This window comes from Chlamydotis macqueenii, chromosome 11 (assembly GCF_036417535.1).
Source record: "Chlamydotis macqueenii isolate bChlMac1 chromosome 11, bChlMac1.mat, whole genome shotgun sequence".
In the NCBI taxonomy this organism is placed as follows: Eukaryota; Metazoa; Chordata; class Aves; order Otidiformes; family Otididae; genus Chlamydotis; species Chlamydotis macqueenii.
This window is the reverse complement of record NC_141566.1, coordinates 2,526,994-2,775,768: the sequence shown is the minus strand read 5'-3', so window position 1 is coordinate 2,775,768 and position 248,775 is coordinate 2,526,994. Positions and strand designations below refer to the sequence as shown.

General features: G+C 48.4%; 3 protein-coding genes across 6 annotated transcripts; 2 read left to right on the top strand and 1 right to left on the bottom strand.

Moving 5' to 3' along the window:
- Nucleotides 1-12,772: 12,772 nt before the first annotated feature.
- Nucleotides 12,773-164,212, top strand: NEXMIF (neurite extension and migration factor). Its single transcript, XM_086756562.1, has 4 exons — nucleotides 12,773-12,858; nucleotides 119,629-119,763; nucleotides 155,808-155,932; nucleotides 159,016-164,212. The coding sequence occupies exons 3-4, from the start codon at nucleotides 155,857-155,859 to the stop codon at nucleotides 163,332-163,334; spliced, it is 4,395 nt and encodes a 1,464-aa protein (XP_086612688.1). The 5' UTR covers nucleotides 12,773-12,858; nucleotides 119,629-119,763; nucleotides 155,808-155,856; the 3' UTR covers nucleotides 163,335-164,212.
- Nucleotides 164,213-191,205: 26,993 nt separating this feature from the next.
- On the top strand, nucleotides 191,206-203,120 carry RLIM (ring finger protein, LIM domain interacting). 4 transcript variants are annotated; one of them, XM_086756356.1, is made up of 4 exons: nucleotides 191,206-191,216; nucleotides 198,642-198,830; nucleotides 199,668-199,751; nucleotides 200,593-203,120. In XM_086756356.1, exons 2-4 carry the CDS (start codon nucleotides 198,662-198,664, stop codon nucleotides 202,125-202,127), a joined length of 1,788 nt encoding a protein of 595 aa, XP_086612482.1. In that variant the 5' UTR covers nucleotides 191,206-191,216; nucleotides 198,642-198,661; the 3' UTR covers nucleotides 202,128-203,120. The 4 variants fall into 4 exon arrangements, with proteins under 4 accessions (XP_086612482.1, XP_086612481.1, XP_010120603.1 ...); XM_086756355.1 differs by lacking the exon at nucleotides 191,206-191,216 and adding an exon at nucleotides 196,285-196,366; XM_010122301.2 differs by lacking the exon at nucleotides 191,206-191,216 and adding an exon at nucleotides 196,342-196,359.
- Nucleotides 203,121-217,589: 14,469 nt separating this feature from the next.
- Nucleotides 217,590-248,332, bottom strand: SLC16A2 (solute carrier family 16 member 2). Its single transcript, XM_086756572.1, has 6 exons — nucleotides 247,927-248,332; nucleotides 224,813-224,957; nucleotides 220,544-221,006; nucleotides 219,934-220,077; nucleotides 219,173-219,401; nucleotides 217,590-218,176 (listed from the first exon to the last, which is right to left on the bottom strand). The coding sequence occupies exons 1-6, from the start codon at nucleotides 248,330-248,332 to the stop codon at nucleotides 217,956-217,958; spliced, it is 1,608 nt and encodes a 535-aa protein (XP_086612698.1). The 3' UTR covers nucleotides 217,590-217,955.
- Nucleotides 248,333-248,775: the final 443 nt, after the last annotated feature.

Here is a 248,775-nt window from a genome sequence, read left to right as displayed (position 1 = left end):
AAAATGGAAATACACGTTCATGCGTTTTCACACAGGGGTGTACAAATCTTTATTTCTTCAGGGATTTGGAAAACTTCCCAGCTTTCGGAGAACACAGCTCAAAGATTGAGTTTGTTTACAATTAAAACCAGGGACTGCTTTCTGGGAAAAATAGCGTTTGCAGAATTTGTAAAAGGTCATGAGTGACATGGCTTGTTGGTACTGTCACTTGTTAGTGTGATTCAAGTAATTTGGGATATTTGGCCGGATACAAGGGAGGGGGAAGAACACAAGGCAGCAGGATTTTAGGCTGGAGTTGTTCCTCCTGCCCCGTGCAAACTTCACACTGGTTTTTCGCAGCCTGTGTAAGGATTGTGCTGGTGATGGGGCTTGCGTGTTTGGACCTGAGATTGCACGACCTCGCCAAAAAAATACGCATCAGGTCAAGTCTTACGAGAGTCCTGTAGCCTCTGCTGGAAGGAAGCTCGAAGGAACAGCTTACTACATGTTAGCAAGGTACGGAAAACTACTAAAATGCCAAGTAGTAATACACTACCACTCACCTGGGGAAGCTGGGGGATGAAGCAGGTGAACGCCTGGGGTCTTTGGCCAGCTCCCCCCAGGCTGCACAGCAGGAATCACAAATCCCTGCAGCATTAGCAAGAGAGAGAATTCTGTTAGACTTCCAACTCTTGAACGGTTGAATCCAGCCTTTTTTGCATGTATAAAGTGCATTGATGTGTCTGAGAGCTGTTTAAAGTGGAGACGGGGAGGAATTTGAACAGACTGGTAACCTGAAAAAACGGTATCACGGAACACCTGAGGTTTGTCTCTGAGGGCGTGGCAGGAATCGAGTGACGGTGGCGTGGGATGGGCGCGCACCGTACAGTGGATATCACTGCAAATGTCGTTTGCCTGAGCAAACGACGTCTCCTACGTTTCTAGGGTAAAAATAAATTAATGACCTTAAGTTGTACAACGCAGTGACTTTTTTAAAAATGGTATTTTACAGTATTTAAATACAAATATCAGGGAGAGAGGTTCAGAGAGGTGAGCTTGGGTTAGTGGGGAAGGAAGATTTTCTAAATTCAATCCCTGCACTGCACGCTGAATGCTAATCTCGGCCTCGCATAACAGCGGCTGCTTGCAGGAGTTTTCCTTGCAGCTTTGCACACAAGCTGATGGCCGCTCCTTAAACTTCTCCTTAAACACTACCTTACTTTGCTGTGTTGCCTCATCTTCCTCCCCTCTCCCCGTACCTGGGCTGTAATTCTCCCTAAAATATTTCCTGTCTATAAACTCGAGGACACGTGGGCAGCTCCTGTCTTTGGGCTGGGCCGCTCCCCTCGCGCGCTGTGGAGGAGGCTGCTTTCAGAGGAGCTCGTCTGGTGGCCTCAGTGGGATGGGACGCTGCACAGTGAAGGCCCTCGTGCCACCTCTGGAGCTCTCGTGTAGCAGCTGTCTTGGGGAGAGGTTTGCTTTATGAAAGGCTGCTTGGAGAGCTCTGCCACAGCTTCTGCTTTCCCCAGTTTGGGCAGGCAAGCGGCCTGAAATACGAGGAAGCTGAGAAGAGCAGCTTGCTCGCTGCTGCCTTTTGTCCACCAAGGCTTATGTATTACTCGGGTTGTACAGGCATCTGAATTTTCAGTAGCGTCTCTTTGTGTGATCATGTTACGTAGCAGCGCTTCCAAAATGGCCAGAGAGCTTTGCAGGGAGCGGCACGGTCACACAGTTCTCGCGGTGCGGAAAGAATGATTTTGAATGTCACGGCCACTGGAAATTACTGTTTACCAGAAGCCTGTGTTTCTGCTTAGCGCTGCTGCAGAGAGCGCGCCTGTCTGAAATGTGTGTTTGGGGGCTGCATCCCTGTCATACGTGGAGGAGATTGAATTCAATCGCCGTTAGCCTTATGCTTTCTTACCAGTGTCCTGGAATTTTTGATATTAGAAATCTCCAGCTGCCCACGGAAACTTCCCTTCGCCGGCTGTAGAACTCTCCTGCACCAACCGTGGAACTCCACAGCTGAAATTTTACCTCCTGAATCTCAGCGTCAGCAAGATTTAGCTGTCACTGAACAAGAGGTTTCCAGTACACGCTAGCAGCGTGCAGAACATGAGGATGGGTTCTTCTAAAAGCAGTTGGTGTTGCCTGAGCCATGCTCCCAGCACATTTGATGGCTGGAATTTCCAGCAGGCATTAGATTCTCAAGTCACTAAATGTTTCGTACCAGATAGTGGCTGTAAGTTGCTTAAAGATTACTAAGACTTCCTTTGCGCATTTCGTGTCAGTTTGTACCCCAGTTACAGTAATTCTGTTAGGCTTAGCTGGATGCTTCCAGGCTGCTGCGGCTCCCAGCCGCAGTTGGGAAAGTATTTATTCGCACAGCAGCCTGTCACGCATGCCTGGAGTCCAGCATCCACCAGAGCGGTGTGCTTAAAACCCTTCAGATCTTCTCGTAGGACACGTGTATGCAATTCACAAGCGAGTAACACTCTCCGCTCCTAATTCATGTATGATAAAGCCATCACGCCGCGCCATCAGGCCCCAGGTGTTTATATATGTGCTAAATATAAACAGAGATCACAGTGAATAGAAGGAGGAAAATCATCTGAAGGTGGGCTGCAATACTCGAAAGACTACCTAATGTCAATAGCAGAGGGGTAACTGACAGCAGCTCAAATGCAAATAACGCTTCTGAAACAAAAAGGAAACACAGAAAACTACTTCTCAATGTATGACCAGCTCCAGAAGCTTGGAAATGGTGTTTTCTGTTGGTTATTTTCTGGGTTTTATTTCATTTAAGGCCTAAAACTTTCTAGGTGTTTAGTCTACTCAAAAGTTGTCAAGTTCTAGCAAATAAATGTCCAAGTGATTCTAATAGGTGTCTAGGAAGGCAAATCCTACAAATGGCTGGTTTTAGACTCGGATATTAAAGTCTCTGTGGAAATCCATTCAGTGGGAATATAAGCTCATGTCTAATGGCAGCCTCTGACCTAGACCAAAGCTGCTTTACTGACATTTGAGCTGTCCTACGGAGATCCTGTCCTAACAGAAAACTGTGCAGACTTTCACAGGCCTTAAATTCCACTGAGTACATCCCTTAAGGGCTTTGCTCAAAGGAATGTTAAGCTCTTTTACTAAATCTGCAAATTATAGCTATTTGACAACTTTGAGTTTACAGTCTGACAGCTCACGTCATCAGTCGGAGCACGATGAGCAGAGTAAGAGGCTGCGTTGCTTGATGGTGACTTACTGGAATCCGGTAATAACCATCAACTAGAAAATGCTGGAACGCTGTGACAATCTGGAAGCTGTTTGTGACGTCTGTTAAACACACTGGGTTTTAGTCCTGTTGACTGGAGTGAAGCGTGAGTGGTATTTCACGGAGATGGAGTGGTTGTGTTCCAAAGCGGGAGCCAAAAGTCTTTCTCAAGGACCCATGTTGTCATTCAGGGGAACTTCTCTATAAACGACTGCGACACATTCTTAACACTTGAGACAGATTAAAAAGAAGTTACTCAACAGATTATTTCTCTCTGGCTGCGGAGGATAATGAAGTGAAAATAGTTAGCCTATGAACTTTGCAGGGAATGGAAGAGGAGACCAGAGGAACCGCATGAAGTCCTTGCTGTTGAGTGCTTTGACGTGACCAGTGCTGTCTACAAGGGAAGTAAACACGCAATGGATTTATGGTTCAGAGCAACTCAGCGACAATTCAAAATGAAATGGGCAGTGTTAGAAGAGATGGAAACTCATAGATGCACCTATGTCATCTCAGCGTAGAAGGCCTTGAATGTGCAGGATGCCTAAGTGTGACGAATCAAGTAGAAGAGCTGTGTCTGTCTAGGAGACAAGACTCCTCGCTACATTAGTTTGTTATGCCCTGTGACTGAAGTGTATGGTTCCTCTCAGGGGAACAAAGTTTGCTCTGTGATATGTTTTGTAGGCAACACCTACTTGTTTTAGTACACCCTTGTCCTAAAGTCTTAATCGCTGAACCTGCTCTAAGAGCTGTTCGAATGGCTGCGTGGAAAACGAAGACAGCATTGGCTTACCGGGTAGCGGCAACGTAGCCAACTAAATTCAGCCAGTGCTGCTCTTTAGAATTGGTGCAAAAAAGAACATGGTCAGAGAAAAAAAATGCATTATATTGAACAATATAATCTACAAACTAGCTAGGACTAGTTAGGGAGAAGTTTGATGTGAGCAGGCTGTGGTTACTAAACCCTGGTGTTCTCACCAGGCGAAAACTGCGTGTTACGTGACCGGGAAGTGCGTGCGTGACTCTGTTCAGTGTGACTGAACCTTTCAGCGAGAATTGCCTCAGGTGCAAAGTCAACATCTGCAGTCAGGCTCTCTGGTCATGCGCGTCTCGACACCATCCTTTCCAGGAACAAAGTAAGAAAATGATCACACAATGGAAAATATATCTTTGTCCTATAAGGAAGATTTCTAAAACTTTCCAAATGTCTGGGCTCCAGTCTAGATTAATGTCTGTGGATCTCAAAACCTTGGGACTGTCATCACAAAGGATGCTATAAAAAGGTTGGAAATTGAGACCTTGCTGTAAGTCCTGTAGATAATTGCCTAGCTCCCTGCTCCTGCGTGAGGTAAGGTTAGTTCACACAGGCAGTGCAATTACCTACTATCCAAATGGAAAATGAAATTGCAACTTCCTGCGCGATTGTCAGGAAGACACCCAAACTACAGGCTATCTAGCAGAACTGCTGCCCTCTTCTTTGGAAGAAAAGCTTGAGTTATTCTCTCTGGAAACAACAGATTTGAACATGTTAATCTTTTTAAACGCGGCCTTTCAAGGTGTCCTGTGAAAGATGAGGATTTACCGAGTGTTTACGCTGGTTTCTGCAGCTTTCAGTCTAACAGACAGAGAAATCTCCAAATTCAGACTGAGTTTAAACCAGTCTGAGACCAAGCTGACGGCAGATACGGGCTTAAATCCAGGTTATGTGACGCACTGGAGAATGAAATGAATGGCCCTATGCTGTTAGGATGGACTACTAACTGAATAAGTGGGTTTTTTTCCCCTTTTTGATTATTCTTATTCAAATTAGGGGCAAGAAGGAAAAAAAAGTCGGCATACCAGCGCTGTATTCCACAGAGGGGGATGCTCAGGTTAGAGTGGAGACAGAGGAGGAGGTCCCTTCCTGGGGGAGTCTGAGGCAGATTAACAGATATCTGTCAATATGTCTTCTGGGAGATAAAAAAAAATAAAATTGACTGAGAGATGATGAATTACAAGTTTTTAAAAAATAAGCCTTAGTTGTAATCACTCACCATTAAAAAAAAAAAGTCCTTTAATTTTAACTTTAGTCTTAATTTTGGGGAAGATGATGAGGGATACAGGAAGTACATTTAATTTGTACTTACTCTTGTGTTTCTTGGTGGATTTGAAAGTAAACATTTTGCCTTAAGAAAGATGCTAAATTGGTTTGCACAGGTGTAAAGCTTTCCTTTTATTAATATTTAAATAAATGGGGGACTGTCGCTGAACTGCAAATTAGTATGTTTTTAATCAGTCTTTGTTGGATGGGAAAGCATTTATTCTGTTACGAGGCTATATATATATAAAAAAAGATTTGTCCTTAAAATAAATTAATAAAAATCTCTTGTGAAAATGCTGAAACGAAGTGGAAGGTTTCCAGAAAAATCAAGCGTTATTATGATTTTTTTTTAAAAGTGTGTGTAAAATAATCCTATCTTCCAAAAAGATGCTTGAAGTTGTTTGGATAGAGTTGGCATCTGCCAGAGTAGAGTCACACATAAGATAACATGATTGACCATTTTTGGCATAGGATGGTCTAAATTGGCTCATCTGTTGGCTGTCAGTCTCTTCTGAATGAGATCCAACTCTTTGTAGGCACGTTTCCATCTGGTTAAGTTTAGGACTCAAGCTGTTTATATATTTAAAAAAAAAAAAAAAGTATTTTGTACCAATAACAGTTTCTGGGAAAAGGTTTTTGCTTATGTCCCTAATGCATTTTGAAACTATTTGGTTTTCTTTACCGGTCAAAGTAACCTTCTAAGGAGCGAAAGATGATGTGCCCATGTGTTATGTTAAGACCCTTGAAACATGCAAGTAAAATGGAAAGAATTTTAAATTTTGATGCATACATATTGAGATACATGGATATATGCATGCCTAGAGTTCTATGATACGCTATTCTTTTAAATTGGAAAGCCAGATTTTCAGTCTGCTAGTATTTTAGCTGTGTGCATTAGGAAAGTAGGATGAATCCATGCTGTTACACCGCATTCAATCTTTCTAAGATTGGCCTTGCATTATTTTTATTCTGAATATTAGCCATCTGGCACTGTGTGCTGCAGTACTTAGTGCCACAAATAATAATGAAAAATATGGTAATATCGCGTGATACTTTAACGTAAAAATATAAGGCAGAGGGTATAAAGCTTTGGGTGGATAATCTTAAAGCTGCCAAAGTGTGTTGTTCCCTCTGCCCTTGTTTTGCATAAATGATTCTTTGATTGGAGACAGCACTGCTAATAGGAAAGTCATTGGTTAATGCACATTAATGAAACTGCGTTTCTTGTAGTTAATGAACCACAGTCCTGAAAAAAAAAAAAAGAGTAGGAAAAACTCCAAGACTTATACCTTTCTGTTCAGGGAGATGTGGGCACATCCAAGACACACGAGAAGTTATTTGACTTCAGATATACTAGAGAGGACTCTGTCTTTTCCGCATCAGTCAAGCCCCGCAGAAATGCTTGGACTTTAAACAAAATAGTCTTTTCCTTCTGTTTCCCCAGATCCAAATATGATGATGAGACTGCTGTGTATTCAGCAAAACTGTTGTTCTCGCTGTAGTTAAATTGTATCGTTAGATGGGGCTTAAACGAGGCGAGAGCTAAACGTAGTGATTCTGCAGGCTGATGCCGAGGTGAACTGCAAGCTAACTCCTAGAACTTCCCAAGCTTGCGGTGCTTCAGGAAAAGAGATTAGGGATGTTTAAGTTCAAAGGCAGTGAGCATTTTCAAGAAAATTCATTTTGGAGGACGCTTTTGCTGGGAAGACGCTTTATGCTTTTACCTTTACGTATTTCTCTAAGGTTGGATTTATTTTGGAAGATCGGCCAAGCAGCAATCGGGATGGCAAGGCCAATGTGGCCACGTTAGATTGCTGCCCCGTCCGCAGTAAAACCAACCATTTCCATCAGCTCTGCCCTCTGGAACCTCTGTTCACTGCTGGAGCATCCTCTATGCTTGAAGCAAAATTGTAAAGCATCAGGTACCTCCAAGCACAAGGAACTTAATGTTTCCTAAAGAAATGAAATAATTTCTTAGAACACTACAGGTAACAATTCCATCCAATAAACAGGACTTATCTTTCTTCTGGTTTTGTGCAGCCTGCTCCAAACGGCGGCAACAGCACAACACGAAAGATGGCAATGCTAAACACAACTTGAGTTTCCACCTGTTAACAAAGACTCCTCGCCAGCTCTTCTGACTCTGCCGTCTTCATCCAGGAACTGTAGATGCCAGCCAGCTTGGCCGAGCAGCAGCTAGGTTTGGACCATGGGATATCCAGAAACGTCTGCACCTCTGCAGTTCATTAGTCCAGCGCACGTAGCAGAGGCGCCCAGCCTCAATCTGGGTCACTAGATGTACTGCAGAGATGATCCAATCGAGTAGATCAAATCGATAATGAATCCACAGCAGGTCTGATTTTTGTCCAGGCACGTGCGGGACCAAGGATTGGTGCCTGAGCCTGCGAGGGGCTCACTGCACGCACGCCGGAATTCTGTGCAGAAATGCAGGAGGCTTCAACCAAGGGAGCTGGCACCATCGACCCGCTCTGTTTCACTTCACCCATCTGACTGCGTCCCCTCTGTGGGCTGAAGTGGGGAGGAGCACAGGGGGGGCTCTGGGACCCCAGTGGGTCCATCCCCGTGGCATGGGGAGTTTCAGCTTGGGGGCTATCAAGAGCCGAACGGCTCAACAGCTCTGCTGCTGCAGTTGGTGGTGCTGTCTCAGAAGCTGTCATCCAGCATGTCGGTCTCTTTCCTTCGTCTCAGCTTTCTACTTTAACATATCCTGATCCTTTTGCTTCCTCCAGGTTCTGTTCTAACCCGTGCTCTGGCTCACTGCAAATACACCAGACCATTCTTGAGCCGTTTTTTGTTGTTGCTTGTTGGTTTTCTTTTTTTTTCCCCTTTCCCCCCTGCTAATACAGTAGCCTCCCCTAAAGTGGCCAAGGTTGTTAGTCCTGCCAAGGAAATGAGAGAACACTGAGCCTTCTGTCCGCAGAGCATTCGTCTTGGCCACGGCACAAATGTAAGCTTTTATTTCCTCCTGTTCAGAAGCCACCAGTAATGAGGAGTTTGGCCGTGGAAACATGGTAAGACAAATGCACAATTTCAATGAAGATTTACAATTTGAAGTTGAAATTTTGGGACGAAGGTGGGGGGGACAGGGAGAAATGGACAGGGACTAATTTAGGGGATCAGAGTCTATTAACAGCACAGTTTTAACGTTGTATTGGGCCATGAGAGCCTCAGAGGCTGTTAACCTGCTGGAACCTTCTGACTAGAAAAAGGAGTTGCAAGGGAGGGTTGGGGTTTTTTGGGTGGAGGGGGTTGACCAGTGGAGCAAGGAGCGTAACAAGGAATGGAGAAGCCTGGGAAAGTAATCTGGAACCCTCCTCACCTTCCTTAGAAGGTATGGACTAAACAGCAGCACTGTTTCTGCAGCTCCTCTTGGACAGCACACTGGAAGGGGAATGCAAAGAGAGAGGAGTGTTGAGGGAGTCTTTCTGCAGCCAGTGTGGTTCATAATGAACAACTGTTTCAGGGTGGGTTTCGGTATTTTTTTGGCAAAGCTCTGAGGCTTGCCAGGTATGGTAGACAGGAAAGGAGAAATTCTGTATGTGGCAGTTCGTGATTTTCCTTGTTCCTTCTTCAGGAATTGCTTCAGCCAGGGAGAATGAATCACTGCAGGCTCAGCACTATTTCGCACAGCATACAGTCGGTTTGAATCACCCATCAGGACCAAGGAAGGAAGGAAGGAGGAGGCAGGGCAAGTCCCTCACCCACCTGGATCAAAACCCCCTCCTCACATGGAGTGCCTCCCGTTCTGCCTGCGGTCTACGTGACACCGCTCTTGTCCAGAAGCTGGTGCTGAAAGTCTGACACAGTGGGGGAAGAAATCCTCTCCAGCTCTTCGTGGTAGGGTAGGATGGGAGGGTGATGTCTCCTGTTGTCCTGCTGCCTTTTGCTTTGGGTTTTTAAGGTTTGTAACATCTGGGCAGCTTTCTGCTTGAACCATAGTTTTCCAGGCTTGCTCAAAAGCGTAGGATCTGAGATCTTTGAAGACCACATTTGTGTTGTGCCACAGGCAAAGCAGAATGTTTCTGTGAACCTCTGCCTTTCTCTCCGGTACCGTTTAGCAGAGGGGCTGCGTATGGCAGAAATGAAGGATTTAACCCTTACTGGGTATGCCTCAGCGAGGATCCCATGTGTCAGGAAAAGAAGAAATAATCAGGAAATAGGTGCTTGGAGAACTGGAAAACACCACGGCGTTGGCCTGTTGCTGTAATCCAGGTTCTGCTATTTTAGACTCTGACTCCTGCTGCCTAGACAGACAAGCAAGCGTAGGCTCACAGCATGGAGATGTGTCTGGGCACACGGATTTTGTGTGAAGACAGCTGGGGGGATGGGACAGATGTAAACGTCTGATCTGCTGCGTCTTACAGGTTGTAGCGAATGATTACGATGCACGTTGCAGCTGCACTGTACTGGGGAGGTCAGGAGAGCAGCGAGGGCGTGCGGCAGGGCAGAGCGAGGCGCTGGCTGGCATTGCGATCGCTCCTCGCTCAGGGGTTCGTTGATCTCTCCCTGTCAAAAGGAGTTTTCTTAGCACCTTGTTCTCGTACCTGTGAGTCTCTTTATTTGACAGTCTGGAAAATTAACACCCAGCCAAGGCGGGTAGTGCGCCTCTATCACGTCAGTGCACTTTTTACATCTGTTTGTGGCAGCACATAAAAAGATCACAGTGCACAGACTGTTAATTTTTAAGATTGCCCGAGATGCTGTGCAGAATTTTATGCTGCTGATCGATTAGTATTGTGGTAGTTCTGTAACTGAAGTATCTTAAATGTGGCTAAGTGAAAGTAAAGGCATTACGTTGTATCACAGCTACAGGGATAATCTTTGAGCCTTATGTTTGTGTTCTCTCTAAAAGACGGCATTTAAATAAATACCTGGGTTGTTGTCTTCTAAACTGGATCCAGGTGCAATGCTTATTTAATTGAATGTATCTTTTCATCTCCACGACGGCTCTCCCCGCGCTTACATCTCATCTGATCTACGCGATTATATTCTGCTGATTGCTGTAGTTGCCGGCCCCCCTGCACACAGCACCGCTGCGATCTCCTTTCCAAAGACACCAGGAGCTGGGTAGCTCTGACAAACTCTGCGCTGGTACCCCGCTGGCTGTGGGGGTGCAGCGAGGTGCCGTAGCAGAGGAGCTGCTAGATTTGCTTCGGTGACTTTGGCAGCACTTTTGAGGGGGATAGCCTGTACGTGAGCATGCTGGGGGCAAAACCTCCCCAGAGTTCATGAAGTTTTTTTGAACGCGGTTAATGAACACCATCCAAATGTATGTTGATTTTACTGAGTGCTGCCAGGTGCACTGTTGCTGTCTCACCTGACCCTGATTAATTACTCATTTATATTACTTGAATCTGTCAAGAAAATAATGTGTGGGTGTGAAAGAAAATGCAGTGTTGTGGTAGAGATGATAAATATACAAAGCTATAGGAACGGAACCGTGAGATTTCCACAGCGATACGGTGATGCTGGAGAGGAAAACTGTACCTGATGATGGGACTGGGAGGTGCTACCGCTACGCCAATAACTCATCCCGTGGCTGTAGTCAAATCGCTTACTGCTCGCCTCCATTTCTACGTGAGGGTGTAACACTTCAACTACGTGCCCTGCTGCAGTGGGAATGAACCGTTCATTTCCGTGTGATGTCTAGCATATCCTGGGTACCGCTGTTAACGGAGAACAAACGAGATTAGTTGCTTATTTTGCAGTACTGGAAGTTGATGTGTAAAGTGTTCCGAATTCAGAGAGCACGGCATAGGTTGCTATACGCCATTCCCGTTTTATTACTGTGCATACACATGGGGCTCTCTGATGCCAGGAGAACGAGGACTAAAGTGCTCAATAGTTTAAAATTTTAGTCACAGTGTTACCTAATCAACTTTTTAGATTGTATGCGTTATATTGTTGAAAAGGTAGCAGAATGTCATGTAAGCTCAAGTGGTAACTTAAGACTAGGAACCTCTGTTAAATATCACAGTGAATTTAATTAAACCCAAACGATAATACTCATCTTGCTTCTCTTCAGTTGCAGTTAAAATACTGGTGTCTGCTTTGTTTTCTGTTTGCTAAACATTTCTGTTGATTCAGAAGTTATAATAAGAAAACTCCCCCCCAGTCCCCAGTGCAGTGACTCTGGACACGAGGTTAGCAGCGCTGCAGATGTCACGAAGAAACAGGGCTGCAATACTAAAAGCCGTTGTGGGGTCCTGTGAGAACGGGTGTACTCTGTAAGCTCGCAGGCTCTACAGACGTAAACTCCTGCCTTGCCTCTTTTTCTTGCCCTCCTGTTTCGCAAAAGGCAGCGTCAGGCGAGTCCCTGCCTTCCTCTCCAGGTGCCTGGCATCTCAGCAAGTCCTAAGCAGTCTTGAGATGAGCCAGCCTCTTCGTCTTAACGAACAGCTGGAGCTAAAGCACAGTTTTAGAAGCTGTAACGTGATAATGAAAATAAACCAGCAGCGCCCTTGCAACCCCTGACCCGGTTTCCCATCCCTTTCCCCTCTTCGCTTCTGGCACCTATTGCTCTTTAGGGATTTAAACTGCGCCCGGGAGCTGGTTTCACTGCCGGACTCCGGAGGAGCCGTAGCCGGGGGCGCGGGCAGGCGGGGAGGGAGCGTCGGCATCCGCAGGGCCCGGCCCCGGCCCGCCGCCTCCATTGCGAACCACCTGCCGCCACGGCCCGGCCTTCCCCTCCCTTCCTCCCGGCAGCCGGAGCACCGACCGCCCGCCTCGCCTTCCTCCCGGCCCTCATCTTCTCCTCCTCCTCTACCGATCGCGGCGGCACCTGCCCGGGGCCCGGGCGGCAGGTGAGGTGAGGTGAGGTGAGGCCAGGCCGCCCCGCCCCGCTCCGCCCCGCCGGGGCCCGGGCCCGTGGGTGAGGGCCCGCGGTGACGCGCCCTTTATGCCCGGTGGCGGCGCGGCGCGCGTTCCCGCCGAGCGGCGGGAGGGGGGACAGGGAGGAGGTGGCGGGAGGGGGAGGAAAGCGAACGGGCGCCGGTCCCGCGGCTGAGGGAACAATGGCGGCGGCGCTCCCCGGCACCTCCTGAATGGGCACGGGGTGGGGGCGGCGAGGAGGCAGCGGCGGCAGCGGAGGGGCGAGGCGGCGGCCACCCCCCCCCCCCCCCGCCCTCCCCGCTCCGTCCCTCCCTCAGCGGGGAGCGCGGGGCCGGCTGCGCGCCGGGGTTGGGGGGGGGGGGCAACCCGACCGTGAAGCGGCGGCGGGGGCGCTGAGGGCCGGGAGCGCCGGCTCCGCCGAGGGCCCTGAGGCGGCGGCAGCGGCGGGGGCGGGGCGGGGGCCGGCGCGCACGGAGAGGGGGGGGGGCTGGGGGGTGGGGGGAGGGGGGGAGGGGCGGGGGCCGGCGCGCGCGGGGCGGGCGCGTCCACCTGCGCGCGCCGGGGCCCCGGGCGCATGGAGCAGCGCTGAGCGCCGCCGCCGCCGTTACCGGTACCGACACCGCCTGGCGGGCGGGGGGACCCGCCGGCCCCGCGCGGCCGCCTCCCTCGCGGGCCCGGTGCTGAGGTGAGTCCCGCGGCGGCGGCGGCGGCGGCGGCGCCCCCCCCCCCCCCCCACCGCACCCCCGCCCCTGCGTGAGGCGAGCGGCGAGGAGGAGGCCGGTGGTGGAGACTGGGGCGGGGGGGGGGGCAGGGGGGGGATGCTGATGGCTACGCCGGCCTGCGCGGCGCGGAGGCCTGCGGGGAAGTTGCGCGGTGGCGGCGGAAGGAGCGGAGCGGGCCGTGTGTGCGGAGTGAGGGCGGGGGGGGGGGGGGGCGGCCTGGGCCGGGGCGAGTTGGTGCCTTCGCCGCCCCCTCGCCCCCAACCCAACGCCTCAGGGCGCCGCGGCTCCCCCCCCCCCCCCCCCCCCAACCCCGGGCAGGTGCCGCGCTGGGCGGGGGCGCCGCCCCGCAGGGCCCGGGGGGGAGCGGGGAGCGGGGAACGGGGAACGGGTCCCCCCCGGGCCCGCAGCGCTGCCTCCCCCGCCTCCCCTCCCGCCCCGGCGGGGTTTATTTACAGCGTGGGGGGGGGCTGCACTTACTTCAGCCTCGGCCAGAACAAAAAAAAAATAATAAAGGAGGGAGGGGGATGGGATATTTTTTTATTAAAAAAAATTAAAAAGCCCCGACCCTGGAAGTGGCTGTCATTCCGCGTATTAAACTAGAAAACTGGCTAATCAAATAAAACTGGCTCATTGTCTGAAACTCTATCCCAGCGAAAAATGCGGCTGTGAATATAATTAACCATCTGTCTAGCGAGCGGTGGAGGATTGGGTGCGTGCGGTTTTCATCCCGGTCTCTGCGATTTCTGAGCCGCTCGCGCGGCCGCGCAGCGGTAATGTGTGTTTTGCTTACTAAGTGTAAGATGTGACCTGTGTGTGCGGGGATGATGCTGAAACACGGGGAAGGGGGTGTGGGTGAGGGGGGAAATAATGCAATCCTCCTCTCCGGAATGAGCCGCGCCGCTGGCGAGCGGTGCGGTTTGTGAGATATTAACCCAAACAAGCTGGAAGGGGACCGGCGATGAAAGCCAAGGTTGCGCCTTTTCTCTCAGCGACGCTATCCGGCGTTTCGCCTCCCGCTCGGATCGAGCGCAGGATGGGTGCGTATTTGGGGAATCGGTGGTTGGGCGTCGTGGGTGGATGCGTGCGGCCAGAGAGGAGCGATGCGCCTGTGCGAGCCAGGGCCTGAATGAGCCTCTTGCCTGAAAACAAAACAGCTCTGTGGTTCTCAAATCTTCCCCGAGGTTTTCCCCTCGCTTCCCTTCGGCGGTTTGCTCGTCCCTTCTGCCCCGCGCCAGCCCCTCCGGCCGGCTTCGCCCCGAAACCTCTGTGCCACCACCGTCAACAACATCCTGGTACTCGGCCGTGGCGTTCGCGGTGTCGGAGGTACCTGCTGTTCGCGCTGGAGCGGCGTGGTAATGCGGTAACCGCTGTGCCCACGGCGAAGGGTCTGCCGGAAAGTGGATCGCGTGTGTGTGCCTGTACGCACGCTCGTGCTTGTTTTTTTTTTTAGTTTAGGTAAGGGAAGAATAGAGAAACTGGGAAAAAAAAAAAATAACGGCAGCGGTCAAGCAGGTAGGAGGCGATTTAAAGTCACTTCAGCTAATACCCCGTGCAAGACTGCGTTTGTTAAGGTATGTGAACTGTGCGTGAGGCAGCAGTCGTCAGTGAATCACTTCTTAAAAACAAACACTTGACAAAAGAACCAGACCTGCTAAATGGATAACAATTATGTAAGCCCGTAGTAGGTTTGATGCACGTCAAGTCTGTTAAATAAATCAACCCGTTCAGTGAATAAATCTGCTATGCACCAATGCTTTATCATCATTATTATTATTTTTTTTTTTTTTTTTTTGAGGGAATAAACCTGGCTGTGTATTTAAGATGTTTCTACTGAGCATGTGAATCTTGCGGCCAAGCCCCGTAGCTGCCAGTGGCACAAGACGAATCCGCGGGGAGGGTGGGGTGCGGGAGCGCGGGGAGGGAGGGGGACGCGCCGAGTAATAAGGTGGGTATTAAAAATACACAGAGATGTGCATAAGGATTCCTGGCGATAAAATTCTCACTGATCCTTGTCTTGATGGAGTATTTGCTTTGCAGTGGCAATGGCCCATACAAAGCTACATTGATTTAGCTCTCTCTGTTCGCCGTGGCAGTTCTGGTGAATAATTATTTTCCCAAAAGCCCTAACTAAGGGAAGAAAGAGAGTCCCTGCTTGGCCTACACAGTAGTACAGTATCTTTGAAAGCGCGTATCCGGCTGCAAATAAAGAGAGCCAGTTCGAGTGTTACTACACTCAGCAGAAATAAAAAGGAGGGCAGAAAAGGGGAGCAACCGGCCGGCTTCCCCGTGCACCTCGTCCCCCTTTCCCTCTCTACCCCTCACCCGGCGCTGTGCTTCGGGGGGTGAGGAGGGGGAATTTTTGTGGTTTTGTTTTTTTCCTTTTCTGTGTTTGCTGTTGGCTTTTGGAGGTGAGGCTCCGGCAACCCGTTTAAACCTTGAGTTCTGCATCACAAGGGGTCTCTTTTGGATTTAAAAAAAAAAAAAAAAAAAAGGAAAAGGTTGTGGCCAGTGGGTTTTAACTTCCGTAGCTGGTGCAGGGACAGGGAGTACGGCTGCGTGGGGGGCAGTGCTTTGAGGCTGTCCTCCTCTTTTGAGGTGGCGATGCCTCATGGATGGTTTTGTGATGGCTCGTGTGCATATCTTTTTTTTCCCTGTGTTTGGAAAGAAACATGTGAAAGGACTTAAATGCATTTGCAGAACTGAGAAGGACACAGGTGAGGCCTGGGGAGAAAGCCTTCCCAAACAAAGGGCTCCGACTCGGGTTGGCATCCCGGGAGCAGGACGCAGCCGTCGATACAACGTGCAGCAGCACTTCTCAGATTGTAAGGCTTTTCCATCTTAGAGTAACAACAAACCAACCGTGCTGATTTCCCCAAGCACAACAGCGAACCCCTTCCCTTAAAGTTTATCCCCTGTCGCAAACAGAAGGAAAGAATCTTTTCCTTGGGCGGAATGCAGGGAGGAGAGCGGTGGCTACTCCAGACCTTGCCCGAGTCCTCGCGTGGGGGCTGCGCAGGCGCCGCAGTTGGGTTTGCGTTTGGCCCTGGGAGAGGTGGGCAGTCTGAATCTTAAACGCAGTGAAATTGCTGTTGCTTCGCAGTGATGACAATTTTTGGTCTGCGAGGGACTTAAATACCTTGAGGATTGGGAGCAAAATAATTTTTATATAATCCACCTGTTACGTTCAAAGTCCTGTATTTTCACCTGGGAGAGGGTTGCACCTTTTTATTTTCACGCTAGATCTTTGTGTACTTTTAGCCCCGCTTGAGCTGGCTTTGTAATCATTACCCACGTATACCGTCAGGTGCTTGACGAGCCCGATTTTGTGGAAGCTGCCAGCAGTGAGTAAATGAGCCGTGTGGCATAAAACCCACAAACCCTGCTTCGTTGGTACCTCGCTCTTCCCTCCTTCCTTCAAGAGGGTCCTACACACCCGTGGTGTCACCTGTGCGGGGGTCCGGGCTGTTCTAGCGTAGGGACCTGCCTGATTTGTTGCCCGGATGTGGTGGGAGATGCTTGGTGGGACCTCGGCCTTTTGATTTTTAGGGCTCCTGGGTGCCGTTACAATGAAACGTTAAATAATCGCCGTGTGTTACGTTGTTGTGTGGAAAGGCCTGAAGTTACAGATGCTGAAGGCGATTAACTGGTTTGAGCATCCAGGTGTTGGGTGTGGGTTTTGCCTGAAGGACGCAGGAGGGGAGGATAAGCCGTCCCGCCGTCAGCGCCGAAGTGTTGGCACCATCGGTTCCCTGGACGTGAGATAAAAACGGGGAGTATTTGGTAAAGCTGAGCTGAAGTGAAGTTTGCGGGAGGAGCTGTCAGTCCTGCAAATCAGCGTTGAACCCAGCTGCGTGCCTTATCCTTAGCAAAGTCGTCTTAGGAACAGCAAGAGGAGGTGGCTTTAGTTCAGCAGGGCTTTGGACGGCGAGGTGGTAGCGCTGGGTAGATTTTGTTTGCAGTTCAGGGGAGTAGCATGTAATCTGTGTAATACCGCTTTTGTGCGCCTCTACTGCAAATTGATGTCTGGGGAATGACATGTAGCAAAGGCTCTAGACCAGCAGGTCTCTGATATTTTTGTAGCAATGTCTTTTTATTCAAAGCAGGTGTCATGGAGATCTTTCATCCCAGGATTTCTTTCATCCCTGGCGTTTGTTAGCTTGTGTTAAAACTTTAAATCTTGAGAATTTCTTGTGTACAGAAGGTGTTCTCATACTGCTTTCGCACGGGCTGAGCTGGATGATTATGCAGTCTCCAAACAGCGATACGTGTGAGCTGGATCTGTGTCTGCATTGCTACGTCAGCTCTGCGAATAACCAGTAACCCAGTGCCCCCCGGTCGCAGGAGCGGTCCGGGCCGGCTGCCTCGCGGGACGCCACACGGAGATCGGGGAGCGGGCAACAATGGGGGGTCTTGTCCCTGAGCGAAGTTTTCTTCTGACCCTTTAGTATTCACAGGATGGTTTACGCCCAGCGATGTGAGCTCATGTTTGCAGTCTTGTTTGGTTTTTACAAAGCTCTGGAAATGCTTTTTACTGTAAGATGCCTGATTTCCTTGATTTGTCCAAGCTCTTGGCTCAATAGTCTCCCATGACAGAAAATTCAGCTGACCAATTTTTTTTTTTTTCACTGATCCTATATATTTTTGTTTTGTTGTTGTTTTGTTTATGCTGTTTCTGATCCGATCTTCTTGTCTAGATTTACTGCCGTTGCCCTTTGGGAGGGTAGGACCATAGTGTGCTGGACCAAAAGGGCTGGCATTGCTTTGGCTCGGACCCCAGTTGATTCATTTGCTGAATCAGTTTTAACACCTTCCTGAATTGTCGTTACCGTTACCGTGATCGTTGTCTCTGCAAATAGCTCTTGTTATCCCTCGGCGTGAGACCAAGAGCATCTCGGTCCTAAGAGTCTGGGAGAGCTTGAGGTTGGACTTCTGGATGTTGCCTTGCACGGCGTTGCAACGCCAGTCTTCAGAGTGTCGTAGAACTGCTGTTCCTGCCAGTTTCTACACCAGGCTATGCCTGGCCTAATCCCTGCTTAGGTTTTTTGCCAATTTATCAGCTTTCTCACCTTGCTTAACTAGAGCTCTGTTATGCAGAATGGCTCCTCCTAATGGGTTGCTGGTTCGTGTTGTGAAGGTCATCCTTACGGCTTTGTGGTGTTCACTGCTGTTGTCTGAAGCCGTTACACGCTTCTCCACTGGGTCAGCTTGAGGGGGGAATGTCAGGATTTCTAAAATAAAATAATTGAGGCAATTTCTACCTCCCCTGTCCCCTGGGGTAAGGAGCTTTTCGTGTACTAAAACCCAAGCATTGTCACTCTACGTTTCCTGGCGTGCCCAAACTGATGAGAAGGTGGCTTCTTGCATTTCTGAGGGCTTTCAGACCTCCAGATGGAGGTTGTCAGAAAAATCAGCTCCTATGCATCTTGCAGGATGTGGCTAGACTTTCAGGACTGCTGGGACGTGGGACGGTGAACTGTAGGGTACCGCTTGGCGCGGAACACTCCTGAGAAACTGCCTGGTCATTTCATTGTCTACGTGAGACCCCAGCTCTTTGGAGGGCTAACGCACAAACTCCCAGCTCTTCCTCAGTCCCGTTCTAGGTAAGGTCCCTGCCATGCTCAGGAGTTGCCTTTGGAGCTGCGTACTTAGAAAAAAAAAAATCAAATTCCTTTCCTCACGCTTGGAAGGTTTTCCATTGTGGGTTATAGCATAGAAGAACCAAATGTAGAACCAGGCTCTGTGGATGGATTTTGTTTCCTGCAGAATGTCCCAATGAATGACTTGAGTCTTTGATGGAGAAGAGAAGCTGAAGCCTTATGAAGGGCCTGTTTATTGGCATTAATTATTTTTTATTAGTTACAGCATCCGTAGTCCGTTGGCAGTAGAAGAGCCCAAAGTAAGAATATTAAATCTTCAGAAGTTTTTCAAAGCTTGCATTTTTCATAAGAAGCTTGTGAAGCTTCAAATCTAAAGCTTCCAAAGCCTTTTTTTTTATTCTTCAGAAGTGCCACTGAAGCTCTTTTTTTTTTTTTTTTTTTTTTTAATTTCTAGTATTTTAGCTGAAACTATACGTTTTATACATCAAAAAAAAAAAATAGTTCTTTCCCATCCATTGCGTTGGCCCCAGTTTTCAGGTCTCTCGCTGGCTCAGCTAGATCCTCTGCAGGCACCGACTGCTCTACAGACCAGGTGTGTACCCTTCGCTACCAATTTGCTGTCGTTTTTCTCCTCTGATTAGGGTTTTACTCCCTGGCTGGTAGCAGGCTGAAGGACGTGCGGACATGAAAGGTGGGTTTGTTTGCAACTGGCCAGTTAGGACAATACTTGACCTTCACAGTTGTTGGATAACTTCAGAGAAACACTTGAACTCCTTCACGGAAACAAGGGGCGTGGGTAGGAGTTTAACGAATACAAAGTGGATCTGGTGCATGCGTCTGGCCAGCTAGCAGCACTTCTGCCCTCTAGCCTGCAAGGTCATGTTTTAATACTCCAAATATGAATTTAAGGTCCGTGTCAGTATTTTGGTGGCAATACAGATGGGTGCTTGCTCTTATTTCATATTGCTTCAGGGAACAGAGCGATGAGTACTCCTTGCCCTCTCCGAACCTCGAGAGTAAAAATGAAAATGGGCTTTTTTCAGGGTAGACGCTGTTATCATTTGTGTGAAGAAAGCTGCTGGGGAGTGGGATTATTTTAGCTACAAAAAGTTGTGATGTGGTGGTTTGTTTGTTTGGTATTTTTTTTTGTTTTTAAAATGTTTTGCTTACATTACATGAGCAGGTTTACTTGATTGATAGCTGTGCCTTTAACGTAGAAGGATGGGTAGAATTTTCGGGAAGATCAGAAGGGAAAGCCTGCTGCTGACCACAATTTTTCAGCTCATATTAAAGCAAACAAGCAAACCCCTACCTTCTTGACACCGCCGGCTCTGTAGGGAGCAACAGGCAATAATTTCCCATGGTTTGTTTATGTCTGTATCTAAGGAAATCCACTCTATCAAAATCACCTGTCCATGTAGTGGCTTGTCTTAGATTCTTTGTGTGTGTGATATATTAATTTTGAAGTACCTTGAGCAGACGCTGCCAGCGTGTGCAGAAGTGCAGCAGGTTACGATACAAGCGTACGAGGCCGTTTAAGATCTGGTGCTCAGTGATCAGCAGGGTACAGTGCTGATTTTACCCTTCGGGAGTGTTTCTGGGTTTGGAGGGGACATGGGTGTTGGTTGTGATGCAGAGCTGAACGTAGAGTTAGTTATACGGTGTATGGAATTCCTGATTCTGATTCACGTGTTAAACAAACCCTGCTTTCCCAATCCCCCTCTCTTTTTTTTTTTTCCTGTTACCTACATCCTCCTTTCCTCCGTTTATGACGTTTACCTCTATAAGCCCAATCTGCCAGCACGTGTGCTAGATTCCCTCACTGCAAATACTAGGACGAGCTTAAGTCTTCCCAAAGGATGGATTCAGAAGCGTCTCAGATTCACTTTTCAACTCCTCAGTTGGTGGTCCGGAGGGGAAGTCCCACAACACGAGCGATGTGAGACCGTGAGGAAAAACCCAAGCGCAGGCTTCACCTTGGGGTGTTCAACCCCAGCCCTCTCAACGCCAAGAGTGGGAGTGGAGGAGGATGGCCCCTAGGAAGGAATAGGTGGTGATGCCGGAGCGACACAGTGAGTGTGACGTTTCTGTGACGATGATGGGGAGAAGAAGAAAATGCTGCTTAAGTTGTGCTTTGAAGCTGCTTGCCTAGCGTGGTATGGAAAAGCCTTCATCTGAGTTGCGATTGTTTGTGCACGGTGGAGTCCAAACACCGTATCAGAAATGCTTCATGATTGTGCGGTGCCCTAAGCTTCAGGTGAAAGCGTGGCGGTTATTTTCCCCATTACAACCTGTAGTAAGCATAAAATATATAAAATCTGGAGCTGACAATATCGTTCTACACGTTCTTGCCCTGCATTCTGTGGGCTGACGTTGAAACAAAAGGAGGTTTAAGGATACTCGGTATTCTGATATTCGGCTAGACGTGGGCGTTTGCTGAAGGGGCCGTGTTAAATCACACCTACATTTGCAGGTGTCAGTAAATGAAGGGTCAGGGTGAAAACTTGGTGCGTAGCTCACAATTTAGTCAGTAGTTAATACCCACCCCAGTGATGGAGTAAAGCAACACCCTGTGGCAGTAGCTCCTAGACTTGATCTCGGTGGCTGTTTGAACCTTTCGTGGCGTTAGAGGCTGCTTAAATAACAAACGGGCAGCGGAGGGGTTGGAGTGAGCCTTTCCAGGTCCGATGGTGGTTACGCAGGGCGCTCCTCTTAGTCCTCTGCTATCAAATGCTTTCACACAGCGCTCTGCCTCTCCTCGAACAACTTCTGTGCGTCGCATGGTAATGGAAGTCAGAAGGATTTGTTTGATGTTATTTATTCAAATCTGGAAAGGATGGCTGTGCAAAGACCAGAGAAAAATGGTTTTAGTCTGACAAATGCCAAGGGTTTTTGTTTTGTTTTTAAAGCCCAAACAAACCCTTTGGGATCCTTGGCTGAGTGTATAATAGCATGAAATACACCATTTCTTTCATTCTGCGCCCTAAAAATCTAATTCTTTATGCATTTAAAGTGGGAGTTGAGGCAAAAACAGAGTTTAGCTCTGTTGACCTATATGTATGAGAAGAGAAGGCTTGCTAACTGTTGCAAGAAAATACATAGTGCTGTTTGTATACCCTGATGAAATGTATGTATATACTAAAACCACTTTTGGATTCTTCATCTTGTTACGGAACGTTTAAGCCCTTTCCAGCCAGATTCAATCCGTTTCTGCTGTTCATAGTACGTGTGTTCAGACTTCCCGTTAATAGCCATGGAACGTCAATGGAGAGGGGCAGCAGAACAGGGCGTTTAGAATAAGCAAGGAAGAGAGGTGGTACTGAAAACCTCCCTGATCTCAAGGTTTAAAGGTGAACGTTGAACATTTTTCCCCTACTTTTTTTTTCTTTTTTTTTTTTTTTTAAATTCAGCTCGCTTTTTGTAAAGCGCAGTTTAATGGTTATCACGCTGCTATTGCGTAACTGTGGCACAGATGTTATTTTTTGTAATGTTGCCTGGCATATTTAAAAGGGAAAGGGAGGAGGGGAATTGATACTCTTTGGAGATGAAAATGTGGAGCCCATTAGTCTTAAAAAAGTGTGAAGAGCTTCCAGCACATCGCTGGAAGGCTGATCCGTGGAGTGGAGCCCTTCAGATGAAGGATGAGCGTTGTATCTCCTGGAGGTTGGTGGATGTGTTACCAGATAGCCTAAAATCAGAACTCGGTGGAGTGCTCACACGCTTAATGTTTAGGCACATGCTTCAGTGTTTCGTGGAACTGAGACCAAACCTGAATGTATATTTAATAAAGTAAGATGTTGTCCAAATTTAAGTTTTGCAGGGTAATCGGCAATGGCGATTAGCGTTAAGGGACATGAAGATGAAATACGTCATTCAGTGGGTATTAGTCCTGCATGTTGAAGTGTTTATATTACTACAGCTGAGAAAAAAATCCTTTAAAGTTATGGAGGTTTGACTGAGGAAATACAGTTAGAAATACACTGGGTTTCAGTGGAAGGAAAAGAATTACATGCAGGCCTACCATTTCCTGGTGGAATCGGCGTGAGAACGTAAAGTCATCTCCTTTTGGCGTTTCTACCGACAGTGGAACTTTTAAAATGGTAGAAATGCAAATAAGTAGAGATGAAAATGGTACGTGCTATATTTATAGACTAGACTAGACTATTCTGTAATATAATATAAAATGCTATATTTGTATTTGTTTATGTATAACAACAAAGTGCTCGGTGTTTCAGATCAGCACAGGGTGCCCTGGTTCACAAAGTTTTATGAACGCTGCATAGAGCTGCACCACCCACCTCTCCCTGCTGTGCAGAGGAGAAAACCAGCTCACGGGGAAATTAATGACCTGCTGGAAATGAACCCAAGAACCTTGACTTCCCAGTCCTCGTCTGCGCGGGGTGATAGGATAAGTGTTTGTGATAAATCGGGAAGGGGGAAGGAGGAGGGAAAAGGGGGAAACGACACCCACTGTCGTTGAGCGTCATTTTGAACTCTTGGATTAAAGATAATTCAAATGATTCATTTGAAAGAACTTGCAAAAAGGACAGGTGAACAGTTATAAAAACAAACAGAAGGAAACCTGAGAGCGTTTTTTACTTGTTTCTGCCTCGGGCAAAATGTTTCGGTTTGATTTTTTATTTTGCTTTTGTTCTCCCCTTTGCCCTTCCCCCCCGTGCTGGATTACCTACCACAGGAAATAATGAATGAGGCAAAATAAACCCGAAATTACAGTTGTAGAAGCAGGAGCTGCCGTGTGAGCGCAGGATTACGCACAGGCTCAGGTGTAAATTTTATGGCAGTCCTTGTGCCTGGCCTTTTCTTCAGCAAGAAGCAGGGGGCTGTGACTTCGCCTCGGTTCCCACAGCCGGGCTTTGGAGGCCTTTTGTCCTTACAGCCGCGCTGGCGCTGGGGTCGATGTTACCGTCCTGGGTGGGAGAAGAGGACATTTTGCCTGCCTGCCGCGCTCCATCCTCGGCTGGTGGGTGGACAAAGCTCTTCCAGGGTCTGGAAATATTCTCCCTTTCCAGCGTCCAGTGACACCCGTGCAATGTTTAGTGTGTGACGCTCTGAAAACTTCCACTTCTGCCTAAAAAAAAATAAAGGATGAAAAATACTAGTCTAAAATAGAAGGTTCGTGCTGATGCAAGCTGTGTTTACTTTTGAAAATTCAGTTTATTAAACTCAAGGCAGCAGAACTCCAGGGATCAGTGATGCTGTCTGAACATCACCTTATGCACCGCACAAGCAATTTTTCAAAATTACTTTTTTAATTAAAAGTTGTATCGGTTTAATGCAAGTTAAAGGAAAGTTCACAGGCTTAGTGTTGTCTGAAACATGCTGCAGATTTGGGAAAAACCTGTTTCTGCCTTTTTAAGTTTATCCAAAACAGTGGATATGCATGCTAAGAGAGGGGAATCTCCTTCTGGGCTTACGTCTGAGGGATTGCAGGTATTTATTGATTATCAGTCGAGCTCCGCTTCCGTTACCCTGGGAAGGAGCTGCGCAGAAGCTGAATCGGAATATGAACATAAGGAAAACAAGGAGGACTTGAGGTACAGCAGAGGAAAGTCAATACAGAGCTTATTTAAATGTCAGCTGCCTGGAAGAGCTCTGCTCAAAAGCTGTAAGGAGAGATTAGGTCGAAGACATAACGCATGAGTGTGTAAGGAAGGGAGGAAAGATTGCTGAGCAAGTCAGGTGCTGCGGGGAATGCATGCGAAAGGAATATATTAAGGAGGAGGAAGGAAGAAGAAACTGCTGACTGAAAATTATATCTGACAATTAGTTTTGAGCAGCTAATTGGAGAAGCACGTGGCTTTTGGACATGGGAAGGCTGTGATTGTAGTCGGTGGGCGATGTGATCTGTTTTAACAGCGTTATTCATCAGCACGGTTGACAGGGACAAGCGACGCTCATTACAAATCTGTTTACTACATCTATATATTGTATTTATCTCCTGAATGTATGTGCAGAGTAGAGCGTCTCTGGAGGCATAGGACTTCTGGAATTTGAATCATGTTGGCTAAATACAGCCAATAGGCCAGAGTTGAAATTGTGTGGCATTTGTCAACGTAAGTGGATTGAGCCAAAAAAATCACTGTTTGGTAGATGAACAGCCTTATTCTGAATTTCACTGCCATTTTTATTGTGGAAAGTTAGCCACCAATTATGTCTTGTAATAAGAAGTAGCTGTATTACAGTTGTGCCTGAAATAAAATGAGGTTGAGCATTCTTGTGCAAGAAACGTTATTAGAGTCGGCCTCCAAAATTTAAACCCAACCCAAACTAAACATAGGCTTTGTTGCTGGGGTGAGGTGAAAGCGTTTCAGTGGTGGTGAAGTCTCTGGGGGAAGGCCAGTACTCTTCTGGTCCATTTGGTCCATCGCTGAGGAGTGCTCCTGGTTCAGGTGGTGGTGCTGAGCTCTGGCGTAGCGGTACATTTGAGTGATGCTTTCTGCTCTCGCTGAGGAGTTAGGAGTCAAGGCCAGGCTGGACGGGGCTCTGAGCAACCTGATCTGGTTGGAGATGTCCCTGCTCCTTGCAGGGGGGTTGGACTGGATGGCCTTCAAAGGTCCTTTCCAACTGAAACTATTTTATGATTCTATGAAGGCGAACAATGACCTCATCTGAGTTTTTCTGTTCCCCTTGGCCACATAACGGTCATGAAGTCTTCAGCGTTTAGGCAGGACTGGGACGAGAAAGATGGGGTGCACCCCACTGCGCGGTAGCTCAGCGCGAGGCGACCAAATTTTTCCTTTTTTTTTTTTGGTGTGTGTCAGCTTCTTGCCTAATTTTGAATGGAGCTCAAAGCCTTTATCTTCGCAAGTGAGTGCCTTGTGCGTATGATAGCTAAAAGACCTAACAAGCCTTCAAGATCAAGACTGCAGCTGGCAACATTGCTTCCTTGGCACAGCGAAACTTCCCGGTCCTAATCCACTCCGTTGGAAAAACAAACGTGTCTTGGATCAAGCGCTTGCTCAGGACAGTAGGACCACGAACACCGGAACAAGGGACAGCTACAAAACAAAGGCTGATTTGGGTGTAAGGGGTGTTTCTTTGCCTTTGCCATCCAGCGTAAACGTGTAGCGACATGTCTGCTCGTATTTGTATTCTTAGCGGTCGTATGTTATGGGCTTGTTGTGCCACGCTGACTGCAAACATGTATTTATTAAAAAACATCGCAACCGTTGCACGTGCTCCTCTCCTGCGGAGAGGATGAGAGAACAAACAACATATGACGAGCGTTATTTCCATTGTTTAATGCTCTTCTGAGCGGAAGAACTCGTTTACGCTAGACGATACTTTATTGTCTGGAAGGGAAGGTGACCAAGCAGGCTGAGCTGGGGTCTGAAGCGGTGGGCTTACGTCACTGTCTCCCTCTCTGGCATTAGATTTTCTTTTCCAAAACGCGTTGTGACAGTAGAACAGTTGACAAGGGAAGTGGGTTTACATTTAAAATGCAAAGGAGGTATCACTCGGTGATCTGAGCACATGAGCCAACAACCTGGCTTCCAGAGCCCTCGCACCAACCTTGACTTCTCTCTTGGCCCCGTGACAGTGCCGTCATTTTTCTGTCTTCCTCGCCCCACTTGTTTAAAGGGATTATTAATATGGATGTGTTTGCTTCCCGGGAGCGTTGGAAAAATTAGTTAAAGTTTGAAAAGTGTGTTGAAGAAGACTCTCCGTGCTGATCATTATTACAACTACTGCTTTGAAAACACTTTTCTGTTTCTTTTAGCAAAAATATTTCCTCTTCTGCTGGAGTTTACTCCTCACATTTTCTTGTGTGTCGCTTGTTCGCGGTATCCCTAGGCACTGTCAGTATACATACCCTTTTGTAAAACATTATATTTTGTGCTATTTGAGATTCAGATTTCCAGTATGTATGCGAATAGGAGGCAAAAAGCCGAATGCTAATGAAACTTCATGGTTGCTGCTTTCCCGGCTGCGCGGCGTCTGTGGGTCATGTATGCGTTGACACGTATTTGCAATGATACTCCATCACGTCTATTTAAAGAGGGTGTTTAGACCGAGAGGGATCCTTACGGCTCTGAGAACTGTTTGCTGCGTCTTCAGAGAAAGCTGAGAAGCAGACAGGCTAGCGGGAGTATGGAGGGATGGACCTGGAGATGTCAGGTGGGATCTTGAGGGAGAAATACTGCCCTTACGTCCAGTATTGAGACACAGTGGTGACCGCAGGCCTGTTCTTTAAGGACGAATGGCCCAAACGCAACTGCAGCCGAAGCCTTTTGGACTAGCCAACTGTTGGACTCTCTTGAGCGAAACAGACCCTGCCTGTTTCAAATTGCGTACTCCAAAGCGCTGAAAAAGGAAGGCAACCTTTCAAAGTTTGGCCTGTGAAACTTTCTTCCCTTTTATATGACATAGAGGAGCTATCATGCTTAATTAAAAGGTTCATGATAGTCTTTTGAAGATTTCTATTCCAGTAAAAGGTGGAGAGATCTTTCTGCAGATTACTGTTGGCCAGGACTGATTTCCTGTCAAAAAATGACCTCTTTTAGCAGTTTCTTCAAAAAGCATCTGGGGAGCCAGTTGAACCTAAACCAGGAGGAGGTAGAGTTAAGAAGAACACTTTCTGTAGGGTTTAAATGTTTAAACTAGACATATCTTGGAGAGGATTCTTCTGAGTGTTGATCTAGGTTGACTGTAGGTGGTATTGAAATCCTCAGATGTGACTGGAAGTTGGATTGAAGATGAAGGGAGAGAACAAGGAGAATTAGATTAGATATTAGGAAAAAAATTTTTATGCTGAGGGTGGTGGAACACTGGCCCAGGTTGCCCAGAGAGGCGGTGGATGCCCCATCCCTGGAAACGTTCCAGGCCAGGTTGGATGGGGCTCTGAGCAACCTGGTCTGGTTGGAGATGTCTCTGCTCCTGGCAGGGGGGTCCGTCTGGGTGGCCTCTAAAGGTCCCTTCCGACCCAAAGCATTCTGTGATTCTATGAAATATCAGGAGGAGTGAAGAATTCAGTCTTGCAGGGCGAGAAAACACCGTCCCTTCTCCCTCCCAACGCTCGCCTGAAATGCCCGTGTTACTTTCCCCTCGTGGACTTCTTCCATTCTCCTTTCCTTGTCTTTCTCTTCGGTATCAAAAGCTGCATCCCCTGAAGGTTCTCTTGCTTCTGGTACCTGACTTCACACAGAGAAAGAGATGAAACAAGGCAAACTTGGTTCTAATAGCTCTCTTCTAATTCTGCTGCATAATGGAGATGAGCAGTACTTACATAACAATATCCTGGGATGTTAATAGATTTAATAACCCAGAAAGGTGGGAAGAGGTGCTGAATTACCTACAAAATGGCATCTAACTAATGAAGTTTACGAGAAGCTCATCTCTTTGAAGAACAGTCAGATGGTAGGCGCAAGGCTTCTGCATACGCTCGGAAGAGAAAGCAAAATGAAGCTGCCTGTCCTAATCGGAATAAATCTCCCATTAGAAATAAATTCTAAGGTGCTGTTGGATTTTGATAGTTTTATGTGGGCTTCCGGTTAAATTCTTGTAAAAATGTAAACAACACAGACCTCTTCAGATGTAATTTTTTTTTTTTTTTTTTTCCAAATGTGGATGTGTACCAGTCTGGGGGATTAGAACTCCGTATGTGCCCAATGAAAACAATCAGTTCATTAATGCTGTTTTGTTAGACCTTGCCCCCCTCTTGCCGTGGTGATAAGGGACCTTAATTAGATCCCAGAACAAATGCTGGAGAGCTTGACAAAAAGGAGAAACACGGGGAGGGGGTGGAGAAATACTGAGATGTTGTTAGCAGATACGTGCAGAGCGCTGTATCCTGCAGAGGAGAGGCTGTGCTTTATGGAAAACATTGGTTTTCTTTCCCGAGAACAGAGCCTGTGCTGGTAGGCTCTCAGCATCTGCGGATGGTATGTCGGATCGGTATCGGCAGCTTTATCCGTGTCAGATCCTGCTCCGAGGTGTGGGCACCTGTCCGTCTGCCGAGGAGACCCAACGGGGAGAGCGCTGCCGACGGAGCGGTAGTCACAAATTGAAAAATGTATTCTTAAACCTGTTCTGGGTGCCGCTGGTGTTCCCTGATGGGAAGTGGCCAGATCACTGGGTTGATGCTCGTATGTTAGAGAAAAAATGTCTTTGTGGAAAGGGAGGAGAAGGGTAAGGATTCAGAGGGCTTTCATGAACACCGTTGGCAGAGAGCGTTTAAATGAAAGGGGGGAGGATTATGATGCTAAACAATGCAGAGGAAGGTTGGCAAATAATGCTTGCTTAAAAAAAGGAAGAGAGAGTTCTGTAAGGAGCAGATCTCCCTGTGAATTCAAAAAGCAAGCATGCACAAACACAGGCGTTGAAAACGATGTTGCATTTTTTCAGTGAGAAATGTTAGGTTTCTTCTGTTTGTTTTCTGACTATCCGGTGCTCAGGTTTCACCTTCAGAACTTCCTGTGCCGTGGTCAGAGGTAGAATATTAACTTCGGGTTAGAATCTCAGCTTTTTATTAACTGCTTTTCCAGTTTGGAGTTGGAGGACTGTGGCTATCAGCTCGCACACCTTTGTCTCTGGTCTCAGTCGATGTGCTGCGTGTATAGCTGTACCTCATAATTATTCCTCACTAAAATTACCTTTCAATAAACTAAACGAAGATTGTCTCCTCGAGTGTCTCATAGGAGGTGAGTTTTCCAGGTCATGAGACAGTTGTTCTCTGACTTAATTTATTAAATGTACTGTTTTTAAAAATTAATTTTTATAATTTTCATGTTGGATTTTCTTCATCGCAACGTACACATCTTGGTGCAGAGGTGAAGATATTTAAAGTGAAATTTCTTGTCTTACAAGATGACGCGCAGAAGGAAACTCTGTTGTCAAGGGCTATCGGGCAGTTTAACAGGCGGTCTTGAATTTACACCTATTGGGGAAAAAAGAAAATATTTCCTATATTGATTTTTTTTTGGTATAAATTTTTATTTGCTGAGCCTGGCATAAGGTGGGTGGAACAAAAAGGTTTCGGTTTTGGTAGTTTGTGCAGATTCCTCAGCGCTGGTTGTCTTTGGGCAGGGCTTTGACTATGAGGAGTGCCAAAGCTCCGGGTGTCCCGGTGTGTGTGCGCTCTGCTAGGGCCGAGCGGAGCAATCGGTTCGTTTTAACAGAGGGAACTTTGTTTTTCCTGAAAATGTGCAGGAAAGTGTGTGAAGTTTGCAAGACGCATGATTTCTTATAATTTCTTAGTCTTTCACTGTTTCTGTGTGTTTCCAATACCTCTATTCAGGATTTTCATTCAAGGTGAATAAAATCTCCTGTACGGTTCTTGCTGTCCTTTCAAAACCCTGGATTTCATTATTTTTAAATTTACCTGGAGAACATGATGACCTTGGGTATCCAGGACTATCCAAAATTAGTTTCTGTTTTGCAGGAACAGAAAACAGGCTTCTTTCTGGAATGGAACAGAAACTGAGTTTCAGTTTAAGTTTTCCAGTTTTCCTTCACAGCCTGAGACTAACTGGTATAAGCTTAAACAGCTCATAATTAAGACAACAGTAGGGTTACAGACACAATTTCACGGGTGCTCGATGGCAAGGGATTTCAGATAAATACATACAAGATGACTGTAGTTTCAGTAACATTAATAAAATATGATAGAAAGGGAAATGAGAGGGAGGAGACTTGAATTTCCATGAGGATAGGCTGAAGGAGTGAGGATGGGTGAGCAGCGGTACCACCGCCTGCCGCTTCGTGGGAGTTCGGTGTAAACTGGTGAGCAGCTCTCCCTGCTCCGTAAACCCGCCGTCCACAAAATTATTGTCAGATAAACATTATTGCGGAAAAGAGGCCCATAAACTCCTGCTTTAAGGGATTATAGCACTGTTATTAGTAAATAATACCGTGAAAATCAGCACTTTCAGGAACAGTCTATGTGAGCGTCTGCCCATCTTCAGGAGTCTGGTTCCCACAGAATTTAACGGAAGGGCTCCCTGGGTCTGGAGCTGTTGTCCAAGTGAAGCACCAGCGCGATGAAACCAGAACGGCATGTTTGGAAGTGGTCTTTATGGATTGCTTCCTTGTAGTATGTGGTTGAAGATCTTGTAGTTCTGGGGAAAAAAGGCAGGCGGAGGACAAGCCAATTACATCATTTAATGTTAGGTTGAACTCACTTATGCTCTCTAATTTCAAAGGAATAAAAGCAATGTTTCCATCTTCATTGTTAGTCCACTGTAAATTCGTAAAGTCAATGCTTTACAATGTAATAGTTTTGTTTTCTTTCCATTTCAAACCTGCTTTATAAATACAAGAGAAATTTACAGAGTCAGAAGAAATGTAGAAATCGAGAGCACCTTGGAAATTATTTGTGTGATTTGTCTATGGTGTACGTTTACAGGAATGACTTGAACAGTTGACAGGGAAAGCTTTGCTGCACACTAAAACCTTTCTTTGAAAAGATCTCTTCTATCATGAGTTTTATTATTTTTTTTTTCCTAGTAGTTGTGCGTATTTCTTACCTAAGAAGTTTTATGTTTGCCTTCTACTAAGTCAAAATGTTGCCGGAGAGTATTTGAAATGACTTTTTAAAGCTCAGATTTGAGTTACAATTCAAACTTTGGCTGATGCCCACAAGTGGATGCTTTGTCCATGGGCAGACAGAGAACAAACTGGAAGTGCCAAGATGCAAAGCATTCTCTCTTCCCCGGGGCAGCTGCTTTGCAGAAGCACGTGGAAGGTGTAATGGCTTGCTGAAGATGCCTTTGAGCAAGTTAAGCTGATGAAACCTCTCTCTAATTCTTGCTCTGGTTTCCACCTACCTCAATTAATAACCAGAGATGAGCTCTTACTGGTGAGTTTTCTGACACTGTCTGTGTAAACAGTATGTATTTATGAAAACTATAAAGGCCTCATTTGTAGGTCTGACTGCAAACTAAGGAGACGCCAGCAGAGACGCGTATGGACAAAGGCCTTGGTAGCCTGGCATCTGCATCTACAATTTCTCCTGAGCTGATTGTTGAGGCCCTACATTAAAAAATGAAACCCTAATTAAGGATTAAGTGGGTTGAACAGTGTGTTTACAGTGAGTCTGTTCAAGGTCTTGATTCAGCAACTCGGGTGTGTTCTCTTGAGTCTCAAAACGTATCTGAAGAATGGCCAGGAACATGACAGTAAGAGTAGGAATCAAGGGCATATGGAAATGATACACAGCTCATTTGATATCGGATCAGCAATTCTAATCAAGAGTTAGAAGTCGCTTGCCAGATGTACGCATTTGACCCAGACGGTCGGAGTCTGGGAGCGCGTGCTGGGTTTCTGGGTGAGAGCGCAGCCCTCGAACTCGACGACCTGCTGTGGGGTTGCAGCCAACGTTTGTGTCAGGGCGGGAGGAATGACCGCTCATCTTCTGCAGCTCTGCAGAAAGGTAGTTCCGCAAAAAATTTTGGATGATGCGCTATAGGAAAAGCTGGAGATGCAGGGGATGCGACGCTACCGTCTCCAGGAAACGCAGCTCTAGGCTGGGATGCTCTTTGGTAATGACGGCTCTTGGGTGTCACAGCATAGGTTTAGGCACCTGGCACATCAAGTGTTGGACGGGCAGCAGTGCTACTGTGAAGGAGAAGCAAAGCTAGTGGTCATGATTATCAAAAGCTCGTTGCACAGCTTGGTAAACACACAGGTCTGGCTCAGATGTTTGTCCCGTTACCGGAAGAGGGTGGGTATCTGTTTGGGGTTGGACCATCCTGCTGGCCGGTAATGGTCCTGGCAGGGAAGCCTGGGCACTGCCTGCCTGTTGGATTTGTCTCCCCGGGTTCCCCTGCCTCGTATCCTTTGCGTTCCTGGCACGGAGGCTATGTCTTGAGCTGCAGATGGTAATGGGGAGCAGGGACGTGCGAGCTGGTGAGGTGCTGGAAGTGACCAGGCGCTGGCTGAGGAGCAGAGCGACGCCGTCCACGCGCAGCTCGTGCAGGTCTGTTTTACTGCCTGCAGTTTCCTCTCACAGAATGCAGCAGCCTCTGATGCTGGCACACCATAAAATTCATTACGGACTGGCTCTGCCGTTACACAACTACCCGGAGTGTGTCGTTCCTTACAGCAAATAATGTAGTAAACCAGTAAGTGCGCACAAATGTTCAAGAAATCAAATTAGCAAGCCAAAAGTGATGGCTTGGAGGGGAGGAGGAGGGAATAGAAAGATAAGGCTTTGTGAAAAGCTTGATTGTAAGCAATTTGTAAGCAGATGTTTGGAGCGTAAGTTTTTCTTTGTGTTCTCTGCAAAGTTTCTAGTTTACTCTAACTTTCCACTTAATGACAAAATAACAACGCAACTTCCAGGCCTGTTCTGAACAATATCTGTGCACCTTGCTTCACAGGAAGACCTTTCGCAATATGGAGAAATTTAACGCAGAAACATCAGATGTCTGTGTAATTGTGTACAAGCGCTAAGTGCTCTTGGTATCCATCGATTTTACCAGTTTCTCTGCAAAAGCCAAGGCTGTGGCCCTGTTACGTACCGGTGATGTTCTTTGACAAGTCTTTTAATCCTTTTTTCTCAGAAGGTAAAGCTGAGAGAAGGAAGTTAATGGCCCAGTTGTGTAAAAGTGCTGTAGGCGCTCAGCTCCCGAGGATGGCGGTGAGGGTGATGGGAATCGGGCTGCAGAGGTTAATTAATCTCGCAAAAAAAGCTGGAGTGCTTGTATCAGAGCATGCAATTCAGCCGGGTTCCCTATACAGCTGCTCAGAAATTAACCTGTTCCTTGGAACAGGACCTGGTGGATGTTCATCCATGAATTGCCATCTCAGTGATTTTGTTTATTGTGCTTTCCGTGATCTGGGAAAACCTGAAGCGGTGGCGGCTACAAGAAGCCACTGCAACCTGGTTTAAAATTGCATGTGCACTTGCGACCTCCTTAACGTTTTCTGCAGCGGCATGCCAACATTTGAGCTCCCCTGATCTGGGCAACCAATGTTCACCGAGGGCTCCCGGCAGCTTTGTAGCTCTCCCATCTGCGGTTGCGCTCAACGGGAGCAGGTGACACGGCCGACCTGCTGTACCCCGGAGCATCCACGGACAGCGCCGGGGAAACGCAGCTGGCGCTTGAGCCGAGGATCGCAGGAGCGTCTCGGGGTAAATGAGGCGGTCGTTAATCAAGGCTGGGATTTTCTCTTCTTGGTGAAAGCTAATTAGGACTTGCAAAAAAATATGCACTTTGAATGGTCCGGTTAAAGTGTTTAACAGTTTAATTTAGGTGTAACTAAGGCCTACAGTTTAGGTTATTTGTGTCAAAGCGGGAGAAGATGTTTCTGGTATGTAGTGGTCAGTGGTATTTTTGGGAAATGCGTCGTTACATTGAAGCTCGCCCCGTGAGCCGGTGGAACGAAAAAGAATGAGAAAGAATCCCACCTTTGCCAGCTTGGACGCGACAGAGATTGACCTGATCCCCAAATTTACTGGCTAAACTTGACTCAGGCCTTTCCATTCTTCCTAAACTCCCCGTTATGGTTTTAAATAAGTGTAGTGTTCTTGATGTCTGTCCTAAAGCTGCATAGCATTTCTGTGAAATATGAAATACCTTGTGACACTTGCCATTTCTTTCTACATGTACGACCTCTGGAATAACTCCAGAGCTCTGGAAAAGAATGAGATTTTCAGTAATGGCTACAGGCATTAAGGGCACAAATACCATTGAGTTATCCGTGAGATTTATGCTCCTGAGTTGCTGTAAGTGCTTTTGAAAGTCACGTCCAAAATGTATCATTAAGAACAAGATAGGCTGCTAATGTTTTTTAAAGCAGATGTGTGGTATAAATGAACAATGAAATGTAAGGTGCTTTAAAATGTTATTCTTGTGGAAGAATTGTTAAATACGTAATTATTGCAAACAGCGGCGTTTTGGAGAGCTTTCTTGTCAGGATTGCGGGTGGGTATGTTGATGTTCATCCAGCTCGAGAGAAAAACCAAGGGACTGGGATTTCAGGGCAGAACTCCTTCACTCTGTTGTTAATCAAGAAGAAATTTTCTATATATTCCTCCCAAGACAGGAAAACATCCCCAGTTTCCAAGAAATGTTCTAGTACACTGATTGTTAAATGTAAATGAGACCCTGTCATTAAAATCCATAGATTCACAGCGCTAAATGACAAACTGCATTTACCACATTGCTTAATACACCATTCTTTTATTTTAATATCTTGAGGGTTTTTACTGCTCAGCAGCGTCTGTGAAGTTTTCTGGTGGTTTCGGTTGGCGGCTTTCCCGTGTCTCCAGTGGAAGTTCATTTTCTGCTGACCCCTGAATCTCCCGAAGTCAGGAGATGGGCTGTTTCTCTGTGAACAGATTCTTCCTGCTTTTCTTTTCACAGTACCCAAACTATTTTTTTTTTTATTTTGGTGTGCCACATGTTCTAAAAATGCACCATTTTGCCCTCCTTCTGTATCGGTGCCCGATTGCATTTCAGCCTTGTGTACCTATTAATTAGATCTTAATTTCTGGATTCTCTTTCTGAAGAGGTGGTTATTCCTTTGGGAATCGTCTCTGGTGTTTTGCCTATGCCCGAGCTGCTATAGCCCATTGATTCGCTGCGTATTTATGGGGCTGCCTTATAAATAAGGATATTTATGCTCCTATTAGCAATTGTAGTTACATATTTAAACATACTTCACATAAGTAATTATGTTTTATGGCCTGTAGCCAAATTGACTAATTCTGCTGCCTCGAAGCTCCAGGAAAATATCCATATTTAGAACTTGGCTAAAACTTCCCTTTAGCTATTCAGTGATGTTTCCCTGAGGTCAGGCTGTTCTAAGTGGGCAAATAAAGGTGTTTCAACATAAGAAAATTTTGAACCAAGTTTTCCCATCTGTCTCTCTCCTCCTTTTTTTGAGCCTGTCTTTGGTGGCAGCCAAACCCTGTTCCAGGTGAAGGGACTTTTTTTGGGTGGACATGCTGGTTGGTTTCCTTCGTATCCCCAAATGCAAGAGACCTGTCATAAATAAACTGCTTTTTAAAAAAAAATAATCAGACAGAGCAAAATAATGGGCTGGCTGGTCACAGCATGACTGCGGAGAGGAAATACAGACCAGCTCTGGGCCTGGTCGCTGTGCTGGAATGGGTGAATCAAAATGAAGTGCCTGGATTTACAAAGAGTTCAGTTATGGTTGCTGGTTGTTATTTGCAGTAGAGCTGGTTACAGGCAGGCACTTGTCAAAAATAAGGAAACCCAGGAAGAATTTTTTCCTCGTGTTGAGCTTTGTGTGGCGTTGTTGTTGCATTTTGCCAGTTCTCTGTCGTATCCTAAGCATTTGTTATTGACCGCTGTGGGGTGGGGAAGGCAAAAAGCCCTTGCCTGGCTCACCAGCGTGGTTCGGCAGGGTGGGCTACGGCCCGGCGTGTCTGCCCAGCGCGCGTAATTCCATTTTTGAGCCCCAGCATCCCACCCGACAGCTCGCGCGTCCTCCTGCCGTCGTGCTAATTGCTCGGCGTTCCCCGGGTTTCGGTGCGTGGTGTTGGCGTGCAGAGATCGCCCCTTTCACACGTGCACCAGGTTGGAGGGGGAATTTTTTATTTATTTGGTTTTGCCTAGCCTAAGTTAGGTTTAAAATGTGAAGCCATTAAACGATAAAAGCAACACACATGCCTGTAGAGGTCAATTTAACTGGTACAGCAGCACAAAAATACACAAAGGAGCTGTGTAACAAAACCTAATCGGCTTTAGCTTGAGGGTTACCGGAACCCACATCCTTCAGATTGCTGCGATCCGTTACGTTTCTGCAGTTCAGCGCTGTTTGTTTATTGCGGTTGAAGCACAGCATTTGTACCTATTAGCCTTGGAGTTTCTTTTTTAACTCCCTCCCTATAAAGCAAGATGCAGCATTACTATTAAGCTGTTCTTGGGGCTAAGTGTTATGAATATTATTCATGTCCGTGTTTGTTAATAAAGAAGGAAGAAGGAGAAGGTTTTGCTCGTCTGGTTTGCTCGACTTGCATCAAGGATAACTTTGTAAGGGAGAGAGCTTTCAGTACGTATTTGAAATTGCATAATGAAAAGGTTCTGGAAATAATTACAAAAATCAGACTGAAATCACTCTGAGAATTGTTGAGGGTTTTATTTTTTTTGCATTTAAATTGGCAATGGAGTGTAATGAAGACAGTCAGAAATAACCCCTGACGCCCACGCAGGGTATATATAGAGATTGTATTTACTCTGCTGTGCAAGCATCTCCTGCAAGATGGCACATTAAAATGTGAACAAAACAGCACATCCACGCTCCTGGATGCCGCAGTGCTGTTACAATCTGATAAACAGTTCGAGTGGGGAGCGCATGCTGTGTGCATGCATTATCTCGCTGTTACGTTCTGGCGTTTCGCGGCCACTATCTTTGTCTCCCGGAAAGGCTGTGGCCGCCCGGGACCGCGGTTCGGCGTGGGGGGGATGTTCTCGGGCTGCTCTCCTTCCTCTCCGAGGGTGGTTTTCCAAACCTTAGCCAAAACCAGCTGGTTTGCTCGGGAACGCTCTCACTTCCGAACTTGCCGTGTTTGGCGCTTCGTGTTGAGGGCATCTCGCAGAGCGTGGTCTCTAAAATTACCGTAGCTCTTGTAGGCCACTGGTTCACTCTTCAGCAGCAAGATTCCAGTGGCACGTTTTATTTTCTTTTAGGTTTAAGCTTTTTTCTTCCCCACTATAAAATTGTTTCCAGTCCTTGTAGATATTGATACGACCTTCAACGTGTTATCTCTTCTTTCGCTTGGTACTGAACATGCAGCACATCGAGACGTTAGCTGTAGAGACTCGTCTCGGAGGGTATGTTAACTCTAAAAATCAGATGCATCAAATTGGAGAAGAAAAGCCAAATTGTAAGTAACCAACTTCTTCCAACCCCCTCAGCTCTTTTTGCCTCAGAAAATGACATATTGCCTATATTTGTATGTGATAATTGAGCATGAAAAGCACTTTGAGCACCCTGGAATGAACGTTTTGATATTCAAGTGTATGTTTGCTTTTGAATTTTCCCTATTTCTGTGTACCTCTGTGAGAAATACGTTACAGAATTTTTGTATCTGAAGTTATAAAAAAAAATGTTTTAAATGCTGGCAATTAATGCTCAGCTAATGATTTCAGCATGGCTTACTCTGGCCGAGAAGTACAGGTAAAGGTTGAATTTGGAGCTGGAGTTGATTTTGTTGTTGTCCTCATTCCCCCTCCCCCTCCCTGCTGAATGTTGGGGGAGAACTGGTAGGAGGATTTGGGGTTTGGTTTGCTTGGTTTTGATTTCATTCTGGGTACTATCATGGGGTTGGATTTTGGGTGGGGCTGGGTTTTTTTTGGCAGTGAAATCAGCTTTCTAATCAGCCAGAACGCACCATTTGCCTACTGTGCACGAGGTTTTCCGGATGCGGTCCTGTGGCCTCCCGTTCCCTGTGTTCTCACTCCAATTAAAAGAAGCGTTCCTTAAAAATGTAGGTATGGGAAAGAGGAAGAAAAAAAATGTGTGGCTAGTTGTTGGCAGCAGCTACTGTTTGCAAAGGGGTGTCATCACCTTCACAATTTGTTGTTTGTAAGAACGCTTTTTTACCTCCCGGTGTTGCGAGTAGCATTTAAAATAAGCAATACTGAGAAAAGATCATCAGAATTTTTGTGTTTTTCCAGGCTGGTTTTGTGAAGATATTGGTACAAGTATGTTCAAAGAGTTTTCCTGTTTTGTATGGATTTTTCGTACAGCTGCAGTGGAGAACAAAGGTTTCATGTTGGAAAAAAGTATTATTTGTGTATTCTTGGGGTGGAACTGGCAGACCGGGTACGTAAATTAACTTCTACGTCCCGTAAATTGTAACAGATGTAAAAAGGTGATTTGCCTCTTATTTTATAATCTTGTCCACATACTGTCATGCAATATAAACAATACAATAACATTTTTATATTCTCTATGTGTTTTTAATCGATAATGAATTCTTGACGCGGAAACTCTTGAAGAGCTAGGTTCCCAGTAGCTTCAATAACACATGATGGCATTGCAGTGTACATTTCCTAATTCTGGTTTGTGCTTTTGTTCTCTTTTTTTTTTTTTTTTTTTTCTCCAGGATATTTTTGTCTGCATTTATTAGTGCAATAGTGAAATTAGTGCATTAGTGAGTTTTCCCTGGCAGAGGAATATGGTGGACGAGAAGTACCGTGAAGCTGGCCGCATCCCTAGAGACTTACTTTGTAGCTGTGAACTAGGTAACTTCACGGTGACAGTCGTGTTCCGCAGAACAGCGTGGGGACTCTGTCACGTCACCATGCTGTAGAGTGACGTGCTCGCCAGGGTGTTGGCTAAGGGAAGGAAATCCAAGGGACGGCCAGATGTTGGATGTCTAGCAAGTGGAGGTTTGCAACAAGAGAGGTTTCTAGATGTCCCTTGACATCTCGATGTCATGATGTACCTGACATGAATGTAAGAAAAGTGCCCCTACCTTGCCGTCATTGGCATCTCATCTGGGGTTGGTTACAGCATACTGGATACCGCTTGGGGAGGGGGGAAGAAACCAGAACAAAACATCTCCAGTGGAATCTTTAGGTCCAGTCTTGCATCCTCTGAGAGCAATGCCGTCTTTCACATGGACTAAAGTGTTGGAACTGCTTGTTTCCAGTCGTTCCTCAAAGCTTTTACCGCTCTATCGCCCTGCCCCACAGTGAGATGGAGAAATTGGGACCAGGGCAGGCAGTGCCGAGGACGACGCGGCTCCGGGGTGGGTGGGAAAGCCTGGGGAAGAGCCCTCTGTCCCCCCACCCGGCCCAGCTCTCCTCCCCACCTCCGCCTTCGCGGATGCCCTGGGGCAGGTGCGATGGGGTGAGGTTTGCTGGATTTACACCAGCTTTGTCCGGTGGACCCCATCGCTTTAGAGGAAGCGGGGAAATTCGGCAGCCAAGGTGGATTTCCATCCCCGGCTCCCCTCTGTGTTGTCGCAAGCGTTTGCAGAACATATGGTCTGTAAGAATCACCCGTTTCTCCGTGAGATCCCCGCAAATTCTCAGCATATCAGGGTGAGATACTTTTAGAGCATCTCTTAACTCTTTAATCGCCGAATTTCTATCCTGGAGCATTGCATGAAAACATATGGCTCACCCCCCACCCGGCGTTGTGGTTGGTTTTTTATGTTGGAGGCCTTTTTCTGGTTTGTTTTGTGTGCCTGGTTGGGGGGTTTTGTTTGGATTTTTTGGGTTTGTTTGTGGTGTGGGGTTTTTTTTTGTTGTTGGTTTGTGTGGGTTTTATTTTTCTTTTTCCAGAGCAAGACAGAGGGAAAATACTTGATGCCACCTCTAATTATTGGTTGCGTGGCCTTTTGGGAATGGCGTCGTCGTTTTATCTTTGCTGAGCTTTTGCCCACGTTTTGAGCGACAAACCTCTCAAATGATGAATGAAGTGCAGGCCAAACTCTGCCCTTTCTGCCTGCATTGGAGGATATTTTTCACCCTGTCACTAGTGCTACCTCTTTGATTTTGAGCAATATATTTATTAATTAAATAAATAAATAATAAAGAAAAATTCAGAAAATAGTTGCTACGGTTGCTTGCTACACAGCACTCGAATTTCAATGACTAAAGTAATTACAGGACTTTTTAAGATTAAATCTGTTTAAAAAAATCACCAGGACAGTGTTGAGTACATGAAAATGGTGAAATTAAAACCTGTTCTTAAGGTCATAAAATGGCATATAATCTGCACAATACACAGGTTTTTTTAAATGTTCCTGTGCATTAAAAATAGCCAATAGATGTGTTTATGAACGTTTTTTTTTTTGTTGTTGTTAAAGTCACTTCTCCACCTGCAAACGCACGTGGGATCAGTGATCCACAACTGCAAGGTACAATCTCATTCTGCTTTTCCGTGGCCATTAAAAGCTGGGTATTATTAACGCTTTAAGTTGTTTTGGAAAGCAGTGTAAAGTAGATCCAGGGCTTTGGCTTTTCGGTGCTGTAGAAGGACAAGCAAGTCTGGAATCCTGTGGAAATACAGCAGCGGGTGTCGTCGAGTGTCTTGGTGGTGGTACGTCTCTCGCAGCAATTAAATGCTGTGGTTTAATTTTATTTTGCGAATTTCCTGCCTGGTCTCATTTTCAAATAGTCAATAACTTCTAGTCATCATCTCTCCATTTTGTTTATTTCGGAAAATGTGTTTTACTGTTTGTTATTCCAAGATAATATTTTTATATTCCAGAACTGTTGGAACCTGTGGGATTTTTCACATCTAAACCCATGGCCGGGGGTCAAGCTAAACATACCGGTACGCATGGGTCGAGGGTGGTGTTGGCCTTTGCAGCGGTGATTTTTGCCCCTTTCTGGTGCCTACAGAACAGAGAGCAGTGCGGCGGGGCGCTCAGGAGCTCTTCTTTTGCAGATTGCTGGTTTGACAGGGCTTTCGGAGTAAGGCTATGTTGAGTTAACATAAACACCGTATGTAAAAATAGCTCTCCTTGCATCTCGTTAGTGGTGGTGGTGGTGGTTTGGTGGTTGGTTTTTTTGAAGCACTGAAGAAAAAGACAATGCTTCCAACTGTCGTGGAGACGAGCTAGGTAGATAGTATATTCGTAATGTTCTTTTCCCTCCCCCGACCTCCCTTTCAAAGGAGCTTTAGCATCACCGGAGTCTGCAGCTCATTCTTAAGGATAAATTTACCCGAGACTGAAGCGCGGTTCCCTCGGAGGTGAACCGACGCGGTTCTTACAGCTCGGTTCAGCGCTGAGGCTGAGGAACGTAACCTCCGGTCAAAATTACGGGAAGCGCTGTGGACGCAGATGGGATGATCACAGAATCATAGGATGGTTTGGGTGGGAAGGGACCTTCAAAGCCCACCCAGTCCAACCCCCCTGCAAGGAGCAGGGACATCTCCAGCCAGATCAGGTTGCTCAGAGCCCTGTCCAACCTGGCCTAGAATGATGCGCGTGCACTTGGCCAGGTTGCTAATATGTCTGAGGCTCATGAGGTAGAACTTCTTAAAGTTGGTTGGTTTTTTTTGTTCTTGGGGTTTTTTTTTTTTTTTTAAACTTTTTAAAGGTCTGTGCCTGGAGGACCAGAGGTTTGGGTGGGTCAAATGCCAATGGTGCCGGAGCGTTGCCCACCCTTCCTCCCTTACGCGGCTCCCAATGTCAGCCTCGGCATTCAAGTGATAATCTTCCCTCATTTCCAGTGACTAATAATGGCGATTAACCTTTTCAATTTTGACATTATAGATAATAAATCAAATGTGTTGGTATCACATCTGCAATGGTAAAAATTTTTAAAAGATAAGAAAAGAGGGGCTAAAAATACAGCTTGGGCAATGTCCGCTGCCCATCAGCTTGTAAATCAGCGCTAATTACTGTGCAGTTGGGAAAATTTTAAAACGTGCTTCCTTGCTCTGCATGCAAGCCTGGAGCCCGTATGGAGAAAGAAGAAGGGATTTTGGGAATCTGTTTATAGCGTTAGATCTCTCGCTATTTACAGATCTCTTCCCCCTCCTGCTTTCAGTTTGTGGAAGGAACAAATCCTCCGAGGATGAGAGCTCCTACGGGGTAAGGCAGCGAGGGTGGCGGTGGCGATGAAGAGAAGAGAAATCCAGTCCTGTCTCCTCTCCTCCATTGCTGTGCCAGATGGGACTTCCAGACCGGTACATGGTGGCTTTCTATTCCTGGCGCTGTTCGGGGATGACGGTGCAGTGGCTCTCCTGCGGGACACGCCACTCTCCGTTTACGCGGTCGTCCCTCTGTAGCCGAGAGCAAAGGGCTAATGCGCGGGGTTTCCGCCATTCCCGAAATGTAGTTTTGTGAAGATCATCAGCTGGAATTGTGGTTTGTTAAGCGTTTTGCTTTCTGGCATCGCTGCCGGATCACGGATAGAAATATGTAGCCGTCAAAAGTGGCAGCTAGGAAAACAAGTTGTCACTGCCAGGCTGGATACAGGTGTCTTGCAGTCCCTTTGTGCGCTCTCCTGCTTCCCATCGCATCCCTGCTCCTCCCCGAGAATCTGCCCAGACGCTAACGTGCCGGCTGCTCGACGCGCGACAGGTATCGTTTGCTTAGGTTTAATTTGCCGTGGTGCATCGGAGTGCTGGTAGTCACATGATAGCTGGAGACCTGACTGCGGGTTCGTTCTTGGAGATATTGTTAATTAAATTTTTTATGAAGGAGCTGAGGCACACCAGCAGTGATCTCCTTTCAAGCAGAAATGTAGCAGGCAGTTCCCAAAGAGACCTCATCTGCTCTCTTCTCTATGAAAATCAATTAGTGTTATGAATGTGTGATAGCTTCTTAAAAAAATCTGTCATGATGGAGAAGTCTTTACACCTCAGAACAGTGAGGGGAAGGATGTCTCTCTTGCTCCTCCTTCCTTCCCTTCTCCCTCCCCTGCTCGGGCTGCTGAGTGTGGCTGTGGGCGTCCACTTCAACTTTCTTTTGTTTCAGATTCTTCAAGTTTTTATTAAAATTATTTTTTTTTTAAAGAAAAACAAGCAGAGTTGTTCCGCTTGGTAAGGACAATTTGCAAATTAAGAAATCCGTGCTTTGATGCCTGTTACTCCATCAGCATCCCTAGGTATGGCATTGCTGGGGCAAATTCTCGTGTTTATAACGCTTTTTATTTTGCGAGTGACCCAAGGTACACGCCGTGGATGTGGTGTTATCATCGGTTTTGTAACGGGGCAGCCATTTGTGCTTCTACTTAAATGCTTTTTTAATTCTCTCTGTCTGCAGTGAAAACAGCGTCTCATTGTTGATGGCATGTTTGTTTTCTGAACTTTCTACCCAAGCTTAAATGCTGATTTTACTCCCCCCCCCACACCTTATTTCTGCTTAAGCACAGCTACACACTACAGAAGAAAAATATCATACTTCTATGCTAAAATGCTTAATAGCTATGTAGCGTTTTTAGACAAAAGATCGTTTTCTCAGCGTGACAGTGTTACTAGAGTGAATGACTTCAGCCCATCGAGAAAGGTGATGTTTTCTGTATATATTTTTGCCTAAGCCTTTATTTTCCGTTGTTTCTGATACAGTATTTGACATCTAGAATGTGCTTTCGGGAGATTTCTCTAAACAAAGTGTATTAAAAAAGAGAATTAGGTATTAATCTGTGAAAATGTAAAAGTTGCTTTTGAAACCACCTTCCCAAAAACATGCAAATGGGAGAGTAGCAATTTTCCCTTTTACCTGGGATACTGAAATTTTACCACCGCTGTTCTACCTTCTTGTCACTCTTTTGTTCACCCTGTCACAGAATTGACTTTCACCCATGCAAAATGTATGATTGCAGAGGCTTTGACCTTTAAAAAAATGCACTCTTGTTTCCTTCCCGCCAGTCCTTACGAAATCAGCAGAGATATTGGCTGCCTTGGCTCTCCTGGTTCAGATCTTGAAAACAAGGCTCCAGAAAGGTAAACCCACCTTCTCCTCCACCTCCAAAAAGAATTAGGGACATCCCAAATAAAATCCAGATATTCTTAGGCCTGCGGTTACCTTGCTGAGACCTCTTGTAGAAAGAGAAGAAAAAGGAGATGAGTTTTGAATTCGTCGTGTACACAGTTAATCCATCACAGGCATCCAGCCCACGGATCTGTGGAAGACTGTTGCTCCGGGGGCGGACAGCTTCCCAAATGGGAGACCGCGAGCCACGGACGTGCGGGCTCCGACAGCGTCCTCGTCTCAACCGTTAGGGAGCTACCCAGGGCACTCTGAGTGCTCTGGGAATTCGTGGTCCACATGGGTTTAGAAGGGAAAAAAGGGATTTTCTGGGATGCAGGCAAAATGTGGATGTTGCTTTGTTCTGAGGCAGCCAGGAGTGGTGATGGGAAGGAGGAAGCTGGGATCACCCTCTTGCTTTTCTCCTCATCTTCACTCCATTCTTTTCTTCTTTTCTTCTGCCTTGTACCTTATTTTCTTCATTTTTCTGTCCTAATCCTTTGCTTTCCCAGCTATGCCCATCAAGAGAACCATATGAACAGACAGTCATTTCGTTTGCTAACACCTTTTCTCTCCTGCTGTCTGTTTAGACTCCAAGCTATTTGGATGGCTGCAAACTACTTTGCGCATGTAACTTTGCACTGTGAGCTCTTGTGACTGTTTGGTCTTTAGGCACTCCCACAGATATGTGTAATGGGAACTCCTGAAATTGAATTCAGTTCAGATTCTTCTTTTTTCTTCTTCTTTTTTCCTTCCCCCTCGCCCGAGTTTTGGAGATGCTTGAAGAGTCTGAACACCTTGCTGCAGGTGACTGGGTTCCTAGAAAAATATTCCTAAGCCTTTCCGTATAGCTTCTCATCTGCAAAAAAAGAGGTAAATAATTCAGGCATAGGTCAAAGGAATAGCAGGAGGATAAATTGTTACTTGAAAAATGTTTTTGGAAGTGCTTTAGCTGCATGGGATATTCCTGCTCCCAAAACTTCAGAGTCAGGAAGATAATTCTGGATGCCTGTGTTTTGTGATTTATTTCCAAGCACTTCAGGCATGTGCGTACATGCTGCAGGGAGGCAGAGTGGAAGGAGGCAGGCTCAGGGTGACTTGTGTTTTATCTCCAGGTGATGGACAAGATCTCTGCTTCCTTTGTGTTTCCTCCGGTTGAGAACGTGTCAGCTCTTCGCATGAGAGGTGCCGTCAGCGTTGCGCCAGGCAGAAAAAAGCAAGTATAAGCAGCTGAATTTAAAAAGTAGAAGCTAGTTTCCAGGGGAAGCTTTTGTGGGAAGAAATAATTTTCCGTTCTTACAGAAATCCTGCCCCTCGGAATTCCCTTCTGGAGCCCGCCCTGGGCCTGGCAGTCCTCTGGGTTCAGCACAGGCTTTCTGCTGTTCCATTGCTGGTCCATCGGCCTCCCTGATGGTGTTGGCGAGGTGGCACTGCGCCGTGACGTGTGTAGGTGCCGGTGGCAGTTTGAAGCATTTAAGATGGAACTTTGTACAATGTAGAAACCAAACTGGCAGAGGTGGATCTAATTGTCAAGTCTTGCATACTTTTTAAACATTTCCATTGAAGTAGAGTATTAATGATCCAGTGGCCGTTCCACAGCAGGTGATAATGCATTTCAAAGTCCTGTAGGCTACTGAATTTTGTATGTAGGCAGGTTGAACAGCTCTTTAATTGAGCTCACAGGAAAAAAAGGGAGAGAGCGTGGTTTGGCTTTCAGAGGGTAACTTCACTCTGAGCTTTGTGTCTGTGGAAAACAGAAACACAGTTAGCATCCTCATCTTTCTGGTGTTGTAGTAACTACAGGATGCAACTTATGCCAAGCAGTAGACAAAGAAAGGTGTTTGCAAAGCCAGGTGTGATATTTAGTTTTACATCTTCTTGAGGTTTGTCTTTGACTGTATTTATTTTTGTGCGGAGGAGACAGTCAAGTCAAAATATGCAAGAAGCGTTTGTGCTCTGCAGGCTCCTCTGCAGTAGGAGTGCGTACATGGATCTGTTACTGAGTTCCTGCGGTTGCCTGCTTGGATGATGATAAAATACATCCTTTCCCTCATGCACAGTTGCATCATCTGAGATTGCTGGAGTTACTCTTTGCCTGCAGGCTTTGAAATCATCTTGGGGAGCAGAAGGCAAGGGGAGTCTTGGTGTGCTGTCAACAGCCCTTGCCCTGGAATTCGGAATTCGTTTATCGCTGGCTCGGACCTGTTACATTTACGTTGTTCAGGAGATGTTGATGTGGAACCTCTGTTCAGTCTGTTACGCATCTTACTGGTGCCAGTAATTTAGTAATATAACGCTATCAGGACTTCTTTATCCTAAAAGACAAACAAAAGCATTCGCACCCAAAAAGCCCTTCAACCCCTACATTAAAATAGTATGTTTTGCAAGGAGAATCTCTCAGAAATCCTTCAGCTGTACAGTTTATATTGTAATGGCTTAAACAACCCAGTCTTTTGTGGATTATGTGCGTCCCTTCTGTTTGGGTAACATTCAGTAATTGCTTAGGCGCTTATACCTAGTCACTGCGCTCATCATCAATAATCCAGCCCGTCCTCTGAACCGTCCCCCTCCTCCTCGTATTTCTGTCTACTCACCGCGTGCCAGCCATCTTGTTTACCAAACTCAGGTATTTCCATACGTGAGTGTAAATCCAAATCTGTCCTGCCGACACTGCTGGCAGAACTTGGTACCAAACCCGGCAGAGATTGACAGGACTTTTCCTGTTTGTTTTGCTTCGCTCGCTGCTTCCCATCAAACCAGCGAGCAGGAGGAGGCAGAGGTCCTGCAGGAAAAGAAGTGTGTGATCTCTTAAAGAGTGAATAGCAGCGCATGTACACAGGGGACAGCACCACATCGCACAAGTGGTCTCTGCTCGGATGCCGTCAGATGCGGAGTCTTTAAACTTGGACTTTTTTTCATTCAATTCTTCAGGGTTTTAGAAAAAGGGGAAAAAAAAAACCGCTATCTTGTGGAGCTCTGTGCCAGACAGCAAAAAAGATGCTGTGTTTTAATAAGAAGCTGCTCCCTTTCTTCTCTGCCTCGTGGAGTACGCTCATCTCATGTTGATTGAGCCGTAACTCTCTTGGGCACCTTGGCAAATACAGTCTTGTTTCACGGGAGTTACTCTCTGCTTTCCCTCGTCCCCATCCGCTCACCTTCTCCTGTGTGATGTAGGCACAAGAAATGGTGCCTGCCCCAGGGGCTGACCCGCTTGGGCCACAAACTGCCCTGCGAGTACAAAGCACGATGTGTCTTCAGAGATGCAATCCACATCGCGAGCGCGGTATTCACGTTCTGTTATTTTGCAAAATCGCGAAGGTAGGACGTGCCGTTTTGTGGTTTGGAAAACTCGAGCTTCCCAGCATAGAGGTGTTTACCATGATTTCTGAGATTTAAATCTTCATGAGATAATTCATTCAATTCAAAATGAGCCTGCATCAGCATTTCAGGCTAATGACACCTTTCCATCCCTCTCCCTACCCCAGGGACCGGGCTCCTTCCAGCCTCCGGAGGTGCTTGGCTGCTCTGGCCGTCGTGCATTCAGGGCGCCTTAGACGAGGAGGGAGCGATTTGGTGAATACTGCGCTTCTAAATCCCATCGCTCGTCCCTTGCCGAGGTTTGTGGACGTGCGGGAGAACGTATTAGGAAATAAAAGAGCACCGGTGAAAAGACCTGCGGCGTGATGGAAGCCGCTCATTTTGCTGACATGCAGGATGCTTAAAAACAAAGGGCAGTCCCCCCAAGTTCCAGGCATCACCATGTAATCTTTTCACCGTCAAATTTAATTGCTCCCGTGGTCTCTAATGGGAGTTGTGTGGCTAACTCCCCTGCACCGGGCTTTAAGGAACAAGCAGGGGTTAATATGAAAGCAGAGCACGCTGCTTTAGAAATGGGGAAAAGTAGATGCAAATTACTGTGAATGCTAATTGTTTCTATTTGAAAATTCCTGTAGTGTTTTTCTGAAAACACTTCCATTAAGTAAGCATTAGGTGGATAGCTGAACTGTGTGCGGAAAATCCCCTCAGTCGTGTGCGGAGGGGCACGGGTGCGTAAGAAGATGAAAAATGCATATGGAGCCTTTTGGTCTGTTATATACTCGTCTGTTGTATACACAAGGAGAGGTTAGAGCGGCACAGGCGTTTGTGTCAAAAGAGGAGAGGGAACAGTTTCCTAAAAACACGACGGGGATCCAAAATCCTGGCACAGGGAGGTAGCGTTGGGGTGCCCTGTTACTCTGGGGCAGGGCAGGGTAGGGAAATCAGTCTCCTGTTTCTACGAGATGTGGGCAGGTATCCCTGTCGGAGACAGCCTTCCAGTGGCTGCGCTGCCGGTTTTGTGGGATTCACTCTTCAGCTTTTTGTGCAATGAGGGCCTGGTCCCATCCTATTAAGTAAATGAGGGTCTCTTCATTGATGGCAGCGTACAAGGGCATGGCGCTGCGGGCTCTCCGAATCCATCATCCTGGCAGGTAAAGTCAGCAGCCGTGAAAATAGCTCTGCCGGTCCCCAGATGCTGGGTTTTAGGTGGATCAGAAGTTGGGTCCCATCAAATGACCTGGGAGCTGCCACAGCCTCTTCCCGCTCCCGCATCCCCTCTCTTCCCTCCCGCGTGCGCTCAGGTGAATCCGGAGATGAGATGGAAAGGGAAGCGGGGTGGCTGCTTCTGTGTCGTGCTGCAGACCTTTCATCTGGGTTGAGCCTTGGCAGCTGTGCTGAACGTATGAAAGGTGAGAGGGCAGCTGGCGAGGTTTGCTGTGGCAGAGTGGGAGGAATAAAAAAAAACATGCCTGCCTTTCCTCCCCGTGCTCTGCTGCGGCCTGCGAGGGCGGTGCCTGTACATGCGTGTGCATGCGTGTGCACCTGTCTCTGCTCACGTGCAAACATCCAGGGGTGCTTTTTCTACCAAACACCACGTCCAGTGGTTACCGTGTTGAAGAGGCGAAGGCGAGCGATGCCGTGGTTTAAAATGCAGGCCTTGGGAGAGCGCTAGGCAGTGGGGACAGTTCAAGGATCGGTGCTCTCCGCCTTCGCGCTCCTCTAATGCAGCGCGGGCTGCTGCGGATCGCGGTTCCAGGGCCGTGCTGGCTTCCCAGTCCTCAGGCTCTGAAGGAGAGCGTTTCAGCTCTGGCCTTGTTCACACAAGGAAAGCTGGCAAAATGAAAGCGGGGTTTGAATGCAACTGTGTGCTTGGCTTCAGCTGCATCGTGATTTAGTGGTTTGGGGTTTTTTCTCCTGCTGCTTGAATGTGGTGAAGGGAGAGAAGTTTTCCCTCTGGAAGAGGGTGAGGGCGAACGGGAGCTTCGGCACCGGACTCGTACCCCTGCGGTGGGCTGCTCACTGGGGATGGTGCAGTTTCTTCGGCGTCTGTGGTTCAATCAGCCGCTGCCGTACGCTCCGTGCGCTGGTTAACTTAAACAAAGACTTTGTTTAAAGCAAGAATTTTACAATCAATAACTTTTTATTTGATCCTCAGGTTCTTTAATCTCCCTGCCATAGTCGCAGATTAAATATACAAGAATTAGGTTTCAGGGACTGATGGTTTTGCTTGTGTTTATCCTTTTGTTTGTGTTGACAGATAATCCCATTACTGCTCTCCTGAGCAGTTTGTTGACTGTGGTGGCTTTTATTACAGATGTCTCGCTTTAGAACTCCTAAGCCCATCTGAGCGCTTGATTATACCTTTGGTGCTAAACACCTACCCACCCTCCCAAGGAGTGGACAAAGTGATGATGAATATTCTTGAATTTAATGCTTCTAAAAAAGGAAAAAAAAAAAAAGGGGGGAAAAGCATGCAGTTATGTGGTTTCAGGGAAATAATTGCTTTGACTTCAGAAGGTTTTAAATCTGTTACAAATTGGCTGTGAAACGGTCTGAGCTCCTGGCAGTGTGTCCGTTGGTGAACTGTGCCTGGTTCTGGGCATCGAAGTGGTGAAAAGGAGCTCTGGCCTGGTGGGTTGTCTCTCCTTGCCTCTACAAGGATGAATTATGGACCAGTCACATTAGCTCGCTGTCTCAGCTTTGCGGTTTGTAAAAGGGAACTAATGATGCCATCCTCCCAGGTCCCGCCGTGTGTCCAGACCGCAGATGAAAAGTGTCGGCTGAGGAGCCAGGCATTATTTTTGTCAATGAGCTGTGCGTGTGAATATGGCTCATGCCGAGTTCAGTAGATGCTGAGATCTCTCGATCTCTGGCAGCAGACCCTTTCACTGAGCAACCTTCACGCGTTTTTGGGATTGGACATCGTATTAGCCTGGGAAAACAGTAGACTGTGTCACCTGGAGAGGGGTGTATCTCCCGGGTAACTGAGCCGCTCCAGCTTTCCATCTCTGGTCCTTTCTCACCTTGCTCCTTCCTGCCCTGTTTTGCTCTCCTTGGCGTGAACTGTGTGTCCCAATGAGGTTTTGTTTTGGCCATTGTGGTTTTCATTCTGTACGTCGGAAAAATGCAAATCACGTATGATCAGCTAGTGCTTTGAATTATTCCTGCAAAGGGACCATTCGTGAAGAAAACCAGTTACTGCATCTGAACTGAACCCCGGCAGCCGCAGCCCTGGGAATTACCCCGGGGATGCCTTCGCCACTCGGAGCTGCCACCCATCCTCCAGAGCAAGGAGCCGGCTGTCCATCCACCCGTCTCTCCGGCTTTGGGTCCTTCAGCAGGACGTGAGGCCTCACCGATTTTTTTGCTCCGCCGCAGAGGCTGGGGCGAGATGACAGCTCGCCCTGCGCGGTTGGCGAGCCGGGTTTGGCTCGTGCAGCAGCGATGGTAGGGAACCTCTGTAACGTCAGCGTGAGTTTATAAATGTGCCCGGCGGGATGGCAGCAGGCACCTGCTTCCCAATTAAATTAAATTAAAATGAGGGAAAAAATGTTTTCAGTGCCGGTTTGCAAATACAGGTCAGTGAAATGCGAGTTACCGGCTCTGTGGCTAAACCCTCACGTGGCTGGATGTTGGTGACTGCTGAAATGTGTTTCTGAAGAGCCTCCCCTCTCCCCCCAGCACAAAGCAACCTGGATGGTGTTTGTTTTGTGTGGATGGGCAGGTGATGAAGCGATGTGCCTATTCTTACAAGCCTTTCAGATGCGTGGTGTGACAGCTTTTGAGCTATGATACTGTCATAAAAAAAAAAAAAAATCCAAGATGTTGCCTTTCAATGAGTTGTAAAGCTTCCTAAGGTGGAAAAGCCAAAAAGGTGGTTTGTCTGCAGATGGGTCCATCGAGCGCGTGTTGTCCCAGCCTAAACGCATCTCCTGTGGGAGGGGAATGGGTCCTGGACAAGCTTTCATGGAACACATCCCGGCTGAGGATCTGCTCCGAGGCCACGTGGCCACCATGCGCCCATCCCACACATATTTGTGTGGATCTTTGTGCTTCCCCGGTGTTCTTCCACTGTTTGTAACTGTAGAGGTGCTTGAAAGGGTGCGATAACTTTTGCGTGACGTGTTCAGATGCTGAAAATCTTAATTTGGCTGGTGCCGTGGCTGGGAGAGCCACGCGGAAGGGTAGGCTGTGTTTCAGGTATCTTCTGCCCTCCTGGGATCTTTTGGAAACACAAACAAGAGAAACCTGAACTTTATGTTGGTAAAACACAATTCAAAGGAGGGAAATGCTGTGCCGGATTTTCACTCCACGTTAACTGCAGTGAAGTTTCTTCCCTCTGGCCGGCGTTGGTTTCGTTCTGTCAATCCAAGCTGGAACCAAGCAGCAGCTTAAGTGCATCTTCTGGGAGCTTTTTGCTGAGGATTAAACTTTTTCATTAAGCATTTGGATGTGACATTACACACAAAATGGTGCAAAATTATCTGACAGGTTGGAAGCAAATGGGTCAGAAGCAAACATCTTGCTTTGGTTTGACCCACGATGCAAACAAGTTGTCGTACGCTTGTCCTCCGTCAGCCCTTTTTTCTTCAAATTCCACCTTTAAATATTGTTTTTGTATTAATGCATAGCCATTCAGAAATGCACTCCATCAGTTTAAACCAGTGAATTTTCTTTCTTTTTTTTTTTGTCTCCTTTATCTGACTGCTTTAAAGACATCAAGAGAACTACATTTTTGCATTGAAGTTATGTACTTGCTGTGATTTCACCCCAAATTTAAGCTTACTGTGATTTAAAGAAATTAGCAAGTTTTTTTAACTAGTCAATGCTTTTGACAGCTCTTTTTTGTACAAAATTTTTATTTTTCTGGATAGTCAGTAGGTTTTTTTTTTTTCCTTCTGAAGGGCTCTTACAAAATTCAAAAGAGTAATAAAAACCCATCTACATTTTTTTTATGGATTCAGGAAATGTTAAGTCAGGATTTTTAGTTAAAAGGTAATCTTAGGAAGTAGTTTTGTTTTTTTCTTTTTATAGGAGTGTTCTTAAAGAAGCCAGCTTGAGACACCCGAGTCTTACTGAGATGCTTGCTCTGTTCTGCCGATCCTACCTGAGTTTGTCACATCAGCGTGGCCTGCACCCTCAAAATACAGAAATGCATCACAGTCTGTGGTGGTGTGAGCTGTGACGGTGCCCAGAAGCCCTTCAGGACCGAGTTCCTCCTCCAGCGGGCTCTGGGCTTGGGATCTGAGACGCGGGATAAGGAAAGGGAGGGAAGAAGGGAAGAGGCAGTGGAGTTATTTGAATGGCTCTTGGATGACTTGGCTTTCAGATAGGTGTGGTATTTGGTTTATTGGTTTTTTTTTTTAAACATCATAATTTGATGTTCCTTTACTTCATCCCTTTGAATAATTGAATGTAAAGTTTCAGAGACTGGATTTTTTCAGAAGGGTCTATAAGGAAGAGAAAGCGATGGCCACAGAGATCATCAGAAGGAGATGTCACCTACGGAAATACAGCTGTCACTTCATAACAGACAGTAAGCCGCGTTTGGTATTGCGTCTCGCACCAGAACGTTTTTTGTTCTGTCATTGACACTACTCCTGAGTTTTTCACAGAAATATTTTCCATGAGTTTTTCTATACCGCTTTTATTAAGCCTGGAGGAGATGGGATTTTTGTGGAAAGCCTGTGAGTGGATGGATGACGATGGCGTTTTTGGGGAATGGCGTGGGTTGGGATAGACGGGGTGTGACAGGAGGTCATCTTTCTTCTTCCTGAAGAATAACGTGTGCACGTTACGGGATTGGGTTGTTTGTCACACAGAGGAACTTGTATAAATGGATTATCAATCTTCTCGAAAGGTGGCTTGTTAACCGTTACCAGTGTATGCATTTATCTGGAGCTTACCTAAAAAAATTACCAAATTTCATAAACAATCAGCAGTGATTGAGCAAGAAAAAAATCACGTTCCTATGTTGCATCTTAGCAAGTTTGCAAGCCAGCTCTAGCACGACGTTCTGTGTTAAAGTAGAAAAAGCATTAGTTTTAGGATGTGCGGTAAGCTCTGCTTATCATACACACAATTATAAGAAACCAGCAGAAATTTCTATCCTTGGGCAGATCTCTCTGTAATCAGGGATCCCAGACTGGTGCCGCAGGACCGGCGGGTGCTGGCCACGGGGGTGTCAGCTCATGCTGGGGGTCCTGCCCACGAGAGCCCACACCCTGCTCTGCTTCTGTTTGCGCCGCTACAACCAAGTCAGGAAGTCCTTCTGCACAGGAAGAAACATTTTGCTCTTGTGTTTTGTTTTGGTTTGTTGTTTTCCTGATCTGGTGTTGAAAAGCCGGTCAAAATTGTGCAGTGTAGAGCTTGCTCCTTCAGGTGAAGAAGCCGGATAACACATGGAGATAATGTCACCAACTTGTTGAGTGGCGAAGTCTTTGGCAGTCGGCATTTATCATGCTCCCTCACGCCTGTGTGCTGCAAGGAAAACATGGATTTTGTGATGCTTAAAGGCCACCTTACTTTCAACCATGTGTTTAAGGGCCTGCTAGCAACAGCCAAGCTTGCGGGTGCCACCCGGGCCATGGTGGGATCTGCTGGCCCGGAGCTTTGTTTGCAGCTCATACCCCTTTCCCTGGTCCTGGGGCTGCAGACATGAGGGGACATAATAGCCGATCTGCTGGTCTTTACTGCTAGCCGGTGTTTAAATAACCAAAACTACTTAAATTGAGCCCCCAGCCGTAAGGGGGCTGGGGTACCAGTTCTGCTCAGGTCTTTGTGAACACATGTGATATCAAAGAAACTATGTTTATTATGTCTATGCTCCATGTAGCCCAGGATGGAGATAGCCAAGTTGGGTTGGCTATCCAACCATCTTCGTATGGCCTTGAACCCAAGGCAGGTATCTTTCCATGACCTTGCTTTTGTACGGGACAAGCATAACCTTTGCTAGCAGGCTTGGCCTGTCTGCTCAGGTCTCTGTTGACCAAGAAAGACTTCAAGTCTGCTAAGCAGAGCCTCCAAAATGGACACTTGATCAGGACTTTGCACTTGGGAAGAGGTAGACTGCTCTCCACCGACCAGTGGAGAAGCTGGGGAGGTTGGCTCTGGGAGTCAAATCTCACATTGCTTTGCCGTTGCATGGAGTGGCTGAAGAGATGCCTTGGAGGAAGTCTCTGCTTTGGCAAATTTGGCCAAGTAGGAGTACCTGAAGTCTGGTGGTTTGATGTTGGAATTGTTTGTGTTAAAAAAAAAAACAGAAAAGGCCAATCTTTGGCCTGTCTGAGTGGGAGGGCACACATCTCAGTCTGTGTCTTGCAGCTCAGGAACTGCAGCTGAAAAAGAAAAAAAGCGTTTGTGTGAATGGGAGGTGAGGAGAGGGGAAGAAAGCTGTGTTATCCTTTAGGCTCGGCTTGTCGAAACAAGCGTAAACCCACTCAGGCATCAAAACCTCTTTTAACTCCTAAGATTATCATCAGAAGTTGGGGCCTTACGTGTAGACAGTGACTCATTTCAATTAAAAAAACCGCCACCAATTAAAATATAGTTCTGATTTTTGTTTTTAACCGCTGTAACCATTAACTGCTATGGTCTCTTAAGGAGGTGAATGTCCCCACTCTGCCCAATTCCCAGTGCCCTGCCCGGGTAACTGCGTTTTTCCTTCTGTTCCTGGAGGACATTCGCATGCGACCATGAGGAGGGAGGGGGGAAAAAAAAAAAACCAAAACAAAAAAACCCAAACCAAAAAGTGATTGTGACAGCACAAAAACTTGGCAGGGAGATTTGGGTCAAATGTAGCATCTGAAAAATTATTTTAAAAAGTTTCTGGTAGGACTGCGGTTGAGGATGTCCCTTTTCCTCACGCTTGTGTGCGCGGTGCGGGGTGGGGCCCTGCGCGGTGCTTTGGCTGCGTCGGGCGGGCGGCAGCGCTCCGCCGCGAGAGTCGCTGTCTGGGTGCAGCGGCCAGGAGTCCTCGCGATGCTGGGCAGCACCCCTGCAAGGTAGGCTCCCCCCAAATCCCCGCAGCCAGCCTGTGCCGTGCTCCCCCTCCCCAAGCACCGTGTTTTGGCACAGATGGAGTTCTCCGGTCCTGCGTTGTGCCTTGGCCCGTTTTCCGCTTGACCCACGTCACATCTTGCTGTGATGATGCTGCAGGTGCTGTAGAAACCATGTCTGCTTGTTAGAACTGGTTTTTGAATTTTGTTTCTTTTTTTACTTAATGGATTAATGCAGAAATAACATTTCTATATTTTTAGTTAATCATATTGCATGTTGCTTCTTTTGAACTCGGCACACTGAACTTACCCCTCCTTTAAAACAGGGAGCAGCAGTCAGTTTTGCATAATTTCTAAATCCTCTTGGACACAAGTTGCTTCAAAAAAAATAAAAAAAAAATCCCCACAACAAAACCACCAAAACCCCTGCTATAAAAGCAAAATGGCAAATTGAGATAGTAGACTACGAAAGTATTCTGAATAATTGGGGATTATCCTTTAATTTCTTGAATTTAGGAAGAACTAAATCTTTTTCTTTTTGTGCAAACTCTGTATTTCACCCATGATGATAATTGCTGGGACTGGGGATTAAACGCCGAGAATTTATTTTAAAAACTTGACTGCGGTACCTGTGGCACCAGCGTACGTGGCGCGGTGTGGAATCACAGAAATCCAGGTGGGACCTGCTCTTGCTGCTGGTCGAGAAGTGGCGAGGAGGGTCTGGACTTCTTTGGTTGGGAGTCACCATAAACTGGGAGATGCTGTGGAGGTTCCTAGAAATTAATTTACACTTTTTTTTTGGTTTTGTTTTGTTTTTCTTTTTCCTGATGAAATCTTGTGTAGCCCAGATGTATTGTGCAAGCGCGAGAAGGTTTTGAGAAGCAGAGGGACCTATTTGGTGAACGGCCATTGATGAAAAGTGAGGTTACTTCTAATTTCTTGTGCCATAGGTATTTCAAGTATTTTTCATCCTTAATGGCATTCTGGCTCGTTATAGGAATTAAGCGCTGTGAGTTAAAATAACAAATCTGCACTATGCTTTGCTGGGTTTTAAATCAAAATGGCATTCTTTTTTTTTTTTTTTGTGAGCCCATAATCCTTTCTTTTATACAGTTTGATTCTAGCCAGCTCTTGCTTCCTGAGGCAGAACCATTAGATATCAAAAATATAATTGCTCTCTATATGAGTGCTCCTTTGTAGCCCATCCCTTTCATGTGTTGAGGCTGCAGCACTTTTATTTCTTTAAAAATATTCTATTAGCTTCTTTGAATGGTGTATCCCGGCCTCCGCAGGTAAGAGGTCAGCGCCTTGTTGGGATACAGCGGAGAAGTGGAGGTTCCTGGTTGGGATTTGTTTTCTGGGGTGGCAGTTCAGCTGGAAATAGTGAAATCCAGAGACTGGTGAGTATAATTATCCCGTCAATGCCAGTTGGGAGTTAATTAATCTATAGTTCCCCACCTGGCATCCAAAGTGGAAACTGTTTGGGGTGAGGGAGAGAATGGTAATGGCTTATCTGGAGCGCGAGAGGTTTGGGATACACAGATGTTGAAATACATACGTCACGTTCGTTAATGGATTACAGGAGCGTTGCTTCGCCTCGTTCCGCGCCTAAATACGTGGAGGTGTCTTAATTGTATGGACAGGTGTTTTAAAACCCCAGGGTGTCTCTTCTTTTTATTTTTTTTCCTTGCTTCTTTCCATTCTGTATCTGTAATTAAAAGCACTGCAGAGACCTGCAAAGCACAGCCCCCCGCCCATCCTGCTGTCCCCCGGGAATCGCGGCGTCGCTGGGCGAGAAGAGGCAGGAGAGGGAAGGATGTCGGGAGTTCAGCTGCCCTGTTCTGGGGACCGGCAATTGCCGCTCTCTCTCTGAAGGTTAGAATTCTAGAAGCCCGAATACACAGACATTTCCTTTAATAATACAAACCCGGTTTCTCTAGTCTGCCAGAATTCAGAGCGTCTGGTGGTTTCCATGGAGAAGTATATTTCTTACAAGGCCCAGCTATTTTTGCAGACTATTTTGTAATGCATTTGAACTTGCAGTCTTGTGCCGTTTCTCTTCTCCTGCTCCCCGAGCAGCGCGGGGGAAATGCTGCCAAATTTGCGCTGAGCTCCGGGGAAGGAGCAGGCCAAGAGCCTGCACCCCCCAGGGTTTTGAGGGTCAAGATGCCGTCTCTGCGCTGTCCCCTGGTATTTTGAAGGAGAGTCCCTGCAAGGGTGGGAGAGGTGAGGCTTCTCCTGCTTTGCACCCCCAAAAGGATGCTGTGAAGACCCCGTCGGGCGTTGCTTTGGAAAAGGTAATTCCGCTGCTGCTGTCAAGTTGAATGGTTTTTCTGAATTTGATGTGGACTGAGTGTAAGCTGCTTTTTAACTGACAGCTAGGCTTTTTCCAATTTTGTAATAATGTATAAAGTTTTATCTAACAAACACCATTTCTTCTTCCTTAATTGTCTAATTAGAACGTAAACTGCACTGCTGGTGCACGGCTCCTTCACCGCTTTCTTTGCGTGGCTGCAAGAGAAACCTCAGAAAGACGTGACTAGACAACGTACGCTTTTTGGAGCTCCTCTCCTATTGCTTCAGTGTTGACCACTACAAGTTTAATTACTGTGTGAGAAATACTTTTTTCAAGTGCAGCCAAAATCTAGGATTTAAGCCAAAGTAAATTAACAGTTCTCAGAAAACCTGGAGTCCCAAAGCCAAGAATTTCAAGGCTTTTAGGCATCTCTGTGTTATTGGCAGGCATCTCGTGATGTCATGTGGTAGAACAAATGGACACCAAAAAGCTGAAGTCAACGTTGTGCCAGTTTAGCAGGGAAGATTAAAACCGATTTAATTTAGGGAGGCCAAACTGGAAATAATGATTATACACAGAAACGGTGGGGTTATTTCATAAGCCGTATCCGTTCTTTTCCATTCGTGGCAGATTTCCAGGCTTCGTTCTTGGTTTCCTAAATTTGCACTCTGGTTTTTCTTTTTTTATTTTGGGGGCAGAGGGACTGCTTATTTGTGAAGATGTATTTGACTAATTGTATTTCCAAATGTGTTAAGTGTAGTCTTCTCTCTCTTTATTTTATTTTTTTTTCTCATAAATTGCCATACTACTTAGTCCAAACACTGAATTTTGTGTAAAATAACCAGCATTCAGGGACTGCATAGGACGGTCCTACTTGTTGTTGGAGTAAGGTTGACACGCACGTTTTCTTTTGAAGGCAATTGATGATGCTTAATTTTACCTTGTGTGTGCAATCAGGAGGACTATGTGTGTCTAATTTGGTGCAGAGCAGGTAATGAGGGTTCCTCTTTGTGTCTAATTCCTGCAGTACGCTAAGCCCTCGGAAAGGGAGTCGGGGTGCGGCTCGGGCTGCGGCGGTTCCTCGCTCGGAGGTGGCAGGATCAGATCCCTGCGCTGGGGAAGCAGGAGGTCTGGTTTCTACGCGTTTGGGTGCCTGTGAGGGCTGTTGGGAGCTGCACGCGTCTTTTTTTGCTGGCCCCACGCTGGGTGGACGTGGCCGCAATCTCTCCTCCGGTGTGGCCCCACGGGGAGAGGGGTGCGTGGGGCTTGTCTGGCGCCACTGCGCGTCCTTTCCTCCTCCCCAGCATCTCCCGGGTCTGATTGGCTGTCACCTGCCACGGCTTTGCTGCTTAATACGTGCATTGTGTTGTTCTGTGCTAAAGATAATGCTGTGACTAAAAATGCTTCGGAGGTTGTACGCGTCGTGGGGGGCGCTGGGCCTGGTTGCCGTCAGACGGTAGCAGAGGTGCCGAGGCCGGTTGGCGTGCTCCCCTGAACGGCCTGCGCACGGAGCAGACACACCTGGGTACACGGCATTCGTGTTTCCGCGCAAGGCGCGCAGCCGCCGTGCGTGTCTGGCTGTGCCTCTCGCTCTGCGCTCAGTCGACGCGGTGATGTGTTCCTGGTGCGCGTACGTGCGCGCGGTCTTATAATAATTTAAAAAAAGAGGAATCCTATCTAAATTTCTTTGTTAAAGTCTCTATCCAGTTCAAGGGCTCAAGGAAGGAAATGCTGAAAGCAAAGCGAGTCCTGCTGGATCAGCTTTGCCCTTTGGCAGATGCGTGGGGCGGACGCGTCCTGCCCCGGCCCTGCCTGGGCTGGCGGGTGCTCCCGGCCTCGCCGCGTGGGAGAGGCTGCGGTGCCGTTTGACTCCTCGTTTGCCCGTTTGGGCGAGTGGTGTGGTGTGAGAGCGGGGCGAGGTGGCACCGGGCGGTACTGGAACAAAGGAAGCAGGTAGCTTTGTGTTTGGTCAAGACTAAGAAAGAAAATTTGCCCTTTTTTAATATTTATTTTATTTTTGTACAAAGGAATTATTCAGTACGTGTATGTGTGGTGTCACAAAATGCCTTTCCTCGTGCAGGAAAGCAAGGTGGACCCAGAAGAGTTCCTGTGTGTATGTATACCTAATAACATAAACGATGCTGCTGAAGGAGTTCGCTGGGTGTAGCTGTGACAGAATCCACAGAGAAAAGAGAAATTATGTATTACAACCCAAGTGACTGACTGAATTCCGTGTTTTGATGTTTACTGTGGGTGTCAAGGATGTATAAATGCAAACAGCACATTCATGAATTATTTTGGGCTGCTAGTAGGTTTCTGAAGAAAATCATTTGTAATGAGCTTTATTTATGCACTAGAAATAAAGATGGGATTAGGAGAATATTGAACTGTAAATGCACTGGTGATTTTTGGCTTTTGTGCAGAGCACAGAGAATCTCATCATTTATCTCCGCTCTGATCTGGAATATGCAGAGCTGGCTGTGCCTTTTATGCAGCAGCTATTTTAGTTTGCAGCAGTCTGGCCTTGAGTCTGTAAGGCGTGCTCGTTGCAGAGGAGGCAACGTACCTCTGCGGGCCTTTCCCTGTGGTCCTGCCGCCGGCTCTGAAGCTTTGCCGTGCTTTGTTAGCGTACCGTGACCCAGATAGTTCCTCCTCTGCCTTTTGTCGGTGCTCTGCTCTCTAATGTTCTGGTGGCACAGCCCAATTTACCTACTTCTGGGCTGTGGATGTGGTCGTGCTCGTGGTTTTGCTCTCCAGCTTCCTCAAGGCTGGAAGAGATCTCGCAGGTGAGGAGGACAACTGGCGCGTGCGAAGGCTGGGCTGAGGAGGGGATCGAGCCTGAAGCTGCTGAGGCATCTCCAACGCGAGGAGTCTGTTTTGGCAGGAGGAGGAGGTACCATACCCGGAGATTTTGCTTTCCAGATCTCCTGCTGGCATTAGAGTGCCGTGAAAATCCAGCAGTGAGTGCCAAGGCTACCTTGAGTCTGTCACTTACCACGTCATTTTAAGGATGTAGTTTTTGGACAAAGTGAAGGGCTCCTGCACGGTGAGCTACAGTGTCAAGGAAATTCTTGATGTATGTGAAGAACACCTCTTTCTGAGGTGATTTACCGTATGAAAAACCTGAAAATATGCTTTAGCACCTATAGAATAGTGTGCATCTGCGCATTACATGTGGTCAGGGTTCACATGGGGCATGGGCTCATTTACTGAAATCTTAGCGTAGGGTGCACCTAGATCCCCGTATTGATGAGTCTTTGCCGTTGCATTTTAACGGGACTGTTGAACATCCTTCAGTGGTTGGTGTAGTGGTGCCATCGCATGCGCAGCGTTGAGAGCACTTCCAGCCGCGATCTCAATTTCACACAGGTGCAGGCAGCAAATATTTTTTCTTAGCAATTTCAGGCTCGTACACTTAAAATGAATGTAGAGATGTTTTTCATTTGCCTGTTTACATGCGCTGTGCATTCCGGTTTTGGAGGTGCTGGGGTCAGTGCGTTTTGGGCTGACCCCTTGTATTGCTTGACATGGTCTGAACCAGTTGTGTTCATACAAATCAGGTTCACCGAGGTGCTTTCCTCACAGTCCCTGAGCCGGGGAGGCAGCTTCTTAAACTCTACCCATACCCATGACCATTAAATGATGATTCAGAAGATTTGGTGTTGCTTTCTTCTGGCTGGTGTAATCTTTCCAGTTCTGATATTACCAGGGACATTCTTGGAGCAGCATGGACGTTGGTGGTGATGAGGTGTTTTTTGTTTTTTTTTTTTTTGTTGTTTTTTTGTCTTTTGTAATGAGCTAATTCTCGATCCTGAAGGTCTACTTCATCCTATTTAGCCTTTTAGATTTTGCAAAACAGCCTTGCCCCCTTGTCGGGTTGCCTGGAACTGTACTTCCACTTTAATTTAGTCACCTTGAAAGGGGACTGCCAAAAACAAAGGCAGGATCCAGCGATACGGATCAGCTTACACCAAATCAGCATTGTTGCCTGAGAATATCTCTTGCAGTGAGAGAAGCTTGAAACCTGCAGGGTGTCTTTTTATGAAAAAAGCAAAATATATACTTATTTGTATGCATAGACCACCTAGGGGAGTTTCTTTTGAATTTTGCACCGTTTTAAACACTCATTGATGTGAGTGCTTATTGCAGAAGCAAGGACAAATAAGATGTGTGGTAGCTGAAGGGCCATTTTTGTCTGGAGCTGCACAGGACCGGAGTAAACAAGATTCATTAGAATCAGAGGAAGGAGGAATAACCACGGGGACATGTCGCCTGCCAGAGCGGTGGTCCCGGACCTCAGAAGTCAGAGCAGCGTTGTCTCACACCTTTAACAAGTCTGCCTCTGTAAGGTGCTTCCCAAGCTACGTAAAATAGAGATTGCATGTGGGGGGTAAGTATGAGTTTATAAATATTTGTGTATTTCTGTAGCAGAAGATGGATATCTGATGGTTTCTCTTTGTCCTCCTTCCCCTCGTTGATGTCCAGCTCTAGGATGTCGCTCACTGGTCCTTGCACAGACAGCTAATGACGATTCTGTCTAGGCTTGGTCAACCTTGATGTTGGACAGGCTGCCACAGCCACAGGGTCTTGTTGGGTTGACTTTTGGGGTGGGGCAATTGCTGTTTCTTTGTGATGTTTGCAAGAACCCCTGAAACGTGATCGAAACAGAGGAAAATATTTAAATCTGGACTCTGATGCATTTTATTGCAAAGCAAGTACGTACTTTATAGCTTTTGTGCAAAGTTTTGTGTCTCAAATGTAAGAGTATAATTGTTTTACTGAGGTGTCATAGAGATGAAATAGAACTACGAGAATTTCTGAAGAAGAGGTGTTCAGTGTAACTTCCAGAAAAGAGATGGGACATACCTGTGGTCCTTTTAGGACTTACTAGGACCTTGGACCGCTTAATTTTATTTTCCCGGTGCTAGTGCAGTAAAATGTAAAACTTAGGCAGAACTTTTTATCTGGAAGGCTCACAGGGCGTTGAAGGATTTCTGTGCCCGGCACACTGAATTAAAGCCGACTGTAGGGTGGATTGTAACAAGCTTTTAAGACTTGAGCGCTAGCTCAAAAGTCATTTGATATATTCAAAAGCAGCAGGAGGAAATGTTAGTTCAGCAAATTACGGCCGCTAATGTGATGTGAAAAGGTCACTCTGTAACCCACCCAAATCTAACGGCGCTGCTTAACAGCTTGGCAGGGGTACTGCCAAGGTAACCTGAAAGTTTTGGTAGAATTTGTGAACAGCCTTTAAAAAAAAATTGTAAGAGCTAAGAGGCTGCTGTGTGCCTAGACGCCCTCCCTAACCACGCGTTTGAATTTTGAGTTGTATTATCTTTCTGTGCAGGTTTCTGCTAATGAGTTTAAGAGCAGCTGTAAGCTCTACCCGCAGGTGGAAGCTTTCCTTCCCCACGCCCTCCCCTCCTCTCTTAGTCATTCAGGCTCAGATCTGAAATACTTGGATTCTTCTTAAAGCTGGTTGAGAGCAATGCTGCCATGGTGTGGGATGGTTTTGCTGTTACACTGAGGAGGAGGCTTGTAGGCAGGATGTATCTTTATATCAGCTACCAACCAGTGTTGGCATAACTTACTTCCAGGCGTGATTTCAGCCTTGTTTTCCTCCCCCTCCCTGCCCTTTCCCAAGACCCCTGTAGGGATGATGGCCCTGCACCATTAAGTCGGGCCAGAGCGGGTCCTGGGTCTGCGTTCCTTGCCCTGAAGTTGTCTAGAGAAAGATGGGCTTCCAAGAGTCACCGAGTGAAACCTTGGAGGCAGGAGCTGTTGATTCAGAGGATCTGGGGCGTGCGGGGGTGGGAGATGTGGGGATGGGAGATGCGGCAGTGGGGTCCCAGCTGTGCTGCAGCGAGGATGCTCTGCTGTTGTGGCTACCGGATGCTTTAGACTAGGGTTCTTTGAGTTGTTGTGAAAGGTTTGATTGTTTTTGTTGTTTTTTAAATGGCCTCAATCACCGCGGTTTGTAAAATTGATTCCTTGCTGCCTTTTCCCCAGAAGGTACCATTACACGTGAATAGACCTTTCAAATTCAGCTCCATTGAAAATAATGGAATTAGGCTGTGCTGTTGTTCCCATTAAGGAAATCAATCTTGTTTTGAAAACCCCTGCGCTTTTGAGAAGAGCGGAACTTGACAGAAGGATCTACCTCTCTGTGAGGAAGGATTCCCCTGGAGACATCTGCTCTTGGTGGGCATCCCTTGATATTCCCGTTCCTGTTTGGGGGAGATTTGCTGCGGGTTTGGAACTGGCATTTCCCTCAGTCGTTTTATGCTCTTGCTTTTGTCAGTTTTTAATGTTGATCTCTTTCCACTCTTCCTTTATCTTTTATGACATTTATGTCAGGTCATGGACAAATAGTTATGTACTCCATGGTTTTATTTTTGGCAGCGCTAGCCTCGCTGAGCGTAACTAGCAGACTGTATTTCAAAATTGTCTCCTACTTTTCCTCTGCCAGAACTGTTAACTCCTCCTCTCTGGAGCTTATTACTGCTGCTGGGCCTTTGATGGCCTCTTTCCAGAGCTTCTTAGCCCTTTTAGAGCCAATTTTTTGCTTTCCTGTGTTGGACACCGAGTTGTTGGGATGTCCTCGATGATTTGTTGACTAGAGGCTATGGATCTAGGGAAGTCATGGGTTTCTTCTTGACAGTCCTGAGTAATGCAATCCTGTGTTGGCTGCTTTGCTTTTCTTATTTTGCTATCTCTTCTGCCATATTTTTATGTATTAAAAATATACATATATGAAATAAACAAGGAAGTTTCTCTAGAAAATAAATCATTGTTGAGAGGGCAAAATGACACTCAATTGGCAGCTTTACAGAAGGTACGATGCCTTTGATTGATTACTTGTCAAAGAAATGGAATGTACTAAACATGATGAAGATTAAGGATGTGAAGATGGTTAAAATTCAAGTTGTGTAAGTGTTTGGTGTTAGGTTTAGAGCCTCTTCCAGAATTTTAATTTTGAAAATGCAAAGCGTTTGTTTTATGCTGTTCTTTAGAAGCCCTCTAGATGTTTTGGAAAACTTGAGTTCTTAAAAAAAACAACCAACAAACAAAACCCAGTCTGAAAGTATTTAGTATTCACGGTTTATGAATTGGGTAGGGAGACATTATTTTTTTCTGTGATTAATAGTGAGCTTCTGAGAGGCATTAGACACTATTTACAGCAACTGAGCACCACAAATAATAGCAGCGTTATCCTGAACCTCGTAATTACTCTCCGGGTCCAATTTTACATTGTATCTAATGTTCAAGGAATAATAGCGGCGTGTTTTTCAGCAAATGATTATTTAGGTATTTAGATAGATAGATGTACAGAAGGACAAAATATTAAATAAACTAAACAATGCCTTTTGAGGGGACTAGGAATTCTCTTTTTTTTTTTTTTTTTTTTACTCTTTCTTTTGTAACCACACCCTCCTCTCCCACTGTCTCATTCTTCCTTTTCTTCTGGGAGGCAGGAGTTCACAGAAACAAATACATGGGCTTTGTACGGAGACCCTGTTGGAGTCCTCCTCAGTGCTCTGCATAAGTAACCTTTCAGAGCCTTTTATTGCTCTTATCTCCCTGTCACGGGATGCCTGGCTTGGCCTCCATCCGCTCCACTTCCCCTCTTTCCAACTGCTAATAAATCCTAGTTTACTTAACAAAGCGGAGCAGAAAGGAGCCTGCAGACAACCCCGGAGGTTGCTGGGTGCCCTCTGAGATCCTGCCCTTTTCCTTGCTGCACGGAGCCATCGGGTGCACTTCTCCAGGAGAACACCAGCTCCTTGCTTGGCCTGGTTGATGTGCAGCACGTGAACACGCAGCACCAAGCATCTCAGCCCCTTACGTGAGGCAGACTCGCGCACCTCCACTTTTGCGGCCAATTCTCCTCTTGCCGGTCATCTTTCTAAGGAGAGCCCTCCTTGAGCTTGCGCTGTCAACTTCCATTGCTCCTTTGCTCAATACTCAAATAAACATCTTGCTTTCTCTCCTGGAGAGACTTCTCTCCGTATCTTTCTTAATCATCTCCTTCGCTGTGATGCTGGAGAGGCAAAAAAAAAAAAAAAGAAATGCCCCAAACCTGACAACAGTTAAGCTGGTGAGAAGTGACTGTCATATTGACCGGTGTAGGCTCCTTGTTTCTGTTCTCCTCTCTCCTCAGCAGCAATATAATGTTGAACTGTGAGCTGTTTGAAATTATCTGCCTGTTCTGCACCAGGACTCGCGGTCATCGCTGCCATGAGCTGTGCTTCTAGGGAAGACCAAGAAACGTGTTTTCAGATGTGCTGGCAGATGAGGGGGATCCTCAGGCTTGTCTGGCCGTGGTAATTTGTCAAAAACTGCGACCTTTGTTGGGATTTTGCTTTTGAAAGCTGCCCCATGTTAGCGAAGGTGAGGTGATGAGAGCCCTTGTTTCCCTTGTAAAGACAAACTGAGAAGTTTTAGGCAAGAATTTTGTTGTTCGGCCCTGCCAATGCAACAGGTTTTTGCGTTGTCCACAGACACGTCTTGCTGTGAAAACATGCAAGGTGAACTTTACATTGCCATTCACTGTAGCTGTATTTTGCTGTTCTCTTCTGCACGTGGAAAGGAATGAGGCTTTATCTGCAAAACACCCAGCAGCCCCATCTCAGGTACTTCACCTGACGCGTAGGGACCGCATGGAGAGGACAGCCCTGAAGCAGAGGGTTGGCGGTGGGTGGAGGAGCCTTTCACCGTCGTGTTGGGGTGGAATGAGCCAGCTTGTGCCTCTGCTGCCGCTCCAGCCTGCAATTCGTCGGCAGTCCCTACCGCTGCGTTGGTGGGAATGGCATCAGGACAATGAAAAGCTTGTTGCTGTCTGGGCTGAGTTTGTCAAGTCCTCGTGAAGAGGAAGGGGCTTCATGACTCGCAAGCAGAGCAGACTTGAGATGAAAGTCACTAAACGACAATAAACGGGGAGCTCCAAGGTATCATTTTTAGAACTGTATTTCAGAGTATAGCAGCTCTTTAAACTGATTTCAGTAATGAATAATTAAAATGTAAAATACAGGAACAGTAAATATTTCATTAAAATACTAAACAGAAACTGCAAAATCTGTTGAAGACAAAAGAATCTTTATTTTTTTTTTCTTCTCCTTTCCCCCCACTCTTATGCTCCTACATGGAGATCCCTGGTCTGGGCAGAAGGAAGCAGGGGGATGCGCAGCTGTCAAACCGCTGCCAAAGATTAGAAATTCCTCCTTACTTATTAACCACTCTCTTCTGAATCGTCCTTCATAGGTCAACTTGTGAGCGTGGTGATTCAGATAATATTGCCCGTACTCCTTTCCTGGAAATGTTTGTGGCCTTGTAAACACAAGAGGCTGGGAAGCTTCATAATTGTTCTGTTGGGGAAAAAATGTGTTCAGGCTCCAGTCAGAAGTTATGTGTTCAATAGTAGTTAATTAGTGGCTGAAACACATGAATTCATAGAGTTGCATTGAGTATTTGCTATTAAAATTAATAAAACCTTCACAGAAAATGTCTGATTAAGAAATTGAATGATACTAGATAGTAAATAAAAAAAAATAAAGCGAGCCTTAGAGTAATTTTTCCAGATTCTCCCCCTCCCCGTGCTCTGGGCTTTTACAAAATGTAAGATTATTTAGAGTCTGTATAGTTAGAAGTCAAATTAGATATTGGTTGAGGCGATGTTTATTAATCGAGACTAGGAATTACAAAGCGCAGTTCATTTTCAAGGGGTATTCAAGCAGTCCCCGCTAAAGCCCAGCAAGAACGAGTGGGTAATACGTATAACTGGCTGACGTGAGAGAACGAGCATTCAAGGTTGCCGAAGATGTAATTTCCATTTAAAAATGAAACCGAATCTTGTCTGAGGCAGAAGCCATAAGAATGATGCGTTAACGGGTATTTATAGGCACCGGTGATCTTGCTTCTGCATTGAAGTCTGCCAGGCCTGCAGGTCAGGAGGACCTGCCTCGTACCTCCTCAGATGACGGCAGAAGCAGATCCGTGTGTTGCTGCTGACGCGGACACCCTCTCCGTGACAACCTTACCTTTGAGGTAGTCTTCTCCACCCACTGGTTGTCCTACGTTCCAACAAAAGGCACTAAGTGATTACGTGGCCATCACTCTGCCATCCCTCCCAAGGATCAGCGTGGGTAACGCGCACTGGGCCAAGTTTCCACAAAGCCACAATCCTGAGGTTGTTTCTGATATTTTTTCCTGTGATCGTACTGAGTGTTGCCCAAAGGTTTTCACTGGTAGTTGCTGGATTAGTCACTGTGGCTCTGGTGTGAGAGGTCGCTTGGGATTAAGTTTAATAAAAGACTTGGCTGCTGCACATCATATTTCTAAGTGGTTGGATCCCTGAATGGAGCCCCAAAATCTGAGTTAAATACAGAGTCCATAGAAGAGTTTAAACCAGGACAAGGTGATTATTTTTCCTAATAATAATAGAAACCAACAGAGCTGAATGTGAATATGAAATCCTGTTGATCTCTGACTACTTGGGACTGTGAGCCTGACCCTGGACCACCTTCCAGAGTTGCAGAACAGGCCCAGGCAGGAGGGGACCAAGGGGACAATTTAATTTAATTTTATTTTTTTTTAATCCAGAGGGGTGAGCAACAGAGAGTTGGAGAGCTCAGAGGGAAGCTTAGGGCTCAGCGGTACAGGGAAGGTGGCCATGAGCATAGGTACCTGCAGATTTAGGGGGCTACCGCACGTGGGCTTCTTAAATCAGGTTTCTTGACTCGTGTTCCTGAGGGCTGCCCAAGCCCCGTTCGAGGCACTGAGTCCCGTGCTGCAAATTCCCTCAACCTGAGTGCTTAAGTTGCTCCTTCAGAGAAGTCACAAGGGACTTCTCAATATTGGCTGATGCTTGTCAAGCATTTGAAGATTAAATATGCTGCGTGTGAACAAGGTTTTGCTTTTCTTGTATTGAACTTGGATACCAAGGTGATGAGCATGGTATAAGTATCTTCAGAGAGAAATGCTGAGCATAATAATTTTTATTGATCTCAAAAGCTAAAAGACCTCTCTACAACTTTCTGCTTTTTTGGTGTCTGATTACTCATTTACGTCCATATAACAGTGCAATTATCTTTTCAGCAGAACAATTGGGAGGAGGAGATTATAATTTCAGTAAAATGGTAATTCCTGAAATAATGGTTGACTTCTTCCAGTTGTTTGGTTTAAGGTGAAAACAAATGGTGGACAGCTTTGGGTGGGATGAACGCATTGCGTGTTTTGAGCACTGGTCGGCTCTGCGGGAGCAGTGGTTTACAGGCTAATGCCTTGTTTTATTTATAATAAACCTCTGCTCAGAAGACCTTTTAAAATTTGGTTGGTTTGTTTTTTGTTGTTTTTTTTTTTTTTTAAGATGGCATTATTAAAAACATACAGTCTAAAAACAACAGCCCCATCTTTGAGATAAGCTCTTTATAAATGTGGTTTGGTCTTTTTTTTTTTTTCCCCCCTAAACAAAACCCTCTAATCATAAAGGATTGCAGCTTTCCGATAGCACTGGTATGATTTAATTTGCCACTTGCTGTCATTATCTGAGTCACTCCTGAGGAAGAAAATACGGAGAATACTTCTCTTGGATATGCTGCAGGAAGACCGGTGCTTCTCTGTTGCACTATGGTAGCAATAGCTTGAGGGATTTGTTCCTGATACGTTAAGAACACGTAAGCCCTTTCTGTTTAAGGTATGTGAACAGTCCTACGCTTATTAGTCCTTTTGCTATTTTTTTTTTTTTTAAATCTGTCACTATTTCTGAAGTGCAAACCAGTTTTAGAAATGTTTTGAACTGGCTTGATTACATGCTCTTTCCTTTACAAAGTCTTCTGATTAGGTGAAACGCAATATTACAAAGCTATTCCCAGTCTGCATAAGAAATGGTCAGGATCGGATCGCCTGTGAGCAGTTTGGTGGTGTTTTCCATCCCCGTGTGGGATGGAAATACGCACTTATTAAGGAGGTTCCCATTAAGTATGTTACAAATACTGATGAATATAGTTCGCTGCTGCTCACAGACACTTTGTCTTGTGCTGGGAGAGCGATCGTTGAGCAGCTGTGCCCGAATTCCTTTCAACACAGTTGTGTCTCAGCTCTGCCCCAGGCAGGCGGATGATGTTCCACGGCTTGACACGGCTTTGTCCCGAAGGCATGGAGTTGGGTGAGTGAGCTGACTAGTTCTAGTTCACAAAATGGGCTGGAATTAGTAATTCTGGGAGTGGGAGTGTGAGATACAGAATTTCTGTTCCCATGGAGAAAGAGGAGGCCACCATGTTGAGCAAGCACTTGCCCCTTCAGAGTTGGCTCCAGAAGGAACGATGCATTCTCATTTTTTTCTTTTTTTTTTTTTTTTTTTGATATGTGCTCAAAATATTTAAACGTTGCATGTGGGGAAAAAAACAACCCCACAAAAAAACCACAATTAAATCATTAATTATTAGTGCTGAGAGTATTTTGAGTCATTTTTGCATTCAATCAGCTGTAATTAAATACTCCGTGAACACAAAATTAGGTCATATATTATGTAAATAGGATGAGACATCCACTAGCTCTAGCAACAAATGCTTTGGAGTCCTTAAGGGTACAATTCACGATGGGGCTCTCGGAGCCTAATCGGTTCTGTCTGACCCCGATTTCCTTCTCTGTCACATGCTCACCTGAACGCAGAGCAAATGCCGAGCAGGGCGCGGGCTGAGAGCGGTGATAGGTCATCCGCTGCCTCCAGCCGCGCCCGGCGAAGCCTCCCGCTTGCCTGGTGTTCTCGACCAGTTTGAGACAAGTTCTCCGTGGGGGAAGACTTTCTGCTTGCCTCCGGTGGACCTCTCTTCTCTGCTAAGTCCAGCTGCGTGACTTGAGTGCATCCTTTAGACATGGGCAGAAGGAATTTAAGCATCTATTTTTTTTTTTTTTTTAATATACCTAATCGTTACGCCGAGTGAGGCGCAGAGCACTCGGCGCTGCCCAGGATCATGCCCTCTATTCTCTTAACATGACACTTGATAACTTCTGGTTTAGCATTCATAATTACAAATGCCAAACCTGATTTTGTTCCCTTTGAGGATAGTGTGAGCAGTAACAGGTCCATTATTGTTAGTCAGAACAATTATGTAGCTCTTAAAGAAAGAAAGAAAAAAAAAATAATCACGCAGTTGGGTTCTGCTTTCTTGTGACAGGGACTTGCCCGCTGTGGGCACATGCTGTGTGAAGCAGTGTTTCATGGCAGTCTGAAGTCGCGTCATCCTCACGTCCTCCAGTCTTTGTTCCCGTCTCCAGAAGTGGCTCTCGAGGAGCACCACCGTCCTCCCTCGTTCCTTTCTCCCCAGCTCTCCCAGTTCTCACTTTTAAACCCGAACACGAGCCTCTGCACATACGAGGCACATGGAGAAGAGCAAGAGCATGTTAGGAGGTGCTGGTGGCTGAGTGGGGAAGCAAGAAGGAAAAATTACAGGTAGCTCTCTTCCTAACCTTTCCTGGTCCTCCACCGCCTGTTTGTTTGCCACCCAACCCTGCTTTGTTTCCTAGTGAAAGAGGCTGCAATTCAAAGCTGACTAGGGGATGGTGCTTCAAATACTCCGAGTCCTTCAGGTATGAGTTTTCTAGAGCATATGCAGTTTGGTGCTGCTTGTATTCTTCAGATTATGGAAGAAATATATTTTAATCTGTTATATTTTGAGTTTTTAATAGAGATAATGTCTTCTCTAGCCTCCCTCCTTCTGTGCCCCATCCAAAGCACCTTTATTTTACAGAATTTTTTTATTTATCCCACAAGTGCTTCCTTGTAGATCCCTCACAAAAAGCCAGGTAGGTTTAAATCAGTAAGAAGAGATGAGCCTTGTCATTGGGAGCGAGGGTTATCCATGGGGAGGTGTGGTGGGCACTACGCTGCTCCCAAACCCTCATGTGGGGGATCAGAATTAGTCTGTAAAAGGGAAATGAATAAGCATATTACTGGCAGGAAGATGGCGTGTGATTTTTATACCTAGGTAGCTTTTTCTCCTAATTTGCCGTGAGCTGGGAAGATACTTGTCTGTATGAGAGCTGGTCTGTGCACCCTGAGTTGATACGGCTGGAGTCACAAGGAGAGGACCGCAGCGCCGGGGCTCTCGTGCCAGGAAGCGGGCTTGCAGCATCATGCGCTGCTCTCGCCTCTCAAAGCTCTGAACAGCAAATTATACAGTTGCCTCCCTCGCTTTGCCTTGCCATGTTACTTCTGGAATTGGGATATAATACCTGGCGTCTGCAGGCCAATATTTGGAAGTGAAAAGCTTATTTATCTGCCTCAGCTGCGATAAACCCCTGTGGACCTTTAAGGTTGGTTGATGTATTGCAAAAATGGGCAACTTCTGGGAGCTGGTGGGTGTGATCCCAGGGACGGGATGTTAGTTACTGTTGGCTTTCAGTAATAGGAGCTGCTGGGGAAAAACGAATCAGACTGGACACGCTGAGGACCTGATATTTCACTTTCAAACTTCTTTCTAGCTGGGTGGGTCAGGCTTGACTGCTTTCAGCTTCGTACTGTCAGGAGGCATGGATTTGGCTTATCAAGCGGTGCTGGGCTTGCTAAGTGGTTGGCAGACATTATAGAAAAGCGAGATGCTATTCATGCTGCAGTGGATAAGAAGTTGGAAAGCATTGGTTTAAGATTGCAAGAGGCTGAGAGGAAAATTGAAGTCATGGAGATAGCGATCATCAGACCTAATGCTGCTCTTGCTGAGAATGCCGAAGACCAGGTTGTAAGGCGTGCAGAAGTCCAGTTGATGATCTGGAAAATAAGCGCAGATTGAGTATTATCATCTTGGTGGGAGAATCTGGTGAATATATTGATGGCGAAAGCAGAGAGATTCATGCGCTCGTTGCAGGGTGCTGGTCGAGCTGCGTAAATGCAGGGTGAAATAATGCTCTGGTGTGCTGCGAGGCCACCGCGTTAGTGAAACAGCAAACTACGAAGCACTGACTTCCTGGGATAACAAATCAGTGAATATTATTAAATAACACGGCGACTTGAAACTGGTCTGTCTGTTGCGACTCCAACAAAAAAATACATATCTTTTCACTAAGCGTTGGGGGATTGTTCAGTCTAAAATCTCAGGAGGGTAATTTTGATGCTCTGTGACTTTTGTGTCATTCAGGTTCGGCTTTTTCTCATGTATCCTAAAAAAAAAAAAAAGTTTAAAGTTGGTCTCACTGAGAAGCATCTAGGGTACTCTGTCTTCTTATTGCCAACAGGTTATTGTTTAATAAAACACTTCTATTTGTATACAAATAGGGAGAGAGAGAAATCTGGACTGTATTTGGTGCCATAGGCCTACTTATTTTCTTTCTTTTTTTTTTTTTTTTAAATTTAAGGAGAAAAGAGAATGTGATTTTAGGTTAAACTGTTTTTACCAACTGCATTATGCGCCAATAGGTAGTGAATGGATAACATCATCTCAGTTGTACGCACAATCAGATTTTATCCTCCAGCAACGGAGATTTTGTGTGCAGCTGCTGACAGAAGATTTTATTTGCCTGACAAAGGCCTCTGCGGACAGAGACATTTTTCCCCATTGGCAAGAGTGGTCCTTCAGCACATCTTTGGACTGTCCACCTTCGGAATTGTTCCTTGAAGATCCACTGATTTCCTCCAACCAATTAAACAGCCTGTATTAAAAAATGGTATATTATATCTAATATAAAAATTACCATCCTGACCTTTTCCTTTCCACTGGTGGCCCCCACTGCCTCGGGCTGACCCCACGTTGTTCTGGGTTGTGCCCACTCGTGATTGTACGCTTGCTTGGGGAGGGGTACAAAAAGGGATAAGTGGATTTACCATTCATTTTCCTGTATGATGCTTTTGTGCCAGATCTGTTCTGTGCCCCCATATTGGTCATTCCTTGCTGTCCAGTGCGTCTGCATTGGGTTTGTCTCCTTTGCAAGAGAGCAAGGGATGGCTTCCCCTTCGTTCTGTGCAAAGGCAGTTCCACACAGTAAAAGCGTGTTGTGTTAATGGGTCCCATCTTCTCGGATTCCTTGGGATTTCAAACTTTGTTTTCCTAATATGAAAACGAGTACGTGCTGGAAGTTTTCCTTTGGCCTGGGGCTTTTTGTAGTAAAAGAGAATTTGGGAGCCAAAGATTATATTCTAACTAAAGGATAATTTAAATGGTCAGGCCTTGTATTACATTAAAAGAATTAAGCTTTTCCTGATCCAAACTGTTCTTATGTTTTACTTTTCCCTGAAATCCCCGGGAACTGGATGGAGTTTATTGTTTATGGGGTCTGGTCTCTGTGACACCTCTGTGCAGAACCCAGGGCCTGTTCTGGGGGGGTCCTGTGTTAGAGTGGCAGTGGGCTATTTCAAGATGATGAAGGGGAGGGGTAGCGATACAGATCTGCCTGGAGAAATATGGTGGCCAAAACCGTACTGAGGGTCCGGGGAGAACAGCGGGGGCCTCCCCAGGCAGCGTCCCGGGGTTCCGGCAACCCCGGGAAGACAGGCCTGTCAGCCTGGTGTGTGTCTGGGGTTTCTGAGGGGCTGAGCAGATGTGGCTTCGCCGGAGAAACACAAAGAGAGTTCAAGGAGACGCGGTGCATGGAGGTGCGCCTCATCCCACACCTGCGGGATGCCGGGAGCCCCTTGGCGGGCATCTGCTGGGAGCCTGCACATTCAAAATGGAGTCCTGGGGAGTGCAAGGGCTGGGCGTGTAGGCCGGTGTCTGGCCTCCCAGCATTTTCTGGTTTTGAGCAGCTCTTTGCAGTGGTAATTCCAGCAGGTCCAAAGGGATTTGGGGGAGGAACGTGCCATGTGGCTGCCCACCTCCTGGCCTGCGCTTTGTCTGCTTCAAAAGCTTTGCTCGCCGGCAAAGTTTCCATCTTTCTACTAGATGTGACTTTTGGCTTAACTCCTCTGCTTTTTTTGTGCTCTACTAGCAAGCGTAGGAATGCGTTTGTGTGTGCCGCTTAAAATCCAGATCTTTTTGATTACCTCTGAGATGGCTGAGAAAATTTCTGTGCTTTCTTGTGTTGCACATGCTCCTCACACATTTACAGGCAAGCCACACACTGGGACAAAACTAGGTCGCTGGTAGACCCCTTGCTGGACAGATGTTTAATTTTCCTCATTCACCTCCTATATTAAGCAACATAATTGTGATTGTAGGGGTAGCTGAATCTTGCTGACCATAGCTGATTTTTATTGTGGGTCCATCAGAAGGCTGAATTTTTGAGGCGCAAAATGAGAGTTTTTCGTACATGGGAGAAAGCGGGATATTTTGTCTTTGACTCTCAGTGGGAGGTCACAGCCTTTTGTGCTGGCAGCTCCGAAACCAGCACAAACTGGGGTGATTAGCTCCCTTTTCTAATGAGTACACAAAGCTGATTGTGAATGAGCCAGTGGGTTCATTGTGCAACCTTGGCCTGCGTTTAATCCTTTATGCGAGACCCCCTTTTACGCAGGGATAGCAATTGGAATCCAATTTACCCCGGTCTCGCCATTAAATCTCCTTACCCTGGCAATACTACTAATCAATGAAATTGAAATTCAGTTGCCGTTAGGAGTCTCTTCCCTTCGGTTACGCCACTCGCTTTCTGCTGCGCCGCGCGTTTTAAGAGAGATGAAGCCCTTAAGTGGGAAACACTTTGTCTTCCTAATACAAGAATAAACAATGTCTCGCTTCTTGGCAAAACACATCCAAAGTACTGTGTAACAAGCAGGAGAGATCTTAAAAGTCCATCAAGAGACGTTATGGTAATTTTGCAAGAACGACCACCTTGCTTTTAGTGGGAATTATCTAAATATGAAGATAAAAGGAAGAAGAAAGGGAGCTTGACGTGTAGAGAGACACATGAAAGGTTTTGGGAGAGGCTTTCTGTGCTGCACAGAGATATTAGCAGTTGAGTTTTCTGGCAAGCACCTTAATAGCAAGAAGAGTTTCTTCCTGTCTGGTTTTCACTTTAACAAGCAGGACTTGTTAAATCGGTTTTGGAGTGCGTCAGAGATCAGTAAATGACAAAGAGGAGACTTCATATGCATCACTTGTTTTCTTTTCAAGGAGCCTTGTGAATGCTGATTAATCAGCCCCTCCCAGCAACCTTGGGAATGACAAAATTATAATTTTGAAGAACTTCCCCAGTTGCAATTGAGGAACTCAGACACAGAAAGATAAAGCCAAATTTTTAGGAGCGTCAGTGTTTGCGCACCCACGTGTGATGGGGAGGAATGATTTCAGAAGTGCTGAATGCCCGTTGTCGGGAAACCGAGCAGCTGAAATATCTCACTTGGGAGAGTCATAAACTGGAATACCACGAATCATGGCTCGCTCTTGGAAATTTGGGCCGGTTGTGGTTTTTAAAGCCAGCGCGCTTTGTGCCTCGGAACTGCTCGGATCAGAAGTTGCTCATTTCTCATCCCCATCTATTACTCTTGCTGCCTGCAACGCCTTGAAATATTAATTCTGCCTTTTATTCATCAGTGCTGTGTAATACCCCAGGCATAACGATGATCTGGGACGTATGTATTCTGTTACAGTCATTGTTTTGGGATTATCTAGAAAGCTGACACTGGGCTGCAAATTAGTGAGTATATACTCCCATTGTAGCCAGTAGGCCAGGTGTATTTATTTAAAAAATCATGAAGTAGCCTCCACAAAATCAGGTGATACTTTCTACACAATTACCTGAGTTTGCTTTTTGTTTCTCACCTAGTTTCTGAGCTGTCAGGATGCACATTGTTTGCTTTTCCAGTCTTTTATTTGCAGCTACAAGAGTTGGAAATCTAGCTTAGAGGGGAGGGGAAGAAAGTATTTTTTTAATACAGTCCAAGGGATTTGTGAACAGAAGCGTTACGATGAATGCTACAAAACTCATGGCAAAAATCACAGGAGCTACCATTGCCGCTAAACTGAACAAGAGTTCAGCAATTGTCTGTCCTTGCGCAGCGTTCCGCCTTGGTTTCGCTGAGAAAACACAGCACTACAGAAGCATGCAGCTGATCTTACATTTGCGGGGCTTTTTCTGTCCTGAGGAATCCAAAACTCAAGCTGAAATGGCTCACGGGCCTCCCAGGATGGTCTGAGGGCTGTCGGGTTGAACAGCACGGAATCACAGAATCATTTGGGTTGGAAAAGAGCCCGGACATCATCGAGTCCAAGCGCAAACCCGACACTACCAAATTCACTGCTCCACCGTGTCCCTAAGCATCTACAGCGTTGGTGGGAAGAGGCGACACTGGAAAGCAGAGCACTGCTGAATTTTGGTTATATTTTTTAACCTGGCAATTTCAAGTGATGGATGCATCTGAGAATGCACAGGCTAGCAACCAAACGCACCGCGGAGGAGACTGCCCATCTCCTGAGCTGAAAAATGCACTTTGGGAGGGTTCCCAGGCTGATAGATCGTGTTGGTGTGTCCACGTACCACCTTAATTTGGTTATATATCGGTGACCTTTCCCTTCTGATCTGGGCCTCTGCGCTGTCCAGGTTGAGTTATTGCAGATTTTGCTGAACAAGACTAAGCTAAAAGGCCGGTGAGAAGTTCAAGCTGGTACAAAACGTAGCTGCCTGCCTGTTTGATGGCCGTAGCTGCAGGGAACGTGTTTGACTTGCTCTTCAGCGGTTCACACTTATTTCCACCTAAAAATGAAAAAAAATAATGTAAAAACTCCAAACCAGACCCCCACAATTATTACTTTAAGATGCTGCTCTCATTTCAGAGATGCCAGTTAACCTTCCAGGAGCCACTGAGGAAGGTGGGGTTTACCTGTAAAGACTGGAAGGTGATCGTTGCGTACGTGACAGCCACAAGCTTTAAACCACCGGGCTTTTTCGGTGGGCGAAGTCTGGACTTTGCAATTGATTCAGTCAGGAAAAGTCTGGTTGACCTTTCAGGCAAAGTTGATCTGCTAGCCTTTAAGGTGAGGGTATTTTATTTTTATTTCGTACAAATACAGCAGTCTGAAATAAGGACAAATGCCCTAAAGTGTGCAACTGAGCCTGTTTAATAAGTGAAACATTTTGGGGCATTTGATTTTGTGACCTCTTTTTCTGTGAGCAAGTTAAACTCCAGCATTTTGCAGGGAGCATTATTTTCTGGAGAGAGGACATTGATCTTATTTGGCAGAAAATAAATGGATGTTTGTGTTATGACGCCTATTCAAGTACTTTCCTTTATGTATCTGCAGGATGCTGTGCCCTGAAATCAGATCTCGTCTGACTGATACATTTTAAGCAGGATGATTCTGACTCTTTCACAACTTTCAAGTGTAAATGTGTTAATGTTTTGCCCAGCACGTTATTTCTAACAGGCTGAACTTTCATTGTGTTTTCTCAGTTTGGGTTTACGTTTAACTTCAGGCTTTCATAGTTATTTAATTCTTCGTAATTTTTGCCGCCCTGGTAGCCTCACGACTGCCCCACGATTGCAAAGAAAAAGACAAACACCCCGTCTCACTGGCTTTATTTGCTAAAGATCTTCTGCTCTCTCCCCAGCCTCCAAGCCCCAAAATCTGAGCCTCAGGGGAAAATGGGAAGTTGCTTCCTCAGACCTGTCAACTCTTGTGCCTTCAGGATGAGCCTAATGATGTTGAGCCCTAGATGATTCTTTCACACTTGTCTACTTCAATCTCACACCGCGAGACAAGTAGTGGCTGTGCGGAGGGAGGGATGAAAGCCCTGCTACGGTGGAAATCTGCAAAACGTATGCACTGGGTGTGAAGGAAATTTGGGATCACATGCAAATCCTGTGTGTAGCATGGCTGGTTGATTTTTTTGCCTTTTTTTTTTCTTTTTTTTTTCCCCTTCCCCCTCTGCAGTTTAATATCATTTTTGTCTTGATGCATAGGAAATCGAATCAGGTTTTGGAGGGACACGGCGAGGGGATAAGAGCGAAGAATTATGCTGAGTGTTTCCCATCTGCCTGACGTTACGTAGGTGGGAGTAAATAGCAGGATTTGACCGTGAAGGGGAGAGAATTAATGCAGAAATTGAGTACATAGGTGGCTGCAAGCCTAACATTTCACAGATTGACCCTCTCTGCCTTTTTTTAACCAATTATGAGACCACTTGTCCTAAGGACATTTTGTGCCCGGAGGCTCCATAAAAGATTCTGGGGTTGCATTAACAGATTGATACAGTCCTCCCTGACCGCAGCACGCGGCCCACCATGTCTGCTGCGCTTTTTCTCATTCCAGATGGGTAAGAAATGCTGCCAGGGTAAATTTTGGGAGCAACTGGTGTGCAGCATTACTGGACTGTCTGTACTCCGTAGCATGAAGTCATCCCTTTTTTCTCCATGTTTGCTCTTCAGCTTAATCTGTGAGCAGTTTGCTCTACTTCTGTTTTCTGGTGAGTCAGAGAGGAGCAGAGAAACGGGCTAAACACAGATGGAAATGAAACAAACAGCTCGATCGCTGAGCCTGCTGCCTCAGTTTCTCTCCAGAGCGCACTCTTTGCAGATAGCGTTTGGGAAATCATGTGTAGGTGCTGCAGATACACCAAGTCGTGTGGAGGCAGGCCTTGCTTACCCCTTTGCTGTGAGACTGATTTACACACCGATGAAATGGAGATCAGATTTCTGTTGTGTGTGTAAACAGTGCGGCTGCCTCTTTTCTTGCAATTATCCGTCCTCTTTTTGCTCTTTGTGGGTATTTACAGACTAATTTTGGTGTAGCAGAACGATACGTGAAGCCGCGTAGACGAGCGCTGAGCGTCTGTTTCTCCACAAGAGCAGTGTAGGTGTGTAAGCCATAGCGATGGAGATCGGGGGTGCGCACGTACGGAGTGACGGTCCCCGCTCCAGCGGAGGAACCGCTGAACGAAATGGATGGAAAGACAGAAAAAAGGTTTTACTGGTTCATCGTTACTTTCTCAGTCCTAAACAGAGCTGGGTCTTTTTTAATTTATAACTCCTTTGCAGTGGGGTCCCCTGTCAAAACCCGGAGTCCTTGAGGCTCTGCTGAATTTGAACCTTTCTATGTATACATGCAGCTGCAGGGTACTCGGGCTTTTTTTTTTTTTTTAGAGACTATTTTGCCAGCAAAGGCTGATGTCAGACCTCTGGGTAGTTAAAAAGCAAATTCAAGCGCCCCATTGTAGGGAACCTGAGAAAATGCTGTTGCTGGCCAGGTTCTCAGTGAATGCTGGCCCTTGCCCAGCGGTCGGACGGGTGATTTACTCTGTGCTTTTCCCCATTGCTATGCAGCAGGACAGAACCGTTGAGTGGAATTTTTTAATTTTTAAATTTTTTTTTTAGAAAGCCTCTTTTATTGGATTTGTGAGCTTTCTTTGTGGTTTGCCAAACAGCCAGCATTAAAAATGACGTTCTTTGGCTGTAGCTCTAGAGGCTGTGATAGCGAATCAGAATTCCACCCTTGGAAACTGGGCTTCGTAAGAGGCAGACATATAAATCAAGGCTGAGCTGATTAAACGCGCTCTTTCGCGAGGCTCTGCAGTGGGGCTGATGGTGTTCCGCTTCTCGGCTGAAGTTCCTGAGGGGTCAGGATGCGTTGGCAGTGAAAGAGGAAGGCACGTACTCAGGAGCGGTGCTGAAGTGCTGTTTGTCATCTGCGGGGGTAAAGTGGTGTGGCGAAGACTGGGCAGCCGGGATGGATGACACCAGTGACCCCGCTGAACCTCCTGGCCAGGCCACCACTTTCCTGGCTGATATCAGGACCAGCAAGTCCTCAAATCAGCGGCCTTTGCATTCAATACTGGCTTCTTGAGATGTTTTATGGCTGGACTGCAGGTCTGAACCTGTGCTGTTCCTCACACACCGCCATGATCTCACGGTGGGCCGCGTGATGACGTGCAGCACGGTCGCTTGGGCTGGGTTGTGCCCGTGTCCACAGTAGGAAACTGCAACTTGACTTAAAAACAAGATTTCCTAGTACTTTGGAGTCCAAATGCATCTCAGTTGTTTATTTTTTGTCTTCGTTTCCTCGGTTTTTTTAGCAGCCTCTCTCTAGGCGTTGAAAACTGCAAGTGTTCTCCATTCCAAAACACTCTTTCCCGTTGGACAATGAGAACCAAATGAATCGCTGCGTCCTTTTGTAGCCAAGACCACCTTAAGAGACACATCAGGCATGTATTTATGAAAACAGGGTAGAAGCAGTGAAACGTTTAAAAATGTTTAAAATACGTTGTCTTGAAGGCTTCCTAAAAGCTTCACCAAGGGCAGTTCCCCTGGCCAGGGCTGTGTTGTTACGTCGCGTGGCACCTGAGAGGCGTTTGGAGAGGTGATCAGTCCCCGTCCTGCTGTTTGTTAAAGCAGTATTGCGTTAGCACATACCTACACCGGCCACCGCTTTTAACTGAATATACACTATGCCGAACACTAAATCTGGGTAAATCCCCTGGGGACCTTTTCTTTTTCGACTGCTCCAAAACCCCGTTCAAGCGCATTCAAGTTAGTCGTTCAACATCTGCTTGCTTTTTGTTCCTACCAGTATTCATCCAGAAGTAAACTTCTAGGGATAACCCTTGCCAGTGCTTCCCTAAATACTCAGTAATGTACAGGGAGCACAGGAGAGCGCTCGGATCTGATGTTTTTTAATACAGTCCGACGACAGCAGAATGCAGCTGCCACCTGCAGACCGCCACTTGCAGGGGGACCCTGACATCGGGCCATGCCTAAAAGGTTCTCGGTGAACCTGAAAAAATGGGTTCAGTGATTATTTTTTATGATAATTATTTTAATTTTTTTTTTTTTCTCTTAATCCTTCGTCTGCAGCAGCTCGATTTTGGGGCTGGCAGCACTGGAGGAAGGGAAGGCGGGTGGGAAAGGAGGGCGGACGTGGCTGGCGCGGGAGCTGGGCGTGGGGGGCGGATGCCTTGGTGCCGGCCTCGCTCGGGAGCGTCTTTCCTGAGGTTGAGCGCAGCAGCCAGGAGAAAGCAGCTGGCTCTGTCATTATGCTCATCATTTACGCTTCCCTCCACACCTTCGCTCTTTTGGGTGGCTTTTTTAGGAATTCAGCTCAAGCTGCAGACTTCCTTGCTTCATTAAGACAGTTGTCCCTGTTTGCCCTGGTTAGTCACTAGAAACCAGCTGTTGCGTTTGCTGCTAACCCAGTGCTATTCCACGACTTCTTTTAATATTAGAGTCACAACAAATAAATGCTCTCCTTGGACACGTGGCCCTTCCATCCCGCTGTGCTTTTTTTTGAAGGTTGATTTGTAGCCTTTCGTCTCCGTCCCAGCGCAGCCCCACCCCGGGACTCGAACGGACAGGTTTGTGTTGTCGTAAATTTGGCAAGTTTTGGTGTGAAGAACGAGGAGGTGCAGCAGGCTAGGTGGAAGGGAACGCAGGGGATCTTTTTTTAGGTGCCCCGTTGTTTCTAACTAGTGTGCCTTTTCTTTAGGTGATGGTAAACACAATTTATTTTTTTTAAAAGGGAAAAATCTCTCCAAATAGCAGAGACATTTGGACTCAAAAGAAAAATAATTATTTTGCTTTGCTTGTTGATATGTTGTTGGTGGGTTTTTTTTTTGTTTTTACCTTTTTTTTTCTGTACCAGTTGGGTTATATGGTGACAAACTCAGCATTCCAGTTGCCGCAGCAGAGGACTGGTGCTGGAGCGACACTCGCAGTCCTGCAGATCGCTTGTACAGAAGGCAAAACACGGCCGGAGCAGAGTTTCCCCTGTTGCACCCTGACATCTTGGTGTTTGGTGCCCGTTCCTCCTAAGATGCCAGGCTGAGTCTGACAGCACAGAGCCAAGTTAGAACAATTCAAGCAGCGCCGAAGCAAGCACCTGTCTTTTCAGTTGATGCCCAGTAGCCACTGGTCTAACTTTTGCTAGAGGGTGCGGTTTGCCCTGTGTTTCAGTGGTAGTTATGTTGAAATTAATTCTTATTCTGTGTCCTTTGTTCTTGGTCACCACCGTGTGATTTTTTTCTTTCTTTTTTTTTTTTTTTTTTTTCTTCCACTGCAAATTAAACACAAGACGTTGTGGTGGGTTGCAGTCTCAAGGGATTAATTCTGCAATTTCCAGCCTGATGTTCTTTTGTCCTGGAATGAAAATGGTCGTCTTAGGTAATGGCTATTTTTGTACAACCATTTGTTCTCTGAGAACTGGGTTGAGACCTCCAGTAGTGTATCATTGACTGCTAAACAGCCGTCGTGCAATTCAGATCGCTTCTGGACTTGTCTGCGCCGTTGTCAGAGATGGAAAAGCTGGTGAAAAAAACCACCTCGTGTGGTTTTACTAACCCAGCTCAACCCCTCCCTTTCCATTCTGTCTCTCTGGTGTGACTCAGGAAATCTTCATTTTAGGTGACAGGTAGAAATACTGATGTTCAAATAAGAAATTGTACATTTGTGGATTTTTTGTTGCAAAAAAAAGAAAAAAGTACAGTATTGCTGCAGTATCTTGTGGTTAGCTGGAAGGACCACAGTGCTTGGGTGCGTGCAAATGTCTTTGGTTTTGGAGGTGAGGGCAGAAGCTGGATGGTTTCCCTCCTCCAGCAGCACGTTTTTTTCTAGGAGGGCACGGCATCAGGCGTTCAGATGCAGCTCTGGGAAGCGATGCTTGGATTGCACGCGTGTAGACGTAGGCGTGGAGCGACTGCGCTTCTGAGGTAGTGCAAACAGCCGAGATGGCATGACCCTACACTGCTCCTGGCTGGGGGTGCCTCATTCCTGCTGGTCCGAAGCCTTCCTAAGTCATCACTGCCCCCTAAAAAAGCCCCTTGAAGAATTTGAAGATGCTTCTGCATCTTATTTTCTTTGAACCCCATCTCTTCCCAACCAGGCGGTTCTGGCCAGCCACACTGGTGGGTCGGGAGACTCGTGGGCGAGGTTCACCACAAGATTAACAACCATTTCTGTGGGTAATCCCCCACGCAAGGGGTGTTGCCTTTACTTGGAGAAAAGGAAACTGAGGCAAAGAGAGCAAGCTCCTTCCAACCTAAACTATTAAAAAGCTAATAATGAAAATGCTGAAGCAAGCCGAGATCAAAATGCAGAGCGAAAAGTAGAATACTGGAAACCTGTCTGCATACAGTGGAGATGCATACAGTTATTACTCAGGAATTATTTTAGTTAGTTAATGCTATTAAAGAAATGCTATTGTCACTTTTTCAAGGCATCTTTTTTTTTTTTTTTTTTGTTTTTAATAAACCCAGCCAAACTGCTTGGACGTCACCGTAGTGCTGAACTAGCTCATGGATCACTCTGCTCTGAAGTTTGTATTAATCAGCGCTCCGCAGTCAGTGTATTGTTGCTTCATTAACCTACTTGTTTTTAAGTATCTGTAAATCACAAAGAGGAGAAGTCATGCTGCTAGCTGAGAAAGCAGCCCTGTTTGTAGCATCTCTCCTCTCTGAATCACGTTTCTGGTTAGCACTTAGGGGTTTGTGGTTTTTTCTTCCCCCATTTTTCTTACCTGTGAAATTTGTGGTGTAGCCCAGAAGGACGTTTCAGATGTGTACATCCAAAATTGCAAGTGCTGTTGCTTTTAACATCCAGGCCCCCTGGGGATATTTGGTTCTGGAATACATCTATTCTCCAAGTGTTATTTCACTGCTCACAATGTCACAGCTAAGGTCTTGTTGTTCAGTAGGTAGATTTTATTTGTCAGTGTGCTATATCTTGCTAAAGAGGCAGGGAGTTGCAGAAAAATGATTTATTTTATTTTTTTTAAGTGAATCATTACAGGAATTGTTAAAGGACACACTAATAAATGTTACTAATAGATCACGACAGATTCTATAGGAGGTTGGCATCAGATTGTATGGTCTAACAGTGATTCTGTATTAATGTTCTTAATATTGTGTATTAATATTTCTCTGGCTAACGGCCATTTCTCTGGCTAATGGCGACATTGTTCAGTGGTCGTGTCCAGTAGGTCTGAAGAAGACTTCAAGGGGATGGAAAGGAAGAAGAAAGGGTTGTTCTTGCTGTTGATACTGAGGTTCGTACATTGGCCACTGCAAATTGGTGAACTCCTTTAGGGGCAGAAAGGACCCGATTCTCATCGTTACCATCTTCATTTTTCACGTGTCTCACTTTTATGTGGTGGCACCCGAGCGCGTCTTTGGGCCATTAGTGTGGAGAGGACGCGGGGGGTCAACTGGTGCCTCTTGCACAGAGCCGTTGGAGTTAGGAGTGAGCAGCTCAGGAGCTGCGTTTGTTTTTCCGTTTATTTCTTGGAATTGCAATGTCAGGATACTAGGGAGAAGTGGATGGTTTCTGTTCCGTAGCCTCTATCAGGTATTCTCTGGGTGTTTGGCTTTTGTTGTTGTTGTCAGTGCACGTGCTGTTGAAAACTCTATTGTTTAAACTTTGACAACTCAGATTTGGGGGAGAAGGCACCTACATGCCATCGAACCCAAAACATGGCTCGTGGGCAATTTGTAATCGCAGGCACTGAGCGTGCAACTTGCTTTCCTCTGAAACGTGGCCTGTTATGCAACGTGAGCTGATGAGTCCATTTCTGAACATTTTCTCTGGCTGCACACAAGCATCAGTTCTGAAATTTGGAGTGCTTTCTGACTGAATGATATTCTCTAGGAGAAGCAAATGCATATTAACAAAATCTTTTAAACATAGCAAAGAATAATTGAGCTTCAGTCTGATTACATCTGGTGTGAGTTTCAAAAATGCATTTTTCTTACAGATGTCGATTGCAATTGCCTGTCTATGTTTGTATTTTTGTGCCTTGTAGAAAGTACCATACCTGCAGTGCCTGACTTCTGCATGAAGGACTTAGGTATCCGAAGTAAACAGGGATGTTTCAGTAAGGCGCCAGCCAAGTGCTGTCCTCGGTTTTGTTGCTGTTTGCCAGCCTGTCCTACCTGTTGAGAAATGGAACGTAATCTGTAAACATACGCTTTGGGTTTTAAAGTAATCTTCCCCGAACACCTAAAGCACGGAAAACTTCCTCTAGGTTAATATTTAGATGAAATTTATTAAATGAGGATAATTTTTCTAGCATGAAATTTTAAAAATTAATTTATCAGTCTCTTGCCTCATGCTGCTAGAAGAAACAGAAGGGAATCTGTCTCTTGTATTTAGTTTTATTTTACAGAAATATTTTTCCATTTATGTGGATAAATGCTCATCTGCCATCATCACCGTTTTTAGCCGTTCTGCAATGCTGAACACAAAATAGGAGCCGTCCTTTTTGGAAATAGTCCTCAAAAGGCGCTGTACCTTGTGAGCAGCCGTCGTAGCCCATTTGTACGGCTGGGCGAGTGGATGCCCCCAAAGCTTTTTGCTTGTCCTAGAGAGGAGCGCGAGTGCTAGATGAGCATCCAGAAGATGGTACCACCGTCCTGAGCGTAGACTGGACCGTTGCTTCTTCCCTGCCAGCCTTACCCATGGCAGGCAACGTTGGCGTGGAGATGCTAACGCACGTTACTGGACGTGATGGGAAACTGAGCCCTGGCTTGTGTCCTCCTCTGCTTGGGTGCCCACCTTGACCCGTTCTGCCAGGTTTTTACCTCCTTGGGTGAGATCTCGTCCCTCTCAGGAAACACATATGCATCTTCCCCACCGGTGAGCTTTGAAAACGTGAATCGAGGCGTTTTCTGAGTTCCTGGCTGTGTTTTGCCTTTGTTTAGATGAGAACGGAGGAGAGCTTCGCTTAGGCTTTTTAAAGAGCAGAGCGACCCCAGTGCAGGGGTCTGTTCTGGCTTAACGGCCCCGCTCTCCGAGTGCCCCAGGTCAAACCGCGTGTTGCTGAGCCCAAAAAACGCCCTGAAGTAGTTGTGGGGTTTGTACATTGCCCAAGTGATTGGTTCATACAGCGTTCATTAACTTGTGGTTAGTGCCTCAGAGGGGTTTTAACAATTTACCTGTTGCCTTTTGCTGTCGCTACTTCAAAATAAACAAGCAGCATCCCCTGCACCCCAAACCCTGTTGAACTGGGGACAAAATGGACCTAACGCTCGGGCTGTTCAGCCTGGAGACGCTGTCGGCTCCTCTGCTCTGCACCAGCCCTTCTGAAGCAGACCCGACACCCTGCGCTGGGGACCTGCCTGGGGATTCTTTTGATAATACCTGTTTCGGAAGGCGCATGCGCCGATTCGTCAAAAAAGGTGGCAGCTCGTCGTTAGCCAGTTTGGTCACATATGTTACGGCGGTGAAGGGTGTTTGATCAAGTGAAGCCCAAGGTAAGACACGAGGAAACACGTTGTAAAGCTTGCTTTGTTAATGCAAAACATAGAGGTGGCTCCCTGGAATCTAATGCAAACATCTAATAGCTCCTGTTTTATCCTCCTCTCGTGAAATGTGCTAAGCTTAAGTGGAAGCAGCTGCCTCCTGCGCAGGGAAAGGGAGGCAGACCCCCCCTCTCCGCCCCCCCCAGCCCCTGCCTTCAATTAGCTGCTGTTTTGCCTCCGAGTGCTGCATTATGACCACTCCTACTGTCAGAGGCATTAGCAAATATGCGGTACAGTAATGAATTTGTAAATAGAGAGCGGGGCTAACGAGTGTCCTCAGCTCAGGAATGCAGTGGGTATATATTAAGCCAGGTGTATGGGGGGAGGGAGGGGAAAAAAAAAAGAAGCATCTCCAGGCTGGATTTTATAATTAGGGCACATGGTGTAACTCTTTTGTTTTGCAGAAGCCAGCTTTATTAATTGATGTAGAAGGTTGCTGTGTGCTATTCATTGTTTGATTAAAATGCCTGTATAAATAATTAGGCCTCTTCTGTTTGTTTTATTTTTGCACCCAATTTACATTTTCATACAGAATAAAAATGAATTAGCAAATGCATTTGTTCTCCAAAATTTTTATTTCTTTTTTTTTAACCCGTAGCTGCTCTCCCCTGGTCACCAGCCGCCGCAGTAATGACGTGACCTTTGCGCCGCGCTGTTTCAGACCGCGGTAACTCCGTTCTCTTTGGAGAGGCCGTGGTCCTCCTCCCTCCTTTGTGTGTGTGCTGCGGGGGGCTGCGGGCAGGCGGGCTTGGAAAACAAAAATCAGCGCGTACGTTCGGTCACTCCTGGAAACATCAGGGCAGGTCTGTATCTGGTGGTATTTTGCTGAAGAGAGGGTTTCAGGCAGACAGGAATTTGCTCCTGTCTACTTTCAGGGCTGTGTAAGCGGGTGAAAATGCTGCTGGAGGAACCGCTGTACGTCTGGAACTGGCCTTGTGAAGAACCCTCTCGGAAGTGCCGGGAGCTGTGTTATTGTTATCGCAGGGTCTGCCTTGCCATGTTAAAACAGGAAAAATCTGCCTGTCTGTGGTACCTGTGGAGCAGTCTGTGAGCCGGTAGGAAATCTTTATCTGTGGATGAAAGCACTTTGAGTTGCAAACCGGTACAGATAATCTTTATGCATCGCTTGCTTTTTCCTCAAGAAGACTGTTGAGGGGCAATGAAGAACTTATCACGATTCCCTCGTCGCTCCCTGGATTGCAGTGGGCAGCGGTGGTCTCCCCTGCCCCTCCGGAGCCGAGCAAAGCTGGAGGCTGCGGTGAGCACGGCGAGGAGATGGCCTACGCCACGCACCTTCACATCTGCGGAAGTGCTCTCCTCTTGGCAGCGTTTGCAGAATGGCCTGAGAAGGGGAACAGTGATGCCTGCCGACTGGTGCGTCTTCAAAATGTTCTACCGACCTGAGGTGTGAAAGCCAACATCCTAGACCTTGATCTCCTGTGTTCGCCTGTGTGTAAAGACAAAAATAAGCAGCAGACATTTGATGTAGACTCTTGGTTCATTAAGGGTGCCTGGCGTGCTTGTGCAATAGCAGTTCAGGTAGAAAACGAGGAGAACTTGTTTTTTCACTCTTTTTTCCCCTCGTCCACCTCTCCCTGGCCCGGAGGTCCCACGGTGTAGGAAGAAGGGTGTCAGAGGAGCTTTCCTTTGGCAGGACACGGAAGGTGCTCCCTCCTGGCAGAGCTCGGCCCGGAGCACGCGCTTCCTCAAGTTTTTTCAGGCGTGGATCGATCAGCAAGCACAGTTTAGCAGCAGCTGCAACAGCAACAAGAGAGAGAGAGCTCGCTCCACACGGCTGATCCCTGGGGAGAAGAGGAGAATTGTCACCGTAATAAGAGAGACTGAGTTAGGAGTAAGTATCTCTCCCCAGGAAACGAAGAAGCAGGGGCTGTCTGGCTAAGGTAGCGATATAAAGTACCGCTCTTCATCTCTTCGCTCTCCAGCCAGGCTTTGGTGCATCCTGCATCGTTACCTTCTCGCTTTCTTGGTAGTGGTGGTGGCATCTCTGTGATTACTCCCCGTACAAAGAACACAACGGAGCCAGAGCCTCCTGCCTGGAGGTCTGCGGCGCTGGCGACACTAATATGACAGTGAGTCACTTTGCAATCGCGCCGCTGTGATTTACACCGCCGCTTTGCGCCCTGGCTGCGTGGGGTGAGCAGGCTGATTTGTGGCCAGAGCCGTCGCTGGCTCGGTACAGCGCATCCTTTGCCAACGTCTTTTTCTCACCTTTCCTCATCCTTTTCAATCCTTCTCCTCATCCTCCTTGCCTCACCCACCCGTCTCTGGTTTGTTTTGTCCTCTGTGCGGCAGGACGTTGTCTGATGCGAACGCGACGACGGCTGGCAGCCCTGCGACTGCGCCTGGGAGAGGTGATAGCTCAGTCCTCCTGCCAGCAAGGGTGGATTTCAACTAAAAACAGAGCTTCTTGCCTGCAAAGGTTTGCTATCCACTGCTAGTTTGCTTGCTCCTGTTGTAGAATTGTAGTATGCACACAAAAATTAGCAGGACCAGAGACTCGTGAAGTGTTGGCTGAGCTTTGCGCATCCCTCCCGTGCTCTAGGAAATACCGCAGTATTTTCTCCTTTCCTCGTCGCTAAAAACTTGCGGGTTTTTTGGTTGAATTTGCTCACTGTGTGCTGAGAATCCCTTGGAGGAGTCTGTTAGCGGGATGTTAGTCAGGCTGCGAGGCTCGGAGGGGTCGCCGGGCTCAGGCTGCAGCCCCAGCCTGCTGGGAGCCAGGGTCAGGAGCTGGCGTCACGCTGGGGGGAAAGACTGGCACAGTTCCAACAGGTGAAACTATTATTTAATTTTGGATGTTTTAAATTTGCAGTATTATCCTAGTAAAATCACAATTTGGAACAAAGATAGTATTTTTTTTTTCCCCCAACCTAAACGCTGCATCCTCTATTTATTCCTTTTGCCTTCGCTGCCAAACACAGAGTAGTCAATGGGTAGAATTTTTTTGCAAGAAATTCAGACTTTTCCATTTAAAAAACAAATTGAGAACGCGGCGTAAAGACTGTGCATGTGTCAGTGAGCGAGTTGTAATGCACGCAGCTGAATCAAAACGATCCCACCCTCGCTTTTTCCTGTCCTTTACATAAAACCAGCCACGGGGAGTCAGCCCAGCAAGACCGTCTCTATCAAAGGCTAACCCAAGTGCTAGGGAAGTGTCTGTGATGTCACGCCCAGTGTGACCATTTCAGGTCGTATCTACTGGCTGGAAGCGTGGATATCCATGTCTAACTCCTCATTCTGCACTGTTTGGTAGATCTCTTCATTTCCACCCGCCAAATTCCGCGAGTCGTGCTTGTCTGATTTGGGAGTTGAAGGTTTGAAGCCATGCATAGCGTATTTTAACACCCTTCTGCTCAGACATTTCCATAAATACAGCCTGTGGTTATGTTCCAGTTGCCTGTCTGTTGTGGTAAATATGCATACTTCGCATAAAATTGCACCGTGTGTGTGTGGCTGTTTTCAAAAACTTCCCAAATAAATAACTTGATGGCAAAAACTTTCTTGTTTGGGCTCTCGCTGAGAGGGAGACCGCCTGGAAAGATTGAGTAAAATACTGTCGTTGCAAGTTGAATAGCAAGGAAATGTGTAATTCCTTAAAGGAAAGATGATAATATTTTTTGCAGAGTTTTAAAAAAATCTGAAGGATAAAACTTGAAACTGTTCAAATCTTTGTTTTCTCTTAAGAATGCCTTCCAGTTTGCTCTGTGCTGTAGGCAGTGAACAATTTGCTGTAGCACAGTGATGTGGCACTGGGTTTCATGCCACCGGAGTACAGAGGGCAATTCCTCCTCTTTTTAGACCAAATTCCCGTTTTCCTGCCTTTATATCTGAAAATGTTATGATTTGGATTGCAGAAAAATAAGATTCTGGAGGCTTGCTGTGTTGGAGGTAGGTCGTGAATATTTTTAATCTCAGTGTAAGCTGCTGCAGAGCATAGCTGTGCAAGTTTGGCTTTTTTTTTTTTTTTTTTAAAGAAAAAACCCCAACATCCTAATTTCTTTAAGGAAGAAGCGTACCTTGTCTGTCACTGCTGTCGTGACAGTGACCTGCTGGCATTGCCAAAGGGCTGGCGAGGATTTGCGTTGCTGCCCAACGCTCCCGCTGGCTTTGTGGCGTGCGTGGCTCCGGCCTGTGCTGGTGGGGTAGGTGCCCGCAAATTTGTGTGGTGTCCTACGATACCAACTGAGGGAGAAGCCCAGGGAATGGAACAATGGGCTTCAACCCTCTTCTGTGCCGCTTTTAGAAGCTTCTGAGGCTGCCACCGTTCAGGGCTTTTTTTTCCTCCGCTCTCTAATCCGATCCATTCCCGTCGGAGAGGGCGAACCCCAGCCAAGCTCAAACCCAGAGCGGCGCTGCGCGGCTCGGGGCCGTCTCTCACGCGTACGGTACGCGGCTAATGGATGGCGGCTCTCTGGGCTGGGCGCGCGCGATGCGGCTCAGCGGGAAATGGTAGGGGTAAAGAGTTGGAGTTGGTTGGAAAGATGCTTGTTAATTTTATTCCTTGTCATTTCAGACACGGTTCTGTGCAGGTCTTTATGATCTTTAGCCGTGTATTAATCTCGGCTCTGCTGAGTTTCACACCGCTGCTCTGCCACCATTATAGTGCAAGGTTTCTGTGCATTCCAATTGGAAATAAATTTCTTTATTACACATTCTTTGACCTTGGCATGTTTGTAACCCTTGCGATTGTTAGAGGGGAAAAAGGAGGACTTCTGGGAATAATTGCCTTGTTTGTTCTTTATCTCTGAAGCATTGATACCTGCAGTTCTGTGCTGAGATAATTAAATCTTAGCATCACAATCGCACCGAGAGAATCTCTCTGTTTCTGCAGGCGACGTTTTATTTTTTCTGTAGGTAGAAAAGTGCATTTTGCATTTGCAAACCCTCTGCAGTGACTTCTGGAAAACGGTTAGGCTGCATGTCCAGCTGGAACTGCGCTGCTTTGAGCAAGGAGTTCTGCGAGATAGGTGCTCAAGTCTCCTTTAGAAATAATCATAGGAAAACACGTGCACAAGAGAGTAGTCAGGAATCAGGTGGTGCTTCTTGGTATCCATAGCGAAAACAATTTTAGAAACCACTCCTCTCATAAATACTGCATTTTTGGGATAGCTGCTCTTGTCTTCTCTATTGCCAAGTGCATTGGCACGAAAGCAGCTTCCCTCAAAAATTAATCCGTGCCTGCTGTCTTTTCCCGATGGGGTGACAAGCGCTGTGGTAAGCGGAGCTGGTGAGGCTCCGTGAGAAATTTAAGGAAAGAAATATTAAGAGCTCAAAAAGAAAATGTTCAGGTATTTTGACAAAACGACCTCTTCCCGTGGCAGCTTGCGTTTTATGTTTGGTTGTCAGTGGCTGCGCAACCGCCGAGCTTCCCGCTCCTCCTGCTGCGCGCCAGATCACCCCGTCTGCGGGGCGTCCTCGCGCAGCTCTGCTTCGGCTTGGGGCCTGGCTTCTCCTGGGTGGCTTTGCTGGAGATCTTCTCAAGCGGGAGAGCGGAGCCATGAGCTAGAGTCACCTTCCTCCTGTTTGAACTTGCACAAGGTTTTTATTTTTTTTTAATTTTGCCCCCAGTGTAAGAGTAGGTTTACGTGGGAGCCAGTACATTTTTTTTTCCATGTGTTTTCTCTCCTTTCCCTAAGGACGCAGTAGGATATTCTTTCAGTGAAATCCCAGTCGTGCCAACATCTTGTTTTCTAGCACCTACAATTTGCACAGAGAAACTTGGTTGTGCTGCGCAGAATTATTTAGAAAAAGAAAATAAAAGCGGAAAGAGTCGTGTTAGCAGCTGGGGAAGGCTTGTTGTAGTTGTTGTCAGGAGGTGGGACGCGTTCGCGTGGAGGCACACGCCTGCCTGGGTGAGAAGCCAGCCTCAGACCTTCTGAAGTACGGCTGGCCATCGCCGCAGAGATGCTGCCGGAGTGTGGAGAGGGCGTCTCCGGTCGCTGTGCATCAACAGCTGACACGGTCTGGCCGGACACACCACCTTGCAGAACGGAGAGCGAGCCAAGGTGTGTTTCTGTTTGCGTTCCTGGAGCCTGCTAAAACCCCCTCTGGTGACGATACCTCGTTACGGATCTGGAGGCCTGCAGACATGGTGCTGAAGGCTCTTCCAAATGAGCTGTGCTAATTGCATCGCTTACCTTGGCGGTGTTGGCTGCAGAGACTGGCGTGGTTTAACCAGGCTCCTCTAACCCGCGAAACCCCTTACACTCGGGGTGGCAGCCTCTTCAGCGTGCTCCTCTCATGTGGTGTTACCCTCCCAGCCAAGGGAATACAGATCTGTCCTCGTCTCAGCGTTACGTTGACATCAGCCCAAGGATTAGTGGAGAAACCTGCCCTCCTGGGTTTTCCTGACGCCACAGCACTCGTTTCTTGCTGGCTCCACCTTTACCTTGTGTGATGCTTTAGTAGAATTTCAATGTTTTCAGCTGCAAATTAGCGCACAGTATCATCTTGTAGCTACCAAAATTCTGTTCTTTTTCATAGGGACTTTCTTCTTTGTGTATTGAGTTTCCGGTGATATTCTTTGCAGGCTGTGCTACGGGCAGCGAGGCAGGGTTCTCAGTTGGCCGTTCTGTAGTGAGTACCCAATGCTTTCCTCCGGGAAGCTTCCACCGCTTTGCATCTCCGGTGATTGACATATCTGTGTCTGCTTTATTGCAGCTTCTGGGCCGCGTTTTCCAGAGGAGAACGCTGTTCCCCTTAAATTTGAAGGTGTGAAACAAGCTGCTTGGCTCGGGCTCGCTGCGAATCTGGCCTCTGTAAGCAACAAACATTGGCATTTTCACATTGTAAAAGCTTTGCCATCCCTCCTTGTGGTGTTTCTGGGAGGGAAGAATTTGTTTAAAAGTTCATCTCCTCCTCATGAGCTGCCAGAGGGACTGCAGCATCCGAGCCGCTGAAGGTGTGCGCAGGACTGTTGCAGTGGAATCCTATCAGTAGAAAGGCAATTCCATGGAAAAGCTGCAAAAGGACCTAAAACGTATGTGATCGCATTCCTCTGCCTGATTAAATGGGATATCGGGGGCTGGAGACACTCGTTGCCAGATTTTCAGTCGAAGGGAGCCATGGTGTTTGCTGAAGGATGTTCAGAGCCCCCTTTTGTCATGGTGATGAGGCAGGGCCTGGGCAGCACTGCCAGCCTCTGCAGTGGTTTTTGCATCTTCGTGTTCAATCTGTTGGGAGAAAGAGAGGGAGACAGGCGGCCGAACGTGCGGTTGACCCAGGCTGAAGCACATCAATAAGCTAGAAACACGGCTTTGTGCCGACAGCCAGGAGAGAGCCATTAGATGGCCTGTCTTGCAGATTTTTTTTCTGCAGTTTAACCTTTTATTGAAGTTCCTAGGAATACAAAACAAAGGGAAAAAGCTTGGAGGGAAATAGAGGGGCGTTTTACGGTTGTGGGACTGGGCACCGGGGACCGCGGGCTCCACGTCTGCCTGTGGCTCGGCTCGGTCTGGGGCTCTGGTTCTCAGGTTTGCAGGTGGGATGAGGAAGGTGGGTCTGCCGTCCTTTAGGAAGGAGAAATCTCTCTCTTGTTGTCACCGCTCTGGACCGTGGAGATGCACACCCGGGACAGCCTGGCAGTGCAATTTGCTGGTGGGACGGCGTTGCCTCGATGAGAATTGCTGCTGGAGCAGAGAGGGGAGGATTACAGTAGGCTTTCTTGGTGTGCATCTTCCTATCAAGTTGGGTGTTTTGTTCTGTTTTGTTGTGGGTTTTTCTTTTTGGTTTTTTTTTTTTCACTGCTCGCTGCTCTGAAAGACTCTTCTTTAAAGGAAATCCCATGTTTTAGTCCTTCAGATAACAACCTGCGAGATGGAGCACAGCTACCAAGTGTCGGTCTGGCTTTAATGACAGCGGTCATTAAAAGATGCTGTAGGCTTCTGTCTGGCTTCATGTAATTTTTTCATTATCTTCTTTCACTGTAATGCTGATTCGAGTTAGTTGGCATACTGTGTGGTAAGTAGAAGAGGAGCAATATGTTGGCATTGAACGTGTCCTGATGCAAAGGCTTCATCTGACCCGGCAGGATCTCCTTGGGGAAAGCCTCATTGACTTGAAGACAGCGTTTGCTTGGAAGGGTTTGTGGCGTGGGCAGGGAGGTGTGAGAGCAGTTGAGATTATTTAAAGCAGCATCAGTTAGGAATGGTGATAAATGGCTGAAATGCATCAACTTTCATTACCTCTTCAAGGTAAGAACACCTTATTTTTTTTTTTTTTTTTGAGTGCCTTTGCAATGTTCATTTCCATTAGAGACCCATCTGCGGTTTTAGGAGAACAAGTGAGGCCAGGATTGAGTCCTTTCGTTCTGATGTGGTTTGGGGGACCCATGCATATAGACTTTTTTTTTTTTTCTTAATTGGTCCAGATCCTTATGAGGAACTTACGTGAAAGTCCATGAATGGATTTTGTACTAGTATGTAAAACAAGAGGAGAAGCAGATGTCGGAGATGAGGAGCAGAAGTTCCCCACCCCACTCCCATCGGTGTGTGGTTATCCGAGCTGTACGTTTGTTGAGAATTTCTGAATTTCTGCAGTCTGGTCTGGTTCTCCTGCACTGGCACGTTCGCCGCATCCCTTGAGATTAACTGTGCATCCTAATAGGGCAAGAAGATTTCCATCTTAAGTTTTCTTTTTTTGGTAATTTCATTCCATTTTTCCTCCTAATGGCCCCCCGTGCTGGTTTTTCTGCTTGATGTTTACACCTTTCAAGCACAGGCAGATACACATCTCGTCCTGCTAAGCTGTGCTCTCGCTTAGAGCTGGACATACTCAAATCTTTTGATCTTTCCTTAAAATTTTTTCCCTTCAAACCCTTGAACATTTTTGTTGTTTTCTTTGTACTCTGTTCAATTTGTCAGTGTCTATCTGGTAATGAGGTGTCCGGAAGTGAATACATTATTCCGTTTATGGATTAATTACAGCTGTAGAGACGGGAGGCTGTAGCATCCTGCTACGTGATACGTGTTTCGGTGTTTTCTGTCTCTGAAACTAAACTGTCTTTTTAGCTGCCGCATCCTTCTGCAGTTTCATCTCGAGCTGCCTGCCCTCTGCCTTTGCAGGTCCTGGTTTGGATGGATGCGTTCCCAGCATCTCCTCTGCAGAGCACGGCTGCATTCTAGGTGATATACCTCTTCAGCGTCAGTTTTATTTTTTCCAAACAGGAAAATCTTCCTATGACTTTTCCATCTTCTTCCAGATCTGGCAGGTCTGGGAGGGCCTTCTGAAGAGGACCTTCCCTTCTGAAGGGAAATTTTTCCTTTGAATGATGTTGGCCTCAAGTCTTGCAGGTGCTAAATCCTAATCCCTTCTAGAGCAGGGAGAGTTGAGGCTGCTCAGAGTTTTGCTTTTAATTTTGGGACCGACTCTCCAAAATGCTGTCCTAATCCATGTGGCATTTCTTTTCTTCTTTTCGTGAAATAAATAATTTGTGCTAACAGACCAACTGTGCATAACAAGAGGTGTTCTCTGCAGATCTGTACTTGCAGCTTGCTGAGCAGCTCTCTGCAACAGATACCGTTTTCTTCAGGCTTTTTCCATTCTTTTGCTAGGAATAGCAGTTAATTGCATCCATCCGTTTAAGTAATTTCTGGATTTAGGTATTAGACTTATGTTTTGAAGGAATTTGCTGAATTTCCCTTTTAAAAAATAATTCTTCACAAATAACAACACTTGATTTCCTTGGTTAATTGCACAGATTGAGTGGCTTGGCACATGTCTGCGTTTTCCAGATACTCCCTTTTTCTCTCCTTCGGTGGCAGCTATTTTTATAAACTCGCCATCGCTCTCTGATAGCGCAGGCATCTTTTCTTAATTTACTTTTGAAGACAAATTTAATAAAGGAATTCCCCTCCTTAGCCGTATTTGAATCGTTCTTTTTATCTTTTATTAATTCCTCTACTTCTTCTTAACCAGGTTTTCGTTTGTATGTTTATGAATAAGTCCTCCCTCGTTCCTTAATCCTTTTGTCCAGCATTAACTCATACTGTAGTTTATTGTTAATGTTTAATTGACTCTGTAGGAATTAAATGTCCATGTGGTCCTTGCTTGTTTGTTCTCATCCTTGTTTGCAGTAATTTTCTTCTTACCTCTCCAGCTCTTACGAAGACGTTGAATGCTTGGGTTTTGGGAGGGGGTTCTCTGCTTGTAGGGTTTTGGGTTGGTTTTTTTTGTTGTTGTTGTTGCTCTGGTTTTCTTTTAGCGAGGTTAAATTAATTGTGGTGTTCTTCTGAAGGTGCCAACTGGCACATTTTCAGCACAGGTGGAATTTCTGGAATCCGTTTCATTTGCTTTATGGATGCTGGAGGTGCCCCATCTGGAAAGACATGGAGAAGGTCTTAGAGAAGATTCCTCCATGGCTTTATATCACAAAGGAAGCAAATACCCTGATTAAATCCACGCTAACTTGGAACTGTCCTTAGTCACTTAAAATTCTCTGCAGCAGATTGGTCTGGGAATTTTTATTTTTTTTTTACTTCTCATTATTTTTCAATCCACCTTTAGATTTGCAGCAAAAGGCTACAACCTCTTTCAGTTGATTTTTCAGTGCTGATAGCTCAACGCCATAATTTAGCCAACCTGATCTTCCCTGTTGAATTTCAGCTTATTGGCATTATAATTAATTTTGACACGTAACACCACCCCTCCAACTTTCACTCCCAAACCTGTTAATGTGTAATGATGAAAAGTACGCTCTGGCATAATATTGTTCGGGAGTTACGGATCCTCCATCCTTGTTGTTTGGGAGTAAAAGTGTTGATGCATTAACTCCTGCTAGCTGTAGCCTGCTGAAGACTGAAAATGAGCTGAACTTTCTCACTTTGTGGTGACAACGTATCTCTGTCCAAACCAGGAACTTGGTGATGTGTTCTATTAAAACTTGAGCTCAGGTATTTCAGTTTGGAGTCTTTTCGTTATGCTTTCTAATATGCTAATTATAAAATACTGGCCTGCATTGCATCACATCACATCCAGCCTCGCTCCTTGATGGTATTTATAGGATCGCAGCTTCTTTTGCTTGGTTTTCATCAGCTTCCCAGATCTGATGGAGGCTATCGGTGGCAAAAAACCCCACTTCCTCCCCAAAACACCCCTGCGTGCACTCGTTACAAAGGCTGTTAGCGATTGCATCACTGGCATGTACTTAGATTTCATTTTCCTTCGGTACTTAGTAAAACTCTGGAACGAATGCCCACGAGGAATTAAGCTATAAAGACTCCGGCGGAGGAAGTACGTTAAAAGCAATTAGCAGAAATTTAACAAAGTAGATGAAAATCGAATCTCGGCGCTCTCCGAATTCCTGACTCGGCGCTCCGCGGTCCCGGCGGTAGGTGTTTCCGGGAGGAAACGTGGGGCGCTGGGGAAGGGGGAGCGGTGCTGCGGGCAGCGCACAGGGCTTTGTCCTGGCTCCTGCGTCTTGGGAGCCGGCGGAAATTCTGGGAAAGGTGCGTTTTCACAGCCAAGAGCCTTCTTGTCACTTTTGGTTTTTACTCTTACTGTCGTGACAGTGTGTTTGATGGAGATGCCAGTTCCTGACTGGGTTTGGGTTTCTAACCTGAAAGGAATGGTCATCTTACGAGCTTTGGGGCAAGAAAGCCATTTTATTGTATTATCAGTTAATTTTAAAGCTTGATTCCTCACATTGATAGGTACTAAAGAGCTCGCCAGCATTCAACAACAAACCTCTCCATCTTCCTCCTCATATCCAGCCTGGCTCTTGAAGCAGCCCAGCGGTTTATTCCTGTTTTGTTTGAGAACCCGTGGGCACAAAGGGAAGGTAAATGTTGCCCGGGATCTCGGTTCATGCAGCGAAACGGTGCCCGAGTTGCAAAGAAACTGGCAGCGTCGACAGGTCCCACGCGCGTGCCAGCGCTCCGTGCTCGCCCTACAAACTTTAGAGCTGAAAAGTCGTTTTCAAAACAATGCCAAATTCTCTTTGCAGCTGAAAATTTTATTTTCAAGACCGCACCTCCTGGTAGACATCAGGGTTCTCAGCCTGGTTGGGGGCTGCTGCTGTGGAGCAGCCTTTCCCCAAAACCTCCCGTATTCTGCGGATTGTGAGTTTAATGTAAAGGTGTCAGGCATCCTGAAGAGAAATTAAGAGAATGTCAAAGGTAAAACTAAACAAAAAGGCAGACACAAAAAGACTGTACATGAGGTGAAAATTGCAGGCAAATAGACAACAGAATAAAGTTTACGTAGCAATTTGTTCTCCTTTGCACAGGGAAACCCACCTCATTTAAAAAAAAATTAAAAATCTTACAGGAAGCTGCACTTCTAAACACAGAACTAAATACATCCTGGGAAAAACAAACTGGTTATTGTGCAGCCCCTCCAAACGTGCGCGCAGGAAAACAAAAGTGAGTATTGATTGACAGAGTTAATCTTTTCTTAATGCATGTTTTATTTATATATTAATTTTTCTCGTCTGCACCGCTGTTTGGCTTCAGGCTGTCTCGCAGTACAGTACCTTTTCTGGGTCCTCAGCCAGGAGCAGCGGTGGGCGAGGATCCTGGGCGTCTCCTGGGTCTGTGGCGACCAGCGGCTCCCAGAGGGATCCTTCCCGCAAGCGCAGACGCTGGGAAAGCCATTGAGTTCTCGACGGAAGATCATTTACTCCTGGCAATAATAACCCACCATTTTTCTTATAACTTCATTTGAGATAAAAGCACCGGGACTAAAAACTGGCGAGGTGAGAGCTGCGGCTGTGCGCTGAAGGTTCTTGATGGTGATGATAAAAGAGAGTGTGAGATGGATGCAAGCTGAGGCAGTGTTTCCAAAGCATTTCTCGTGATTTTTCAGGAAAACAAAAGGAGGAGAGTCTTTGTTGTTGTTGTTGGCTGTACCAGCATGATCATGCAGGTTCTCTTCCAGTTGTGAAATTCTGGAATTGGACTGGAAGCCCTCGTTGGAGCCGAGGTGGTTCCTTGCTGTCCCTGGCGGCATGCCCACCGCCTCGCTGCGACCGGCTGCTCGAAGCGTCGCCGGTTAACTCCGCACCAACAGAAATCAGTGATCGTCCCGGTGCAGCTAAGGTGGTGGCTTTTCATGCGAAGAATCGCGGGATTAGGTGAAATGCCCATCAAAGCTGCGGCCGTGGGGATTTGGAGGGTGTTACTAATTAGGGGATGTTTGCATTTGGTTCACGCACTGGTGCGAGAAGAAGGAACAATTTCTTCCTTCCTTTTCCCCCTTCTTAATCCTTGGCTGAGCCACACCAGGACAGGTCCCACACTCCCGTGGACGGGCCCCTGCGGAGCGCAGTCACCCTGGTCATGCCCGAGCCAGCAGAGCCACCGTGGTACTGGGATGCGGTGCTTTGGCCAGAGAAAGGAGGATTTTTGCGTGTGGGTTAGGAGGATGTGATGCCAACGGTGCCTGGCACCTACCTTGGCAGCACGCTGTGGTGGAGGCTTTGAGGGCCCACCAAAATAAAAAGAGCATGTGTTGATGGGTGAGGAACTTCACCCGCTTTGTTTCAGGTGTCTTGGAGTCGTTTTGGTTGGGGATTTTCCTGTTTTTGCGTCCTGGGCGCGCATCTGACGCTACCTCCCCGCCAACGCCCCATTGCGTGCGCCGTTCGCGATATGAATTTCCTTAATCTCCTTAATCTGGGAAATTTGTGACCACTTGTTCTTCATTGCTCTCAGCTCTAAAAAATTCATTGGATAATGTCTGTGACATGAGGTTTTTACTCCCCACATCCCATTTCCGTGTCTCCAAACCTCCCTGGATGTGTCCCTGGGACAAGTCCTTGTCTTCTCACAGGGGTTTTGCAGAACAGATTTTGTCGAGCTGATAGGGAACGCTGATAGGCGCTAAACATTTCCGTGGAGTAGCACAGAGATCTTCTTGAATGAGATGAGAAATAAGTAGCGTAAACAAGGCTAACTTCTGCATTAAAGAGAAAGCTGGGGAAAATGCCGATATCCTCCCTCTAAAAGAAAACAAAGTTTAAAAAAAAAACCAAACTCCACCTCATCCATGTAAATACGTGAGCTTGAATATCTGTGATTTCTTACTTGCCTGTGTGAAGCTTCACGTGTTCTTTAAAGCTCAGATTGCTTTTTCATATGCGAATTAGCGATAGGATTTCTGTAGCGCTCGGAAGAAATGATGCGAGATTTGTTTAAAAGATCTAATGAGCCTGGGTTGTCTGCATCACGTAACGTCTCCGTGCGGCGTGGTACGCGTCGGGCCCCGGTAAGTATGTCTGCGTTTTTCTTCAAAAGATGCCGTAACCGTCAAAGATACTTACTATAAATGATTCTGAATGCGTGGGGTTTTTTCTTTACAGCTATATCTGCATATCCAGGATATTAAAGGGAATGTGTTTTCCTTGAAGGAGATGGTTGGTTTGTTGGAGCTCCTAGGACATCTGCAGAGCTCATTTGTTGTATCTCAATTTATCTCATTTTACCCATTTGTGGTTTGTTAGTTTTTGTTGTTGTTTTTTTTTTAATGAAGTTTAATGCTAAAAGCAATTTATAGAGCTGCAGTAATGCAAAGCTGACTCCTAAACGATGATAAATACGTGGAGGAGAAAGGATCTCGTGGTGGTTTTGCCATAAACAGCCCTTCCGCGCTGAGCAGGTCGGCTGGATGACGCTACCAGAGAACCCAGACGCTGCCTGTTCTTCTCCACGTGAAAATCCCATCTCGTTGTTGATGTGAGGATAATGAGCAGATGCATACAGTAAAATACCGCTTATTACACTGTGGTTTTGATTGGTTAATTAGTTTCTCCGCGTTAATAGAGGATCAGGGCTGGGGCTGTCTTTTTCAGAATTCAGCAGGTTCTGTACTGCTGCTGTAGAAGTGAGTCAGTATAGTTCCTGCTTTGATTTACAAAATTGGATTTTAATCTCTTTGCAACCATTATGCTAAATCAATTTTTAACATAGCAGAGCACGGCGGTACAAAGCCCCTCTTGTTCTCTAGTCGCGAACTCTTTGGATGAGTGAGCACCGGATAAACAAGACTTAAACGGCGTCTATGTGGAAGAGCTTTGCTGGGATGGAAATACAGTTTTGCTTTATTATGACTATTAGCTCCTGTGGTGCCGACAAGGAAAATGGAGGTAAATCTGCGTTTGCTACCGCTAGTAAGAAAGCCATTCGTTGGTAATGCGACAAGAGAGATGCAGAGCGAAGCGATGACCGTACCGGCGTTAGCGGTTTCTGCTGTGGCGACAGCCGGGAGGGACGTGAGAGGGCTCCATCGCCGTATTGGGTTTTTTGGGTTTGTTCCCCTCCTTAGCCCAGCTCCAGAGCTGTCAAGGCACCAGATGAATCATCCCTACGGTGTTTTGGATTTCTGGCAATTCAGTAGCAATTGGGCAATCATCCAAATCCAGTAAAAGCACTGATAGTAATGAATGGGAAGCTCATATGATTTCAGGTGGAAAGCAGGACGAGTTTTGAGATGACTCTGTATGTGCACATGCCTGTGTTTGCCCTTTACCCTCCTCTTCCTTTCCAAAATCCATACTATCCTGCTATCTAGCTTGTAAATCAGTCTTACTACAGGCTGGGGAGTGGACAAAACCCCCATGAAACACCACATGTAGATCCAGCCGCAGTATTTCAGACTGCTCAAAACCTCTGAAAATTCAGGTTTTTTTAGATCCACTCTTCTTGCCTGGTGCCCATTTTGAGGTGCCAGTTGCACGTCCTGTTTGTAACCCTTGCCCAGTAGCCTCTGCCCCAAACCCTCCAGGGAAGAAATTTTGGAATAGATCCTTTCTAGGCTTTATGACTTTAATTAAAAACTTGGAGCGTGAAACCTTTCAGAAGACTTCATTGACACCTTTTAACAATCATGTCGCTGAGCCTGACCCCAGCATTGTTTTTCCTCTTTTCTGGAAATAACCTGGAAGAGTCTGGTCTGTTTTACTCGCTTCTCACGTGAAAAAGGGCATGTGGCATATTGTACTTGGCCAAATTCACTTTTGTGAAATGCGAAAATAAGCATAAAAGTTAATTGCACAATAACTAGAGTTATGTAGGAAGATGAAGAGGAGATAAATTTCTTTCTCCCTTAAAATCTTCTTTAGGAAAAAAAAAAAAAGTCTGTTGCAAGATTTGGGCAATTTACTACATAATAAGTCTCATTGCCTGAAAGCTGAGGATATCAGTGAAACAACGATCCAGAAATGAAGTGGTTGTGTTATCTGTATGCGATGGGTTGAACCCATGGAAGGCCTACGTTAACTCTCGGTTTTTACAATGTCAGCTGGGTTACGGCGTGACAGTCTGCGTTGGCTAAAAGCAGAGGGCGTGAGCAAGGAAAGCATCCCTTTGCGCTTTCTCTTCTCTGCCTTGCCTCTGTAATTAAAAGGGAAATTGCATTAATTTCTCTCCTTGTTAACCCAGGCAGCGGCGGCGTCTCGGGGTGCTTGTGGTGCGGTCAGGGTAGTTGAGAAGAAACGGTGTGGTCGGAGGGGCTGGGGAAGGGGCAGCGGAGGCTCGTGTCAGATGTCAGCATGCAGAACAAAGCTCAAGACTTTCTTTTTCTGGTGGCGAGGTTGCCAGTCTAAGTTTAAGGTGTAGTACAAAGGGTGTAACGCAAGTGGAAGAGTATAAAATTGAGAATATAGTCTTGCCTCATGGAAACATAGTGCTTATATTTGTTTTCCCCTAACGTCATTACACTATTGAGTAGTTCCTGGGGAAGATGGTCTCTTCCATAACGTTGAGCCTCTTCTGTCATGGATTTGGACAGTTGGAGAAGTCTCCCCTGCCTTTGGGTCTCCATGGGACAGGATCCCAGGGCTCAGAACTGCGCTCCTCATGACCAGACTGACGGCAGGAGAGCTGGCTTGGACCACCCATGCGTGGTTCCGTGGTGACGTTTCCAAAATATGTGGCTTGCCTCTTGAAACCTTGTTGGAATGCTTTTCCTTTAGCTCAGCCGTAAACTAGGTCCTGCCATCTCTTCCGTATTTAGTTAAGGATGGGTTTGTGTTTCTGCACGTGTAGCAGAGGTAACACAACGTACCGAGTGGCGCAGGGATGTTATCCTGGGTGAGATGCACAGAGTAGGGTGGTGTCCAGGTCCAGCAGCCGGGGCACCAGGAAGAAGATAGAGGAGGAGTCGTCAGAAGAATGGGCAGGATTGGGGTGAAGAGTCTGGAAAGGGGTTTTGCCTGAACAAGTGAAATTTGGGTCCAGTCAAGCCAAACTGTGGTGACACTGACGGCAAGAGGAGAGCGACAGCAGGTCTGTTTGCGAAAGCGCACCGGTGCTGCGCGTTTCTCGTTTGGTCTTTGTTTCTAATTGTTGGGATGCTCCTCCCCGTGCATGAGAACACATTCACTTTGGAGTAGCACCATAACTGAGGTCCTAGGGGCTTTTCCTTGGTTAAAAACCCCTCGGTTCTGGTCCCCACTTTAGGCCAAAATGGCAACTCCCACCCCGTTCTGAGCGGCATTGCTTTAACGTCAGGGTGAGCACGTGAATTTGCTAATAATCTGTGATTATTCTGTGCTGATCTTGTGTTTGCAGAGGATGGCTCCCACTGACTTTCAGAGATGAGTTATTAATTATTTCCCTTTCTATCGCCTGCCCTTCGGGCCGGATTGCTCAACACCTTTTGGTCCGCGGTCGTTAGCTGTATTGTGCAGCGCCGATTAGTTCTTTATGCTCTCCTTTCCCGCTGTAGGTGATATTGTTAAGCATTCCCCCCAGAAATGTAACTTTTTTAATTTGAGGAATGGTTTTACCGGATAAATCGCCACCACCGCCTTGCTTTGCAGGCTGTGGGATGCACGATGCCCTTTGGAGGAGGCAGCCCGGCTCCGGCGAAATCCCCGGGGTGAGGCATGGCAGAGGGCGAGCACGAAAACTCGGGGTGAGGGGCAGGCGCTGTAACCTTGCAGTACTGCTAGTGCTGGAATATACAAAATAAAAACAATAATTCCAAATGCTGCACTGAACTGCTTTGTTATGAGCCAGGATCCCAAAATAACCACCTTTCAGTTGGTAAAATAAATCATAAAAGTCTGTCAGATCCAAATGTAATGGTTGGGCAAATTAATCCATTGTTGTATTGTTATAGCGCTCTAATCATATTTTTATATATCCCAGGAGCTGGAACTAAGAAGCATTTTGCTGTCACTGCAAACACAATAATAAGAATAGTCTTAACAAAGTGACGTGCACTAAGTTGACTTTCTGCAATACATTTCCGCGGAAATTACAGCTGCTTTTTACATTTCATTATCATTAAGGTACAAATAACTTTCTCGTATTGAAAACCAGGCCTACTTTATCTGGTTTAATAATTATATTGAGGCTCATTATGGACACCTTGTTTGTAATTCTCGCTTTTCTTATTGAATTCTAAATGCGTTATTACAAAAGTACGTACTTTAACCGATGGAGTATATTATGGCAATGTTTAGTTCCAGTTGATCTTTCCCAAAGAATACGCTGAATGATCTGGGGCTAAATAGACCCCAGTCAACATCTAGCTTGATTATTTTATTTTTTTTTTTTTAACCACCAACGTTATTCAGGGGGGAGCAGAAACCAAGAAGTGCCGTTGAGTCGAGCTGGAAGAGGTGGGATGATGAAGACCTTGTGAGGAGGAAGAGGTGTGGAAGCTGCATTGCAGGCAGGAGAGACTTTCCCCAGAAAAAATCTGAGTTGATGTCAAGGTTGTCTCATTTGCCAGTGGGATATTGCTTTAATGGTGTTCTTTTTTCCTCTCCAGTTTACATAATGAGATCAAGCTAATTAAACCATGTCTAGCTCTGGGAAAAGATCAAAATGTGAGCTCTTTTTATTTCTTTTTATTAAAACCTTCACCCCGTAATGGAAGATTATAGGCAGTACTTTGCTACCAGTGCGTCTTGCTCATCCCTGAAAAACATAGAGCTCCTCTTTTTTACCGATACCTCCTTGGTTTTAATTGTTTTTTCTTCCAGTTGATCATGTTTCAGTAACTTGCCAAAGGTGCGTGCTTGGTACGGTTGGGTGGATTAGAGGATTAATAAGGAGATGCAGTGAGGTGTTTTATGGAAAAGCCAGTGACAGTAAAACCTACCGAGAAGTGTCTTTTTCTGTGAAGTTGGGGAGTAGTTGCACAGACCAGTTTATTCAACGCCTTTCTTGTTACACGTAGCTGCCTGACCATTGCCGTGTAGATGCTCAGGGGTCTCCTTGGACCGGAGAACGCTTTTTCACAGCCTTCCCAAATTTGAAGGTGTTCTTTCACATCCAATTTTGCTTTCCTCAAAAAAAAAAAAAAAAAGAGAAAAAATCATAGACTGGTTTGGTTGGGAAGGGACCGTTCAAGCCCACCCAGTCCAACCCCCCTGCAAGGAGCAGGGACATCTCCAACCAGATCAGGTCGCTCAGAGCCCCGGCCAACCTGGCCTGGAATGTTTCCAGGGATGGGGCACCCACCACCTCTCTGGGCAACCTGGAGAGGGATGAAAATAGTGATTTTTATTGCAGGTTAATTGCAAATAAGGACTCATTGCACTTCAAGCTGTAACTGCCGTTCCAGATGTGGTAACGCGTTGTCCCTTAGTGACCATCACACACCCGTGGCTGCTGTCTTGTGGAGACCCTGCCACTCAGCACTGGCGATCCAGCCGCTGATGTTTGCCGGGAGCCTTTTCCCCGCACTGAAGTCGTGGGTCCAGGTCCTCCCTGATGCGGATACCTGCGGGTGCGTGTCGGTGGCATCGTCGTCGTCTCACCGTTGACTGCGACGATCGCGCATCTCGATTCTGAGAGGCTTTCCAGGCTGATAGTAAGGCAAGGAGCTATTGCCAACATTAATATATTACTGTATTAGATCACGCTAATTATATTTGAAGCTGGAATGATTTTGGAAGGATTGAGAGGCAGTGAGGGCTCTCCCATGCCCCTTGCAGAGGAGGCGAGGTTCAAGTATTATTTTCTCTTCCATAGGGGAGGAACAGCTGCGTCAGGGCTGGGAAGTAAGTTTATACTGATTGAGTTGAATTGCAGAGTGCCTTTTAGGTTGCATTCAAATCACGGCAATTTCGCTTCCCTCTGTGCCAGAGCAAGGAGCTCTCCACTTTGATCCTTGATGTAGACTTGGAGAGAAGCGGAGAGGGGGGGAAAAAAAAAAAAAAGAGAAGGAAAGCTTTTGTTCCAGGCATGTCGTGTTTTCCACACCTGACAGCGCCTCAGCGGTAGCCGGGCTCTGCCAGCATCGTCCCGCACCCTGCGCAGGGCTCCCCACGCAGTGTGGGGGATATTGGGGCGCGCGGAGGGACCGGCTTGTGTCTCTCATACCATCTTCCCAGCGCCACGTCGCTAGCCGTGCCGTCTCCTGGTGAATAAGTTGGCTCCGTATGGAAGCAGAGCTTGATCCCGAGCAGGGGTCAGCGCGAGCCTCTCTTCGCCGTGATGGGTGTTAGATTTGAACCTGTAAAGAAACGCTTTTGTGGGTGGGTTTTTGGGTTTTTTTCCCTTTCTCTGTGTAAGATCTTAAAATATATTAGGGTTAACGACGTCAGTGAAATTGGGAAGTGCTGCCTGTGACGGACAGATGGCCAAAAGCACTTGGAAGGACAAGCGGTTTTGCAGCAGGAGGAGCGCGGCGATCTGGCCGATGGATGCTGCGTGCCGTGGGCGTGGACCGCTGATGCAGGAGCAGGGAGTGCCCCCAGCTCCCGTCCGGCACTGGTTGCCTCCACGTTGAGGTTCCCCTCCCGCTCTCACCCTGTCATAATAAATTCGATCCCTTCCTTGGAGACAGCATTTGAGCTCCCAAGTAAAATTTCTTCTTTTGGGTAAAAAAAAATATAAAATCCTTGCCGTAATTAAACATGTATGTGTGCTTTCTCCTCCTGTACAACTTCAGCAGCTAACTGAACGCACTTAATAATGTTTTTCGCTGTATTTCAGTGGTATGAATGTACACGAAAATTACAGCAAAGGCATCATTTTTTTAACAGCTGTGTTTAGTTGAATAACAGATTTAGAAAGTGCAGACTTTAATTAATCTGTGTTTTCTGCTGGGATTTCAGCACCATCTGATTTACTTTTCATGGCTGAAAAGTGTAATTGTAGTTTTTCCCTTTAGCTGCAAGTTTATCCTCCCAAGAAATTGATTTGGTGCTTCTTTTCCTTAAAGCAAACTCAATATCAAACTAAGGGTGCCTGGTACGCCGCACAGGTAGGCGCGGATGTTAACGGAGGAGCCTCGGAGCGGGAAGGGCTTTCCCTATATTTAATGTAATTTTTTTTTTAGTTGGAACGACGGCGAGAAGACTCTCCCTCTCTGCGTTTCCTCTTCATTGTGGGAATGTTTGTGCGAGACCATTTCTGGAACTCTTCAGATGTTGCTCAAAAAAAAAAAAAAGAAGCTGCTGGTGGATGCCCGGGGTTTATGTACGGCAGCAGTGAAAGCGAAGGCATGGGTTGGGGAGCGGGGATGATAAATTGCATTTTCACGCGCTGTTGGTCGCTCATTACTCCATCTCTGTTGGGATGAATGTGAGCGTTGCAAACACGCAGAGAGCTTCGGTGGCTCTTATTTGGGAATTTTCTTTAAAAATCAACTTGCCCTGGAAACGTGTCCTTGTCCCACCCCTGGTTTGCCCTGGGATGAGGTTCCCGAAGCCGAGGATGAGGACTTGTGCCCGGAGCCCAGCGCAGGGTGGTCAGAGTTGCTCGGTCAGGTTGTTCCTCTCAGTGTCCGCGTGCCTGCTCCGGAGAATTTCCAGGGTAACAGCCTTACTGCGCGAGCGAGCCCGTTCCCTGGCCGTGCTCTCGTGCCGGAAGAGCTGCTTAGACCCTGTGGTATTAGTGATTTGCTTCCAGGAGCGCTTGTTCTGAGCTGGGACAGGGGGAAGGAAGTTTTTTACAAAATAAGGGCATTCTTAGAGGGAGTCTGTATCGTTTTAGTTGCCATCAGATGTACTTTCCCCCATTTTAATTTTATTAGGTAGGCATGGGTTTTGATGTCTTAAGGGCTTTGTGTGCAGAGCCCGCGACGTCTGAAGAGAAGCGGTACATTTAGATGCAGAGCGTAATCTTAGGATGGCTGCTCATCTGAATAAGATAAAAAAAAAACCCAACAACTTGATGGGTTTTAAAACTTATTTTAATTAAGCTTTTCCCTTTCATCTCACCCAAGCCCTGAATTAGCTCCTTCATTCTCCCACGAATAGGAGTGGTCCCTGCTGCGTATGGGCACTCTCGCACGCCCGGAGCAGCAGCGGAAGGGCTAAACCCAGATCCCAAAACGCTGGGGGAATTAAAGCAGGGTTTGTGCTGGGTAAAAAAAAAAAGCCAAGCTAACCAACTGCCTCGGCGGGAAGCTGGAGGATGCTGGAATTCCCCGTTGGAGTCTTGTGCTCTCCGGATTTCTCTCTTTCGGAGCTTTAGGACCGGGGTAGCCGCTGTTACTGCGGATTTGGCACAGCGGTTTGCTGCTCTGTAGTGGCTTTTCCATATGTTTGAGTCTGTTTTTGCCTTTGGGTGCTTTTGCTCCGCTGGTTTTGCTCCTGGAGGTCCCCGGAGGGGCGTGGGAGACGATGCTTGGTTGGAGCTGGACACAGCAGGGCCTTGCACCTGGGTCTTGCCGGCTGGGAGGCCTTTAGTAGGGCCTGTTGCGATAGGACGAGAGGTAATGGTTTTAAAATAGAGGGGAGTAGATTTAGATTAGAAATTAGGAAAAAATTTTTTACGATGCGGGTTATAGAACACTGGAACAGGTTGCCCAGAAAGGTGATGGAGGCCCCATCTCTGGAAGCGTTCAAGGCCAGGCTGGATGAGGCTCTGAGCAACCTGATCTAGTCAGGGATGTCCCTGCTCCTGGCAGGGGGGTTGGACTAGATGGCCTTTGAAGGTCCCTTCCAACCCTAACCATTCTATGATTCTATGATTCTATGATGTGGTGAGCTGCTCTGGGCACCTTGGGTTTACAGAACAATTCCTGGTGAGATTTCTGCTAAAACTGGCGTGTTCCCACACAACCCCTTGCCCTTGAGGAATTAGTGTTTTTCAACGCAAGGTTTTTCAACAGGAACTTTTCTCCAGCCTGAAGCTCTCCTTGCACTGCGAGCTTTTTGCTCGGGCATCGTTTGATAAACGCCGGTGAGGACCCCTCGCTGGAAAGACGGTTGGGGTCGCGGGTCCCGTCCACCCCAGGGCAATCCGGGGTGCGGACGCGGGCTATACGCGTTCCCTTTCCACCAGCGTGTGAGCTCCTCGGGGACCATTTTGGAGAGGGCTGTTCGGCGGGGTGACCGGCGCGCGCCGAAGTTCGGCCTAGGCACGGCGCCAGCCAGAAGCGGGGCTGACAAATAATCAGGAATCAAAGGAGCCACCTGCACGCCGCGGGGAGCCGCTCACCGGGTGGTAAGCGAGCTCTGCCAGCGCTCCTCGCCCAACGCCTCGTTCCGCGGCCCCGCTTCCCAGCGCGTCGGGGGAGGCGACGCGAGAGGAGGGGGGTCGCTCCCTCCCTGGCTTCGCTGTGCCCTCGTTAGAGATTTTTTTAGAGGGATGCGAGGAGAGATCCTGACCGGGAGGATGTGCCAGGACGCTGCTTCCTCTGGGGGAGAACCAGGTGGGAAACGCTGAGAGCCATGGGGCTGGGCTGGAGCATCTTTGGGGATGCCGGCACTGTGGCGGCGGAGAGGGGCCAGCCTCGCCCAGCCCAGCGCGTCACTGTGTGAAATTCCCTCCGGGAGCAGGGAGCGCTCCTTTGGGCTGCGCCGACCCGCCGGCTGCGTCGCCGACACATAGCCGGGGAGGAAAATCGGGTCTTTTCTGAGAGCGTTTTCAATCCTCCGCTGGTTGGTAAGAATGGACCCGGCGAGCGGGAGGGAGGGAGGCGGAGGGGTGGCGTGATATGCAGATGCCTGTGTCACATGCGCGCGCACCGGCTGCGCTCCTCCATGTGTTTTCACCCGGCTGGGAGGCTGGCAGCTCGCGATTCCTACTTCAGAGGGCAGATAGTATTTATTTCGGAGAGAGAGAGAGCGCGAACGCGAGATGTGCATGCGTGTAGTAGCTTGTTTTTATGTCTGAGGAAGACATATTAAATCAGAACCCCCTCCAGCCCCCGGCCACCAGCGTCCCCCGGAAGGATCGAGCCCAACGTACCCAATTTTTGGTCCCATCAGATCCCTTTTAAACAGCTGGCAAGGGAAATACACTATCCTTATGCTCGGGTGTAGCGGGGGATTCGCAGGGGTCCCTGCCCTCTCCCCCGTGCGCCGGCTGGAAGGGAAAGGGATGCAAATCACTAGGAAAGGAAAGGCGGGCCAAAAATGGGGGATTTTTATAGCACACCAGTGTTACCTGTAGCTATTTATACATCCTCCTCAAAGGCTGTTTATACCCTCTCCCTGCTTTTGTGCTGCTGCCTGGAGAATATTCTCATACTCGGTGTTTTCGGCGGCGCGGGAACGTTCTCCAGCCATCGCCTGAGCGCAGGGCCGGACGTTTCCAACGCCGTTCCTGAACGAAGAGGCCAATTCCTGGGCTGCGACCTCTGCGTTGCTTTTCATTGATTGTAGTGTAAAACGAGAAGCTGCTGGTGGAACGTGGTGTTTTTCACACGGTGCAAACGGCGGAGAGCGCAGTGGTGAGCGAGGGGGTGAGGCCAAAGCACCGGAGCGCTCCTCTAATTGGGACGGTTGATGCAGTTCATCACTGCGGTGCCTGGTGGTACCTTTGTCTCTCGTTGGAGGAGATGATGGTGTTGGCAGGGTGGATTTCGTTTGCTGCTGGCAGAGGAACGAGGTTGTGCTTAACGGCCGTTGTCAGCCCCCGGTAGCATCCCTGCCCATGACGGCAATGACGCCGGGGCGCTGCTGACCAGCACGCTGCCACCGAGCTCCATCTTCGTAACGTGGCAGCGTGAGCGCTCTTCCTCCCCGTGACTGAACTGCAGGTGATGCCCTTCCATTTCCATCCGTCCTCCTTCTGTCGTACCAGGGCCACGGCCACGCCGGCCGGGTTTGCGTCCCGGGTGCTGGTCCTTGCAGTGAAACGGTGGAGGCGATGAATACGCCCGATAATCACAGTATTAATAACAGCAATCAATTCACGTAGCTGAAGGAGCTAGCTGGTTGCATCAAGGGCCAGGAGTAAGGTTTTTTTCCTCATTTTTTTGCCTTGTGCCGTTGAGCTGGAGCAGTGTAAGGTTATTTTATTTTTTTTCCGGGAGCGTTGGGCCCAGCCACCTTGCTGGAGGTCGCGTGCTTGGCTCGCTCCACCATTGATCCAGCCCGCTACAGCAAATTCTTTATTCCTCTTAAACGTGGCCTTTGAAAGCAAACAATCTTTTAACTTTTCTGAGGCTGAAAGTGGCAAAACTGCGGCTTTTGCCATCGGAGACGCTGCCTCTGTTGATCGCTCTGGGGATCACGTGTGAAGACGCGGGAACGTGCTATCCCGCAAAGTGGGTTTGAGAGCGATTTTTTTTAAAAATAAAGGGAAAAAGGGAAAGGATCGCAGCTTCCCGTGCGCTGGATAAGTCAGGGCTGGCTCCTCTGCGGTTACGTGGCACTCCCGTGGCTGCGTTTGGAAAGCTGCGTGTGCGTTTCCTCGACTCACACCGTAAAGTTTCCCCTTCGGTCTGTGCCGGCCGGCATCGGTGTGCTGGGTTTGTCAGCTGCCTCTTCGACGGCCGTTTTGCAGTCGTGGATGTTTGCTTGTGACAGATAAACAAAAATAACTGCATTGTCTTTTGAAAAACATCGTGTCCCATTAAAACATCGACACCACATACGAGATTGGTTTTGTTTTTAGAAATGCTGAAGTAATGGCTTTTTGTGCCAGGCGTTTTCCCAGAGGAGCCTCCGGCAGCGCCGAGCGTGTTTTCACTCCGTCTTCTCCTTTGGATTTTTTGTCGCCCTGTGGCTGCGGTCTCTTCTTTGACCACCCTTGTCTCGCAAGGTCCCGTGCGGGACGCAGAGATGCTCCTCCGTGGCTCCTGAGCGTTATCCACGCTAACGTGGTGGCGTGGTTGGGACAGCTGTGACGCCGCTCCGCAAAGAGCACGAACCTGGGCAACAGCACTTCCTGCGAGGTAACGCTCGGAGATGTCCACCTCCTGCAGTTTGGCTGCTGAAAACTGAAATGACGACGTAATGCTATCACAATTGGGACTGAGACGTTTTCCTATCCCAGGCTGAACTTTTCCAGAGTTTTTCTGTGCCTCGGGCTCTTGCAGCAGCATCACCGGTGGATGCTGGAGAGCATCTCCCCCCATCTCCGTGGAGGAGATCCGGGCGCCTCTGCAACATCCGTAAATCCTCCGCTTTTCTGCTTCCCTTACTACTGCAGTTGTCCCTTTTGCAACGACTACAATGAGAAGACGACTTCCTTATTATTATTTTTTTTTTTTTTGCAGAAAGAGCCTTCTGACTCCTCCTGAACCCGCGAATGGATTTCTCAACCTCCAGCCATCCGAGGTGTAAATGAGATGGGAGAGGGGGCTTTGCGTGAATCCTATCTCCCTGCCAGCAGCCTGCTGTTGGTTCTTAGCATTTTTCTTCCATAACATGGATTATTATTACTATTATTTGGGGTTTTTTTGCAAATGCTCACCCAATCTGCAGCTAATTATTGCCTCCGCTGAGGCGGTGCCGCTGTTTGCGTCGGGAGGCGCGGCCGTTGCGCGGCACGAGGGGCAGGGACCCCCCAAATTCCAAACAGTCGTGATTTACCGTGCGGCTTGGGCAAAGTGCATTTGTTGCCTTGGAAACAAATAGCAGCAGTGAACAACTAAATGAAATTTATGGAATCGACTTCGATAAATCTCGATGATAAATGTGCAAAAACATACACAATTTGAGGGAGTATGCAGATGTGAGGGGTGATAGTAAGTTATGTAACTGCTTCCGATCGGATTTGGGGCTGCCACGTTCCTATGATATGGGCTTTTTTGTCGTTTCTGAGGAAGCTGTCTGTTTCTTTTCACAGATACGACATTTAATTTTAATTTCCAGGGTATCTTTTAGCTTAATTGGCACGCTGGATGATTACAGTGTGGTGTTTTGTCTTTTTGCAAATCCTGATTCATATCTAACTCAGGATAAAAATAAAATCGAGAGCCGTGGCAAGCGAAGGGGAGTAAAAAAGTGCCGTGTCGCACGCCTCCAAGAAGGATGCAAAATTTCACAAATTAATTAAAGCATTTATGTAGGACACCTCCCTAATTCCTGTGGGTTTTACCAGACGAGGACGGGTGAGGGATTTTGTAGGTACAGTGTAGCTCTGCGGCGGGTTTTTTTTTCTCACGTGGAAAGGCCTTTATGTTTACTTGTGATTTTTTTTGTATCACAAGACACGATATTTCTAAAATTGATATTTTTTGACCTGTGGATCAATAAGGGTTCAGGAGTATCAGTGGACTTGTCTGGAGACTACGTTGTAAACCTTTAACACAGCCCTTAATGCAATTTGATGTTTTTCCATTAGTTCCCTTCCCTCTTCTTCTTACAGGGTCTTATTTTCGCAATTTTCTGCCAGGTCAGGAAGCGCAGGGAATCTTTGTTTCTTCCTTTTGTGGGGCGTTGGGCCCCAGCTTCGCGTTTCGGCTGAGGGGGCGGCAGCTGGCGGGGGGGTCGGACGGGGCGGTTTCTGCTGCGGCCGTCCCCTCCTTGAACTGGGGGGGTCCGACGGCTGGGACCCAGCCCCGAGCCCGGGCTGATGGGCAGGGGTATGAACGTTATCATCCGCAGGAAAATGCCTCCCTATATCTTAAGCCAATTTTCTGCAGAGGCGTCTTTTTCTCACTGTGCCTAATTGGTGCTCTGGTTTTGATGAACGTTGGAGGTCTACCAGATGGCCTGGTCATGACTTAACCTCGGCCCTCCCTTTTCCTTCTCTTCCAACCCTTTCATCTTCTTCCCTCACTCCTGGAATAAGAGACTGTTTCTGAGAATAAAGACCCCGTGTCAGCGCTGTCCTCAGACTATCAGCAAGAAGGAAAAAAAAAAAAGGCAAGTTGTAACGTGGGATCCTCCTCCCACCTCGGCGCGCGGTTTGCTGCCGTTATTTTGGATGCGCCAGATTTTCTTTATTGCTTACTTCTACCCAGGTTGAGAGCCAAGGCCTTAAGCTGCAAAGTATCTTCCAGCTCCCAAGGTCAGCGCTTCACCACGTCAGCCATAATATTTTGTACGGATTTAGAAAATCCCTAGGCTCGTTAAGTATGTAGCCTGCAAACCATCCCAGTTCTGCGCTGGTTCCGGACTTGGCAGCCTTGGCTTGGATCAAAATTTGAGATTCCCTTCGATCGAGGTGTGGGAGGCTGGAAACCTGACGGGCTTCTTCCAGAAACCCCGTGCACGCGTGATGGTTCCTGAGCCGCGCTCAGATGTTTACAGAGCGCTGCAGCTCTTCCCATTACCGTACAGCTGTGTAAGACAGGTTGAACTCCATTAGGAGCTAAATTTAGTGACTCGCTAACTTCTTTTTGATATGTTTTTATAATTTCATTGTATTATGACACTTGGTTTTAAATTTGCATGAGTAAATGAGCCTCTCTCTAAGTCAGGTAAAAAGATTTTTCACTTATCTACCATGAAATAAGACATTAAAAAAATAGAGTAGAAAGCAATGTATCCTTGACATATTCCGTTTACATTTGTTTCAAATGTGCTGACGGAACATTTCTAACTATTAATGATCCAGGAAAGCTGTTTGTACTGCTTTAACAGGCTAAATAATTTCACATGGTGAAGACATCTTGTAATTAATTTAGTATTTTGTGGGGGAACCGTATTTTTGGAAAATGTAAGTTTACATTCAGTTCCGTTCACAATCCGAAATGTAAGATGCGGCGAGTGCAAACTGGCCTTTGACGGTTCACCGCGAAACAGTGAAGTCGCTGGACAAGATTAACATTGGAGAACAACCTTAACTGGGATTTCCGTAACTTGTGTAATCAGCTTCATGGAGAATTGCTTAAAAATACCTGTGGTCAATGCAGCTCCCGCAGCTGGTTGGAGATCAGACCAGTCGGAGATCAGACCGCGCACCTTCATCCCTGCTGTCACAGGGGGTTCCACCAGCTTCTGCTTCGCGAATGTGGATTTGTGGTCTTAAAAAAAAATAATCTGAACTTTTATTGAGGAAAATCTTGGCAAGTCCCGAGCAACGTTGAGATCTGAAGGTCTTTTCCCCCTCTCCTTTCCTATCTGAGAAGAGGAGGAGGCCACCTGAGCTCCGTTGGTGGTGGGGTGTGGGGGGAGGCCAGTGGGGCGGGAGCAGCCCCTTTGTTTGGGTGGGCGATGAGCAGGAAGGAGATGGCACCGATGCTCCTTCGGTTCTGGCCTGGGCTCCAGAGCCGAGCTCCGGCAGAGCATCGTACCTGGCTTTTTACCTCTCCCTATCTCTCTTGACGTCACCGTTTTTAATCTGTTTGTGTTATTGATTTTTTTTTTTCATTAATAGTGACAGATGCTTTTAATTAAAAAGAAAAGACAAAACAAAATCCCGAGTAAAACAAAAAGGGAATATTCTAATTTGGCGTGACATTATGAGGCAGGATGGCTCCTGGCATGCAAGGTACGGAAAAGGTCATCTTCCCCAGCTACAGCCGTTTGCAACGGTGGAATTAAGTTCAAACTCGGGCTGGTTTTGAAGTCTTAAGTCTCTCTGGGGATTCCTTTCATAACATCTTCGAACCGGATAACACTCCAGTAAATGAAATACACTGCACTGGATTAAAGGGTTATTTCCCCTGTGTGCCAGGCTGACACAGAATACCGAACCTCGGGTTGCCTCCGCGGTGTCTCTATCTGCTGACGCCCTCCCTGCTTTACATAACAGCTCGCCGAGTTTTTGCGGGGAAGTTTGGCGATTATCTACTCGGCTCGGCGAGCGCGGGACAGTTTGATGCAGCGAGGAAGCGAAATAAAGCAACTAAATGGGAGGAAATTTAATGGGCTTAAAAACGCGGTGCAGGGAAGAGCGGGGCTGCCTCTTCGGGTCTGTTATGCTGCTCTGTAATTTATCCTGAAATACAAAACACGGATCTCTCTGCATTGCCGCTCGTACGCTCAGCGGCACGGGGCTTACGGTAGCAACAGGGTGTGATGTACGCTCCTGCGCTCTTATCTGGCTGTACCAACCGTTAAAATTTGTTAAGGATCATTTGCGATGTGTTTTGCTGTAGAACAAATGTTCGTTTTGACTTTGCACTCGGTGGATGCGGTAGCTTGTGCAGATTGTGCTTCGCACCGGGTAACCAAACCGCTGCCATCTGCGCAGGGCCGGGCACCGCCGTGGCTCGGCTCCAGCGCACGTCCCTCCGTCTCCGCCCCGGGGAAAGGAGCGGCAGCCTGAAATGTTGGAGTGTCCGCTCCTCCGGCTCCCTCGTATGTCCTGAACCGGCTGCCCAGGTGAAGCAGCGGGGTGGTGGGTCGGTCATGGGGAAGGCACTGTCTCCGCGCTGCAGATGACAAATGGCAGCGGGCATGGATTGAACCCACTCTGAAACTGCAGAAGTTGTCTTGGTTCTTCCTTTCCCCCCAAAAAATATTGGTTAAAGACCGCTCCAAAATGATGGGGAGGCTGTGAAACACTTAACTGTGGCATGGCTTTTCTAATGATGAAAAAGAAGAAAACTATTTCTTCTCCCTCCTTGCCTCCTCCCATTTCATTTTGTCTGAGGCAACCCAAGGCTGACTGGGTCAACTGGAGTTGTCTTGTAGAGCGTGAGATAAAATGCATCCTCTGTACTCTTGATACATTTGGGTTTGGTGAAAACCGGGCACCGTGCTCCGTATGTCGCTGTGTACCTCAGGTTTCTGTTTGGATCTGTCTTCTGCTCTGTGGCTCGATATCCTCCCACACAGTGGTTTTCTCTGGATATGCTGATGGATACCACTGGAAAAACCACCACCGACTGCTGCTCGTCCCAACCAAGCCCTCTCCTGACGGCTGGCAGGATCAGCGAGGGCCGCTCTTCGCGAGGACGGCGCAAAGCTGCGTTTCCTCTCTCCGGTCACGCTCTCACTCTGCTGGGTTAAGGAAAAGTTGCAAAGGTGCTTTGTCTCCGTTAGCGTTTGGGATCGGGTGCGGTCCGGCCGGGACCTGGGGCGCGGTGGAAGTTGTTCCAGCCCGAGCGGTGCGTGCTGGAGGGGTTTCCGCTGGCGTGCTCCTCGAGGAGGTGTCCCGGCAGGCATCGGGTTCCTCTCTTTCCAAGTGTTATTCACATAGAAACACCCACACACATAAGAAACGTGGGAAATGATAGTTTTGGGTTGCTGCTGTCCGTGAGTAATTCAAACCGACGGCGTTTTTAGATTTACCTCTTAGCAAACAAGGAGAGGGAAGTGGCGAGCGCTGCTTTTCCGGGTTGGCTGGAGGTATCCGCACGCTCCGGCGCCACAGCCGCTGAGCCGGCCTGCATCTTTCCGGGAGGTCTGCAATCTCTCTGGCAAAGCTGGGACATATTGAAAATACGCTCAGAGCTTTAGCACTTCCTCCAGATTATTTCTTCAAGGACTTCAAAATACATTTTATAACACTGAAATCAATGTTAATGAGTCGGCGTTGCTTACGGCTAACAATCGTGTTTCTGTTTAAATCCAGCAGCCTCAGCGGTGTGGGGCTGGGCGAGGAGAGCCGGCTTTCTGTTTCTGCCTTGGTCCTTGATGTCCTGAGCAGTTTTATTCTCTTGTGCTTTCCTTTCCCCGTTCTGCTGAATAGCAGTGAAAAGCTTCCTTCCTTTGTTGAAGCACCCAGGATTTATCAAAGGCCGCTGGGCAAGTGTTAAATACTGAGCTGGTTATGAAAAGTGCTATTTAGTATTATGTTTATTCCCTTCAATGTTAGCGTGTATTTTTATATGCTACTTGCGGTGACCTTTGTGCTCTTCCAACCAAGTAAGGACAGTCCTTGACTCAGGGTTTGCGTGGTTTTTGGCTTTTTTTCCCCACTAGCAGATGTGGCATCTTCTCAGGAATTTTGTAAACATGCGTTTTTTTTGAGGGTGCTTTCAGTGTTTGGGCTGACGCTCGTGGTGCTGGAGATGGCAGTTGCGTGCAGAAGATGGGTGAGTCGTCGTGAGAAAAATAATACCGTGGAAGTCTGCTCCTCTCGTCTTCATTCTTTTTTTTTTCCGTTACCGATAATGAAATTATATTTGAAGATCTCAGCCTGCCGTGTTAACGGACGGTGATTTGGGGAGGGGAGGCAGCCTGAGGCGCTTCGCCCGATGAATCGGCAGCCCGTGCAGGAGAGGGACAGGGAGTCGGCGGCGGGGAGAGGTGTTGGGAGTAAACGGGATGGCAGGAATTCAACCTTGGCGTCGTGTCAAAAGCGCCGAGCCCTTCTCCGAGCAGCTGCCTGCCCCGTGACTGCGGGGAGCCAAATGGTTTGTTTGTGTGTTTACACGGATGTGTGGGTCTGCGGAGGGGAGAAACACTTAGCAGAAATTCTGCTATTGAGGCAGATGGTGGGAGATTAATCTGGTTTTTAGGGGGGTGCTCGCTGGTACGGTGACCAAATTATTAATTCCTTCCTGTGCTAGGAGTCCTTGCATCATTACAGGCATGGGTGAGTTGTGTTTCCCGAAAGTCTCGGCTCCTTCCTCGCTTTCTGAAAAGCAGCTGAGCTGATGTCGTACGTCGGGAAGCGAAAGAACGTTTGTCGGTTTTGTGGCTGCCGTTTTGCTACCCGTGCTCCTGCCCTTTCCACGCGATCTCGGCCCATTTTGGTTTCGCAGGCGGCCCGGTTTGGCCCTGCCCTCCTGCGACCAGTGGAAGCCCCTTTGCTGCTCTTCAAATGCTGGTTCTTACACTAGATTTTTTTTTTTTTTTTTTTTCCCTTCTATTTTAGAAATTGCTCTTTTCCCCCCCACCCCGTGCCGTATCGCTGGCAGCTGCGTTCTCCTTGACAGTTGTGATATTTGTGTGTGTGCATAAAAACAGTAGGAAGCGTTTATGTAGGTGTCACTAATTTAATTTAATTTAATCTGATCTGTATGTGTAGAGAGGACTGTTCTGCACTAAAGTGCTTCTCTTTATTTTACAGTCTCCATCGTCATCAAATACAACTCCTCTCATTCTCCTCTTCCATTCACCTACCCAAAGACCAAATCTGGAAATAGTAACCAAAAGAGAAGCCCACGTCACACACAAAGCAGGGAAAGGTTGAAATAATTTAAGGGTAAGTAATTTTTTTCACCCTTCTTCTAACTTTGAGTGTAAAGCTACAACAGTAAGTGCAAGGCTGTGTAAAGAAGCATATACACAGCCGCTTTATGTCCAAAAAAAATGACTGAAATGCTGATTTGGTGATGGAAGAGAGGTGTAGCAGCACCTTTTGCAGGTGGAAACGCCCAGAATGGCAGCGCGCTGAGAGTTTTGAACGTTGGCTTGACCTGGGTGAGACCAGTTGCTCCGCGCGGTCATGGGATTTGCTTGCGTTTGCTGGGTCTGAAAGAGCTTTCCAGGTCGGCATCTCCCGGCGTGGAAGCGCTCTTTTCTCATTTCCTTCACTTTTTTCCTGCTTTAAACGTTACTCAGCTGCGGTAGCGAGCTACGGTTGATCTCTTTGCGTGGCGCGGGATGTTTTGGCTCGCTGTTGCTTTTTGCAATCCCCTTGGTTTCGTGGGTTTTTCCTGGAGAGCAACCTGGCAGTGCCTGCGCCAGGATTTTCCGAAGGAAAGTGTTGATGGGGGCTGGAGGAGGGACAAACGCGAACGGCGGAGCGAGGAGGGCCTCGCCGTGGAAGTGTTTGCCTTAAAGCTTTTCTTTTCGCTGCGAGGGCGGCGAGTACGATGGGAAGAGATAGAAAATCAGCTTTTGTGAAATTCAGAACCCTGGCTGAAGCACTAGTAATCTCCAAATGTTAGGGAAGGCGTTTTCCCACCCCAGTCCCAGCTCTGTGCCGGCGTATATTGCGTTTCCACACATGTTCTTTCGTAGATGGACAGGATATGCAATCGCTTACATTTGAGAACTTAGCTTTAAACAGCTGGGTTTTCTGGTTTATTGCTGCTTTTTTCTTTTTTTTTTTCCTTCCCCCTGCAATGTTTGTTCATGCAAAATTCATATCTGGGAAGGGCATCTTAAATCCCCGCTTCTGAGTCAAAAAGGGAAAGTATGGAAGTGAAAAGAGAGATTGTATCATTTAAGAAATATGATTCATGAATTAATCCTCGTCTGCTACACCATCTGTGGCATGTGTTTCAATACAAAAATCCTGGTTTTGTATCTCTTTAAAAAGCTTTCTCCTCGCCGGCTGCCTTGAGTTTTCCGCAACGCTAATGGGGAATTAACTTCTTTTTGGGGAGAGAGTGGGGATTTTTATTTGTAGGCCTTAACCTGCGTCCGAGCCATAGGTCACCGGGGGGCACACGCGGAGCCCCGGTTTTTTGGGGAGGGTGCCGTGAGCCTGCCTTGCGGGTGAAGCCCATGCGTGATCGCTTTTTGCACAGGAAGCGTGGCCTCTTGCTGCCTGATTGCCTCATCAGTTTTCTCCTCTGCTTCATGTGGGACGCCGGTAAAAGCTTGAGTGTTTTTCTCTTTGTTCTGGAGGGGATCTGGAGGTGCTGCAGATGGTGGCCGGCCGTTGCCCTTACGACGGCTCGCGGTGGCCTTGGCGATGCACCCGCATGGCCGCAGCCTCCTCTCTGCCAATGTCACTAATGCACTGTAAGCACAGCTCCGGTGAGCTCCCAGCACCGATAACGCTGATAGATGGAGGTTATCTAGGAACTCAGTACCGACAGTGAAATATTGCGGGTTTATTGCCTTTCCATTCATTTTCTTTTCACGCCTTTCTGCCTTCCTGACTCATTGCCGTTCGGCCTCTGCTTGCAATTTCTATTTGCTGCCGTAACACCCGCTGGACAAGACGAGAGCGTTGCAGAGCACTAAGGCCTGCAACTGTTTTGGGGGTTTTGTTTTTTTCTGGTTGAGCATCTAAAGCCAGGACGGATGACGGAGAGGAAAACTTTAGCAATGCATTTTGTTGGAAGCGTGAATATAGTGTTAAAATGAAAGAGGAGCAGAAGAGAGGCCTCTTGCGTGGTGCGTGGCGGGCTGGTGTGAGGAGTTGGGCTGAGAAGGCCTCTTTACCCAGAGCCCATCTAGGCTCTTGCATGGTCCCTAAGAAATATTTTCCCATTCCCCTCCAGTATCACCAATCCTGTGCTTACTGATGTGGTGAGCGGTAGTGTTTTACAAAAAAAAAAACCTCTCTGACCCCACAGAAGCGCTGCTGGTAAAAAAACCCCAACAAAACCAAGAAGTGGTAAAATGAACAAATTCCACCAGAAATTGGAAAAGAGAAGCAATGCAAGCGTTTTGATAAGCATATTTCATTAGCCATGGTTTTGACTTGTTATTTTAAGCTCTGATTACAACTCAGCAGCTTTTATTTAAAGAAAAAAAGACATGTTTACGCTCAGCATAGGCCCTTATTTCCACCGCAGCCTGCGTGTGTAAACGAGGGATGCCGACGGACCCCTCCCTGCTTTCTCCTCCGCAAGGTCCCCCCGATCAGCGAGGGTCCCTGCTCGTTAGCGGCTGCGGCTGGGAGGGTGACGACGCTCGGCAGCGGAGGACACGTGACGGCAGCCGGTTTCTTGCGGGAGGCCGGTGAAGAGCTGAGAAGCATCGATTCACCATCAATTTGCTAGGACCCCAGTGAAACAGCTGTTTGTTTCTCATAAACAATTATGCCAAGACGGAAATTGGCTTGTGTCTGTACGCACTTTTTGGATGGAGAAAATTAAGCAGTAATAGCTGGAAAAATAATATGGGCTATGAGATAATAGATGCCTAAGGGATAAAATTAAACAGCACTTGACAACGAAGGAAGAGGTTTTGGCAAGAAATAGTTTGCGTTTGACTTCTTTTTGTTTGCCAGAGGACTGATGTTGTTTGGAGAGGTTGTCCTGCGATGTGTTTCCCAAACAGATACAGGAAAATAGGGAAGGTCTCTCTTTTTTTAATTCCTCCCGAGAAGGATGGTACCAGGACCAGGGTGCAGCTCACGCCGTCTGCCGCACTGGCGTCTTGGCTGTGATGGGGACGTGGACACCGGGACTTGCCCTAAGAAACGCTGTCATGCTGGAGGGTGTTTAAAAGCAAACAGCAAGGTTTAGCAAACAGAGCGGGAACGGGAGTTGTTTTAAACGCCACACGGAGCCCAAAAAGCCCAGGAAGGGGAGGCGGCACGTTTGGCGCCCTGGCAGGGTCGGAGCAGAGTTTATTCACGACCTGTGTGTGCGCTGGTGTTGCCGCTTGGCTGGCTTTGGCCTGCTGCAGAAGCCGCTCTCCAGTAACATGATGGCGGTGGGATTTGGTTCTGCTCCGCCGTCCCCCCGCTGCGTGCTTTTCCACCGCTGCTCCGTGAGCAGGGGGTAGTTTGGAAATGCCGCTTTCGCCGTTTTGGGTGGCTCATGCCGCCATCTCCTTCGACTTGGCTCCTCAGCGGCAAACAGAGGCACGGTTCAAAGAGAAACCCTCATCCCGCCTTCCCGAGGATGGATCCGGGGCGCGGCAGGCCGAGATCTGAGGTCTTTGGCCCTGGCTCATCCCTCCCATCAGCTCTTCATTCCCCAAACCGCAGGGAAAGCTTCCTGGCCAGGCAGAATTCCCCAGGCGCGCGCGGGGCTCGGGGGAGAGGCCCAAGGGGCCTGCTGGCCCCGTTAGCTGAAGTGGGACTGGGGGGTGCTCAGCACCTCTGCAAATGAGGCCAAACTGCCTGGCACGTCGAAAATGAAATCATTAAGACGCCGTTGCATTACGACTCTGTTTTTATTCATGGAGTGTAATGCGATTCATTTGCCCTTTTGCTCTCATGTTGAGAAGGCAGTCATCTCGTATGCATCGCTGGCTGCAGGGAGAGCTGTATTTATTTATTTTTTTAATTTTTTTTTTTTCATTTTCTATGTGAAGGAGCAGACATTTTCATCAAGTGCAGAGCAGCCACGATGAGGTTGAGGCCTCTCTGTTTTCTCAGTGGTCTCAGAGGCCAGCGTCTGCCGCGCTCTTGCAGCCCCGTTTGCGGTGCCTCGGCACCCGCAACCCCGGGCTTACGGACGTGGTGCGGGATCTTGTCGATACGTGGCGGGATGTCGGGTGGGACCCTGCTCCGCTTGACGAACCCATGAAAAACAGATGAAGAAAACTGTGGGTCCTTGCTGCTGCAGGTTGCTCTTTGCCAAGGGAAATCATTCCTCCATGGAGTTAAAAGAGGAAACGCACCAAGTGAGGGAAGAGTATAGAATACAAAAGAACTGAAAAAATGCAAATTTTAAAATGTTAGCATAGGGAGCATTAACTAAGCCGCTAATTCCAAAAGGAGGATAATGAGTAAGTCAGTCTGAGTCACTACTTCTTGCTGTGGGACGGGATCGGAGTGGTTCAGATTCGCGTGTTGGGTCTCCGCTTGCAAAAGCAGAAGACAGCAATTCCCTTTCAGCCCCGACGGTCGCGGCCGCCCTTTTTAATGGCAAAGCTCTGAACTCTGTCTTGCTGTCAAATTCCAAGCCGTCATGACGCGTGGTACAGTGACCGTCGCCGAGTCCTCAGGTGACCCTGGATTTCTAATGCTACAGGGTCATATATATAAAAATATGCCTTATTTTAGAAGCAAAAGGCAGGAGGAGGAGAGTCAACTCAGTGTATTTATTTTCTTCTTTCCCTTGTCCTTTTCTTCCTTTTTTTTTCCTATTTTTTTTTTTCCCCACCTCCTTAAGTCTGTAGACCAAATCTGTGCTCGGAAGGACCAGCCAACCAAGTGCAGCTCAGCAGCAGGAAACAAGGCCCAGGGTGCAGACAAGGGAGAAGGCTGTTCTGCAGGAGGGCACGAGTCGGGCGATAAATTTGGTGATTTTCCTACGCTTTGTCCGTGGGGAGGCTGAAGGAGAATGGGTCAGGTGTGGATAAAGATAAGGAGAAGGGGTTTTCAGAGGAGCTCGCAGCCGGGAGCCGTTTAGGAAGGGGAGTGTTTTTGCCTCTGATGATTTGGGGAGACAAAAGACGAGAAGCGACTCAGAAGCGGGGAGGTAATAATGCCGACCTTCTCCGCTCTTTGTTTTCGACCATGGAACGCAGAAATCGCTGCTGATATTGCTGAGTGGTTTCCTGCTGCTCTGTGGCTTGACGTGGAGCCGCAGCCGTCCCTCGCCTGGTTCCTGACTGAAAAAGCAAGCAAATCCTCGCCGGCAGAACGGTGATTGTTCCCCGCACGGTACCCGCCGTGAGGACTGCTTGGCCAACGCCTTCACCTTGCCTCACGCTTTACATCCTGGATGGGTTTTAAACAGATTAATGCTTTTTGGAGAGTTCTGGAAAGGTCAGGAAGAGAAAAGAGGCTCTAATAGCGGTCTAGCAGCCAGCTGGTTGCACTGGGTTTCATTTTACTGCCATAGTAACACCATGAGCCACAGTGTTAGTACCGTGCCCACCAAATGCCGTTTCCCCCCGTCTTTTTGTCAAGAGACAAGCCCGTAAGAAGAGATTTTCTTCCTGAGGAATTCGTAGAAGGCAGTAATAGGCTTTTTGGAGGGGACGGTCTTCGTACCCGGAGGTGTAAGGTGGGTAATTTACAAGGCAGTGTGCAAATGCCAAATTGTTAGGCAGAGCTGCTGCTGATTTAGAAGGCAGTTAATGCTCTAAATGTGCCAAGTGCCAGTAGAGTGTTTCTACAGATGGAATAACTGGAAATATTGGAGAGATTCCAAAGGTTTAATCAAATTCAACTGGCTTTTTTTTTTTTTTCTTTTCTTTTTCTTTTTTTTTTTTTTTTAAACTGCAGAATTCTCTAAGAAACGCGAGTTGAAATAGTAGATTATTCCATTGCTTTTATTACCATGGGGGAGATTTTCCTAGGTGAACATGAAGCACATGCTTCCAAGCAAACACATACAGATCAGGGCAGCAGCAGCAACGCTGTGAAAGCCTGTGCTGGTGGAATTTAGAGGCAGCATCATCTTCAGATACCCTGGCAAGAGGGTCCATGGAAGCGGGCTGATGGGTTTCCAGTCACGCAGCGCAAAGGGAGCGAGGGGAAGGGTTTGTGACAGTGGCAGCAGCAACGTCACCGCTCCTGCACCGCAGTTCTGCTGGATCCGGGCAGGTTTTGGTGGGATTCTGGGCACGAGCATCCTTTTCGTGGCTCGCTGTCCCGTGCTGGGGCATGCATATGTTTCTGCGCAGATGCACACCTTCCTCTAGTCTTGTTGACAGCCTTTCCAAGGCTTCTTATTTAGCCAGACCATATGTGCTTGGGCATGGAGCTGGTGTGATGTGGAAAGAGCATCGCATTATCCTTGGGCTGCAAACACCAGCAGGAGCAATTCAGAGCAAAATTATTTTTTTTTTCTGCAAGGAGATCCAGAGCTCTTGAGCTTGCGTCACAGGACACGCAGAAAGATCGAACATGATTTTTTTTTTCCTCGTTTGTCAAAACCAAGTTCCAGAAAGCCATTTCTCTTTGTTCTAGCCCACAATTAGCTCTCCCTGGCCTTCCTTTAACTATTCCTCCAAAGTATGGATGAAGGCCACCAGGAAGAGGGGGGACATCGTGGTGTGTCTCCAGGAAAGTTTTGCTACGGAAGGAGTGATGTGGGACCAAGCTGGGGAAGGGAAATTATTCCATGGCGTTTCCCTTGTCATTGTAAAGAAAATGAGGAGCCCGCCCCCATTGCTGGCAGCAGGCTTTGGTTTCGGGGTGAGGTGGCAGGGCCATGAACCCCTGAGGAGTGAGTACCAGGAGTGATGCTGTGACAACGCTGAAGCTTTTACCTTTCTGGGCTATTTTTGTGTGATGTTTCTTCAACAACTTTTTTTTTTTTTCCCCCCCAAATGGCTTGATTGGATCCATTAATTGTCACTTATTTATTTTTCGTAAGGGAAGAAGAGTTTCCTGCTTTTCCTGGAGTGTTTGCTATTGATCCTCTCTGCTCCCTGCCACTCTGGAGCTGGGGACCATCTCCCTCCCCGGCACTGCCGTGCTCTCTGCCCGCTTTCTGCGCAGCCCCCCGTGTCGCTCTGCGCAGCGTTTCTCACTGAATAAATTGCTACAAAGCCATTAGCCTCAATGCCACACTCTGCTGCTCCTGCTTTCCTGCACCCACCTCCGCCCTGCGACCGATCCAGCTGCTGGCTGTTTGCTGCAGTCGAGAGCGCCTACTGCCGCTGCGCACAAATTGCTTTAAAATGGAATTGTTTAAAAACGTTTTAGAAACATTCCCTCCCCTTTGCGATACTGTCGGTTGTGCCAGCCAAAGTTGGGAGCTTTTATGTGATTTTTACCTGGGTGGGTAAAAGGATGGAGGAAGATTCTTCATTTTTTGCCTGATTTTTCTTTTTTTAATTTTTTTTTTGGTAAATTAAAGTCAATGCAGAAATTAAACACTACATGATTACGGGAATCGGATCCCCGATGAAGCTGTTGTCTGTGGATCCGCGTCCTAGATGGCATATCCTGCTCGAGTGACGCACCGGTGTGCCTCAGCTCCTCGCTGGCCCTTGGCTTCGCGAGGATTGGGGTTTGCGCCGTGCTGCGTGCCGCCGGTGCTTGTGCTGACGCGCTGGGCAGCGCTTGCTGGCAGCTTTGTCTCGAGTGGCATCGGGATGATCGTTTTTCTGTTGTCGTGGTTGTGGTCTAAGTAGAGGCGTTGCGGAGATGTAGCCCGTTGGGATCTTCTTGGAGGGGCTGAACCATTGTAACATCCCGGGGCGCTGGCAGGTCCACACCAGCGTCAGATTTGTGATGCCTGGGATTTTGGAGCGCGTCCCTCTGAAGAACACGGAGCCAAGGGAGATGCGCTCAGCTACGTGGGTGCGTGGGCGAAAGCTGCTGAGGATGCCTCTTACCTGGGGCTGCGTGGTTGCAGGAGCGCGTCTGAACCTATTTCGTAGGAACTCTCTTTGTACCGTACGCATCCATAGCCATTTTCTGTGCAAGTGCTACAAGAAGGAGGTTTGGAAATGGGAAATAATTTTGCGGGTAGTTTTAAGTATTGCTCCGAGGAAGGTGTGTTTGTACAGAAGGTGGTACAGTGCCTCCAACAGCTGGAGATGTTCCTTTGTTTCTCATTCGTCATCCGTCCTTCCCAAACTCCTCTTCGCTCCAAACACTCACACAAGGGCCCTTCTGAAGCAACGTTTATCTCGAGTGCTGCTATATCGGGATTCATCAATCTTGTCATGAGATCATCCGCACTGAGCTGAAGCTCGGAGGGTGGAAGAGTGACACATGCACTCTGTTCCTCCAGGCCTCTTCTTTGATGTTGCTGAGAGACAGACTCTGGGGCAGGGCTGGGTTGGATCTTGCTTTGCCAGGTGACTCATCTCAGAACCTCCCCACCGCGGAGTGGCCTGGTTCAACGTGATGATCTGTCTTCAGGAGATGCCAAAGACCCCCCAGCTAAGCAACTAGAACGGATTTGCCCTCAGTCCGCTGGCACCCTCTTAGCCAGCTTGCAAATCCTTGTGGAAATCTGCTTGAATTCAGTCTTCTGGGGTTCCTCCTTCCTACCCGTGCCCAATGCTCCTTGGTCCCGCAGTCTCGGCCGCTGTGCCCCCCGTTGCATCATCCCTGCCTGTGTCTTTCCAACACTTGCAAGCCTACTCTTGTGTTATGCCGAAAGTGGTTTGAACAGGCTCCTGCAGGAATATCTCCTGTGCCTACAGGTCCTCCTTAAACTGTTCTCTGATGTCTTTTCTGCAAGAAGTGATGGTACAGAAGGGCAGTAGAAGTTATGGAGTCTTACTGAGTGAGCCTGTGACCTCACCCTTGTAAGCTTTCTGCCTGCTCTGACCTCCTCCCCCGTTGTCTGCTGATGGCAAACTCAATGATGCTGCGTCAGACTGAATTTAGGATTATATCATCGTGATGCCTGTACGTGGTTCTTCTTTGGGAACACCTTTGGGCATTTGTCATATAATAATAATAATATACTTAGTGTGGTTGATGGGTCTTTTATTGACAACCCTGAAGCTCACCCAGTGAACTTAACCCAGGTGGTGCAAATTTATTTACAAATTTTGGTTCAGAGAGGACCACCCTTCAGTGCAGACAGCAATTTCAGTCTCTACTTAGGCGCTGTAATTTCTGCTGTACTGTCAAACACGAGGCTATCATGCTGCTGATGTCTGCAGCAAGTTCAAAACCAGGCATAGCAATAAACTATTTATCAGGAATTCTTGGTTCACTACTGATCTGGGTGCAAGTCTGAGCTAGAGGTGAGGTATTTGTGACCCCAGCCCTACTTCTCATCCTCAAACTCTTTCTTTGCATCTGTTTTTAAATGGTACTACTCCAGGACTTTTATTTCCTCTCTTCTCCCAAGGACAAGAGGAGTAAATTTGCACAGACAATATTGTGTATCTGTATTTTACAGTGCTCACCTTGAGTGCCGCAGCTAGATCCTGTCCCAAATCTACTTAAGTTTACGTGGTTGTGTTGTCCTCCCCTTGTTGGAGAGGACATGACAGGGCATGATACGAGGTACAAGCTGAACCCCGCTCACCTGAGGGGCCATCCGAACTCGGGCAAATCAAGCGCTGCTTATTGAGGTTTTTGAAGACAGCATCAACAGGAGACAGCTGGAATCCCACCATCACCCAAAATAAGGTTAGAAACCAGAATCTCCTCTTTTGGAGGAAGTGGCCCAAAGAACAGGGGTTTGAGGGTCTCCGTTGGGTTTTCCTGCCAGAACTTCTTCACTCTTGCCTGAATGCTGAAATGATCTTTGGTCCAGAGAGAAGAGACAACGTCGCAGGCCGTGTTTGCTTTTGCCAAGTGCAACCACTTGAGAAAACCCTGTTCTTTTGGTGCTTGTGGCCCTTTGCTGAAAGAGGGAAAGGTGGGTCCAGGTCACTTGGTTCACTTAAAGCAGTCCCTGACCATGGCCATCCCCTCTTCCTCACCCAAGAATGATCTCACGGGTCTGGTCCTCTGCGTATCTACTGAGGGTCTGTAAATGACTTGTTTTCTTCAGACTGAACAGAACATTTCTTTCCAAAGAAATAGAGAAAATACACCGTAGAATAACTCTCCCTTCCACTCTGTGCTGATTTTTTTTCAGCTCACCGTGGTTGTTCCCCCTGCCTTACATCCCTGCCTTGGGATCCCCCGGGGCCACGTCGCCCACCTGGGACCTGCCGCTGCTCTTCGCTCCTCTCGCACCGTGTGATGCTCGTCCCGCAGCTCTCTGCCAGATGAAGATTTTAGTATTCAGGAAGTTGGGAAGTTTGGCTGTCCTTGGTCTAATTAGTTCGTTAAGCACAGGGGAGCTCAGATCACAGTTCAAATGGCTTTAATTTGAGGGAGCTTGAGACAGTGTGAGAGGATTAAGTAGTAAAATTGTGTCTATTACTTTGGCCGAAAAATAACTATTCAATTTGACTTGAATATTTAATTTTCGGAACGTAAGGGTTAGATATTAATATGGGCTTGGCAGAGAGTTCATCGCTTGTAAGACGGCGCTGAGAGTTCTTCACGTGCTGAGATCAATGCTTGAAGTCAAGCACGTCTTTCTGGAAATTCTCCTCTGAACAAATAATTGGCCTCAGCGAAGAAGTGACTGGGTAAGATTTAATTGCTTATTATTGTAGGAGGTCCTCTTAAATGGTCTTCTGGTCTTAAATCCCATGGGATATCTGTAAAATTTTGGAGGTGGCTTTTCTCAGAGAGGGGAACTGCGAGTGCCTGCCTCTCATTACCCAGACTGATACCTTTGCACGTGCTGCAGATCCATCTCCACGGGTGGCTTCTGCTGAGAAGCCCTCCCCAAACGCGCGTGGTAGAAATACAAAGACCCGAATACCCAGGGGATTCAAAATAATGCAGTCTGGAGTGAAAGACCTCGCTTTTCTCTCTCTCTCGGTGACAGATGCTGGAGTCCAGGTGTTGGATGGAGTGGGCTGGAACGGCCGCAGCCCGGCGCCTGTGCTGCGTCTCTGCCGCGCCGGCGAGGAAGCCCTAAGTGGGGTTTTCATGCTTTTAGTGGTATGGCGCAAGGCACGGCTGTGGAAAAAAAGAATTCTTTGCCTGCCTAAGATGGGTAAATGGAGCATTTTATCTTTTTTTCCATTTTAATATTGTGTGCCTACATCTATCCCAGTAATGAAAAACAATGCTGTTGGAACGTTGTGAGGGTTTTGTAGGAAACGAGAACAAACATTGCCAGGCTGAGAAACTTAAAGGGAATCTGATAAAAATACTAGTGACAGTTATAGTCAAAATATCTGACTTTAGGGACGTGCAGGAGTGTTTTTAGTTAGCTTAAACTTGTGGAGCATGGTGGGCATAAAAGGTGGTTGGTGGCCGATTTCTGCGTTGGCTGAGGTTGCAGGGCAGCGTGAGAGCACGGGTGAAAGAAGTCAAGTTCAAGCATCACATAGGTAACGGGTCAAAAATACAGAGTTTTGAGCTTTCTTGCTGGCTGTTTCATGGGCGTCTGTGACCCCGCGTGGGCGTGATAAGGCGGTGTATTGGCAGATCCATGCTGGAACCGGGTCCTTCCCGTGCGAACCCGCCGGCTGCTTTCAGGGAGCGCCGAATCGAGCCCTTTCTCCTGCAAGCAGTCGTGTGGCACTGGAGGACGTGCTGAGGTACCGCACGGCCGTGGCTGCGTTTTCTGGATGGGTGAAGTGGTTCCTCTACAGGCATGTTGAGGGCTGGTGAAGCTTTTGGTTGAGAACATGCTCTGCGGAGCAAAGGGACGCAGAAATACTGTAACGCTGACTCCATATTTACTGGGAATTTTTTCTTTTTGGCCTATTTCTTCAAGTCTGCCCTTTTTCTCCTCTAGCCTGAAGGCTTGTGCTTGCTTGATTCTCGTACTGGACACCTTCAAATCAACCAGAGGACGATGCCTTGCGTTTCGCCGGCATTTCATTTATTCCTTCAACATTCGCTTCTTTGCTCGAAGACCCTCGGTAGGCAAAGGGTTAACAGCATTCTCATGGTTCTTCCAGTTACCCCATCAGGACTGTTTAAAAATTAGCTTCTCCCCACTTACAGCACTATAATTAGGATACAGGAGTTGTGGGGAATGATTTCACAAAGTGACTTGGTGTACTCGCCCGTGCACCCCGGGGAGCCAGGCAATTATGCATACATAATTCTACTCTTTGAATATTTTCTCTTTCTCTGCATAATTTCTCTCTATTCATCTTTCCAGTGTCCTTCTGAGATAAACTTAGAAGTCTCAGCTTTCAGAATTTAAAAAAAGAATCCTGTGCCTGCGTGTGCACTATTTGCATTTAAACCAGCAGCCGTTCTCTGGGATGGAGCGGAGGGGTGAGGCCGGGAAGGAGCCAGCCCAAGGAAGCGGGAGAAGCCCTTCAGCGCGGTACCACCACCGCCCTGGCCGGCCGGTGACTAGGTGGTGAGCAGTATTTAATTCCTGAGCTCTTAACTTCGTTCATGGTTTAGGCTTCGCTAGGGCAAAGCTGCTGTTTCGCCGGGGCGGGTGCTTTGTAAAGGTTTCTCTGCCCTCCACAGACACGGTGGGAAACCCTGCACCTCAGTTCGAGTCCCCTCAGCTTTGCACGTCGGGGATTGCGGTTTGGGAGCCGAGGCTGGTACGGACCCTGCCACCTCCACGGGTGCCCTGGAAAATTACGGAGCTGACCCCTTTTAGGTGCAAGTGTATTTTTGTTTCTGACATCCTGCTGATGCTGTTCTCGGTGAATTTATTGAGGCGTGATAAGCAAAACACAAAGCAACTGCCAGCATATTCCCACTGTCTTCAGAGTCAGTTTATCTTTCTAAACTTGCTGTTGACATGATGCAGTTTCTCCCTGTTGCAGTGTAGCTGTGTAGCAGCAAAGTTGTGATAAAAGACAACTTGTTGAAGGGGTTCTTTGTCATACTCCTGAATCATCCACAATTCCTTTTTTACCTGGTGCCAGAAATGTGCTGGTGCTTTGCAATTATACCTACACTTGATGTCTTTTTCTTCTTTTTTTTTTTTTTTTTCCCCCTCCCTTTCAGTGATTCAAGTTCCCTATTGTACCCTCATTCATTCTCTCTCTCTTTTGGTTTCTTCTTCTCCCTTTTTTTTTTCCTTTTATCCACCACCTTCTCAAGGCGCTGAAGCTGTAGCTGCTTTACTGTGGTCTGAGGAAAAGCGACTGTTCCGCTTCCCGAAGAAAGCTCATTGTGTGGTGCCACGAAAAAAAGACTTAAACAACACAAGGGAATAAAGGCACCACATTTCTCTGAAAATTTTTCTTTTCCTTTTTTTTTATATTTCATTTTTTGAGGAATAATACATAAGTGGCTAGGAAAGGGCAGAAATGTCTCCTGCTTCTCTCTAGTCACGCCTGTGAGGCTGGGGAATTCTAAGGAAATCTCCTTTTTACACAGGAGCTTGAAAGCTCGACCACCCCACCTCCACACCTTTGCTGTTCTCTGCATTACCCTCGTAAGCCTAACAAAAAATCCTCAGATTGTTCCCAAACAGCGCAGAATCAAAGCTTACGAGGCAGTAGCGTAATTACTTGCTTTCTTTTCTGGTACCAGTTTCTAGCAATGTTATGTAAGATGCTCAGATACGTTCAAAGAGGCCTTTTCAGCAGCGAGAGCTCAGCTACTCCTGTGTCAGCGGAGTTCCTGGAGGCTGGCGTCAGCACAAACGAGCGATGGGTTCGGATCCCGGCTGCAGGCCTATGGCAGGGACGCGCTGGACCCGTCGCTGCCGAGCCCCCCGGTACGTGCTGCCCCCATCCGCACCGCCTCGCTCCCGCCTACATCCATCCCTTCCCGGTCGGAAAGGCTTTGAGGCAGTGTTTTAATTTTTAAAAATGATTAGTCCTGTTCTTTTCCTCATTGTCAGAATCTCATCCAGCTGCGTTGCCGCTCCCAGGGGTGACAAGTAGCAATCTGCTTGCGTCTCGGGGTCAGTGAGTTCGGCAGGTGACAACTGTTCGGCGCCGGGCTTTGGCCTGTGTCAGGCATCTTTATCCGTAGCGATTCCCTCCAACGGGCCTGTGCCAGACAGCGAGCCTTGTCCTCCGCCAAACGCGCGGCGCTGGGGTGGAAAAAAGGGGGAAAGAGGGAATTTTGTCAGCTCTTCCCATCAGTGCTCGGCGTAGCTGTAATGGCATCACGCTGTTTAAATAAAAGGAAATTTAAAATGCAATTCTCTTGGTGAATATCCACCAATATGCACCTAAACCTACTCACGTTTCCCTGTGAACATTTGTTTTTATTTCTATTTGTGCTTTGTTTCCCTAATAAATAGGCATGGTGCAAGGGTAAGAACGTCTCTGTCTAGCAAAGCCACTTTCCTGGGGTGAAATGAAAACGTTAGCGTTTTGTTTGCAGTAATGCCGCAGCCAGCGATCTTTAGTTGTGTGAGTAATGGCACACGGAAGGAAAGTCACCTTATGTATCGGCATCCTCGGTGAGGAGAGGGAAATACGTGTCAGCTGTAGAGCCAGTAGTGGTCTGGTTTGCAAATTAGGAGATGATGGAGAGTTTGTGGCTCGATGGCGTTAGGGAGGAAAGCCAGCGCGGGTTCACAGACGGAACTGCAGTCTCAGCCATGGCTGGTAGCTGCCCGTGAAACACTGTGTTCCCTCTCTGCACGGGAGCTGCAGAAGTGCAGTTTTGATCCAACCCACGGTAACTAACCTGTGCTTGGAGACACCGCGAACCTGCCGGTGCCCTTTGGTGCCGGCGTATTTTGGGACGCAAGCGCGGTGTCCGGGCTTGGTGACACGCGTGTGGATCACGTACCCGTGCCGCGCTGGCCAGGAATTGCCAGTCTGGACTCGACGAAGTACTTTGGATGCTGCGTCTTGGCAAGCGAGGGCTGGTGACAGATGCTAACTCTTTGTTTTTCAGTTTTTCCCCGGCATAAATACGTTCGGGCTTTTAGAGGTTGTTATTCTTAGCATCATCGTTCAAGTCTTTTCAGGACAAAGTGCCCTCTGCCCAGGAGAGTGTGGGCTGCAGCTTCTCTCGCTTGGCTCGAGAGAGGTACCGGACTCTCAGCTTTCCTTCTGCCTTCCAAACCGTTCTCCTCCTGCTTTCGCCCAGCGCCGCAGCTTCCCGGGAGACTGTCAGGTTTGCTACAGGCAGATGCATCCCTAAGCATTCCGTGTTGTAGCACTGGCACACGCGTGGCACATGCGTGACGTGGCGTTCTGGTTGCAGACAGCTCTTCCTCTGCTGCCTGCCTGGCGGAGGGGAAGCCTCTCAGCGCCGTTGCTAACGTGCCCGCGGGCGCAGCCTGCCTGGATCCGGCGGATACGCAGCCGCGTGGGGCTCTACGTGGCATAAACAGTATTTCGTGAGATGCTTTCCTTATCTGAACTTACAGGACCTGTTTCTGCCGTGGTATCTCTCAGCTGGGGGGAGGTAGGAGCGCGTTATTTGTTTCACCGGCTCGTTTGCGTAACTTTGAACTGGCACGGTATTTAAATAGAGCATCTCCCTGCGTGTCTTCTCCATCTCAGCGCTTGTTCCCGTTGCTGTTACTCTCCTCCTCCTCACATTCCTCCGCCTGTGTTGTAGCACCTGTTGCATTCTGCCACAGATGAAACGGTAAAATTGTCACAGTGGGGATAATTTGTGCCTGCGCAGCTCCCAGCATCACGGGGCTGGATCCTGCCCGGGGTCTGTGGGTACCACGCGCGGCAGCGGAGAGGGCACTGGTGGGGACCGAGCGAGGGAAGGTGGTCACGGGCTGTTCTTCTAAGCCCAGACAACGTTGTGAAATACCGTCAGCACCTTCAAGAATTGTTGCTTTGGTTCCTCAAATCCCTTTTAGCCGGATTCCTTGGCTTTAGCCTTCGCGCTGGCTTCTTGCGTGGATGCTCTTGCCTGTGACGACGGCGAAACCGCGTGTGCATCTGCCTCCAGCCACGCGCTTGTGTTTGGCATACCCGTACCGCCGTGTGGAAATCCCCCTCTGTCACACGGCGGCGGCAGTCTGGGTTCAAAAAACGCGAGGTGGGTGGGTGGCAATAGAGGTGGAACATCTCATTTCGCCCCATGCAGCCTCTCCTCCTGACAGCAGGCAGCCCTTCGTAGAGGGATAACCCAATATTCCAGAATATTGGCCCTTTTCCTAGAGAGGGGAGTGGGGAGCGGTTCGCCGTAGAGTTCCCTTCTCCCGCTGCATCGCCTGGAGTCTGGACACTGGTCTCTAGGATATGCCGAAGGCAGCCCAACCAGAGTCCTCTCTTATCACAATACTCTTTGAGGAAGATCATTATAGCGACCGGTAGCGGCACTGCTGTTAGGACTGAGCTGGTATTTCTGTCTCATGGGCTGCAGCTCAGTGTTCAAGCTGTCAGCCCAGATGCAATTGAAAAACACACAAAAAAAAAATTGAAAACCAAAAATGGGTTTCGTCCATTGAGCCATTTTAGAGCTGTGTTGGTAAAAGATAGGTTTTAACTTGCTGTGGAATGTTTTTATGGCTCTGCACATTGTAAGGTTTTCAAGAATATGTGACTTACAAAAAAAATCTGTACAACTTCAGTTTTTCCTTAGCGTGCGGTGCGAGAAGATGCTTGTGCAGGTAGAAGAGACCTTTGCAGAGCGAATGGGTGCCAAACCCAACCGCTACTTGCATCCTGTTTGAAGTCCAGTTTCATTTGCCATCCAAAACCCTTTTTGGTTGAGTTTGAACCTCTGCAAAACGGGGCCGATAATACAATGTCTCGTAGCTTTGCCTTTTCCAGCAAATCACCGTCGTGTAGTGCAGCGGTGGCATCGTCCAGGTAAACCAGAGCAGGAGCCGTTGCGTAAGGATGAGACGGGATAAATGGTAAAAGGTAGGAGCACAGCAAATCCTTACGTGCTCAAAAAGTGTAAGGCTGGCTTAAATCACCCCATTTAAAAAAAAAAAAAAATTGTTTTTTGAGCCTCTATGTTTGTATCTTCAGGTATTTCTTTGCAGTCCGGTGGGCTAGATGCGTACTTGTGTTTTACGTGAGGCTGTCGTGTCGTTGCCTGACTCCCAGAGCTCAGGCGCTGGGAAAAACACCAAACGGCCAGAGCCGATCGCGCTGGACGAGCTGGAAGCGTTACATTTAGATCATTTAAAATCCTTCGCTTCTGCAGCGCTGCTAGATTGTTAACTGAGGTGAAAAAAAGATTGAAGAACGTTGCGAGTTTCAAATTGATAGCATCCTTTTAAATCTTAGCATAAATTCAGCGGCACTTCACCTCCCTCCCACAGTCAGATCTAAAGAGCGAGAGGAACGATGTCATTTTATTTTTTTTCTTTTTTTCCCCGAGCTATACAAAGAGCACAGATCAGCGATACATTAATGAGATATTAGCAAATCAGTGCCAGCAAAAGCAAGAGTAAGCTAGAAGAGAAAATCTGTGCTGGTGGGCAGGGGAGTCACGGCGGTGACCCGGCACGACTGAGCCAATTCAACGCGGAGATCTGGTCGCTATTGAGAGAAAATATTGCTCGCTGGGAGAAAGGAGGCCGAAAGCCCTTCAGTAGGATGGAGCTGCACCGTCTGTGACACCTGCATTCAGCAGCGGGCGCGGTGGATAATAGGCGAAGAGATTGTACAGCAAAACACGCGTCATTTACCTTGGGAGGAAGAGGTTTAATTTCTGAAAGGCGCTCGGCACGTCTTGAAGTAAATGGGAGCCGAGGGCATTTGTCACCTGGCAAACCGAGACACGTAACCGGACAACTCACCCTGTTGTAAATAAACCTCCTTGGGTTTGCGTGTGGAAATGTCTCGCTTGTCCGCGGGCTGACGGGGCACGGCGGGTTCCTGCGGGAAGCTGGCTGGACCTGGAGCATCTGCGCCGAGGCGGAAGGCGGACAGGTTGCCAAAATCACGACCGTGAACCTTTTTTGCCCAAGGGGATGCTGAAAAAATCCGGGTTCCTCCCAGCCCCCAGTTTGCCCTGCTGTTGTCCACATGGTTGAGCGGCAGCTCGTCGTTCCCCACGCAGAGATGTGGGTTGAGCCCTGGGGCTCGCGAGCATCCTCTGCACCACCCCCCTTACCTCACAGTGACGGTGCCCGGTTCTGTGGGTCGCGTTGGGAAAGAGAGCAAACGTGTTGTCATAGGTTATTTCCTTGGTGCGAGCCTCTCTGTTGGAAAAAACAACCAGGAAATATTTTATATTCTCAGATTTTAAAGATATCTTCAGTCAATGTGAACCTTGGAGAGCTTCGCTTTGAGCTGTGCTTCCCGTGGTTTTCGGTTACTTCCTCGCGTCTTTGGATTAATTTTTTTTTAGCTGCAATACTCAGCCGCAGCCCCGTGCCTACGTGCGTGGTGATCCGAGCTGTGTGTGTTTCCCAGCACAGGTTTCCGTTGTTGCAGACATCTTTTTTTTTCCTGGGCAAATTGCAACCTTTCCTGGGCGCTGGGCTGCGTTTAATTGCAAAATCGTAGCGTTGCAGGAAGCCTGGCCGCCTGGCACCTCATCCCGTGGGCTTTCTGCAGCTTCCTAAACCTATTCCACGTGAGTGGGGTCTGCCATTTCTAGCGAGTTATTACCAAATAGCAGTGAAAATGTTTTATGGACTTAATCACTGCGAGCGGTTTAATTGCTTCTTTTCTACAGCATGTGGTTTTTGCTGCGATAAGCCGCTCCTCTGTCAAGACGTTGGTGTTTTTCAGGTAGGGGTGAAGCCGAAGCAGAAGCCCTAAAACCGTCACCCGCCCTGTCCAAGCCCTTTAAACCGGGGCTGAGCCAGGCTGGAGCTCTCGGGGTGCGACGTCCCGCTTCACATCCCGCTGAAAGGGCTCTGTCACCCCACCCGGTGTTGTGAAATATCGACAAACTTGCAAATAAACCTTTTGTAACGCAACGCAAGCCCTCCCAAACTTTGCATCCAAGAGATGTCCTGACAGCTTCTGTTCTCATTTAGGCGGTGACAGCTTCCACCTCGCCGTGCCCGGGGTAAATTGGCTCTTTTTGAAACAACTCACATTTCTTTGGGTCTGGTTTCAGCTTTGTGGCCCTAAGCTCACCGCAGCCCATTTATCAGTTCCCGCTCGGAGATTTTTCGCGTGCACTGGGATCTCGTGTGGGTTTAACAAACAGGCTGAGAGACGTGCCGTCCAAAGCCTTCTCCATTAACCTCGCCAACGCGGCGAGCCAAAAGCTATCACTTTAAATTGCTGTAGGCCTTGTCCTGCTGTTAAAGCAGCCTGTCCCCCGTGCTTTAGATACACTTGGACGTGCCAATCCCCGGTTTTAAGATGCGGGGTGAAAAACCAGGCTCTGCCTGCTGTATCATTCCCGGCATCGCCTCTCCATGGTGATGGACAGAAATCCTCTAAGTGACTTCAAGACATTGCCACTAACGTCTTTTCCTTAAACAAGAGCTGCGGACACAGCTAGAGGACTAATTTAAGATTTAATTTATGCATTGCTCTTAAGTTTCTTTCATGGCTTGCTGCTCTCGTCCTTCCTGCTAAGACGTAGGCTGGCTTTTTCGTGGTGCTGGCTTATGCCAACGCCTGTGAGACCTCAAGGGAGATCCCTCTCCCATTCTTGACTCAGGAAAACATCTCCAATCCATCAGCAGAAAAACTCCGCGATGGCAACCTGTTGTAATCAACCACGTGCTGGACTAGTTTGGGCACCCAGCACCTCTACCCGCTCACCTTTACTCTTTGTCCCCGCCGTGGTTTTCCTCCGGGCTGGAGTTCACCAAGGTTCCGCGTCACAACTGCATTTTGTTCCTCAAAGAGGAGATTCGCTCAATCCCTGCTTTGGAGCTGCAGGCGCTTGTGCAGGTAGAGTCCACTGGAGGTCCTGGGCCGTGGCAGAAGTTGCAGTTGCTTCCCATTCCGTCCCTGGCAGAGCTTCAGCCTGTTCCCCACTTTCCTTGCAGCTTCCATCCCCACCAGCTCCTGCTCCCGGAGGCAGAATCGCTTGTTGGCCGCCAATCGGATGCCCGCACATCATTTGCTTTAACTGAGGTAGATGCCTCTGAAGGAATTTCTACAGACTGAATTTGTAATGCATGTTTGGGAGCAATTTTTTTTCCTCAGTTATGAGCCCTAATGAAATCCCAGGTCATTTTGAGGTGGGCTGTTATCTTTGGGATCTGGAGCTCTGCAGGAGCTCCGTCTTGGGAATGAACTCTTTTTAGGGTGGACGCGGCATTTCCCTGGCACAGATCCCAGGGCTCGTTGCCCTTGAGCTGCGTGAACAGTCAGCGTACAAAACCCAGGCCCTTCTCCCAGATTTCCCACCTAGCATTTCGCCAAAACGCTCTTTACCCGTGTCTTTGGTTTCAAAAGCTTGCGGCCTGGTTTGAATGCAGCTTGGCTTTCGGCTTCGTTTCAGTGGTAGCAAACCTTTTTCCACCAGCAAATATGTGTGTGGCCTTGAGCTTCGGACGGAGGCTGCTCTCGTTGCCGATTTCTGCTTTTGTGTAGGATCTTGGTGGCATCACGGAGCTATCCGAAACAGTGGTGCGTTGTCCTGCGCCCCTTCCTGCCCATTCCTTGCGCAATGTAAAAATGCGTGTTGAATTGAAGCTGCACCATGGGGCTGGTCAGATCCTTGTTGGCACAGGTAAGTCCTGAAGGGATAAGGGCAGCCTAAGTGGATCATTCGGGGAGAAACTCTTCCATAGGGCCTGTTGTGACAGGACGAGGGGTAATGGTTTCAAAATAGCGGGAGGTAGATTTAGAATGGATATTAGGAAAAAATTTTTTATGCTGAGGGTGGCAGAACACTGTCCCAGGTTGCCCAGAGAGGTGGTGGATGCCCCATCCCTGGAAACATTCAGGGCCAGGTTGGCCGGGGCTCTGAGCAACCTGATCTGGTTGGAGATGTCCCTGCTCCTTGCAGGGGGATTGGACTGGATGGGCTTTGAAGGTCCCTTCCCACCCAAACCATTCTATGATTCGGCCTAGATATTCCTTAACCAAAAAGATGTGTGTCTATGTATAGGACTCCGTTTTGTCCCTAGGCACCGTCCCTATCCATTAATTTCATTTAAATGAGGTGAAATAAAAGCCACGCGATACGTTTTAGTGGACTTCCATCAAATTGCTCAACAATAGCAGCACTTAGGGTGCATACCAATGCATACAAATACGTCTTTCCGCTTTCCGATTGAAAGTAATTTATCAACAAGTGGTCCTTGTCCCTGTGCCGTGGAAAGTCTTTGTGAAATCAACTTTTTGCAGCAGGCTATGATTTGTATACCACCTTTCTCCCGTTACGCGTGTGCCGTATTTCTTTTTTTAAATGTTAAGATGCAGAAGAATGAAAAGGAAGCGTGCAGTTTTGAGTAATTTTTGAAGGGGAAAGCAATCCATTGTACCGACCCTCCTTGAAATGAATAGATCTGCATTAATCGTGTTCTTGAACTTGGCGATGGACTTCGATTTGATCCATTGTCGAGGATGTTTCACTGGTGTACGTGAAATGCGTAGAAGGGGTGATTTATCCTTCCGTATCGACCTTTGTTTGTCAGCCAGCAGCAAGGCATTGTTCCCCTGCCCTTTTTAATCTGTTGTTTAGGACAGCCAGTAATTGGGACGCCCATCAGCACACGGGAGGCAGATTCTTCCGCCTGAAGATTTTGAATCCACGCCTACTGACGAGCTGTTTCCCCACGCTCACTGGTGCCCGTCCCACGCAGACAGCCTGGATGCAGCCCATCGCCTTCCCGGGCAGGGTCCTGCCGCTTTGCCGGAGCTCAGAGGGCACCACGCGCCGAATCCAAATGACCACGGCTTAGCTGACCCATGGTGGTGACCGATGACCCAATGTTGCATGTGTGTCCGTGCTTGGGACGATGTTTTGTTTGTCCAGATGAAACTTTTAAATATTTTTTTTTTTTAAATCTGAACTGATGAGCTGGGGAGTAACAGACACAGAACGCCCTTTTCAAAGCTTACTTCACAGTGTCATCGTGTCTCCACAACAGAAGAGCTCTGACCTTGGAGTGGGCGTTGGTGCCCCCAGTTCTCCAGGCCCTGATGGGAGATGCTGGGATCTCACCCTGCCAACGGTGTTCACCGCAGAAGATGGAAACTGCTCTTTCCTTACAGAGTCAGGAACCAGAGGAGAAGGTGATGCTCCCCAAGGCTCTTTTGGTTTCGAGCTGGGTACCTGGGGGAGGGCAGATGCCGGCAGCAGGAGGATGCACTGGGAGCAGATTGCCAGCATCCCCATCTTGTGGGTAAGCCCCGTCTCTCCCTGTCTCCGCTAAAAGGATTTACAGGCAACTTGGCATAAGAGGAATTTAAAATCTTCTGATTCTGCCTCTTGTCAATGATTCCCTGGAGAGTTACATTATTTTTCAGCTGTGGCCTTTGCCAGCAACGGCTGACACTCGCATTTTAAAAACGTGCCCCAGCGCTTCGGAAACGTAAAGAGGCGTCGAAATCCCAAGTGGTGTTATTGTTGAACGGGTGTGAGCGGCCAGAACCAGATCGCTGCGGAGGGGAAAAAACCACGGAGGCTGCAACATCCCGGTACAAGCAGGCAAGATGAAGGATGCCGAGCAGGCTCAGCTCAGCGTTTCCTGGCTCTTCTCCGTTTTCTGTCTCAGCGCTGATGTTATTTTAATACAGTTACATGGCTGGAGTCGCTGTGATTAGCGGAGCAATTTGCGGAGCGTTCTTCAAAATTGCCAATCAATTTGAGCTCAAAATAGACAAAAGCCCCTGCGTCATTGACAGCTGCTGCCCAATGAAGCACTGAGTAGTTTGGAAAGTCCGATCGGGATTCGAGGTGCCCGTGCAATGTGCGGGATCCCCAGGCTCCTGCCTTGCACACCTTTTAATCGCACAGCGGAGCATAAGATCGTTAAGCCTAAAGGGAATGAGGTGGCATGTGGACTCTGTTAAATCCCTTTGGAGAGCAAGCCCTGTTTCCAGCCGTGGCAGGATCTCCAGGAAATTCCAACAGATTGGTTTTTATCGCGGATGATGAGTTATCCGTGATCTGGTCTTGGTTTTCCAGAGGAATGGATACGAAACCACGAATTCATCCTTGGGTTGGCATTTAACGGGCTGCTTTCAGTTTGGGTTTGACTTCAGCGCAGTCTCATTCTTTACGGTGCGAGGCTCAGGAGTTTTTCCAGAAATAAGATGGGATTTGACCAGTTTGAAATGTATTTTTAGCCTTACCAAAGAGAAGATTTGTTTATTTTTAGCAGTTCCGTCATTGCTACCGATTTAGCCGGGATACTTTGGGAAGGACAGTAAAGCATCCTTGAGAGGCTGGGAACGCATTGCTACTGGCTTCTGAGGAAGTTTTTAAAAAGAGAGATGGTTTAGTTTGGAGGAAAAATGACAAAAATCATCCTTTGTGGGAAACAAAGTGCTTAGCAGGGCTTTGCGTTAGGCGAAGACAAATCAGCCGAGTTAGAACCTGCAGCAAAGCCAAGCTTTCCCTCCCCATTCCATCGTTCCGTGCCTCGCTCCTATTGTGAGCACAGATTTGGATACAAATTTTTTTATTTTTTTCTGAAAAAATTGATTTCACGGCTGCCCTAAGTGAATAAAGCGGTGATGTATTAACTAATGTCAGGCGTGGGATGTTTGCCTATTTATCTTCGCTGCGGCATTGCCCGTAGTATCTTTCCCTCTGTTCTCCCAGACTCGTTCGCATCGCAAACGTAACCAAGGTCCTGCTAATGAAACAATCACTGCCGTGCGGCTCAATATGCAGAGTAACACCTCCAGCAAAAGCTGATAAATGCCTTTGTTTATGATTTTTAAAAAAATTTTTCTTCCTGCTACGTTCACATGGAGAAAGAACGGGTGAACATCTTGACTTCCTCCTCGTTTCCAATTTGCATGGCGGTGGCATGCTGGTTTTGCTGGTATGAAGGCCGGCCCTTGCGCGTCGCCGTTGCCGTTGCCGCATGGTCCCTGATGCCGGGGGAGCGTTTCAGGAGTCCCAGGCTGGCTGATTGGCGTAGCGGAGTTTGGATTTTGCAGTGAATGTGACTAATAATCCATGACCTGGCTGTGATTATAGATGAAAGCAAGCTGATGAAGAGACCCCACCGTGGCACAGAAAGGAATCAGACATTGTCTAAAGCCGGGGCAGTACCGGAGCACTTGGATTTCACATCTGAGATTCACGGGTGAATAATTCGACACTTGAAAAAACGCTTCAGCCGCAGTGTGACATCTCCACATCTTCTTTCAGCGATATCCAAGACTTTAACTAAACATCGCTTCCCAGGGAGCTGGGGCAGCTGTCCAGATATTCTTCCTCTTAAATATCAGCATTCCAGATCGTTACCTGGCTACGGATGGAGATTTGGACCGGTGTCTTAGGAGCTGCAATCGCTCGTAATGCGGGATTTTTTGCCTTTGGAAATCACCTTCGGCATTTGGCGGAACCCAGAATCTCTCCGAGCGAAAATGAAGAGACGTAGCTTTGTGTTTCGTTGACGCTTCCCTCTGACCGGCATGCGGAGCCATGGATGGGGGTGTTTGGGAATTTTAAATAAATGAACCAGTTCTCAAAGGCAAATGTTGGCAGATTTATTAAATTAATAGGAAAGCGGAGGAAAAGTGGAATGCCTGTAACATGGCCTTGTAAAATGGTTTGCTGTTTTATAAATGCAGGAGCCCTATAAACTAAACCAGCAGCTGGATTTTAAAACTAAATACTGGGCTGTTAAATTTCTGCGTTTGTTAAGGTACAACCGTCCGGAAACGTAAGCGCTGAAGTGCTCGTACACCCTTAACCCTGCCTCCTCCAGCCTGCACATTATAATAGGCCTTTAAATAAATGATCACATATTACTCCTCAAATAATTCATCCTTCTTCTGAATTATTAGCTGAAATGGATGGTATCTTATAATTGTCATCAATTCAGACTCCTTATCGGGGCTGATAGATTCTTTTCTCGGTGTGAGAAGTGTTTTGATCATTTGCTTTTCCTGCCTCCCCTTATTCCCTTTTCAGTCAGAAGCACTGGCTCCTTCAGATGCGCGTCACGGGATGAGGCTGGGAAGCCATTTTACCCGTAAAATTCGGTGGTCCGGCTGTGTCGGCTATGGGAAGCTGCCCTCTCTACTATGAAAATGCGCGTAAGTCGGCACGTACTGGATAGTTCCTTTAAGTGGAAGTCACTTTTAGGTTCACCTCACCCGACAGACCCGATACACCCAGGGGGTCTCTGGGAAAAAATGACGATGATGATGATGATGTATTTAAGAGCACCTACCCGGTTGTGTAATTAAAGGTCTTGAAAGCAAAAGCAACTGAACAGAAGTAACCCCAGCTTTATGCTCTGGAGCTAAAAGCACAGGCTTTGCTTTCCCAGCACAAGGATTACGCGGGAATTGCGTGAAGCTGAAAGTTTAAAAAGGAAATTATATGGAAGAGCCCATCTGTTATCAATACAGTCACTTACATGGCTATAAAAAGGACAAATCCTTATAAAACTTCAGGTTGTTCATCAATATTCACAGGATCTGGCTAGGATCTTGGGTTTAACGGCTAAGGGATTTTTGTTTCCACATCCATGAGAAATGTCACCCTTTTTGGAGGAGGGGGTCTGTCACCTTCACCTCTTCTCTAGCAATCTGCTTGCCTTAGTTGCTCAAAGCCGATGACGGCTCGCGTTTTAGCATTGGGTTGTCGGTGTGGCAAAGATGCAAACGAGCCCTTGCTCCTGTTGCTCTGGCTTCATTTCTTCCCGCGCCTCCGCTCGGTTGTTTGGTCTTCCTTGTCTGTGCTTTTATGAACATTATGCATACTTCAGAAATTAACACTTCTTATCCTGAGTCCCTGTCGGCTAATGGCTAATAAGAGACAAACGAGCTTTGCTAAGATCTCTTCTTCCCTATAAAATTTCTAATTTGGAGATATTAGAAAAGATAAATGTTTACCCCACCAGGGTTACTGCAAATATCCTGATGAGCTTTCATATCCTCCTGCAGCACCAGCCAGCTTAATTGCCCTCATTGGTCCAAATTTTAATATATTACAAATTTGTACAGGAAAAAAAATCCTCTTTTCTTTCTTCCTTTTTTAAACCCGATGGTTAGCAGGGACAAGAAGAGACTGTTTCGGATAGGCAACTGTAAGAAGTCAAAAAAAGAGGTAATCGTAAAGTTTAAGACTGAGTCTCTTCATCAGCGTAGCTCTGTGAAATCCATGTCCGCGTGCCGTTCTGGCTCCGTATTAATCTGTAGCTTTAAACAAAATGTTCCGCACCGTTCTTCAGCTGAGTTATTTGATAAAACCCGGCGTGCAAGGGACTGGGAAACATCCCCTTTCTTAGTCAGCTTCTGTGATGTTAATGCACCTGAGCTCGGTCTCTCGTATTTCCCGATGAGGTTCACAGGAAGGCTTGCTTCCTGTCCCGTAGGCCTGTCCGTAAATACTGCTGCAGGAGGAGAACGTTGGTAATAAGTTCTTTTAACTGCAGCAGTTCTGCCCGACAAGAAATCTCCGTCCTGAACTGTTCTTTAATGGCTTTTGTTATTTTAGATTCCACTGATACACAATTAGCTCTGGAGAGGGCCTCGTGTTTTTGTAAGGTTAACGCCCCGGTGTCGCACTGAATTTTCAACTTTTGCGGATTTGTGAGGGTTGGGGTTTTTAATCATTCCAGCCTAATTTGATCAGAAATGCAGGCCCTTAACATTTCTGATTTATCTTAACTTTATATCCGGAGACTGAGTGAAAATGACGTGTTTGGCATACAGTTGATTTTAAGGAGGAAAGGCAAAAAGCAACATTACGGGCTGTCTTTGGGCCTCTTGTCTTCTTCTACCCGAGCACGGGGTGGTGGCAGCAGTGGGGACCCCGCTTGCTAACGTTAACCCCATCGAGGCAATGCTAGCACAGCAACGCCAGCTCTTCTTGACAAAGCCAAAACGCCAATTCTCAACTCATCTCTAAAGAAAAATGCTTCCGTTGCTGTTTTCCCCTCCAGTTCGGCCCAAAACTTTGCTATGGTATGTTGAACGTTATTTTTGTAGCTATCGTGTGGCGCATTGAGCGCCCTCTTTAATTTTATCAGCAGTTTGTCCGCAGTGAATGCTGAGTGATCTGGAGTCGGACACCACGGGGCCACCTGCCAGCATCGCGGCCCATGCTCGGCGTCGATGTCTATCGATGAAGTGAGTCGATGGGACAGAAAGTTGGTACAATCTGTCACCTATGTGCTATGTGTCACCTACAGCTCTCCTTGGTCCCTTCCAGTGGGAAGGAGTATCTCCTGCACGCGTAAGCTAATTAACCAGAGCCATTAAAATGTTTCAGCGCCCTTAAAATTCAGCTGTAAGCCCACGCTGGGAGAGGAGATGCCTTTTAAAGTTGTCCAAAAGTCTCTGTTTTTTCTCCCAAGTGAAACATCCGATTTCCTTACCACCTCTTACGAACGGGACTGACGACTGTTTTTAGCTTCTCTTTGGCTTGCCACAGAAAAAGTTTATTTGCTTCACTGATTTGCACAACAGTCAGTTTACCTCTAATTTCCAGTATCAGGTGAGGTTTTGAGACCATGCTGCCAATTTTTGAACCCCAGGGTTGGAAGGGCCTCAATCCTGGGCTGCTCTGGTTTGCCTCTTGGTTTGCTTTTTGGTGTGTTGCCGATGGTGGTGGTTCGTATTCTGAGCTCTTAATAAGCCTTGTTAATGAGCTACTCGCTCTCTTCATGGCCTTGCCGGCCTCTCGTAGCAGTTTATCAGTTTGCTCTTAGATACTCCTGAAAGCCTCTGTAGGTATCTTGTGTGAGAGGCAGCGGAGGGTGGACGTGTGCTCTTCCCAAGGGTTGGTTATATTTGAGTTCCCATCTAGTGAAGTCAGGTCTGCTCGAAAATAATGAGATCCACTGATTTGTGACCCTCATGGAGCTAGATAGAGCGTAGCAAGTCCTAAAAGATGTGCCTGTGCCGTGGAGAAGAGAGATCGGGGTTCTTCCTCTTCCAGATACATTCAGGTCTTCCTCCTCCAAGAAATATTTTTCCTCCGTTCTTTGCAATCTTTATGTGTCAAGAGCAAAGTTGAGAAAATCCCTCAAATCCTCTCTTGCCTTCCTCTCATCCCATCCCAGACAAAGATAACTTCTGCTTCTCTACACGTATTCGTAATCCTAATAAGCTGTAAAAAGAAGGAGCTAACCCTGGCTGGGTAGCTGCTGCTGTTCATGTTCTTCTGAGGTGACCTTTGGTCAGGTCTGCTGACCTTTGGCTTGCCTGCTGAGACAGAGAGGATGCATTTAGCTCATGCAATGACAAGCCCGTCCTGGGAGCGGGGTGGCAGCCAGACCCGTGACAGTTTTCATCGCAGATTTTTTAATAGGCTTGTGCCAACGGCTTAATACCAGGTCTGTCTGTTGTCAATCATAAAACCGTCTTTCTTTGGATAAGGCTATTAATCTTTTTAAATAATTATAGAAATGGTTCTACTTTAGGCCACCACAGCTAAACCAAAGTTTGTATTCTTTTTTGTTTTCAGGAGAGGAAAATCTCTCCCTCAGCTTGGCAGTGCTTTTCAAAACTACGCAGCTGGTGACACCAACGATTGCTTCATTTCCTTCCCCTTTTGTGAAATAAAACCCGATGATAAAATGAAAGACGATGACCCAAAAGAATCCTGGTGACTCTTCTCCATGGTCCTCCCTTGCTCTTGGTAGCCAGGAATCCTCTTTCTGCTTCCTGACCCTGAAACTGGATGTACTCACTGAAACCCTCAGGAGTCCACCTGGGCTCCCGCTCTGCCTCCCCCTCGTCATTCCCAGGGGAACAGTTCTCTGGCCCCACGGTGTAAATTCATCCCGCGTCTGGTGAAGAGGGATATTTGCTTCTTCCTTACCGAAGCCATCAACTTTCCAACGGGTTCTCGACTGCCGTCTCTGAGGACGTGGCGCTGAGCTGTTGCTCATCCGAAGCCAGTAGCGTTTGCTTTTGGACTCGGACTGTCCTTTTTCCTCCCGTTCTCTGTCTCCCTGGTCTCTGCGGTACTTCCTGGATGCTTTTTCCCCACGAGGTCCCCCCTCTCCCCGGTTATGGCCCCGTCTCGCACCCGTCCCTTGCACGCCCATAGCGTAGTGGATCTTCACTCTGTCTTTGCATTTTGCTGCTCTCACCTTTAGCATTTAGCAGCTGTCCTTTCCGGAATACCGTACAGTTTTATGCTGAAATACGCCGTAGTTCAGACATTCCCTCATGCGTTTCAGCTTCTCAAGGATTTTAATTGCCGCCTTTTTCCCTTTATGATCTACTGCTGCTCTTGATGTGCGAGAACACGTTTGCAGAGAAAGCTCCTCCTGTATTTCACGTGTGCTTTGTCAGGAAGGCTATAATTTTGTTCCCTTCCTTCCTTTTTCCTTCAAGTTGTTTGTGACAGGTCTTGAAACACTTGCACCTTACGTCCTTCCAGAGTAAGGTCAAAAACCGTCATTTATTTTGGAGTTGGCTCTAAAACAGTCTGCTCTGAATATCATATCTTGGGGTCTGCTGGAGTTGGGGCTTGGGCTCCGCTGTAATTATTGCCTCTGCTTTCGCTGAGGAGAAAACTGGAGGCTTGCTATGAATATTAACAAGCCATCCGTCCTTTACACCTTCTGGGAACACGCTTGTTCTTAAATTGTTTCTTCTTTTCATGGGTTTTGTGTTCTCCATTTTCTCCACAAGCTCTTTTTTAAATCAACTTCATTTTTTTTTTCCCCCTAGATTTATTCCGAATCGGAGGCTTTTATCTGTATTTATACCTAAGTTGCCGAACCTATTCTCAGGTAACGTTGACTCTGTCAAACTTTGCCTTCTTGAAGCGTTTTAGATGCCTCACGGCTGGGATCGACCCAGAAAGGCCGCCTTTGTTTTCTATTTCTCCTTCACTCGGCCTTTTCTCCCACCTGTTCACCATCGTTGATAGGAAAAGCCCGGGGAACTGCTGGGAGATATGATTTCCTCATGAGATTTTACTGGGAAAATAACTTTGGAACTTGAACCCTTAAGTCCAACATCATTTCTGTGGACCAGAGAAGCACTTCGTGATGGGCAGAAGGGGAGGACAGTTTCACGTTATACCTTTCCTTAGAAGCTTTACCTTTCCAACCCCATTGGTTCTGGAAACCTCATATGCTCTTCGTACTTTTCTCTTGTCAGCTGCTGGGCAAAATTCAGGGACCCTTGGCCTAAATAAAAATGTACATTCTTGGAAAACCAGGTTTACTCAGAGAGGTTCTTCTAGAAGACCAATTTTTAGAGACTTAGTAGTGAAATACAACCCTCTCTGCTGGCAAGTGGAAATTTTTATCACTTCACCCACCAGTTATCAAATTAGAGTGAAAAACCAACGTCCAAGCGGAATCTCTGGAATAAAAGGGATTTGGGAAGTTCAGAATCTGGTAGGCAAACAGCATCCTTCAGGTCAGTGACCGATGAGCCTGACACCATGGCACCGGCTCCTGGGGCGTGGTGGGACTCTGTTTTAGGCTTCTGCAGGGGAGTTAGTGAGGTCCTGCACGGGCGGGAGCCGTCGTCGTTGGGAGGAGCACGGCGCGTTCAGCATCCGTTCGTGCCACGGGTGGAGCTGGATTCTTCTCTACTATTACTCCACTGACTGCAAATATCTCAGAGACATTTACATGGTACTTCTTTTTAAGTGTATAATGTTTTCATTCAAAAGTATCATAATTCTTAAAAGACCTGTCAGAGGCTCTGACATGTAATTAATTTCTCTAAAGCTCTTTTTTTGCAAGATACAACTGCATATACAGAACACCTGCACTTATTCACAACTCTGCAGGAAAAAAAGCCACATCTTCTTCGCGTTCTTCCCCCACTTCTCCATAAAAAGATTTTCCCTCACTTCGGGTACTCCCTCTCCATCTACCAAATAAAAGCACTCGATTTGTAGAAGTTTTGTGTCAATAGGAACCGGCACGTTGGGTTCTGTCTGGACGCTGGCGACCTTTTGTTTATTCAGCTTGGAGCCGAAACACTCTTGCAACTTTAATTATGGAACAGCTTTCGCCAACCTGCAATCGCGTCCAACCAATGGAATTCCCAGATGTGCAGGTGGGCTTTCAGTCACTCTGGTAGGCTATTTATTTTTACCTGGTGGATTGTTTTTAATTCTTTTTTCTCTTCTGCGTGGGAGGAGTGTGTTAAATATGAACGAGGAGATGTTCAGTAGCTGTGGCCAACACTGAATTACGTAGCCATCATGGCTAGCTGGCTGGCTTTATCCCCTGGAAGTGCTTCCAGGGTGTCCCTGCCACCATCGCTGCTTCTGCTGGAAAACACCACGAGCCAAATCACAGCTGCTTCCCAAGGAGAGTCCTCTCCGGAGGAGGAGATCTCTCCAGCAGGTCCCTGGGCACAATTTCTCCTTGGGCCGGCAGCTGGGGAGGGGGGCTCTCCGGCTGGACTGATCCCCGTGGCACCTCTGACGGCAGCGGGGTGATGGACCCGTCAGCTTTGTAACCATCCATTCGGGACAGGAGCGTGCAGTACTGGGGGGAACGGCCAGTTTCTGGCTGAGAAAGAAGCAAAGCAACTTGGGGCTTTCTTTGTAGAGGACAAGGCATCGAGCAGATGCATTTTCCCTCGTGGTTGTACAAATTAGTGGTGTTTCCCCTTTCACCTTTGTAAAATTAATGATGATAGGAACATGCTGAAATCCAACCTGTACAAAACAGTGCCTGTTTTTAGTGAACATGAGGGCCATCGTTTATCTGACTGGAGATGAATGTGTGAACGTGGCCAGATGTTTTAGCTTTGTAATTTCGGCGTTTCCTCTGTTCTAGGTAAATAACCGGCACCTCTTGATTACGTTTCCTATAGGGAGTGTTGCTCGTGTTGCTGATGCTTTGCATACGCTGTTGAATTTATAGGAAAAGAAATAATCTGGGTTTACTCCGAAGAACTGATGAAGGGATGTTCTACCAGGATAGTGGCATATTCCTGGAAGCAGAGGGAGCTCGTGGGGCCTCAGCTGGGACATCGGCTTTTGTTCTCGGATGTCTGCCTCCACTCTGGCAACAGCAATGCCCATAAAATGTCTCAAGTATCACATGGGTTTTTGAAAGAGAACAAAAATTGCTTTGGGTAGCCTGGCCATCTGGGCTGAAGGACACCTGCTCGCAAGGCAACGGGTGGTTTACAGCAGAGGGTCCGTTTTGGTTTGTATTCTTCCAGGACTTGTGCACGCGATGTGGCCGCGAACAGCTTTTGTACAACCCTGTCAGCGCGAGCCGTGGGAAAACTGACAGGACCCACGAGGAATGGGGAATTTTCTCAGCTGTGATGCTGAGGGGTTTTTTGAGGCACTTGCAGTCCTTTGCCTGACATGAGTCATAGGGCTGAAAGAGATTTCTCCAGGTCACCGAGTCCTGTGTACTGCTGTCACGGGCAACTGCATCCTGTCCTTCTGTCCCTTAATTTGTCCATCTTGTGCTTAAAACCAGCTGGATTATTTTTTGGCTCCACGGCTTGCTTTCTGCGACTTCTTCCCTTTGATCTCCTTTCTCAGCTGGTATCTTTCTCTGTCGTGCCAGCTGTGATCTTAGCAGACCAGTGCCCTACAGTATGTGGTGCAATCAAGAAAAGTCCCTCTGAGTTCTTCCCTACGTGTGAACCGCCTGTGACCGTCCTTGAAGCACAGCCTGCCAAGCTGTGCTCCTGCCCTCCTCCCCCACAGACGTGGACTTCATCTGATCCCACATCTTTGACCACCGTCTTCCACCTGCCGTCCTCTTCCTCCATCCACTCCAGCTCCAGTCAAGTTCATAAACTTCAAGCTGGTGACTGATTTTCCTCCTGTCAGGTCTTCATAATAGCGTGACCCAGTTGTGTATCTCTTCAATGGTCTGACGCCGTCTGAAATCCATATTCTCTCCCCTTTATTCTTCTGTCCACCGATGGCTCTGTGTTTTGTGCTCTCCTGCTACCTAGTGGATTCTCTGCCCCTCGCCTTTATACCCCAGACCTCTCTCGGTTTGGTTTTTCTTCCCATGGACCCAGCTGTTCTCCTCCTCTTTGTTATTCCCAGCCTTCGGTTTCTTCTTGTTCTGCATCGTATCAAGCCCCTTTGTCAGCTTTTCTTTCGCAGTCGCCGGTGTTTCTTCTTGTCCCTCTTGGGATCTGACCTTTCGTGGTCACACCGCTCCCAAAAGGTCCTCTTGTTGAGCAGGTCTCCACAAACTTCAGATTGTCTGTCTCAGAGCTCAGCTCTGCTCTCAGAGTTACTGCGGTTGAGGAGAACAGTCGTCTGCAGGCACACCCCCTTCGTTCTTGCGTGTCGTCGCCTTCATTGTCTTCTCCAGCCTTTGGATCGCATCCATCAGAAACGTCCCTTCTGCGTAAACCACCGACTCCACAAACTGAAAGAGCAAGAAGCAGGCAGGCAGAGAAGCGTGCAGCCCACGCCTAAGACCGTGCTCCTTCCTCCTCCAGTGGAAATCCCAGCGGAAACAGGATGATGCCTTCTTTAAAACGCTCGAGATCTTTCTTGCTGAGCTCGTTAGTGTTTTATGTCCGCGTTGTTATTTTCTCTCCGGAGATGTTGTGTGCGCTGGAAGTGACAAATTTACATTATTGGGGAATTATAGTTTCTGCTTTTGTCCTCTGTTTTATTCATTGCAAGCCGTTACTTGTTATATGGCTGTGATTGTGCCGCCGGTTGCAAACGGGCCACCCGCGGCATTTTACCCCAAATCGCTGTACGCCAGTACACCCAGGCAAAAACCAGCTTAGCAGAGCCGGGCAGAGGCGATGCTTGTGCTTCTGAGCGTAGAACTGCGGGTCTCAGCCTGTCGTGCTGCTAAAACAAGGACGTGGCTTGCAGGACGAAGCTTTCTACAGCAACGCTGGGTCAGCTCCTGCCCCTCAACCTGGGGTTTAAACGTGGAACGGTGAGGAAAAGCTCAGGAGTATCCTGATTTGACTTGGGTAACTGGAAACGTTGCCGTGATTCTCCTGTGGGTGTAATTATGGTAAAGTCCTTTTGAGGACCGAGGCTGCGTTTCGGTGAGACAACATGGCCCATCCTTTGGAGGGCAGCAGGTTCAAACCAAACCAAAGCAGGTCTCCATTTCACGCAGCGCAGAAGCTGCCGTGTGCATTACCGCCAGGTGCTGTGGAGGCCGGCAGTGTCAACTAGGTTGAAAATAATTAGGGAAATCAATAGAATAAATTGTGGGGGCAGTCTCTGAATGCCGAAGCCTCTCGGGTACAGATAATCGCAAGCAAGGCGTGATGGCAGGGCCTCTTCCCTTCTACTTTGCATCTGCTGGTGACCGTGAGAGCATCACCTCTGCACTTCAGAAAGACGGTGGAGATCAGAATATACAGGAACGCTGGTTAGGACCTTCCGTACATTGGAGATGATGGTCCCATCATCCACACTGGGTGCGTTGAAGTGAGCAACAGGTTCAGATCTGTAAATGTCCGTAGCCAAATGCACCGTTCTCCAACCCTACCTGCCCATGGCCAGATGAAATGAAGATCGTTGCACATTTCTTTCCCTCTTAGCAAACTGTGAGGGTGTGCAGAACTCACCCACCAGGTCAGAACCTGTTGAAGCTCCTTCCTCAACTCAGCTTTTCCTTCTCCCACAGCTTCCCCGGGCAGCAAACAGCCCCCTCCCCAGAAGTCACGCTGGCCTGTGGTGGTTCTCTGGCCTCTAGTTTTCCTGAGGCTTCAGATATTTTATTAATATTTTCATTAATAGCTATTTTAAAACTTAATTTATTAATATTTATGTTAATTAACATACATTTAATAGGCAGGAGATATTGCCAAGAAGCCATGAAGTTGTAGGCCGTTACCGGAAAACGCAGAGCCGCTTTCACACTTAGAAGTTAATCTTCTTCTGGTTCCATGGAAATGACTCCCGAGCTGCCTGATCCGTGCTTTGGCATTTCGAGTCGCTCCCGTTACAGCACGTCAGCGACGCTTCGGCTGGAGCTGTTCTCAACTGGAGCCCGGGGTGGTGGGGAGGGTGCGGGTGCTGGTGGGGGAGAGGGTTCTTACTGCAGCAAACCGTCTGGCCTTTCCAGCTTTGAAATTCGGATTTGCATCAAAGTGAAACTCTCCGGGTTAGTTAAATATTCCTCTAAATATGCAAAGGAATGGAGTTGCTGATGCTTGTTATTCTTATCTTCCTCTCGGTGTCACAACATCTTTAAGTTCAGTGAAGGTTTCACTTGCTAAGAGGGTTGTAAAGATTTCGTGTTAATTAAGAGGGCTCCACTGCAAATCTGAATATGAATGAAGTTCCGTTGCTGAACCCAGGGCAGTGAACACTGTGGGAAGATCAGACGTTGACAAATGTTGATTTAAAAAAAAAAAAAACCCCAAAACAAAAACAAACAAAAAACCACCTAAAACAATGCTTCAATCTAGTACCTGTTCTGTGAGAGAGTTGAGCTCAAGGTGCCAGGAGGGAAAAAGTAGATTCTGAGTTGAATTTACAGTCAAAGAGGTGAAGTTCTGTCCATCAGGAGCACTGATGAAGGTGACCCTGTGCGACCCGTGCCCGGCGACTGAGCCGCCTCTCTCCGTTGCACCGTCTCCCTTTCCTTAGGCTGGAGATCATTTTAACGTGGGGGGATCTTCAGCTGAGGAAGGGAGAAAATCTGGGCCTGGTTCTGATCCTGGTTTTGTTGTTTTGGAGAAGGACCATCAAGTCCAGTCAGCCTTGACTGGTGGTCATCCAGCCACGATGAAGCTTAACCCAACGGGGACCGTGCGGGTGGTGGTAGGCAGCTGGGGAACAAGGCTTTCAAGGAAGGAGTTGCGCGGTGAAGAAGTGTTTTGAGTGAAGAATGAGACCAGAGGCATTTTTTTTTCCCCAAAAACTGCTTTTTGGGGGAGTTTTTCATACCTGCAGCACTTGGAAAATGAGAGCGGTAGCTGAGGCAAGTGGTTGTTGCGCGGGATATCTGCGTTTCTTTTCCAGCTCCGACGCAGGGTGGCTGTTGCCTGACCTGAGGCGAGTCCCCTCCTTTGCGTCTCCGTTCGCCTGTCCGGAGATAACAACAACGCTTATCTGAAAAGCGATTTCGGGCTACGTGAAGTCCTTCTAAAGAAGGACTTGGGGAAGGAAACGGTGATATATAGCATTTTAACCTTGCTGAAATACATCGGGCTTGGCTTTTGGAGTGGAAAAGTGAAAAGACAATCTCCTAAATAAATAGTATTTGTCCTCGTAAGGGCAGCATGTGAGGTTGTGCGGGATGTTTTTTTTTTTTCATTGTTGTTATTTTTTTATTCACGGTTCCTTGATCCAATTGTGGGAATTGTACTGACGGTGGTTATGTTTCTGGAAATGCGCAGGTTGGCCAGATGCAGCGGGGCATGGAGTGAACAGAAAGAGGTTAAATTGATGGATGACCAACAAGAGCAGGATTGTGCCTCAGAAGACCAAGAAACCATCCTGATTAATGGGGTGAAAGAAAATGGTAAGGAACTTAATTACACTACATGAGGGAGCGGCGACAACTTGCAAGCCAACTTATTTTCCTAATTCCTTCCGTGTATTTCATTTTAGGGGTTTGCAGGTATCTCCACAACGTGGAGCAGTAGGGTGAATGTGTATTTTCTGCACGGATGTCACTCCAGCTGTGAATCTGCACCTTTTTAGGTCTTAACAAGTGCTGCTTTGGCTCGTGCGTATGCGTGGTTGGAAATGTTTACATGCACACGCAGTTTGAATTATGAATTTTGGTTTGGTTTCTTAGGGAAAAAAGTCATACAAGACTACGTAGCCCCTCTGTCTGTTGGGAATCATTCCCTCTCTTCACAATTACTTAGGAACCCACGAGCCAATCTCAGCAAAATTTGCCTGAAGGATGCTTAGTTCCTACAAACTGGGGAAAAATGAGAGGTTGGGTGGAAGAAAACAAACCTGGATTAACAGCCTTGGAAAGGGGAGGTCGGACTGCTGAGCTGTTGTTGCCTTTTCTGCGTGGCCCACCAGCCAGCACGTGGGATCCCCTGGCCCACGGCGTGCCCAGGTGCTGCTGGCCACAGTCCCGCTCCTGGGAGCCGCTAAGTCATCCCAGCTTCCGTCGACGTCGGTGGGGAAGGATCAGCCCCTTCCAGCAGCCTGCCCAAAACACCTGACTTTGTCTATTTAACCGATTCCATCCTTGCTTTCACAAGCAATAACTAATTAAAGCTTAATTTCACGGCTTTCTACATTTTTATTGGCCTATAAATCTTGAGAGAGAGAGATATTTATTTATATAGAAATTTGAGCTTATTTTAGATACCAAGGACTTGGTCCTCTGACATCTTGTACGTTCAAACCCTTCTGTCATCTCAAAACAAGGTGTGTGGAGGCAAATGTTCTTGTTCATTACTGAAAACCCGGAGCAACTCCGGGCGCGCGGGTGCCGGTGAGGACCCCGCCACACGTGCTGGTGGCAGGTGAGGCGTACGCTTGCGTATGTCATTTTGGAGGTACCCGTCTTCGTCAACCCACCTCCTCCATGACTCCACGTGGTAAAGCCGCAGCTGGTGACGGCTCCAAGGAGATTTTCTCGCCGTGGTCCCCTTGTCTCATCTAATAGACAGCAAACCAGCACTCACCTGCGCAGTAAAGATGGGTGATTCCTAGAATCCGATACCACTTCATGAAATTCAATTAAATAGGGCTTTACGAGCGCTTTAATTAAACATCGTTGTGTAGGAGTTGCTGCAGAATCCGAAGCAATGAACCAGTAAGTAGCTCTGGTGCCGCCAGCTCCCCGTTGATGGCACTGGGGCCGGGGCTGATGCTTTGTGCCTCCTCTCACCCAAGGATGAATGGGTGCTGGCTGCGTGACCCCAGAGCAGGCCGGCTGCCGTGCCCAGTTAGGGACTGGTCTCCCTTCGGAGCTGGTTCTCAGCAGGATGGTTCCGTGTTTTTGCGTGGTTTTGCTTCTCCAGCGTTTTCATTTTCAGCTGTAATCTCTTGGAGCAGTGTTTAGAGCATCAATTGAACGCGTGCCTGGTTTTAGGACGATACAGGCCCTAGAAAATCAACTTTGGGCATTTGTATTTCACAGGAGTTAAGTTCACTTCGACAGGTATAAACCTAAAGCAACACCCAGAGAGAGTTTATTTTGTATAAGAGCGTCTCTGAGCACTGAACGCAGCATTTCAGATTTAATTTCAGCTTTCTACCTCCCCCTTTTTGGAGTCCTGCAGCATTCACAGGCTTTCTTCTTTTACCCTCAAATCTGCCGTGCTTCCTGGCCGCTCCAAGCTGATTTTTATTTTATTTCACTTCTGAAGTGGAACTGTACTGGTTAATTTGTTTTGGTTCTTAAGGAAAAAGATACCACCTCTGCGTTTCTGATCTAAAAACGGGTGGGAGGGACTGAAAAATCAGCTTTTTTCCTTCTTTTTTTTTTTTTTTAACCCTTGTTGAGGGAAGGGAAGCAGCACAGATTTCAAGCAAGTCCGCCTGGTTTTTTCTCAGCCTGGTGTTTTTTCTCAGCCACGCGTGTTGAAGGTGTTCACAGGCACTTCTGGTTTGATTTGTATGGCTCTTGGAAAGTTGTGTCAAGTCCTCAGGGCGCTGCGTGGCTTCGGACGTCACCGCCGGCTCCGTCCCGAAGGCCCTCGGTAGCACCAAGGCGCTGGGAGCTTTTGGGGTGAGATTTGGGGGATTTTGACCTCCTCTCGGTTTTACGCTTGGCATGGGCGGGCAGCCTTCCATCCCGTCTTGCTCCTTTTCCTATCAGCTTTGGTTTTTTTTTTAATCCAGAGATACCGGAGCGTCTTCGTGGGTGAAATGACGCTGTATTTAAATTTCAAGGGTCACGGCGTCCGTTGAGCCCCAAGTCAGATAAAAGTACATTCATAACTTTATTCTGCCATAAAAGCGTGCGAGGAGGGAAAAATAAAAAATCCTTAGGTAAAAAAAAAAAAAAAATCCTTACATTATTAAAAAGGCGGTTTTAAGAGGTTAGGGAAGAATGGCAAAACCCACAAAAATTGCTTTAAACTCTACTTTCCCTTGGCGTGGACGGTGACAAAACGACTGCTGGGTTTTTAAAAACCGCTGCAACTTTCTGCCTCTCGAACAGGAACGCCGTTCAGGTACGTTTGAGCTGCAGACACCGCAGGGGGGACGCTTTGTTTCTTTAAGAATCTTAGTTTTCCATTAATTTTTTCGATGTTAATGAGAACGCTTCTCTTAGGCTTGTTTTGTTTTTTAATAACCTTGTCAGATTTGAAGGGCAGTATCCAGGTAACGGCGTGTCTATGAGGAGGAAAGGGATGGGTTTGGATTTTTAAGCGTATTCCTGTAGCTCTTCCAGGCTGCGGGGGGGTGAGAGCGTGCCTCTCCCTTCCCTGCACATCGCCTCGTTAATTAAATCCAGAAGGGAAGGATCGCGCTCTGCCGCTTCCCGAAGGAGCGGCTGGGAAAAGTCGCCGCCAAACCCTCGGGAGAAGGGGAGCGGGGTGGCGAACCCCGGCACGACCGCGGGGGTTGTAAACCTTCTCTCTTTTTCTTTCTTTTCTCCCTCCCTTTTCCGTCCTCCCCTCCCAGAATCGCACGCCCTGGACGGCGATGAGAGGCCTTGCACCGCCGCCGAGGCCGCGGTCACGTTCTCAGCCTTGACGACGGCTCAGAAGGAAAACCCCGCCTGCCACCGGGCGCTGCCTCCCCTGACTTCGAAGAAACCCTGCTTGCTGAGCCCCCCGTCGCCCCTGCGGCTGACGGATGTACCCGAGCACGCCTCGGATGACTCCTCCGCCCACGCCATCTCCCTCACGTCCTGCGTGACGAAGGGCATGAGCTCCTGGTCGCTGCCGGGCGACGGCGAGAAGGCTCCCTTCACCATGATGGAGCCCGGAGGCATGTCGGCGCTGACGGGCGACTGCTTGATGCAGCCGAGCCGGACCTGTCTGGGCTGCTTTATTGAATCAAAGGACGGCATTGATGCAGAGCCGGGAATAAGCTTGAAAGTGGGGGATATAAATAGGGATTATGACACCTGTTCGGTCTCTGATATAGGGATTCACTGCATGAGCACAGGAGAAACCATGAGATATGGGGATCAACTGCTTTCAGACCAGCTTTTAAGCTTCCCTATGCATAAATCGAGGGCAGCGGACAAAAGAGATGCAGAAAAATCTGACAGTGATTCAGAGGACCCCACTCAGAAAAATTATTACGAGGGATTACTATTAGACAAATGCAACGGTGAGGAACCTTTACTAACAAATCCCAACCAGGAATGGGGCTATTTCGAATCTTTCATTAGCGAAAGTAAAATCGAGCTGCTTGACCTCTGCTCCAAAAATGAGCTTTCTGTAAACCTGTTTTCCGAGGAGGACGTGGATAATTACATGTTTGATGATGACGATTCCACCTTGGGAAGCGACGTCTGCTCCCTAAAGATTAGATACGAATCTTTCCAGGACAACGTGCGGGAGAAGACCACCACCCTACAAGAGGACGCCCAGTTCAACTTCTTCCCCAGCGTGTTCGGCAACTGCACCAAAAGGGACAGCAGGAGCACCCTGAAAAGGGGGCCCGGCGGTGCCGCCGACCCTTCTCAATTCAAATCTGAGGAAGGCATCATCTGGGGGGAGGAGGGAGAGGACGGCGAGGAAGAGGACGGTGAGGAGGAGGAGAAAGCTGCCTTAAATAAATCTTGCAACAGCACGGAGATGGTGCAGTACGTGGGCTCCAAGAGGAGCCACTTCTTGGACTCGGTGAATTCCACGGAGGACTCTGGGGAGTTCAGCGACGACAGCACTTGCACAGAGTCCTCCTACGACGTGCTGCGGGATATCAAGGACTGCAGCCGGTACCTGTCCCGGGACCACTCCGGCTCCTTCATTCAGCAGAACTACGGGTTGCGGGCGAAGAGGAAAGTGCGATACAGCGACGACTACCTGTACGATGTGGACTCCATCGAGAACGAGAAGATCCTGGACAAGAAGGAGTGGCTCCCGGACGGGCCCAAGGAGGAGGACGATGACGAGTGGTGCCCCAAGAAACGGCGAAAAGTCTCTCGCAAGGAGCCCCCCGTTATCATCAAGTACATCATCATTAACAGGTTTAAAGGGGAGAAGCATATGCTGGTGAAGCTCAGCAAAGTGGATGCCAACGAGACAACTGTTACCCTAAACGAGGAGCTGCTCAGCAAATACGAAAAGCTGGCCCCTCTGAAGGGCTTCTGGCAAGAGAGGCAGCAGAGCCGGCTGGATTTGCTCAGATCGTCTCTCTACCACAAGCAGAATTTCTATCTTAACGGCTCAGATGCTTCGTTCCTCCCTCACCCACGGAAGCGAAAATGCAAGCTAGCAAACCGGCACCGGATTCAAAGAATTAAAGCCATCGAGCAATCAGTGAACAAGCTGGGCTCTTGCTCCTCTGATCACAAGCAGCCTTGCAGCAGTAAGGAGGACGTGGGCCTGAAAGGGCTGCCGGCGTTAGCCATCGCCACCCCCAGCTGTGCCAACGGCTTGCATGTAAACGACATCGCGGGCATCGCCGCCGTGAAATGCAAATCGCAGGAACGGGAGCATAAGGGGCCGGAGAGGAAAGTGCTCCGCAGAATCAAATTCAAAAGTGAAGCCAGGTTGAAGTGCAAGAAGATCAAAGCTGCTACCAGTACGGCGGAGGACTCCCCGGCGCTGGAAAGCCAGGACTCTGCAGTGCATCTGAAGGACGAAAACGTTCCGTGTGCTTCAGACAGCTCCCATCTCCCGGAGTGCCACGAGGAGAAGGTTGCTAAAAATTCTCCTTTCCTACCATCCACCTCCTCTTCAGAGAAGCCTCTGCCATCTGCTAATATCACCACCAATGTACCCCTGATCCCTGGAGGGTATCTGCAGACGTTGTTAGATGCTTCAGATTTGTCGAGTAACACCGGTATCTCGTACTTCGCCCAGCATCCCTCCGAGCAGCAGCAGCAGCACCCGCTCCCCAGCATCGTCCCAGCAGAAAAGCCCTTCCCGGCTCTGCAGCCGGCGCAGAGCTGCGTGCTCTCCCCGCCCTCCGAGTCGGAGCTGCAACAGTCGCCCGGCCGCTTGGAGATGGAGCAGAGCGGCTTCGGTAGCGTGTGGCCGGCCAGCAAGGCCGCCGGCGGCGCCCACCAGGACTTCCCCGGCGACATGCGGGAGGCGGCCGGGCTGGCGAGCAGCGAGTTTGGCGGCGGCGGTGGCAGCGGTGCCCCGGGTGCAGACGGCCTCCCCGCCTCTGGATACGCGCAAGTCAATCTGAATAGCAGCAAATTGCTATACCAAAAAAATTACATGGCGGATAGCCAACAAGCGCAGTCCGATGATTCTTATCAGTCATGTCATTTTAATAACGGCGAGGGGCGCTTCCACTTCCAGCGAGGTACGCTAAGTACGGATGATGGCAGGCTCATTAGTTTTGATTCAGTGGGTTCGTTGTCAGTTAGTTCGAGCAATTACAGTTCTTTAAGTTTAAAGTCTTGTGAAAAGGACGGCGAGGATGACATTAACGACGATTTCTTGGCCCACTGCAGTCCCAAGCTAGTGATCCAGCAGAGCATAGATGAAATCACCCCTTTGAAGGAGTCCACGGACCTTTTAGACATTTCCAACTTCACGCCTGATAAGTTCCGCCAGTCATCGCTTTCGGAGATGTCCCCTCCGGACACTCCCAACCTGTCCCCGCAGATAGCTGGCTCCGACGCCAAGCCCCTGGGCACCCTGAAGGGCTTTCAGGAGAGCCCCCAGGCCGCTCTCAACAGCTCCGAGAAGGTCAAGTGGAACTGCGGGGTCCTGCAGACGGAGGATCAGGCAGATAATGGGTTTGCTTTAAATAATCACCAGTTCCAGTTCCATATGTTCAACGATGAAGATTCTGTCAGCCTTCTCGAAAAGAGTCCATGCTTGTCAACATTTAATGAGCCATCTGGTCAAATTAGCACCAATAGCAAAGTGTCAAAATCGAAGAGGAAAAGTTCATCCGGCAAGAATGTGGGTACAAACCAAAGCTCTTCCCAGAAAGCCACCCGGAAAAAATCGCCCAAAACCAACAAAGGAACCGATAAGCCGCCAGCGAAAAACTCCAGGCAGGCACCCAAATCCACCAGGAAAGGGAAAAACGCAGCGGGAGTCAATGGCGAGAAGGCTCCGGCTGTTGGCGGCAGGGCGGTCAACCAGCTGAGCAACACGGCCACCGCCACCAAGGGCCTCGCCGAGAGCACTCAGCATTGCAGCCCGCCCGGGGTGAAACTAGGCAAGCACAACGGGCTCTGCGGAGAGTGGGCGCTGGGAAAAGACGGGGGCGTGGGCTGGTCAGAAACGAGCCTAGGCAACGCCACCAGCCTCCTGGACGACGATCAGCGGGAGTTTGAGGAACCTTCCAACATCCTGTCCAACATTGCGTCAGGAATGGCGGACGTCCAGAGGTTCATGATGGCCTCCATCGAGCCCTTGTGGGGGCCGGTTGGCCACAACAGCGTTCCAGACATATTCCGGTCACCGGAGTCCAACAGCCTGAAACTGAAAACTCTTAAAATTTTGGCAGGGACATCCCAAGAGTCGAAGAAGAAGGCGAACGGCAGCTCGCCGGGGGCGGCGAAGAACCACAAGTCGAACAACAAGGGCTCAAGCAAAAACGGCAAAGCCGCAACCTGCGACCCCGGTCGCCCCAACTGCTCGACCGGGTTCACCACGGACATTCACGCTCCCTTTTTTGATAAAAACTATAGTAACCTGAGCACTTTAGGCAATAACGGACCTACCCATAAAAAACTCTACCGGCATAAATCCAGTTCGAAATCGCTGCGGGATGAGAACTGTAAAATAAAGCGAACGGACCGCGAGCAGCCCCACAAGGACCCGCCCGTGACAGCTGCTTTTGAGAAACTGAGGTAATGCTGCACCAAACTGGCTGGAATGCCCCTTAACCTCCCTCCCACCTGCTAAGCCCGCTGTTCCTCAGTTTTTCCTTCCTGAAAGCAAAAGTTGCATGAAAAAAAAAAAAAAAAAAAAAAAAAAAAAGACGTTCCCCTTTTACAGTTTCGGTTGGTTTTGGTTTTGGGGTTGTTTGGGTTTTTTTTTTTTTTTTGTTTGGTTGTTGGTTTTTTTTTTTTTTTTCCAATGCATGAAAATATTTATTACTTGCAAGCTACCTAAAAGAATGACCAATTTTCTGGCTTGGCTGGGGTTAAAAACACTAACAAGGCTACTCTTTTCTGCTGTTTGGCTTCTTCGATTTTTAATTACTTACTTATTGGGGAAAACAAAACAAAACAAAACCACGCTTACACGCTCTTTTTAATGATTTTGACGAGGAAAGACTTTTTTTTTTTTTGGAGCATTTTGTAAAAAAAAAAAAAAAAAAACCACAAAAAAAAAAAAAAAGAGGTTATGCATCCAAAAGCCAAGATCTGTAAACTTAAAGGCTCTTTACTTTGCAAATGAGAACTGGTTCCTAATTGAGCTTCACGTGGCAATTTTGAGTGCTTTCTGGCCCCCTCTGCTGTTCGATCTCCTAACCTGCATCACCTAAAGCTGCATCTTCTCTGCCCGCCCGCCTCTAGCGCGTTGGCTCCGGCATGGTGACTCCAGGCGCGCTAACTGAGATGGCATCCAATGTTTGGTTTTTTTCCTGCAGGGAATCAGACTCCATTCTTCTTAAAGCAGAAACAACATTTTTGGGTTTTCCTGTATTTGAAGAAGAGACTCCCTTTTCTAGAAGGACGGTCGATAAACGTTTCTTTTTCTTTTTCTTTTTTTTTTTTTTCGGTTGGGGTTTTTTTTCCCGTCGGTTCCTTTTCGAAACCTGCCTTGTGGTACGTTGAGATGTAAGTGCTGAAATGACGAGTTTGAAAATTGTGGGAATTTTATTCTTTGAAAGCGAACCTAATCTGGTATTCTCTGTGAAAGACTGTTTTAAAAGTCATACTGTTGTACAGTAGTTTATGCACTATTACCCACAACAACAAAAAAATTGTGCCAAACTATGAACAAGTGACTGTATTGTATATATTTTTACTTCTCTATCAACATTGGGTTGTGAGTGTTTTCTGCAGCTATGCCTTTTGGTTTGACTAGGAACATTCCAGATGTTACGTACTAACCACCCCCCTTTGAAAGCACCTGTAACTCCCGACGAAAACGATATCGTTCACTTCTACAACTGACCAAAAGTTTTATGGACATGACTAAAAGTGTGCCAAATTTACTTACCTCATTTCATGGATTCACCCTGTGGTTTAAAGCTCATAAAGGGAAAGGAAAAAAAAAAAAAAAAGGAGAAAAAAAAAAAGGAAAAAAAAGGGGAAAAAAAAAAAGAGAAAAAAAGGAACTTCTAAACCAGTGCTGGGAAATGGTAATGTCCTCTCTTTGAAACCATGAGCAGAAAAACTTAACGGTGAAATGTTGAGTTTCGTTATAGGAGAGAGTTGAAACGGTGGAGGAGTTCAGAAAACCACTGACGGTAAGTTCGCCAGCATCTCAAGTGTCCGCATCCAGAGACTACAGAACAGCTGCTGTGCCGTGTCTGCTTTCTTACAGCAAACCTGTAGCTGAAGATCATTTGAAATGCAAAGTTACCTTGCTGATTCTTTGTATCTCAGTTTTATATATTTTCTAAGAACCTGGGATAAATTCTCAAAGAGGTATAAAAACAGGACTAACACGTTCCATGCATTGATCGCTGTTTACTTTTCCGTTGAGTAGTTCCTCAAACATTTCCCACGCAGAGCCTCTCACAGGCGCTCTCCTGTCATAGCGTTGGTGTTTCCGAAACGTCTCACCTTGCCATGCCGATATAGTTTGAACTTTCAAAAGCCAAGCCCTTAGTTTTCAATGCCATTCTGAACCTTTGCGTTGATTCCGTTCGTAAGTAAAAAAAAAAAAAAATCACGGAGCTATTTGTGATCTCACCCATCAGGGCCGGCTCATCCATGACTGGACTTTATTAAGACAGCGTTGAGTATTGAATGCTAACTGTATTCTCAAAAGGCCTTATTTGTAACCCTACTCGCCACACCCTCGCCCTCCAAGAGAGTTACAAACCCAACAAATTCCCATTTTCCTTCTGCACCTGAGAGCCTGTGCTGTTTTGCTGCTGATTTCTTCTGAAACCTTGATATGCAAGAGCCCTGCTAACTGGGAGCGACTGGGAGCGGAGGGATGCGAGGCTTGGAGCTTGGAGGTGTTTACGCAATAGAAAGCGGTGAGGAAGAGGAGCTTGAATAGCAGTTGGCCAGACCCCGTTCTCAGCGTGGTGGCGAGCGTAGAGGCGGTAGGACAGGGCTCGACTCGGGTTTCCTTATTAGCAGGCACACGCGCGAGGCAAAACGGCAGAATTGGTTTAAATTAATTTAGCAAAAAAGCAGACCGAGCACTTAAAATCGAAGCAGAGTTGCAGAGTGTCGCTGTAGAACCCAAATGTTTTCGGCGTTTGCAGATCGCGAGGTCGGGCTTAGGCTCAGCTCTGTCATGCCGGAGAGAACAGCGCGGTCACTGCGTTGCGTTTTATTTAACAGCCGAAAGAAGGAACTTGGAGAAAATACTGATTCTGAAAACCATCCTGTAAGTTCATTTATTCCGTGAAAAAATTAACTGCTGGCGTTGCCCGGAGCGAGTTGCTCCGGATGAGAGCGGTCCCAGGGTTCCCTGCAGGTTGCAGGGGGTGGGAGCGGGGCGCAGCATCCCACCCCGGCTCTGGCTGCAGGAGGGAGATTCGGAAGACGCACAGGATTTATTTTGGAGACGAGAGCTCCATCCCTGGGCGTCTGGTTCCCTGCAGCCACCGTGCTCGCCCCTGCTCCCCCACCAGCTGTCTTCTCTATTTGTAGGGCCATCAGATACTACAAGCCCCCGGGCGCTGCCGTGGTGTTGGCGTATTCCGTTTTTTCGGCGTTCCTCCCGCGTGCTGCAGGATGAGGGGCCGCCGGCTCCCTTCTTTCCGATGTTGCGGCTGCTGCTGCTACGGAGACAGGTCAGGTCCAGGGCTGGGATGCGGCACAACCCTTTTTTGTTGACCCAGAACCATTGGAAAGCACATTTTGCCTGGCCTGCACTGTGCTCGTTATGCTTAATGTGACTATGGGACTCGTAATAAAATACCGTGTACCGAACCAGATAGCAATATTTATTGCATTCGAGAAATGTGCAATAGGGCATGGAGATGAGGCATAAAAACGTATCAGCTCTTTTATTATCTCTTGGAAATCCATGAATACCCAGCTAGCAGGCGTTTCAGGACAGTGTTAATCACAAATACCAGCTGCCTTCTTGCTCTCTCCTTCATTCCTTCTGTCGCTCTGATTTCGCGGCCATCTTTGGTCGTCATCCCGCGTCCTCCCCAAAAATCTCTGACCGGGGAGATGCTAAAGAGCCCAGATCCCTCCCGCTGTGGCAGTGGTCCTTCTCCGTGTCTGAAAAAGTGATTGTTCTGCTGATTGACCCCCGAATTCGGAAAATGCCTTGAGGCAACCATTTGCCCTTTTCCCTTTTGATCTTCATAGATTCACAGAATGGTTTGCGTTGGAAGGGACCTTCAAAGCCCATCCAGTCCAAGCCCCCTGCAAGGAGCAGGGACATCTCCAACCAGATCAGGTTGCTAGAGCCTCATCCAACCTGGCCTGGAATGTTTCCAGGGGTGGGGCATCCACAACCTCTCTGGGTAACCTGGGCCAGTGTTCTACCACCCTCAATGTAAAAATTTTCTTCCTTAAGTCCTTCGCAGGGCTGCTCTCAATCCATTCATCCCCCAGCCTGTGTTGACACTGGGGGTTGCCCCAATTGAGGTGCAGGGCCTTGCACCTGGCCTTGTTGAATCTCATAAGGTTCACATTCTCCCACTTCCCAGACTTGTCCAGGTCCCTCTGGATGGCATCCCATCCCTCAGACGTGTCAACCGCACCACTCAGCTTGGTGTCATCTGCAAACTTGCTGAGGGTGCACTTGATCCCACTCTCCATGTCACTGATTAAGATATTAAACAGTACTGGTCCCAGTCCGGACCCCCTGAGGGACACCACTTGTCACCGATCTCCATCAGGACATTGAGCCGTTGACCACAACGCTGGATGCAACAATTCAGCCAATTTCTCATCCATGGAAAAGTCCACCCATCAAATCCGTATGTCTCCAATTTACAGGGAAGGGTGTTGTGGGGAACTGTGTCAAAGGCCTTGCAGAAGTCCAGATAGATGACATCTGTACCTCTTTCCTTGTCCTCTGAGGTAGTCACTCCATCATAGAGTTTCCTTTTTCCCAGTCACCAGGGACTCCACTTGACTGCCATGACTTCAGATACCACGGAGAGTGGCTCGGTAACTACATCGGACAATTTCCTCAGGACTCTGGGATGCACCTCGTCACATCCCATAGACTTTCATATATTCAGGTTCCTCAGGTGGTCATGAACCTGATCTTCTCTTGCAGTGGGAGAGACTTTGCTCCCCGAGTCCCTGTCTTGAGGTCCATCCACTCGAGAGGTGTGGGAAGAGAGGTTACTGGTGAAGACTGAGGCAAAAAAAAAGTTGTTGAGTACCTCGGCCTTCTCATCCTTTGTTACCAGTTTGCCAGTGGTGTTCATCTGGGAGGGTACGCTTTCTTTGACCTTTCTTTTCTGGCTGACACCTGTAGAAGCCCGCCTTCTTCTTCTTTGCATCCCTTGCCAAGTTCAGCTCCAGCCGTGCCTTGGCCTTCCTGACCCCATCCCTACACAACTGGGCAGTGTCCCGTACTCTTCCCAGAATACCCGTCCCTGCTTCCACCACCTCTGCGTTTCCGTTAGTCTGATGGGCAAGTCTCCACTCAGCCATGCCGGTCTCTTGCCTTCCTTTCATGGTTTCTTAGATGTGGGGATCAAGAGCTCTTGCGCTCTACGGAAAGCATCTTTAAAGCTCTGCTGGCTCTGTTCAGCTCCCTTGCTCCTGAGGGCAGTTTCCCGGGGGATTCTACTGACCAACTCCTTGAATAGCTGAAAGTTTGCTTTCCTAAAATTCATCACCGCTTGCCTATCACTACCTCAAGGTTTTCATTGCTTCCCACCTTTGCCTCGTTCCTTGCCATACGAGCTCACCTATTCCACTTGCCCTTGTCAGTATTCTTGAATTTTTGTTTTTCCCAGCGCTGCTCCCAGCTGGGGGAGGAGTGGGACGTTGCTCCCATCCATCCCTTCCCACCACCCACGCACCCCAGGACTCCCCGCTCCTCCCAGCGTTGGCTCCCATCTTGGGTCATCCTCTTGCCCAGTCCCACGGCACTTCCAGCCTCCTCTTGCATCTTCTCGTTGGGCTCCTGGCTGGTCGGGACGACTAATCCAAGCCACGCAGAAGACGTTTATTCTGCAGCATCCCTTAAAATGTCTTTGCTACTCTATCTCATTTCTCTAGAGGCGTCCCACTGGGCGCTGTATCAGAGGACCGGTGTCAGTGATGCTGCTCTCCCGAGCCGCGCTGTGCTGGCGCACTGCGGTTTGGGCGACTTGTAGTCGGCAGTGAAGTTGGGAAGCCAAAACCTACGGTTAATTGCAAAGAGAGGTCATAAAATCCATCCGAGAGCGGGCCAACGCGGGGCAGTTCTCCACCTCCCGGCTGGAGACCGGAGATGGCCGAGCAGGGGAGGGCGGCACAGCAGCGCAGATCTCCCGTGCTATGGGGAAAGCGTCCGTTCCCCCGCGGTGACTGCGCCGTGCGGAGCGTGTCCTGCAGAAGGAAACCCTGCCGTGCCCCAGCGGGATCCAGCGCACCCCGCACGGCCGCGGTTTTGCTGGCGGTACTCGCATATGGAGGTTTTGTAAATAGAAAAATATCAGTGATGGGGATTGAGAAATTGTTTTTGTAAAAAAAAAAAAAAAAAAAAGTCTTACCAGCTTTACATCTTGCTTTTTTATTTTTCCCAAGCGTAAGAGGGTTTATTTTTAAAAAACGGCTTGAGCGTAACGACTCGCGGACCGGCTTTAGCCAGGGCTTTGGGAGGAGGAGGAGGAGGGCGGCGGCAGGGCTCTCCCTTGCCGGCACTGCGCTGTCCTGCCAAGGCCAGGTCTGCGCTGAGAGAAAAAGCCAAGGCTGGCTTTGCGAAACCATTACCGCGCAGCTTGCTTTTTTCACAAAGTAGGATTGCTGTTCTTCTTCTTGCGGCTCAAATGAGCCACGAACCAAAACAAAGACGCGTTAAGCATTTCCATCCTTTACCTGCTGGACCCCGCGCTTTCCCTAAGGTCCCGAGCTAGCAAAGCGCGTAGGTGGGAGCTCCGCTCCCCGAGTGCTTTCCTGGATGGCAGCCGGTCGTTGCTGTTCAGTCCCGAGAAAAAAAAAAAACTCCCTGGAAGTCAGTTTAAGCGAGAAGAGGATCCGGCGTGCGGCCCTGGGTTGGCGCGGGATCTTCCTTTCTCATCTCGGTGCGTTGGACTTTGCCTGTGCAGCGCCCGGGGGGGTCCAAGGGAAGTTGCACGGTTCAAGCCGCTGACATCTGTTTGAGAATGTGCCTCTTTATCTCTTCAGCGTGTGAAATAATGCAAAAAAAAAAAAAAAAAAAAAAGGAAAAAAAATAGAAAATGAATCAAGTACAATGTCTGTGGTAGAAGCAAGGCTTTTCAAATCTGTTTCTCAGGTAAACAAGTGACACTAATGACAGTGGAGTAACAGCCATCTAAGGGAATTGGGATGTAAAGCAGGAGGATGCCCTCCCTCGTGGGCTGCCAGCCGCGTTTACTGAGCCTTTGAACACTCGGTGCCCAGAACCCCCGTTGGTACCCGCCACCACCCCCAGCTGGTAGTCACCGCTACCCATCCTGGTAGTCACCGCTACCCGTCGCTAGCTAGACAGACGTCCATGTCGAAAGCACAAAGGGAAGACTTACACTAAACCACCCCCGCAGCAGGGAAAGGTACCGTTACACTCCTTTTTTTGTCTCTTACTCCCAGTGGGAAGCAGGGTAGAAATCCAAGGAGCTGCTGTGTTCCGCGGCGCCGGCCGGGGCTCCTCGACTGCTGCCTCCAGAGATGTGAATGTACTGCTCCTTGAGTTCCCTTCCATAGAACCAGAGGCACCTCGCTAGGAAGTTGCTCCTGTTTTATGGTGCTAAAGAAAACTCTTATCCCCCCCCCCACCTCGAGCATTGAAGAACTATGAAATGGCCCTTTTTATGAATGTAACATATCCATTTCTGTTCCACATTTTACACTGCAATTTTAACATGTTTGGAAATGATTTGCCTTTTTTCTTTTAGAATAAGCTTTATAAATATTCTGTAGAGTCAATTGAAGTATAATTCTTAAGGATCACTCTAAGACGCCTACAAAATCTTGTATATTTTTAAGTGTGCCAATTTGTAAAATATTTTGTAAGTGTATATTTTTCTTAGAAAAGTGCTGTGAAGTGTTTGTATGTGTGAGGTTTCCCTTTTTTTGCACCTGCGGGTGTTAATAAAAGGATGTACACTTAAAAGTTTCTGGTTTTAAAAACCAAAATACAAAGAAAAAAATTAAACTTTTGTTGGGAATTTTGTAATAAAAAGAAATGTTGTGAAAGAGTGTAGTGATATTGTGTAAAGGAAACTGGAAAATTTGTGAGCGCTTTGCTGTTTTATAGATCCTCTTGTAAATTATTCTTGTAATATTTTGGGTTTTGTTGTTCTTGTTGCAAAGGTTTTAAATATTTGTGACTGACTCTGTATGGTGAAAACGTCATATTGTTAACTTGCTGAGTTTTGTTATATTGTTTATGGAATAAATAAAAAAATTTAAAATCTCATTTTAAGATCATATATGAAGAAACAATTAAAACTGCCATTTATTGAATAGTAGGAATCGTTTCTTTAAACAAATCGTTGCTAAAGGTGAGGCTCGGTCTGGCCGCCCCGCCCTGATCCCAGCCCACCGGCTTAATTGGGGCTTAATTGGGCTGATGCTCGTTACCGGGAAGCACATTAGAATCAGAGGCACGGCCGCGGATGGGAAGAAGTGGGGGAAAGCGCTCGGATGGCTTCTGCTTTACAGCAGTGTAACTTTAATGGAGAAATGTTAGTTTTAATTGAGAAATGGGAATTTTGATTGGTATTTTTTAATTGAGAAATGGCAACCTCATCAAATCGACAGAGTTACCGGTTTGCCTTCCGAGGGCGCGGCGATGGGGCGGGGCAGCGGGTTTGCTGAGAGGGGAGGCTCCTCGAGGCCGGGGAGAGCGGGGTCCCGTCCCGGCAGCGCCTGGAAGCACATCCCCGCACCGGCCTTTTCCTGGGAAGGAGCAGGTGGGTGCAGTGAAACGTCGCGCGGTTCCGAGTGCTGCTGTCTTCATCCTCTGGGGGAAAACGCTTTGAAAATTAATTTTTAATAAAAAAATTAGCATTACTTTCGTTAGTGCCTAACGTTGGTAGGAACAACAGGAGGGGAATTGGTTCAGCACCCACAGTGGCTCCCTTGGCGAGGGGGTGGGAAACGGCCCCCAAAAGCAGACCTGGCACCTCTACACCTTGCCGACGTTCCCGGACCGGTTTCAGACAGCGCTACCTGCCCAGAACTGTGACCGGCCGTCTGCCCGCGTCGCTTTGGGAATCAGAGCCGGTGATCCCAGGCGTGGCGTGACGGAAGGGACGGTCCCAGGGATGCCCTGGGAAGCGCTCCCGTCCGGGGGTGGTTTATCCCACCAGGGCCGGTGGTTGTGGCAGAGCTGAGCGCAGCCACCCACGTCCGCGTCCATCCATCCGGAGCTTCTCCTCGGGAAATTCTTTGCTGTGGATTTCCAGACAGGCCCCAGCTCAGGGAGCTCGTGCACTGCCGTTCTGCGGGACAGCACTGCGTGAATCCTCCACCTTTCCAGTAAACCCCCATCCTCCCATGTTGTTTGTGTAAAAACTGCAGCTTTAGAAAAGATGTTGAAAAAAGGGGAGTCGAGTTTCGGTTCCAGCTGTACTTTTGTGGGAAAGCCCGGCAATACAGCTGTTTCAATCCCGGGGGAGCTACTTTTGATGCGCTAACCGGAGCTGGGGAGCGCAACCGAAATGGCGTTGCCTTGGCAAAGCAAAGTACTCGGAGGGAGACAAACAGTCCAGCTGGGAGGGGTAAATTAGGGTTAAAATCGCCCTCTTGAATCACACGCTCGTATCTCTGTAGCATTTTAAAGGCAGGGGTTTCCTCACGGTAGTGCTCCTTTAAAGGGAGGAATTCCCACGTATGAAAAATGTAAAATAACGGCGAAAAGTACCCTATAAAACAAGGCAGCTGTTAGCAGCATAAAGTTTCCATCTTTTACCCAGATAAAACACATTTAATTAAGCAGCGCAGCCTCCACATACCTGAGTGGTGCGACAGGCAGGGCCCTGTTAAAGGGGGTTTGTGTTTATCCAACGCTTTTTTTTTTTTTTTAATTATGCACATGTAATTAAAACGCTCGTAACTTCAGGATGAACCATCATCCATCCACACGTACGGCCCGGTGACTCTTTCTTGTGAACGAAAGTGGAGTCAGGTTTTGTTTTTTTTTAAACGGGGATGTAATTTAACATCGCCCACCCTGGGTGGTACCAGTCCCTCCCAGTTTGCTCCCACCGCCCTCACCGAGCCCTGAAGCAGCAGCAGCAGAACTTCGCAGCCGACGCCACGAGACGGCTGAGATCACCTTTGCCTGCGCTCGGGAGGATTTTGCGCGGCGGCTCTTCAACCCGTTCCGCTGCTTCGCCCCGTTAACGGAAGGAGCGACGGCGGGGAGGTCAGGAGGCAAGCAACGCCGCCCCGCAGCCCTCCCCACGTATCCCGGGAAGAATGAGATTTCGGCTCCGTTTCCCGCTGGGAGCTGACCTCTGCTTAAAGGCTACGCCGCTGCACCCCGACTCCGAGCCGGTTTAATGCCCAGCCTAACCAGCTGCGACGCGAGAAACCCTGCCCCTCCACGCGCTGCTTTCTACAGGTAATTCCCTTATTTAAACGCTTGGGAAATGGGACGCATTAAATCGCTTTTCCGTGCTTTCTCTGCCTCTCCTGCAGCCAGCAGTGACGCGGGTGCACGGTGGGCAGGGATGGGAGAGGAGCAGCGACGCCGGCGGGGCGCAGGCCTGCACATGTCCCCGTCTGGGCGCAGCAAACCCGCGCGTTGAAGCAGGGCACGCTCACAAAGCTCATCCGAATCCAGCTGGGAATTCACACGAGGCATCCAGGATTTCTGGAGGGGGCTGAACAGCGGCACGGAGCCGTGTCAATCCATCGATAGCCCCGTGGTTTGTCCGTCCTTCTCTCCCCCTTTAATGGTGCTGCAGGTGAACCCCGCAACGCCCAGTTTTAGTTCATCCAGGTGGGACTGTGGTGGCTTTCACCTGATCAGAGCATGGAAGTGGGAGCAGCTGATCAGTTATTTGATTAATTTAGTGGCTTTTTTTTTTTTCTTTTCATATTGCCAAAGCTTAGAAGCTCTTCTATTTGGAAGGGTAGGGTCAGGATGGTTGGATGTGTCAGCATCCAGGGCGTATGCTGAGAGAGGTCAGAGACTCTTTGGGTGCCACTTGTGTGGGTTTGGGACCAGAAGGGCACATGAGATGTAGATCCGCACACTTTGGGCACCGCGGCTGTGCCATTTTCAGGTGCCACAGTACTTGATCTTGGCTGAGGGCAGACGAGCCCTCCTGCCTACGAGGGACACATTCAGGTCTCCCTGTTCCCAGGTGGCCACGCAGAACGGGTGGGATGCCACCAGCGAGGACGCGTTGGTTGTTCCCAGGCTCGGGGTGGACCCTGATGCTGTGAGCTGCAGATCGGTACGGGCTGAGCCCTCCGAGGGATTAATTTGGGAATTGCCTGACTGGGGAACCTCAGCGATACAGAGATCTGAGATACTGCTGAGCTGCTCAGCACCACGTCGCCTCAGGCACGTCTAGAAATACAGTGCCCACAGGATTAGGCATGAATTTTCTGACGACGACACATTGGGATGGGGGCAGATAAATTCCACCGTGGCCCTGCCAAAGTCCTTGGACGCTTCAGGACATCTTTGATTTACCTTGAATTGGTAACGTATGATGGAAGGAAGATGTGCTCCTCCATCTCCTGTGTCCCTGACCGCTAACTAAACCACTGGATTATCTCTCTGTAAACGTGCAAGCTGCGTTGGAGCCTGTTGATACCATTTGAGTCATTGCTCATGAAGAGCAATGAGAAATCGTGAAGCTGAGACAACTTTCTCCCTGTGGTGTGAAGCTGCGCAGCAGCAACCGGATCCACGTTGCGTGTGGATATTCACACGCTGGGGAACGGGATGGATTGAATTACACGTGGAAGCTGAGCTGTCACTCTACATTTTCTTGCTTGGATTTTTCTTTAATACATCTTTTGCTGCAGAGCGTGCCGGGGAAGATTTGCAATACGCTTCCAATCCGAAGGGCCTTGTGTGGAGGGATGGGCAGGCAAACATTGGAGAGAGACGCTTTTCCCTTTGTATGCCACGCTGGCACCTTGGTTGGATTTCTTACCTGCCATTTCCAGAAGAACAAAGGCTGGTGGGCTGCAGCACCATTTGTTCTCTCTGCTGAGCCTTTCCCCAAGTCGGTAACGTCGCATCTGGAAGACTCGAAACTCTTCTTTTCCAAGCCTGTGCCTACAAGCTGGTGCCCGTCTTGCTAACGAAACCTTCCCCACCGCGCCGCCAGCCCCGGCACAGCCCGGCCACCAGCCCAGGGCACGTGTGCCGCTGGCCCTCCCGGCTTCATTAGCCAAAATGAGTTAGCACAAGGTGGGAATATCCTCATCAAATTAGCTCGTGCTGAAGCGTTTGCAGGCTGGAGGCCTCTAGAGGGTGTCAGGTAATGAGTTTTAATTGTGGGTGTATTTTTCTCTCCTCATGCAAGAAAGCTGATACAAAAAACCTGGGAGTTGCTTTGTGTCGGGTGTCGGTAAGTGCTTCCCTTAAATATATTTCAAACTTAGAAACGATAGCGTCTCTGGGAACAACAAACCAGGAGGCCTGCAGCGGTGCTGTGAGCGTCTGCGGGCTTTGCAGCGCTGAGGAGCAGCACGCAATGCAAACACGGCGTCGGTGTGCGGTGCCCAAACGGATGCGGCACGAGGCTCCCACTTCATCTCCGCCAAGTCAGAGCCAAAGGTCAGGCAAGGCCTCGCGCCGCATGCAGGTGGCACGACACCAGCCAGAGTGGGAACTGGGGTTTGGATTAATGAACTCGGATTTCATGGATTTATTTTGCGTTAAATGCGTTACACTCCCAAGTTCTGCCTGGCAAGTGATCATTTCTGGGAAGAATTTGAGGTGCCAACACAGAGTGTGACAGTCAGGCTTTTCTGATGGTTTACTATTCTGTAGTATCGGTGTTTGCTGTAATTAAATAAAACTGGAGTCTTGGCCTTTGCGAATCGTGGATCCAAAATGAGAGGTTGTTTCACATGAGCACAGTTAAGCTCCAACCTTGAAATATGGAAATAATCCTTCCCCCACCCTAAATTCATCCTTAGGTGTGTGGTTCCCGGGTGCTGCAGCGATGAACTCCGCCAGGAAGGTACGCGAGGAAACAAATCACCGTGGTTTTGGAGCTGGGTTTGGGTAGCAGGCAGTAAATAAAGCCCGAGGCACACGGCAGCCACGAGGTCAGAACAAAATACCAAACAGCTGCTCATCAACGGGGCAGCACCCATTCCGGGCGCTGGGATCTGAAGCAGGAATAGCGCACGCCATGGTAATTGCGGCTCACCGTATTCTTTGAACACAGTTTCTGGCAGGAGCGAGGGATATTTGCAGAGTCTTGCTGGTGTGTTTGACCGCAGGCCAGGTCTAGTGAAGCCCGGTTTGCGGGGAAAGGACTCGACTGTGGCCTGAGGATGTGTCTGGCTCCTTTTTGGCCCAAGACTGAGCTTGCCCAGGCTGCTCCTGCCCGACTGGATGCTGCCAACCTGGAGCTGGGTACGTGCCAGAGCTGCCTGTGGACTGAAGACAGTCGGGGTGAGGAGATTTGGGGGATCCAGCCCCTTTTTCCTTATCCTCTGAAAAACAAAACTCCTTTTTTCCTCCTTTTGCTTTCCCTTTCTGCTTTCAGCTGCTGCGGTGCCGAAAGAGTCAGACCCCCGGTGATGTTCTGCCATAGCTCTGACAGTCCCCACGGCCAAACGTCCCAGCTCCTTGGACTCCTCTTGGAGCAGGTCCCAAGCTGGAATACTGGCAGATTTTCCAGTGGAGAGGAGGAGGTTCAAGTGCACTCAGGGCATCAGGTCTCACCCTGGCCCCAGTTATCAACCAAAGGTACTCAACCCTGAGCTTATTAAAGCTCAGCTTTAAACCCAACCCAATGTAGCTTTAATAGCAGCCAGCTGACAGATCCCTGCCCTGAAACCAGAGCCATTTCACATCAAAATCAACCATCACCTTCCCCCTGTGAGCCTCTGCAGGTTCAGCAGTTAAACTCTTCAGCTCAGCCCACGCAGAAACCCTGGCAGAAAACTGAAGCCTCCGCTCCCAGACCCAGGAGCCAGCCCTAGCCCTGAAGCCCATCTCTTCTCCTGCCCCATAAATACGCCTTTCCATCGCGGTGTCCTGGCTCCGGTACTTGGCAGAGCAGAGGAGGTCTTCTCTCTGTCTCCCACCCTCGGACTCCCCCAAAGTCAACACGGAGACCAAACCCGCCCCAAATCTGGGACGTGAGCCCAACGAGCCACACAGGCAGGCATCCAAACCGGGACTGTCCCTTCTCCAACCCGCAGCCGAGCCGTCAATGCTGCTGCTCGTGCAGCCACGGTCCCGACACGGCTAATCGCGTTCCACTGGCCCGGCAACATCACATCCGAACGGTTTTTCACACGTCATAAAATTCCAGGTACGAACTGTCAGAACGGGCACGGGGTTGACGGAGATAAATGCACACAGGCTTTCCCCGTCAAACTGCGGGGGTTTTCGTGGGATTACACCGGGAGCAGGTTTTGCTTCGCAAATATACTTCGTGTTGCAGCGGCAGCACTGGTTCGATAAAGCACTTAAACACACACTTTATCTTAAGCATGTTGGAGATTATATCCCTCTTTAGCAAAGCATTTAAGTATGTGCTTAATTTAAGGATTTAATTAAGGATTTTAATTGTAGACTGCAGTATGTGCTTACCTGCCTGGCTGAATAGGGGTGAGATTACTCCGCGCTGAAGATTTCTACATGAACTAAATGAGTAATTCTGTCTGAACGAAGATGCTACGTTATTTTCGCACAATGCAGTTAAACTATAAATAGGAAAAAGGCAAGAGGCAGTTAACTCGATTCCTCCAGCTGAAAGTAGCATCCACGACCAAATCTGAGTTGATTAACATCTAATATTGCCAGTTATAACCCCTGAAGTGGCACTAAAGGTCAATAGGAAGGGGCACCTTAACAATGAATCTCCGGCTCGTAAGCTTTAATTATGAGAAAGGAAAGATTCAGACATCCTCTCTCTCTCTCACTGGAGACAGGGACCTTGACATGTAAATGGCCACCAAATAATGGGCTGTGAGGCCATTTCTGCAGTCATTAGGGTTTTTAAGCTGATTTCTTAAGGAACAAGGGCTTCTGCAATTGCACGGCCAGCCTGTCTTTTGGGCCATTTCCATAACTCACTGACAGTAAAGGGAAAAAAAAGGCACAGGTGTAGACAAGAAGAGGTAGAAGTGTCTTGTTACGTTCATATGGTGCCGGGTCCTGGGTGTAAAGAAATAACTGGGATGGTCAGATCCTTCCTCTTCTTTTCGGGTTTCATTAACTTTCAAGATGCAAAATTTCCATTCTTCCCATTTCATTGAATTCCCTCTCATCCCCAGTTCTCACCACTTTCTTCCCGTCCAAAACCTTACTTCTCAAGTACTCCCCTCCTTCTGCCTGGACTTCTGTCTCTGCAAGGCATCTTTCTGATGTCTTCCAAGAGAAGAGGAACAACATATGTGTACTGGGTGTGGCTGGGATGGAGTTAATTTTCCCCATAGCAGCCCTCACGGTGCCCTGCTGTGTACTGGTAGCTGGAAGGGTGTTGGTAACACACCAGTGCTTTGGCTACGGCTGAGCCGTGCTCCACAGCATCCAGGCTGTCTCTCCAACGCTCCACACCCTCACCAGGAGACTGCAATGGGAGGGAGCATCGCCAGGACAACTGACCCAAGGAGTACTCCATGCTGCGTGACGTCTGCTCAGCAAGAAAAGCTCAGTGAAAGGAGGAGGCAGGGGGACAGTCACTATCACGGCGTTTGTCTTCCAGAGCAAGTGCTACACGTACTGAAGCTCCGCTTCCTGGGAAGCGGCCGGACATCGCCTGCTGATGGGAAGTAGAGAATAAATCTTTTGTTTTTCTTCGCTTTTGAATGTGGCCTTTGCTTATGCTTTATCAAACCGCCTTTACCTTGACCAATCAGTTTTTTCCATCCTATTTTCTCCCCCGCACTGTCCTGTTGAGGAGGGGAGTGACAGAGCGGCTTGGTGGGCACCAGGCATCCAGCCAAGGCCAAGCCACCCCCAGTTCTTTTCTGATGCCCAACGTGGGGCATGAGACAACGGCGGTTTTGTATGAAGCGTGCTACAGCTGTAGTAGTTAGTAAGTGGCAAACGTCTGTGCGGATCACGGAGTTTGTTGGCTGCACTGCCTACCTCTTACCGATCCCCGTCTCTGGGGGACTGAAGGACCTAAACAAACACAAGTGAGTTTCCATGGAATTCTGCATCTTGCATCTCCTTGTTTCCTGCACAAAGCATAAGAGACGCTTCTACCTCTTCTTGTCTACACCTGTGCCTTTTTTTTTTCTTTACCATCAGAATTCGTTTAGAGATCTTCTAGGCTGCGTGATTATGCAAGATGAGGCTTCCAGCCTTTTAACGGAAATAATAATAGGGGTGGGTGGCTATAGCGGCAGCTTCAGACAGCAAATCCACTTGCAAAGACAGAAGTACTTAAGGGCTGCGTTCCCTGGAGTGCAAGACATTTTATAGCTGGGTTGTGTGGCAGGAGTGTCTCAAGAACGGTGGCTGTAGACCGGCAAAGCGGGGATGTGGGTATCAAGGAAACAGGAAACACAGAGCCACAGCGGGGGCTCAGCCTGTCCTGCCGTCTGAAGTGCAGCACAAGTTACGGCAGCAGCAAAGAGCGATCGTTTGTGCGAGCTGGTTTTGCCTATCAAAGCATCGGCACTTCAGAGAGTCACCCAGCGGCTCTGAACGTACCTTCAGATGATGATCTGGAGCAAATAACCTGGGTAACGCTCGACATCCCAACCTGGCTATCAGACGCCATGTGTTTCTTATCTTTTTGCACGTTGCACATCTTCTGTCTTCTTTGGGAGGAGGGGAAAGAGGAACCTATGGCATTTTAAAAGTGGAAATGAAAAAGATGTCTTCAGCTGTGGTACCAAAGCCGTGACGATCCCATGTGCCGCACACTGCGCAATACAGTCTGATCAAGAAAGCCTTTATTTGGAGTGCAGGGCTGCGATCGACGTGTTCCTGTCTCAACGCGCTATCGGTACAGAGAGAAGAAAATCTCTGCCGGTTCTGAGCAGTGTGAGGTACACGACCTGCAGACGAGGCAAGCTAATTTTATCCTGTAGTGAGCACTGGTGCACCTGTGTCATGAACAGCACATTATCGCATCCTCTGCTCAACCATCGCAGTATATTTAGTCTCCATAGCCCTCGGTACATCATGTTATTTATTCTTTCGTCTAATGTATTTGGAGCAACTTGCTAGGAAGATGCAGCCCTATTTATCCTTCTCAGGACAACAATAGCAGGAATAAATGTTAAACTAAAGGAAGGAATAATTAAAAAAAAAAAAATAGCAGCTCTATTTGTGCTATGCCGAGATGCGTTTCTTGGCAGCCCCAGAGATTCAACAGTCTGGTATTTATCACGACGAAAGGCAGAAATGTCTGATGATTACATGAAGGAAAATAAAGAGACCGAGCATAAACTGCAGCCGGAGAGATAAGGGCGCGTTCTGACGGCAGGCAGCTGCCAAAGCGGTGGTACGTCCAGTCAGCCCTTTGCTGCAGCAGCGGAGGGGCACGGGACAGGGCAGTGAGGGGGGCAGAGCTGAAACCAGTGACAAGCAGGACAGTTTAATACCAAGGAGCAGAATTAGGCAGCCTGCTTAATCGCATTATTTAAGACCACCCGGATTATTTTTAAGGAATTTATCCCTCCTTCATCTCCCATCCGATAATGCTGCAAAATGCTGGCGTTGACTATTTAAGATCCTTCTCTTGGAAGGGAGCCCCGGGCGTGGCGTTCAGCGAGAGGAGCCTGTCCGGCAGCGCCCACATCTGCGTCAGAGATTTAGCACTGACACGAGTCCCTTGAGGACGCGGTCTGCCCCTGCTACATGGTGGGTCCTGCCCTCGAGGCACATGCTGGATTTGGCCCTGGCTCTGTCTGAAGGTGGGTGCTTGGCAGGACCCCTCCGCGACGTGCCCTGATGCAACGGGGACGGGTTGCACTGTTACAGACCCCCTCAGGGGGTTTCGGGGGCAGAGTGGAGGAGAGTTTCTCTCTCGGAAGGTGGGAAGCTTGCAGGGTTATGATACCAGGATTATTGAAACCTACAGTTGGAGTTTTATTACTGAATCTGAAAGGTCCAAGGAGCTCAGGGAGCTCCTGGTGCAAGACAGTTACTGCACGCCTTGGTGAAGGTTGCTTGAAGTTAAGGTTAGGATTTGAGAGCAGAAAGGTACAAATCTCTCAGTTACTGCCAAGTCTGTGAAGTCAGCAAACCTGCAGGAAACATGCGGAGATGGAGGCTGATGTTGGTTCCGGAGAACGGCCACTGTGTTGCGAGCAAGGAGTGATGACCAGTTTAACTTCAGGGCTGTGGTCACCAACTGGGTTAGGATTTCAGTTCAAAAAGGACATGTGCCCGGACATCGCACAGGCTGCATTCTTGGTTGAAGGATGGAGGATGATGATGAAATTCATTATTCTGTACAGAGGGAGAGAAGCTCCTCAGTTGTATCCCAGTGGTGGAAGTCCTTCATTTCCCCAACGCAAGCACAGAGCCGAAGTAATACATGATCCTTCTGTTTTGGCTTCATTTCATCCTTTTATGGCATATTTGATGCAAGATTCAAAGGAACAATGAATTGCACTCTATAGCTGGCATTTCTGAAGGACAATTCAGTAAAAACATATGGACATGCTGTATATGATACAGAGCTTACCTTCTTCGTAGGGTTAACACAGGTAGTAGCATGAGTCTCTGCTTGGCAAATTCTTCTGACAGATGCTCTCCTCATCCTCTCTGCCCCAAAGGAAACCACCAGCCTTTCAGGATCAATAATCTCTTCTCGTGGAGGTGAGGAGACTGCTGAGTTACCCATGGCCTCCTGGGCTGGAGTGCACACCCTGTCACTCCACAGCACCAAGGGCGTCAGAAGCAATTAAAGAAAAATGAGAATTGATTTGAAGAATGTAGTAATCATTCATCTAGCTGGGGGGAAAAAGGGATTTCATCATTGATATATTAGCAAGAGTAACATTTACTCTCTGATAAGCATTATGGCACCCACAGAAGTAAGTCTGAAACCTCAAGGACCTGCGCTGTAAATGATTTAATTCCAACAAACAAGAAAACAGTGATGTTGCAAATCACCCCAAGAGGCTGAGCAGGCTGGAAGTGGGCAGGGGAAGGGTTTCTGACTCCAGTCGGCCCAAAGTAAGAAGCCACGCATCTCCCTGGACCCCAGGCCTGCCTTCCCAGCACATCACGCCCAGCTTGTTCTTGTAATCACTCTTGGAAACACACGGATGTTCACCCTCCGCGGTTCTCGCGTGTCCTGTCCTATTGAGGCAGACGAGCGCATTGCGGAGTGAACTTCACGGGGGACGGCGATTGCCGGGTACAGAGGGCAGAAAGCCAAAGATGAGTAACAAAGCAAGGCGGTTTTGAGGGAGAAACTGAGAACTGCCACAGCCTGTAAGTGTCTCTGCTTGTTGCTTTGGTGGCCGCCCTTGGACAGGCAGTTTTGTCACTCTGTGCTCAGCTTCTCGTTGCTCTAACAAGGGACAAGGAGCTTCATTGATCTTTGTAAAGCCTCCAGTAAGCGCCACATTTTTCTTTCATGTTCTGGATGTCCCTGCTATACACCACATACATCAAACCCTGCCTGTAATGGAGTAATTAAACGGCACCGCTAAAGGGATGTCATAGGACGGGACTGATTACAGCTCACCCAGAAATGTCTTCCCAAGTCCCAGGCCCTTTGACGCGATTCTCCCCCCTTGCTCTGAATTTCTTCCTGCATTAATTTCAGCCTGGGATTATTTGAAAAAAGGGCCTTGGGGGACTTGTTCAAAGGCACTGCCACCACGGACGACTTTGCTTTCTGAACTGAAGCATTTCACTCCTATCTGTCTGGACATATGAGCTGCTCAGCGCTGCTTCATTAGGCAAGTTATTTTTAAATTCCCAGAAAGAGCAAAACATTGAGAGAGGAATTAGCATTTGCTGATGAAACAGCTACAAGAAAGAAGAGGCAGAAGCCCACTCCCGGTCCCCCCTGCCAGCCCCGTGGTTAGCCAGACCGCGGCGCCCGAAGGCACTGACACACGCTCAAGCTGCGCGTGGGATGTTAGAAATCACGCCCGAAGATATGTGCTGGTGAGTGACCATCAAAACTGTGTTCTGGGTGTAAATAAGAGGGAGACCATCAACACTGAATAAGAAAATGTCTTTGGAGGATCTCTCTTCCCTCCAGCCCCATCCTGTTTCCCACTTTCTCTTTCCCCCATTTTTCTCTTACGGATTTTAACACTTTAAAAAATCTCCAGCCTGAAAAGGGAGGAGAGAGGACTCAAACCGGCCTTTTCACATAACGGGGAGCACACATGGGTTCAGCTAAGGCTGCCAGCTTCCCCGCTTCCCTTCGCCCCTGCCTTGCAGCCGTAGCATTTCCATGTTCATTCAGAAGAAATCTAGCAGGAGCTGTGCTAATACCCTGCTCCCAATTCCAGCCTCATGATTCCTCTGAATTCTTATTCAAACTAGAGTATATCCTTTGGAAAAAAAAAATATTTAAAATCTCGTTAAGTATTTCCAGCGATTCTTCAGCGACGGGCACTCTGCCACACTCGGCGCATTGTGGGTGGACTGTTTCAGTGGACAACTTTCCCCACTGCTAAAAATACACAGCAACCTAGTTAGATGTCCAGCTACCCAACACCGCTTCGCCAGATAAAGAACCCTCTTCTGTGAAATCGGCCATGTGCCTTCCTAGAGACGGCATTTAAAGTGTCCCTTAACCTTTTATTTCTTAATCAACTGTGGTCCTTCGGCGTTTCTCAGGAAGGCGTGTTTTCCAGGCCTTGGAGGGGCCTTCCTGGAGCCCACACAGAGGTAATAAAACCACACAGAGGTAATAACATCTCCCTTTTCTTCCCTGGTGTCTTTCTGTTGGGTTCCAGGGAAGCATTAGCTCCTCTTGGCAGAGCATCTCATTAGGAGCTCATGTTCAGCTGATTATTCCTCTTCTAAATCACTGTTTTCCGTGACTTTGTCACCCACCCCGTAGTCCAGCTGCTGCTCTATTCTTAGGCTGACGGCTTTACATCTGGTGGCACTGAAAAACATGTTGTTTACTTAAGCTCAGCTCATTAAATGATCCAGATGAGGCTTGGTATCAGCAGCCTGCCCCTAATTTCTGTGCACTTGCAGATCACCAGTAATGATTTTATATTTTCTTGTAGGTCACCGATCACACATTAAGCGGTGCAGGGTCAAGCACGGAGAGGAAGGGAGCCGTGCCTCGTTCAGTGATGCTTCTGCTTAAAATCACACTTGGAGACCTATCAGTTAGTTTTTAATCCAATTAATATTTGTCGTATTGACTTAGATCATTCCTCTTTCTCCATTATAATATCGTGAAAGACAAGATCGGGCGTCTTACTAACTGAAGGTTTATTCTGTCAGCACTGCGACTTCAAACCATCACGTTCAGGAAAGTATCTGGTTAACTCCACAAAGCCTGCTTTTCATAATGTCACAGTATCTTCTTGAAATGATCTATTAGCGAGCCCTCTTGCCTACGGTACTCTATCTCACTTGGCATTGCTGTCAGCGTGAGACACACACCACGTCTGCTCCAGTAAAGGCCAGACTTTGCCCCGTCCCCAGACGGGCTCAGCCTTTAACCGCGTCTTTTGTAGGACCCCACTTTACTGCAACACGCAACTCCACAAGTACGGAGGAGGCAAATTTGAAAAGGGAAACTGCGGAGCCAGCATCATGAGAAGTGGTAGGCAGTTTCCGGTTGTTGAATGAGCACGAATTAAACGCTTTGGAAACCTGTAAGCAACCTTCTTTCCAAGCACCAACGCTTCCCCACAGCAAAGTTTTACCCAAACCTGCCAGCTGTTGTCCTCTCTTAGGTATCCTTGATCACAGAACATCAAGTAATAGGTTTCACTGACTGTTTAGGAGACAAAGAGCTGTGACAGATTTCATCTGGGCTCTTCTCCAGCAACTGTCACCTGTGAGAGGCCAGGCCGGCTGTCCTGCCTTGTTCACCACTACCTACTCCTGCTCCAAACCACCCATGCTCAGTGCCAGTGGAGTCGCTGAAGAAAACTTCGAAACCTTTGAAAATCCAGCGGCTCCCCAGCTCCCTGCACTATGTTTTGCACCATGGTCTCTGGGCAGAGCTCAGAGATGTTCTCCAAACCCCACACGTTTGTTTTGACGTTTCCAGCTCTCGCCTTTGAGAGCTTAGCGCTGGTGTGCGGGAACACCCATGCCCAGGAGCTAAGTAACACCAAGGAGACTCGTTTTTCTCTCTCAACACAGAAAAAAGGAAAACAGCTTCAAGTGTTTTTAACACTTAGAACTGAGGAAAAAAAAAAAATATCTCCTTTTTAGAACTCTTCACCAATGCAGTAATTAGGACTGTCTATTTAATTGTAGCATCTTGCAATTGTGCTGTTTCCTAGCGCGTAACAATTTGTTGTTGGTTTTTTGCTGCCTGTTTTGAGGAGAGGCAATGGAACAAGGTTTACGAGACTGCTGTAGATCGATCCGCATCGGAAAAATCCTGATACAGAGCGACGAGGAGACCCAAAGAGCAAAAGTGTACTACGCGAAGTTTCCACCAGACATTTACAGGAGGAAAGTTCTTCTGATGTACCCGATACTGAGTGAGTGTCTTTCACCATTGTGTACAGCTGGACTCATCTGAACAGTGAGTGCGGCGAATTCAAAGGAAAATTTCCAAATTCCAGGGGCTTTGATTAGGTTTTTGTGCTTGGTTTAGGTGACACAGCAGGGAATTGATCAGGCTGGGCCAGAATACGTATCTCCAGCTGCCCGCCTACCGAAGGAGGGGGCCTGTCACCAGCACAACGGAGCAACGTAGGCAGAGTACTGAGACGGAGGAAAGAGCAAAGTCAGACTTGTTAGGAATTGTTATACCCTTAGGTTTCCTCTCAAGCTTTTTCTGGGCTAGTACATTAGTGTAAATTGGCTTCATTTGCCTGCTCAGTATCTGGCTCTGCTCATACTTTGAGTATAAAAGGATTTGAGTTTGTCAGGTCTTTTTTTTTAATTTTTTTTTGCTTCAGGTTTAGAAGCTCCCAAGAGATTCAGATTTTTCTCACCTCATTCCATTTGGATTATTACTTATCTATATTGTGAATAAATTATTTTAGTATCTTTTTAGGAAAAAAAAAACACCAACATTTTTCTTATCTATCACTGCATACCAAATAACCAGTTTTTAAGACCCTGGGGGATTTAAAGCAAATTTATTTACCCTCACTGAAGGAAATGACATTAAACTTACCACGGAAAAGTGTTGTAATTCTCCTTCACCATACATACGTTAGCAAATTGAAAACACTTAAGTATGAATTACACCCTACTTTTGCTATAGATTTTGGATTTTTTCCCTATGCTGCAAAGTTCTCGATGCAAATAAATTTTCCCTTACAAGCTTTTTGAAATACACTGCCACACCAATCCCTTTTTTTTTTTTTTCAACACTGTTAAGGAGATATCTGTGCACAGGTCTTTAATTGTTATTAATGACAACTGGATACCGAAATCCGCTAAGTAGTTTTGAAAAATCGGAGCTTATTCTGCACCTGATCGACCCTGCGAGGGCATTTGCAAATAAACTCCACCAAATCACACCGAGGGGGGTACTTTTCTTTAGCTGTCTGCCCTGGACCCCAGCTACAATTTTTTACCATTGAGGTAAGGGATGAATCAACAGCACCCAGGTGCCACCTCTGCGCATCGCTGGGTGTTCATCTCCCAGCAAACTGGCAAATATCCGCCTCAAGAGTCTGAACTCACCCACGGAGGTAAAGAATAACATGTTTTATTCCTCTGTTGCTTGCCATTTGATGAGCTTCAAGACTTTTTGGTAAGATTAATCAATTAAAAGAAAGAGACAAACAAAAAAAAATTACTTGTCAGGTGTCATAAAATACTGAGAGGCTGTTCCAGGAGCATAAACCATCATGTTATCCCTCCGTTCAAATAGTAGAATACACTCCACCTCCCATTTGCTCGATAATCCCCAGCATTTTGCTGCTTAGGTTACTGGTGTATAACAAAGCCACTTTTATCCTGCTCTGACCTTGCCTGGTATTCAGCAAAGGCAGGGAGAAAAGACAGGATTCACTTTCATGCACAAATCGCTCTGCCGCAGTCACATCGCCTCCTGTTTCTTCAGTTGAGGTCTGCCATTGGAGCACTCTGATGGGCGTCCTGCTGATTTACTAATTGCCAATACTCACACTCGGTGGCTGTCTTATCAATTGCTGGCACAAAGCTTTCCATGATAAAGTGGATCAATTGTGTGCCGATCATCTGCCCCCTGAATTATAGACGTTTGACAACAGAATTTTTTTTTTTTTGGCCTGCTTCAAAGCTGTCTGCCAAAAATGAGTGCACGTACACACCCAGGCACACGGTCTCTCTTCTCGGGGGATACAGCTGCTCCAACCGCTGGAATCTGCCAGAGGCAGGAGTTCCTCTGTAACGGGTCAACCTTCTGCAAGCAAGTTTTATGCTGGATTAGGCATCACCTCTCTGTCACTCCAACTATATGCTGTATCAAGTATCATCTGTCCTTCTGCAGCTGCAATAAACTTCCATGCTTTATGTTCTGGTTAATAAAAAAAAAAAAATAGAGTTGGGAGCCCACATCTGCTCCAGATGAAACTGGGACTGCTTCAGCTCCCCAGTACTAATGATTTTGACGTCACAGCCTTCAGGTCAGTGAGTTTCTAACCCACGGTCCCGTGCTGTGGCAAGTAAAACTGCTGAGAAGTATACCCTGTAGCCGATCCCTCCGTTCTCTCTAGCACAAACACTGAGCTGCCTTTAACTTCTCAATTCTGAAGGGGGAAATTTACCTGGTGAATATTGAAAAACCTCTCCTTCTCCTTAAACCAGCACTCAGTACAGCACGAGCCCTCTTTTTTGGTTCAAAACCAAGACAAGTTTCTTTCTCTCCTGGTTCTCTTCTAACTATTTATTTTCAGCCATGTTTTTCTTCCCACTATGTCTTATTGATTCCTGATTTCACTTCTCTGCCAGAAGGCCAGGAGGGAGATAGGCTGACCCTGGAGGTAACAAATTTATAGTCTTAATGAGTGGGGAAGAATTGCAGAAAAATTTAAGCTAACAGGACTTAGAGAACATGGGAAGTCTGGTGTTCAATTAATTAAGGCTTATATTGGAAAATAGGAATATCTTAGCTTTTGTATAGCATGACAGTTGTCGTTAATACATGGCACCAGGTTAGGCAGCAGAGAAAACCCAGCGTGACGAGAGGGGGAATGCTGCCAGAGGTAAGAGGGTGAGGAGAGTGTCCCCACTAACAGACACCACTCCTTGCCGACAATTTTCTCCTCGGCCATTGAAAACGTTGGCCATTGCCAGCCTGGAGCGCTGGCACACACACGGCGAGGTGACATGAAATGGCCCCCGCGCTGCCAGGCTCCTGCGGGGATGCGGGCCATTCCGCTGCCGCTCCCTAACGGCACCACAGGCAGGCACCGCGGAGCCCCTCCACCCTCCGCACCCCCGCGGGGCCTCCGCGGGCTGAGGGCTGGCCCTGAAGGGCCCCGACAGCCACACCTCCTCCGCGCCACCCTCGGCCTCTGCCCCTCTCCAAAATGGCGGCGCCCCCCCCCCAGCCCCCGGCGCTGGGGCCGCTCTAGCCGCGCGGTCCTCCACGCTCCTCTCCCCCCGCCTCCCGCCCCGGAGGGGGGGGCTGCGCCTGCGCAGAGGCTCCCGCGCCTTCACTTCCGTTTGTCGGCGGCCGCTTCCGGGCCCCCGTTCCTTGGTAACAATGGAGCAGAAAATGGCCGCCTGAGAGGGGAGGGAGGGCGACGCTGCGGCAGTTTGGGGACGGACGGAGCGGGGAGAGCCAGGAGCGAGCCCGCTGAGGAGCGGGGAGAGCCAGCGGACCGAGAGCTGGGGAAGCGGCGGCGGGCGGCGGCGACGGGGGGGTGAGTATCGAGGCCGGAGGCGGACTCTCAAAATGGCCCGGAGAAGGGAGAGGCCCAGGCCCAGGGGAGGCGGCGGCGGCTGCGGCCCCCGCCCGGAGCCGGGGGCGGCCGAGGGTCCCTCTGCCACTGCTCTGCGTCCCCGTCGTGCCATCTGCGGGGTCCCGAGTAGGGCAGGGCGGCTCTTGGCTCCGCGGGGCTGGGGAGGCCGAAACTGCCCGGCGGCAGAGGCGGAGCGGGGTGCCGTGATGGAGCTGGGGGCGGTGATGGCGGTCTGCGGGCGGGTGTGCCCGGGCGCTGCGGGGATCCTCGGTCCCCTTCTTCCCCGGATGGGCCTGGCTCTGTCACCCTAGGGACTTTTCCCTTTTTTTTTCTCGGGGCTTGTGGCAGAGCCTCCCGCCGAAGCGGAGCGAACCTGTTCCTCCATTTGGAGCTGGAGGAGGGTTTGGGCTCCCCCCTCGGGGAGGGCTGCTGGGCCCCTTACCTTCTAGTTATCCGGTTGGGGTGGAAAAGGACTTGAAACTAGCCCCTTTTTGGAGGAGTGGAGTGTAGGGGGGAATTATAGCCACTATCTTGGGCCTCCCCATACTGTTTAGTGCCTACTTAAGGAATCGTAACTCTTCAGGATCATATTTTTCATCTGTTCTTCCCGTGGGTTACGAAAGGAGCCCTGTTGAGGGAGACAGGCAAAAGGAACTCTTCATATCTCACTGCTTTTGTTGTAAGGGTCTTGATCAGCTTGTGACCTGTTAAAACCTGTGATGTTTGGTGTTCCTATCCTGTTAGTTTCTCTCCGGTTAATCACGTCGTCGTTGCTCTGTCACCTTAGTTTCCTGTACAAGTTCTTCCTTCCCTTTTGTAGTATAGTTTGTTGGCATTTAAGGTTTCTGTTTGCTGTGTTTCAAACCCATTGTGGAGTCCAGCTAGATGTGTGTATTACTTTCCCTTCAGTGATCTGCTTTAATGGAGGCGCAATATCAGGTTGTATGTAATAGTACATCAAGGTTTGGTTCGTGTCTTGATTTTAGTGTGTAGTAGGAGCCTGACCAAAGATTTCACCCACCAATTTTAATTTTTTTATAATAGTTTTGTTTTTTTCACCATTTTTTTTTTTCAGGAAGATAGAGTGTTTATACAGAGAAGCTTGTAAACAAGAATTCAGACTCAGTTGTACCCGATAGTACCGTCACACTACTGTCCATGTTGGCAGTGCTGGTTATTTTCAACTTGTAAATCGTTGTCAAAATGCTGAAGGAGCTCTGACACCAGTTTGTCCCTGAATTTTAGTTGCAGTGTCTTGTCAAGTCTTTTCTTTAAAAAAAAAAAAAACCAAAAAACAACAGTTGGCTGCTGCTTGTACAGTTAATTATCTTAATTGAGAGTCAGGCGCTTAGTTCTGTTGTAGTGGTCAGGTAGCACTTAAACTGACTGTATTCCCTCTACAGGTTTGCCATTTTGGAATTAGAAGAATTATAGCTTGGAATTATGTCTTGCCTGCTCCTGACAAGGAGAAAACACACCACGTGTGATAAAATTAAGGGCTTCTTGTTGTGTTAGACCACTAAAGCGTAACAACTCCTGTGTTCTTTCCGTCAGCAATTCTGACTGCATAACTGTTTGTCACGGAAATAACCACAGGAGCATTTTTCAAGCATGCAGTGGTTGTCATCTGTCGTGTGTTTATTTTCTGTGTTACTGAATTTGCAGACATGCCAAGGTGTACTGGAAAACAGCGTTACAAGTGTCTGGTCTGCCAGACACTGTGTGTCTTTTTTTTTTTTTTTTTTGTACTGGTATTTTTAGTGGAATGGGTAGTGTGATCTGCACATAGAAATATTTTAACACACCTATATGTTAGTATGCCTGCCTAGCTTGTTCCTTTATTCCTCTTCCCTACTGGAACATGTCAAAATAAATTCCTTGCTCTTGATAGAATGCTTCTAGTTGCAGTTGAGATGTTGTACTTTTCTTTTGTGGTTTTTTTTTTTAATAGCCGTAACGTAATGTTATGAGTTCATACACTTGAGTCTAAAGATTGCATTTAAGTCCAATTCAGTGTAGCTTAACACATTACTAGACCGTTCTAAATTTTTTTTGTAGAGAACTCTGTTTCCATGTATTGAAACATTTGAATCCAAACAAGATTATTGGGTATTTGTCCAAGGTTTCATGACTTAATCTCAGTCTTGATGAAAGCTGATCAACTCTGGAGCTTGCAAAAATTAATCTTGAAGGGATAAAACCAAACACGAACATCTCCGTCCTCAAGATATTGTTATGAAGGTCTTGTGCATCTCAAAACCAATACTTCTAAACAGCGCAGCAGTGTAAATAACTTAGTCAGGACCTTTGTATGGTGAGTAGGGACGGCCAGAGGCATCACAGAGGCTCCGTTTCGGTTTTGCACAGGTGCCTGGCTGCAGTTAAGATCTTAAGAAACACACAAACCTGTCTGTCCTTCATACTGTTCAGGTTTATATTAACGAGGCGTTCGTTATAACTTTTTGCTGATGTGCAGTGTTGAAGCTCAGCTTTTTACTCGAGGAGATCTGCAGAGTTGCACCATCTCATAAAACTATCTAATAATAATTGAATATGTAGGAAAAGTCAGCGCACGTATTTTTAGTTTAATAACTTAAAAACATTTTGCTTAGAGCACTCTTAATTTCAGTATGCAAGATGTATGTGTCTTGTTAAAATACTTGAGCGTACCTGCCATGATACACCGTCAAAAGTGGAATTCTAGTCTTAGATATCTATTTAAATTCAAATAAATTTTACTTAATTTTATTTTCCACTTCTGTATTTGTTAGGCGCTAGGCATCAACAAGGAAAATCCAGATGTCGGAATTCCTGTGTGGGTTGTGGTTGTAGTGACCGTCGTTTCATTGGCCTTTTACTTTCAGTAGTAGTTGTTTTAGCAGTGTTTTTCTGGCGACAGTGAGATTCGGTAGTAAATTTTAAGATGAATTTTTTCTTTTTTTTTAATTGAAACTCAGTGAGTTTTGATTGACTTTGTGCTTTCACTAACCAGAAGTTCTGTTTCTTCAGAAATCAAAACACTGCGTGATGATCATGTGATTTTGTGGGTACAACTTCCTTGGCTGTCAATCCTGTTGATACTGCTGTCTTTCAGTGTCAGCACTGGTTACTTGCGTGCAGCGTTCGTTCTTCCTCTGAGCTTCAGAGTGGGCCTCCCGCTTGCTGACCTAGCGGGAAGCTCGCTTCTGTGGGAAAAGAGGATAATTTCATGTGCTGGAAACTTGTTACACCTTGTACACACTAAACTTTCTCTTCTGTGATATCATCTGAGTTTGAGGGCCAAAGGCAGTACTATCTCAATTTTATTTTCAACTTCTATGTGACAATTGTTGTTTTGGTAAGCACGGGTGATAAGATGTGAAGCCCATTTTGGCAGTTCTCACTGCGTTTTATTTTCAGAGCTCCATCTTCGTTGCACGTGCTCTCAGTATTCGGGAATTGCTAAGCTCTGTCATGTGGAAGGGAACGTTGGAAAAGTGTAATGTGTCTTTTTTCACTAGAGCTCTTTGAGTTGGGAATTTATACGCTAAGGTGGCTGCTCTGCCTTGGACACTGTAGGACTGCTGGAGACTGCTGGCATTCTGTACCCTGATTTCTTCACTTCTCTGTTTTCTCAGGAATTGGTAGTACATCTAAGAGTGTTTCTCTTCATCTCAACAGTTGTTTCTGTTGAAATGTTTTCCTCTCCTTCCTTTTTTTTCCCCCCTAATTCTGTGGAATTTTCTGCAACTGTTCTGCAAAAGTATTTATCTGCTTTCTATTGTTTAAAGTGTATGTTCAGAACGCCGTCTTGTTTTACAGCCTTTGCTTTGAAACATACTGGGGTAGGGAAATAGGCAAATCGATGTTTAACACTCCTTGTTAAGCTGGCATTTAAATTTTATGCTGGTTTACATGGAATACTTCATAGAGGACACAGTTTTCCTTTCAGCTTTCCAAAAGTGGTACATGTTCCATGACATTTTTTTGAGGCAAAGAGGACATGGGGAGTTCTTGAGCGTTTAAAATTTGTGGCGAGCTTAGTAGAAATCCAGTCAGAGTGTAGATCTGTTGTTCATCAGAGTGTCAATAGAAAGCAGGAAGAGCAGAAAAAAAAAAGAGAGTATATCCAAAATTCATGATGCAACTTTGAAAAGTCTGTTAGTTGTTACCATTTCTAAGATGTAGATGAGTGGATTATACCTGTGCTATCAAAGCCTTGTATGATCACAAAAGGAAACTTGTGCACCTGCACAAAAATTAAAAAAAGAAAAAACCCTTTACAAAATGCAGCTCCATGGGTAATGCAAATAGATAGCTGTTTCGTTTTACTGTTTTATGGTGCCTTTATCCTTTAATGGTAAGACTCACTGACAGCTTTTGCTTCTGCTTTTGATTTTGCAGACATGAATGATGAAATATTTAAGATGGAAATGCAATTTCTGTTATGTCTTACTTTCTGCTAGCTTTGACTATTGCGAAATTGGATACTGACTGGCATGGAAACAATTTTTCAACTTTTAATTCTTCAAGGAAAATCTAGTAGTTGGACGGTGGGGTGAGTCAGATGAATATTGCACACGAAGATGGTTCTGTTTGTGCTTCAAGAAGCCGGGGAAACAGAACTGCCTGTTCTAGCTGCTGTTCCCGTGTCATTTGAGAAACGGAATTGGAGAGACTGCAGGCTGGGGCTGGTCCTGCCAGCAGGATGGCGTGTTGGAGCCGCTGAAATCGCTTTGGACAGACAGCTGTGCTGTACTTCTGCTGTAGAGCTAAAATGTCTTTGAGGTATGTTCAGTGAAAGCAGGGGAGGAAAAAACAGTTAATCTATAACAACCCAACACAGAAAATAACTATTTCTGGCTTCTACTGCTGAGTCACTTCTTTTAGTCAAAGGGTTTGATAATTTCTGCAGACTGGAAGTGAGCAAGGTGCTCTACCGGTTGAAGTACCTAATTACTATGAGGTTATGAATCATAAATGAGAAATTAGCCTTCTGCTGAGCACACGTATGAAACACTTATTCATATTGCCATCATCTTTTTTGTTTATACAAAGGTATTAATTATGTTGCTGGGACGTGCTGTAGTTCAGGAAACCTTCCTAACATACAGGGCGCTACAAATTCTCATGTAATGTTGAAATACCAGTAACACCTAGATGGAGGGAGTTCTAGAGGAAATTTTTGTTGCACAGCCAGCTTGTGAGCATCCGAGTTGTTTACGCAGTTTAACTTGTTCAGTGCCTTTCTCCTGTTAAAATTTGAGACTTGCCTCATAAATCTAATGAAGATTATAACTTTAAGGTATTGCTTTTTCTTTTACCCCTGCAAGTGAGAGATTTCTGAGTTTGTCAGATCTTCTAAGTTTTACCTAGTTAGTTTAATGAGAGTTCTAATGTTTTATGTAATTATTTTAAAACTTAAAAAATCAGGAATGCAGGCTAAGGTTGTGTCTTGGTGTTCAATACAGATAGCTAATGTCAGGAGACACTACACGATTCTGAAAGAGGAAGAGCTAGTGATTTATCACTGTGCCTTGTGGTCCCTTAGGACTTTTTCTCGGAAGAATACTGTAGCCCGTGAGGATGGAGATACACAGAGTTATTGTTGAAGGTAAATGGGCACAGCAAGTATATCATCACTGCTTGCTGTCCCGCTAGATGGTTTTTAAGCAGTAGTAAAATCCTGACTCAGTAGATTCAGTTTGTAGTTTACACATGACTTGGCAGAAGAGAAAAAGTAAAATATTTCTTGTACAGTAAGAACAATAATTTTGCACTATTGAGGGAATATCTAGTACTCTTAAATTGTTCTTATCCAAAGGAGCATAATATTGCTGCTCTTGAATAAAAAAAAATTAACAAACATTATATTTTGTGAGCTCACTGTTTTTGCTCCTGCAGTCTCTAGCAGCGGTGGAGAGACAGCTAGTCATTCGTGCTCTAAAATCTCTGAGATTGTTGAAGCGTAACTGCAGGGAAGATACTTTGCTGACTTGTGGAGGGATGGGAACACCGCTTAAGAATTCACTGTGGTTAATGTGTCTGGGTATTCAGCTGCTGAAGAATTATAGCTTTGGTTTTTTTTTAAATGATAAAATAGTTTATTCCAGCTATGATTCTCTTGTTTTGTGCAACCTTTAGGTGATTCCCCCACCTCCTCTTCCCATAAAGAGATTTTCATTGCTGGATGTCTCAGCTGAAGTTGGCAGTAATCAACAGACCTGAACTTCCTGCTCGTAGACGTGACCTTCCCCACCCTTTGTCAACCCAGCGCTGACAGGGGAGGACACTAAAGGAGGAAATTGCGAATCTTTAAACTTGAATAAGAACAAAATCTTACTTTGAGTTGAGCTAAACCACTGGAAGAAAGAGAAGCAGAGTTGAAGCATATCTGCTTATTAGATAATCAAATGTTGGTTATTTTGTTGTAACTTAATAGTATTCCTGTTGGGTTTCCCTCATCAGGTTTCCCTGTGTTACTGTAGTCAGCTTCCTTAAGCCAGTGTAAATTTTCTGTGGTGTCTGAGCTGAGACCAGAATCCTGAATGAGGGACAGGTTTCCAAGTTATTTCTGCAACGCTCTACCACGCTGAAATAGGAGTGCCACCGTGGAAATCTTGGTGTGCAGCCAGTTGGGACCTATGGAGTCATGCTGAGACACTAGTAGTGAAATATTCTAGTAAGTTCACTCTGGTAACGCAGTGCTCTGCGGTGGTGTGGGAGGTGAGGCTTAAATGGACAATGTGGACAATTTGCTGAGTGGACAGTGAAGAGATAGAAAGTAACAGGGGCCTTGGGGAAGAAATCGTATTTTCCATTTACTGGTTATAGTATCAGAGCTCTGGTTTTAAGAATATCGTCCCATTTGCTGACAACAGTAAGGTAGGGAGAATGTGTTGATGTGCATGTGTGCGTTTTTTGGCCATCTATGTTTCCATTGCTGTAAACATCCCATAAAGATGGATAGCATTTCTAGGATGCTGAAGCTAAACTCCATGAAATTGGAGTGCAGTGGGCTAGTGTAATCTTTTACAGTAGCTTGCGATAGGAAAATACTGCGAGTTTGTCACTAGTAGAAATAGTCCTAATGTAAAATCAGATTCTTAATTCAAGATCCAACCTCTGAGGCTTTTTTCTTAGTAATAACATCTTCTCAGTCTTGTCCAATAGCTGATTTTATGGTTTAGGAGGGAAGATACGAGACGATGGAGGAGAAAAGAGGAGCAAACCTGGAAATAAGCAAGGCGTTTCCTAATTGATCACCTACTGAAGTGTACATCAGTCTGTTGGTGAAGAAGAGATTCCAGCCCACCCCCACCTTCACTTGTTTTGACGCTCCCTTTTTCTCTGACCAGGAACGGTGCTCCTTCATCTTGTGAAATGGAATGGGTGAATGTCTTTTAATCAAATAGGTGTTACAGAGCTGAGGTGCCTGCAAGCGCTGGAATTTGCAGTTAAAAGGGAAATTTCAAAGCGTAAGCGGTAAACAAATGTTATGCTTCGTATGCGTAGTGTGGTTTTCCTTTTTAAAAGCTGTTGTAGGATTAGTCTAAGGCTTACAAATATGTTAATATTGCCATCTTTATGTGTTTTAATGTCGGTAAATACCAAGGTGGCAGACATTTTGAGAAAAATATTTTACAAAACTTTATGCTGCTCCTGTCCCTTAGCGTCTTATTGCATTCTCTTACTTTCTTAATCTTATTGTCAACTTTGTTTCATTGTTGTCCTAGAAAAGGGAATGCCAGTTAGAGTTTTGATGTATCCCCAAAGAACTAATGCATCTTTCATTTTGGATGGAAGCCTCATTCTACTTGAGGCTTTATTCAGATTTTTGTTTAAAACCTACTGTCTTTGTATTTCTGGTGTCTTCTCTAGAATGCATATGTCTTTAAGTGAAGCTACGTGAAGTCATAATTCTGCTACAGAAAGCTTGTAAAAAATTGTTTGAGTTTCAAATAAGTTATGTTCTCATTAGAAACACATGTCTGATATTTGAAGGGCATACGGATTTCATAACTGAGCCCAGTCCGAGTTGAACATACCTGCTGAAACCATTGCGCAACTTTCCCAGTGAATGGGTTCATTTATCATTTTGTGTTCGACAGCACATCACGTGCAAGTCTTCAGACGGGCCATGCAGTCTTCAGATTGCACCAGAGATTTAGCAGTGCGGACAACGCGAATAGGCTTCCATTTGAAATGGCAGTAACCCCAGGGATTGCTGCTGCTTACTCGTAAAAACGTGAACAATCTGCCATTTTACCAAAGAGTAAATTACCAAAGGCTTAAATTCACAGAATCGAGTAATACCAGTAGCCGTGCGTACTGTATTACTGAGCGGCAACAAGTCGTTTGTGCCTGAATATGACTAACTTAAAAACAAGTTCTGCTGCGTCAGAGTTTGAGACAAAGAGAATCGGAGTGGCTGTTTTATAACCTGCAGATCTGCGGTAATGGGATGTCCTGTCCTGTGGAATTTTCTGCTGTTACACACTGAGGTTGGCAGTGCACTTTAATTTTCACCATAGCAGCTGAAATAAACTACCCCTGGAGATCGTGCAGTGCTGCTCTTCTGTGGAGAAGCACTAATGTAAACTGTGGGCAGTCTCGACTTGACAGCTGTGCTGACAAACCGAAAAAAAAAGATGCTTTTTGCACTAGACAGATGTCTAAGTGTTGGCAATTTTCCAGTGAGAAGCAGAAAAGCTTTATTCTTCCAGTATTTTCATGTCACATGAAGTATGGTTTAAATGGAAGGAATGTTTTCTGATGGGGAATGTTATTGCAGAGCTTTTTAGCATGCAAAGGATTAGCTTGCTAATCACCTCTCTGAGTAACTAGATTCTACCAGTTGTACAGGAAAATTCTTGATGTTGTGAATAGTGAGGCGTCGTGATTACGGAAACTAGTTATTATTTTAACTTCATTTGATATATTTGCATGGCGCAACTAGTGCCAGAATGTCTCCTGCGTTTGCCTGTATTTTATTATAATATTTATCAAATATAGATGTGACGTGCATAGATTTTTTATTTATTTATTTATTTTTGAGAGGCATTGTCAAAGATCTCATCCAGATGAAAAACAATATGAGAAGATTGTATTAAGAATAAATAATAGAGAAGACAACTCTTTACAGCAGAAGTTATGCCTGGTACACACTGTGGAGTTTTGTCCTGGAAATTCTAGTTATCGACATCAGCAGTTCAGTAAATGCTGAAACTTCCAAGCAAATTCTTCTCTTGACATAAAACTACAAAGCTCATTTTACAAACCCTTTTCCTTTTTTGAGAAAACTTATAATCCAGGTGGGTTTTCTTGCACATGTGGTGTTCCATGGCATCTTCTGTCTTCTCTGCTTGAATCCTTCGTTCTGTTAAAATTCACTCGGGTGCTGAGGAGGAAGTTTCCATAGCAGGCAGTAAGTTAGATTGATTCCTGCTTTCCTCACCGTAGTGCAGGGCAGGAAGAAGTGATGGACACTTAATCCTGTGCTCGTTTAGAGTTAGAGAGCGTGATCAAGGATGGCTTGCTTGCGCCTTGTACTGCGCTGCTCTATGGCACTGTAAGGCGTGTGTTATCTGTGAGGCAGTTGCAGTATGAGGAATATTTTACGCTTGATTAGCAAACTACTTCCTGCACCCTCTCCCCCAATTTAGGGATAACAATGAAAACCGTAATACAGGTTAAACATACCTAAATTTCATGCTATATCTCACTGCACTGGATGAAGGGTTTATTTTCTCCCTTTTAGGTACTCTTCTACTCATCAAGATGGAAAGCTCAGATTCGAGTGATAAAGGAAGTGTTGATCAATCAGAAGCACAACGTCAGAGTCAGCTCGATCGGTTAGATCGAGAAGAAGCTTTCTATCAGTTTGTAAACAACCTGAGTGAAGAGGACTACAGGCTTATGCGAGATAACAATTTGCTGGGAACACCAGGTAGGTAATGCTTGTGTATGTACATCTTACCAGAATGGCTTGTAGGTGATTTGTGTCATTTTTTGTTCTCCTGAAGTTGTTTCACCCATTTAGTTTGTGTGCTGCAGTTGTGCTCCGTGATAGGAAGTAGCTTCTTGCTAATTTGTGCATACTCAAATTTGAGCGGTTCCCTGACTAGTGGAAAGTTAGTTAGGATCCTGTGGAGTCATCAGATACAAAAGTCTAGTGTTTGCACAACTTGGCGGGAAGACCCAGAGCTGATCCAGTTCCAGCTGTAGACCCTTAGGTATTTTTGATCGAAAAGTAATCTCCCTTAACTATCTGTGTGAAAACTTTGTGCTGATGAGGTTAAGAGTTTTTAACTAGGGTGAGTAGTCTGCTGTGAGAATCTGCATGAGCAATTTAATGTCAGTTTTCAATTGACTTATTACTTCAAATTGACTCTCTGTGGGATGATACCTAATTCAAACCACTTCTAATTTAAGACATGACTTCAACTAATTTAAACCTTTTTTTCTGTGCTTGTGAAAATGTTATCTTAAATATTCTAGACTGGACAGTCATTTAATTGGTACAGGATGACAAAAATTGCTGGTGAGTTGTAGAGGTTTCAGAACCAGAAAGCTGTTGAATAGGTTGAAACTGTCAGCTTCAGCAAAATTTACTTGGGACTGAAGTGTCTGAACTTCCCCTTAGCAACCTGTTTGACAGCCTCATTATGGCAGGATTTAATTAGAAAAAAAGACAGTGGCTTGTACCTTCTTTAGAAGCTTTTGATAATGCTTGCCATACATATGATTTGGAAATATTTTTGGAAAACTTTGCTTATTTTCTAAGGTGAAATTACTGAAGAAGAGTTGCTGAGAAGGCTACACCAAGTTAAAGAAGGTCCGCCACAGCAAAACAGTGATGAGAATAGAGGTATATACAGTATTTGTGAAAACTCTTAACTTTAGCACCCCGTACGGACCTTAACGTGAGTGCAGGAGTGGAACAAGTTAAGCCTAGGCAGGTGCAAGGTGAGCTTTGTTTCAAAACTAAGTGAACCTTATATCTGGTATCTGCTGCAGAGGTCAGTTTGGGACAGATTTCACTCAGAATGGATGTTACTTGCATCAATGTAAACTTTCATTTAGATTGTTTGGGGGTTTTTGGTTATTTGTTTTGGGGTTTTTTTAAGATTGCCTTCCTGTCTGCTCCCTTCTGGGATGCTTTTTGACAATCCCTCTTTTTTTATTCACCATTCCTCCTTTCCAAAGACGCTGTATTGCTTTTGTTATCACCCTTCTATAGAGATTGGTGGAGGATGCTTGGGCTTACCGCTGACGTTCATTCTCTAGGTGAGGTAGATTTGCCATGAAGCTATTCTTCAAGTTGAAGGGTCAGGACACACTTAGTTCTCTTTTTAGCAGTCGATAGATCAGTTAATTGTTTGGAAAGGAAAACACAGAATATTGATGTGTTATGACACCTGAAATGGGACTTTCCATTTACTCACAGTAAACTATGTGTTAGTTTGACTTGTTTGCTCTGTGATGGCTGCAGCCTATCTGTTCATGTTAGAAAAATGTCCACTCCTGGCTTCCTTAACAGAACTCTGGTAGATACGAGTTGTGATGCTCCGTGTGAAACCACACAACACTTGATAGGGTTAAGCACTTCTAAATTGTCACTTGTTAAACTTAGCAATTATGTTCTGGAAAAGATCACTCCAAAATTAGCTCAGTACTCTAATTTTGGTAGTTCCCTGTCTTTTTTGCAGGTGCGGAGTCCGCAGAAGATGTTTCAAATGGAGATTCTATAATAGACTGGCTTAATTCAGTCCGACAGACTGGAAATACAACACGAAGCGGACAACGAGGAAACCAGTCTTGGAGAGCGGTGAGCCGGACTAACCCAAACAGTGGTGACTTCAGATTCAGTTTGGAAATAAATGTCAACCGTAATAATGGGAACACAAATCCAGAAACTGAGAATGAGCCACCTGCAGAGCCTTCCAGTGGGGAGGATTTGGAAAACAGCCAAAGTGACTCTGAAATTCCAAGGTCTGAATCGCCATCTGTAAGGCAGCCTGGATCAGAAAGGAGCACTTCAGAGGAGCTAACGACTGAGGAAGCTTCCCCTCCTAGAGGGCAGAGGAGAGCAAGAAGTAGGAGTCCAGAACAGCGGAGAACACGGGCTAGGACTGATAGAAGTAGGTCACCTATTAATCCGGTGAGTGAGGCTCCTCGCAGGTCTCATCACAATACATCATCTCAAACACTTGACCACTCCTCAGCTCACGAAGCTGAGGGAAGCTCTAGAACTAGGCAGCATGTGACATTAAGGCAGCATACAGTGGGGACTGAGATGCCAAGTGAAAACGCAGTTCTGTTTTCAACCCCTGAAACAAGACCTGTTCCTCAAGCAGCAGGTTCTTCAGAAACTAACGGCACCAGTGAATCCGCAGCTCCTGGGCAGAGGCCTCCTACCATAGTACTTGATCTTCAGGTGAGAAGAGTTCGTCCAGGAGAATATCGGCAGCGAGACAGCATAGCCAACAGAACTCGGTCCAGGTCCCAGACACCTAACAACACAGTCACTTACGAAAGTGAACGGGGAGGGTTTAGGCGCACGTTTTCACGTTCAGAACGGGCTGGAGTGAGAACTTACGTCAGTACCATTAGGATTCCTATCCGCAGGATCTTAAACACAGGCTTGAGTGAGACTACGTCAGTTGCTATTCAGACCATGCTAAGGCAGATCATGACAGGCTTCGGAGAGCTCAGTTACTTCATGTATAGTGATAGCGATGCAGATCCTAGTGGCCCGGCTCCAAATCAGAACGTGGATGCTTCTGAGCCACAGAATGGCGGTGGTGGTACTTCAAGCAATGAAGGTACAGATGTTAGCTCAGGGGAGGTGTATGAAGGCGGTAACGAAGGTGGTTCGACTTCTGGTGCCAGACGGGAAGGTCGCAATACGAGGGGATCGGTCACATTTGAAGAAAGTGGTTCTCTACCATTCCTTAGCCTTGCACAGTTTTTCCTGCTAAATGAAGATGACGACGACCAACCAAGAGGACTCACCAAAGAACAAATTGACAACCTAGCGATGAGGAATTTTGGTGAGAGCGATGCTCTGAAAACCTGTAGCGTGTGTATTACAGAGTACACGGAAGGCAACAAGCTCCGTAAATTGCCTTGTTCGCACGAGTATCATGTCCACTGCATTGATCGCTGGTTATCGGAAAATTCCACTTGTCCCATTTGTCGCAGAGCAGTCTTAGCTTCTGGTAACAGAGAGAGCGTTGTCTAAATGAGATCTGAATTTATGGCCAAGCAGTTAGTGTGATAGTGATGGGCAAAGAAGTCACTTCCTTTATGGCCACTTTTTGAGTGGTACCTCAATGTATAGTAATGACTTGGAGTGAATCTTCCCTCATGAAAGCATTTTCTCTGAATTCAAGCTTTTAAAATGGAAAAATTTCTTTAATTAGGGTTTTCAAGCTATAGTCAGTTTGGCTGTTAAATTTCACTTGTCCAAAGACTTCTACCCACTTAAAAATATTTTTTTTTTTCTTTGTGAAGAGTATTAAGTTCTTTCCCCCACCTAGTCCCTCCCATCCCAGTCCAAAAAACATTTTTGTCCTCAAGATTGTGCTTATGAGGAGTTCTTTGAGAAGCCATCCCAGCTAAATGTACATGAGCTGTAGAGGAATTTTTGCAAGAAATCCAACTATCTGGAAAAATAATATGAACTTAATTGCACACTTGACCATACTTTTAATTTTCATACTGGGTTAATATTGGACATGTCTGTGTAAATAACACTAATGTTCGCCCTTTCCCCATCACTATGGCACGCTGTAGGACGAGCTGTTAGCTTAACTGGGATATTTATCTTGTTGTGGAAATATAAGAATTGCCTATGCTTGTTTAAATAAAAAAAAAAAAAAGAAATCTGTTTTAAAATTGTAAAGCTTTTTTGTAGAAGCTCAGTACTTTTCCAATGCACTGTTGTACTAACGCGGTAAGAATTAAAATTGTACCATGCTTAGAAATGAAGAACGCTTTTCATACAAAACCCACCACACGGAGAGCAAACTAAATCCGAGAGAGCTGCTTTTGTGACTGTGTACCTGTCAAGAGCAGTGCATATCTGTACTATTTATGTGAACAGCTACTGTAATATAAAACCAGTTGAATTAGACATCTTAATTGCATTAAAAAAATGGAAATTAAATGTTACAATTGCAGTGTTTTGGCTCAGTAATGCCACCGCAAAAGATGATAAAAATGAGAAACTGTTCTAAGGGTTGGTTATTTCTTAGGGTGGATGCTGATGTGTAATAGTACAAACCAGTATGTACCAGTTCATTCAGTCAGGTTTGTGCCCAGTTTTTCTATCAACTTTTACTTTTGGTTTTTGAGGCAACTCTGTGTAACTGTTCAGAAGACAACTGTTGACAGGGTTGGTTTGGGTTTGGGTTTGGTTTTTTTGTTGTGGTTTTTTTTTTTGTTGGTTTTTTTTTTGGTTTTTGTCTTCCCCACCTGCTACATCCAGGGCTGGTAGCCTGTGACTCAAGTGCCACAGAAAAATAACTTAAGTATTCATTGGAAGACAGATCATTAGAGTGTTAGGTTAAATTTGAAAATTCTAATTGATTATGGGAGTACACATAAATGTGTTGCCAATTCTAAGAATATTATTTTAAAAACCCGAACAAACTCTTTAGACTCCTGTCGGGCAGATAGAAATGAGTTGAATTTACTTCTAAAATTATGTATGTGATATATTGAAATTGAGAATTGGAGACTGTACCTCAGCTCTCATGAGTGCCAGGGGAAAACATCCTTCACCCTCAGTCACCCATTCTTTGGTTTATGCTCTCATGATTTTTTTTTCCCTAGCTTATCTGTGCAACAGGGAAAGCCGTATTTATCTCGACCCACGTGAAGGGTATGAGCTGCTCTTGCTGGCTCTGTGGGTGATGTTCCTCAGATGGCAAAACCAAAGCTGCCCTATCTCTTTTTCCTACTTAAAACACGTTTTTGGTGTTTTACAGTGGTGGTTGCATAAACTGTAGTCTCTGCTCTAAGCCATTTTAACCTCTCATCAGCTAGTTAAGGATTCCACAACGTCCCAAAATTCCAGATCTTCTGCCTGTGCGTTTTGTGGTGTTTGGTTCAGTGGGAGACCCTGACCGGCTATGGAGCTCGCTTTCCTCCTGGTGGGACAGGCTGTGGTGGCAGAGGGGCTGTGTGTATTCTTTTTGAACAGAAGAATAACGGTGTTAGATTTTTCCCTCTGACATGCATCACTGTAAAATTGGAAGCTGGCTGTTGATTTCAGGTGCTGGACTCTCATGAATGTAGACCATGTACCTTATGCCAAAATTTTCTCCACAAAAGTAACACTTCTGAATTTTTTCCAGTAGCGTTCACATAGCAAATATCAGTTGCAGTTTCCAGTAGCTTTACTGACTTACTGGAGCGTAGAATTAAAAGGAAAAACCCTCTCTCTACGTGAATACCATGTTAGATGGTGAAAGTCTGACGGAGTAAAGCTGGTGACCAGAAAGAAAGGAGCCCACTACTGCTTATTTGTGTGAAGCACGGCTGTGATGCCTGTCATCCAACACAGCTTTCCTTTTCATGTTCTGCGTTTCCAGTGATTGTTCACGTTGTTCCAATCAACTTTACAGTTTTGTTATCGCTTAATAGTGGCATGCCTTAACATTTTATCTCTCTGTAACAATAGCAACTAATAAAATGTTGGAGGTTTCCCGAATGGTACCAAGAACAAATAATTTCACCTCAGCTCAGGAGCCCTGGAATGTTCTCAGTGGTTTATTTGCCTTTTCCGACGCGGAGCGTGCTGAAGGTGCCGGGGGTTTGTTGCCTGATGGCTGGAGGAGCTGGCAGAAGTTAAACTGCTGATACAGCACAGACCTGTTTGTGTGGCTGAGTCATCTGTCAGCCTCCGGTACTTCAGTTTTTGTTCTTCTGAAGTTAGACTGGAGTTAGGAAAAGCCAATAAGTTGCTAACAAAATACGAGAGACTCTACCAAGGTTCACAATTGGCCTAATTCACAGTTCACAAATTATTTTGGTATTGACCTTTTGTACTTAGAGCTTCCCCAGGTTTTCCCTTTCTTGGTGTTACAGGAGGGATGCAGCCACTCCACTCGTGCTTGCAGGCACGTGGAGGGTTAAAAGGGCCAGGTTTGTGTTTTTCGAGGCCTGATCCTGCAGAAATGGTGAATCTGAAGAGGCGGAGGCAGCCTGGGTGCCTCGGCTGCCTGGCTCACAGTGCCACCGTGTGGGAGCCTCTCGCCCTCCCTCAGAGCCGGGGTACCTCCATCTCGCTTGGGGCCGCGCGCTTTCTTTCGCGTTGGAGGCTGTTGCTTTGTTTTATTTTTATCGCCTGCCTCGGTAGTTATCGTGGTGGTTTTCTCAAACGGCAAACTGCCAGAGCTCCTGCTGTGAATATCTGGTGTGTGAGCTGAATTCCTTTCTGCCAGGACAGAGCGGTACCCGGAGGACCTCCGCACGCAGCAATCAAAGCAGTCACAAGGCCAAGACCTAGGAGAACGCCCGGTATTTTTTGTTTAAGCGTGCGTTTGGCAGTTTAACTCTGATTATAAATGGATACAGAGTTGTGGGTGCTTACTTGCCTTTTTTTTTTTTTTTTTTTAATTTGGGCTTTATCTGTCAAAAGACTGTGAAGAGTTATTCCTGGGGTTTGTTAGATTTCCATGTGCACTTTTTATTTCTTTGAACAAGTTGGGTTTTTTGCAAAGAACTTGTAGGCAGTTAATTGACTTGTTTTAAAAATGATTTGATTAATGTAGGTACTGCGTGCATAGAAATGACTCATTAACAGTTTAAAGCCCGTTGTAGGAAGTGACGACGTGCAGGCACAGCAGCTGCACTGCGGTGATACCTACCAGCTTTGAGGGAGCCCTAATTGTCCATTGTGTCAACTCGCAAACGAGTGCCTTTCCCACCGAGGTTGGCCCCATGGACCGTAATGACTGTCATGCCTGTTTCCTGTCACTTGTCTGGATTATGCAAATGCGGAGCATCCAGAGGACTCGTTTCCTTGCTGCGTCTGCAGTTGCTGTTTATTTTGAAATACGCAGAGAGGAGGTTCCCACTGCTCTCCTAATCATGAGGGTGAAGATGAGAAAAGAAACGCGGCGAAGGCTGACCGTCACTTAGGGGTGCGATGAGGGGGTTTCTGAATCTCCCGTTGCCCTGCGATACAAACCTTCATCCTGCCGGCTTAGCCACAGCCTTGGCTTTAGTTTGGGATCCTTTCCATGAACGTGTAACTGCCCCGCGGCTTGGTTATCTCACAGTCATCCCTGCTCCTGCCGCGAGGGCTGGCGTTGCTCCGTGAAGGGTGTGTAACCAAGCGTGGAGCTGGTGTGGTACGCAGGCGGTACGGCAACGTCTGCCTGCTCCTCTGCCTTCTCCCAGGAGGAGGTGCTTTGGATGAGGCTTGGCTTGGAGCCACGATAAGGGAATTTGTAACAAGTTCAGAAATATTTCCAACCCTTAAGTACACTGGGCTTTTTGTTTGTTTATCCTTGACGAGGGAGGGAAGGAGGAGGGCGAAGAGAGGGAAGGAGTCAGTGGTTAACTTACCCAAAGTACATAGAAGCTGTGTTGTGTTAGAAAAGAAGTTTGCGTCTGCTACACCAGGGCTTCCCAACCTCTTCTTGATACGAGATACCCTTTTTTTTTCTTCTTATGGGGAAACATACCATTGAATTTACTTTGATTGGTTTATCTAGTTTTGTTCCCCTAAGCTAAAACACCCGAGACCCCTTCTTGGAATGTCACTCTCTGCTAGTCGGGCTGTTGGTTGGGAAGCCCTGAATTCAACTGAGATTGTAACAGGGTTTGTTTTTTTTTTTTTTATTTTTGGTTTGTTTTTTGTTTTTGTACAGTGCTTTGCATCTGTTTATACTGGACTTGTTTAATACAAAATGGTACTCTGAGGTCATCGGACAACAGTTTGACCGGATTTCATAGCTAACGTTTAGGAGGAGTTTGTTCCCTATGTAAGATGTCATAATGCAAATTTAAATAGACTCAATAAAATGCATGAAGTGTTCGTTTTGTGCTGATCATCACTCCTTGGGTTTATTCTTCTTTCGGTGGGAACGCGCTGGAGTAAACCATGGTGGCTGTGGTAGGAATTTATTTCCGCCGCGTGCCTTTTCCCTTGAGGCTCGGTAGAAAGGAAAGAGCTGGAATGGTACGGAGTTATCTTCTCCAGAGGAATTTGTTGCTCTTTAGCACGTAAAACTGAAGCAATAAATCTCCCTGTGTCCCAGACTGGCAAATCTGTTAGCGGATACCAAAGCAGGGTCTGCAAGTTCTCTTTCAAGTCGTAGCTGTGACTTTTACGGGTGCCCGTCAGCACGAAGACCCGCTGGTTGGGGCTCTCAGAAATTCTCCACAGAAATTCACTTGCCGGTGTTCGGCAGCTTTCCTGAGAAGCTCTCACGTACGGCTGGCAGCTTCTTCCTAAAATTAGGAGCTGATGTACGTGCAAATGCTTACTTGAGTGGGAAGGGAATTTTTTTCAGGGCGTGGGAAGCTCTCTTTGTTATCAGTGCTCCCCTCACCTCAGCTCCGTTCCTTGAGTAGAAAGTGGGAGCCGCTCTCGGAGGAGTGTGCTGGCCTCGAGCAAAAGGAGGGGTAGGGAGGCGGTGTAAAGCTCGAAAACACGGAGTGCCCGCTGTTCGCGTGCCACGGCAGCGGGTAGCGGTGTAGCAGCGTCACAGCCGGGCTGGTGCTTGACGGCACTGCGAGTGATGCTCCTGTTCCGTAAGGGGGGAAGGCGTGGGCTTCTCCAGGGATGCGCTGAGTGGGGATAGCTCCCGGAGAAGGGCAGTTTTTCCCCCATTCCCACGTGTTTCCTCTTGAGCTCCACGATCTGGCTCGCTCTGCAAGTGTACAGCTCAATCGGAAACTGAGTCTTCAACTTTTATTTTGGTGACCTTAATTCACAAAGGGGTTCCCACACTTCTGTACCAGGAGCCCTTTGCCAGGTTGCCGACTCCAGCCCCACGTCTCCCCGTAGGAAGCCCCTCGCTTTGGGTAGCCCTGGATTTGTTCCTTAAAAACTGTCCATCGACCCCCAAATTACTGAAAGAGTCCAAACCAACCTCTGTGCACGTGCGTGGCTGACTTAACCCCCTATGTTTGTTTTCTTTAATATATTCGAGGTCTTTGTTCTGGCCTGTAAAACTTTATATAACCTTGTTCCTGCCTTCCAGCGCTTAAACCCCGTAACCTTTTACGTTGTCCTGCTCTTCCCTTCAGGGTGTATTTCCGTGGCGGATCCAGACCTTCACGGGGGTTTATGTTTGGCCGCTTTGCTGGTCCTGCTGCTGGGTGGGAGGAGAAAGGTTGTGTTTGGTGAACCTGTCCATCCCAGAGCGCTGCGGGTGCAGGAACAACCGTGTTTTTGGAGGCTTCTCACCTCCAAACAGGCTCTTCTGGCCAGTCCTCAGCGGGATGGAGTGTTTGGGAACAGAGAGGCAAGGAGAAAAGCGAATGCTCCCTAAACCCTGACAATAAAAAGGGAAACCTACTTTTTAATCTTAAAGTGGAGGGGCATTGTCCTGACACTAATGAGATGCCGATGCTGCATGCTCCAACCGTTCCCCTGAATAAATCCCCTGTTAAGCCGAGCATGTGAAAATCCAGGCGTCAAGGCCCCTCAGCAGTGATTGCTTCATAAAATAGGAGTCAACCCGTCTTTGCTGAGGGCTCCTTGGGCACCCTGCGCCATCAAGGTCCTGGGTTTTCGAGGAAAAAGCGATAACATTGCGGGATTTGGGCAGCGGGAGATGGATGGGGACCGTGGTGGGTTCCCCGCCGGAGGAGCGATGCCTTGCACAGTGCTGGAGGGGGAGCCGGCCGAGCTCCTGGTTGCCAGCAGCGATGATTCTTTTTTTTTTGAGCTGGTTTGCTTTCTCAGGATGGATTTGCAGAACATGATTTCTCCAGGCTGAAAGTGTGAGGCCGGTGGGTTTTTGCTCTGAAGCAGCGGCTTCGCCCATCGTGATGGGTCCTGTACGAAATGCCATGAAGCAAAAAAAGTGCCTGGCTTGGTTTCTTGGCTTTAATGCCCACAGCAGAAAAACAGCCCTGAGGACACCGCCCCAGACCGAAACCCCACGGTTCACCCCGCGCCTGCAAAGCCAGGCCTTGTCCACAGGCTGGCTGATGGTTTTGCTGGTTCTGGAGGGTGTTACGGGTGTGAAACGTCTTGAGATGAAGCTGTTTCAGGAGCCCACAGGGTTCATCTCCTGCCTCCGGAGCAGGGAGCGATGCCAAGAGATGAACGGAGGTGGGACCGCTGCGTGCCTGCCCTGAGCATCGCTCGCTGCCGGCCGAGGGGAAGGCAGCGCCAGGCAGGAAAATACACAGTGGAAGAAATAATTCCATCTCTGTAGGTACTGCTGATTTCTAAATAAGCCAAATAAATCCTAAATAAACTTGGAAATGACTCGGCCTTTGCCGCTGGCGCCTTTGGGATGATCTTGCTTTATTTGTAAAGATGGATCTAAATAAACTGAAATAATCGTGGGAGGAGGGGAGGTTGGGAAATGCCCTGGAAGCCGATTGCTGTCGGCTGACGTCCGGGCAGTGCTGCTCGTCCATCTTCCCTGCTCACCCATCATCTTCTTCCCTGCTCGTCCATCTTCCTGGCATGCACAGCATGGCCAGGAGGAAGAGGGGGGTTGTGGGAAAGATGGAAAGGGATGAAGGGCTGAAGGACAGAGGAGGGGAAGGGAAACAGGAGGTGAATTACACTGAAGGAAGGGTTTAAAAAAAAAAAAAAAAAGAAAAAGAAAAGGCTTTTGAACTGTGCTCATCTGAGTGGGGCTGGTAAAAAACACCACAGGTGGAAGAAGAACATGGGTGGGAGTAAAACCACAGGAATCCTTGGGGTCTGGCTGTGAGGACACGGAGCAGGTCCAGAGGGAGAGACCTGGGGACCGCGGTCTGGGGGCGAGCGGAGGGGCAGCAGGTGCTGCTGGTGAGATGGAAACCAATCTCTAACCATATAAAATCCCCATCCTGGGTGGGAGAGGTGCGTGCCAGAAGAATAGCTGGAGCCCGCGCGGGCGGCGGGGCTGGGGGGCAGGGGACAGACGGGGCCCCGCTCGCACCCCACCCCGCAGCCGCTGTTTACACAACCCTGCCGAAAAAGCCCCCGACTGCTGCTTGTGGTTCCAGTGTGGGATCGAGCGGGGCTGCAGATGATGGGAGAGACTCGCTGAATGCAGCTCTTGTGCCAAAAACAACAACAACAAAAAGATTTAAAAAAAAAAAAAAAAAAAAAAAAAGGCGATTGGTGTAAAAGCCCCGAAAATCCAACGAGTGCATCCCGAGCTCACCCCGTCACTTGTCCCCATGGTCGCTGTTCCCAGTACCTAAGCAGGGATGCTGGGCACCCTTGTTCTGGGTGGGGGGGGGGTCCCACGCCACCCCAGCTCAATGCTCTCCCCAAAAAAAAAACCAACCCAAAAACAAAACCCTTCCATGCATCCTTCAACTTCTTCAAAGGCACTTGCAGATGGGGTAATTTTTTCCCTTTGTTGCTTTTTTTTTTTTTTTTAAAGGATTATAATATTTATGTCCCACAAAAAGAAAACAAATGGAGAAGACAATGAACGAAACCAAGCCCAGCCCGGAGCCTGCGGGGAGAGGAGCAGAGGAGCGGCTGGGCACAGTGCGCGTCCACGGCCTCCAAATGTCCCTTAACCGCTTGTATGCTTGTATTTTATATACATGGAGCTATTAAAAAAGAGTTAAATGTAACTATAGCTATTATATATGTCATTTGCATATATATATCTCTAAAGCATATATGTAATTTAGAACTATTAAACTAATATAAACCCTTGACATGTGGTTCCTATTTAATATATATATTTTGTAAGTACAAATGTAAGCTATTATACGTAATCAGCTTGTTTTAATCCATGATAATTCAATTTTAATGTATAAATAGCTATACAAATACGTAACTATTGTGTTACAGTAATGAAAACATCCTTTTTTATTGTTGTTTCGTTCAATCTTTCCTACTTCGGTGCCTTTCTATTGACAAACTGGGGGGTTTGCGCTGTACCAAAATACTTTTTTTTTCCCACTTTTTCAGCTTTCCATGTCTAAGGGCCAGGAGCAGAAGCCCACGTGGTCGGGGGAGCGGGGCTTCCCAGTGGGCTCAGGCACAAACGCACCTATGGAGATAGCTCTGTGTGTCTGTATACATTTATTTCTTCATCTGGAGCGTGTGGAGATGGGCCGTGATGGAAATGAAGCGTGTTCACGCGGTGCTTTCCGCGCCCAGGAGCGGGATGCAGCCGTACCGCTCCTCGCTCCGTCCCTGCACGCACGGCACGAAGTCTTCCGGAGCCGCATTCCCTTTGAATCTCTATTTACTAGCTCTCAGAACCTGGTGGGGTTTTGGTTTGGTTTTTGTTGTGTTTTGGTTTTTTTTTTTTTTTTTTAATACTATTTGCAGTAAATATCCCCAACTTAAAGAAGGATTGAGATGCACACTTTAAAAAAAAAAAAAGCCTGAACTATATAAAGCTAATTCATATGCCAGCTTTCATCTGATGGCAATTAAAGCACCCAGCAGAAACAAATCATTAATATCAAGCCCTTTATCAAAGCTTTGGTTTCGGCGTCTCACAGCCACGGTAACCTCACTGGTGCGGAATCACCGCCGGTCCTTCCCGCCCTCACCCCTCCCGTAACTCCTTTTATTGACCAAAAAAAAAAAAAGATCAGCTCACCCGTGACCATACCTGGGAGGCCTCGCCGCACCGCTGCCAAAAGGAAGAAATAATACTGTTGCTACTGATTTAAAAAAAAAAAAAACCCACGGTGCAAGAGCCCCCGCGGAGCTGGTGAGACACAGGCACGAACCCCCTTTTCTGTTCAACCTGGTTTTATTCTACACAATTTTTTTTTTTTAAACAACATTCATAAACCATTAATTACAAAAAAAAATGTGCTAATATGGGCTAGGTTGTGGGGTTTGTTTTGTTTTGTTTTAATACCAACAGTCAGAAATTCACATTTTGCAAGGACAGTCATACTTTCAAGACACACATTCAAATACTTCACTTCCAGATACAAAATTTGAAGGGAATATAAATTGCTTACAAGGAGCAGATATCAAAAAAAAAAAAAAAAAGGAATAATTTTAGACTTTAGAGTCTGACTTCTGCAGCGAATTGAACAGCTGCTTTCAGGCCAGTGGCACCTCACAGGACCTGGGTTGGGAAAAAAAAAATATATAAATGTTGCAGCCTTTTATTGAGTCTTTCTGGTGGGTACAGGCACTGCGAGGGTGAGCGTTACCAGCACATCGCCGGGGCAAAACAATGCACCCAGCCCCAAAAACCCACAGGCAGGAGGTTTTTTCCATCAGCCACGGAGCCAACGCCGACCGCGCCGGCCCCGGCCAGGCACGGCAGCAGGATCAACGGATAGAGGAGATGGCAGCAGGCTTGGAGGTCCTGCCTTAAAAACAAGCCATCTGAGGAATTACCCAAAAAAACGGCCAAAATTCAGCCTCTGCCCCAGTGCTCTCATGAGTCGGCTCCAAAAGCCACCCATCCGAAAGCAAATATTTGGCTCCATCCTGCTGGACTCCAGGGCAGGGGAGGGACAGCGAGGTAATTTCCTAATTGCCTTCAGCCTCCCCCAAAAAAAGTCCTGTCTCCGGCTTTAATGGGTTCAATTGGCTGAAATAGGATATGCTGGGAAAGTTCAGGCCCCGAGAAGTCACGTTCTTTCTCGAAATGATCGATCGAACGTGCTCAGCAGCCAAGAAAAAAAAAAACAACCCAGCTGCGTTCAGGCAACCTGGCTGCAGAGCATCAACGCCACGCAAAAACCTGCTCCAGTAAACAACTCGTCTGACACGGCACGATTAAAAATGTATTAAAAAACAACAAAAAAAGGTTCATTCCTTAGTACAATAGACGCTAAGTCTTGTCTCTAACGCTATGGTTAAGAGCTACGCTTGCCTTGCCGTTGGGTGAGCATTGGGAAGTATGTTACAGAAAGAGGAGAAAATTTGGAGGTAGGAAACCTCCTTCCAAAGCCAAGTTTTGCAGAAAACGGGAGGGACTTTGTGTGTCTGTCCTCTCCCAGGAGCGGGGCTGCCGATCAGCAGTGCCGGTGTTTTGGCCAACAGAGCCGCGGTAGGAAGAGGAGACGCAGGGGCACGGCCAGCGTCCGTCCTTGGCAGGAGCGCTAAGGGCATTGCAATGTTTGCAAAAAAATAAAACAACAAAACACCCCCATCACCCTTCCCCGAAAGAGGTTGTGCAGGATGAGCCCGGCCATAACCTGGCTGTTGTCAGGACTAAAGTCCGCGGAGCCGCCGTGCCAAGCTGATAAAGCGCCCGGATCGATGCGCACCCCCCCCCTCCAGCCACGGGGACGGTCACCCCCCAGCTTCTCCCAGGGCTCAGCCCCAAAACCCGCTCGGAGCCGCCAGCTCCATCCGTCCCCGTGTCTGCTCTCCTTCCTTGGCCTCTCAAAAAGAAGGGAAATCAACGGCTGGATTTCGGTTCGTTCCTTGCCAGTGGAGCCCCTCTACGGTGCCAGCTCCGTCCCCGGCCGGCGTTACGCTGAGGACGCTGGAGGAGTATTGAATGAGCATTTGTCAATCCCAAAGGTGACGAGGGCGGCTGGGATTTAAACAAAAGCGCCCAAAAGAGCCGCCCGAGTGCAGGTTTTTGCCTCGGTGAAGGAGCCAGGGCTTTCAAAGTCACTCCAAGTTTTCTGCTTCCAGCTGGATAAGGAGAAGCAAACTCTGCCAGAATCGAAATTATTGACGCTAAGATAACCAAGGTAACTCCCAAACAAAACCAGAGGCACGTGAAGCCGGGTAACAGCTCGCAGTGAAGGATGGAGGGACGGCGAGGGTCGCAGCTGGATCCGTCCCATTCCAGAGGATTTGGCCTAAGACTCCCGAGATGCTGAACCAGAGCCAGTACAGATGAGACCCTCAGCACTAAACCAGACCACAAATCCCTCAGCACCAATGTACCGATGCCAAAAGAGACCCTCCATCGCTGCGCAAAACGCTCCTGCGGCACCGTCACGCAAGGAACGGCCTTGCCCAGCCGCAGGCCACCTCCCTCTCCCGGCTCCTCCGGACCAGGCAGCTCAGCCCCAAGGGTTACGAAGCCCCTTGACTGCTGGGGTGGCCAAACTGGTGGCCCCAAACCACCACGATGGTGGGAGGCAGAGCCAAAAGGTCTGGAAACCGGGGGTCCCCAAACCCCACGGTACCAGAGCAGACCTGCAAAAGCCCTCCAGCTTTGCTAGCAATCAGGCTGTGCCCTCCCACAGCTCCCACATCATGCTAGGAAACCTCAACCCCAGCCAAGGAGCAGCCAGAATTTTTCAAATTTAAACTCTACAACTTCGAAATATGTATTTCCCCGGCCGCAGGACCCCAGGGCAGGGCACAATGAAGCAGCTCTCGCAGGTGGTTCCAGCTTTGTTTCACAACTTGAAAAAAAAAAAAAACAACAAAAAAAAAAACACAAACCCACCTCTGAGCTGTGAATCACGGCGACTCCCAGCTGCCGCAGCCCTGCCGACCTTCCCGTCGCCGGCGCAGCCCCGAAAAGCTGAACGCGCAACCACCCCCCCAGCCCTTCTGGCTCGGCTGTCCCGCTCCGTCCCTCAGCCAGGGAGAGAGGAGTTAAACCCAGCGCCTCACTCTGTAGCAGCCAAAAAATAAAATAAAATAAAATAAAATAAAATAAAAAGAAGAAAAGACAACAACTTGTCTTTGAACACCCTCAAGCTAAAGATTTAGAAAGGCGGCCCCAGCCAAGCCCCGACCTGGGCGCTGCTGGGACATGTCCCGCGCTTGCCATACGCTTACATAAGGCCGTGCACGCCTGTGGCTCTCCAAACACCTCCGGCACGGAGCACAACGGCTCCCTCCCCGCTCCCTTCCACCCCCTTCCCATCCCAAGGGACTCAACCCGCTCCCCCGGGCCCTCGCTGGCTCCCAAAACCAGGCAGGCCCGGAGCGCTGGGCTCCGATCTTCCTCTCCTGGAGCACGGGAGCGGGGCAGGAATCGCAGCCCGGAATTCACAGAGGAGGGAAAAGGTTGGGGTTGTTTTTTTTTTAATTAGAAAAGTGAGTAAAAGGTAGTTTTTGCTGTGAATGCTGCCTCCCGTTCAGCCCTCGCCCACCCAGAGGAGGACACGGACGTGCTGGGCCAGGACGAGCGGTTCCTGATGGGAAGAAACGGGAGGGGGTTCAGGATGAAGCTTTTTGCCACAGACCTATTTGGCCCCACAGCACCGGGCTACAACAGGCTGAAAGGACGTTTCGGAGACCAGCGCAATTGTTCCCTGTTTATTGACGCTCGGATGGCCACAATCCCACCTCTCACACACTATGAGTCTGCAAAAACTCTTGCAAGCTGCCCGGTTCTCGAGGGGCAAACCGCAGCAGCGTTCAGCCAACCCCCCAATCCTCCCCTGTATTGTTGACAGACTACGCCAACCTTCGCCCTTCCCGTTCCCATCTGTGTTTGCAGACGAGGTGACCTTTCTGTCGCTGTTGCTCAAGCGTACCCTTCCCCGCTGCAGAATTTGCCCTCCTCTTGGCCAAGGGCAGGATCTCAACTGGACAAAGATGCTGAGAGTGGTTTTGGGGGAGGCTGGTACCAGATATTTGTCTGGGATAGGATGAGGGGTGGATTCCTTCAACCAAACTCAGGTGGCCCATGAATGTACCTCGTCACTCCAAATCTCCTAGAGGGTAGACAGAATCATAGAATGGTTTGGGTTGGAAGGGACCCTCAAGGGTCATCCAGTCCAAACCCCCCTGCAAGGAGCAGGGACATCTCCAACCAGATCAGGTTGCTCAGAGCCCCGTCCAACCTGGCCTGGAATGTTTCCAGGGATGGGGCATCCACCGCCTCTCTGGGCAACCTGAGCCAGGTTCCAGACAACAAGAGCAGTGGGCAAAGACCAAAATTCAGGAGAGGATGAACGTGGGTACCACCATACCTCCTGGGAAGAGAGCTGGTCTGATGCCACCGTGGCGTTAAGCACCCATTGCACCCAATGCCCGCTCCTCCTGGGGCAAAGACCTTCGCAGGCGGGCAGAGCACTTAAGGCAAGTGGAAATCTATGGAAATTTGGGATTTGAGCCACAAATCGCCTCAGGAACCTGAGAAGCTCCAGCTCTGGAGCAAGGGCAGCATGGTTTGGCTCCCACCGATGCACGGGTGCATGCACACCCTGCCTTCCGACTCCTAAACCAAGCACGGGGTCAACGGTGCCGTAGCGGACGGTACGACACGGGCAATGAAGGGCAATAACACGGCAAAGCGTAGCGAAGAAAGAGACAAACGGCCATCTGGTTTATATCGTCATAAACAGACACGGCACGAGACACCAGTTCATTTTCCAGCTCACACGGGGACAGAAGGGCTACAAGACCACAAGACCTCATAACGCATTAGCCAACGCGGAGTAAAAACAGGGCCGGAGGGGCATGCGGGATCCTCAGCCTATGTACACAGCTCCCACCGCCGCCCGCGGGAGGGGTCCTCCACCAAAACCAGGTCTCCGGTGCTACAAACCCCCACGCTCGCCTGGGGACCGAGGGACGACGCCCACGTTGCATGTCTCTCTTTCGGCTTCTCTTTTTTTTTATTTTTTTAATGGCAGGTGAATAAACTGAAAATCCAACGAGGGATGGCTTTGCAGCCAGGATAAACGCAAGCTTTGTTTCTCACAATCTCCCAGGAAAAGGTACCCCGGTCCCAGCCGCCACCTCACTGGCACGGGGACGCAGCGGGGCAGGAGGACGTCCCTCGCCCCGTGCCACGCTCACTAGTGACGCCCGGCGATGAGGAACTTCCATGCGAGCTGGGTACCCACGGGCTGTGCTGTTTTCTTGAGCTCTCTCCCTTTCCTCGTCCCGGGGACGGCACTGACCCTGCACGGCACGGGCTACGAGATAAACGCTGCCAGGGCTTTGAAACCCTTTGGAAACACCGGCCTTCCCCTGCCAACACCGACACGTGCTTATTGCTGCATCGTACACCCAAAAATGAGCGGTGGCACCCCGTGCCACGAGCCAGCTGCATCCCTGGGTGCAGGGAATCGGCCTCACGGCACGGAGTGGAGCCATGACGCGCGCGGCTCCGTCCCAGGCCGGCGTGCCTCGACGCCTCGGAAGCGCCCGTCTTGCTGGCTTGCCCACGGTTTTCGCCTCGCAGAGCCAGGCGCTACGGGCTGTGCTGGGAGCTGCCCCTCTCTTTTACACCTCAAAGACCCCCATCACCGGCCACTGGGCAAGGAAACGGAGGCGGAAAGCGGCCAAGGGACCTGCTGGTGTCGTCCTCGCGTTTTTAAGGCATATTTTGCACGAAAAGGCTGCTCCCGCGCGGCTCCGTTCAACGAGGGCGGCAGGACCGGGCCCGGCCGAGCTCCCCATCGTCCCAGCTGCGGCTCCTGGGGTGCGTGGGAGAGCAGCGGAAAAGGAGGAGAGAAGGAGATGAAAGCGGGACTGGCCGAGCATTTATTTGGTTTGCGTGTCGGATTAAAGCGGCGTTTCCTCCTTCAAGATCCGCTGGCTCCAAACCAGCCTCCAGCGCTGGACAGGGAGGGGGCTGTCGCTCGGACTGGACACCCGAGGGAGGCCGGAGGAGAAGGACGGGCAGCTCCATCTGGGGCCTGCTTTAAAAAGGCATTTATTAGCTGTAAACCTCTGTCGTGACAAATAGAAAACCGGGGAGAGGAGTGGGAGATCGATCAAGTTTGGATCCTGGTGAGAGTTCTCCTTAGAAAAATGGTTAGAGGGAAAAAAAAAAAAAAAAAAGAAAAGGTGGCTTTGAAATCAAAATTGTCCCAAAAAAAGAGTGTTTCTGCTAGTTAAAAGCCTTTAACTAGAAGAACTTTTTGTGTTTCGTTGTTTTTTTTTTTCCTTTACAAACGTAGTGCATCTGAGATCACGGAGAATTACGGTCCGTCTAGAAAAGGGCCTGTGCTTGGGCTACGGAGAGGCTGCTGGTGGCGAGGGTGTCGGTGAGCGGAGGCCTTACATGTGCGCTTCGGAGGCGGGACAGCCCGGCAGCAGCTCCCCGTTCACCACCGCCTCCGAGACCAGCATCTTGTCTTTGCCGGAATCCAGGCGCTGCTTCTTCAGCATCTTCTGATGGACCAGCGGGACGACGGAGAGCACCAAGCCGCCAATGATGGGAGGGACTCCGGCGAAATAAAAGGCTGCGTCGTAATTCCCGAAATAATCATTGAGGTATCCTGAAAGAGAAGAACAAGGGTGGTTATAGCCACGTCAGTCTAATGGCCGTTCCTCTGCAGGTTGCCTCCATCTGGAAGCCCTGCTTTGCTTACGGATGTTCTATCTACATGGGCATGTCAACAGAAAAATACTGGTTGCCAGTTACAAATCCCTTAAAAACCAATGAGGTTCCACACTTGTTAGTTTGGCAAGTTCGAAGATGTCCCTGCTCCTTGCAGGCGGGTTGGACTAGATGACCTTTGAAGGTCCCTTCCAACCCAAACCGTTCTTTGATTCTATGATTCTGACGGAGCCAGGCATCCTCGTTGCCAGTTATCGGCGCTGGAAAACCTCTCAGAGTTTCCTCCTGTGTAGACACTTGCCTGGGGATTATGACCATGAAACGAGCCCCTTCACCCAGCCCCACCTTCCTTCACGAGGGTGTTAAACTGCATTTCACTGCCAGAAACAGAAGGATCAGAGGTGCTTACACAGCTTTAGCTTAGCGGTTGCTGCTGCAGACGTTCTTCCGCTCAAGGGCCAGCTTTGGCAAAGCACTCACTGTTAAGGAGGTCGTGGTTATTACCGTGCTTAAACACATGCCCAAGTCTTGGGAAGACAGAGGCTTGGGTGTCTCCATCTCTAACTTTGATTCAACAATCCAGGGGCAGAACTTACCAATTGTAACCAGCCTCCAGATATCTAAGACAACTTCTAGAAAACTCTAATATCTGCCAATTTTTAGCTCAAACAGAAATCAGTTCATGTGATCTTGGGTCGCTCTCACTATTTCCCCACTGGTAATCTTTCATCAGCTCAGAGAAAGGCCCTGAGATGCTACAGGATGCAGCATGGAGTGACGCTACACCCATATTTCCACGCCCATGGGACAAGCCAGAAAATTCAAAACCATACGGCTGGTCTCACATCAAAATATCACCACGGGTGAAAGCTGCTACAAGCGTCTGCGCCCTCCCAACAGCTGGGTCCGGGTCCAGCACCACAGCGATACCAACCTGCTATCGGCGTACCCGCGGTCATGGGCACAGCCATCAGCCCCATGAGGTATCCTATGGCCTGGGACGCCTGCATGGGCCCCACCAGCTCGAAGGCGATGGGGGCCATGATGGTGGTGAAGAAGCCGTCGCAAAGGCCGAGGAAGAGGCAGATGACAATGACGCCCTCAAATCCTTGGCACTGGGGGATCATCATGCACAGGATGCCCAACAGCATGAAGGACGCAACCTGGGGAGACGAAAGTGGGCATGTCACTGGGGTGCAGCACGAGTGGGGACGGGTAGCAGGAAGTGTCACAAAGATGACACTGAACAGGTCAACGACATCACCCCCTCCTCTGGACCCAGCAATGCCATCCATCCACTGCTCTCGTCTCAGAGAGGCCCTTAAGAATAACCTTTTAAGAAGCCTTAGGAGGGATTATCTGCTGGATTAGCTGCTAGATTTCAGCAGTTTGCTTTTCAAAAACCACAAAAAGGTGAGAGGAAACTCTTCCCAGCAGTTTGGGAAGGGCTGGGACCACGGAGTTTGGTTGCTGAATGGACACCAAGACCTCAGGTCAGGTGTGTAACTTCTCTGTCCACCTCTCTATAATAAATTTTCTTCCCTAAGAGCAGACAAGGGAGTTAGGTAACGGTCAGTAAGGGATTTGCGATCTGTTGACAGTTCTTAAGCAGAGCGTTGGCGCTGATGTAGACATGCCATCCCCTGACCCACAGTCGTTAGCCAGCAGCTACGCGGTGGGTCAGACACAACGTACCTGCAGGTAAATCTTCTTCAGCCCGGGAATGCAGTCGCCAATGCGGCCTGAAACCAAGCGCCCCAGCCCCGACATGGCTCCGAGGCAAACCAGGAGGATCCAGTCCTTTTTGGTTTCTTGAAATCGCTTCTCCACATATTTTACCTAGGATGGAGGGAAGGATGCAAGGACATGACCCCTCAGTAAGCGAATCCCTCTCATATCCCAGAAAGGGACAAGACTTCCCACAGAGGGCTCATGGCTTTGGGAGTGGGTGCATGACCCTGATGTCCGCACCATGCTGATCTGCACACACCACCTCCGTCCACCACAAACCCAACAGCCCCCTCCTCTCCCACTACCGACGCTTGTCCTCTGGAGCCACAGGATGTGACCGCTCTGCCCACCCTGGTGCAGAGGACTCACAGGAGCATTAAATAGCTGTCTCCTTCCATCACGATTCCTGTTTACAGGGCATGCCTGCAGAAGATTTATAGCTTGGAGGCTTTTGGTGGCTCTGTCCCTACTGCCCATCTCCATCTTCCTATCTCCTTCCCACCTCCACAGAGGAGCCCTTTCGCTCTGGGCAAAGGGACCTCCCTCCTCTCCCAGTCCCAGCCAAGGCTCTCACCAGGTTCATGTAGGGTACGAGATATCCCAGGACTGCCGTAGCGATCCCAAAGGCCCAAATCCGATAGGTCTTCCTCCGGAAAACTCTCAAGTTGAAATACTTGCGTGTCTGGGACCAGCACTGCTGCCGCACGCTCCGGCTGCCCAGCTTGTCCTGCCCATCGTGCTGAGAGTCACAAGAAGGTGGCAAGATGGGCCGATAGGTCAGGGACAAGAAGACTTGGATGAGCATTAAGGCACTGAGTACTTGGAAAGTATGCGCCAGCCCAATGGCCTTCCCGATCATCTTCAGGAAGAAGGGTAGCGGCACAGAGATGAGGCAGCTGCCGCCGGCCACGATGCCGTTGGCCAAGCCAAGGCGGCGCTTGAAGTAGTGACCAAGGATGACCAGTGAGGGCTGGAAGGCGAAGGAGCTGCCACAGCCGAAGAGGATCCCATATGTGAAATAACGAACTTCCAGAGACCTAGTGGGGGGAAAAAAAATCCACGTTGAAGTTGTTACGTTACACAGAGGTAAGGATATCTTCTCCCCCATGGTCCTGCAAAACCTGGAGTCAAGACCGAGGTCTCACATACCACAGGTGCTACACAGGCAGTCTGACCTGGAGGAGCTTATTCCTCAGCCAAAGCGAGGATTATCCTCATTTCACAGCTGCCACGGTAAATCTTCAGGAAAATGAAGTCTAGCTGGGCAGTGCTTTCTGCAAAGAGAAGGCAGCAGCCAACTTGCCCTCCTTGGGAAGATGACCTAACATGAATGGTGTTCAAATTACAGCAAGTGAGATTTTCGAAGGTAGGCAGGGTGGGTTATTTTTAGCTAGAAATTCATTTTTTTTTCCACTGAAAGGCCTAATTGAAAACATTCTGCACCCCGTGTTTGAAAGCAGAAGGCACCAACCTCGCTGGTTATTAGGCACTTAGGAAAGGAACATTGCGTTTCTGCCCAGGCTCTAAGCTGGTTAATTAAGTTGTTCTTCTTTAAACTCCTCTGGGGGCTTCAATTAGATGGTTGATGGAGCTCATTTGTACCTTACATTGGTGGCTGCCCTCAAGGAGAGGGTGAAGTGGCTGCTCTACAGAACAGGTAGGAAGTCCTGAGAGCCCTTGGAAGGAGCCGTTTCCCAATTGCCAGCCCAATTTTCCCAACAGAAGCAGCTGAGAAAGGAGCCTGAAGTTAGGCGGTGCAAATAACCAGTTGTGTTTTTCTCCAGATGAAGGATTTTTTCTTCACTCCCGTGCAATACTTTCAGCTGCAAAAAATCTGCCACAAAATACTGCACGGGAGGAGAGTTTGATGGAAACGTTTGGGCAAGCGATGCCGCGTGAACGGAGTCTTTACTCCGACACTCATGTGAAATACTGAGACCTGCTCATGAAGCAAGCGAGAAGACAGCAGCCCAGATCTAACGGAGCAGTTTGAAGCTGAGAAAATGTTTACAAGCACATAATTTCTTCCATTACGCCCTCAGCCTCTTTAGTGAGCCAAGCAGAAAGCAGAACATGCTTGCTGTACCCAACGGCTCAAAGACAAATGACTGTCATGAAAGGCAATTTCCAGCTCCTCCAAAACGAAGCCACATCAGAAACCCTCTCCGCAGGAGCCAGGCGAGCAGCTGGGCTGTCTCCGACCTCCCACGCACCAGCCCTGGCCACCTCAGCTGGGTCACACCAGCTTTGGTACTGCAGCTAAGCCGATGTGTTGGATAAGTGGAGACAAATGCCACAGTTGCCATCTGCTCCCCGTTGACGCTAAGAAGCTCCTTTCAGCCATGCTTCTTCGCCAGGATTTCCCACCCCGCTCGCTGGGAATCAGCCAGCTGCTCTCTGGTGGGAAGGGCAGCATTGTCTCCCTCGGAGAACGAGGTCTCCCATGGATAATGATCTCCTGGGACAAGGAGGTCTCTCTCCAATGGCTGCCTCTCAGCTCACAACAGGAAGGGCCCTGGTTCAGCCCCGCTGGCGGAGGTCTGGGGGATTTCTCTCTGCAGGAGAAACCGGGCAGAAGTTGCAGAGGGGATGGAGAGGCAGATGAAAAGGGACTCAAAGCCCACCACAAAACACTTGACGGTGCAGAAGAGGAGTACTGGGAGGGCATTGAGGGGCACAGGAGGACAGCCCTGCTGAACCAGCCACCATCTCCCATTTCTCATGCTACAGCATCCCCCTTAAAACCGGAGGGAAGGTGAAGTCTTCACACAACTGAGATTTCTCTCTTCTTGAGGGTGCGTAAGATCGGCGGTGGCTCGAGCTGATTATGAGTGCAGGAGACACGCCAGTGCAAGAGGGAAAAGCAAGGACAAGCATGGACCCCATCCAGAAACCTTCATCCTTCCCTGGAGCTCTGCTTTTCAGCCTATTATTTTGTTTATCGTAGTGGCTTTCATACAAAACTCCCAGTATTTTGCGCGTAGGAGGCACTGAGCATGAGCACCGGCGTCCTGCTGTGCAGCCTCGGTGGCTGAGCAGGTTTTTGGATCAGCTCGGTGCAGTGCTGGGAACTGCTGCTCCTCTGTTTGGATAAAAACCCCCTCATTTTAGAGAAACTAGGAGAGAAAGGGTTGCTTAGCCTTGATCCAGCCCACCAAACCCAGGCTGCGGCTCCCTTTACAGCAGCAGCTGAGGAACAGCATCTCCCGTTGCACCAGTTCACGTAGCCCAGTTGGTGCTGGGTCCAGCTGCAGCTGCACGGAGCTGGCAAGGAGACCAAAAAAAAAAAAAAAAAAAAAATCCCCTTCTCCATTGTTCTGGGTGAGCAGGAGCCTCTAGCTCTGAATTTTGGGACTGGCTTTCGCCATCCGGATGGAGCGCGGCCAAATCCCACAGCCCCGCCGCTCTTCCTCCAGCGGGGCTGTGCCGAAGGCAGCTTCCCTCACCGCGGTCCAGCTGCAACTGGGCTCCTTTCTCCCTGAAAAGGCAGCAAAGGAACACGAACCCAGAGCGAGACGGCAGGAAACATGGATTTCAGCTCAGGAGCTCTCCTGGAAATCATATTGTCCTCTGCCTGGACTGTTTGATTTTTTTTTTTTTTTTCCAGCCCAACACAACAAGGCGCTGGCAGCCATGCGGTCCCAAGAGCTCTTTTTCTTTGCACAAGCATTTTACAATGGAAGGTGGGAAAAAAAAAAAAATTAAAAAGTCAAAGCTTGGTTGATGAGGAGGAAAGCAAGATGACATGGGACGCGCCTGCGATCTGCGCTGCCAGGAGCCCGGGCGCACCTTCCCTCGGGACGGGCACGTTCTCCGATCATTATTATCTTTCGAAATACAAAGGGGTGGCATCTGTGGAGGAAGTTGTGGAGCCTGGATTCTTCCCGAGGTGGTTTCAGCATCATCTAAGGTGCTAAAGGGAGCTGGCGTCCCGCTGCCCAGCGCGGGCAGGGAGGAGCACAGCACCAGCAAGCCACCCTCTGGGAAACCAGTGTGTATTTGCTTGAAAACCCCCACTTCTTGAAGTATTTTAATTAAAACAATACTGATTTTAACTAAAATCCAACCCGAAACAATGTTTTTATGCAGAAGAACTGGGACAAATGATGCTGTGGAGGGTGTTCCCATGGTGCCTTTGCAACTCCACTCAACAATTGCCGCATAAAGGACCCCAGAGGTGACCTCCTTTTGCTCCTGCAAAGATGCAAATATCTTGGGTTGGAAAGATTCTCACATGGAATCAGGTCCACCTGCCATCCCAACGCACATCGGCGAGCATCTGCCGGCAGAAACCCATGGCATGGAACCAGACATGGAAAACGAGGAGCAGCAATCACCCCACGCTGTCACAAACGCCCGCACCGGCGCAGGAACAGCACAAACTTCTCCAAACCCCATCTGCCTCTGGAAACTCCCTCTTGCCAGGTCATCAAATATTATTTTAAGCATTAATTTGCTTTCAGTATCAAATGTGAATGGTTTTGTCCACGAGTGTCTCTTTGGAGCTGCCCGCAAGAGGTGTGCCAACATCTTGCTGCCCATTTTAAAGATCAAATGAAAGGCCCAAGGGCTGAAATCCCATAAAATGAAGTCCCTCACGCAGGTAAAATTTGCTCTCTTGTTAAATAAGGACAAAAGAGCTACTTGGTTCACTTTGGAGAGAAACAGGCTGTGCGCACGTGGTGTGCACGTGGGCCATAGGGGTGCCAAGAGACCTCTAATCTGGATGGAAACCACTTGTTTTGCCCCAAAAGGCAGCAGCAATGCGTAGGTGGGGGGTTTGCAGGGAACGGTGAGGAAGAGGAGCGTGCCAAGGGGCTGGACGGCCCCTCTGCAACCTTACTTGGTGAAGGAGCTGGAGAGGAGTCCGATGAAGGCGATGGCAGCTCCCGAGGCTGCTGTGGTCCTGCATCCAACCCGGTCGGTGAAGATGCTGACGATGGGAGAGCAGAAAAAAATCATGCCCATGGCCAAGGAGCCAACCCATGCTAGGGAGAGAGAGGAGAAAGGCGATGGTCAGGGTGGGACATCAAACAGGTACCAGGAGAACAATCAGGGGTGACTCCAGCAGACTCTCGGCAGAGAGGCAGCTCCATCCCACCGTTAATTAACAATGCAGCTCATAAATAACAGGGTTATTTACGCCAGCGTAACGGCGGAGGCGCATCTGCAGCACCTCGCCATTCGCCTGGGTGATGGAGGCACGGCCAGGTTTCCCTTCATTCCCCTCTGCTGGGTTCACAGCGTCCTAGGGAAGGCGTTTATTATCTACAGATTATTTCAGCCTGTCATCTTCTCCCTGCCCTCCATCTTCTCTCTTTAATGGTTTCTGGGACTATTTTGAGGAGGAAAGGCAGGCTTTCAAGAAAAGCAATGTGGTAAGGAAAAAAAAAAAAAAAAAAAAAAATCAATCTACCAGCTCCGAGGAGAAGGAAGAGGTCCCCTCAGCGGGGTGCAGGGCAAGGCAGGATGGACAGACAGACAAGGGGGCACCAGCCCTACCCGGCACCCAAGCTGGCAACCTCCTGGAGCATCTCCTTTTTTTTTGGGTTGGGTTTTTTTTGGGGTTGTTTTCTTTTTTTTTCCACCCAAAGCGAGCGCTCTGCAACCCCTTTTAGCACAGCCCTGCGCAATAACAACCCGTCCTTCAAAGGCCATGAGATCTTTCAGAAAATAGCCAGGTCCCTATTAAAAGCAAAACCCCGGCCGTACAACAGCCTCTCCAACCTCTGCCTTTCAAAAAGGACCACACAAAGCAGCCCTCGCTTGCCTGGGAAGAACCGACCCTTCCAAATTAATTAGAAGTTCGCAAGGACCCAATTTACTCCAAAGTCTTCCTTGATGAACGAAGAGCAGAGAAGAAAAAGAAAAGCAGCGGCTGCGCGGGAGCCTCGTGGGATCTGCCGGGCTCTCATCTCGACACCAGACAAAACAAAAAAGGGTGATGGAGAGGACCCCCTCCACCTCCCCGCCTGATTTTCCTGGTTATAAACACAAGGCACAGCACAACGGAAGTCCTTCTAATAGGATGAGGTGGCACGGCTCCAAAGAGCCGTCCAAAACAACTCCAAGAGGGGGTGAGGGGGTGGGAGCAACGCCAGGATGGGAAAGGCTCGTTAAATCGGATAATATACTTCCAGAAATGTTCCTTCTACTCCAGCCAAGGCAGTAAAACGTTAGATGGCCCCGTCATGTTTGAAGTTTGTTATTTTTGGAAATTGCTTTAAGAAACGCGGAAATAAAAAGCATAAAGCAAAGTATTAAATTTAAAGGGCCAGATTCTGATCTTAATAACCCGGGGATTTACATGCAAATAAGCAGGATCAATCCCTGGCCCCAAAAACGCACACTCACCTGCGGAGATCAAAGCAAACCCGGGGCGAGAGGCTCGGCAACGGGCGCTTAAAAGCTCCTCCAGCGTTGGGTTTGTCAAAAGGAGATATCGCTCAATTAAAATCGGTAAACACACACACAAAAAAAGATGAGTCCTGTGGCAAATTGCTCTACCTTAGAGAAAGGGCTTACCACAAGCAATGAATAAAAATAGGCTTGGGGAAGAACATCAAGTTAAAATTAGTAAGAACAATAGCCTCACTTCCAGAGCAGGGTTTTGTCTTCCCAGCGCTTCCCAGCGAAGCCCCAGGAAGCCGGGAGGGCTGGGCGAGCTCCAGCACTGGAAGGAAACCTCGGCAAAATCTAGGGGCAGGAGAAAACCGCCTTGGCCCTGGCGTGATTCACACCGAAGGCTGGAGGAAAGCCACGGCAGAAAACCACTGGTTGGGGAAAAAAAACAGGGTTCAGGTGAAGCGCAGCCCCAAACCTGTCCCTCCAGACATGGAGCTGGAGTCCCTGGACACGCTCCAGGGGATGAAGGGATTTTTTTTGGCAATCCGTTAACGCCGTATTGAATTTTCTCCTGGACTTTCCTAGACATGAAGGAATCTTTGCTTCTGATTTCCAAGGGGTTTGGATGAGACAGTTAATTCCAAGCCCGACCACACCTCGCAGCCCTCTGTGGTTGATAACCCAGGCAAGATATTGAAACGCACCAAGACAAGCCCCTACAAGAGGCGCGAAGCCTTATCAGCGGCACGGTACGATCAAACAGATCCGAAAAGAAATTATGGACCGAATCCAGCTGAGGATTGGGTTGGAAGGAGCTCAAGAGCTGTGCAGAGCTTGGACAGGAGTCAGGTTAAGACTTGATGGAGTCTCGAGGTGCCGTAAGTGCAACCACCTCCTGGAAGCGTCAGTTGAAGGGGGGTTGGGTTTGGAGCTGCTGTGGTGGGACCTGGCCAGCAACAGCCAAGAAACCCCCTCTCCAAGGGACGCTTTTACAGAAACACCAAAGGCTTCAGAAACTGGGGGGGTTTTTTTTGGTTAAAAAAGGCATTTAAAGGTCTCTCCTTTTGCGAAGATGAGTTCTGATTTGGGGGCTGGCAGTCCTGGAGGTGGCTCAACGTGTGCTGTCCCACCCTGATGGCCACGTCTCTGCTGACCTTGCTTGGCACTGCGAGTTACTCCAAGGCCAGTTGCGTCCATGCCACCCTGCTCCCACCCGCAGCCCCTCCTGAAGGCAATGAAACAGTGGCTGGGGACCCCCCGGGTGCACACACCCCACTCCTCGCTGCTCGGTCCGGCAGGGACAGCAGCGGGCTGGGGGACAGCAGCAGCCAAAGCTGCCACCCAAGCCCAGGCCACCTGCAGCCCCAGCTTCCTCTGATGGGACCGTCCTGGTGGTTCTGAGGATGCTATGGGGTATGGGAAGAGCCCAGCATGGGGTTGGTGCCCCTTTGCTGGAGCAAAGGGGTTGACCAAAGAGAGCATCCCACCAGCAGCCCTCCCACAGCATGATCACTCAGGGGGTAAAGTTCCAGCTAAAGCTCCCCAAATTGCTCCTTCCCACCTTGACTTAACAAAGACAGCCAAAATGTTGGCCCATGGCAGGTCCAAAGCAAGGTGACCTTCAGCATAGACAGGGGAACACAGCGGTTGAAGATCTCCAAGGGGAACAGTGATAGAGTAAAAAACCAAGGAGGTGACCCATTTGCCCACCAGCCCTACACCACCAAGCTATGCCCACGATGGAGGAGCTCTGGGACCAGGCGTGCTTCGGTTGCCGCATCCTCCTGGCACCGGCTGACACCACTGCTGGGGACCCCACCGCTGAGAAAGGCTGAGGTCAGGACCTGCAGTGGAGGGACAGCCAGGGAGGGCTGTGAGCATCACGTCTACGTGTTCATGGCAGCAAGAGGTGGACAGGGCCCCCGAGGTTTGTTCAGGCAGGCGCTAGACACCAGATCAGCTTTCTTTCCAGCAAGGCCATTCCAAAAGGATGGAAAACTCCTTCCTTGCTGGTATTTTCCCAAGCTGAAGGTTTCTGAGCGCCACGGAGCACAGCAAGGTGGGCACAGGAAAGTGAGGAACAATAGGGGAAAACGTCACCGCTCTGAGATGCAGATCCAACCCCCCCCCCCCATGGTATTGAGCTCATTGTTTCAAAAAACATCATTAAAAAAAAAAATCAAACTGCATAGTACTGGCGGCCGAGCCCATTTGTTCCTTTAAAAACAAATCTCCAGGGAGAGAGAAGGAAGGGACATCGCTCTCAGCTGTGCTTCCCCGCTGACCCAAATACCCCAGGCGTGAGGGATCAAGGGCCAGGAGGTGACCTCAGATCTGTTGCTGGAGGAAGTGTCTTCCCTCGCTTCCCGCGGCTTCTCCCACTCATGCCATGCAGCTGGGACAGGGCGGCTGCCGGAGGGGACAGGGATGTGCTGCGGAGGGTCACCTTCCCCAGGCACTTGGCATTTCTCAGAGGAGACATGGGGCAGCCAGAAGGTAGTTTGCCTCCATCTACCGCTCCTCCAAGAAATAAGTAATTTCTTGATTTGTGTTTTCTGGGGACAGGGAAGTTCTGCTGGCATGACAAACCTCATCACACATCTTCCAAGCCCTTCCCAGCCCTACCTGGCTCCCTTTTTGGGTGGCCTGGGAGCCCAAGCGACTTGGTGGCCCTGCCCATGCAGACACGGTGGGGAAGCAGACGGCCATAACCCCGCCTCCACGGAACTAATGCGTGCCGCCCGCAGCACATCTGCGGTGAAAATGAAGCAGCTGTTTCATCTTGTGCCCTTAAAAAAAAAAAAAAAAAAGGCAATTTGCGTCATCCTCTTACTTGCTCAAAGTAAAGCCTGAAACACTCCCAACGGTTCAGCCCCATGTGGTCCACACCTCCCGCGGACCGAGCACATCCCGAGGAGGACTGGTCAAGGCTTAAAGAAAGGCAGATGCAAAGTCACAGCCGAGGAGGCCACCGCAATGCACGGCAGGAGGGGAAACTAAGCTACAGAGCAGCAAACCCAGGCTGAGGAGCAGCAAACCCAAGCTGAGAAGCAGCCGGGCTTCTCTGGATGGGAGGTGGTGGGGCGGCGTGGTGGCAGCCACCGTGCATCACGTGCAGCGCAAAGCCAGATAAACTCATTAATTGTATAGCCAGCCCTGCTTGGTACCATACCCTAAAGCTTCAGAACAAAGTCCTTCTTTATCAACTTTGGCTAGCTGCTCCCTCCTCCCTTCTCTCAAAAACAATTCCAAAACAGCCTAAAAATTGGAATAAATGGAATTATTCAGAGGAATTATTCAAGGTCAGGTCTGACTAAAGACCCTTTCAGTGTCCTGTTTGCGGCAGTATTAGGACAAACTGAGTTAAAACGTGAATGTCATAGGAGCAGTGGCAGCTGCCATCATCATGACATGGTCCCATGACCATGGGTAACACAACAGCTTCCCAGAGACCAGACCCAGCAAGAGTCCATGCAGTCTTCGCCATAGGAGACTTTTTTTTAAAAAAAAAAAAGCAGTTTTTGAGTGGTTCAAGAGCAAGTTGGGAATGTACTTTGCTTCAAAAAAAAACCCACCGCACCTCTCCTGACCGGGCCTTTCCACCTTCCCTCACTCTCAAGGACGTGGGGGATGTTTAAGAGACGATGCCCAGGCCACCTCCTGTAACCACTAAGTGACAGATATCAGCTTATGTGAGAGAAAACTCCCAATATTAGCTGCCCTGCGGCCACGTTAAGTAGAGATGGAGACAAATCTGTGGTTTCCCTTGGCAAGCGGCGGGCGCGGAGTGTTTGCCTGAGGTTCGTGCGCCGAATGTCTCAGACAAACTCAGCCCCAGCCATGTTTTGCATCGTTTCATTCCAAAAACCATAAAACTTGATCCCGGTTAGAGCAAAATGGCGCACAAGCTCGTGGCTGAGCTGCATCATGTCCTCCTCATCTGCAGCCCTGCTCCCACCCGGCCTCAGAGGCTCCAGAGCCGGTCCAGAAATGCAAATTCTTGTGAAATCTGTCCAAAAGCAACAAGGCAGCATGTGCTCTGCAGCTGAAACCCCACTGTGTGCCCAGGCCAGATTTTTCTCCCCTCAGCAGGCTAGGAAGGTTTCTCTTCTCCGCATCGCCTTCTGGCTTACAATTTTTGAGAGATGATTCACCTACCACACGCTAAAGTTACCCAATGAATTGGAACGACGGTCTCGACGACTTCATCTCGACACGGTCTGCCATCCACCACATCCCATCCAGATGTCTTTCCACGGGGAAAGACCCCTGAGGGGGCTGGGGATCTCGTCACTCCCATCTCTCCTGATGCTGGGCGACTCCAAGTGATGTTGGATTGGACCAAGTTTGGCCGTGTCCCCTCTCCCCGGATGAGAGCCCAAGGCTGTACGCCCAGAGGGTTCAACTGTTGCTGGGCAAAACCAGTGCCCTCACGCAGCTCATGCCTGAAGGAACTGGCAGCGCCTCTTTAGCACTGGGGGAACAAAAAGCCCATCCCAGGGACGAGCATCCCCTCCATCAACTGCGCTGTCAAACACCTCACCAGCCCCTGGCTACGTTTTAATCCAGCAATTCTATGAAAAACAGAAGAGTTCCATTTTAATTGGTGAAAATTCCCTCCTCCCGCCCGCGGAGCGCCAATCTGTAATTAGCCTTTCATGTAAAACGATGTTTATTCCTGACGGAGTTTATCTTGGCACAAACACGCGCTCTGAAATGTGCACACATTTGAAGACTCAAACCCTGCATTTAATTCTCTATCTGCTTGTTAATCCTCATTGTTCCCAAGCCTCTTTTCAAAACACACCCACGGGTGGAAGAAAGTATTTTTTTATACATATATAAAAAACCCCTTCCAGCATCAGGAACACCAGCAGCGAGCGCAGCACCACAGGCACCGGGCCCGGGGTCCAGCTGCCCCCACAGCTCCTGGTGCTCACCCAAACACACAATGCCAAACCAAGAGGCCTTCTTCCTGATTTTTTCCATCTTTCCTCTTTTTTTTATTAATAGAAATTTTCTCCCTAGCTGTGATGTCCCTCAGATGTCCACCCTACAATCACAGAATGGTTTGCGTTGGGAGGGAGTTTGAAGATCATCCAGTTCCAACTCCCTACTCTGGGCAGGGACACCTTCCACCAGACCAGGTCACTCAAAGCCCGGTCCAACCCGGCCTTGGACACTGCCAGGGATGGGGCAACTCATGCAGGCACTCGCCCGAAGGACAGGAGCCCCTGTGTTTATTTGGCAGCTCTGCAGCGGGAGGGTGGAGAAAACATGGTGGGGAAACCACCAAGAGTCCCCAGCCCCATTTTGGAGAACCTACCCTCAGTGAGGCAAGCAGATGGGGGCCAGACCCCAAATTTCATTCTTCCTGGGCTTAATTTGGAGAGATTTGGGATTTACACACTCCCGGCATGCAGCAATTGCATCTAGCATAGCATCGTGGGGCCAGACCAGCAGCCCCTTGGGACATCCCAGTTGGGACTAGGTGACCAAAGTGGACCAGGCACTTCCCACCCTGTTCAGCCCCAAGTGCAGACGGCAGCATGGTGCCCATCAAGGAGCCATGGGGCCCAACGCAATATCTACCTCAGAAAATTAAGAGCAAAGGGTCACGGTTAGGGTTTGGGTCAGGGGGCCCGGCTCCCCGCAGCCCAGTGCACCCTGGCAGGTTGGGGTTTCCTCCAGGCCCTGTGTGCTGGCTCCTGACCCCGTGTTTTTGGGGAAACGCTTTCCATTGCTGGAGCCAGGCAGGTCCCAGAGCTGACGGCAATGATTAACTCTGGCAGGACGGTATGGGTCAGCTGTGGCCCCGGACACCGACTGCTGCACGTCTGAAATTTTAAGCCTTTGGAAAAGCCATGACCTGATCAAACTTCACTAGGCTTTGACTATGATTAACCTCCTCCAGTCACTTGTAGAAGCACGCGAAGCGCTCGCTTGGGAACAGTGCAGCACTCGTGCCCTGCCACGGCCGTCCTCCCACCCCTTCCTCTTCCCCCAGCCCAAAAGCATGTCATCTCTTCCGAATCCCCACCTTGGCCATTTCTTGTAACTGGCAGGCTCGTACTGGTAACTAGTTCCTGCAGCACACAGACAACTGGGAGGACAGTGCAGCTAGGAGACGGGGTGGTGGAGCTTTGGGAATTCACCTCACCGCTTTATCTGCCTTTGGAGACCACCAGCACCAAGAGACCGCTCTGCAAGATGTGGTCATCCATCCAAGGCAAAACCATCACCGGGCCGAAGGGGCAATGCCAACGTCAGTGGTTCATCTCCCAGCCAGGCACAGCATCTACGTGCATCCCTACTGCCTATGCCCAGGGCAAACCCACCACCGCGGCTGACATCGCATCTCCATGGCAGTATTATCCCTGACACCCCAAAACCCCCAACGTTACTGCGGGGTGAAAGCACCTGGGGCATCCCAACCCCTTGATGCCTTGGGGAGAAGACAGGAGGGCTCCCAGCCCCTGATGGGAGGCAGGTTGGGTAATCCTCCCAAAACGCGGCTGGTGGCCCAAGGCCGCTCCATCCCTTGCGAAATATCTGGGCGCTTTCCGTCTCCTGTCCTCGCCTCCGGCAAACCCTGCCTGGGCTGAGTTTGGGAACCCTCCGCCTTCTGCGGGGAGGCTGGGGTGAGAAAGGATGCTTTTTTCCAAGCTGGAAGAGACAGAAAAGTTCCCCTCTTTGCCAAATTTCTCCCGAGCCATCTTCTGTTTCCCATTAACGGTGAGAAGAAACCCTCCGGCCCAGGTCCGCGCTCCTCCCACTGCAACTCCCACAGGCGCTTGTCAACATCCCAGTAAAAAAAAAAATTAAAAAAAAGGAGAATTAAACAATTAAACCCACCCAACCTGGCAGGCCGTGACGCAGGGACCCACAGAGCGAGGACGGGCGGGTGGAAAACAACCCTCCCTGCTCTGCTCTTACATCTCCCGCACAGAAACTTTTCAACTCCAGTTGCTGGCAGGAGCCGGGCTGATCCCAGCTGAATTCCTTCCACTTACCAGCAAATAAATAGCAGTTAAATGGGGGGAATGAGAAAAACACCTTTTTTTCAAAGGGAAAACAAAGAGGCCGGGGAGAATAAATGAAGGCGAAATGCTGGGTTGGTCACAGGCTCACGAAGATCTTTTTTCTCTCCCAGTTGGGTACTTGACAGCCTTCCCTTTCAGTTAATTAAGGGATACTCAGAAAGAATAATACTTCCAGCCCTTTGCCAGCCCTGACCATTAAGGGGAGAGTCACGGCGCGCTTGAGAGCAAACCCGGGAGGCCCAGCCACAGCTCCTCCACCCGGCCCAGACATTGAAAACCACCATTTTCCAGACAAATCGGTGCCGTTGCAGGACATCTACAGTCTCCTCCCAGCCCTGGCAGACTTCTGCCCAGTCTTTTCTCCAAACCTTCCAGTGACGGGCATCTCCAACCTTCCCCAGACAAGGGCTGGCTCTCCCTGCACTCCAAGTATTTCTCCCAGCCAACACCTTCCTTGCTGGAAAATTTCAAAGCATCACTTTGCAACCTGTCCCTCACCGGACAGAGAGAACAGTTCATTGCCATTTTAACAACTTTTTAGGCAGCGACGCACCTCCCTCTAGCAGAAAGAACCCCAGCTCAGCCTTCGGCACCACTCATCATTCCCATCTCCTCTTCTCAACCTCTCCCACTTGACCCAACGCTTCCCCGGTGTGCGGTGCGGAGATATCTTCCCACATCCCTCATGGGGAGGATGAATAATTAACAGTCCCATTGCACCCCAACAGTCTGTAGAGCCATCTCCCCAAAAAACCCATCCCAGGTGAGCCCTGCATGGAGGGACCGCTCCCACCAACCCCAACGGCTGCGTCACGCCCAGCCCCATGTCGGGGTACCCATTCACAGCCCCGCAGCCGCCTTCTGCCTTTTGAACGGCATGGGGACGGCGTGGGAAGAGCCAAATCACCCCAACGCCCATTGGCTAACGCTGGGGCACCCTGAGGATGAGCGAGGTTGGATGTAAAGCATCCCCCGCATTCCTCCCAGCAGCACCCACATGCACCGGTGGCTCCATCCCGCTGCGGTGCTGCATCCTCCCCCTCAAATCACCCTGTAGACCCCCACCCAAGCTCCGGGGGGAAAAATATGCTGCGCCAACCTCAACCTGAGCCCCTCTGGGGCGAGCGCCCCAAAACGGAGAGCGCTGGGGCGGCAGCGATGCCTCCCTCACGGCACACGGGCAGAGCCGCCCGCCCAAATATTATCAAAATATTTAAGTTATGTTACTTGTTTGCTTACACCCAACAAGGCCCCAGTTTCCCCGAAGACAAAGTCCGCCCAATACCAGACTACATACAGGGCTCAAAATATGAAAGGGAAAATCTACGCAGCGGCTGCGGGCGCTTTCCAAAGGGAGGCCCCTCTCCAGGCTGCACCAGGCTTTTAAGTTGTTCCCGGGCTGCCCCAGCCACGTCCGTGCGGGAAAACGGCTCCGTGATGGAAGATCCGGGCTCTTTTCCTGACGGCCATCGGGAAATTATTTCCTTCTCCAGTGCTGGAGAGTTTTCCCCTGGGTCTCCAGCATGGAGAGAGTAATGCCTCTGGATAGCGCTCCTGAACCTACTGATGGGGAAAAAAAAATCCCCAAACGCCACAAGACGCGCGTATCAGCAATAAACCGAACACCCGGAGGCCAAACGAGGGGTAAAATATCCATCTGATTTAAATCTCTTGGAGTTTCCTGATATTAAAGCACACATTTGAGAACACCTGGGTATCTCGGAAAAACAGACCACGCTGTAATTAAGCAAATCCGATAGCTAAGGGAAACTGAAGAACGGCAATATTTTATTTAATTATTATTTTTTTTTCCCCCCAACAAGGAACAGGTTATACCCCTTTGCCAACGGGCTGTTACTTTTGGCTGACCTCCTCCTCATTTGAAAGTTTTTCAGACGCCGGGTGGCTTCGGCAGCCGGCCCGCGGTGAGAAAAGCCACGGCCCAGGCGTTGGGGTTTCCTGCGCGGGACGGTACCCAGCCCCAAATTTCCCATTACCGGCCCCGAGCCCTCCAGCGCCTGCCGACGCACCTCGAATGGGGATCCACAGCACATAAACACACACATATGTACATAGAGGTGCATATATATGGCTCTGTGCATCTATGTATACGTACAAATATACATATATATTAAAAAAGCGACTCCCCGAGGGCTTTAGCCCACACGACGGCTGCGGGCAGAGCCGCGCAATGTTTAACGAGGCCGAGGGGAAGCGGGGACAGGCGGGAGCATCTAAAATGCCTCGGCAGCAAAGCGCCCGGTGAAACATTAATGCGCTTCCTCGGAGAAATGCCTTCGCTTTTTTTGCTGCATCAAGGGCTTTGAAATCGGAATAAATAACAGGGCGGGTTAATGAAGGTTTCTGTCGGTTGCTGGGAAGGTTTTGGTCCTCCTGCCATTCAGGTTTAAAAGCCGTACGTCCTGCCTCCATGGCCAAGGAGCCTCCTCTTCCTCCCCATGGAAATACGGAATACGGCGTACCGCTTCCCTGGGCGGGAAGGGCTCCCAGATCCCAACTGCCACAGAAAAGTCGCGGCAAAATGTCAAGCCCTTCCTTCTGGCCATGGAGCAGCTCTAAACTGGGGCCACCTCGGGACTGGAGCGGCAAACACCGCTGAGCCGTGCTGCTGGGCTGTGGCTGAGCAGCAACCGCGGGCGAGCTGAAGCTGAAATTCCCCCCCACCAAAAAAAAAAAAAATCTGACCAAGGACAGCAGAAAGCACAGGATGCAGACCCCGTTTGCACCTGCTGCATCATTTGACCTGGCCACGAAGCTGGGAGCAGCACGGAGGTGTAGGGGAAAGGGGTGATGGAGAAGCCGAATCCCCCCCAAAGCTGGGGCTCGGGGGGCTCCCACGCCGGTGCCGGTCCCACCGGACACCGAGGTGGCGGCTGCGGGCCGGCTGGGCATCCCGCGAGGTTTGCGGAGCCGGGGAGAGGCTCGCTGCTGTCTCCATTGCTGATGAGACCAACACCAGCCGCTTCCTGCTTAACCAGTCTGACCATCAGGCTGAGCCAAAACCGATTCATTCGTAAGAAAACAGAACGGGAGATCCACTCGTCACCAGCCCTGACTAACGGCGAAACCAGCCAACAACCTGCCGCCAGCGCACCGGCCCACCGTGTCCTGCTTCTTCGGTCCTTCGGCACCTTCCCGAATTCAAATGCTCTGCCAAATAGCCGGGAGATAAAAGGAAAGGGTCACCTGCCACAAAAATGCCAGCGTGTGGTCTGGGGACCAAGGTCACCCAGCAATATCTGACATTTTTTCAAGAGCTAATTCCTGCTTTGGAAGCAGAGGAAACATTAAAAACCCCAAAGATGTTGCTTTTTTTATTTTTCCCTTTCCTTCCCTCGTCACCCCACAATAAAAATATAAGCGACCACCTTCATTCAGCAGAAAAATTCCACCACGCTGCTGTAAAAAACATTTTCTACCTTTTTTTTTTTTGCTTTATGAGGCTGGTGGGGCACAAACCGTGGCGGGGGGAGGCTGCAGATGGAGTGGCTGGGAGAACCTGGGGTCAGGAGGATGCTGTCCCAAGGGAGGGAAATAAGCTCCAAAACCCAGACTGGGGCTGAGCTTATCTCCTGGTGTAGTTTAGGCTGGGCTGGCAAGGGTTAACAGCCAGCCGGAGAGGTCAAACCAGGACCTGAAGTACCTCCAGCCTTCACGCTTTGGTTGATGAACTGAAGCAGGGCAGAGTTGAACAGCTTAAAAAACAATAATTAAAAAAAAAATCTGCCATGATTTCTTAGCTCTGGGCAACACAATTTATTTTATAAGACTCTCCCTTAATAAACTCCCTCTCCCAAAACACACATCCCAGGCTCTCCCAGCTAAAAACCTGCGACAAATACGGCAAAACCTCAGTTCTGGGTGAGAAACCCACCCTGCACCAACACGGGTCTGGAAAATCCTAATTTTTGAAGCAGAAAATGCCCAGATGGGCCATTTTGGGCAGGGCAATGCCCCAAATCCTGACACGTGGAGGGCACAGCCACCTCGATGGCTGCAGGGTTCCATGGGGACTTTGGAAAAACGGGACCGCGCGGGTCGGAGACAAGCAGAGCTCCAGGTACGGAGCTTTCCCTGGCAGGCTGGGAAAGAGTTGCCCAAACATGAAATTTTTCCTTTGCTCATCTCAGCGTAGGAGCATGGGGTCAAGCATTTCGCACGCAACACCGGGAGCAGAAAAGCCTCGCACATGGGCTCTAGGATGCACCCGGCGTCTGCCCGATGCCCAGGCGCAGCGGCGAGCGTGCACCCCGCAAACCTGCCCAGCGGGACGGGAAAATCCTGCACGGACTGGAAACCATATTCCCAAGGCACAAGGAAAAAGCTGTCCAAAAAGCGGTTGACGACATCCCTGCCGGTCCTCACCCTTTCCCCTCCCAGGTTGGTTTCTGCGGGTGAGCCTCCCTGGCGTCGGGGTGGTCGGCACGGCTTTTATTTGATGTTGAATTTTCCCCGCGGGCTGGGGTACGGGCAGGAGTGGCCCTGCGAAGACCTCACACCTCCAGCAGCGCCGAGGCCTCACCGAGTTTATTTTGAAAAAAAAAAATAAAAAAAAGAAAAAAAGGAAAAACCAAAAACCCAGCACCGCCAATATTCACCCCTTGGCAAGCTCCTATCTCAGTAACAGCCTGCTATTATTACACAGCGCAATTAAGCGATAAAGCTATAATTGCCTTATCTGATGGAGCCGGGCACGGCAGAGAGGCAGGAGCTGGCCTCCACACCGCGTCCCGCCGGAGTTGCGTTTATGGGGTGGACTGCATCACGCCAGGCATTTTAAAACCTCCCTGCCCGAAAGCTTCCTCCCGCTTGGCAGACAGACAGAGAGACAGGACCCGACGGCAGCGCTGGGCTTCCTCGCCCCGAACCTGGGCCAGCAGCATCGCCCCGCTCTCCATCCCCATGGACTTGGTATCCACTGGTGGCCTCCACCAGCTTCCAACCAGGAGATGCTCAGCTCTAACCAGGATGGAAAAACACAGGAAAAAAAAAAAAAAGGGGAAAGCAGAAGCTGAAGACTGAGGGATTGAAGTGCAAAACCACATCACCAGCTCTCTCCTCCATCCCTGCTTCAGTATCCCGGGAGCAACCCAGCCACGCAGCTGGGAGAGCCTGCCAGCGGTCAGGGCACTCAGAGAGCAGGATTCGGCACGCTCACGTAGCGGGGCACTGGTTTTGGAGGAGGTGACCCTCGTTCCCCAGCCTGGCGTGCCGAGCAAAGCCGCACCCAGCAGCTCTCAGGCCATAATAAATCCAGCTTGGTATTTTCATCCATGCATTCATTGCCTCTGAAGGAGCTCTGAGGGGCGACGGTGCCCTTCCCAACAAGACCAGCCCTGATTTAAATTGCTTTTTTTTCAAGTTTGGTGTCCGCTGAATCCTGATTCTTGCCATTTTTTCCAAGTCTTTGACCTCAGCATCACTTCTGACCCCGCGAGCTTTTGGCAGAGCGGCATCCACCGGCCTTCGGAAAGAAAACACAAGCCTTCCAAAATCCCCCCCCTCGCGTGACCGTTTTTCCCAAATACACCCCAATCCGCCCACGCCCCCATGGCAGCCCAGAGGCCGCGGTGAGGGGAGCCGGGGCCGTGCCCCCCTCCCAGGGCGAGCGGGCTCCTGCCGGGGCGCAGCCACAAGAAAGGCCGATGCAAATCGCATCGTTAGCATTCTTTCCGTTTTAATAACCCAAGGTGTTACCAGCAACACTGTTACTGATTTTTATCTCCCCAGCGCCTTTTAAGAGCTCCAATTTGTTTTTCTTGGAAATCTCATTTTGTTTTATTAAAGCCGACACCGAAGAGGGAAAGGAGACATTCTGGGCCCAAAACAAAAATATCCCATTTAAATACCCCGTATTATTTTCTTGGAAACGCTTCTCCTTTGCCTTTAATTAAGCTCTCCCGGGGCTGGCGAGCTTGGCGTGCTTGGGCTTTCAGGCCAGTTTAATCCCAAACAAGCTCCCCCCGCCCCCAGCGCTCCCCTTGCTCAAACCTTAAGTCATAAACGGGTTTTTTTTCGCTAAAATACATGGATTAATAGCTGGCCTGCCATCAAGAACATCTTGACGTCGCCTCTTCACCACCGGCTGGCCCCAGTTGCCCTCCTCGCTTCACCGATAGACCCAAAAATGCAGCTTTTTCAGTCTTTTTTTTTTTTTTTTAAATTTGTTTCTGCCGTTACGGCGCTGGGTACGGAACGGGGGGATCCGTCTCCAGCACCTGACCGTGCCTCAAAGGTGCCCCGGCTATCGGAGGAGGCAAACTCGCCCACAAGCCCGGCTCAGCGGCCGCCGTGCCTTGCGCAACCGTAATGTCAATAATTACCCCCCATCCACGGCAGAAGCACTTCAGGATGATTGCAAAGTTAAACACTCCAAAAAGTTGGGAAATCCCAAGAGGGAGCTTGTCTGGGCATCATCTGGTGCATACCCATTATGTAATTACCGCCGATGTTTAATCACAGATGATTTTTTTTTCTTTTTCCCCACCATCGGACCCGATTCAGGCAGCGCGCGGGAGGCACAACCCTCGCTCAAGGAGCTGCCGCTAGATGCGATTTCCACGGCGGTGGGCTCCAGCGCTATGAAGCGAGCTCCCGCTGCTTCACGCGGGGTTCGTACAAAGCCTCCGGCCGAAACGCCTGACTCCTCGGCGAGCGCCAGCACAGCCGCTCGCGCAACGTCCGTCCCCCCCACGAGGGAAGGATTTCATCTCCCTTTTAGGCACAGGATCTGTGGGCAGACAGATTAAGGCCGAGAGGCTGAAGCAAAAGCTTTGTTTCGGTGTCTGGTGTGAGATGGCCAAGAAAGGGGCTTTTTTGGGGACGTTCCTTCATGGCGGGCAGGTTGTTTCTCCTCCCTGAAGGAAGGCCCCAGGGTGAACCCCAGCTTTGGTAGCGCGCAGGCCTTCGCCACATCAGAAAGGTCGGCTGCAGCCTTGCTCTCTGCTCTGCACGAGGGAAAGCAAGCTAAAAACCATCACTGAGCTGCTAAATCCAAACCCAGAGCCAAAAAAAAAAAAAAAACGCAAATATGTGGAGAAACAGGGTCCGGTGAGCTCACTTCCTCCACCGTGGGGTTCTGGAGACAGGATGCTCCCAAAGCCACGCTGCCAGCAGTGCCGACCCCAAAAAATACCGTCTCCATCTCGCACTGAGATGCCTGCGCCAGGACCTTAAATTACAGCGGCGTGGAGCGATGCTCCTCCATCCGCGCCCTGCGGGATGCAGGGATGCAGGTACGGGGCAAAGCAAAGGCACGAAGGGGCGATGGGGTCGAGCTGCCGGCACGTCACCGCCACCCTCCCACCGATCCCAGGAGGTTGCTCGGAGCACCCCGAGCTGCTCCTCGTATGAAAGGCAGTGGGTGGCACGGCACGGCACGGCATGGCATGGCACAACACGGCATGGCACGGCGCAGCACCCAGGCGTGCCCGAGACGAGTCCCAGCGAAGCAACCCGCCACGGGCACAGGGCTGCGACCTGGCAGCCGTTCCCGAGGGCTTTCCCCCACGCTTCACCCCGCGCCGGCTCTCGAGGAATGTGCTGGGAGCAGAGGGGTGAAGCTCTTGCATCAGGTAATTTTTTTTAAAGGGATCTACAAATAAAAAGCCAAAAGGTGGGGGGGAAAAAAAAAAAAATAAAAAAAATAAAAAAGAATGAAAATGTGCTAACGGGGCCCAGGGCTGCGTCACCCTCCACAGCTGCACCCCTGCCCCGCGGCGCGCGCTGGACGGAGGATGAAGTGGTGGCAGGAGCTCTGCAGCCCGCAGCGGGTGCCGCGGGCGGGCAGCGGCACAGGTAGGGCGTTTTGGGCAGCCTCGCGCCCCGCCTGCCCCGGCGGCTGGCAGGACCTGTTGTACGAGGTGCCTGGGAGAGACTGGAAGGGCTCACGCCGGCGAGCGTGTTGCAGCAATTCCCAGTGCACGTCATGTGGGTTTTGCAACAGCCCCAACTGTCTTGAGGCGGAGGAACGGAAAGAGCCCGGAGTCAACCGAGCTTCTCCAGCGCCCGCGGCTGGCATGGGCAATGTCTCGATGTGAGAGCCGGGCAGGGTCCCCGTGCGACGCCCAGCCTGGCGCGTGGCCTTCTTCTGCAGGGAAGAAGGCCAAAAAGCAGCATCTCCTTCACCTGCAATAGGGAATGACCGATCCTTCGAGGAAGGAAGGTTGGGAAATGATGGCACCCTCCTCCATGCCCTGCCCGGCTCGTAGGAAACCCCTGAGGGGTCTTCATCCCGAAAAAAAGTGAGCGGGAGAGACCGAGGTGGCGGCGTGCCAGAAAATGCCCTACAGCGCCCGGATGCCAGCCCAAAAATCGGGCGAAATCCCAATTACTGCGCCGGGGGAAGCCTCAGCTGTTCCCAGAGAGGGGGGGATCGCTTTGGGAGCCCAGGCGGGCGACAGCGAGCGCACGTGGCGCCGACCCAAACGCCGCCGAGGTGGCTGCCAGCCCGCGCGTCACTTCGCCCAGCCGCACTGTCACTCCACCGCCGGCGTGCACGCCGCGCTGCTTTGGCAGACTCCCAAAGGAGTCACCGGGATAAAAAAGCAAAAGGTTACCCAGGCCCTATATCGAGACGCCGCCGACCGATCCAAATCCCGCCTGGGCACAGCGAGCACCAGTGCCATCGTCCCACCGGGATTAGCTCCCTGTTAGCGCGGCGGGAGCAGGGCTTGTTTACTGCCACCCATGCTCCAGCTGGAATTTCCCCCCCTCCACACACTGCAGGATACAAAACCAGGCTGCAGACGTCGCTCCGGGGACTTTCCAAAGCAAACAGGGCGCTGGTGACCCCACAGCACTCAGCTCATGGCCTTGGGGTGGTGGAAACCCAGAGGTAATGGGTTTAAATTGGAAGAGGGTGGGTTGAGATGAGATACAAGGATGAAATGCTTCACCCTGAGGGTGGTGAGGCACTGGAGCAGGTTGCCCAGAGAAGCTGTGGATGCCCCATCCCTGGAAGTGTCCAAGGCCAGGTTGGACGGGGCTGTGAGCAACCTGATCTGGTGGGAGATGTCCCTGCCCAGGGCAGGGGGTTGGAACCGGACGACCTTTAAAGTCCCTTCCAGCCCAAACCATTCTGTCATTCTACTCCTTCCTCCCCAAACAGCCCTAGAAACCCCACAGGGGATGTGGCAGCCACCCAGTCTGGTGGCCTCCATCATGCCCATCGGATTTTTAGGAAGATTGCTTCTCCCACCACTCGCCTGGTCCATGGTGGGACTGGGTGCCTGACAGTGCTGCCTCGCAAGCGGGATGAGCTCCGTGAACAGACGTGTCCGTAAGTCGTGGGATAAGGAGGGAGGGAGGCAGAGGAGCTGCCCCGGGGACACGAGGCGAGATGCTGGTGACAACGCCCAAGCGAGCTATGTGCAGCCGGCCCAACGGGCACGGCCAGCGAGGTCAGCGGCGCCTTCCGGCTATGAGGTTTCACCCAACCTGATGAGTTAGGTCTATTTTTAGGTGTTGGATGTCAACCACCCCAGCTGACGTTCGGCTTCCAGCTGCTGAGGGCTTTTAAGGGGATTAAAACCTGCCAAACTCCTGGATTTCGCCCCAAAAAAGGGAAGTGGAACTGCTCCTTTACTGCTGACCCCCTCCCAGCCTTGAGGTATTTCACCGCATCACACCCCATCTCACCCCACACCTCCACATCCATCCCAGCCCCGCACCCTGCGGGATCCACCCCCTCCGCCCTCCAATCCCTCCTCCTCCTCGGCAACGGAGCTGAAACCCAGCACCTTCAGAGTCTCAACAACAACCGAATCCCAGCAAGGCAGGGTGGTTTTATCTGGTTTGTTGTAACTGAAAGGGCCAAAAAAACCCCTCCAAACCACTTGAACAACCAGAGGATGATGGCCACCAGGAAATACAGCCAAGACTGGAGCCAAGACTTGGCTGGCTGGTGGAGGACGCTTAAAAATAAATGGAAAACCACAAAAATGGCAAGTGCGCTGGCTGAGAGGGCCCCTGCAGGCTTTCAAAACAAGAACCTCCCTTGGAAACAGCTCTCCGGCCTCCTAATAACCTTAATCACCACTGACAGCCCCAAGAAGCAGGTTTAATGGCATGACTGTGCATGATCTGCTCTCCGGGCTGCCTTATCTCACGCAGCACCTCGCACTCAGCTCCAGAGATGCAAATCCAGCTCCTCTGAAATTCACCCCCCTTCCCCTGCAACCACAAGCTCCGTCTCTCGGTGGGAGCCGAGCCGGGGAAGAGCCCAGCGCTGGCACACCGGCATCCCACCACGAGGAACCCCCAGAAAAGCTGGGAAAGCTTCGCGGTTAGGAAATGCGGAGGAAGGCTGGAAACCCAGATGGGCATGGGGAAGCCCCCAGGAACACCGAGGTCCACAGTGCCCTCGGCCAAAGCAGCTGTGAAACGGGGCCGGTGCAGCTCCCTGGCAATTAGTAGAAACACCGAATCCTGTGGGTTTGGGTGAGAAGGTGACAACACCTGCCACAGGGCTCAGATCCGTTACTGGTCGGTAATTTGTATTTAGGAGTGTGGGTAAGGGTGCCCTCACCCTTCCCCAATTCTTTCCTCGCAGCAGGCTAAATAAAACGCAGTTTTGTGGTGGTTGCCTCTATCCAGTCTCACTTGGGCCATGGAATATTGCTGAAATTCAGTTGAGACCATTTCCAAGAATTACCTCTTGCCAGGCTGGACAGGGCTTGGAGTGACCAGGTCTGATGGAAGTGTCCCTGCCCAGGAACAGGAACTGGGTGGTCTTTAGGGTCCCTTCCAACCCAGACCATTCCGTGATTCTATGATTTACACTCTCTTGGGGTCTCCCTTCTCAGCTCCAGCCACACTCACCCACCCTGGGATTCTTCAGCCCAGAGCCTCCCACAGCTTCTCCTCCCGATCTTTCGCTATGACCGTTAGCGCTGAAACCGCTTCATTTTCTCCAAGAAACAAACTCGTTCTTTCTTACCAAGCCTCCACTACCATGTTGGAGGAAATTGCCTTTTCCGGCTGAGTTCGCCTGTCCTAAGGATGTGAAATCAGTGCTCACAAAGACATTCCCCACCAAACCAGATGGGAGTTCAGGGATGGAGATGACCTCAGCCATGCCTTGGCCACACAGGCACGATGAGACACAATATGCTCAGGGCTACGGGCCATGCACCAGCCCAGCTTCCCCAGCTGGGGCTGGACTAAAGGCGGGGAAGCTGCCCCCCGAATTCCCGCACGCAGACCAGGGGATGCTGCCAGACAGACGGACAAACTGTGGCCAGTTTGGAGCTGTGGCCAAACCAGACCAGCTCCTCAGGCCACCTCTCCGAGTGCCTGCAGCTCCCATTTCCAGCAACCGAAACATGAAATATTAAGCAGAGAGAGTTAATCTATACCTGGCATATTGACACAAACCAGAGGAGGGGAGAAGAAAATGATAAATGTTAAAAAATAATAATAATAATAATTAATGCACCTCTCCAGGTTGCTTTGCTGGTTCTTGCCAGACCTCCAAGCATGGCACCAAGGATGCGTTTGGAGGAACGAGATGCCCCAAGAAGCGTTGACCTCCCAGCTCTCCCCAGGTAGCCGGAGCACCCCGCCGGGACCCTGGGGTGGCCTGGGTGCAAGAGGGACCTCCTTGGCTGAGGGAAGGGCACTGGCCTTGCCTTGTGCTCACCTCTCCTGAGGTTGGGAGAGCACCCAAGCAGCGGCAGAGCAGACGTCCATCTAAGAGGGTCAACACTCTGTTAATTCTTACCAGGACTGCTCTTGCCAGCTCAGACTGGCTTTTGGAGCTTGGGAAGACGAGCGTGTCATGACGGCTCATCTGTTCCTCGGCTCAGCGGCAGCCCATGCCTGGCAGGGCCGGCACCGGAGCGGCCGTGTCCCGCGGATCCCTCAGCACCGGAACACGCGTTGTACAACCGGAGGGAAACGCCACCATTCATCTCCCAGCAAACGCTTTCAAGCATCACTCAACACCTCTCCAGCAAAGGAGACCGACATTTTTTTTTCCTGCCTGAGTGCACGCATGTATATTTTATTTTATTTTTTTTTTAATTCCAGTCTCAGTCATCACCCCCCCGGTCCTCCGCTCCCCCCCGAAAGAAAACAAACCCGAAAGCACAGAGTGTGCCGAGCAAAAGTCCCGGCTCTGGCGTCCCGCTGCGAAGGGGCACGCGGTGGTCCCGCCGGCCGGCTCGTCGCTTGTTGACATACGCGGCGCAGTATATTTCTTTAAACAAAGGAGCCTATGCATTCAATGCATTGTTACCAGAGGGTTTGTTTTCCCAGCCTGACCCCAAATCTGAACTCCGCGGATCCTGCGTTTCTCAAGATCAAACGCCAGAAAACGTGACCAATGCAAACAAGAAATAAACCTTGATAATTATAGCCGTGCGCTGGGGCGGCTATTGTTTAGTGCAGACTAGTACCTGCTTTAGCATAAACATAACCCTATTTTTAAAGGGATGCCTGACCGGTTTTCGATATTCCTCCCCATTTCGCTCCGAACCCCTCTTCTTTGATACAAACCCACCTTCTGGAGAACGGAGAGGAGATTTCAGAGCAGAGCCGAAGGGCTTAGCGATGCTCCATGCCGGTGTCGGAGCGGGGAGCGGGTCCTCGTCCCCCCCCCGACCCACTCCTGGTTGGCGGGGGACGATGAAGACCCCAGGGGCCAGCTGTTGCTCGCAGCTGGCAGGAGGAGACCGAGGTCAGAGGACAAACAGACAGCGCCGGTCTTTTCAGGAAGGCCGTATCGCTTAGCGCTCCGAAAGGAGCTACAATATTTAACCGATGATGTTTGCACGCAAACGAGCGCCACGGGGAAATTATGCAACCCCGAGCGGGGAGGGTTGGGAGCAAGGGAGGAAGGGTTGGAGGGGGGGCCCCGGGCTGCGCCCCGCTGCCTTCAGCCCCAGATCACGCAGCTGCAGCCCCCGGGGTGCAGCCAGGCTCCACCGCCTCTCGCCACCCCTGTGCCACAGCCTCCCAGCGCAGGGGCAGCGCTCAGCCGGGGTAGCGCTCAGCCGGGGTTATTAACGGCCTCTTCATTAAGGACTCGCAACAAAATGCATGTATTCGTCACCCAGCCAACTTAATTCCTGAACGTGGGTTCACCTCGCACACCCACACACCTTTCTCCAGGCCTCTGTGCGGTCATAGCCGTAAATAAAGAGTTCGCAGGAGCAGGAGGCAGATGCCGACTCCAACAACCTCTGCCTTAAACCACCAGAACTTGCAGTATTTAATTTCTTTTGTTACCGCTTCTCCCTCTAGAGCTCTGCCTTAGGCTCTCCTAGATCGGATCGGGGGGAGCAGGAAGCAGAGCGCTACGCAATGAGCTTCCTGGGGATCACACGCACGCTCGTACAGCCCATCAATCACCCTAATTACAACCGGCCACACGTCCGCGGCTCTCCGCCGCACTCCGTTACTGCCCGTAATCACACGATCGCATCGTTTCTCCGGTAACAGCGGTGCGGAGTTCATTCGTGATCTGTAGATACAGTTTATCTCCCAACGCGTGTCATCCTGGCGCGCTCGTCGCCGCGATCACCAGTCACGCGTCAGCCGAGCGGAGGGAACACGGGCAACACCGGTCCCCAGAATAAGACTTCAAGGTCCTTACAGCCCCCCCAGCACCGCCTCTCTCCACAGCAGGTTCCCAGTTTGGTTCCTGGCCGCTGCCCACATCCCACCAGAGTCAGGACACCATCACGAGCAGGTTCCCTCAACGCCAAGTGCTTGTCTCCACCCGCCAGATAAAATCAAGGTGGGCCATGAGTGTCTGTTGTGGGGATGAATATGACCTTCTTGGGAAGGATACCAAAACCTGGGACAAGGCTGGGCCTTCTGACACCAGTGACACAAACACACTGGGACCACCACCTCAGCAGACTGGTGTCCCTCAGACAAGTCTACATAAACAGCAAGAAACACCCCTTTTCTTGGTCTCGATCCTAGCTGAGACTGTAGGTCCTACCAAAACACGCAACTGGGTGTGGTTTGGGGGTCTCGCTCTTAACGGATGCTAACTCCCTGAGACCCCGCACCGCCCTCAGCGTGACCGCGCCGGCCGCGCCGCCGGACCTGTCCTACGCAGGCTTTCCCACCAAGTGGATACTCGGAGGAATTAGATGCTCTCTGGCAGGCACCTCCGAGCCTGATCTGGCAGATAATGCAGACAGCTTGAAAAACCCATAACAAAACAGCAATAATAATAATAACAATAATAATAATAATAATAACAACAACAATAAATAAGGGAGGTGGCTCGCACACACCAGCTGATGCTGGGTTGTTCTCCTTACTCCAAAATCCACCAGGTAGGACGAGCCAAGGGCACGCTTTTCAGGCAAATTACTTTTTAATTGAGTACACAGGAGCTTAGAAACACACGATGCTCTCGCAGATAAATACAGCCACGACAACAGGGATGGAAAAGGGGGAGGCAGGGAGCAAGCGAGGTTCAAGGCATCCGAGAAGGAGCTTCCAGGAACGACTGAGCACCCGCAAAGCCCGAATGCGGGGCACCGCCCCCCATCCCAGTACGGGGAAGGAGATGGGGGGAAGCCAGTACCTGTTTTAAATTCCAGCGCCGGGTCCTTCTCCCCCTCGCCCAGGTCGTTCTGCAGCATCATGTAGAGGATCCCGAAGGAGTTGTGGATGCCGAAGATGGAGCCGTTGCACCAAGCGGCGGCCAGGACCACCACCCAGCCGAAACCGCCCTCGGGGGGCTGGAAGGGTGCGGGGGCCCCGCTCGGGCCCCGCTCGACCCCGCTCCCGGCCTGCGGTTCCCCCTCGCCCCCCGGCCCCGCCGTCCCCCCCTTCTCATCGCGCTGCGCCATCGCGGCCGCGCTCCGACTGCCCCGCAACCGGTCCCACATGCCCACCGCCCCCCCCGGCCGGCCCCCTCCTGCCGCAGCCTCACTCCCCGCCTCCCCCTCTCCTCCTCCTCCTTTTCCATCTTCCTCCTCCTCCTCCATCGCGCTGCTCGGCCCCCCCCCCTCCCACCCCCAATCCCTACCTGCACCCCCCCACCCGCCCGGGCCCGCCCAGCCGCGGCCGGCGCTTCCGCGGGGGTTTAAAGGCGGCCGCGGCCCCGCACCGCCCGCCCCCCCACCCCCCCCCCCGCGCCGCCCCCGCATCCTGCGGCGGGAGCAGCCCCGGGGCGGGACCAGCCAGCACCGCCCCTCGCGGGGGCCCGGCCGGGCTGCGGGAGACACCGGCTGCCCGCCCCCCCCCGCCCCCCCGCAACCTTGGCCCGGGAGAGCCCCGGCCCCGCGCTCCCGACCCCTCCGCCCACGCCGCGGGGGGAGGCGCTGGGGGGGCCCGGGGGGGCCCCTCGATGGCCGCTGCCCCCGGCATAGGTCAAGCAAACCGGGGGGTGGGGGCGAGGATTTATTTCGTTTCACGCCGAGGTTGCCAG

Bases quoted from the DNA above. Each gene is read 5' to 3' on its own strand.
- NEXMIF (XM_086756562.1), top strand. From the start codon at position 155,857: ATGGATGACCAACAAGAGCAGGATTGTGCCTCAGAAGACCAAGAAACC. The intron at 155,933-159,015 runs GTAAGGAACTTA...CTCCCCTCCCAG, and splicing joins TAATGGGGTGAAAGAAAATG to AATCGCACGCCCTGGACGGC.
- RLIM (XM_086756356.1), top strand. From the start codon at position 198,662: ATGGAAAGCTCAGATTCGAGTGATAAAGGAAGTGTTGATCAATCAGAA. The intron at 198,831-199,667 runs GTAGGTAATGCT...TTATTTTCTAAG, and splicing joins CAATTTGCTGGGAACACCAG to GTGAAATTACTGAAGAAGAG. The intron at 199,752-200,592 runs GTATATACAGTA...TCTTTTTTGCAG, and splicing joins AAACAGTGATGAGAATAGAG to GTGCGGAGTCCGCAGAAGAT.
- SLC16A2 (XM_086756572.1), bottom strand. From the start codon at position 248,332: ATGGAGGAGGAGGAGGAAGATGGAAAAGGAGGAGGAGGAGAGGGGGAG. The intron at 224,958-247,926 runs GTACTGGCTTCC...CTCTCTCCCTAG, and splicing joins GGCGCTGGAATTTAAAACAG to CATGGGTTGGCTCCTTGGCC. The intron at 218,177-219,172 runs GTTGGTATCGCT...CTTCTCTTTCAG, and splicing joins CGCGGGTACGCCGATAGCAG to GATACCTCAATGATTATTTC.